Source organism: Thamnophis elegans, chromosome 7 (assembly GCF_009769535.1).
Source record: "Thamnophis elegans isolate rThaEle1 chromosome 7, rThaEle1.pri, whole genome shotgun sequence".
NCBI classification, from domain to species: Eukaryota; Metazoa; Chordata; class Lepidosauria; order Squamata; family Colubridae; genus Thamnophis; species Thamnophis elegans.
The window spans coordinates 33,367,946-33,611,738 of record NC_045547.1 but is presented as its reverse complement, the minus strand read 5'-3'; the positions used below and the strand labels follow the sequence as shown (position 1 = coordinate 33,611,738).

Genomic DNA, 243,793 nt, shown 5'->3' with positions numbered 1-243,793 from the left:
TCTCCATAAACAACTTGCATTCAGTGGTGAATTTTATTTGGAGGGACTCTGAGTCAAAATTCAATCATTGCACATTACTTAAAAGTCTGAAGAGTACTCACTGCAGGCTTTCATTTCACAGATAATAGTAACACAACTTTTCCTATCACAATTTCCCACCAATGATATGGAGATGCATTCATAGAATCTAACTCTAGCATTGAAAAAGACATTTCTTGCAAATTTATAGAAAAGATAGAACCATTTTCTCAAAGTATTTTTTCAGATGTGTGGCCAATTCCTAAAACTGGTTACGAAATGAACATATTAGTAGAAAATATATGGGAGTTGAAATTCAAATAACTTCCAAATTCTGAATACCTGGGGCAGAAAGAAGTGTTCAACTGCCAGGAAAGTTTCCTCAGGTTAAAAAGTATACCCAAGGATAGGTTCATGGTGATTCTGGCTGGTTAACTGATGGCAACAATTGAGACTGGGTGGGTGCTCTGTAGACCGGAGTACAAAAGCCTTCAGTTTCTAACATGTCAGTACTGGATTGTTGAAGAAGCCTCAGGCCGTAATTTAACTATCTAATTCTTCTAGTTTCCCCAAACTGTTACTAGACTGTTTCAGATTCGGAATACTCTTGATAAATGAGCTGCTTGGATTGATGCTTTGACTTTTGCTTAATTTTGGATTTCATTGTCTAGTGCTGCCTTCCTTTCCTCTGCTGCTTGCAGGGCTTTTCCTAGAAAGTTTCCCAGTCCTAGAAATGTTTTACATTTTAAGGCCATGAAAGAACTTGTCATTTAATCTTCACCTTGAAACCATTTGTCTAAAATAGAAGCACATTGTGTAAGAGGTGGTATCAGCCAGTTCACTCTGGTTCGGGTGAAACAGTAGCGGCGGCTGCGGGAGGTTCTACCCACCCGCCCCGACATAATGCGTTAGCACTACGCATGCGCGGAAGGCAGTGCACATGTGCAGATGCGGCACATCCAAGCGAAGCAAGCGCAAGTCCCTCACATTGCAAACTGGCAGGGAAGGTAAATCAATCCCACTGCTGATTGTGTATCATAGCCATCTTTCAAAAGCCTCACTTCTCAAAGTTGCCTGTAGAGCAGAAGCATACATGGTCCATATGCGAAGGCACATCATTTTTTATTCTGAAACAAGAATTTTAAGCTTTATTAGCATTTTAATAAAGTGATGTTCACATTTTAGCAGGGCATCCATGCCTCCTTTGAACTTTGGGAAATCATGTTTTTACTTTAATCAAAACCATCCCCATTGTTGTGCAAAACTAACTTATTCAGAAAGTAAAAAAATAGGGCTGTATTCTGAAGTCTGTCAATTGCAAGTGTTAAAGAAACAAGTGTGAATGAGAAAAGGGGAGATGTTGTCTTTTCTTGTGTCTAACCAATTTATTAATTTGCTGGTGCATCAGTTATACACTGTGCATGTATTACTTGTTTCTGTACCCTATATAAAGACTTGACTCTTCCCCTTAATAAAATGCTTTTTACTTTGCCTGAAGTAATTGTGATTCCTATTGGGGGCAAAAGTATTAGTGTTTCTCTCTCTAATTCTGGGGTTTAGTTTTTCCCAACTTCACAGCACTGCCTGAGCTTTTTAAAGACAACATGAGCATTGGCTGGATGTGATGGACCCTACTATGTTTATGCCATGATGGATTGTGGAAATAATCTGAATATTTTTTTTTTCTCTTCTGTTGGTCCTCATGTGGCAAAACATGGCGCTGGATTTCAATAATTTATTAATTTTCCCACAACATTTATTATTGAAGATGTGTAAAATATTTTTTTGAAAGATTAGAATTTATAAAGGTGTAGTGGAAGAGAGTGCGACCTTTGTTCTCTGTTAAAATAGAAAAGGACAAGGACAGTTGTTGGGGAGAAAATTAATAGTTGTTAAATAAGAACTGTCACTTGAAGTTTTCAGATTGGAACCACGTGGCTCTTTTTTCCATTTATAATAGGAAATGCTTTACAATTGTACAGATGATGTGATACACTTTGAAGGCATGGATGCAACAATTAGAAATAAAGTCCAGTGCCCTTTGGGACTCTTCTCATTGGACTTTCACTGCCATTAACCCCCACCCAGCATCAGTATGAATATTGGAGATGAAACGTTTAATATGGAGAACTACAAATTGGGAAAGGCTGTCGGTGCTGTAAAATGAGTATCTGGACCAGAGTTCCTGTAAAGTACATACAGAGGACAGGAGCTGCTGGGATTAGCATGGATAGATTAAATGGGTAGAATAACGACCCTAATAGAATCGATCCCATATTGCATTTTTTAAAAATTCCGGCCTTCAAGTTGTGGAGGACATCTGTCAGCTCTCTTTCAAAAGGGGTGCAATTTGCAGTCTGCTCCCTATCCCCATTGAAACGAAGCTGGGTGGCTCTCAAAGACGGCTTTTCTCCGCGCAGACTTTTCCTTTTGCCTGGAGAAGCAGGAAAAAGGAGGAAGGGGGGGGGGAGAGAGGGAGGAATCAGGAAGAGTTGCTCTCTGACACTTCAAGGCATGACTGTGAGATACCAGACCCTAATCGACCTCCGCGGGTGCCTCGCGCCTCCAGCCTCCGCAGCCAGGAGCGGCGGGGAGAGCCCAGCATTCCCCGGCAACGGCAGCCGCGCTCCTCCTCTCTGTCATCAGCCATTTTTGTCTGACATAATGAAAAAAAGCTGCCGAGTATTGTCCTAAACGCGGGGGGGGAGGGGGGCTTAGGAGGAAAAGAGGGGTGGAAATAATTCAATCAATCACATGACCTGACAGGATTCCTAACCATTTTTTTTCCTTATCGTGCGGCGAAATTGTATCTATAGAAAAGCAAGAGCCCCCCCCTTCAATATTCCCACGCCCATAGAGGAGCTAAGGATGGGGCAATAGGGGGGGGGGGAAAGCATCTCAAGGTAAGCGTTTCCTGGTGGGACGCGTTATTTTAAGCAGAACTGGCTTCATCCCGCACCTCTTGCGGGGGGGGGCGGCTGGGGAGGTGGAACGGGGGTTGCTCGTTTTTCACGTGGCTGCGATGTCCGAAAAGAGGGGACCGGGTGGTGGGTGGAAAAGGACTCGGTCGTCAGGGCTGCTCCCCCCCCGCCCCCTAGGCTCTCTTTCTGGAGCTGCAAAAAGAAAAAAAGCCGCGCGAGCGGGTAGGTATGTCGCCCGTCTTCCCGGTCTCGTCCCTCCGAAGTCTTTAGGCGTTGAATGCCGCGGAAGAAGGAGTGCGGGAAGATAACTCGGCGTGAAAGCGCCGTGAGCAAATCCCGGGAGGGAGGAGGGGAGGGAGGGGGAAGCCCCGGAGGTGAAACTCTGCCCGGCGCCGCTTCAGAACTGAACACAAAAGAGGACGAGGAACAATAAACCGCCGGTCGTAACTTGAGTTGACTCTCTTCGGAGAGGTTCGAAGAGCCAGGAGGGTTGTGTCTGTGTGTGACTGAAGGCAGGAAAGGAGGGACGCCGCGAGCGGGAAAGGAGCGGGCCGGGCTCTCCGTTCGCATTCTTCGGCTCCTTTCCTCCCACCGGAGCGAGGGAGCGTGAAGGAAGGGCAGCCGCACGCGGGGTTTCTGCCGCTCAGCGTTAACCCTTGAGAGCAGATCCTTCCCTCTTCCCGCTTGGAGGAGAAAACTTCTCTGGCTTGGGGGCGAAGCGCCGGAGGGGCGAGCGGCGGGAGGTTGCCGAGAAATGTTGGTGCTCCTCCTCCATTAAATTGGAGTAGGGGGCTAATTAATTGCCGCCTTTCTCCTGGGAAGTTTTACACGGGTTGCTTCTTTCTCTTTCCTTGCCAGGTGTGAGCTTACCTTTACAGAGGCTTGGGGCCCAATTCTCCACCATTAATTACTACTCGAAATTTGCGATTCCGATCAAAATGTCGGTATCAAAAACGATAAATAGAAACTCAACACAATTCACTATTTTTTGCACGATGCATTTGAATATTTAAAAGAAGAAGAGGTAATCGGATTTTGATTATTATGTATTGGATTGGACTTTAATCCCATGCTGGCTGGGATTGATAGGGGTTGGAGTCCTACAACATTTAAAAAGATCAGAGTCATAACAGACACTATAAAGTTAGTCAGATATTGAACACGTGTTGTGCTTCATTGCCCACTACATATGTTTATTCTGATTGGCAAGGATAGGTCTTTGAGGAAAGACAGCTCACCTGGCATTAAATTTCAGAGAATAGCAGCCTTCTGATAGAATCAATCTTCAAAATTTCAGTCAGACATTTTTAAATACAGTAAAGCTCTTTGTTTGGAGTAAAGTTATGGTATTCTAAAGATAATAGTACATACAGGGTGAAAATTGGTTAGATTCAAATATCCATAATTGTACAAACTATTGTAAGTCTGTTGGGTGAGTCTAATCAGTGATGATTCCTTAAAAGTTAATTACACCATGGCTTAATAAAATATGTGAAGCCAAACTTCTTCCGAGATACTTGAAATCACAGAAAAAGTTCAGAAAAACAAACTTGGCAAAATTAAATATTAAACATAAATTATTAAAACTGATTAACAATTAAAACATTTTGAATTATTTTCATATTTGGGAAATGAAAGTATCCAGCAGACCTACCACTCTTTTAGTCTTCTGGAAAATTCCCCAAGCACTGGGATAGGATAAGGTTGGAGCCTAAGGATTGAATGTATTGGTGGATTGGAGATGGCAAGTCAGGCCTTTTTTTGGTTTTTGTTTGTTTGTTTTTGTTTTTTTTGTATTTGGTTTTATCATTAATGTGAGCTGTCCAGAATTGTATTTTAAGAGATAGGGGGGCATATAATTTTTAAGGAAATAAATTTCATAAAAGCTGCAAGAATAAGACCAAATGTATTCCACTATCTAGGAATGAGGCAGGAAAAAACTCTTCTTATGCCAGATAAAGGAGCCTCCAACAGCAGGGGTAGTTTTTGAAGGGCCTCTCCTGTAGATCTTAATGCATGAGTAGGTTCATAATGGGAAAGGTAGTCAGATAGTCAGATTCTAAAGTTGAACAACATATGATCAGTAAATAGCTGGCTGATATTTCAATTCAACCTTTATTCCTTATAGAATTTAATAAATTGTTTGATGCATTTTTTTTCCATTTGCAACTTCCATAAATTTAGAAAAATACTCGGTGTAACAAAGGTATGAATAACTATTGCAAAATATCACAAAATTTCCAGAGCTTTAATTGGGTAAACAGGTATCTTGTCAGAACTTCCAGTTATGAATCCAGTGTCAAAATGAAGATTAGGAATAACTCTTAGACTCTATTTTATTTTATTTATTTATTTATTGTGGAGGAATAATAACTTGATCTTAGAAAGCTGAATCTCCATCCCAGTGTCCAATTGTTTTATTAACGAACAGCATTTTGTCTTGTTCATCACTGAATTTAGGCAATATTGCAGGGTCTTTGGAACTGAATTATAAGGAACAGTAGAACTTACAGTTATCAATGTATGGATGCACTGTACTTAAAAGATGACCCTCTATGTTATAGCAATCTAAGCTACTGCTGTCTCATTAGAATATCATACTTAAACATTAACATTAAAACACTTTAACAATGAATCTTTTAAAAAAAACAGAAGAATAATATAGCTTAATGAAACCATTGAATTTTTGAAGAAATAATAACCGAAATAATTTAAATTATGAGAGTAAAAAAAAGTATAATTACATTTATTTTTTACCAACATTATGTACCTTTCTATATCTTTCTCTCCTTGTAAGTCATAACTACTTCAGCTACTTCATAAATGGCCTAATAATCTCATAAATTCAATTCATCTAAGACTTTTCAACCTTTCCCATCTATAGTATAGTTCTTCCCAGATCAGACTTATTTCATACTGGTCATTCAGCTTTGCATTGCATTCAACATATATTCAGTTTCCATTCATTCTTGGTTCTATTCTTATCTTAGTTGCACACCTTTCTCAAATACCCCATTCTCTCTGCTTTCAACTTTTATGTTTGTCCTGACATAACTCATCTCATCCAACAAATGGACAAAAGCTAGATAAATATTATTTTTTGGCACATAGCACTCTTCACATTAGGTCAGTGGCCCCCAACCTTTTGGGCATCAGGGACCGGTTCTATGGAGAGAATTTTTCCATGGACCAGAGGGAGCTTGGATTCGTGTTATACCTGTATCCCGCAGATGGAGATTTGCTAATTTGCATGGCATGCTTTCTGGCATGCTGCGGACCGGAGCCGGTCCATGGACCAGGGGGTGGGGACCGCTGCATTAGATAACATGCTACTAAACACCTTTCTGCTAGCATTTATGCATCTGAAAATATTTTAATAAACATTCTTCTAAGGTACACAAATTTCTCTACTTGCTTTCGTTTTTTTCTATTTATGTATAACTTGTAAATTGTTCATAGCTGCCTTGATTTTCTGATACATTAATTTTTTAGATCCATTCCCCTTGCAAAATCATACTTTCTGAAAGAACTTAAATCCTTAGCCATAACATAGTATTGTCTCCACACAAAGAATACATGTATATGTATGTCCCCACCTTGAATGGAAGTAATGGCAGTATTTCTTATTCATAAATAAATGTACATGAATTTGCATTTATTCATGTATATACATACACATGTATTTATTCATACACACACACAAACACACACATGTACACACAAATATATTAAACAGCAGTGGGAGCATCACACACCCTTGTCTTTTCCTGCTGAATGTTGAACCTTTTGCTCAGCATTCCATTTATACATACTTTACTTCCATCTTATACTTATTTTAACTCAATCAACCTTTCACTTAATATTGATGTGCGTCATTCTATAAAATTTATTCATTCTGTCTGATGCTTTTTCTGAATCAAAAATGTACAATAAAATTTCATAGATTTGTACATTTTTCCATGTCTCGAAGAATAAAAATTTAATCAGTGCACCAGCTTTCTGGCATAAAACCACACTGCACTGTCCAAATTTTGCTCTCTGTTAACTCTTTCTGTCAGAACCGAACATTTTCTCAGGCATGTTTAACTAATCCCTCATAGCTTTTTAATTTGCTCTTGTTATCATTCATATTATACAGAGAAAGAATAACTATATATCAGGCAGAGATGCAATCTTCACACATGTGAGAAAGCACATAGCCACTTCATAAACAAATCATGTCCACATTTTAACATTTTTCCAGTTATGCCATGTACATATGCAGCCTGATCATTTTTCAACTTTCTCACAGCATTTATGACTGCATTCATTCTTCTTCTTCAAAACCAATATTTGGAGCATTTGTTTTCATTCTAGTCTTGGGCAAATTGCTGTAACTACCATACTGATATCTAAAATTCCCCTTCCTAGCATGTGTTCACTTCACATAGAAGCCCCTTGTTTATCCCCACTCTCTCTGTTTCAAAACAGTTCTTTATTCCCATAAAAATTCCTCTGCATTTCTTTTGTCTCTTTGTTATTTCTTGCTAAGTTGGATTATATTCTGTGAAAATATATTTTTCTTTATGTATAGTACACAATAAAAATTGAATTTCTATTAGTGGTTTTAATGCTGGAAGTAGTACATCTGTAATAAAGTTGTTTGAGAATTAAGATGTGGGCAAATAGAAGCAGTGTGGCATGCAATATTCCAGCCTTTCTTCTTTCTAGCACACATCTCGGGCTAAATCTGACTTTTTTTTAATATGTCGAGAACATATGATCAACAAGCATATGCCTATTTAAAAACAAATGCTGCTTTCCGAGAAGTGGCATTAAAAAGATTTATAGGATTGCTTTTCGTGTGCCTCATTTGTTGGCCCTCAAGTACCTGCAGTGAAGAAGACCTAACAGTTACAGCTGATGTTAACCATTTACAATATTGTATTTTTTTTCTCAACCTTATGAAAAATTAAGTCAAATGTAGTTCACCAGTGAACTAAATTGCTGTATTAAGATTTCAATTCAATCTGGGTCTCTCCACTCTAACTTTTAACCACTATACCATGCTTATGAATATGCTCATCAAGAGCTGGATGTGGCTGGATATGAAAATAGAGATCTTCAAGATTTGTGCTCTTAAATACTAAAGGCAATTGAAGAAGTTTGAATACATTACTATTTCCATTTACAAAGATGGAGCTAATAGCTCTGTGTGAAAATTTTATCATTGGTTGGGGAAAATCAGCTGAGAAAAAATGGGAAGCAGATTTTTAAAAGAAGAAAGTAGAATGGTGGGAAATTATTTTGGGTTGGTTAGAGAAAAGGAAGCATTGACTATTTTGTTTTTAAGACATACATGTGGGGAAATAATTTAGTTGCACTGAAATTGATTTTAGCAGATCAAAGTATGTATGTCAAGCTTTCAGTAAGTTAGGCTTATAGTAAGAAGCACCCACCAAAAGAGAAAAAGGAAAAGGAAATTCTGCCGTGATCATATCTGATAATATCACTGTTATCTAATAAAACTAAAAGAATAAAACATTCAAAAATGAAATTCCCAGGTGTGCAGAAAGCTTGCTCACCTCTACCTTGAAATGGTTGGCAACAGATTTCAAACAGAACAAATCTTGCCAATGCTTACCTTTGTTGTTGGTGACTGAACATTGTAGTAAATGCTTTTTTGCTAAATAATGTTGCCACTGCGTTATGTCAGTTATGTTTGTCCCAACTTTTTCTTCCTTCCTTTTAATTTTAAATGGTCAGTATTTTAGTTCTTGTCTAGCTCCCTAGGAGATAGAGTACAATATCTATTATTCTATGTAGTTTTGGGAAGTTACCCATTCATTAATCAGAACTGTGGTACAAAGTTCTTCCCTTTTTTTTCTCCTTAAACTAAAAAAGAATGGCGTGAGACTCAGTGCACTTTCTTCAATATATGGGTGTGAGTGCGCTCTCATGCACCTCCTTGTGACTGCTTGGACAAGTCTTTGCAGTTTACTTGGCAAGGTTTCAAAAGTGGTTAGCCATTGCCTTCTTCTAAGAACTAAGAGAAAGTGACTGGCCCAAGATCACTCAGCTGGTTCCATATCTAAGGATTGAAACTCACAATCTTCCAGTTTCTAGCGTGTCTTAACACTGACACCAAGCTGGCTTTTTTTATGCCGGATCATTTACCATAATTAGTGACTGATATGGTGGTTTACAGTTGCACCTTAGTTTTCTTGATTTCAGTGGTTTTTACCATATATATCTAACTGCATAGGACGAGTGGTTAGCAGAATACCTCAAAGTGGCATACATTTACTTCCGCTGTTTTGACAGAAAGTTCTGAACAAGTCCTTGATTCTGGTTGAGAAAAGGAGGTGGGGGAATATATATGAAGTTAGACCATTTGGAACAGCAGCCCTTCTTCCCTTGTGGCTGTCTGGAAAGCCACTGTGAAATTCATAAAGGCTTAATCTGGTTAAAAATGGGGTGGGGAGGAGGGGATTGCTTCCAATAAGGAATAGTTGCTGCCATGGTTTGTGTAGAAAAGGTTTGATTTAAACCTGAAACATCCCCCATGAAGGATTTGGGATTTAGGGTTGAAGTTTGTGATGTTGCCAGACCATTGGCAGAGACGCTAGAAAAGAAAGAAGAACATAGTCATTCAAGAATCACTTCTACAACATTATACCTGCCACTATCACCCCACCACTTTATTTACCATTGTTTTTGGTAGCTGCCCTCTCATGAAGGCTTCTTAGTTGTTTAGTGCTTTGGGATCAACTTATGCCTCTGCACCTTGAAAATATGGACATAATGTATGGATGAATTTAAGTTACTACATGTCCTTTAGATCCAGCTCTCTCTTAGTTGATATTTGCCAAGAGTGACATTTACCATGGAAGAAGGTATTTTGCTCAATTATTAATACCTCTCTCAACTAGATAGACTGCCGCACTTTACCTTGAAAGAGGTAGTGGTATTTACAGTTCTTGACCAATGCACCTTTTACCAAGAAAACTAAAGAGATAGGCAATAAAAATGATTGACGATATAAAGCCAGATGATGGGCCACGCAGACCAGATGGCACTAAACATGCTACTTAGGAAGAGCTGAGTATTAGTGATGTTTATGAAGTGGCTAGATTAAAGCTTTTGAGACATTTAGTTGCTGATGTTGTCATTTTGGAAATAAAAATCCAAAGCTGTAAAGAAAGAATTACACAGCGAGAAGCATCGAATGAAAGAAGCATGAATATGGGAAAGCCCAGCACTGTGAAAGATGAAACGAATCAACCTCATGTTGTCCTCTTAGGTGTCAATGAATTGAAATAGATTGGAATTGGATTCTTTCATTCACAAGATCACACTATTAGATACAGTCCCAAAGACAGCATGGCATTGTTTTCATAATCAGGAAAGCTATAGCAAGAATAATACTTACAGTAACAGTATACAGTAACAGTTGGAGTCCAACCTCCAACTGCTCAAGCAAGAGTCTCTATACCAGGAATGTCAAACTGGATTTCTTCAAGGGCCGGATCAACATTGTGGAGGGGACCAGAAGGGCAGATGGGACAGACATCTCCTGAAGCACTTTACTGGCCAAAAGGAGGCGCAGGGGAGCTGCATCCAGCTCCCCCACACAGCCCATTTTCAGCGTCGCCGGCTTCCAGCAGCACTCTGCCAGCCAAAAATGGGCCATGTGGAGGCCCCCACTGCGACCCGTTTTTGGCTGGCAGAATGTTGCAGGAGGCTGGGGAGGCCAAAAATGGGCCACACAGGGCCTGGCCTGTGGCCTGTTTTGGCTGGCAGAGGCACCATGGGCCAGTCCTTTGATATTTCCAGGCCAGCCCCGCAGGCCGGATTTAAGCCACAGGCTGAATTCAGCCCATAGGCCGTGAATTTGACACCCCTGCTCTATACCATTCTGGAGAAATGGCTGTCCAGTCTCTTTTTTAAAACTTCTAGTGATGGAACACCATAACTTCTGGAGGCAGATTGTTCCACTGATTAATTGTTCTCATTGTCAGGAAATTTCTCCCTAGTTCTAGGCTGGATCTCTCTTTGATAAGTTTCCATCCATTATTTCCTGCTCAGGTGCTCTGGAAAATAGGCTGCCTTGGATACATACAATCAATTACCAAATCATATCTATTAGATTTCATGGACTACTCTTTAATATGATTACTGAACTTTGTGCTTTAACTGCTGACACAGAAGAGGTTCATGACTCATGAGTATTATGAAGTTCAATCTGAAATTGAAATGCTATGTTGGAAAGACCACTTTGGAGATAGGATGAAGACATGTAGCTGAGGCAACATTCAGATAATAGAATATCAGTTTAGAAAAAATTAAGAAGCAGTTTTACAATACATATAAATCCCTAGCTAATGTTCATTTGTTTAGCAACAATTCCAAGTTATATCAGCACTGGAAAAAAAATGGGCATTTGAGTGGTCTCAAAATTCAAGCCTGTACCTTGCAATCAAGGGATTGCCATTTGTATCCTTCTCTGCCAGCTTTGTATGTAGCCTATGCCAACCCTTCCCCTACTCATATGTAGGCTGTGCCAGCCCATTCCTAGCTTCCCCCAATTTGTGCAAAACCTGTGCTGGTCCTTTCAAGGCCGCCTTCTCCCCCAAGTCACATGTGGCCTGCACAAGCCCTCCCAGGGTTTTCCCCACCCTCCTGCGGCATCCCCAAAGTCCTTACTTGGGACTCCCACATCTTTGCTTTTAATGACCCATCTCTCTTAGGAGAATTCTGGGATTACCATTGCTAAGTAATGCATAATACCATGCTTTATGATCACATCACATAGCGATGGCAACCCAGTCCCAATTACTGTCATAACCAGAGGACTAACTATAACATTGAAGATGGAAACAGATACAGAATAATAAGGAAAGCCTTCTAAAAGAATTCTGAATTTAGAAAGAGGTTCCAACCTCAAATTTGCACATTAAAAGATGTCAGTGAAAAGATAACAGATTCCAAGAACATCACACAAAACAAATGGTAGAATACTAAAATTCTGAACAGAATTTCAATGATTATTGATAAAGAATGAGATCTGGGAAGAAGATATTTTTAGGTGAAATTCTAGAGAATGTATTTAGTTACTGAAAACGTTTATATTTGTTGGGGGGGGATCTTTTATATATTTTTTCTTATTTACCTTTTTCTGTCTCTTGGACCTCTCTTTTTCTTTCTTATATTTTATTTAGTTGGACTAGTCTTTTACCTTTGTGCTCATGTACTTGAATAAAATCATAAAAAGACCAAGGAGTACAGTGGAAAAAAATGGAACTAAGATTAAATATAAAATCAAACTTGTGACACTAAACACAGCAAACAGCCTTAGAATTGACAATGAAGATATTCATTTAAATATATTAATCTAAATAATTTATATGGCTGTCCATTTCACAGTGTTGACTGGGTAGCATACAAAGATTAAAATATAACAGTTGAAACTATAATTCATAGCGCTCCGGGTAAATGACATTTTCCAGTCATAAAATCTCATCCACAACAGAGCTAGCCTTGAACATCTGGGGAAACAGCCAGGTCTACAGAGCCTTACAAAAAGACACTTGTATTAGAGCCATCCTGATCTCTGGAGGGAATGCTGTCCTACAAGGCAGGTGCTACCTCAGAGAGTGGATAGCTCCTGACTCCAACAAAATGCCATTCTTTAATAGAAGGGACTCAAAGCATGTCCTCTGTGTTAGATCTGGTGGGTCAAGCAGAAACAATGGAAGGAAAGTGGCGCGTAACTCATTCTTCCACTCTGCTGCCAACTAGAACTATACAGCTAACAATCAGTACTTTGAATCACACCTAGAAGTCTGTTGGGACTTAGTGCAGCTGTAGAGCAGTGGTGTTAATGGGCATCAGAGCCACCCAAAAATGTACTGTGGCATTCTAGACCAGCTGCAGCTTCTGAATTCTCTTCAAGGGCAGTGTGATCTAAGCAGTTTTTGTAAGACTATTGACTCTAAGAAAATGTCTGTGTTATGTTTTTGGGACCTTTGCAATCTATCTTTAAAAAAACCATTCTTCTAGAATAATGTTTTTATGCCTCAAACTCATTTGCTTTTAAAACTGATATTTACAATTACACACCCTTCACTGTGCTTTTTTCCTTTGATCCTGCCCCCAAACTAAAATATGATCCGTGACATTACAATCATTCACCTTGGCAACAGGCTCTGAGTTAACTATTTTAGTTTAATTAAAAAGCATATATCAAATATTATATAACTTAAATATTTTTGAATTTTAAGAAAAAATCACCAGCGAGTAGAAGTAGCATACTGTGTTCATTGTGTCCAATCTTAAAAACATAATAAAATATCTTTTGAAATTAATTTAATCTGGGTAAATTAATTCAAGTGGCAGGATGTAATTCAACAATAAACTCTAATTATCTTAGAGCTTGGATTAAAATCTTATTTCATTTGTCTAACCTAGAAGGATTCTCAATGATTGTTTCATTACTTGAGGTGCTTTTTTCAAGTACCTAGGAATTAAACAATATTCTGAGGGGTTTTCCATAATACATGGCAGAGCACAGTTTCTGAAACTTGTTTCTAATCATTTTAGTTTATGCCTACTTGTGGATTATCATAAATACCAAGTGTTTAGTAGTCTTCAAAAGATTAAAAACTCCAGTGTGATATAATGGAAATGCAGAATAAAAGGGCAAGGGTTTTTCTTTTATTTTTTATATTTGATTTTAAATGGAAAAAAATACTATTCATATGACCATTTGCCTTTTTTTTGTAAAATATGTTGATTATCGACTTTATACTTGAACTTGAAAGAAACTAAAAAAAAAGAGTTGATTTGAGAATTCATCCATCTGTTGATAAAAAGCCTAGTTTCTTAGAGACTGAATCCAAATGGAGGCTTTTAGGATTGTTTGTGGTTAAAATAATTGTGTGCATTTGTTAAGCACCTGAATTATATAGGTGATGAAATGGTTAGTTATCTACTGGAGAGGAATATGGCTAGGATCTCATTACATCTTAAGAAAGCTTTTGTTTTTTTAATAGTAATTTTATTAAAAATCATGAATACAAAGATAAAAATTAATACAAACTAGGATAAAGATAGAAGAATCAAGAGTAGAACATGCAAAAAATAAAAAATAGAAGTAGACAAGAAAGAAAAGAAATATATAAAGAAGTGATTTCTCACCTTAATCACAACAAATGTAAACAATTTTATTAATTTATCACCTCTTAAAATACAACACATATTTCTTCTTTCTATATTCTATCTCTTATTTATAAACAAATGCATAAACCATCATTTCAGTCCTGGTGTCAGCAGAAGACCATTAAGGATAATCAGAAATAAGATCTATGTTAGCTTTGATCAAATAAACCAACTAGATGTTCTTTTCTTTTACTTCTAACCATCTTAATCTTTGGTTCACTCAAACATTGTTATGGAACTTGATTTTTTTTTCTTTGTCTCTTCTCACAAGATTCTTCAAAACTTTAAGCCTTTATTGTAAATTCATTATAAGAAAATTAACCAGGTCACTCTCTTGGTTTATTGTGTCTATATCCCTTTTAATTATTAAAACACCACCCAATTTCTTTTGTATGCCCAGTGTAACATATTTTTCTGAGTAATTCTTGTAACCTGTCATTTGTAAGTCCACTTTCAACTCTGTCTCTATCTCATCAAGTAAATCTTGTTCCTCTTCAATAAAAAATTGGAGACACAACCTCTCCATATGGATAGAGTCCCTGTTAACACTAATAATATTAACCTCTCACTCCATTTTTCAAAAACACCCTTCAATGTTAAAATATTGCTCATTCTGTAATTCTGCAAAGACTTTATATGTTCTTTTTTAATTGTAATCTTTAGTTCCCTCTAGTATATAATTTTTAAAAATAATTCGAACTATAAGCATTTTTCCATGTGAAGGATTCTGTATAAGTAATTCCAAAATCTTATTTCAAATGTATCTGGTCCCTTACTCTGTTTGTAACTTTTTTAAATCAAAGATATAATCACCCTTTTATTGTTTTTCAAAAGAAGCTTTTAAATGAGTAGTTAAAACTTTATTTCATTAAGGATTGAAGGGAAATTTATCTGGTGGTTTCAAACTTGTCAATCAAAGGTTTTTAATAGTTGAAAAGCAGTTAGTAAGCAATTTTTAAAAGAAAGTATGCAAACTTACCGTATATACTCGAGTATAAGCCGAGTTTTTCAGCCCACTTTTTGGGCTGAAAAAAGCCGGCTCGGCTTATACTCGAGTCTACAACTGGATCCGGCAGTGCTGTTGACTGTTGGAGGAGGAGGGGATTCCTTCCTGCGAGACCCCGTCCAGAAAAATGCGGGGAGCGGCATTTGTGGGAACTCCGGCTGCTGCCCACCCGTGGGGAGAGAGGGAAGAGCCCCGAGCGAGCCGCCTCGGTTTGGCAACCAAACCCATCCAGCCTTTTACCTCCCGTCCCCCCGCCCGCCCGCTCGCAGCCCCCTCCCCGGGCTGGCGCCAACTCCTCCCCGTGCCCGGCCTCCAGCCGAGGCAAGTCGGTGTCTCTTTAAGCTAGAGAGAGGAGGGGAGGGAAGGCAGGGACCAGCCGGCTGACAATGGGCCGGAGCGGCTGAGTTGGAGCAAATTCCGCGGCGGAGGCGGCGTCCCAGCTCCAGCGGCTCCGAGGCGAGCGGCTTGGCCCTTCCGCTGGGCGCTCGGAGATGAAGGCGCGCTGGCGCTGAGTTGAGCGGCGAGCTTGCCGAGCGCGCGGCTCCGGGAAGCCCCCCTTCTCCTCCCTGCTGGAAGCCGAGCGAGCCCCGCCGCCCATGGACTCCCGCGGCCGCCCCAGGGCTCCGGGAGGCAGGACCCGGAGGCAGCCCAGCCCTGCTGCCGCCCCGCGCCCTCCACCCGCTGTGCGAGAGGGGACCCCACTTTCCCCTTGCCGGATGCGTCCCTGGCGGAGCTGAGCCATGCGGCGGAGGCTCCCGCTCTGGTTCCGGAGCTTGCTGTGCCTCTGGCCGGTCCTGGTGGGACCCACGGCAGGTAAGAGGCGCCGTCGAGCGCCTCGTACAATGATTTATGTATGAGGTTTAAGTGACTGAGACACACTCCTGGCTACGCAGCAATGTTATTTCTGACTTAGTATACTATGAAATCCCCCAAATCCTCCCCACTCCAGGGGTAGGATACTATGAAATCCCCCAAATCCTCCCCACTCCAGGGGAAGGATACTATGAAATCTACATTCCCTCCCCACTCCAGGGGAAGGATACTATGAAATCCCCCAAATCCTCCCCACTCCAGGGGTAGGATACTATGAAATCCCCCAAATCCTCCCCACTCCAGGGGAAGGATACTATGAAATCCACATTCCCTCCCCACTCCAGGGGAAGGATACTATGAAATCCCCCAAATCCTCCCCACTCCAGGGGAAGGATACTATGAAATCCCCCAAATCCTCCCCACTCCAGGGGTAGGATACTATGAAATACCCCAAATCCTCCCCACTCCAGGGGAAGGATACTATGAAATCCCCCAAATCCTCCCCACTCCAGGGATAGGATACTATGAAAGCCACATTTCCTCCCCACTACAGGGGTAGGATACTGCAAAATCCCCAATTCCTCCCCACTCCAGGGGAGGAAATAAATATTCAAAAACATTATTGGTATCTATTTTTATTTTTGAAATTTACCGGTAGCTGCTGCATTTCCCATCCTAGGCTTATACTCGAGTCAATAACTTTTCCAGGTTTTTGTGGTAAAATTAGGTGCCTCGGCTTATATTCGGGTCGGCCTATACTCGAGTATATACGGTAGTGTCCTTTCAAAGGCGCCACTGGCGGTTTGAGCAAAATGACTATTCTCTTATCTCCTGGAGCTCTAATCTTATGAAGATCGCTATTGCAGTAATGATATGTGAGAAAGTTCTTAGGAGCTTGGACTAAAAAAATACTGCCTAGACAACAATCAGATCATATTTTCAAGATTCTGTTGGCTTTACAATAAAGCAGAATTAGTTGATCTAGTTGTGTTTCCTATCTGATCTATCTAGTATGGCTGGCCTCAATTTTGCAAGTCTGAAAGTACAATTCTCCTGCTTCTCCTTAAGAATCTGAGAAAATAGAGAGTATCTCTTCTCAGATACTCCTCTCGTGCCCCTCCCATTATCCAACAGCAGGCTTTGCTGTTTCTTATCTGATCTTTCCCTTGGCTAGGTAGTGTTTCCTAGGCTCATATTCTCAATATGATGAGGTGATCATATTGGGTGATCTCAAGTCCCCTCCTTATCTGGAAAGATTTGAAGAACCAATCTATTAGCTTAGTTTTTCATTGCAGTCATGGACTCCATTTATTATGAAGTCTTCTTCAGTTTACCATTTCTTCCTCTGAACATGTTCCTCAACCACATATTCAGTGAAATTTTGGAGGTTGTGGCTAGAGTGATATTGCAAATGGCTGTACTTGGGATTTCCCCCCCCCCACCCTAGATTTTAGGAAAGGAACATTGCCTTTTATGCAATTATTTGATATTATGATTAAAGAGCCTAACTGTATCATGCTAAGGTGTTGTATTCATTTTGGTTTTAGTTCATGGTGCAGTAGGAACCTATCCACTTAGTTTATAAAGCTCAATGTATAACTTAGTATGTTGTATGAACTCTACCAATTGTGTCTTATTCAAAGTCCCTGTTTAAAAGTATAGGCATTCTCTCTACTAGGTTCTACACAAATATAAGGCAACTGCTTTGAACCTAGAAATATAATGTATTGGGTTGAGAAAAATAATATAAAAAATAAACTCATGGTTTATGAAATAGTATTGATTATCTCTTACAGAGAAACAGTGTTTGGAGTAAAATAATCTGAATCCTAGAATGATCCAGCCTAGTGTTCTCCAGTTATTTTTTGGTTTTGACTCTGTCACTCCATCTAGTACAACTGATAGAAAGTAGAGATGATAAAGATTTTCATGATTATTTAAATTTACAAACAACCCAACATCTGGTGACTGGATTGTTCACAGATAAGAACAGAAAATATAATTATATACCAATAAAGACAAAGAAGTTAAATGACTGCAAAACCAGGCAATAACCAAAAAAGAGTACACAGAATAGTACTCAGAAGCAGGGACGTGCAGTCAGGGGAGGCAGAGCCTCACCACTGTCATCATGAAAAGAAAAAAAAATGTAAAAGGAAAAAGGCTGAGGTAGTTGTTGCCAGAGTCACAGTGGATGACTCTGCTTAGTGCTTAACTGTGTAAAAAAGCCTCTACAGGGGGTGGCAGGAGAATGAGGTGCCTCATTTAGTCTGACTTTATGATCACTCGAGCAGAGCTAAGCAAGGGTTAAAAGCCGAAAAATTCCTTATGTAGATGAGGCACGTCGTCCTCCTGCCTCCTGTAGAGGGCGTTTTTAGAGGCTCTGGGATCAACCAGCTCAGTCTGATCTCAGAGCTCATGCCTTTTTCCTTTTACATTTTTTTTCTTTTCATAATGGCAGGCAAGAGCAGAGCTGAAATCCTCTCTGAAACAGCTAAAAAAGATGTGTGTGGGGGGAGGGGAGAGGAATTCAAAAGGTGTGATTGCATGCAGAGCCACGTTGCCTTTTCACATACACACACACACACACACATACATCTGAATAAAAGTGTATAAGCCCAGCTTCACTGATTACAAGTTTGAAAAGGCAACATGGCTCCACCTGCAATCAAAGGCTCGGATCGGAAGGCAGCAGGGGAATGGGGGTGGTGGTATGGCAGAGGAGCTGCTTTCAAGCCATTGTTTAGTTTAGTTTAGTTTAGTTTATTTGGATTTATAGGCCGCCCTTTTCCCTGAGGGGACTCAGGGCGGCTTACAATCATTAGGGGGGGGGTGAAATTCAAAACAAACAATATGTGCACAAAATAAATAAAGTAATAAAAACACAACTTGCATTCAACATTCACACTCGGGTGGGGCAAATCGAAGACTTATCCCCAGGCCTGTTGGGATAGCCAGGTCTTAAGGGCTGCGCGGAAGGCCTGGACGGTGGTGAGGGTACGTATCTCGACGGGGAGATCGTTCCACAGGGTCGGAGCTGCAACAGAAAAGGCTCTCCGTGTAGTCGCCAGTCGGCATTGACTGGCAGATGGGATTTGGAGGAGGCCCAGTCTGTGCGATCTTATCGGTCGGAGGGAGGTAATCGGCAGAAGGCGGTCTCTCAAGTACTCAGATCCACTACCATGAAGGGCTTTAAAGGTGGTCAACAGGACCCTGAAGCGCACCCGGAGATCAACAGGTAGCCAGTGCAGCTCGCGGAGGATGGGTGTTATGTGGGCGAACCGCGCTGCGCCCACTATCACTCGCGCGGCCGCATTCTGGACTAACTGCAGCCGCCGGATGCACTTCAAGGGCAGCCCCATGTAGAGCACATGGCAGTATTCCAGCCTAGAGATCACAAGGGCTCGAGTGACTGTTGTGAGAGCCTCCCGATTCAGGTAGGGTCGTAACTGGCGGACCAGGCAAACCTGGGCAAATGCCCCCCTGGTCACAGCCGACAGATGATGGTCGAAGGTCAGCTGTGGATCCAGGAGGACTCCTAAGTTACGAACCCTATCTGAGGGGTATAGAATTTGACCTCCCAGCCTGATAGGTGGAACATTAGCCAAATTGTTGGGAGGGAAACACAACAGCCACTCGGTCTTGTCCGGGTTGAGTACCAGTTTGTTAGCACTCATCCAGTTCTTAACGGCCTCAAGACCCTGGTTCATCACATCCACCGCTTCATTGAGTTGGCATGGGGCGGACAGATACAATTGCGTATCGTCCGCATATTGATGGTATTTTATCCCGTGCCTCCGGATGATCTCGCCCAGCGGTTTCATGTATATGTTACATAGTAGGGGGGATAAGACCGAGCCCTGCGGCACCCCATATTTTAGGGGCCTCAGGGACGATCTCTGCCCCCCGACCAACACCGACTGCGACCTGTCCGAGAGGTAGGAGGAGAACCACTGCAAAACAGTGCCTCCCACCCCCACCTCCCGCAGTCGTCGCAGAAGGATACCATGGTCGATGGTATCGAAAGCCGCCGAGAGGTCAAGGAGAACCAGGATGGACGCATGGCCTCCATCTCTGGCCCTCCAGAGATCATCGGTCAATGCGACCAAAGCGGTTTCTGTGCTGTAACCGGGTCTGAAGCCGTACTGGAAGGGGTCAAGGTAACTAGCTTCCTCCAAGGCCCGTTGAAACTGGAAGGCCACCACCTTCTCAACAACCTTCCCAACAAAGGGAAGGTTGGAGACAGGACGGTAGTTATTTAAAACGGCTGGATCCAAGGATGGTTTCTTCAGGAGGGGTCTCACCACCACCGTTTTAAGTGCGGCGGGGAAGTGCCCCTCCCGAAGGGAGGCGGTTACAACCGCCTGGATCCAGCCACGTGTCACCTCACTGCTGTTGGCAACCAGCCAGGAGGGACACGGGTCCAGAGTACAGGTGGAGGCACTCACAGCTCGAATGGCCTTGTCCACATCCCCAGAGGCAACATCCTGAAACTCAACCCAGAGATGGTTTGCCAAGTAATCCTCTTGTGTCCCGGCTGGTACCAGGCAGCAGCCAGAGTCTCCGCCGAACTGTGGGCGAGGGTATCAGGAATAACCCCAAGCTCCGTCTGGAACCTCAGAGGGTCCATCAGTCGCCTGGGGCGGAACCACCTGGTCGGTTCCTCCTCCCTACGGTGGGGGTTTGGCCTCCGGAAGTCGAGCCTCAGTAGGCAGTGGTCTGACCACGACAGGGGTATGGTCTCACTACCCCTCAGACCAAGATCACACATCCACTGCTCTGAGAGAAATACGAGGTCGAGCATATGACCCGCTGAGTGGGTTGGGTCCCGAATTACCTGGGTCAAGCCCATGGCTGTCATGGAAGCCATGAACTCCTGCGCCCCATCAGAGTGTTCACCGAGCGATGGCAAATTAAAGTCCCCCAGAACCATAAGCCTGGGGAACTCAATTGCCAGCTCGGCTACTGACTCGAGGAGCGAGGGGAGGGCTGCTGCAACGTAGTTGGGAGGCAGGTACGTTAGCAGCAGACCCACTTGACCCTTGAGGTCCAACTTCACTAGCAGAGTCTCACACCCGACAAGCTCCGGAGCAGGGACCCTACGAGGTACTAGAGACTCCCGGATAACAACAGCCACACCGCCACCCCTTCCCTGGGCTCTCGGCTGATGAAGCACCTGAAATCCTTCTGGGCACATCTCTACAAGGGGGACTCCTCCTTCTGTGCCCAGCCAGGTTTCAGTAATACATGCCAGGTCTGCCCTCTCGTCTAAAATTAAGTCCCGGACGAGGGGAGCCTTGTGAACAACAGACCTGGCATTTAGCGACAACAGCCTGAGACCAGGGTCCTGATTACCCGCGCCATCTGGCCTCGGAGTGGGACTCATAGGGCTGGAAGGAGGGATCTCTGTGACGTAGCGAACCCTCCTTCCCCGGTAATGGCCAGCCCTAAAGTCCCCGCCATATCTGCCCCTCCCTGTTATGACCGTAATGCCCCGACCCACTCCTGTGGCCGTGGTTCCCTCAGCCACCCCTATGGCTCCCGCATTCCCCGGCAGGCCCTCCGAATCAGTCACACTCATGTACTCACTCAGTCAGTCCCCACGTGGTAATTAAAACACAAAAATACAGCAAAATGGAATAATAAAAGTGGGATCATTCATTCTATCACTAGCAATCCCATGCACTCACCATACCAGTGAAAAATTGGAAAATATATCCAATCCAACTTCTGTGTTTGTGTTTGTTTGAGAGTGAGTGAGTGATAGAGGGATCCAACTTCTCTGTGTGCATGTGTCTGTTTGAGAGAGGGGGGAGGGAGGGAGAGAGGGAGGAAGGAGGGGGAGGGAGAAAAAAAAGAATGAAGGAAAACTTATTTCGCAAAGGAGAAAAAATGCTGTCGCTTTAAATCGGAACTGAGCATGCCTGGCTATGGAATTCTGGGAGTTGAAGTCCACAGGTCTAAAAAAATTTGAAACCCCTGTGTCAGTGCCTCACCAGCCATAAACCTCACCGCACGTCACTGCTCAGAAGGGGTTTCAACCACTGTAGCAAAAAGCCTGGGCAAAAAGCCAAGTCTTCAAGGCTCTCCAAAATGCTAATGGGGAGGGAGCCATCTGAATCTTGGGAAGAACCTTATTCTAGAGAGCAGGTGCTGAATCAAAGAAGAAAATATTTTTGGGATGCTGATACATTGCATTGTTAAATTGAAGGAACCTGGAACCCACCAATTTGTTAGATTGAATTGATGAGGTAGATATTATGGGAGATAGGTGGCTCATCAAATAACTAGGCCCTATCTCATGTAGGGTTTTGTAGGAAATGGTTGTTATCTTGAATCACACCTGGAAGCAAACTGGCAATTTGTACAGCTCACAAAGTAGAGGTGTTACATGGGCATTCCAAGGCATGCTTATCACTGTCCACATTACTGTACTCTGGACCAGTTGAATGTTACAGGAGTTTTTCAAGGGCATCCCCTTGTAGCCCCTCTCACACCATAAAACATTAACATCTGCCTATCCCAGTCCTTGGTAAGGACAATAGGTGGATAAAAATGCCAGATCCAGTCTGAACATCTGGGTGACTGTAACAAAACAACAACAATAATAATAACAGCTTACATCTGCGATAATACCTTTAATACCACACTCCATTTTCAAGTGCAATTTACATTTATTACTTACAAAGCCCTATACAGGTAATCCTCAACTCACGACCACAATTGAGTCCCATTTCTGTTGTTAAGTGAGATACTTATTAAGTGAATTTTGCCCATTTACAACCTTTCTTGCCTCAGTTGTTAAGTGAATCACTGCAGTTGATAAGTTAGTAACCCAGTTGTTAAGTGAATCTGGCTTTCCCACTGACTTTGCTTGTCAGAAGGACATCAAAAGGGACCTCATGACCCTGGGGCATAGCAACAGTCATAAATATGTACCAGTCACCAAGCATCTGCATTTTGATCATACGATCATGAGGATTCTGGAAAGGTGATAACTGTGAAAAATGGTCATAAGTCACTTTTTTCAGTGCCGTTGTAACTTTCAGCCATCACTAAATGAACTTTTGTAAGTCGAGGACTACATGTTTAGTTCAGTACCTGGATATTTAATCTGATGAGCCTCCTCTGAGTCAGTGTTGACTCCTGGCAACTGTTCTTGCAGTTTTCTTGGCATGATCTTAGAAGTGGCTTTCCACTGCCTGCTTGCTAGAGCTGAGAAAGGGAATGGCTGGCCCAACATCGCTCAAGTGGCTTTATGGTAGGAATAGAACTCACAGTCTTCTGGTTTCTAGCATGGTGCCTTAATGACTTCCACTAAACTGGTCTCTGGGTATTTTAGAGACTACCTATTCCAAATAAATCTACCTGCCCATTTTGGGTTAATAGGGAGCATTTATTGAACTCCTTTCAGAAGTGTGATTGGAGAGAGTATGGAGACAAGCATTCTTGGTGGCTGTTCCATCCTTCCCTCTACTTCTTGAGGCAAGAACGGCTCCAGTCTTTTAGCCTTGTGGAGAATGGTTAAAATCTTTGACAATTAAATCACTACAGGTATTCTGACCTAGGCTTCCTAAGATCATGAAGCTAACTCCTCGTCCCAATAAAACCTCTTTTATTTAGGTTAAAGGGAATTCCTCTCCAACAAGGTCCCGGCCAACAGTCTTTCATGAGATTTCACAACTACAGACCTTTATCAGGCTTGGAGAGTTGCCAGGAAGATATCTCCCAAACACCCCTCTGTAGTAGCAATTACTTGGCAAGAAACCAGGAACAGATCTTCACCCTAATGAATTGAACCTATTGTCTCCTGCAAACTCACCTCCCCTTTCGCTCCTTTATTCCCTATGGGAGGGGCCATTCACCATCCACCTGTGCCTTTACTCCCAAATCGCCCCTTGTTCCTTAGCTGTTGCCTTCTCCTAGCAGCTCTGCGCATGCGCACATTGGGAACAAGCTCTAGATGTTCTTCTGCCCCACTGATATCCAACTCAGAAGGCAGCTGATAACTGTTGGACGGCCCTGGCACCATCTCTGCCTCTGATGCAGAGCACTCATCATAGCCTTCCCCAGACTCTAGGACTGGCCCATATTCCTCCCCAACCCCCTCACTGTCTGAGTCTGCCACCAGTTCTGCTGGCCACTGGAGGATCACAACAACAGGAAGATCCATGCCATTGCTGTTGATTATTGGTTACGGTTTTATGGCTTTTTATTACATTATTCCTTTGATTTGATATACAATCCAGAGTCTCTGGAGTGAAGTATGTGTGTGCTATCTATAACTCAAATAAACATATACAACTTGCAACCATTTGTTTACTGACCATTTGAAGTTTCAATAGCACTGAAAAACGTGACTTATGACAGATTTTCACAATTATGACTGTTTGCAGCATCCCCATGGCCCCGTTATAAAATCTGGGCACTTGGCAACTGGCATGTATTTATGACAGCTGCACTGCCTAGGGTTATGTGATCACCATTTGAAATCTTCCCAGTTGGCTTCTGATGAGCAAAGTCAATGGAAGAAGGTAGCTTCACATGAGTCACTTCAGTGATTTGCTTAACAACTGTCAGGGAAATCAGGAGATTCAGGGAGTTTAAATGAGTATAAAATTTTATTGTAAGATTAAGCTTTCTACACAAATCTGACCTACTAATGGTCAAGGGAAATAAGTGGGAATAAAAAGGCATTTAAGGTGAGCTGGACTTAGATCTCTTGCAAGTGGACAGGGACTTGTGACTTATGATGCATTTGAGCCCATCCTTTGGACTCATCCTGGTAATCTCCTACAGCAAATTATGGCAAAAAGGTTGTAAAACGGATACAACTCACAACCACTTTTTTGCTTAGCAATGGAAATTTGGGCTCTATTATGGTCGTAAGTTGAGGACTACATGTACACACTTTGAGGAACTACCTTCATGGACTGGCTTGATGTTCCCATTGTAGCTTTATTGCTCATTCTCTGCCCAGTTACAATATCAACAGTATATGTTTAATAGGGCTTTCTTTGTCTTCTTTCTTATATTGGTGCTTGATACATTGTGTGACTACTACTTGCTAGGCTAGGCATGCTCCAAATGATGCATGCTAACAAGTTAAGTTGACAGAAAACTGGTAAAGGAATATAAATTGGGGGTTGCACTCAACATACAGTAAACCTTTTCACTTTATCATGCAGCTGGCTTTCTGCTTCTATAGTCCATTTAACCAAATTGGAACTTGAATATTGAGAACTTTTATAGAAGACTAGATTACAAAGGTGCTGTTCAAGAGGTGGAATGAAGTTCTGGAAGGAAATAGAATTGTATGAAAGCACATATAGAGGAGAAAACTGTTAAATATTGTTTCTAATACATAGTGTTTCTGTAAAGTACAGAGAGCTTTTGTCAATAGTAGCCAGCATTGCTACACTGTGAACAAATTTGCAGATGGTCCAGAATATCAAAGAAGTGAAACAAACTGGAGAAAGAGCAAAGATTCAATTTTTTTTGTATAATAATTTCCTCAATTTAATTGCACTTTGTTGTTCCTCATTGGGATTTTTAAGAAAACCAGTCATAAGTCACTTTTTTCATGCCGTCTTAACTTCTAAAATCACTCATTGTAAATTGAGTGCTACCTGTATATGCATATTATGACTAGCATATATTTACATTATGTCCATTATCCAGGAAAAAGTGAAGGGGAAAAACACTTGCTGTAAGGAAGGGGAAAAACCTCTATTCTAATGTAATATTTTAGATTTTAATCTATTCCTTACACTTTGTAATTACATTCCACATATACATTTTCTTTCCCCTCTTAATTAATCATTATTTTCGTGTCTTGTCTTTTCCAATGATACTTGTCATGTTTCTGAGGTTAAATATTCAGTGTAAATGTCCATCTTGCAGGTTTATTTATTTAATTATTATGAAATTTATTTGCCGTCCATCTCGTATCCAATGATTCAGGGCACCTTACAATATTTCTTATTTCTTCTTCTTGGATTTTCTTCTTCATGAACCACACTGCTGTATTAACAGGATGCCAGCTTTCAACAACTTTCTTGCATGGATGCCTTGCCAATTTAGTAATTTGGAAAGGATGCTTCTCCATTTGCCTTATAAATAACTTGTTAAATTAGCAATTGTGCTCTTTTCTTATTATTTTCAGCTCCAGTTTAACTGTTGCCTTTACTAAAGTACTATTGTTGCTTCATTTTTTAATGTATTATTTGGGTTTATATTCTGCTCCAAGAATCTACATAGGTATACCTATGTTTTTGAATGGAATGGGCCACTATGGCCAACTTGCCATGGCCAACTCTTCTTCCCTGTACCTTATTAACAACCCAGGAAATGTTTTAAGTTCATTTACAAGAAAAGTTTCATCCTTGCATTTATTGTGTGTTTAAATGATTTTACCTGTTCATCTTTCTTGAAGCATGTGAATCAAGACCCCATTTCTCATCTGTGATATCCCAATAATGTTACCAGCAATACTGGTGGTTTTTTTTTTCAAACTCTGCCTGCAAGCTATCTACCCACACACACACACACACCCTTACCTCTAATCCTCCAACAATGCCTTTTCTGTGGGGGAGGGGACCTTGTTCTCATGTCTTTCAGCCCTGCACAGATGAGCAGAGCACATGGATCCAGATGCCTCCTGAGGAGACCTTCCATCCATTTGAGCCAGGAATTGGGTTTGAATCCAGTCCTCCACTGAAGGTCATCACAGCAACCAGAGTGAAGCCTGACTCACCAGCCTTACCACCAAACCAAGCATGCCACCCTGGCAGACATGAGATAAAGAAGTAAAGACCCAAAGACTCTTTTCAATTCCCAGAAGACAGCTGTAAAGACTATGGGGGAGGGTGGAAATTAATTGTAAAGTTTTCTTTCTTTACTTCCTTCACAGAAATTCATTGTAAGGTTTTCTTTCTTGTCTCATTTATATTGTAATCAGTTTAATGTACTCATGTAAGAATTGTATTTGAGAATGGCTAGCCCAGCAAGTTCTGAACACCTTAGATTTCTATCTAGTGGGAGGGAAATTTTGTCCAAAATGTCTGTATTTTCTGTATTGTAGAAGCAGCTACACACACACACAAAGACACACACACACACACAAACACACACGCGCGCGCGCACACACACACACACACACACAGAATCCATTCAGAATTAGATTGAAAGTATCTCCTTGACTTACCTCCACACAAAGCTAGGTTGATTTTTGCCCTGGCATTAAAGCCCAAGCAGTGATATCTCCCTGTTAATCCCATGGGGGTCAATTCTCCTCAGGCAATTCCCCCACTTGAAGAGCTAGCAGAAAGGATCTCCAAAACCCAAACCCTGACTGACTCGCAAATGATGCTGCCCAGTTACCTGGTAAAGCAGGATATGTTGCACTGGTGGTCTCATGAGTAGGAGTCCCTGGGCTCATTGTGTGTAATTTTAAAAATACTAAATAGCTTGGATTGCACACTAGCTAAACTCAATTTGGCCTCACTAAAATAAGAGCTAGGGCAGGTTCAAGAACCATCCCTTAGAAATGGGCAGCCTATAACTTAAAGGAAAAGCATGGCTGTGAATAATTGTGGGACTTCTGCTTGCTTGAAACCTGTCTGGAAGCTCATAGAAAGTGATATCTGATATTAATTGGCATGGAAAATTGGATACTGTAAATCTCTTTCCAGAACTTGTGCCCTGGCTGGTAGACCTTCATGGTTGAAAGCTCTCTGGGAGCCACTGAATGCATTCTTCTGCTGTTTCTCTCAATGCCTTTCCATCAGAAAAATTAAGTCTCCCTGCTCTGACCAATTTTAATCTTTTGTCAAGAACATCTGTGTTTCACTCACATGTTTTGGGGAAACAAAAGGAGGGATTGTAGGAAGTTATCACCCAGCCCTCTCCCAGAAAAATGAAATATCCTAGGAAATATTGAAAAAGCAGAATATTTTCCTGGATGTGAAAAAGAAAGAAACATGTTTCAAAGACAGAGTTACTTCCTACAGCTTCCTGCCCATCCCCCTTTGTCAATACGCCATTAAGATGCCCAAGAAAGTCCCTTTACATAATAAAGAGTTTTCCTCTTCAGCTCCAAGGTGATGGGCTTAAGGCATGATCAGCCTTTACTCACCACATGGCATCTGAGAACTCAACCAAATCTGGATTGAAAACACAGTCTAAAGAGTTGTCCCTGCATGGCCCCATGGGAGTCTGACAACCAATCGGAATACAAGCTCAAGATCAAAGGCCAGAGAGGGCATAAAACCAGGGACTCAGCATCTCAGCCCTTCCTTCTCTTCTTCTCCACCAACATTGAAGCATGTGATCATCTTTTCTGTTCAGGACTCAAGCCATGTGATCCTGTCCACCATTAAACCATCTTTCCAAGCAGCCTCCGTGTCTCCAGTGTCTTTTTCCCCACTTGGAGCCGAACCCAGAAGGACATTTCTTCCAACACCACGTTATAAGCAACAAGCAAAAACAGTGATACTTGAGGGACTAAAAAAATAACTTTTCAATCTGCAGGTTGATAATTTGTTCAGATGATCCCAGTGGGTTTTTTTTTTTTTTTGTAAAGAGATCTGCATATATTCATACTGAACTAAAGAAGGAACTACTAGATACCCTAAAAAATTGATTGCAAACTGAAATGCCTGTTCTCCAAAAAGCTTTTGGGAGTTAATTGGTGTGGGTGCATAGAAATAAAAGCCAAGTGTAGTAGGTAGCTTTGCTAGATTGTCAGTTTTGTGCCAGCATACTAGTGGTGTGCATTAGTCATGCATCAATTTTTATTTCCGAACGTGCTTTATGTTGCTTGAAAGACATTAAATGGGGAGACAGAATAAATCTGAATTAGTGCAGCTTTTCATGCATTATGCTAAATGAGAGCGACAAAAAGTGATTTCAAGATAAAATAGTCATGTTGCTGATGAGCCACAACTGAAGACTGATAGAATTTATCAAAAATACTTTAGCTGGTCCATCCTGTGCACTATGTAATTTCTTACAGTAAATTGCTGCTTTTATGCTGTGCTCTCTTTGAGAATGTTTTTGTCAGCCATTTTGAATCTGTGAAACTGCTTTGCCAGTAATGGAAGAGCATAATGATTGAAGCAGCACAAGAGTGAATGGAGGAAGCTATCCCCTCACTTTAACAAGGAGAGTGAAATAGAATACTGAAAAATGCAAATAATAAACAGTTGCATTTATTCATGAGTTTCATGTTATCTTGTTCATCATTTAGATATGAAAGGGTCTCACCCAAACTGACTTCCATTTTGACTACAGATGTTTGAATATGGCCTAAATATTGTTTTCCATTACATTCTTCTTTAAGTTCCGGAGAAAGTGGTGACTGTTATGGACATTATTTTCCTGCAGCTTTGCATATTTTCAACTCTGCAGGATTTTAGAATGACAGGAGCAGGTTGAATATTGGAAGATACAATGTCATTGTGTAAATAAAAAACCACTGAGCAGTCCCATTTTCTTGGGTTTTTTTTTGGGGGGGGGGTGTAAAAAAGTGCTAGGTGTTTATATAGATTTTGTTTAATTTCAAAATTATTAATATAGGCACAATCAATCTATTTGGTATATGTTGCCAGTGAAAAATGCTTGTTCTGCCTTCCCTTTGTTTTATCAAAATACAGTCTTAAGAATTTTTTATTTTATACATTTAAAAAACGTCTCTAGTTGATTAGTGCAAAAACAGTTTTTTGTATATATGTTCACTGAACAATCAATGCAGCAAGATACCAAGATATACAAAGATGTGTATTGATATGTGATTCAATTGTTTGGCTCCTTGAGGGAATGAAGAAAATCACTCTTTGAAGCAGAAACTGTAATTGTTATTGTATCTGTCTATCCATTCTAATAGCACTTTAAAGAAACTGGGGCAGTCAAAAAGTGTTCTTTTTAACTTAGGTTTTTCTGCTTATGCATTTCTTCTGTTACTGAGACATCAATGATACTCCAAGAAGTGACATTTCTTATGTCCCCTGCACTATTTCTTCCTGTTTGGCCATAGTAACAGCATAGCAGCATTTTAAAAAGAGCAAAAGAATAATTGGTTTCAAAAGCAAGTTCTTTGTGTTACTAATACTTGCACTTCAAAAGTTGTTGCCCTGACATGAAGATAGGGCCACCACTTAGTACAACACCTAGACATGGGTGTTTTGTGTTTTTTTTAATTGTTCATAATATTTGAAGAGTTAAATCCATACAGAATAAACTCTGGTAAAACATAATTACATTATAACAGCTACAGTATAATAATGGAAGAACTGTGAACCTGTAAATCATTTTGCCTTCAGAATTCTAGTAACATGTCTCTAACTAAGCAGAATGCTTGTTTATTATTCTGCTCCTACCTGAAAGTCATCTGAATTCTCTTCTATGCTCTTCTACACTCCCTACATTCTCTTTTTACAATGAGATTAAAAATATTAAAATAAATGAGGAGGCGCCAACAGCGCGACAGTACGGACGTGCGGTCTCGATGCTCCGAGACCACAGCCGATACTTTTGCCGCTGGGTGGTCCATTTGGACCTAAACCGTCCCAAAGAGATGGTGAACAGGAAGAATACGTCTTGCTGATCTCAGGGACATCGCAAAGTCCCTGATCGATGCAAGAGAAGTTCTTCAAGCCGGTGACAAAAAATCCAGCCAAGGCTGACGAAGTCGGGGCGGCTCCAAAACAGAAGGATGCGGAAAGAGAAAGTGTTTCCAGCTGGTGAGGAACTTTTACTGTTTTAAAAAGAGACTGCCTATAAAAAACTTAAAATTAATTTAAATTGGAGAACAGAAGAATCAAGCGGCAGAATTAAATTTAGAATGGTTTTGGACAGTGGTTATCTTACTTTTTAAATGCTATCTTCATGGATGGAATTTATGCAAGCCTTTTAAAATGAATGGATTAAGTTTTCTTCTATTTTTTTCTTTTATTATTCTCTGTAACCTATGACTAAAATTTTCCTCTTTCAATACTGTGGGTGTTCTCCTAACCCATTTAAAATTGGGCTCTTTTTTCTAATTTGAAATACAAAAAAGATACAAAAAGAAATAAGGAAATTTGCAACAATAACACTGCTACTCAGAGGCTGGAAGGTTTGTGTATTGGAAATGGAACACTTTGGTTTTTTTCACTGATTGTTTTGTCTTGGCACTAAAAGGTCTCACTGCTTGGTTATAGAGAGTGATAAGAAGGGAATCATACAGATGTCCCTTTGAACTATATCTTTAACCAGAGAAAAGTGAAAACAAACATTTTTGTGAATCTATGTTTAATTTTATTAACCTTCCAAACTAGAGCAGCTGTGTTTGTTAGCTGGAGAGAATGGCACAATTTCAAAAGCAAACAGAAATTTTAAGCTTGCAAAAGATACTTTCAGAAATATAGAAATTATCAAATACATATGAGAGGATAGAGAAGAAGCTGGAAGACTTAGAGCATATAACAGCAAAATATGATGAAGAAGTTGAGAATGTCTATCAAATGAAAAATGTGGTGGTTAAAACTCAAAAAATTGAAGTGGAAAATGAATATAAAGAGATTAAATCTGCTGATATTTATGGTGATTGGTTTGTCTCTGAAAATGGAAAGAATGGAATACTGAAAGAGGAATTAAATGGAGAGGAAATTTATCCCAGAGACCAAGATACAGAAGAAGAAAAAAACAAAGAATCTGTGGATTTAAAGAGATAAATTCTATTAGCAAAAGCATTGATAACACTGCTGACAATCAAAGATAAGATGACTAAGGAAACAGAAAGAGGGCATCAAGATTACATGAAAGATCTTATAAGCAAGGAGTTGCTAAGAGGAATTTGTATTTGTATTTGTAGGGACTCAGGGCGGCTTACAAACCAAAATAGGGGGGGGAATACAAACAGGAAGGAAAAACAACGGACAAACAGCTACAAACAATTTAAAAAGGCACTCAACAACCACACAATTCAAGCGGGGGCGGGGCACCCGTCATCCCCAGGTCTGTCGGAACAACCAGGTTTTAAGGGCTTTGCGGAAAGCCTGAAGGGTGGTGAGGGTCCAAATCTCCACGGGAAGCTCGTTCCAGAGGGCCGGAGCAGCCACAGAGAAGGCCCTCCTCTGGGTGGTAGCCAATCGGCATTGGCCAGTAGATGGAATTCGGAGGAGACCTAATCTGTGGGATCTAATAGGTCTGTTGGAGGTAATTGGCAGCAGGCGGTCTCTCAAGTACCCAGATCCAATACCATGAAGGGCTCCAATACCATGAAGGAATCCATACAAAGTTGATCAAGGAGATGATTAGAGGACTGGCACCACAAATGGCAGAAGATATGAGATTGTTTTGCTATTGGAAAGATACAGGTTGATAGATGGAAGAATATAATTTAAAACTAGTTAAACTTAGTGAAATTTATTGACAATAGATATAGTTTAAATAAATAATTGATAATGTTACTAATGTATACAATGTGTAGTGATGATGAGTATAATTGGATCTGAATATTGAATGGTACCCATGTAAGGAAGATTAGCAATCCCTTTGGATTATACATAAAGGATAATAATAATAATAATAATAATAATAATAATAATAATAATAATAATAATCTAATGACAATGCACGACAGTTTACATCCACGTGGTGATACTGATAGACTATACCTGCCCCGAAAATCAGGGGGCAGAGGATTATTACAAGTGAAGCAAACAGTTGAAGAAGAAAAACATGCACTGGCTGATTATTTAAAAGAAAGTCAAGAACATCTATTAATCGAAGTAAAGAACAAAAATCTACTGAAGGCCCAACAGACGAAACAAGAATACAGAAAAGATGTGATAAAATCAAGAATGGAAAGTTGGCAGAACAAAGCACTGCATGGCCAATTTCTGGAAAAAATAAAAGATAAAGTGGCCAGTGAACAAACTTGGTTATGGTTAACAACAGGTACATTAAAGAAAGAAACAGAGTCACTAATCCTGGCTGCGCAAGAACAAGCTATCCGCACAAATGCCATTAAGGCCAAAATCGAAAAATCCTCTGATGATGCCAAATGCAGACTTTGCAAAGAAGCTGATGAAACTGTTGATCACATACTCAGCTGCTGTAAAAAAATCACGCAGACTGATTATAAATTGCGGCACAATTCAGTAGCACAAATGATCCATTGGAATTTGTGCAAAAATTATAATATTAAAACAGCAACAAACTGGTGGGAACATCAGCCTGAAAAAGTCACCGAAAATCAGATGGTCAAGATCTTGTGGGATTTTCGCATACAAACAGACAAAATACTGGCGCATAATACACCAGACATCACACTGGTTGAGAAAAATAAGGTCACAATCATAGACATCGCAATACCAGGTGATAGCAGGGTCGCCGAGAAGGAACATGAAAAAATCGCAAAATACCAGGACTTAAAAATTGAAATTCAACGACTATGGCACAAACCAGCAGTGGTAATTCCAGTGGTAATTGGCACACTGGGTGCTATTCCAAAAGCACTGGAATTATATTTAAAACAGTTAAAAATTGACAAAATCACCATCAGTCAAATGCAAAAAGCCGCACTGCTTGGATCTGCACGCATATTACGAAAATACGTTACGACATCCTAGGTCCCTGGGTGAGGCCTGACTAGTAACCAATGCCAAATCTGGCGAAACAACTGGCCGCTGTGATACAATTGGATAATAATAAACATCCTTTACTGAAAAGGCGATGAAACAATGGAGAACTGAGTTGGCAGTAGGGAATGAGATCTACGGAATGGTTAATATCAAGCGAGGAATTTTCCAGGGTGATTCACTTTCACCTCTTCATCATCGCACTATCCCACTATGAGATAGTGGGACCACCATGATCCCACTATCAGTAATCTTTAAAAAAAATGAAATTAGGCTACCAAACAGCCAAAGAAGCTGAAAAAATTTCGCATTTACTATATATGGATGATTTGAAACTCTATGGAAAGTCAGAAATAGAAATCCAATCATTGACAAACACAGTCCAAGTATTCAGCACCGATATTTCAATGCAGTTTGGCATGGAAAAATGTGCCACTGTATCCATAAAAAGGGGCAAAATCACTGCATGTGAGGGAATTGAAATGCCCAATGACCAACTAATTAAATGCAATGAAAATAAAGCCTAGAAATACTCTCTGTTTTTTTGGGGCGTGGCTTTGTGGACGTAGCATGGCTTTGTGGGCATGGCAAGGAAAGGATAATGCAAAATCTCCATTCCTTCCCCATTCCACTAACCTGCTTTCTAGTTCTGTTCTTCTGTGCAGGGCAACAAAAGAAGATCTGCTGGGAGACAGCGGGGGCAGGGCCAGCCTATTTGCTGGTTCTCCAAACTATTCAAATTTCTGCTACCAGTTCTGCAGAACCTGTCAGAACTGGCTGAAACCACCTCTGATCCTGTGGCATACTAATACATATTTTCGGTGATTCCAGAGGTGCCTTCTCATATTTCAAGAATGTTTAGAATATATTGTCAGAATGCAGTCTGCAATCTCATGCAGAAGATGTCAAAGTTTTAGTATACATGTTTAGGAAAGAATCCAATTGTACACTCTACTAAGTTTTTACCTGGCTTTTTACCTGGTGTATATATATGACTATCTGGACCAGGAGGCTCTTCTGTTTTTATAGAATTAAAAACAACAACAATGGAGCCAGATCAGCTGTTTGATCTTAAGAATCAGGGCTCGATTTGTCAAGTCAGAGAAAAACTTCTGGAGAACAAACAGATCAGTTATCACAAAAACCCATAGCTATGTACTCTTCCTACCAATATGAAAATGTAATGCCCGTAATCTATTGTGCTACATGGGAAGAAGAAGGAGATGCAAACATTGACCATACATCTATAAATGGAGCTTGCATTGTGTATTTATTTATTTATTTTGTGGGTTTACATGACCACCCAACTCAATGTGACAGTAAATGAACAAAAATAACAATTTAATCGTAAAAAACTCGACCTAGTATGTAATATAGAAAAGGACAACCAAATGAGATAGACAATCAAAACAAGAATCCACCCAACTGGACCCAAACACCTGAGGAAAAAACCAGGTCTTAATAGCTTTTCTAATGGCAGGCAAAGTTGAAGGTTGTGTGTGGTGGAAGGGCAGATAGTTCCAGAAAATAGAGGAAGCCCCGCTTCTTAGGTTCCACAAGAGAACAATATTTAAAAGTGGAACCCGGAGCATACCCTTCCTGTTGAAGCAGGTGGGGCAGGCAGATATTTTTGGAAGAAAGCAGTCCTGCAAATATCCCAGTCCTTTGTCTGCTGTTAGTTTAGCTGCTTTTTAAAAGAAAAATGGCTGCTTGGGAGCTATTTTAATTACATTCTTTATTAATTGAGAGTTCTAAAACTGTTTAAAAGAAGTTGATGGGCATGGGGTGGGGAATGCATAATACAGTGTAAGAAAACTCCTACTACATCTTGTAACTCTGCAACCCCATTAGCTGTTGGGTAATCTAACAGATATGACTGTCTTGTTCTGCTGTTCATTGCTCAAGATTAACATTTGGGAACCTTTTGTTTACCACATTTAGTCCAATAAGTATGTCATGCCACAACATTAAGCCACGTTAAAATGTGAAGTTGATGTGCATTTCTGGTGATTGCATTTCCTTATGCCATTTTTCTGATGTTTGATAGGCTATATTATCTCCATTTAACTTCGCATCATGTGGTACTTAGTGGTTTATGTGATAGAGATGATGTTTCTAGATTTTGCTTCAAAATTGCAATTGATGAATTAGGGCAGAGAAAAATACACAGATGTTTGCATTCCTGTTTTTTCTTTCATATTGACCCTGACTTCTCATGTCAACTATAGCAATTAACATATACTTACTAGCAAAACAAAAATCACATTTGTTCAGCTATTGTATCAATTTCAATAAATTCTAAAATATGCTCACAAATCACATAATTTTTTTTTGTATAGCTATAGAAGCTAAGATATTCAGTCCAGAGTAACAAAGTGATATCTTGATGACTTCAGATCTTCCACAATCTGCTTTTCAGTTTTTGTTGCCAACATGATCTCATTTAGTATTGTTTTTCCAAATAGTGATTTGTTTGGAATTCTTGGGTGTATCTCTTCTTAGATATTCCTGGTCCTGATGTAAAACATCAAATTCTGCTCTCAGCTGCATAATTTTCAGTTTCTGTTTTCCAAGCATATCTGCTTGGAAATGTTATATAGTTCTAGTTTTGATCTGACGGAATTTTCTCTTGAAGTTGTTCATTAATTGTGATATGTAAAATTAGTCACTTCCAACTTTCAACTTCCTAAAATGTGCTCTCTAGTGATTGTTTCCTCCTCAAGGCAATCAAATTTCTAACTTGATTTTTCCCATCCTTTCTTCTTTTGGAATCTAGTGTGGCTAAAATCTTAAGATTTGAAGAGTTTGCAACAAAAAAAAATTCAATGTTCTTGGTTTGAGTACATCAACCATGGCTTCTCCCTGTGACATTAATGGGGATTTTATGCCAATCATTTGTTGTATAGAAATGTCTATTTATTCAGTGAACATGACAGGGTTTTTTAACTTGCTGCTTAATGAAACTTGACATTTTACTAATGAAAACTGAATTATCACAGAGATAGTAGTTGTACACAGAGATATACACATACATACAGTATATTCATTCTGAAAGCTGGTGGATGAATAGAGAAGTGAAGTTAATAGCCTTTTTAAGATAATTGTCAAAAATTGTTTCAGTGGCTCCAGACAATAGCATTTTTTTAAAAAAATCCAGTACTTTTGTTTTCCTAAAAACTTGTGAAACTGAAATGAATGTTTCTTATCCCAAACAGTTTGATTTTTAAACCTTTTTGTTGTATTACGTTGAAACTGAAATCCAAATAATGAACAAATTTTACCCTTACTCTTGACATGTTTGCAGGAATGACATTGTCTAGAAGATCAACCAAGAGATGCTTCTCCGCTAATCTTAAACTTTCTGAACTGTGAGCTGCTGGATTGTAACTAGATTTATAGGTATGTCACTATATACATTAACTATTGTGGAGCAATACTAATTGATAACTATTCACCAATATATACAACATTATGAGAGTCCAAATACTGTATATAAATAGAATAATTTAAGACACTAAGATCATCTGTTGAAATATTGTTCCAGTGAGGTATTTGCTATATTTTTATTTTCTCTTGTGAACTGCCTTGAATGCCCCATTGCTAAAAATTTATATCATTTATAATGATATAAATTTTAAAAAAATAGTTAACTAGTTCCATTTCCTTTCCTTCTCTTTTATCATTAACTGTACATCTCATTATGTTGTCTGAAATTATGCAAGTCAGTCCAAATAACATGTGATTCAGTGCATATTGTGGATAAAGCTATAAGAGGCTGGGTGACCCTAGAAAATTCAACTAGCTGTGTAGCCACATCTTGAATGCAGATGGTGTGGTGAAAACTGTTAGGGGCTTGCTCTGCATTCACATTTGGATTGTCTTACTTAAAAGTAATTTTAGATTCCGTTTACAGACTTTCTGGGCACTTATCCCAGAGTTCCCTGCAGAGATTCTGAAAACAGTGCACTGTGGGTGGGACTTTTCAAACAGGCTGCATCCCCATTTGGATTAAAACAGTTGAGACAGAAACAGTTCCGAATTAAATAAGTCTTTGGCCCTGCTGAAATATGATTTACTCAGAACAGCATGATGCAAGAATGTAAATAATTTGGAATTGTTATATGGACAAACATCACTAAATTCCTAAGGAGAAAAAGCAACATGATAGTATTGGAATCAGGACAGGAAAAAGCCCCCAAAGTATGAAAAGTGTCTGTTTGTCTGGATGCTAATCCTTGTGTTTAATTATAAAAAGAACAATTCTGGAATTAAGATATCCTTCTCAGCCCAGGCAGAGGCTTCCTTGATTTGGTGGTGGGAAGCTTTGCAGCGTTCCAGAAATTATATAAAAGTTGAATGCATGGACTGAATTCTTTCAGTGAGAGGGCAGAATTATGAAAACAGCAGAAAAGATACTCTTACAAATAAGAATAGAGGATGCAAAAGAGATTTCTTTACAGAAATATTCTGCAGGGCTTTGCAGACCATGTTAGGGAAGCAGAGTGGACTGCTTGGTTCTTGTGTCATATGGCTGCATCCCAGAAATGGACATCAGTTTGGCACAAGCGCAATGAATTGTGTCTGCTTTGAAAATGGCGGTCATTTCTGGGATGCAATGATGTAGCCCAGGAATGATGAGGGACAAAGTGGGAACCTCGTAGAATGGGATGGGGAGATATAAACCAGGAGGAATGTGCTGCAGCATTTCTGCAGTTGGTTGTAAGGGAAAATGACCATGGGGGTGTTGCAGTGGTTATAACTCTGAAATGGGATATTTTCGGAGTAGTAACTTTTTAGAGAAGGGAGTTTGTCTGTCTTAGCTTCAAACAGTTGTTAAGCAACTAGTCATAAGTCAAGGATTATCTATGTATATCCAATGCAAGAAAAGTATTTTATCTGTATTTTACTACAAGCATATATAGGCTTCAAGCATATATAGGCTTAGTCTTAGAACTACTATCTCCCTCCCTCCCTCCCTCTCTCTCTCTCTCTCTCTCTCTCTCTCTCTCTCTCTCTCTCTCTCTCTCTCTCTCTTTCCATTGATGGGATTAGCTGTAAATTAATAACTTTTCTTTTTTTAAAAAGGGATCATTCTGGTCATAGGTGGATTTCTGCCAGTTCTAACCTCTTCTATAGAAGAGGTTCCACAAATCTACAGTGCCATTTAGAACTGGTTCTAGCTCCCTCCTCCCACCCGTCCGCACATCATCAAGATGCAGAGTGAGAGGAGGAATTCTGGGAGTTGAAGTCCACAAGTCTTAAAGCTGTCAAGTTTGAACACCCCTGAGGTTTTTTTTTTTCTAAAGGGTTAGGAGTGCAAGGGTCTTGTAACTTGACAGCTTTAAGACTTGCACACTTCAATGCCAGAGTTCCTGAGCCAACATTTTGGTTGCTAAGCAAGAACGTTGTTAAGTGAGTTTCACCACATTTTACAAGTTGGTCACGCCCACCCAGTCACATGGCTGGCAAGCCACTCCCACCCGGTCACATGGCTGGCAAGCCACTCCCACCTGATCATATGGCTGGCAAGCCACCCCCACAAAGCAGGCCGCACCTACAGAAGAGGTTCTAAAAATTTTTGAAACCCACTACTGATCCTGATTCAAATGTTCCTACCTTTGCACTAATTTTTAGCAAGCCAATAATCTGCTGTCACTAGTTTATTTTACACTTCAAAATAAGACATAATATAGATTTACTGTGTTGAATGAATCCCAGCTCTCTGATTTGTAGACCATGGCTTATGTTTTGCTGTAGTATGTGAACGCTCCCCCGTAATGACTTATTTAACAAATTATGGTTTAGTATTATGTGTGAACTTTATGACTGAATAGTACCTAAATATGCTGAAATCTTTCAAAGAGTAATGTCAATATTACTGTAACTATGAACAGATTTCCCACAAAACTCAAAACAAATTCAGTGTTCTCATTATACAAGTAGTCCTCGACTTATTACCATTCAATTAGTGACTATTCGAAATTACAGTGGCACTGAAAACTGTGACTTAAAATTATTTTTCACACTTATGACCATAGCAGCACCCCTTATGGTCATGCGATCAAAATTCAGACCCTTGGCAACTGGCTCATATTTATGACCGTTCCAGTGTCCTGTGGTCATGTGATCATCTTTTATGACCTTCTGACATGCAAAGTCAATGAAGAAGCCAGATTCACTTCACAACAATGCTACTAACGTATCAACTGCAGTGATTCACTTAACAACTGTGGGGAAAAAATCATAAAATGGGGCAAAACAATTGTCCTGCTTAGCAACAGAAATATTGAGCTCAATTGTGGTCATAGGTCAGGAACTATATGTACAAATTAATTACTATAAGAAATTTTGTGTGGGCTCACTTCAAATGAAAATTATTCATTATATGATTTTTCAGGTGCTCAAGACGGCATTCCTAGAAGGCTTACTAGATATAGGAAAGATAATGCATAATAGAACAATAAATAAATTCACCAGAGAATGCAGCAGAAAGTTGGTTACCTAGGTGATTGAAAAAATAACATTTGAAACTCCTGAGAGAAAACTGCTGAAAAGAGTAGAGGATTAAAAAATGAGGAAGAAGTCAACAAAGAATTAGAGTTAGGAGTGGGAAAGTAAAAAAGATTTATATTTCAAGAATGAGACGGCACTATCCCTGAAAAAGAAATAAATGTAGAGCTTTGTTTGTTGGGCTGGTAATAATTTGAGAATTCTTATATTTTGTTGAAAGGGTGCCATCAGATGTGGGAGTGGAAATAGTATTTATATTTGGGAATTAGTTTTTAACAATTATCCTGTTAGATTTGTTATTATAGTTAGTATATAACATTTGGGACAAAAGAGTTCATAAACTCTAAAATTTAATCATTCTGTCTTCTTTCTCTACACATCATGATCTTAGGGAGCAACTTGAGGAATCACTTATGGTGGAAGTATGTGAATAATCATAAGCATAGGTAGTCCTTGACTTATGACTGGTCCCTTAGCAAATGCTTGAAGTTACAACGTATCTCCAAAAATGTACTTACAACAGGATTCAAAGTTCCTAAGTTTCCCGCACAGTCACATGATCACATTTTGGGCACTCAGCAACCAGCTCTTATTTACAGTTATTTGCAGTATCCCATGGTCACGTGACTGCAATTTATGATATTTTTTGCCAGGATAGGCATTTACTTTCATTTTCAACCAAAAAATGCCCAGCAAACAATTGCTTAACCATGCGTGCATTCACTTAATGAACACCCTGTTTGCTTTACAACTACTCTCCAAAAGATAATAAAATTGGGTGCGGTCACATGATGATCAGCTTAATGACTAGCATGACATACAATAATTCCAGATTCAATAGCCATAAGTCAAAGAGTACCTGCACTTTTAACTGTAACTATTTTGTTAAACCTATGCAATGTGTCCATTATATTCCTGTAACTAGTTTTTGATAATGAAGTTAATAAGGGCTTGCTTTCATTTTAAAACACTTATTTTTTAGTTCAATCATTTCCTAACCTAACTGGGAAAGGGTTAACTATGTTGGTTTTTCTACTGGTATATTCTCTTCTTAATCGGGGATAATCAGTCTCTCCCAGATTAACACAGATGAGCAATTACTGAGAGGCTTCACTTCCAGAGAGCCTTGAATCTGAAATCCACAGCTCCCTGTGGGCAATTCCAATAATGTTTTCCCATCCTTTTTGATGTTACAAAAAACAACTGAAGAGGTTTGGAGTGGAGAAACAGATTTTAAAAATCAGATTTCTACTATTGAGGTTAAGTTGTCTCTTTTTATCCATTGTTGGCAGGGAATGAAAAATTCTATTCCCAGAACGTATTTTTTTCAATAATTGTGGGTAACTTGTTTAACTGGTTTCTTCTTTTTCTTCTGACCAAATACAGTGCTGATTTAAATGCATAGAGCTGAGTTAGGGCAAAGTATCCCCAAATATAACATGGATAATAAGTAGGTGAAAGAACAATTTTGATTTTTGGGTGGGTTTTATCTACACTCCTGTACCTACTTTTGTGCTTGCAATACTGCTGTTTTCTTGGTTTTATGTTATGGATATAGATGAGCTAGCTAAGATGCCCGTTTTGAATGTTCCTGGGTAAAGCTCTGCTTACGGCTCAATTTTTCAACATTTCCACTACTGACCTTTTAACTGGCAGAATAAATATCGTAATAAAAACAATATCCTCGTTCATTACGATATTCATACAGCCAGTCAAAAATGTAATCACCGTGTTGGAGAAATCCTTTCAGTTAAAATGACATGCAATCATTGCAGTCCTGATTAGCTGACAGTGTAGTTTCTTCCAGCTTGCCTTTAGTACTTATGCTTCTGGATTGTTTAGGAGATTTCCCAAGCTTTGATGTCCCACAAATGTATGGATTATAGAAATTCAAAATCTTTTCTATTTAATATTGTGGATCGATGTACCAGAAGAATGAAAACAAATACTTATTAAATCTTACATCCCACACAATTTCTGAATGGATAATCTTAACAAATTCAAGTTAGAAAATGTTTAATAACTTTGTTGCCATATTTTTTTATCAGCTTTTAGATTATTTGAATTTGAATTTGAATTTTAATAGATTTGTATGCCGCCCAATCCCGAATCTTTAATATATGCTCCTGAATCATTATCCTGATCAGAAAGCCACTGATATTAGTTAATATGAATAAAATCCAACTAATAGATATTTGGACAGATAGGCAGAATTAGTGGACCTTGTATCCTGAACCCTGATTTTTATAGCTTGTTTCATGTCTTCAAAATTCCTATAGCAGTCTTTTAGAGATTACTGTTAAGAAATGTTCCCAAAGATCTGCTTTAATCATGGATTTCAGATTCTTATCCTCCGCCAGGGCATTTTCTTCTTTTCCTATATTAGTTCAGGCTCCTCTTTTATCTAGCAATAACTTAAGTTCCCTTTCATTAATGTCTGTTAAATACATAGTTCTCTTTTACATGCAGAAAACTATATTTGTGGCAAGAAGAGTTTTATGAAATAGATATTTTGAACCATTATACTTGGCAAATACACATTGCAACAAAAACATTCATAACCTGTTAAAACACAGCTGCTGTCAACATTCTTATTAGCCAGACCCAACTTGTCTTTGGAATTGGACTATAGTTGAGTTGTGAGTCCCTGTGATTGAATTGTGTGTTTTATTAATCAAAGCAAATAAATAAAAGTAATGGATGCTTTCAAGATGTCAGAGTTATTTGCTGAGAAGGAGGGAAGCACAATACCCATGGTTTTTCTCTGATAGGATTTGTCTTTTGTTTTTCAGTACTGTTCAGTCATTGATCTGGCAGTAATATTGTTTTTTGTATACTACCTAAGAGTTCTGCCTTTACATGAATTTCTGGATGACATCCGAGATTGCCCTTGCTGAAATTTGGCACAGTGCCTTGTAGGTAATAAGGTATTCTGAGAAGGGATTGGATGTGGCTAGCATTTTCACTGATTGCCTGGAAAATCAAAGTAAAAATTATGATTAGTGCCATCTTCATATGTAAATATAGGATCTGAGAGGTTGTAGCAAACTTTGAAGGGAAAAAATTAAATGCTTTCCAAGAGTAAAGATTTAACATATCTGGAAATTTAGCAACATAGGGAAGAAATGGGAAAATTCCAATTTTAAAGGAGAAAAATCCATGATAGCTGGGAAAAATGCAAATTCCATACTATGATTAGAAAGGGGATAAGAATGAGTGTGTAGCAAGGGAGGTGGTGGTTGTACTTTTCTATGTCAAACATCAATAGAAGCAGATGTTCCTAGAGAATCCAGGTATATTTCCAGCATGAAAGTTCCACCAGGCAGGTAGCTTTGCGATGCTGTCAGATATTCTGGAAGGGATAAATTGTTTCTCCTCAATTGGAGTCTGAATAAAGCAAAATAGGAAAACCTCTCTCCCTATTTTCTCCTTTTAACCAGGGTTATGAAAGCCAGTTTGCTGTAATAATTCAGGCATCAGGGTAGAAACTGGGAAATCATGAATTCTAATCTACCTTAGGCATGAGCCAGCTAGATGACCTTGAGCCGATAACTTTCCCTCCGTCCTTGGAAGGAGACAGTGGCAAAGCACTTCTGAAAAACCTTACCAAAACAATTACAGGGACTTGTAGTAATAGTCTTTCTGACATGAAGGGAAAACTAAATGATCCTGAAGGCACAATTGAGCCAAGTGCACAGGAACATAAATTATAATCAAGTTATTCAAATACCTGGATTTCTATACACATGTCCCAGTATTTAAATTGGCAATGCACCTGAAGATCAAGCTACAGGAAAGATTAGCTATGAAAGAAGAAATAGTAGTACGTAACACTAGGCAACTCAGCTAGACTGCAGCAGTGGTGAAATTCAATTTTGTTTTACTACTAGTTCTGTGGATGTGACTTGGTGGGCGTGGCAGGGGAAGGATACTGCAAAATCCACATTCCCTCCCCACTCCAGAGGAAGGATACTTCAAAATCTCTATTCCCACCCCATTCTGGGTCCAGCCAGAGGTGGTATTTGCCGGTTCTCCGAACTACTCAAAATTTCTGCTACTGGTTCTCCAGAACCTGCTGAATTTCACCCTTGGTCTGCAGGCCCCACTACAATCTTTTAATTTCTTTATATAAATCTACATGATGTCGCACATAATGCAGAATTCCTTTCCTTCTCATGGAGCTAGGGCCCAAAGAAATTATAGCAATAGCAATAGCAGTTAGACTTATATACCACTTCATAGGGCTTTCAGCCCTCTCTAAGCGGTTTACAGAGTCAGCATATTGCCCCCAACAACAATCCGGGTCCTCATTTTACCCACCTCGGAAGGGTGGAAGGCTGAGTCAACCCTGAGCCGGTGAGATTTGAACAGCTGAACTGCAGAACTGCAGTCAGCTGAAGTAGCCTGCAGTGCTGCATTTAACCACTGCGCCACCTCAGCTCTTAAATGGTTGAATAGTGAAGATCCACAAAAGACACAAGGAATGTGGCATCACATGGTATAGATATAGAATTCAGTTTGAAACATGACATTGCTACTGTTGGAAAAAATATCCATCTGCTCCAATTCCAAGCCGGGAGAAATACACGGGAAACATGGAGGCTGATTGGAAAGATGGTTTAATAATGAAGCAGAACCACATTGGTCTGGGTATCTGACCACATGGATTTGAGAGTGCGGGGTGTTTATACCTTCTCTTGGGCTTTGCACTTGAACTTCCTGTCCCTGAACATGCATTCTATTGGCTCTTGTCAGACTCCCATGGGGCCATGTACAAATCCCAGGAGTTTGTCTGAGGTAAGTTTGGTTGAAGTTTGAACTGCTTATGAATAAAGCTACCTATCTCTTTATCTCTTAAGTGCTGACATCTGCTGAGGGCTATTAAGAAAGATGGGGCTGCTTTCCAAGAGCATGTTGAGATTTAGGAAAGATCATACTAGATCAAGAAGGCGGGGGGATAATTGATTATATGGTTAAATTCCCAGGAATTAATCTTAAACTCATGAGTTCATGATGTGAGTCTTCATAAATTTTACTGTGCATGAGAATCTCTGATTATTAATATCTTGATATAATTAGTTGAGGGAAAGGATGTTCCAGATAACATTTGACTGAAAGAGTTATATGAAATGCTACGAATCTCAGAAAGCAGAAGACTGGCAAATAGATTGTTGCCTAGGCCATGAAACAAACACAGTACTCTCCCTAACTACCTTCTCCATTGATATAGATAATAGATACTCCATTCAGTGCATTTGAAAGAGTGCCTTGGAGAAGTTGTATCATGGTTATAATGTATGCTTCCCCGAGCGACTTGTTGATTATCTCGGTTATGATGTATGCCATTCATAATCACTTATTGAGATGCGTGGCTATAGAAATCAAATAAATAAAAAATAAATAGAGTCAGTATCTATGCAATTGTGGCTTTTAATTGTAGCTAAATCATTCTGCATTTTTACGGGTGCAAGAAAGTAGTTGTGCAAGGGTATAATTTTAGTTTTGTAAAGGAGAAAACTAACTTTGTGGTGGATATGCTATCCAGGAGCCATATGAAGCCGTATCTGAGTTTATGAACTCCAACAAGACATATATATTCTATTTGTAGTCATGTAATATTTCATTATAATTATTAAATTGTTCCTGAAAGTTCACTAACAACTGATTTGGGTCCAGAGTACATCCAAGAAACTACAGTAATAAGTTAGGCCCTCTTTTGGCATACTCTTCACCTTCAATCTCAATTGAAAGATGGGAGTATAATGAATTAAGGGGTCTTTTAATTTTGAGTGACTTACTGATTACTGGGAACTTTTAAATAGTCAAATGGCAGTCATCAGGATAAGATAACTTGTGCACTGGCAGGGTAAGGAAGAATGTCATATGTAGCAGGAAAGAGCGGCTATGTTCAGTTTTGTTCATGTGTTCCAGTCTGAGTGTATGCAGGCTGGCTGTGCCATTTTTCTGGAGATCTGATACAGTTGTTGCACACTGTTGGTGCAATGTGTTTCACATTGGACCCTCTTTTTCTTTTTGGCTTTATAAGCCAAATACCATCTTGACTTTATACATTGTTATAGGATACAACAGTAGTTTTCAATGTGGTCTGTGGACCTCTGCGGGCCCGCGATGTCATCACGGGATCCGTGAAGCTTCCAAGAAATGTTATGAATTACTGTATTTTTCAGAATATAAGATGGACCTTTTTCCCTCAAAAAAGAGACTGAAAATCTGGGTGTGTCTTATACACTGAATACAGCATTTTTTTGCCTCCTGAAACCCTGCCCCTTCACCAAAATGGCCACGCATAGCTTGTAGGAGGCTTTCAGGGAACTCCTGGGGGCTGGGGAGGGCAGAAATGAGCAAAAAATGGGTCGGTTTTTTTGCTCAAATTTGCCCCCCCCCCAACCCCTAGGAGCACTCTATAAGCTTCCTAATCCCCCCCCATTTTTTTTTTTTTACAAAAAATGGGCCCGTTTTCACAAAAAAATGGGCCGTTTTTTGCTTCTTTTTGCCCCCCTCCCTGGGAACACTCTACAAGCCTCCTAAGAGCTATTCATGCTCTTTTTTAAAAAATGGGCCCATTTTCACGATAAACAGGCCGTTTGTGGGAGGTTTGCAGAGTGCAAAAAATATATTTTTTTTTAATTTGCCTCTTCAAAACCTTGGTGCTCTTATACTCTGAAAAATACGGTAAGTCTGGGTGGTCTGTGGCCATGGTCTGCACCACAAAAGATATTTAAAGTGGGTCCATGGTGAAGAAAAGGTTGAGAATCTTTCTGGGATGGACTAATTCCTCTTAATTATCTTTAAAATTCCTATTTCTGTGTTATTCTTTGGTGATGTGTTCTACATGGTGCACTACAACAGTTCGCTTAGTGACTGTTAAAGTTAAAACGGCACTTTAAAAGTGAGTTATGACTATTTTTCATGCCTATGATCACTGCAGCATCCCCGTGATCACGTGATTTACATTCAGCTTGACAAATGACTGACATTTATGATGGCTGCAGTGTCCTGGAGTCACATGATCACCTTTTGCAACCTTCTGATAAGCAAAGCCAATGGGAACCAGATTCACTTAACAACTGTGTTTTTAATTTAACAAGTGTAGTGATTCACTTAACAAATGTGGCAAGAAAAGTTGCAAAATGGTGCAAGGTTCACTTAACACATTTTTAACTTAGCAATAGAAATATTGGGCTCAATTGCGATAGTTGAGGACTACCTGTAGTTCCATTATGACAGTATCTTTTGGCTTAGAAGGCTATTTGATCATATGATATAAACCTTGAGCTCATATTTTTGTACTTAAGGAACTGTTGGAAAAGAAACAGGTTCTGGACATTTCAGTAAACTATTTTTGAAATCCGTTACATCAACATCAGTATCATTTAGGGTATGCTGCATGGCTATTAATTTGCAAAGTCTTATAGAGAAACAGATTACAGTCCATGGCCAGAAAGCACAGTTCTAGAAAGAAAGATCCATTGTTATCCCTGTGTTTTTCAATTTTTCAAGTATGAGAGGCAGCTGCAAAGTATCTTACTGTTCTTGTATTTATGGCATTTTAGGAGATCACTTTTGTTTGCTGTACATATTTTTTGCCACATTTAGAGCCAGTTTGGTTGAGTAGTTAAGGCATCAGACTAGAAATCTGATGATTTCTAGTCCTACCTTAGTATTGAATTCTAGTCCTACCTTAGTATGAAAGCCAGTTGGGTGACTTTGGACCAGTCACTTTCTCCCTGCCCAATCTATTCCAGGGTTGTGTGTGGAAAATTGGAGAAGGAAGGAGTTTTAGATATGCTTGCTACCTTGAGTTATTTATTTAAAAAGAAACAAATGGAATAAAAATAAGTAAATAAAAAGGGGGGCTTTAGCTATCTATGTGTACAATGACTGGAACACCAGCTGACGCTTCTCTGACCTGGTTTGCTCCCTTTTCTACCTATAAATGCTTAGTTGCCCGACTGAAGCCTTTTAGCAACTACCTGCAATCCCATTAATATTCCTTGGTATTGTTACAAGTCTTTGATCAGTTCATAGTGGAAAGTCTTGGGTTTTTTTAAGGAAGGTTGCATCTATAGTTTTGGGGATAAAGTCTTTCCAAAGTGCCAACAATCCACATGTTCTTCCTAAGTCAAAAGTCAAAAAGAGCTCACAGATGAAAAGTTTAAGGGAAAGACCCCAACATTTTCCCCCTTGAGAGCCTAAGAAAGAAGAAAGAAATAAAGTTCTACTAGTGGTACATTAAGAAACTGAATGGAAACGGACTGGAGTTTGTAGTAAAGTGCTTCAGGCATGTTTGTAATCCTACTTGAGACAAGCTGATATATATTTGCAGCATGTACAATCTCATAGCAATAACCGAAGAAAGGAAGTAGAGTGCAACTCTACTTCACCTGACACAAGAAGATTACATTTTATAATATCAGAAAAACATTTGTGACTGAAAGAGCAATGAAGGAGGTAATTCTCCATAAGAAAAAGAATCAAAGAAATAAGCCCAGTGCACAACAATGACAGTCAAAACAAAGAAACTAAAATACATATCAGCCTCTCATGGATGAAATAGGCCCTGAGTCTTCAGGGGAGGAAAAAAGAGACACTGTCAGTCCCTGAAGGCAGATTGCACACAGTTTTATTCTGCAAGAAGATAAATCAGCAACTCCACTGATAATTATTTCTTCTTGCTAATCCATGTGGGGACAAATGATGTTGCAATTACAACTGTAAATTTTGAAATTCTGGGAAGGAAAGTTAAGAAACGTTTAAACTGAGATGGAATTCTTATCCATCTTTCTAATCCATGAAAGGTAATGGAAAAGAAGAGTTCTTTAAATAATATTGATAGAAGACATTGATGTCTGGATCCCAGGTTATAGTTATATGTTGTATAGTTGTGCACTGTAGACAGAAGTGATAGTGTTGCAATAGAATCCATTAAGTCACTCAATGACAAAGAAAAATATTCTCATAAAATCTATGGGTTTATTTATACACTGATTCTCAGAGTATAAGAAATAAAGAAAATGAGTTCCACACCCTAGCATTTGAAGAAAAACATGATTTAGGGGGTACAATGGAGACATAGCAAGATCTCTTCCATAAATGATAGCATCTGAACAGTAAAATTTATTCAAATGTAAAGAAGCCATAGAAAGGGAAAATAATTAGTACAGTATGTTAGAACTATCTTCTTCTGCTCAGAAAGCCAAATGAATTAATTGGATAATCATAGATACTTTCTGGAATTAAATCAGGACCAGATTGAGAACAACTGATGCCCTAAGCATAGTTCAACTATGATGCTTCTTTGCCCTTTCATTGCTTACAGCCTGACAAGACATTAAGACTCAAAAAGTGCTAAAAAAACAATAGCAGTCCAGTGTGGCAGTGAAATAGTTAAATATGTGATTTGGGGGAGGGTGGTGTCCCTCTTGCCTTATGCATATATTTCGTTTCCTTAACTGTTAATCCAGGATTGGTTAAATAAGTGAAAAAACAATAAAAGCAAAATTACTATAGTGTCTACAATTGAATGTTCAACTATATTCAATATATGGGTGATGTTTGCTAAAACTAAAATGTGGATCTGAAAGCCTGAAGTAATAGTGGTAGGGGACTTGAATTACCTCTACATCTGTTGAGAGAGAAACATTGTATGGTCCTTTCAGGCAGTTCCCAACTTGTTAACCAGTTTTTCTTTGGGGAAGGAGAGAAGAATTAGAGGATCTTTCAGTGGACATTAACCAAAAGGGAAAACTAAGTAAAAAGAAATTGAACAAAAAAATGAACGTAGAGGAATCATTATCATACATTCAAGGATAACTAAAACAGTGCAATTGAATTTGTATCTTGGACTTCAAAAAACTGGATTTTAATAAAGTCAGAACATAAATAATTACGATTCCACATCAGGAAAAGTATTGGGAAAACAAGCTTAAGATGAATAGATAATTTTAAGACTTATATTTGCAGTACTTTTTAAAAAATGCAAACAATTCCACTGGGAAAAAAGGAAGCAGAAGAAGCTGTTTCTGAAAATAGAAAATATATAAAGTGAAAAGTAGGACAAGTCACTAAGGAAGAAGAGATAAAGGAAGACTTTATTTAAAATAAAATACTGGGGACAAAAAAAACTATTTACCCTCCCAGTTTGTAACCATTGGGTTAAATATGCTTTTTAGTCCAATATCCATGTCTTCTGAAATGGTCCATAACCTATGATAATTAGGGTGTTGGAAGGAAAATCCTAGTTCAGTTCTAAGCTGGGAGAAAGACACTGGAAATATGGAGCTGATTGGAAAGATGGTTTATTGATAAAGCAGAAGCACATGAGTTTGTGATTCTGGGCAGCTGACAAAATGGAGTTGAGAGTGGATTTTTTTATACCTTCTCTGGGCTTTCTGTTTGAGCTTCCTGTTCCTGTGCAAGAACATGTATTCTATTGGCTGTTGTCAGATTCCTATGGGGTTATGTAGGGGTCGTAGCTGGCTCTATAAGCAAAAGAGAAAATGCAAATACCAGGTGCTTGTCTGAGCTAATCTGGTCAACCTCTGATTTATTGTTTATCTGATCTCCCAAGTTTGAAGTTTGGGCTGCTCTGGGATGGTGCAATGAAGGGGCTTGTGTTCTGAGAGAGGGCAATTCTTATTGTAGCTTAATAGCTTTCATCCTGTGTTGGATCTTGGGTGAGGGGCTGCTTCTAATCCTACCATTCTGCCTTTGTTTCAAAATATTGTGCCTTGAATGGATTACCAAACCTGCATTTCTAAAAGTTGGCCTCTACAGTTTCTGCTTGGGGAAGGGAAACTGGGGCTGGTTTCTGAATAGGTTGGCCCAATCTTGCTTAATGGGCACAACAAATATCTGCTGGGGGCTATTAAGAAACACTGACTCTGCTTTCTGTCTTTAACAGCAGGATTCTCCATTTCTCCTTTAGGAAATATAATATTCTGCCCTTTTAGTATTTCCCAAAACATTTCATTCTTCTGGGGGATTGGGGCTGACTTTCTACAAGGGGGAAGGGGGCTCTCTGTCGGAAATGGATTTTTTTGCTAATAGCAAAGAGATCTGATTTCTAATCAGATCTGATCTGTTGCATATCTATTTTTTAAAAAAAACCAAATGTCTTGCTTGTATAACTGAGAAGGAAGGAAATAATTTGTGCTGTTTTAGATAGCAAATAAAATTATCCTGGTTACTTGAATTGTTCTCAGGGGGACTTTTTTCAACCAGTCGACTACATATTATTCCCAGGAAAAGGAGGTTGATTGAACTTGGAAGATAATAGTAACTTACTTTGGAGAGTAACTTAAAACAAGTGGAAGCCAGAGAAGATGACAGGAGACCTGAAATTTCTGGGAATATTTGCAACCTTAATCTGAAAACTGTAGAACTGCATGGCATGGAAAATTTCTACAGGTTTCTGTAGAATGTAATGCTATATAACTCATGTCAAAAGGTGAAAGGAGAAAGAGCCAATTGCAGAGGCTTTCTGAGTCTGTATCAGGATCTTACTACATAAAGATACCAAAAGAGTCAGCCATTGTGACTTGCTGACAAGTTGACTGGAAGGTGTCATGATTTGGAAGCAAAATTACATTGATCACTTTTTAAAAAAAAGACAGCCCTCCACTCAGCAGTAATGAAAATTAAGTGATGGTGGTTGATTATCTCTACTTTTTTTGTTTCTAGTTTTTTAAAAAAATCTCAAATTAAGAATTTTTTTTCTGGGGGAGGAGAGGCAAATTTTGTGAGTGTCAGAAACTGGCAATGAAATATTTTCTTGCTTCTTTTCTCTAGCAGAATTGGGAAAGTGCTTTTTCAAAGTGATTCAGATTTGAAACGTGTGTATCTAGTTTGTAGTATTTTATGTGTGGTGTGTGTGCGTGTGTGTTTGTGTGTGTGTTTCAAATCAGAATTTACTCTTGGTGATTGCCTGAATAAGCTCCAGCAGTTCTGTTGCCTGCTTTCTAAGACTTATAGAGTGAGTGATCCAAGATCACCTAGCTGGTTTGCTTGAAGTGGAACTAGAGCTCAGAGTTTCCTGGTTTCTAGCCTGGTACCTTAACCACTACAGCAAACTGGCTCAGTACTTGTTTTATCTAATACATATTTATTTATTTATTTATTTATTTATTTATTTATTTATTTATTTATTTATTTATTTATTTCATTTATATGCTGTCCAGACCTCACCAATAAGGCGACGGTGAAGTAGATTCTATGTTAAGAGATAACGGCTGCCCCAACATCACCCAATGAATTTCACCACTAGATGAGCTATGCTCATATGAAATAAAATCAATATTTGCATGATATTATACAGAAAAATAAACTCATTGTAGTGTAATCCACAACTTATAGAGTTTCTTCTTCTTCTTTTAGTGTTTTCTTCTGATTTCTCTTTCACAATGAGGATTAAAGGACTTTTGCTTTCTTTATAAAGAATTAAGGGATGACTTTAATGGAATGTTTATCATAATAATATTTAAAGTATAACTTTTTATTTTTCTATTAAGATTAGATAGATAATTTGCTGTGAAATTTAAATGCCATTTCCTATATCATGAACATTAACATTTTATCAAAACATTTTAAAATTTGTACATGATAACATAAGTTCCATCCACTTTTTTTTTTACAGAATTATATACTTAGGATGCCAGGATTAGGAACTGTTTCAAGTCATATACAGGTAGTCCTTGACTTACAACAGTTCATTTAGTGACCAGTCAAAGTTACAACGGCACTGAATAAAGTGACTTATAACCGTTTTTCACTTACAACCGTTGCAGCATCCCCATTATATATATGATGAAAATTCAGATGCTTGGCAAGTGGTTCATATTTATGACAGTTGCAGTGTTTTAGGTTCATGTGATCACCTTTTGCAACCTTCTGTCAAGCAAAGTCAATGGGAAATCCAGATTTACTTAACAACCACGTTACTAACTTAACAAATGCAATGAATCACTTAATAACAGTGGCAAAAAAAATCATAAAATGGGCAAACTCACTTAACAAATGTTTCAGTTAGCAACATAAATTTTGAGCTCATTTGTGGTCATAACTCGAGGACTATTTGTATAATGTTAAACATCATTTGATGTTGTATTAAGTGCAATGTATCCATTAATCAGGAATGTGCAAACCTATAAAAATGTCATGTGTAACAAATTGAGCAAATAGGAAAAAAGAAACCTTAAATTGAATAGAATTCATTTATATTTCTTAGTATACTTCCAGGTTCATTCTCAAACACTGGTCTTAATCATTGTTAAATTATAGTGTATTAATCTGTATAAAATTTCAATGCGATATGAAGAAAAAACAATATTTATGCACGTATGTGCACACTAGGAGCAGCTCACCCTGTTCCTTCCTTCCTTCCTTTTGTCTCTCTCTCCCTCTTTCTTTCTTTCTTTCTTTCATCTCTCTCTTCCACTTTCTTTTTCTTTCTTTTTTCTTCCTTCCTTTCTTTCTCTTTCTTTTTCTTTCTCTCTCTTTCTATCTTTGTCTCTCTCTTTTTTCTCTCACTCATCCTCCATTCCTTCCTTCCTTCCTTCCTTCCTTCCTTTCTTGTGTGTATCTCTCCCTCTTCCTTCCTTCCTTCCTTCCTTCCTTCCTTCCTTCCTTTCTCTCTTACTTTATTTCTGCTCCCCCCCCACACACACACTTCCCTTCCAATTATATTCATAGTAGATACATTCTATGAACTAAAACCGGTGCCCAATAAATCCTTTGATCACGGCATTCTGTGTCCTACAAGCCAATTCACAGAGTTCCCAATTCAGCCTCTTACTGCTCTGGGGTTCAAGCGAATATGGTTAGTCATCCTGTTATCTCTTGGCCTTGGTTCCTGCCTTTTTAGCAGAGCAGCAGAGAGGGGTAATTTCAAACGACTTTTTTTTGCCGAAGCCCAATTTCTCTGCCGCTCGGCAGGTGACCTGGTGGGTGTCCGAAGTTGTTGGGCACACCATAGAAGGCACGCATGTCATGCACATGAACACACACACACACACACACACACCATGCTTGCTGCAATGCAAGGCACATATGTAAGTGGGATTGGCTCAGCTGGGAGGCTGGCAAAAAAGAAACCTCTGTTTCTCTGCTGCCACAGCTCCAAAAGGAAGGAGATGGTGATGCTGGTTCGGTGCTCTCTTCATTTACCACTCGCCCCTGCCTGACAGGATGGCTGGCCGGGAAAGCAGCGGTGTGGTGTGTGTGTGTGTGTGTTAGCATAACCACTCTCCCCTTTGCTGTTTAAAAAGAAAACAAAGCTGGAAAGGTGGGGGCGAGACACACAACCAAAGTTTTAGGGGAGTTTTTAGAGAGACCCCTTCAAAATCTCACTCTCTTCCGCTCTTTTGCTTATGGGGGGGAGAAACATGAAGTGGATTGCCCAGAATAGTAAAAAGACCCTCTACAAAGGTCCTTTTGATCCAGAAAGCAGAAGAAGGTGCGAAAGGAGGAGAGAAAGAATTTGGGCTTCTTTTCTTTTTGGTCAAAGCTGAAGTTGTTGACCCTTTCCCTCCCAAAGTGGAGAGAACCAACATCCGGAACCGCGTCTTCTCCAGAGCTCTGGTCTTGGTGACAATCAAGAGTCAACCAACACCCTTCAAGTGGCTTGTTTGAGATAGAAGTGCATGCAGGGAAACACCCACATACACATGTACCCAAGACTTCTTTGTATGATCGCAACCAACAAAAACCTTCACTCCACCCCCCAAAACTCGAAGCAAAGGCTGCATTGGCACAAGATGTTTCACTGGTTTAAGGGAAAAGATGGTGAGCCTGTTTGGTGAATTTAGAACCCAGGTTCTTCTCTTCTGCTTTTGGGCTTCCTTCTGCTTCTCCCTCCCTCTTTTTTCAGATGCTTAGCCTGGGGAGGGTGCAAACCGACCAACCTCTTTCCAGCGACGAATTAGGAGACCCTGGAAAATACTCTCTAAATCACCAGCCGGCAAAGCATGTTGGGGGTGAATGCAGCTCAGGTGTTCCCAGACATGGCCCAACCTTCTTGGCGTTCAGCTTGTCAAGGGAAGCAGCTCTTTCTTTTGGGTAAAGTTGCGCCTGGTTTTGGGGATTTTTGGGGTTTTGGAGGAAAGAACAGGAAGTGGAGATTCGTCTATTGCACAAGCCCACAGGCACGCACTGCTCTCTGCGTGCTGCTCTCTGCATGGATCCCCCCCATTTTAAATGAAGTGCTGTCAAAAAGAAGGGAGCTCAGAGCACGCCATGTGGGCTTGTACAAGAACCAAATCCTCGCATACTGTTCCTTCTTCGGCTCTTGGACAAGCCCACGTGGCATGCGCTGCGCTCCCTTCTTTTTGATACCCACCTCGTTTCCAATGGGGTGAGGGATCCATGCAGAGGGAGTCCCTCTGCATGGATCCCCCCCCATTTTAAGTGAAGCAGCTGTCAAAAAGACGAGAGTGCAGTGCACGCCATGGGGGCTTGTCCAAGAGCCGAATCCTCGCCTCCTGTTCGGCTCTTGGACAAGTCCAGAAAGTGGGTGGGTGGGGCGACTGGGCAGGTGGGCGGGGGGGCAGGCCAGGGGATGGAGTATTCCAGTACGGGGCCTCCGGAAGATCAGGTACGGAAAGGCATGCTAAATTTCACCATCTGGTATGCCTGTACTGGTGCATACCCACTGAAACTCAACCCTGGATGTCACCCATGAAAATCACCTCAGATCTTTCAATCATATCAGAAAAAATCTGGTTCATAAATCTAGAAAACACAGCATTATGGTGTGTACAAACTACCCAGTGTTGAATGCAGTTAAAATTTCATGGCCCTCTTTGATTCTGATGAGATTGTACACATTTCAAAGAGCCAACCTGGTAAAAATGCAGGCACTTTACAATCTATCCAGTGTCTGATATGAAAAGGTAGTGGTCCCTTACGGTAATGAAATTAAAGGTCTTATAGTTGTGGATGGTTCTCTTTGTGACCTCACCTTTTGGGTTTGAGAAATCTGGGGCTTGCTTCTTAGGAACAAGACCCAGATTTGGTCTTGACAATGGTTGACAATGAAGCCAGTGACTTTGAAGGTCTGATAAAGTCTTTTGCTGGATTACTGTAACGCGCTCTACATGGGGCTGCTCTTGAAGAGTGTTCGAAGACTTCAGCTAGTCCAGAACACAGCCGCGCGAGCGATCGTGGGTGCACCCAGGTACACCCACGTTACACCTATCCTCCGTGAGCTGCACTGGCTACCTATTGGTCTCCGGACTCGCTTCAAGGTGCTAGTCGTTACTTATAAAGCCCTACATGGCATCGGACCTCGGTACCTGAGAGACCGCCTCCTGCCAATTACCTCCCATAGACCGATCAGATCACACAGACTAGGCCTCCTCCGGATCCCATCTGCCAGCCAATGTTGGCTGGCGACTCCACGGGGGAGAGCCTTCTCTGTTGCAGCTCCAGCCCTCTGGAACGAGCTCCCCGTGGAGATCCGGACCCTTACTACTCTCCCGGCCTTCCGCAAAGCCATGAAGACTTGGCTGCTCCGGCAGGCTGGGGGGGGGGCTGTTGAAATAGCCAGCCCCACGGGAACTATGAATGTTGTATATTTTAAATTGTTGTTTGTCTATTTGTCTATTTATCCCCTTCCTTTGTTTATTGTAAGCCGCCCGGAGTCCTTCGGGAGTGGGCGGCATACAAGACCAATAAATTCAATTCAATTCAGAGTCCAAATACTACTTTAAAATTGATTGTTCCTTAGCCAACATGGGATACTGTCTCTTAGTTGGGAATTTAGCCCCTCCCGCCCCGGACCAAATCAGTAGCACAATTTCAGCTTTTAGGTGGGGGAAGGGCTGCTGTTTCCTCTTGCCTGAATACATCTGTGAAATTTGTGTACTTAGCCAGTAACTTTGCTTCTCCCCCTCTGGGGCTTTCCTCTGCTTGACACAAAGGCGCTGTTGGCTGAATATGGTGAAATTGGCAAGCTGGGGTGATAAAAGACAAAGAGCCTATTTCCCAATTTATTGTGGGGTTGTGAAGCTTCAGCCACTCTGATCTTAAGATGTGGAGGTGGTCCATGACATAAAGGGATAACAGTTCTGTATGTTGAACTAATGCCATCTGCAGTGGGATTATGTTTTCCATAGTTGGAATCACTTTTAAGACTTGGCCATCTAGTATTTCTACTAGCATTGAAGTAACCAGATTAACTGTGGGGACCTACAGGGTTTTGATTATTGTGAAGTCTATAAAATTGGCTGTTGTTCCAGAATCCACTAATGCTCTGAGCCCTTCTTCCTCCCCATGCGATAACTCCCCCAGACACTCCCCAGATACCTCCCCAGGTGTCAGCTCGGAGGAAGATGAACCCGTTCCAGGCACATCTGGAGGGGAGTTGGTTAATGGCTCCAAGCAGCCATCTGACATGGATTTGGCTCAAGCACAGCTGCAGCAGGACAGCCCTGAGGTTTCAGGCAGAGAAAGCATGCAGCTGCAGCCAGTCAGTGATGAGGAAGAGGAACTGCCTTCTGCACTTGATTCAAGAACATGTAGGGCAGAGAAAAAGGCAGGAGCAGAGAAGAACAGCCAGATTACTCATGAGGAGAAAACCTCGCCCTTCTTGATAGGCTTCACCAGAAGCTGCCTATTTAGCCCAGCAGGCAGATCGAAGTGATACTAGAAAGGTGTTCGTTTCCTAGCTGTGTGTTTTCTGGTCGTTGTGATTCTTACCTTGCTTTGGATTGACACTATACCTTGACTTGGATTATGCCTTGTGAACTCTGAACTTTTCTTGTCTAATGAACCCTCTTGCATTGTGGATTTAATTTTGCCTGGTGGGTTTATTTTGATTGGGAAACTTTCAAGTGCCTTGTGGACTGATTGGCCATTGCTCTGTGGACTACCATTGGTCTGCTTGTGAATGGACTTAATTGGGACAATTCTGGGTTTTTGGTGAAGGGAGTTGCAGGGGAATATTAATAAACCCATTAAATCACATGTGTGTATGTAAGAGAGGGGGGAAGCACAGCCCATGGGGCAAGGTCAAAATAACAAATTTACAACAACATACCTTGATTTAGATAGTGTTGAGCCCTCCTTAGTGATTGAATAATCTCTCCTAAAAGCTGTTGCAAGAATGCCTATTGTTGTTTCCCTGGGCTTAGATTGCGCTCAGTGCAGTGCTCTCCTTTGCTATCAGTGAGGGAAAGATTGAATAGTGAGTCTTTGAATTCTGCTGTCCTTGCTGTTCAAACTGGCTTTGAATCTCTTCCAAATGAGAGTGGATGATCACACAAGGTTGGTAGATTTTGCCCAGATTTTGAGGAACTCCTTGCCTTATGTATGAGCTCAGTGCCGATTTGAACATTCAGTCCTTGCCCAAGGTGAGCAATTAGAGCTGCCTCATTCCAGTCTAGTTTTTCACTGGTTAATTTGAATTCCATTATGTACAGTAGTGGGATTAAACCAGTGTAACAACCAGTTCACTTTGTGTGGGCCAAATGCACGCTAGTTGCACATTGCATTGAAAATCAGCACTAAATCTTACCTTTTCCTGCAGCCGCATTGAATAAAACAGGTGAGACGTGGCAATCCGCTCTGCCGCCACAGAGCGGGTGTCAGTTGCCATTCTGGCAGCTGTTATTGCTCTCTGGGAAAAGTTTGTGATTCTGAGAATATTATTGTCATGCACAAATAGCCAGGTATAAATAGTTCAAAATTACTGATTTATTGCTCAAGCCTATGATGTGGAGAAATCTCAGGGTAACAGTTTTCACCTAGATAAAACTAGAAAATTTCAGTGGCCTTGAACTTCATCCTCTTGTGACCACACAGAGACTCAAAACTGAGTCCTCATTTGACTCTTCCCCCTGGCTCTGCCCATCTCCCTCAAACTTAGATTTAGTGCAAAGAAAATCAGAAGATAATTCTTTCCATTTCTTTTTATTCTTTTTGCACTTTTTCCCCCTTTCCTTTTTTATATTAGATCTTGTTAGTTTTTATCTTCTTTCCAAACTCTTCATAAAAATACAAAGAAACAAAGCTTCTGTACAAGTATTTATGAAATAACTGCTACAGGTGATCTTTCAAGGAGGCAAGGCTCTACTTGTCTGTGAGGGAATGAATCTGGGGAATGAGGGAATGAATCTGAGATTGCTGTCTGTTGTTGGGAAAACAGCTGCAGCCCCATAGAGTAGTATTCCCACCCTGATCCCCTCGTGCATTCATCCAATTCACTCACTACTTTACTCACAAGCACCCATACCTGTTTTCCAGCTGCTTGTAATTGAGCCTCATTCTGGCATTTTTAAGGATGTGCTTATGTCCAGGGGCAGCCACATGCCACTCACATCCTTAGCTTACAAATGAAAAAATTAAGTCAGAGAAGGGGTGTGGGAAAATGAAGTAAGAAAACAACAAATCCTTGGCAAAGCTGAAGTGATGCCTAGAGATTGGCAGCTATTCTAGGCAAGCAAGTCAACTGTCACGGCCACAAACTACAATGAGCAGCATATCCTGATGGGATTACTACTTAGAGCTTGGAGTTGTGCTGGGATTTTGACAGCAACTAGCAAGGGGCCAATCCACTGAGTCAGACCTCATCCAACTAGTGTAAAATATTTCGGAAGGAAACAAAGATCATGTAGCACTTTACAGACTTCAGGTCTTTTGTTAGGACTAAGTGTTAAAGGACTGAGGGTTAAAGATATATTTACATGGCAACATTACTCTACAAAATCTAGAAGGGTAAAAAGCAAGGTTAGTGAAATATGTGCTATAAGCATTGTCTACAGATCTGCTACACTATAGTGTGTCCAGTCCTTGAAAAGCAAAGATCCTTCACACTTTCAGATCAATTTTATGCAAATAAACTAATTTTGCTAAAATAATCTGTCTTCGGTTGCTATGGCAATATGTCTTTTCTTCACTGCTGCAGAGGCTTTCTATGGTTTTTCTCATGTCACTATTCCTTATATTTTCTTTCTTTCCTTTTCTTGCTCTTCCTATTATGACTAGTTCCCTAAGGTTTATTTTTGATATAGTAGAATTTTCTACTCATATACAGTAGGTGAGATTTATGATTGACAGAAAGAGGCAAAATCAGCATGAGGTATATATATGGTTTTTATAACATTTCAGTTTCACTGTGTGTATCACTAAGCTGCAACGAATCATCCAGTAAGACTAACTACTTAAGGGATAGGATTTTGATTTTACAGATTTGAAACTAAAATACTGCAGTAAGGCCTGTACTTCCTTAACATTGGCACTGACCATTTTGATATTATCCCATCATCTCAGCCTGATGTAGAAGAATTAACAGTTGCTGTTTAATTTTAATATTCTCTCTATTGATTTAGATCAGGTGGTTTGTTCTTAATCTTTGTGTTACATTCACAAATAATGTGACTATATGAACTAGTGAAAAACTGTGATTGCCCCCAGATACCACTTCTGAAATAAAACTTATTACTGGAATGATGCAATGTAGGGTAGGAGAAGGAAAGAAGATTAGTCTACCGTCAATATGCATGGTAATTAAGTATTATCTAAGTATATGATAAGAGTCTTAGGGTTACTTTTTGCTTTTGATTCTTTGGAGAAACCTCTTTTTTTCCTGATGCAGTACAAGATTTAAGAAAAACATTGCTGCAGTTTTCCAAGGAAAAACGAGAGGGTTTTTTTTTCCAAAAGAGTTTGCTTGCATCTGGCAAAGCTCCTGAGGCAAGTTGATTGTGAAAGGCAGAGGACCTTGAAGCACTTTATTCTTCTAAATTATCATACAGAACAAAAAGTAGCACTGTGTGGCACAAATGCTCCAATTTGTAGATCAGGCAAATCACATATATCATGGATTATATGTGACAACCCCCTCCCAAGACTGCACCATCTAGACTCAGTTAAACTGCATGGTTTCAGCTATTCTGAAAGAAATCAAACCCAACATGTACAGTAGTTTGTTAAGCTTGTGATAAAGTTAACTTACAGCAAAAAAACTTACACACAAAAAATAAAACAAATAAAAGTGGAATTCAAAAGTCCAGTTTGACCCCTTTAGTAATATAACCCCGAATCCCTGGGAATCTGGAAAATATTTCAGCTACACAAAGCAAACTATAATCTTATTAGTAATAAATTTGCTTACCATATATATGTATCATCAAATCACGTTAAGTCACTGCCACTTACAGTACAAATGCAATTAAAAATATAACATGAAATGCAAATGTGAAATCAAAATAGCAAGCAAAATATTCAAAGATTAGTGCAATAATTATTATCTTGACCATAGTGTCAAATCTAATGTAAATGGCAAAAAATAATAATTTTAGTCTTTCTAAATGAGTTCTTTGGAAAGATGCCAGGATAGTGACCAGCCAAGCCTTTGGGAAAGATTATCAAAGCAGGGAAAACCATTGTCCCTGACCCTCCCCCACCATCTTTCATTCCTCATAGATATTGAGCATGATGCATATTCCTACCAGGATTAAAACATAGCATCAACTGGTTTCTCCTCAAAAAACATTCCTGAAGAAATCTGGGAACCAAGCCATATAAGGTTTTGTAGATTAAAACCATCACACACTAAAATTGCACTTAAAAACATCAGAAAACCATGTGATGCCTACAGTACAACTTCAAGCAGTTCTTACCACCAGTATATGGGCTGATGCATTTTGCACCAACACAAGTTTTGAACAATTTTCAAACACAGACCCATGTAAACCACAAAATAGAAAAAATGATTATAACATTAGTTATGTATTAATCTCAATTTGCATTTCAGATAGGTGATGTTCTCTCTCAGAAAGTTTAACTTTATGGCAAATTTAGAGTGAAAAAATTATATTTAATAAACAGAATTTTGAAATAATATTCCAAATAGCATAAATTTCATAGGGGCTTGATACTTGAAGGACCATCTGTCTCTCATAATATCTACCTGGCTCACCCAATCTATGGTTGTGCGGAAAATAGGAGGAGAAGGAAGGAGTATTAAGTATGTTCACCATCTTGAGTTATCTTTTAAAAAAATGATAAAGGTTGGGTAAAAATAAATAAATAAATATTCGTAGAGATGACAGTAGCATATTTATTTTTGTCTTCATCAAATAAACCAACTTTTATTTGTAGAAATCACTTCTGTAAATATTACTCAACGTCTTTTTAAAAATTCTTTATTTGGAATATGAACAAAATAACAAGAATAATTGTAGTCCTTCATTTTTATCATTGCATGTACTGTTTTAGAAACAGAAAATAAAAGCATCCTGAATGCAAAGAAGACCATTGTTTGTGACATAGTTGTGTTCACAATGAATTAAAGAAAGCCAAGGAAATTTTTTGCCACCATTCTTAAAGGAAAAAATAATAATAAAAAAAGACAATTGGGTGAGGCCACAGCTCTTTGGTATACAAATCTATGAGTGTTGTTGGAATAGGGCAGAAACGTTTTCCATATTGATCTCATCTAATACAAATCTTTCATGAACTCTGTAGGTAGTATAGTAATACAGCAGCTTCTGTAGCCGGAGAATAAAACTAACCAGGAAAAAAAAAGAGGAGCATATTTTCTGTCAGTGTAGGGAGTTATTTTACAAGACAATCTTCAGGTACATGTCTTTTGTACCAAAGACAAGAAGTGAAGCTCATGGAAGAAATAGATATCTGGGATATAATCCATTCCTTCCCTTTAGCAGTGTTCCTGGCCAGGTGATCTGTCTGGATTGGACAATAGTTAACACATCCCGCAGCTACTGAATTCTCAAGCTTTTTTTAGTGGCTGGATAATTGACACTTTTGAATGAGTTTACTACCTCTGTTGATTCCCCCTTCTGCTAAACAGTTTTGAATTCTACAACCCAGTGGATCCTGCAGCCTCTTCAAGAAATTATTTGTTCAGACATTCAATGAGTGTTTCATTGGCCCAGTGATGGCATAGTTTAAAATATGGGAGGAAAATCCTCTAGTGATTCTTGAGCAGCTGTGGTGTACAGCTGCCTATAATAAATGGCCACCAGGTTGGAAAGACTATCTTCTCCCTTGCATTTAAACACAACACAAAACAGCTCTGGCAACATCTTTTTTCCCCCCTATTACAGTAGGTCTCAATGAGTTTGTCTTCATTTCTGCTCTAATTTATGACAGCAACATCCTTACTGTTTTTAAAGTAGTATTTTTTCATTTATTCCAACACTCTCCAAGAACAACTTCAAGGTCTGTTAGGTTTTCTCACTCATTACCTATGGTGACTATTCTTTGATGTATACCCCTGTGAATTATTTATTTATTTTTCCTCCTTGAAGCTGGCTACAAAGTTGTGGGGAGGCAAACTGGATTTAAGATGACGCATTGCTTCATTTAAGACCCACTATTTTAGGTCGACATGCATTTGATGCCATAGTGTAAATTATCATCAAGGTTGAATACAAATATTACATCTTCATTGTAGTGTTTAATGATCACCTGTATTATTTAGGTTTGGTTGCAGTGATTGACACTTGCACCAGATTTGCTTGCAGCAGTTCTAGTGGGGGAAAAGGCATTGTCTTTCTTCCCTATTTTTCTGACATGGACCTAGAGAGAAGCAGAAAATGAGCAGCACTAAAATTTGAGAGGAGATGTAGCATTCAATCAGGAAAGAGGGATGATTTAGTCAGTATCTCTTAAAAATTTGGAACACAGGAATTATTATGCATATTATGTAAGTTTTTTTCTGCTGTGTAATTTCATGTGTGAGTCATATATGGTGTAGTTTTAATATAACTTAGTGTGAGTGGGTATTTCCATGTAGTTGTTATGAATGGTATCAAAACAAAGAAAATACTGTCCGCAATCCAGTGTTGATCAGACCATAATTCCCAGTATCCACTACTTGCCTTGCTAAAAGCAACTAAAGAGAAGTAGTTTAAGAAGGCAATCTTGACCCTATCAATTGTAATGGCTAAAGAAATATGTAAAGAAACTTTAATGAAGTGGAGAAAAAAAATTCTTCTGATAGGTATAAAGAATATATACCAACATACTTTTTGTATAAAAATGCCTATCTTAGTCTTCAAAGGCATGTAAGTAATAGTATTTTTATAGGAATAATTTAATTTAAAATATGTATATACTTGGAAAGTATGAATTAATTTTAAACATATGGAACAAAGTAGATTATTTCCATAAATAAAGAACCTTGAAATAATGAGATAATGTTGCAGCAGTACATGGCAGAATAACTTACATTTTTCCTCCATGGCAACAGAACAATTCAGTAGCTAGGAATGGAGTATAAACAGCCATAAAATAGTGCAAAACTAATTTTTTTGTACTGCTTCCATTAAAAATTAGCAAATTACAATATTTCTCAAATTGGGCATTCTACTTTCCTTCAACAGGAGTAGTATGTATCAGAAATACCCAGTTCTTTCTTTCAATTTATTATTGCCTAAATATTATTGGAATTACAGGTAGTCTTTGACTTACACCCATTCATTTAGCAACTAAAGTTACAACAGGACTGGAAAAAACGTGATTTAAGACCATTTTTCACACTATCATTGCAGCATCCCTGTGGTCACATGATCAAAATTTGGACACTTGGCAACTGGCATGTATTTATGTCAGATGTAAAGTCCTGGGGTCATAAATGTACACCTGTCATAAATATATGCCAGTTGCCAAGTGCCCTTTTGTGACCTTTTGACAAGCAAAGTTAATGGGGAAGCCAGATTCACTTAACAATTGTGTTACTAACTTAACAACTACAGTGATTCACTCAGGTGTGGCAAGAAAGTTCATAAAATTGGGCAAAATTCAGTTAACAACTATGTTGCTTAGTAGCAGAAATGTTGGGCGTTATTGTGTTGAGGGTTATCTGTACCAACAACTGCTCGGCAGAAAATTCTAGAAACTGCAGTCCCAGCACATCTGGAGGACCTCAGGTTGTGGAAGTCTGAGGAATGAGATTTTTTTAAAAAATTCAAATAGAGCCAGTTTTTAGCATGAATGTCACAAGCAACATAGGCAACAAGAGAATAAGAGCTTATGGACCTACAGATACTTGTGCTATTCTGTAGTGTGTTTACTGTTAAGGTAAATCAGAAGCCAAAGAATATTTCAGTGTAACTTATACATGTGCTCTAAAATAACTTTACATATATATATTACTTGACCCTCTTACAGATAGTCCTTCACTTACAACCACAACTAAGCATTTCTGTTGTTAAGTGAGACATTTGTTAAGTGAGTTTTGCCTCATTTTATGACTTTTTTGCCACAGCGGTTAAGTGAATCAGTGGGGTTGTAAAGTTAGTAACATGCTTGTTAAATGAATCTGGCTTCCCCATTGACTTTACTTGTCAAAAGGTCACAAAAGGTGATCATGTGACCCTGGGGCACTGCAAAGGTCATAAATATGAACAAGTTGCCAAGCATCTTAATGATCAGGGGGATGCTGCAAAGGTTGTAACTATGAAAAACATTCATAAGTCACACCTTGAACAGTTACTAAATGGCACACGTGCCATAGGTTCGCCATCCCCACACTAGAGGAATACATAAATAATCTAGAGCAGTGGTTCTCAACCAGGGGTGAAATTCAGCAGGTTCTGACAGGTTCTGGAGAACTGGTAGCAGATATTTTGAGTAGTTCGGAGAACCAGCAAATACCACCTCTGGCTGGCCCCAGAGTGGGGTGGGAATGGAGCTTTTGCAATATTCTTCCCCCAGGAGTGGGGAGGGAATGGAGATTTTACAGTATCCTTCCACTGCCGCACCCACCAAGCCACGCCCAAAGAACCGGTAGTTAAAAAAAATTGAATTTCACCATTGTTCTCAACCTTTGGTCCATAGACCTCTGGGAATCTGCAATATCGTCACATGGGGTCTCTCAAGGCTGAAGAAATGTTATGAGTTAAATCTTGAGTTAAGCCTTGGTGGTCTGTGGTCACAAAAGGTATTTAAAGGGGGTATATTGCTATATGTTCCAACAACAATCTCCCTTTTGTTTACTCTAGTTCAGACATAAATTAAATACTGCTTGCTTATGAAAGCTAGATTTGTACATTCTGCTGTTTAAAGCTGAAGTGTTTATTTGTCCTCATTACCAAAATATGTAACATTGTCAGGACAAGGTAAAGAATCATTTAAGAAAGAAGAATTTAGAAGCAATCAGAGGAAAAGAGAGAGTTTAGCAGAGCACTGAGAACAGGACACACTGCTGGTGGTGTGAACTTGGAGGACTTTAAAAGGGATTAGAAAATTCATGAAGGAAAAGACTATTATTAATTGCAAGTTATAATAGCTATATATCCTAGGATCATAGATAGTATGCCATTCAATATTAGTAGCTGGTAAACACAAGAGGCGAGCACTGTCCACTAGAGTTGGACATGACTGGACAAGGAAAACCTTTATTTTTACCTTTTTAAACACAATCACAAGTAACTACTGTATTTTTATAATTATATTAGGTGTTGCCCTCTTTCATACCCAAGAGGTACCTCAGATCTATAAGTTAGTAGCAAATTCTATTGCTTATTGTTAAAAGGAATTCTGAGGTTAGATGGTAAGGTTTTGTTTTCCAATCATGCACTACATGATTTCACTACAAATTGGAAAGTGAAATGTATCATTTTGACTTGGTCCTACTTACAATCTAATTGTTACAATTGGAATAGAAAATAATATCATTTCTACTAATGGAAAATTGGAGTGGATGTTTCATCAAATCAATGTTTTTTTCTTTATTATTAACATACCTATATAATATACATTACCAAGTACATTTTTCTAAAACATAGATTAATTTTTTAGGAGAATCCGCAATATTAGAACCAGTTTGGTGTAGTGGTTAAGAAATCAGGCTAGAAAACTGAGGTGATGAGTTCTATTCCTGATTTGCATGAAACCAGCTGAGTGAGTTTTAGCCAGTCACTCTTTCAGGAAAGTGACAATGGTAAACCATTTCTGAAAAACCTTGCCAAAAAACTTCCCTTTCCCATATTCCTATCATCTTTATTTTTATGTGTATTTTATATTATTATAATTTTAATTAGGTTTTTTTAAAAGAAAACTGCAGAGGCTTGCTCAAGACTGACTCAAAGAGATATACATGCACTGTGAATATTTTAAATGTATGTCTTTAAAAAAGCCTTTGTTTTGGTGCTTTCAAATTGTAAAGCTGAAATTCAGAGTAAATATATTCAGAATCATATATATGTTTTTAGTTTTTGCTTAAGAAAGCATTGTTAACATACAAATCAAAACAGTGAGAAGGATTGGAGCATTAAAATGCTTTTTCAGTGTGCTGAAAGCATTAGTGCCTTCTGTCCTGGAAATATTGTTTTGTGACTGCTTTGAAGCTCTCCTGCATAATATCTAATAAAGTTTAAAATTGATTGCCCTAGAGCAGTGATGACTAATGTTTTCATTGCTGCGTGCCAAAAGCATGCACACGAACCTATAATGCAATGCACGTGTAACCTCTCCCACGCACCCTGCCCCCCATGCTTGCATGTATGATCCCCGGCGCTGCCCCGTGCATGTGCGCACGACCCCCTGCGTGTGCCCTGTCCCTGCATGTGTGACCCGTGCATGCATGTGCGACACCCCATGACCCCCCATGCATATACCCGGCCCGATACATGCACATATGCCCCCCCATGTGCCCCCTCGCACATTTGCGGCAAAGATCCAAAATCCAGCTGGCTGGCAGGCGTGCGTATCCATGGTGAAGCTCAGCTGGGATGATGGCTCACGTGCCCACAGAGGGGGCTCTGTGTGTCACTTGTGGCACATGTACCATAGGTTCGCCATCACGGCCCTAGATCAAAAGGGTTCATTCTGTAATATGAATGCAATCTAGGGTTTTTTTTCTCAAAAATCACTAATTATTTCTAGTTTGTAAATTGGAAATGTGGAAAAAAAATCCAGCCTTTTGATGTTTTATATAAAACATATTTGAATTTGAAAAACAGGGAACTAATCCGAATGAGAGATCCTGAGTTCATTCTGAGAGCAAAATGCATTTTAAAATCCTTTTTCCTGGGGAGGTTTTAGTTGGGATCATTTCTTACTGGCTAAAATTCCATTTGATAGTTTATAATCTTCCCTGCCTTGTAGCTATAATATAGATAGCTAAAAAAAAGTACAGTTGGAAAGCTGTCCCTGTGAAGTGTTTTGGAATAAAGGGATTGTTTAGGAATGTAAAGGTATTATTCAACAACTCTCTGGTTTTCTAATGTTTTCTTCAAGCTTCTGTCTTCCTAAATTGACGGTCTCAATGTGTATTTGAAAGAAATGGGTGTGTATGAGAGTGCGGCAGTCTCTCTTACTGTCTAAGAACAAGAAGAATGTGCTGAGCCCTCTGGCAGGGAGCCAGAATTCTCTGTGGAAGTATAAATCGACAGGGGTGGGGTAGGGGGGAGAGATTAATGTTCGCCATCGGCTGTCTTCATTAGTGGGTCCCTTGAGGAAGCCAGGACTACTGTGAGCTGTGAATGAGACCAGCTGGGGAGGGGAAGGATGGGTTCACTGTTTTTATCACCTCCTTTAGTGTCTCCTGAGGAGAAGAGAGAGAATGATAGCGCAGAAGGACACAAAATGAAGGCAGCTGAAGCTTTCTAGTAAAACACATGCTGCCTTCTCATTGGATGAAGAGGTATTTGGCTGTTAGTCTGCTTCTCCAATCAGTACCCAATGAGCTGTTTGGACTACTTGGCATGCTAATTGGGAGAAGAAGAGAGGAAATTGGCCCCGTGGCAGCATGATGCCCTGCCATGCCAAACAAGTGAGAGTAATTCCTCACAGCCCCTTCATTATATGGCTTTTCAGGGTAACCAGAAAGGAATAATTCTTCTCATACTGTTTTTCCTTTGCTTTTTTTCTGTGATCCCAATAATTTTACTTCCAGCCCATCTGAACTCTTTCATACTAAATCTTTGTCTTCCTTAACCCCCCCCCCTTTTTTTAATGCATATAAGTGCCTGATTTTGTATGCATGCAAGTTTGCTTTAGCCCAAGCTGCTCGGTATGGAAATGATTGCATTTTTGAGAGAGAATGCTCCCTCCCCCCCCTTTTGTCTAAATCTTGAAGAAACATATTTCTTGTACAGCCCTTGACAGATTGAATTGTGATGGAGCTGCTACCGGTACGATCCAGTTAAAGCTAGTTGCTCCTCCCCTCCCTTTTCCTCCTCCCCTCTTTCTACATGCAGTGGAAGGATGCAGATATGACAGCTCTCGATCTTGGAGTTCTTTATCCATAAATACAGGTATGACACTCACTGCCTGTCTGAACTCTGATTTCAGGGGATCACAGAGAGGGAAGTTTGTTGTTTCTTGCCCTTTTTTTTAGTCCATACATGTTTATGGTCGGCCCCAGTGGGATGAATTGAGTGTTTTAATGTAAATGCATTTTATAGCAATGGGTCACAGAACTGTTTAAGATATAAACAAAAGCGTGATACACTGGGGCTTTGTATTGTCTGCTTCCGTCTGGTTCAAGGCTAAATACAGTCCATAAATAGACTGAATTGTACATTACAGAGAGACTACAGAATCTGGGCCGAATTCTGAATATTTCTTTCATAATTGCCTGGCACTATTTGTAACTAGGCACTTGAAACAGGTGCTGTTGCTTCCTTGGCTGAAATGACTATCTAGACAGCCAGGAAAATTGAAACTCTTGCTTTAAACATCCGCCTTTTCTCTGTGAAATGAGGCCTAAGTGATTCCTGTCCAGACAACTGATCAGACATTCCTCCCATTCCTGTTCTTTTTCATTCCTGTTTCTCTGTATGTAATTGGAGTCAAAATGAGCATTGGATGCTTAAACAAGATCCAGTTATTTGTCTTCTTTTCCTCTTAGACATGGTCGGAGTTTTATGTTTAGAATGGAAGAGTGGTTCCGAAATTTTGCTAGAATTTATGTGGGTAAACAAGACCTTTGTTGTCTTCTTATGTGTCTTCCAAAAGAGATAAGATAGTTCATTTATTTCATAGGGTTTTATATCACTAACATTGTTGCTTTTATAAGTATCCTATATTTCTAAAATGACTTAAAACCTTGCTATCTCTTGTAGTGTACATTGAAACTGAAATTTCTTCAGTACCTCATGCCGAGTAGATGAATATACAGATGTTATGTTTTAATAATAATAATAATAATAATAATAATAATGGTTAGTCAGACATTGATAGTGTAATGTTGTAGGAACAGTTCTTGCTGTTTTATACTTGTAAGCACTATGGCCTTTAAACAATGCATTTACATTACTTACTAAGACACATGTAATATTTATGCATTATTACAGTAACAATATTCAATGTTTCTACAATCCAGTTTGCTTCACATATATTTATAAATTATACAAGATGCTTATAAGGTGGGTGAATATTAATGACTGCATAGATGGTTCTGGTTGAAATACAGCAATCAAAACAGTTCATAGCTACTAGTTTTAGTTTTATATATTTTTATTGTAACTACTAACATTGCTTCCAGAAAGCAGTTTCTTAATTCTGCCCATGTCACAAGTTAAAGAATATGTTTTGTTACATTAAATAGCCATTGGACAAGTGCTATAGAACTTGAAAAAAAATTGAATTATCCCACAAAAAGAAAAAAAAACAGGGAAATCATAGTGTCCAATCCTTTTATAAAAATGAAAGGAATGCTCTATTGTTGTGACAAAGCTCCACCCTTTGTAAGATGTCATGACCCGGAAGAGCTTTAGTCATGATGGCACACTATTGAGCTTGATTTATACTAAACATCCACTATGGTTGCCTATGCACATAGTAATGGTATACATCCATTGCATCTATATGGTGAACAATCTTAATAACAAAGCTAGTGAAACAAGAAGTATAATTTTTAAAAGGAAAGGAAAAAACAGCTCTGAAAGGTTTACATCCTGGGTTAGTGCTGTTAGAATTTAGTTATTCTGCACACTGACATAAAATTTTGAAGACTCATTGGGAAATTCTTTATACGAGTCTTCAAAATTGTATATAGGCATGTATGATTTAGCTGCTTTTTAAAGAAATAAATTCTGCTGAGATGTGTGGAACTCCAAAGTAATGCATAGTTGTAATCTTATGGCAACAGCAATGTTCAATAGACTACATTACAGGATTTTAGTCATTATAAGATTGCTGGGAAGAATTGTACCATGATGTTAGACAGTTAGAACAATTAATCAGTGGAACGGCTTGCATCCAGAAATTGTGAATGCCCCAACACTTGAAGTCTTTAAGAAGATGTTGGATAGCCATTTGTCTGAAATGGTATAGGGTTTCCTGCCTAGGCAGGGGGTTGGACTAGAAGACCTCCAAGGTCCCTTCCAACTCTGCTATTGTATTATAGAATGGAATAGAATGCAATGGAATTAGGAATACGAATGTATTATGTTGGTAATTCTGGATTGGAAAGGAAAAGTTATTGTTTGAGGATTACAAGTAGCCATTACCCTTATATTCAAACTTTTAAATTCATTTAATATTTCAAAAAAGTAAGTTCTTTTGCAAGGGCTTGGAGGTTAAAGTTTCCTGGGGACCAACCCTTAAAGGCTATAAGTTTCACTGAATACCTTTTCTTCATTTCTAGTTTCAATGCATTCCTGTGCTTCTGTATTTAGAAGTAAATCACATTGAATCATATGAGCCTTATTTCAGGTAAGTATGATTATTGCAGTTTATCCATTTAACTCAGTGGGAAATATTTCTAAATAAACATATATGAACTGCATGTGATTAATAGATAACACTTGGAAATACAACAACTGAGGATGTAAAATCTAGAAATTAGAAAAACTGAAAGAAAAAATTCTATTTTGCTTTTTTTATAGTCATTAGCTCCATTTTTTTGCTGTTCTCCCAAGTGAGCATGGAATAAACCCTCTCCCTAACTTCTGGACTGTTGTCAATAACAAACATTTTTGCTGTGCCTTATTTGCCTATTACTATTTTTTAAAAATTCTAGATATATTCTTGCTGTCTTTTTCATTTTTACTTCACCTCCTTAATCACAAACATTCTCTAAATGTTAAATACTTCCATTCCTCCTATTTCTCTTCACTCTGTTCATTGTAATTTCAGATACCCATGTGCAAAGTAAAGGAAAGAAACAGAAATATTATCATTTTAAAGCAAATTATACATGAGAGAGAATTACAGAAAGGCCAATCATCAGCTTGGTAATAGGAGAAAGAGGGAGACTCCATTTCTGAAAATATGCAGTATGTGTCTGTCAATTTTGAGTGATCTGTTTATAGTGCTAAACATCATACTTACTTTCCTGACAACAGTGGATCAGAATATTTCCAGCAGCTTTCACTGTTTTTACAGTTTTAGAAACCAGGTGCGGACAGATATCATAGTAACTTTCAAGATGGCAACTTTCTCCCTCTATCTCTCTGCTAGCTCTGTTGCATTTAAGCCAACAGCATGGTATGAAATCTTTGTACTATAGAAAAGAGGAAACTGCTGTGAAAGAATAACTTAATTGTTTATGGTTTTTCCTCATTTTTAGTTTAAGTAACACAATAGTGACCCAAAACCAAATCTAGGGATAGAAGTGAATGCACGTTTCAGCAGATGTAAGACTATTGTCTTAATCTTCAGTGACCGCTTTTATGAATCAACTATTTTGTCTACTCTTAGAATATATATCCTACTGCTTTGATCCTATTCCTTGCTCTTTTAGAACTGTTATCTGAATTTGTTGGTTTGCGTTAAAGATTTATGGAAATATGATTCAAAATTACATTGGATTTCAGATGTTATGCAGGCGTGGTTTCCTTGGTTGCAGTAGTTGTTGGTTTACCAATTGTTTTCATTTCTGAAGAAAGTGGACTATATGTTTTTTAAATCTTAAATTGTTCTTTAGCTCTTCATCAGAGTTTTGACCGTACAAATAAATTTAAAAAATGGAAAAAAACCAAGTATAACTAAAAAAACAAACTTGGGAGTATGAACATAACTTTGCTCCTTGTCACATATACAGATTGTTGAAGAGGATAGCTTTTTACTGGAAGAATGGATACTTAAAAAACTCACCTGAGTTCCTGGATTAGAAGCGAAGTACTCTGGACATTTAATTCCTGAAGAAAGTAAAATTCAATTGTTGCTGTGTACCTGCTTCACATTTTATTCAAAAAATGTGATTTGGAGCATGCAGGGGCACAAATGATGTACTGCTCTGAAATTTTAAAATAACTATGTTTTTTTCTGTACTCGCATGGCAGTTTCAGAAGACAGCCATGGAATCTCAGTAAAAGACATGGCTGCTTTAAAGAGCATTGCATTCCTATGTATACCAGAACACCTTTTAAGAATTTAATTTAAAGTGCTGCCCAATCCTATTTCTAGATGTCCAAAATTGAGTTGTACTGCAGGATTGAAAATATAAATATAAAGAGAAAAAGAAACAGCCTCCAAATTTTATTCTTCTGTTGTATTTCTAAGTTTTATTGTTATCAGGCATACTTTGCTTAATATGAGCATTTTGTTTGAAAGAAAGCTTTGTCTTTTTCCTTTTAACACCTGATAAAAGCTATAACATTATTAAAATCTTCCATATTGAGGCAGCCAAACAGTAGCTACACATTCTTTAAGAATGCAGCAAAAATAGTGGCTTGGTGCATCCACCTTCATTGTTATTATGTTTCTATTCCACTGCTTTTACACTGCAGCCTAGGGATCATGTTGATGACTTGTTTTATTACGATGACCTTTTAAGTGAAAATATGAGTACCACATTGGAGCATGTCCCAAAGTTGTGCTTCCTAGTAGACTGTTTGGTCATTGTGCTGCCTTCTCAGCCCATCAATTGCTGCTGTAAATTGTACTGGCCTTAGACTTTTAGGGCATCAGAATCAGTTAGAGGTGATACATTATATACATTCATATCTAGGTCCAAACTTTACATACATATCTCTAACCAGTTTCAGAGATAAATTGGTTTTATGACTTTACAGGTCTATCTGGTAATATCTGAAATTGCATTACATTTACATTACATTACATCTTCCATAAACAAGAATCTACTTCTAAGGATTTTCAATAAACTAAAAGCTGCAAAACAAACCATAACATCCCAAAGCAAAATGAACTACTAATAAACACAGTTGCTAATTAACCTCGGTAGTAGTGACAAGTCTCAAGTGCCTATTAAAAAAAACTCTTACACCTTTTCAAAAAGATACCAGGGAATTGCTTTGGCTCTTCTGATTGCTGACTGTTCCATAAAGTGGGAGTTACTATAGACAAAGATTGTTCCAGACATCTACTGATTCAAATCGTGTATTTGGTGGTGATGATGGTCTATGAACGTCCTTCCCAGAAGTTTCATGTTGCAAAATAATGATAGGATTGAATCAAATAGAACCGCGATGCCGAACCATGCCGGAAGTGGCACACAGAGCCATCTCTCCGGGCATGCCAGCCGTCACTCATTGCTTTTCCGGGTTCTAGTGCGCATGTGCATGGGAGCACTGGAAACCAGAAGAGCAGCTCCCTGGCACGCATGCATGCACTGGAAAGCTGAGCTTCCAGTTTCTGGCAAGTGCATACGCACCGGCCAGCTGGTCTTTATTCATGCACACATCAGAAACCGAAGCTCAGATGCATGCACCAGGGAACTGCTCTTCCGGTTTCTGGTGCTATCGCACCCCTGCATGCTCCTGTTTCGGCACTTGGTGCCAAAAAGTTTCGCCAACACTGATATAGAAGCTGTGGTGAGGCAGAGGTTAGAGTGAGGTATTGCAGGCTGATTCAGCTCACTGCCAAGAGTTTGATCCTTACTGGCTCAGCCTTCCATCCTTCCAAGATTGGTAAAATGAGGACCCAAGTTGTTGGAGACAATATGCTGACTCTGTAAACAGCTTAGAAAGTGCTATAAAGCATTATGAAATGGTATATAAGTCTAAGTGCTATTACTATTGCTATATATCACCTGACAAAACAGAGTCCATCAGACTTATCTGCCATTCCCATCACCATCCTGGATTATTCTACCAGGGAAGAAGAATCACTGCAAAATGATTATGCCTGCCCTTAATCTTCATAGACAGTCCAGAGAAATATCATAATTAGTGGTATTGAATGATGCTGCAAGGTCAAAGTCTTGTTTGACCTCGCAGCATCATTCAAACCACTAATTATGATATTTTTCTGACTTTCCCTTACCTAAGTCCTTACTGACATCTATTAGCGCAACCAATGCCATTTCCATTCCCTATTCAGCCATAAACCTCACTTGAAAGGTCAGGCTAACCTGCTAGTTCTAGGTCACTCAGCACCCGAAGCTCTACTTTCTTTTTAATAACCCTCCCTAAAAGGGAAGATTGGAGATAGTCTGATAATTGTCTAATGGAGCTTCCAAAATAACCTAATCTCTTACAAAGATACTCCCAGCCCCTGTCCCAAATATCTCAAGGAGACATAAAGGGGATGTGTGCAAGCCCCAAGTGGTGGAGTATCCTATCTACTTATTTAGGGTCAATATGTTGAAATGAATTCCACATCTTTAAAGGCCATTTCATGTATTATACTATAAGTAATTTCCTGACAGTTAGAACAATTAATCAGTGGAACAGCTTGCCTCCAGAAGTTGTGAATGCCCCACTGGAAGTCTTTAAGAAGATGTTGGATAGCCATTTTTCTGAAACGGTATAAGGTTTCCTGCCTAGGCAGGGGGTTGGACTAGAAGACCTCCAAGATCCCTTCCAACTCTGCTATTGTATCGTATTGTATTGTAAGTACAAGAGACAGACATGCCATATCTTCAGAAGAATGTGCCATTCTATGCTAAAGTAAAGAAAGCTTGTCCTATATCATCTTAAAACCACTGTCCAATCCTTGATATTGTCATGACAGGTTTCCCGATAACCATATATGTTAGAATTGCTCAACCATATTATTAATTACCAAGTTCACAATTAAATAGAACTGGTTAATTACCTGTAACAGTACAGCTTTGAGCAATTGTCTTAGTGACAGATGGAAAGGAATGATGGGAGGAGGAAGTACTTGGTATATTCTAAGATATTTTCCTTCTTTAGAAATGTGGCTGTGATGTATCCTGAAATTACAATAAATTTCATAGCTTAGTTCAAATTAAGCTTGGCCTCTGTCATTTTATAATCTCAAATAATTTATTTTTCACTCTTTAATGTTCTATGTCCTTAAACCTCCGATTTCAAGAGAACATAAGAATGGTCCTGTTACATTAGCTCAGAATTTTCTCATAATGCTCAGCCAGATGCCTCTCAGGTACGTGCTAACAGGAGATGGACACTTACCCCTTTTATACAGTTTCAACTGGTATTTGGAGATTCAGTATACTTCCCACAACCTCATGGTAAAACATTGAAGCTTCAAAGCCATTAGTATTGATAGACCTGAATATATCACAAATCAATTACTCACTGTATAGAATAGTACTTTCTTTTATCTATTCTAGCTTTCCAGTCAGCTTTGTTGAATGACCATTGGTGTGTGTTTGTTTGTTTGTTTGTGTGTGTGTGTGTGTGTGTGTGTGTGTGTAAGTAAAAGAGAGAGGGAGAGTGAGCAAGCGCTTAACTACTATCATGGTTAATATTGCCATGATAGTGGTCGAAATATTAGCAAGGAGTGGAAAACTTATGGTGTAATGAACAGGGAAGAAAATTCTTGTGAGTGTGCAGGGATAAGGAGTTCCTTAGTTTTCCTTACCTTATCAATCAGGTTGATTGTTTTTTTCCTTTTTCTTTCTTTTACTATTCTGTTGAACCAGAACAGTAATGCTCGGGAGAAAGGAGAACATTTTATTAAAATAGATGACCTGTACATTCTGTTCTAATTTTCTGTTATTCAAGGCTAGAAATGTACTTGAAAAATGAAAGGACAAATTTTCTAGACTTCGATAAATTACTCAGCAATAGTTTTCTTGTTGCATATGTTTCATTACCAAACTAAGTAATAATACCATCAGTGCTTTGATAAAAGGGAATGAGCTTTAGTGGCTTCTTACATGTGATCACTGGTTCTACCTGTCTTGATCAGAGTTATTGTAGTATATATTCATTCTACCTAGCTTCACTGGCTTTAGTTTTTCATTTTAGCTTATAAAACATAAAATATTCTGCCCATGTAATTAGTTTTTTCTTATCTATGTGTTGATTGCTGAATGTGTGTATGATAAGGAACAAAGTGCTTTGGACATTGTAGAATTTGGGGAACCTTTGTGGCAGGTGTAACCCAACCCATGAGCCACAAGCCACATGCGGCCCCAGACAGCTAGTAATGCCAGCCTCACAAGATAATTAAAAAATATTTTAAAAATAAAGGAAGTTTGATATCTATATACATTAACTATATTATAAATTTTATGTGTGGCCCAAGACAATTCTTCTTCACTCAATGCAGCTCAAGCAAGCCAAAAGGTTGTACAACCATATTTTATGGCAGTGGTAGTCAACCTGGTCCCTACTGCCCACTAGTGGGATTCCAGCTTTCATGGTGGGCGGTAGGGCTTTGCTATAACTCTGTTTTATAAATTTTATAAAGTAAAGTTACTTCCCTAATTTATAAATCACCATTACTGGGGAACTGGTGGGCAGTTAGGAAATTTTACTACTAACATAGATACAAAAATGGGTGGTAGGTATAAAAAGGTTGACTGCCCCTGCTTTATGGGATCATCTATCTCAGGATCTGTAGTCATGCAATGTCTGGAAACAAGAGCTCTTTCATACATAAAGCCCAAAATATGGACAATTTCTAAACAGCAAATGTAGTACATATTGGGACAGTATGGTTTCCAATCTCATATATCAATGTTTAGAACTATAGAGAGATCTATTCATTCAGTTCTTAAAGCAGTCTTTCCCAACTATTTTGATCACTGGGATGGTTAAAATGCTAGCCAACACATCAGATGACACTAGGTTAGGGGTGGCTTTTTAAAACAAAACAAAACTGATCAGTAGTATGAATTATTAAAATCTTTTCCTCTGCTTCCCACAGAGGCTTGGAGATTCAAACTTGAAGAAATGATCATGAAAAGGAGGAAAATTGATTGAATTCTCTTCCCTAAAATATATTTGTTAATCATTATATTTTAAATATCTTATTTGTAAATTTGCCAGTATAATCATTTCTGGACAATAGAGAATCCAAGCAGTTACTTATGTACTTGCTGTATAAATAAATAGACAAATAAATAAATAATTCAGAGCAATCTGGATTTAGTAGGGCTTGTTTGTTTATTTATTCATTAAATGTATATCTTGCCTTTTTCAGAAGCTCAAAATAATGTATTTCCGTAGTATTTCCTGTCCATTTTTTTGCATACAAGAATACTACAAGGGAGCTGATAGTGATATAAAAAGGTATATACTATATTGGGGCCTTAGCCTACAGTCTCATAGATTCTCCATTCAAAATAGAACATTAAACCAGACTAAACATGAATATAATCAGATTATACACTTTATGGCCTTAGAAATATGAATAAAAAACAACTGATATGTCAAAATAAAAATATTTCTAGGAAAAGTCTGTATTAAGTATTTTTAATATTTACGTATTGAAAGCATGATCTCTCTATAACTTTGCAGATGCTCAGATTTTCCCTTAGGTGTTGCTTTCATTAAATTTATATTCTGCCTGACTCCCAGTGACTCTGGCCAGTTTACTGATTATTTAAAACATTTCAAACAAGAAAAAATTCCACAGGGAAATTCCACAAGTTATCAGAAGACACAACTTAATTAAATGTCTGTTATTATCCCCTCTTGGATTTATATATGTTTCACTCAGTTTATGCAGAGGCTCATGAGTAAATAATAATAATAATAATTCTTAATGAAAGCAGTAAAAATATGGTACCTCTTGAATTCTTATTTTTTAAATCCAGGGATAACCAATATCTGAAAACGTCTGCTTGAAAAGTTGTAGCTTGAAGATCTTTTAATTTTTTTAATGTTTGATTGCTACTTTAATTCTGATACGTGTAAGGAAATACATGAGTCAAAGTCTGAGTACAGATGTGCAGTTGCATGACTGTACACTAAGGTGACCAGACGTCCCGCTTTTGGCGGGACAGTCACAATTTTTAATAATTTGTCCCATGTCCCGCAGTGTGTTCAAAAAGTCCCGATTTTCCAAAAGAAAGAAAACAATTTTAAAAAGGATGCCGTTGGGAAAAAAAAGGTTTTATTTCTCTGAAGTGTCGTTCCCGATGTGGCCTTTAGAGGGCAGTGGTTTCCCTCTCTCCACTCGGCTCACTCGCAGTGCCCGACGAGGGGCGAGGTTCCTTCCCCTCCTGTGTGGGCGCCGTTTTTCTGCAGGGAGAGTGATGGCTTTCTGGCGGCGGCAGCGCAGCGAGGAGGAGGCTTGGTCCCGGGCCAAGCGGCTCAGCCGCCAGAAGAGGGTTTTTTTGCCCGCTTCTCTTGGGCGCCGCTCTCCCTGCAGCCATTTCTCCCTCTTTCTCCTTTTTGTCCTTTCTCCTCCTTCCCCCCAAAAAGAGAATGAGAGGGAGAAAGAGGAGGTGTGAGGGAGGTAGTGGGATCGCTGCTTTCTGAGCTTGGTGCAGCAAGGATCCCGCTATCCCTCACCCCACATCCTCTTTCAGAAAGAGGAGGTGTGGGGGAGAGAGTGGGATCGCTGCTTTTTGAGCTTGGTGCAGCAAGGATCCCACTATCCTACTATTTTATTTTTCTTTATGTATACTGAGAGCATATTCACCAAAGACAAATTCCTTGTGTGTCCAATCACACTTGGCTAATAAACTATTCTACTCTACTCTACTCTACTCTACTCTACTCTATTCATTTCTATTTCAATTCTAACAAGGAGTTTAGCTTCTCTCTCTTGAAAATGTAAGATAGCATAATGCATTATAATGCAAGCTAGCCTTAAACTTTCAAACAGTTCATTTAGTGACCAAAGTTACAATGGCATTGAAAAAAGTGACTGATGACCATTTTTCACACTTAGTGACCATTTTCACACTTAGCGACCGTTGCAGCATCCTCATGGTCACGTGATCAAAATTTTGATGTTTGGCAACAGATTCGTATTTATGATGGTTTCAGTGTCCTGGGGTCATGTAATCGCCTTTTGTGACCTTTTGACAAAATATAAAATTTTTAATCAAACCCCCCCCCCCCGGTCAATGGTGTACCTCTTTACCAATCTGAAAATCTGGTCACCTTAGTGTACACTAAACTTTATCTCTTCATGGTGGGTGAGATGGGACTAAAGAATAACTGTCTCAAGAACTGGAAAACTGTTCAATAACAACATTCATATTCAACATTCTGTGGCTGAGACTAAAAATAAATGTATATTTTATAATGAAAATGATTAGTTTAAATTTTGAAAGGATGTGTTACACCAAAGAGAAATTTTTGTCTGGATGTTTTGTCAGTATAACATTAAGACGGGAAAAATCCATGAATTCTCTTCTCTGGACAGGAAATTTTCTACTAACTCCCTGGGTTGGGTTGCCTGCATTTATAACTAAATGGGTCCATTTCCCCCAATATGTTGTAATTGTGAGAAATGCTTAATCTGACATTAATTTATATTTTAAAAACATGCCTCCCTTCCACTCCCCAATTCCAGTTGGACTGGAACTATAGTAGCAAAATAATTACTTCCTTTCTTCCAAATTTCTCTCTAGCATGTGGTTATAGCTGTTATGCTTCATGGTTTCTACATGACAATTCTCACCACAGAGAAAAATGAAATATTGCTTTTAACCCATGCCACAGATTTCACAATAGTAAAATCTTCTTGCATATCTTAAAATAATAAAAGTTTATTTCCCCCTCCGCTAGTTCCCCCCACAGCAATGAGACAGTGCATCAACTTTCCTATGAAAGGGTTTGCTTTTTTCTAGAATACCTCAGATCATTATTGCTCTTCATTTTGCGGGAGCCTAATTTAGTTCACCGGCACTGTTGTATATAATTTCTCTTCAGTACCATTTGTTTGATTGTTAAAGTGCTGACCATATAATATAGTGAAGCTTCCTAAAGATGCTATGGTACAGGTCTATTGACCAAACTTCTACCATTTCGCTCCTATGTAGCCATCACAGTGGGGGTCTCTAATTACACGTGGGAGGTTTTCAGTTTGGGAAAAACTGACATCAGAACCCCAATTTTAATGTTCCTTTTGTGAGCCCATGCAATTTTTTTTAAAGGAACACATTTACTGTTTAACTGTTTTTACAATTATATATTTGTTGTAAAATAAAATTGGTAGGAAGTTATGCATACATGTATGCATGCAGTTGCTATATATGAGCTTCAATCACTTGAGTGGAAAAAACAGTAAATTATATATTGAACTGCTAACTGGTGTGAAGGCCTTGTGGTTTCCATGGTAACTGGCCTGGAAATAGCTCCATGTGACATCAGAATGGTACAGGTAGAATGAGATCTAGCCTTCCCCTCCCCCTCAAAAGAGCAGAATTGGTACAAAATATAAGAAATGTATTAGCAAGTTAGTAATACATTGACATTTGCACTTAACATATTTAAATGTTAGACAACCAAAGGTGGGTATGTTTTTTATCTCTAGTTAATTAAAAACAAATTTTGATAAGATTCTAGAAGTGTATCCCTTTCCAATATCTTTTCAGATAATACAATGCATATTAAGTACTCAACTAAATCTGAATTAACTGAGGCAATCTATTCGGAAACAACAGCTTTTATTTATCAACTACAACACACGCTAGTCAGAACAGAACAGAGAACTCCGGTTTGACAGCTATTTATAGTGTGGCTGTCAAACCGGCAACCAATCAGAACAATGTTAGCTCCCGCTGACGACGCCTACACGAACCAGCCAATCCTGGCACCCGCTGCTGCTGATTGACACCTTGCGGTAGCCTTGGTTCAAATACAGCAATGCAAATGGAAGCTGATAAAAAAGAGGGGTGGGTGGACCCCTTCTCTGTTGTAAATATAAAGATGATTGCCATTATTTCATATGCATACAGCTTGACTTTCTTTGTCAAGGTTTTTCAAAGTGTTTTGTGATGGAAGTGACAAGAGAACCAATGAGTTGATTGTTATAAGATAAAATATTGCATTAATATGATCATTTTTACACTTCAATTGCAAGTGAGAGTGTTTAATTAAAAAAAAATCTCATAATCAAACTGTTAGATATTAATTTTAACAACTATACAGAATTCAGCACACCAGTTAAAATAGTATGACTGAAAACTTTTGGTATACTATAGCCCACTGCCTTCCTTGGACCTTTATTTTAGAGCAGCTACTTCCATCCTAGTGTCCCAGATATGTTGGATTAATGTCATGGCGAATTGCTGGGATTTCAAGAAGCTGCAATCTCAACACATCTGCTTATATTAAATTGAAGGCGATTACAGTTAAAGTGGGCAGCCTTATATATACAGTGAATTTTCTGCTTTTGACCAAAAAAGTTTGGTTGGCTACAATTAGAAACTAAATGGGCCATTTACCTTATGCGTGGCCTGGCTTCATGCATATTACTGACTTATTCTTGGAAGTACTAATACTTTCCAGCTCCCATTACTCAAATCACCTAAACTATTTATCTAGGATTTTGTAGAGCACATATCTAAGGCAGAATATAAGCAAATAGTCTGAACCGACAAAGATGAAGTCAGGAAAGCTAAGCTCAAAATGAAATAAGTCTTGCAACAAAAGTCAAAAATAACAAAAGGAATGCTTTTTTCAAATATAAAAAAGGAAAGCAAAAAGTTAAGGAAATGATTGGTCCATGAAAGGGAGAAAATGGCGAGAAGGTGACAAGCAGCAAGGAAAAAGCAGAACTGCTTACTATATTTTTCGGAGTATAAGACGCACCAAGATTTTGAAGAGGCAAATTAAAATAAAAGTTTTTGCACTCTGCAGATCTTCCAAAAATGGCCCATTTTTCACGAAAACGGGCCCATTTTTTTTAAAAAAGGGCTGTGCAGACCCTTTAGAAGGCTTATAGAGTGCTCCTGGGTGCTGGGGGGGGGGATTGAGCAAAAATCGGCCAGTTTTTGCTCATTTCTGCGCTTTTCAGCCCCTAGGCGCACTGTATAAGCCCCCTAAAGGGTCTGCACAGCCATTTTGGGGAAGGGGGTGGGAATGCTGTATTCAGTGTATAAGATGCACCCAGATTTTCAGCCTCTTTTTTGAGGGAAAAAGGTGCGTCTTATACTCCAAAAAATACGGTAACTAAGTTTTAGCATCTTCCTTTACACACATAAATCAGTTCAACCGTTCAGAAAAAAACACTGTAAAATACTGAGTAGGAATGCAAGTCAAATAAGCAAGAAAATGGCATGAGAACACCTATTCATCCAAGACGAGTTGAAATCATCAAGACCAGATGGATTATACCCCAAGGTTCTGAAGCAATTGGCAGGTGTATTTTCACATCTTTCAAAAATCCTGGCACACTTGAAAAATACTAGACTGGAAAGGGGCTGATATAGTTCCATCTTCAAAAAGAGGGGGAAATGGATCCAGGGAACTTCAGATCAATCAGTCTGACATCAATATCTGGGAAGATTCTGGAAAAGATAATCTGTGAACATCTAGAGACTAAACAAAATTATAACCAGAAGCCAAAGCAGGTTTGCCAAAAATAGTTCATGCCAGACAAAACCTATTGCATTCTTTGACAATGTGAGCAAGTTAGTGGAACAGAGAAATGCTGTATAATTTACTTGGACTTTACTAAGGCATTTGATAAAGTAGACCATAACCTACTACTTGATAAGAAAAATATTGGTGATAGCATCACCATCAGATGGATTCGAAACTGGCTGGCCAACTGAACTCAACATGTAGTCCTTAATAGAACTGCATCTACATGGAGGGAAGTATGTAGTGGGGAACTCCAGGGTATCATTATCTTAGACCCAGTACTCTTCAATATCTTCATCAATGGTTTAAACAAAGGAATAGAAGGGGAACTCATCAAATTTGTAGACAATACCAAGCTGGTAGGAATACATAACACTTCAGAAGATAGAGAAGGATCTCTATAGACTTGAACACTGGGCTGTATTTTAAAAAAAATGAAATTCAGGGCTGAGAAAAGTAAGGTTCTATATTTAGGCAAGAAAAACCTAATGCACAGCTATAGAATAGCCGGTAACTGGTTTAATAGTAATAGCTGCAAGAAGGATCTGGGAGTCCTAGTGGACAGTCACTTAAATATGAGGTAGCAGTGTGCTACAGCTGCCAAAAAGCCAACAGTCCTAGACTGCATTAACAGAGGAATAGAATCTTATAATTCCACACTTGCATTCAAATTTTGTTGCCAAACAAAAAAATTTGTTTTGTTGAGAAACAAAAATGATTAGGGAACTGGAGGCTAAAGCATACAAGAATGGTTATAGGAATTGAGGATGTCTAGTTTAATAAAAAGATGGAGTAGGGTAACTTGATAGCTATGTTCCAATATCTAAGGGGCTGCCACAAAGAAGAGCAGTCAATCTAATCTACAAAGCACCAGAAAGCAGGACAAGAAATAATGGATGGAACTAATCAAAGAGGGAACCAACAGTTAGAACAATTAATCAGTGGAACGATTTGTGTGGTCCATTTGTCTGAAATGGTATAGGGTTTCCTTTCTGAGCAGAGGGTTGGACTAGAAGACCTCCAACATTATTTCCAACTCTGTTATTATTACTGAGTATTTAAAGGGATGAAGTGAAAGGAACAAGAGAAATAAAAGGTAAACTTGGAATATCAAATTAGTCAAAGAACAGGTTTTTTCTCATTATTGTATAATACACTATACTAGCCTTCTGAATATGTTCTATGCAGACTGTATCTTCTGTTTATGCTTAGTAGATTTTCCACAGAATGACAATACTCTAATACAAAAGCAATGCATGTCAATAAGATGAGAAAATTACATGTAAATGTGTGGATTTAATTTGAACCAAAACGAATTAGTGCATGCTTGGATGGGTGTGAAAGAAAAGTGATGATGTGCAAAGATATCAGATTACTCTATCTGAAAGTAATCAGTAAATCTGGATCAAAAATCTTTGGGGATTTCTCTGCTCCTTCAAATAGTGCTACTACCCTTAGGGAGAGATAAATAATTTGGCTCCATGTCATGTAGGCCTTTAAAAGTGATAGTCAGCACCTTGAATTAAATCTAGAAAGAAACTAGGAGCTAGTGCAGCTTGCATAACATTGTAATGGGGCACACAGCCCAATTTGACTGCATGTACCATTCTGGACCGGTTGTAACTTTTGGGTGATCTTCAAGGGGAGCCCAGTGTACAGCTAGTGCTAATTAATGTAAATTGCTAGTGCCTTTACCTGTATGCTCCCAATCAGAGATTGGTTGCTCCCAGTTCGGCTGAACCGGTAGTGGAATTCAGGCCTGGGTCACAAAACCAGCAGCGACCGAGGCCTGCCACACCCCCGAACTAGTTCCCTTGCTGCTGTTGGCCTGCTGCCATTTTGATTTTTAGTGACTGCATGTGCACAGTTGACTGTAAATTATTCTGCGCATGCATGAACAGTTTACATTGAACAGCGCGCGCACACATAGTAAACCGGCAGTAACCCACCCACTTTCCAGAACACATGATGTATGTTTGTCTGGTTATTGGCAATTCTCTTTTTGTCCCCCAGTGATTCCTATAAAGAGATTGCTGTGAACCACCATTCCTTTGTTGTATTTAAAAGGTTTCTGCTAGCTATGCATGTAAAAGGACAATTTTCCAAATTGGTGCTGGATCCAAGTAGCAATTGTGGCACATTGCTGCAGTGGATTGAGTAAAAGAGGAGAAAGATAGCTTGAGTAATGTCTGGAGAGAGGAGGAGGGAGAGCAACTGCCTCCCCCCCCCCCAATTCCCACTCCATGCAATAGAAAAATATAGAAATTGCTAACACTCCCTCCATCCTTAATGCTATTTAAAAAAAGCACGAGGGAATATTTTGCTTCCTTCGGTTCTTGCAGAAGGAAACCAAGAACACCACACCACCCCCCAAAAAACCCCACACCCTCAGATCAATCTCAGCTCGGCTTGCTTAGGCTGTGCTACCAAATTTGCTGAAACATTTTTTACTACCTTCAAAAACTCAAAATAGTCCAGATGAAACCTAGTTTATTTTAAAGTAGAACTACAAGGTGATGTACATTTAATTGTCTCTATATCAAAAAATCTGTGAGGGAAACTATCATATTCAGGATCTGTGATCAAAATGTTACAGCAGGAGATCAAGAGCTAGGAAGTGGAGGGGAGGTAACCAGGTATTCCTTCTAATGAGAAAATAAATCACAAATTTTGGAGAGCTGTAGCATAGGGTTGAAATCACATCCATGTAATGCCATGTTAGACAGTGAATTTTGTCAACCAGCACACACTACCGTAGTTTCCTGTGGCATTAAATAGAAATAACCTCATAAATAGCTGCTGTGAAAACTACACTCTAGTAAAGGGAGTCCTCGACCTACAACCACAATTGAGCCCAAAATTTGTTATTAAGTGGGACATTTATTAAGTGAGTTTTGCCCCATTTTATCACATTTTTGCTACAGTTGTTAAGTGAACCACTACAGTTGATAAGTTAGTAACCCAGTTGTTAAGTGAATCTGGCTTCCACATTGACTGCTTGTCAGAAGGTTGCAAAAGCTGATCACATTACCTTGGGATACATCAACAGTCATAAATAGGAACCAATTGCCAAGCGGCTGAATTTTGATCATGTGACCATGGGGATGCTGCAAAGGTTGTAACTGTGAAAAATGGTCATAAGCCACATTTTAAAGTGCCATTGTAACTTTGAACAGTCACTAAGTGAACTGTTGTAAGCGAGGACTGTACTGAAAATGTGGGTACACTATACTGAAATGGAAACAGAAATAAATGAGGTCAGCTACCAAATACGGGGATATAGAGTTGACTCTTAATAAAACAAAAACCCTATATGAAAGTGAGTTCAGTGTAAGTCAGAACAGTATATTTGTTACTCCCATCCTTATATTTTCATAAAAGGAGTAATACTGCCGTTTCAAATAAAGGATAAGGTTTTACTGAGATTAGATATCAGAAATATGGTTTATAAACTCAGCTGAATGAATTATGGAGCCCAAAAATAAAAGCATATACATATGAATTAAAATTCACAATATGTTTTGAGTATGTCAGAGTTTGGTAGAAGATGTTTTGGGCACCACATTGCATAATTTTATTTTTTTATTATTAAATTTATTTGTTACCCATCTTGCTGTGGGGCTATTTTGGGCAGCATGCAATGGTAGAATGTAAAATTATAAAAATGTAAATATAATAATAGTAAACAATGAAACAATAAAAATAAATAATGAAAATTCAGCAAACTGAATTAAAAGATGGGTGGGGAAGGGAGGAGGATTCGTAGGGGGGTGTTGAGGTCTAATATTAGTTTAATAGCCACCCATAAATAAATAATAAAGTTTATTTTTAAATCAAAATTAACCAGTGTCTTCATTTACTTCTTATAACAATAACATGGATGTTGTTTTGTATTGCCGCCTTCTTTCAACATCCCAGTTTAATTTACAACCCCAGGATTTATTGATGAATTAGCCATCCAATATTAAGCAGTTCCAGAGTCTGCTTAGGTTTTCAAAATCAGCCAAGGTCAACTCAATGTCACATAGTTCCTATAACTTATCTTTTAGAAACAGTTGATAGCCAGGACACAGTGCTGTATTTTTTAATAAAAAATTTATTGCTTTTAAAATAATATCAGAAAAGAAAAAAACCTGACAAAGGACAAAGATACATACATTATCAAAAATACATAACAAGTGCTTAAAATCAAATGAAAAAATGTAACAGAAAAATAAAATATAGAATACATGTTGGTACAACAGTAAAGAGTTACAAATCTATATACTGTACTTTATACAGAAAATATTATAATTTTTTTAGTTTTGTACGCTATCCAGAGTCATTTGCTTGTGAGATGGGCACCTAAATAAATTAGATAAATAAATAAATATAATTAATACAAACATTATGTATACACACATAAGTGTGTGTCGGGCATGAAATCCTCATATCTTCGCTATTGGTTTGGAACTGGGCGCACGTGTGCTCTTCACTGGTATGCGGTGCTTCTGTGCATGCGCAGAGCATCCGTGATGACATCTGGGCAGGTAGGCGGAGCCTTTCACTCCTGCCACTACCGGTTCACTCAAACAGGGGCAAACCAGCAGAATACCACCTCTAGTGTATGGGTGCATGTATGTATGTGTATATATACTCAGCTATCAGAAATTCTGATTTTTTATATGTATGTTTGTTATTATCAGATCAGTATGACTCAGTCTCCTTTAACATAACTAAATTTTGTTATGCTATCTGTAAAAGTGGACAATACAATTCTCATGATGATACCTCAGTGATGGATGTGTGTTTATCCTCACTATCCTAATCACATACAAGAAAGAAAAAATGTTATCAATCAATGTAAGTGTGGTAAATTCCTCTAGCAAATGTACCCCTCCCTCCAACTAATTAAATCTAACTCTATAATCAGTGGGCATCAGTATTGACCTCTCCCTTTTTATATATATTAATCTCACAGATAAGATCCCAGAGTAGTGGAAGGTAAAGATAATTGTTTGCCTATATAAAAAGGGCAAGAGGAATGACACAGTTAATTATAGGCCAATTAGCCTATTGTACATCATTAACAAATTACTTAACAGGCAATTCACCAAACTCAATACCTGGGTTACAGATGAAGGAATAAGCAACACCAAATAAGTGGGTTTCCAATCAGGACAATGCATAATGTTATATCATTTAGCTGATAAACAGAAATCATTCTGATCTGACTTTATTTACAGCCTTTGTTGATTTTTAAAGCAGGATTCAGTAATATTTCTGAGATTAGACTCTGGGACATTTTGACTGGATCAATTACTCTTGTTGCTAATTCATAAGTTTTACAAAAAAGCAACTTGGTAGGGTCTGTCTGATTTCAGCTAGACATTCAAATAGGTCAAATAAGGAGTCTTTTAGCTTCATTGATTTTTTAATATAGCAACTTCAAAAAAAACAGAAAAAAGGGGCAAAAGGGGTCCATCAAGTCATAAATTAGAACAAGTTCAATGATTTAAATATTTGGGAATAGTCTTTCAGGCTTCTAGAAAACTAACATCTTTGAATAATTCTGTCGCATCCCAGTACCAATTAAATTGTTTATGGCTAAAATAAAGTTGCACAACTATTTTATGTTAAATAACTTGGCCCCTTCACAAATCTATGAGCTTATGAAACTGTTTAATTGAGCTTCCTTAGGACATATTTTGTTTCTTCAAAAAGTGTTCCTAATGCAATTTTGAGGCTTGTTCCAAGATTTTATCTTTATGGCTCTGAATCCTGTTTGATCCTAATGGGCTGTTACCTCAGCTGTTTACAAAAAGTGAACAATCTTGTTGGTATCAAACTTGTATGAACAAATTATGCAGTCTCAGTCTTTCTTCACAAAATGTAGGTCAATCAACCTTTATGGGAAAAGCAATAAATTAGAACATTGATCATCAAAATAACCTCACCATTGTTCCTGAATTTCATCATTCAATGTTAGATTACTGCAAGCCCTCTGTCATGGGGTATTTATACTGTGTGACACTGAGTAAATATAGATGGACTTTCTCTAGAGTTAACCATTTGTCTGAAATGGTATAGGGTTTCCTGAGGAGTGGGACAGCAAGTTTCCTGAGCAGGGAGTTGGACTAGAAGATCTCTAAGGTCCCTTCCAACTCTGTTAATCTGTTTTTCTATTAATGATTTCCCTTCTGCTTGTTTGGGGGGAGGTATATTTCATAAGCTCCTTATTTTTAGAAACTTGCCCTTATGGCTGTAGATAGGTAGAAACACTTGGCTACATGTTCTTACAGTATCCCTTATGTGAAGATACACTTTACCATCTTCAATTATTTCCAAATTTTCAGGTCATATAGGTAGATTTTATGTTCAATATCATTTAAAGAATGCTAACTATTTACTCACATTCTAAGTCTGTAGTAAAGAAATTTTGATTTCCAGTTTCTCTATTCTTGTTCATTCTCACAAACAATTTGTCTGTGTTTGGTGAATAAACAGTTCAAACCACTATTCAGAATGAAGATCTTGATGGAACATGTTCTTAGGTGCTCTTCTTCAAGACTTCAAGCATTTAGAATCCCGCAGGATTTTCAGCTCATTTGCTGGAATTTCAAGACAAGGGATCTCACAAAGGTGATCCAAGTACTTGTCAGAAAGTTGGGGGGGGGGGGGAAATATCCATCCATGATTTCTCTTTTTCTATTATATTGATATTCCCATAAACATCTTGAATTGGTTTACCATAAAAAGTAGCTTAAATCATTGGTAAAAGCATATATTAAACAAAATGCAAGTACAATAAAATAGCATAGTTAAGCCAACAATAGGGAAGCTAAAAATATAAGAATGGCATTAACACATTTGCCATAAAACAAAACTGCCACACATCCTTAATCTATACTCATTCCTCTTCTTATCCCATTTAATCTTATTTATGCTATTTTTTTCAAAAACTCAAAAGCACATTATCATAAAAGATTTCTCTTTCTCCTCAATTAAGAATTGCTAATACAGATAGTCCTTCACCATTAGAACCATTTGTTTAGTGACCATTTGAAGTTACAATGGCCCTGAAAAAACTGATTTATGACTGTTTTTCACATTTACCAACATTGAAGGATCCCCATGGTCATGTGATCAAAATTCAGACACTTGGCTCATATTTAAGATGGTTGCAGTGTCCTGTGGTTATGTGTTCACCTTTTGTGACCTTCTGACAAGCAAAGTCAATGGGGAAGCAAGGTTCACTTAACAACTGTGTACCAACTTAACAACTGCAGCAATTCATTTAACTGTGGTACTTAAAATGCCACTTTTTTCAGTGCTATTGCAACTTCAAATAATCACTAAATGAACTGCTGTAAGTCAAGGACTACCTTTACACAGTTCTGGTAACCACACTGGAATGAAGTAGAATTGGAAAATGCAGAATAGGACAAGCAAAATGATTAGAGGTGATTTGAATATCTTCATTATGAGAAAGGGCTAGAATGTTTGGGAGTATAACAGAGAATAATGATTGAAGGATATAACAACAATGCATAGCATGGAGAAAGTAGACAGGGAAAAAGTTTTTTCTGTCTCAAATCATTAGGACTGGGATCATCCAATTAACCTGTTTAAAAGCAAATTTAAAATAGAAAAAGAACTATTTCCTCACACAGTGCATACTTTTAACATGCCACCACAAAATGTAGTGATAGCCACTAGCTTGAATGACTTCAAAAGGAGATTTTATAAATTTGTGGAAGATGGGTGTATCAAATAGTATTGATCTTGCAGGTCCTAAGTTACTTCCATGTCTGATCCAGCAGGGTTGTTCTTATATAACAAGAAGGCATAATATATGTACAAGATTTCATGCTATAGAAAAGAAAAGGGAGCACCACACCTATTCTGAATTTAAAGTCCAGTTTATAAAACAAGAAGAGGGTAAAGCTATACCTAAGGAAAAAAGCCTCAAGGAGAGAATGGGCTGTGATAAAAGTGTCATGCGCACCTAATAGACTTTGAAATTTTCACTTCCTTTTATTTTGGGAGGAGGAATTCATTACATTCATTAGGCAGCATCCAATTCTTTTTATAATGCAAAGCACTAAAGGGCTGAAAGTTGTTAAAACATCTTTAGGGGCAGCAGGACACTAAAGGCAGAGCAGATAGTACATCCTTTTCACATGTGTTGTCCTCCTAAGAATTGTTTGCTTTGGTTTGTGTTGGGATTCTTTTGAGCAGCAATGTAATATAAAGCGTTTGACTAGTGATAACATAATAGGGTCCAATAGGTACCAGTCTCCCTTTAATCTCTTTAGCTAAGGGGTGTCAAACTTGCGTCATCACAGTGGCGTCACAGTATTGGGAATTTTCCCCGCTTCACTAAACCAGGAGTGGGCGTGACCAGCACATGACACATCCAGCCTGTGGGTCACAAGTTTGACAGCCCTACTCTAGCTCCTAAGTAGAATACTTGCCTTGGTTATTGGATGATAACAGGGAGCCATGCCAGCTTAATCCTGCATTAAGAAAACTACCATAAGTTATGATGGATGCTTACGACAAATCATTCCATTTCCATCATTAATGTCCTTATATAAATCTTTGTTACATTTGCATCTGGAGTAAACGTACAGTTCTCTGATTCGTCATACTATATTCTCTACATTATTTATTACAAATGTTTAGGTCATTGGGTCTGCATTAGTTACTCCATTAACCATTTTAATTTGTGTTGTAGGTCTTATCTTCTATAAGAATATTTACCTGCTGTAAACTTGTGCGCAATGGACTCTTGATCTTACAGTATTTACAATCTCCCACAATCTTTTTCATTGTTTGTAATTTCTGTTGCTGACATTTAATTACTGGTCTGCATTTATGAATCTAATACAATATTTGGCAGGCAACATCATGAGCCAATCAATGCTTACTTTTGGCTCAGTAGGAGAGTGAAATGCTTTTATCTAACCAGAGCCCTTCTCATGAGTATTCATTCATTCATTCATTCATTCATTCATTCATTCATTCATTTATTATATGGCAAAAATGTTAAAAAGCACATCACAATTACAACTCTATCATGTATTGAATATATATATTAAACAGTCTACCTTTGAATTTATAAATAGAATAAATAGTTTCACATTTGAGCTACCCGTGGAATGGAGTAACAAAATAAATTGCTGATCCTTCTCTATGATTCATGCTTTTCTGTGCCTAAATGTATCATTTGGAAAACTCTTCAGTGAGTGGTGTATGATAGATTATAAAAATAATAAAAATAAATTGTAAGTTCCTAAAGTGTATATTGTGCTATGGCACCAGTACTTCGTTACTTTCAAAAACTTTGTTCAGTTTGCAAAGTAGTGTGTGAGCAGTTTTTCAAATAAATGAACGGCTGTTTTCCCAGCAGTTGTGATCATGATTGTATATTCCTAAAGATTTGGGAAGGGAGGGGAAGAGTGAAGGCAGATAAACAAAGGATATCTGAAAAGAGAAGCTCTGTTAATAGAACACTAAACCTTTCTTGAGGGGGTGGAAGAAAAAAAGGTTTATTGCAGCAGAGTGTAATGTCTGAGCCAAAATGTGGCAAGAATTGGAAATAAACAGGAATAAGCAAGTCTAAAAACTGTCATAAAAATACTCAAAATATCTGTTGGTACATGATAGTATCTAATAAATTACAATGACATCAAAATGGCAAGTTTGTGATGATGTCAAACAAATGCTGCAGTTAGGTATTTGCATTGTATCTGACACAAGTACAAAAATCATAGCATTTGTGTGATACTATCACACATGTTGTCATTCGCACTTCCAATAGATGTTCACATTTTGTGTGTCTTAATGTAGTTGTAAAAAGAGTTGCATTATTTGGTATTTGCAGCTTTCACTGATCTATTAATACATTTTTTAAAGTTCCCTTTCATAAAGTTTTATAAAAAGAAATACTTTTTCCAGGTAATTTTATTCCCTTCTGTTTGTGAGCATGCTCTTTGGTTCTTGAATAGGCCCTTATGGCTTTAGGTAATTGCTGCCATAGAGAAATGTTAGTTTCTTGGGACTTCCTTTCTTCCCACATCAAAAAGAAAACAGTGGGAGGTAGGCAAATCAATTTGCCAGATGTTGTCTTCTAAATCCTATTCCTGGTTCTGAATTGGTATCAAACCCAATAGAGTCAAATGCCTGAAGCAGAGCTTTCACATGCGCTCCCTTTAGAGCATTGCTAATGATCTGTTCACCTACCAGCCCATCCTTCAAAGCAGATCCTTTCATCCTGCTGAAAACAGAGTTTTTAGTTAATTGGCTGAAAAATGTACTTTACCCTTCAAGATATTCACACAGACATAGTCTGTAGTAGGTTCTTCCAGCTGCACAGGCTACTAGAGTTGAAAAAATAACTGATCCAGTTAACCTGAGGTGTTTTTTTTTCTTGTTTAGCTTAGATCAAGCATTGATTGTTTCAATGGTTACACGGGGGAGGGGGGGGCAGAAAAAGACTATAATATTTTCTACTAAATTTTAATTGGTAGCAAGTAAATATTCTTTGTTTTTAGATTTGGTTTACGAGTGTTGTCTCTTCTGGATGTAAGATTATTTCTATCATGCAGAGTGTATGCATAATCTTTATCTTAAAATAACATAACTATATAAATTTACTCTATGCCAAAAATCAAATGTGAAGAATCAGCAAAGAAGTTGCAGTAGGTTTCATATAAAATAAGTTATCACTATCACTCTTTAAATATCCCACAACTCCTAATCATTTCTGTCTCTTTCTTCTCCATGCATGTTTATCAGCATCATATAATTAAACTCCTTTCAGAAAGCTTAAGAATTTCCTGTTTCAAATAGAAAGAGGGTAGACACTGGTGGAGGAAAAACAAAATTGGTTGGTGACAACAGTTTTTCCAGTCCTAACTGTATACTGCATTTCAGATGCTAAATTGTATACTGCATTTCTTAAAGTGGTACATGGAAATAACATATCAGTAGTAGTACAATAATCTGGCAATGGACAGATATGATTATTGCATGCTCTTGAAATATATTGTAATATTTTTCATATCATAGATGCAGTTTGTCTCATGACTTTGCATTTATATAATAAACCAGTGTTTTTCAACCTTTTTTGTGCAAAGGCACACTTTTTTCATGAAAAAAATCACGAGGCACACCACCATTAGAAAATGTTAAAAAAATTTAACTCTGTGCCTATATTCAATATAGGCGGGTGTTTTTCCCACGGCACACCTTACACTATGTCACGGCACACTAGTGTGCCGCGGCACAGTGGTTGAAAAACACTGTAATAAACAACAGGACATTAAACTAGCATTTCTTTCAGTCTTCCAAAATAGTAAATTATACTTTAGCTATTGGTTAAGGATGAAAGCATACGCCTGTTTACCTGGAAATAAATGCATTCAGTAGTAGATATATTGCTGAAGAAATATTTATAATCTTCCGGTCGAGACAGAATTGTTTTTGGCTAGATTCCTGCTGTATTTTAAGAGACATATAAGAACATTCTTCACATCCCCTTTTATATCAGTTCTAACATTTTTGAATTGAAAACATAGCTATTGTTATAAATGGTATCTTGCAATGTTTTCTGTTTTTTAGTGGCAGTCATTAAAAATATTGCTGTGTCTATCCTCCTCCCCCCTCCCCATCTGTTATGTGCAGCAGAGAAAGGAATTTATAGGACTAATATGAATTCTTAGTCCAGCACAGTTGCTACTGATTCATGTTTTGAAATGGAGAGAAGGACGATTAAACACGTCTCTCCTATTTTCAAGTTCTCATCATGTTAGGTCCATCCAAACTTTGTTCGCCTTCCTCCTGTTCTGAAACCAATCGTAGTTCCTTTATATATATACTGTCTTTATTTACCAATTTAATTTTCTTTCATTCTGTATATATCCAAACCACCTTAATATACTTTTTTCATATTGGTCACTCATTTCACACGTTTATTCTTTACTCTAACACTTCTTGTTTTTACTATATATATTTCTTAATTACTGTACCAGATTTCTATGGGTAGTCCTCCACCTAAAGCCATTTGTTTAGCAACTGTTTGAAGTTACAACAGCACTGAAAACAATGACTTAAAACTAGTACTCATACTTACAACCTTCACAGCATTCCCACGACCACAGTCAAAATCTGGGCACTTGGCAATCAACATGTACCAGTATTTACAATAGATGAAGTGTCCCAGTGTCATGTAATTGCCATTTGTGACTTTCTCAGCCACATTCTGGCAAACAAAGTCAATGGGGGAAGCTGGATTCACTTAATGACATGATTCATCTAACAACTGCAGTGATTCATTCAACATCTGTGGCAGAAAGGTGGTAAACTTGGGTACAACTGTTGTCTAACAAAGGAAATTCTGGTTCCAATTATAGTCACAAGTCAAGAACTACCTGTATTGCATTAAACTACTATGTTTCTCCTTGTATACACATCTTTCACTACCCTGTAAAAAACTGGAGAGCAGCATATTCTTAAACCACCTAATTGTCACTTATAACAATAAATATTTATTTTTTGCAGCAGGGGTATTCCATACCCCAAAGAAAGAACTTTTGGAATAGGAATTAATACCAATATCTTCACAAACATTTTAGATGATGGGATAGAAGGAGAACTCATCATTGCAGACGACAACAAGCTGGCAGGAATAGCCAACACTCCATAAGAAAGGGTCAACAGACTTGAACATTGACTCCTATTTAACAAAATAAAATTCAATTCAGAGGTGAGACAAGTAAGTCTCTACACTTAGGCAAGAAAAGTTAACTGTACAAATATAGAATAGATGGTACCTGGCTCAGTGATGGTAATTGTGAAAAGAATCTTAAAGTCCTAATGGACAATCACTTAAATATGAGCCAGCAGTGTACTGCAGCTGCCAAAAAAACTAATGTTGTCCTAGGCTGCATTAACAGAGAGATAAAAACAAGATCACATAAAGTGTTAGTACCACTTTTAGTCTCTTAGTAAGACTACACTTGAAATATTGCATCCAGTTTTGATTGCCCTAATATAAAAAGGATGTTGAGACTCTAGAATAGGGGTGTCAAACTTGTTTTCATTGAAGGCCACATCAGCAGTGTGTCTGACCTCAGGGGGCCAGGGTGGGCATGGCCAGCTCAATGTCACTCATGTCGGGGGTGCCTGTAGTGGCCTGAGCACTGTGCAAGTGAAAACAGGCTCCTGAGCTCTGCTTTTGACTGTGACGACCTCCTGCAACCTTCTGCCAGCAAAAACGGAATTCAGGAAGACCTCCTCCATCCTCACGAGCTCCGTTTTCGGCTGTGACAGCCTCCTGCAACCCTCTGCCAGTGAAAACAGAGCTCAGGAGGCCATGGTCCTCCCAACCTCTGTTTTTGCTGGCAGAAGCACCACGGGCTGGTCTTTCACTGTTTTCAGGGTGGCCCTGCGGGCCAAATCTAAGCATCCCACAGGCCGGATCCAGCCGTCAGGCTTTGAATTTGACACCCCTGCTGTAGAAAGAGAACAGCAACAAAGACAATTAGGGGACTGGAGGCTAAAACATATCAAGAATTGGATATTCTTGTTCAGCAATGGCTGAATGGCGAACCTTTTTTGGCTCGCGTGCCATGTGGGGGAGCACAGGGGGGTCGTTCACAGGCATGCCGCACCTATAAGGCAATGCACGACCCCCCAGTGCGCATGCACGCATGAGAGGCGCTCCCCCATTTTTCCATGCTTTTTTCACCCTCCCCAGGCTCCTGAGGCTTTATAGCCTGAGGAGGGTGAAAACAGCCCCCCCCTGCCCCCCATAGGCCCTCTGCAGGCTTCAGAGACCTGCAGGAGGCTTCCCTGAAGCCTCCGGAGGACTAAAAACCACCCTACAAGCTCGTAGGGTGGTTTCTAGTCCTCCGGAGGCTTCAGGGAAGCTCCTGAAGCCTTAGGAGGGCCTCCGGGGGTGGCAGGGGAGGCTCTTTTCACCCTCCCCAGGCTCCTATAAAGCCTTGGGAGCATGGGGAGGGCGAAAAATGGCATGCGCACTGGCCAGCTGACAGGGCAACGCCTCGCATGCCCTGACAAATGGCTCCACGTGCCACCTGTCGCACGTGTTCCATAGGTTCGCCATCTCATGTCTAGTTTAATGAAAAGGATAGGAATGACATGATAGCCGTATTCTTGTATCTAAGGGAATGCCACAAAGAAAATGAGTCAACCTATTCTCTAAAGCAGAAGCAATGAAAGGAAATTAATCAAGGAGAAAACCAACCTAGAAATGAGAAATTTCCTAATAGAATAATCAATCAATGGAACGGCCTGCCTTGTGGCATCTTTGGAGAAGAAGAGTTTGGACAGCCATTTGTCTGAAATGGTATAGGATCTCCTGCTTGAGCTGGAGGTTGGACTAGAAGACCTCCAAAGTCCCTTCCATATCTATTATTCTATTCTATTCCTTTACATTCCATTCCACTGCACTGCACTATTTTTTCTTTTTGAATGGGAAGAGCATTTAGCATCAATAGGTCACAGTTCTGTTATTTTCTTTTTAATTCTACTTAAGAGCACAAAATTCTATTCTCTGCTTTCCCCTTCAAAGAACCCTACCCTTGGCACAGAATGTCTTTAAATCTCCTGCGATATTAGTTAGGCCTTCAGGCAATCATCTACTTCCTGTGAGAAAGGCACCAGATAGAGTGGAGCAGCTACTCTCTCATGGCCAGAGAAACCTGTTTTCTTCATAAGCCACCCATCCTAATAGTAAGTGAAATATTGCCTTACAGTCGATTTTCTCCTGGGAAAAGTGGCTGAAGAAGTGGAAATCTCTCATATTTGTTTTTACCTATGAGAGAAAAGGATGCAGATAGTAATAAATTCCAGCTAGCACTGATTTGGCATTATTCAGAATCCTTCCAACAGAGGTTCAGTATTTGTTCTGAGAAGAATTTGTGCATTTTATTGAAATATTTGGAATAGCTTGTCGTTATGACAGCCAATTTCAATAACCTTCTGGTAAACCAAATAAGCACATTTTTAGAAAGGTAAATGGAAAAGTATCTTATGCAAGTCAAATCACCAGGTAATAAGGAGCTCAAAGATTAAAACAGCAGAGTTGCCTCTAGCATTAGATCTATTTCACTCTCTTTTTAAATGCAGACTATTTCCTGTGATTTCTGGGAGTCTATTTCCCATTCTTTGGGAGTCAGAGAATGCCATCTTTCAGCAAATGGTGAATGGCAATGTGTAAACCTTGAGTATCTGATTTGATCTCCAAAAGTGACTAATTCTGGATTTCAATCCTGTGAAGAGTCAGATTACTGGTACATAGAAAAGTAACTATAAACCAAAAGTTCCTGTTTAGAGAAATTCTGATCTTTCTTTAATAGCAGTTAAACTAACAGAGGGTCCTATGAATGAGTAAAAGGATGCCAAAAGAATATTATTGAGTGGTGCCATAGATATAGGATCAGGTATGTATCTAGCATTGTACTATGCACTATGTTCCTGAATTTCATATTTTATTATAAGTGAGTTTATTTTGTCTTCTGTGCATAAATACATTTTCCTTCTATGTTAACAGAGAACTTATGTATAAGGAAGGAAGTGGGGCAGGTACCGGTAGAACATTTGCCTAAGAGATACCCTGAAACTTGCCTCTTGAGCCATTGTTGAATTGATATATAGTAGGTTTAACAAACACTGCTGCAGTGGGTTTATATTAAACTTGCTTTACGTTTAGCAGTGTGTTAATTGCAAAAGGAGGTGAATAGTGTGACAGTAAAAGGAAAGGAATGATGAGCTCCTAAAGTATTGATATATGATCTGAAAGAAATTTACACCCCTCAATTAAACAGCTGTTTGGAAAATTTTCCAAGCATAATTCTGTAATAGAGCTGCTGCCCAACTTTAATGCCCACTGTATTTTTAGAAATACACAATCTAGAAATGTGAATGTTCCTACATCTATAAATATATAATTATCTATACATTGCAACTATTGATATAGAGGTAGATTCTTAAATTCCTGCAGTGCTCATTAGATTTTAATTAGATTTTTGAAATGAGAGGCAAAATTACATTTTTATTCAGCAATATTCATTGTCTAGAAAGGAAATATATTGGATAATTCAATCATGGAAATATGTATGGTTTATCAATAGAGGGCTGACCTACATGACAGATTCAGGTATTTTACTGGATTACTGCTAAAAGAAAGAACTAATGATAAAGGCAAAAGAGGGAGCAGGCAATCATTGTGGTTCAGTGCTCACATTACATCCTGGAAGTCTAAATGTGGAATTAAACTCTGACGTTAATTTCTCAGTGGCTCTTTCATTTCCAGCTACCTATTCATTATTAACTTTGGTTAAATAAAAGGATAACCTATATTCTTTTCAAATAATAATATTGCATCCTTATGTTTTCATCGGTCGTTGTGCTTCTTGTGTATTTTCATGATCTACTTTCATATCCAATTGTTCTACATCTTAATATGTTCTCACACTGATGCTAATATGTTGTGATACTTGTTAACTTCCATCTCTTTTGCCCATTATCCCCTTTTCTCATCTGTTACTTAAACTGATAGACCATATGTGAATTATATTTCCTGGTTCCAAATAAAAACAACTGCAAGAATCCAATAGTAATATACCCACTGTGGGAGTGAGATTTCCATATATTAATGTTTTCTGTGTACGTTTCATTTTATGGTAACTTTTAACTTTTATTGTTTCTTATTAGTTTTTTATTTTTGTTTATTTTTATTGTTTTTATCTGGAGAAAGAAAGACAAAAGAGAAAGAGAAAAAAGGAAAGAAAAAAGATAAAGAAGCAAGTGCATTTTATACTACATTATATGCTAGATTGGAATAAATATTCAAATACCAAACAAAGCTCTAACTTTTAAAAATTAATAGATTTGAAGGCATAGGAGCTTACATTTTCATTTCCTGTGAGGTATTGATTGCTAACAATTTTAATGTGCAGAGTTTTCAATGGTGAGTATAGAAGGGCATATTTCAATAAATAAATGTAAGAAATTATTGATGCTATCGCCACATAAAGTTATCATTAAAAAAGTACCTGACCTGGGGCACTCACATTGCAGCACTGATCAAAAGGGCGCAGCAGAGATTATACTACCTGAGACTTCTCAGGAAACAACAACTGAATGAAAAACTGCTGGTGACCTTCTACCGCTGCATCATAGAGAGTATTTTAATTTGCTGCATCTGTGTATGGATTGCCAATTGAACAGTGGAAGACAGGACAGCACTCCAGAGGGTTAATGTCATTGCCCAGAGGATCATTGGTTGCCCTCTCCCTTCTTTGGAAGAGGTTTATAGCTCCCACTGTCTTAAGAAAGTTCAAAACATTCTTAAAGATCCATCTCATCCTGGGCATCCTTTTTTTGAACTATTATCATCTGAAAAATGGTACAGGATAATTAGTTTAGTTTAATGAAATTTGTATGCCGCCCACTCCCATTGGGACTCTGGGCGGCTCACAGGCAAGATAAAAGCATTTTTAAAATTTTTTTAAAAAAGAAATACAATATTAAAATTAACACAACATCCATTCTGTCCAAGAGGGGCTGGATATTAATCAACAGCCCCAGGCCTGCTGGAACAGCCAGGTCTTGGTGGCTTTACGGAAGGCCGGGAGAGTGGTGAGGGTCCGGATCTCTATGGGTAGTTCATTCCACAGGGCCGGTGCAGCTACAGAGAAGGCCCTCCCCCGAGGGGCCGCCAGCCGGCATTGTCCGGTCGACGGTACCCGAAGGAGGCCCAATTTGTGCGATCTTATTGGTCATTGGGAGGTAAATGGCAGGAGGCGGTTCTTCAGGTAGCCAGGTCCTAAACCATGTAGGGCTTTAAAAGTAACGACTAGCACCTTGAAGCGCATCCGGAGGCCAATGGGGAGCCAGTGCAGCTCGCGGAGGATAGGTATAACATGGGTGTATCTAGGTACACCCAATATCGCTCGCGCGGCTGCATTCTGGACCATCTGTAGTCTTCGAACACTCTTCAGGGGCAGCCCCATGTAGAGCGCGTTACAGTAATCCAGTCTTGAGGTGACGAGGGCGTGAGTGACCATTCAAAGTGCCTCCCGGTCCAGGTAGGGCTGCAACTGGTGCACCAGGCGAACCTGGGCAAAAGCCCCCCTGGTCACAACTGACAAATGGTGTTCTAACGTCAGCTGCGTGTCCAGGAGGACACCCAAATTAGGGGCCCTCTCTGAGGGGTGTATAATTTTACCCCCCAGGCTAAGAGGTGGAATGTCTGGACTATCCTTGGGAGGCAGCATCAATAGCCACTCGGTCTTGTCTGGATTGAGTGCAAGCAGGATAATAAAAAGAAGGACAAATAGGCTGAAAAACAGCTCCTATCGCAGGGCAGTAACTACTGTATATCTACTGTATAGTGCAATATTAATGTACTATCGGGTTTTCAGTTCAATTGTATAGAATGTGAAGGATGTGTGTTTGCATTTTATTTTTATAGTTATAATGTACACTGAAGATGGCATTTAATTTAGTTGTACAAGGTTTAATGACAATAAAGTAAACTAAACTAAACATAGTTATTTATTATGTCTGCAAATCAACACAAATGGCTCAACTACAGGCCACTATTATAATATATAAGCAGTATTAGTTGTTTGTTACTTAGTAGTGCTATCAGTAGGAAGTTTCTATGTATGTATGTATGTATGTAGGTATGTAGGTAGGTAGGTAGGTAGGTAGATAGGTCAGTAAGCAGGCAGATAGACAGACAGACAGACAGTCAGACAGATACATAGGTATATCCTGAATTGGATTATATTTGAATGGGTGAGGTGTTGGAAACAAGGGGAGAGAATAAGGACAGAAGAAACAATAGGAAAATAGAAAATTACAAGTGGAGGAGAGGAGAATGTATAAAATGTTATATGTATATGTATAAGTAAATGCATATGATACATAGGGGGTATACAATTTTAGATAGATATACATGAACTTATATAAAATATAAAATAAAAAGGAAAATTGCATCATAAAACTCTTGTTCAACACTGTAATTGAAGAACTATACATCATTGGTACTAAAAATTCCTTTTTATCTATTAGTACTGACCAGAAAGGGCTCATATCTACTGCACCTATATAAATTTGGGGGGAGGGAAGGTTTTAATCTTTATGATTGCCACAAAATCAGATATGTTTTTAATATTTACATAATATACAAGTAGTCCTCATTTAGTGACTGACTCATTTAGCAACCCTAACTATGATAATGATGAAAAAGTAACTGTGACTAGTCCTCACATTTATGATTTGCAAGTCTAGAAAACAAAGGAAAGCTGATCATAAGCACAGGTGCAGTTTCACTTAACAACCGCTTCGCTTAACAAGCCAATTGCTGGTCACAGTTGTTCTAAAAGAGGATTAGGTGTATTTATGACAGTACTTGTTGAGTCCCAGGGAGCCAACTGAAAGATAGCAATTTTCATCTCATAAACTATATTTTAGCATTTTAGCATTGTCTTTATTATTTTGTGCCATTTTAAAATCAGGAAGAAAGAAGGAATGTCATAAATGGTTGGGATTCTATCTCCTAGAAAAATTGTGTTCTTTTGCAAAAGCAACTTGTGCTCTAGGTTTCTCTATAGCACCACTGCATAGAAATGCCTTTCATTGTGCGTGCTCATTCTCTCTCTCCCTCGCTCTCTTTCTCTCCCTCTACCCCCCCCCCCTTTCTCTATGTATATCTTGCTTTGAAAATGGGGAATTTAGCCATAAAGGACTAAAAGTGAAAGGGATTTTGTTTCAAGTACATAACAATTGTTACAATCTGGAGGAAGACTAAGTAAGCATATTATCACAGACAGACTTCCTATCTACTGCTATGATTGTGTTTCAGCTCAGGATGAAACAGTACCAGTTTCTATTATTTACTGCAGAATCTGGAATGATTGAGAAATTGTATGAATGGAAAAAGACTAGATAGGAAAATGGAAGGAGATATATGAAATGGAGACTTTTAAGAACAAATAAGAGAAAAGCAGGAACTCTGCCCAAGTGCTATACCTTGTGTGACTGGCCAAGAGGAAAAAATAGGCAAATACTGTAGAAATTATGCTGGGTCAAAGAATGTGGATAGCTGCACAGTTTAAATAGCACCAGAGATGGTAGTTTTAGTGGCTATGACTGCTGTGCCTAAGGAAGTGCCACACCTGGACACTAGTCAGTAGCCAGAATGAGAAAGGCAGAGACCAGCATGAGGAGTAGCAGAAATAGTGATGGGAAAATTAGCAGACCTTGTTAATTTTCATCTAGGAGGCTAGAGGAGAAGAAATTGCATAAAAAAGCAATAAGAACACAATGAATGAAGAAAGGGAGAAGAATCAATCAATCAATAAATATGTCTGTGTGTACTGATCACACAAGTAGGCAAATCAGCCATGAATGGATAGAATTTTATATCATCTAAAATACAAATTCCTATTAGTGTGGTCAGATTAAGGGATAAATTAGAAATGCTACAGTGTATATCGTATTCCAGCCATACAGGGGCATCCCTCTCCAAACTTCTTGACTGCATCGGCAGAATGACAGTTTGCAAAGTATTATTGCTGAAGTTGGATCTTGGGAATTCATGACCACTATTGCAACCATGGTCCTGCTTGGGATTATTACGGGACTCCCTCAAACAGGAAGCTACATATTAGATACAATAATATATTGGAATAGGTCAGCGATGGCGAACCTTTTTTGGCTTATGTCCCATAAGTGCGGGAGCACAGGGGAGGTCATGCTGCACCCATAATGCAATGTGCGGCCCCTCCCAGTGTGCATGCGCGCACTACAGGCGCTCTCCCCATTTTTTGCCTGCTTTTTTCGCCCTCCCCAGGCTCCAGAGGCTTTATAGGAGCCTGGGGAGGGCGAAAACAGCCTCCCAAGCCCCCCTGGAAGCCCTCCAGACGCTTCAGAGGCCTTCAGGAGGCTTCCCTGAAGCCTCCAGAGCAGTCAAAACGACCCTCTGAGCAAACCGGAAGTCTGTTCCCAAACTTCCGGTTTGCCCGTAGGATCGGGTTTTTGCGCTCCGGAGGCTTCAGGGATGCTCAGGAAGCCTACAGAGGGCCTCCAGGGGGCTGGGGAGGCTCCTTTTGCCCTCCCCAGGCTCCTATAAAGCCTCTGGAGCCTGAGGAGGGCGAAAAATGGCTTTAAAAAAGACTGAACTCAGCTGGCCAGCGCGCGCTGGCCAGCTGACAGGGCAGCGCCTCGTGTGCCCTGACAAATGGCTCCACGTGCCACCTGTGGCACACGTGCCATAGGTTCGCCATCACTGGAATAGGTGAATTGCAATCCATTGGTGGAAGGCATTCCTAATGGCTCTTATCATGGGCAGGTTATTTTTTTATAACTGAAATGCTGGTGCTATAGATCTCCGGGACTGGAGGAATAGATCAGTTAAGATGCCTCACATGTCTGGTGTACATTATGAGCTTTCAAAGAGCACTTGGTAAATTTCACAATATTTCTCCAGATAGCTGTTAGGCTCCTAGTCAAAATCTGGAATACAAAAGACATAAACGGTACTTGATATGATTATTCCCAGACAATTTTCCCTTGTTTGTTAATCCCAGGGACTCCTCGGTATATAGATCCTGGAAGACAGTCAACAATGGAAAATTTGTAAGTTCCAAGGAAATATCCACAACAGTGAGCTATAGCAGAAAAAACAATTGTTGCCAGTCTTGATGTCTATTACCTCAAAAAAGTAGGCAATTATCAAGAGTTTTTCCAAGGATAGGAACAGGATAGGTCAACTTTGTCTGGAGAAGGCAATCCCAAAGTATTTTGGTGCCAACTATAAAGAACTTTTAAAGTTCAGCACTTACAGTTATACTCAGAAACCTACTGCCAAGCAGTGCAGGGCCCACAGTAATATGTTCCTAGCAACTATATTCAGTGAATAATTAGACTACTATATTTTGCATCACCTACAGTTTTTGAGTGATCTTCTGAGGCAATTCCATTTAGATTGAATTTCTATTTGGCTTGAGGAGAGCCTGAGCTAACACGGCAAGATCCTCCCACTTTAAGTAATGTACCAGGACTACCTGGAATATTATATACCTACAGTAGTTGTGAGTCGAAGAGGACCAAATTATGGATCAACTTCCTTAATGATAGTACTTTTTTGAAAGACAATATGGAAACTTACATAAAGCCCCAGAAAATAAACAGCAATTCCATCTTGCTTGAGTTCAGTGTAAGAGTACATCAATGTAAGAAAATTCTAAATGTAAGAATGAGGGGTATTAATAGGTTTGAGGGGAATATATGTGTGTATGTGTGTATGTGTGTATGTATATGTATATGTATATGTGTATATATATATGTATGTATGTATGTATGTATGTATGTATGTATGTATGTATTTTACTGCAGAGTTTTGTTGTTGATTATTTTCCCAGTTGTAAATCTCTTAGAGTTGGTCCAACCATAAGCATCAATGTTACAACTGGTAAATGCAAAAATAAAAGATAGGACATATTTCTAAAACTTTCTTGTACTTAAGAACATTTTAGAAATATGTCCTATCTTTTAATTTTAAATTATCATTGCCATAATTTTAAAACAGCTATATTTCTCACAACAATTTTCAAATAGAATAGATTTCTCCTGAACAACATTGTTGCATCCCAAACCACAATCTTTACTCTTTAAAAGGGGAATCATTACTTTTTAAAATGTTATTGTAAAAATGTGCACAGGGGGAAAAGACTGTTTGAGTCTTGGAAGGACTCAAAGGCTTAGCATTTAAATAAGCAGAACAGCAGAGCCAGTATCAGTATCACTCAATAAGAGGTGGCAACAATAATTCTATACCTGAGAGAACTAGGATAGTAAATGTTACCTGAGAGACTGTCTTCTTCCTGTTGCTTCTACCTGGCCAATCCGGTCCAGCAGAATGGCTGTGCACTGGGTCCCATCAGCTAAATAACGCCTGGAAGGACCAGGAGATGTATTTTCTTTGCTGTGGTCCCTGCTCTCTGGAAAATTTTTGCTCCAGAAATTAGGATGCTCCCAACCCTGCTGAACTTTCAGAAGACTTTGAAGACCTGGCTATGTGCCTGGGCCTGAGTGTGAGAAGGCTACCATTTCCTGGTTATATCCACCACAACAGATTATAATGCTTCTTGGTTGCTATTTGTATTTAATTTCTTTTTTGCATTGTGTTTTGTTTTTATTATTGTTCACTGCCCAGAGTCATCAGTATGAGATGGGTGGCCATACAAATTGAATGAAACAAATGAGGCTCCCATCTTTGACATTGCAGCAATATTCCTAAATAAAATATAATACAGTATATCTAAGCTGTACGCAACTTCCTCTGGCTTGAGGGATGCACCAGGCTTTATGTAAAATGTTAAGGACAGCACTCCCAAAGTGAGTAGCCAGACTACTTTATTATCCACAACACACATTCAACATATGGATTTGGTAACGTAAGAAGCAGCTAAGCACCATCTACCATTCTTACACAATCTTTTAGGCACACAAGCTTGCATTTGGAGGGTGATAAACTCATCTGGAAAAGCACTGACCTGAAGCAGATTAGGATCTTCCAAAGGTACAGTCATCATGCGTGAGGGAAAACAAAAATGAATGACCTGATGAGCTAGCAAGAAAGCAATTTAGAAAAGATGATGATAGTTAGCAAACTATGCAGTAATTTTGCTACTGAAGATTTGCACTTTCCTGGGTATGCTAAGTGTTCTTGATCAGCATGATTTTAAAGCAAGTGGCTCACTGCCCACAATTTTGAGGGTGGAGGAGAGGATCTCTGCTTAGCCATGAAAGATTCCCAGATAAGCATAATTAAAGCCCTTGATTGACTCTAAGAAGGTGACTTTAGTTATAATTGCACACATAGCTATACTTTAATAGGTACTATGATACAGTAGCAAATATATGCTTCTTGAAGGTAGAGAAAAACTCGACTTGGATTGTCATCCATGGTTTTATCTCTTGATTACGGGTAGTCCTCGACTTGTAACAGTTCGCTTAGTGACCAATGGAAGTTACAATAGCACTGAAAAATGTGACTTATGACCATTTTTCACACTTATGACCATTGCAGTATCCTCATGATCGTGTGATTTACATTTGGATGCTTGACAACTGTCTCACATTTATGATGGTTTCAATGTCCCGGAGTCATGCGACCATCTTTCGCAACCTTCTGATAAGCAAAGTCAGTAGGGAAACCAGATTCACTTACCATAGCTGTGTTACTAATTTAACAACTGCAATGATTCACTTAACAAATGTGGCAAGAAAAGTCGTAAAATGGGGCAAAACTCACTTAACAAATTTTTCACTTAACAACATAAATTTTGGGCTCAATTGTGGTTGTAATCCACAATTTACAGTGTTTTTCTAGCCTAAAGAATTTTTAAAAATTCAGCTATAAAATCAAGTTGCTGTATTCCGGCCTCTCTTCTAAGGTCTTTGTGGGCTAGTAAAGAAGATGAGGATTTGTTTGCTTAAGCTAAATGCAGCTTATGCGATTAGCCTTGACGCCTGAAAGAAACCAGTATTTTCTGTACTGTAGTTCAGTATTACAAATAAAATAAAAAATAGTAATTTGCAAGGCCTTTGTGTGCTGTAGTTTGCCTGGTTAGGTCTTGAGAACTTATACACACACATTGACATGACAAATTGCATATGCTGAGCATGGCTTGGCATTAGTAATAAACAATTTCCTTAAAGAAAGCCTACCAAATAATGTAACAAACAGCATTATAATGTTTGCATTTTAGATTTACTTGTCCTAATCCCTTCATAAAGTTTTGACTGGGTATTTGGGTGAATGAAAAAAGTAAGATACATAGCAGCCAAATTGGAGGTGGAGACTTTGCTGACATGTGGCACAGTTTTTGTTTGATTAAATATCTTCCCATAGGGAATGAAAAGAAAGCCAGAGTAGCAGGGAGACTATTCTTTAGGGCCTCTCCTGTTATTATGTCTATGCTGGAAGGCCAGAAAGGAGAGTCAACCATTTCCTATCTAAATTGGATTGCATGTCAGATTGTGATTAAGTTGAGATAATTTAAAGTAAATAACATGGACTGTAATTAAAGAAGTCTACTTTGATCATAGTCCGAGTGGAGAGCCAGGCTCAGATGATATGTTAAGACAGACCAAATGGCTTTGCATGTTGTGAGACCACACTAATTGATACTTCACCTTAATCCGATGGCTTCTATTCACTGAATAGCAGTGAAGTTAATTGAAGGGCATTTGTAAGAAAACAGGTGATATTTAAAAATATGCTAAAATGAAAAAGCTAATTGAAGGATTGATGACAATCCAGGCATTCTGCTGAGCTTTTTTAAACTGACAGAAAATGAGAGAGGAAGTCTTTAGATTACTGTTTAATAGTCCTCTTTTTTAAAGTCTATGTATGTGTATTTGGAAAAAACTTGCAACCCCGCCAACCCCTCTCCCACATACTGCCTTCCTTTCTCTGTCCTCCCCTCTTAATATGTGTACATTTTCTCTTCTTGCACTGAAAGTTTATACTAAGTGATATGACCTTCTGTTCTATAGTGCTGGCTTCTGCACTTCCCCCAAAGCTGCTGCGTTACATTTAGTGTGACAGAAGGCAACATGTCTTAAATTAACAAGAAATAATTACCTTAATTTAGCTTTTCTTCTTGCTTGTACCATGTGTACTTGAAAAAGTGTACACCACTCAAGGATTAAGTGCTGCCCTTAGCCTGAAATAATTTATACACCCATGTTCTATAGAGCTATTAAATATTTGTGGGAAATGCTGTTGTCTATATTTTCCTCTTAGCATCAGTGTCACTTGCTTGCTAGCCAATACAAGAATGTCACTTCGTAAATAGCAAGTTGAAGCCGTTTGCTTTTTTATTTTCCTTGGCTCAGTTCTTCTACCTCTTCTGTTGAGGACAAATCTCTTTGCAGCCTTTTTTAATGGTAACACACATTCCACAGATAGACCTGAGCTTTGGAATTCAGAACCCTGGTATGTATATGACTTTTAGCCCTCCTAGTAGCAGCAGATTGGTTTTCATGTATCTTTGACCTTCAAAATAAAGCAGCCCCTTTTATTGTCATTTATATGCTCTGTGCACAGTAACAGCAATTGTTACAGCAACTATTCTAATATATTCTGCTGATTTTAATACCTTCTCCAATTCTCTCCCTTTGTCCAATTCTTCCTACCCCTCAACGTTTACTGATGTTGACTGCTAATCTAGGCTTACTCTTGAAGATGGGAGGAGACAAACTGTCACAGTAAAATGTTTTTCTTAATTATGATGACTTTGGGAGTTTTTCACCCTATTTTTCCTTAATCCATTTTAAATTAGTTTTTTTCATAATTAAATTTGTTTCTAGTGTGTATGTGCAAACATGTTTTGTGTGTTTTATTTATATTGACATATTTTGCTAGCATTTCTTCTTGTGATCCTTTGTTACTCTTGCAGATATGTGTTTGAATAAGAGCCTTTTCCTCCTCCCCTTTCTTTTTTTAAAAAATCCTCCCTGCTCCATCCTGCAGTGAAGTCACAATCCAGTGTTTGTAGACTTCATGTGATGTCACAGAATCAGTCTTGTGACTTCACTTGCAGTCTCAAACAGAAGGTGCAAGACGGTTTAGAAGAGAGGGGAGAAGAAAAAAAAGCACCTCTTCCCTTGCCCTCACTCTCTTCGTTGTAAATCCAGTAGCTGAGATAAATCGGGTGGGGAGAAGCAGCAGGAAAAACAGCCGAGAATGATGTCTGAAAACAGGTACAGTAGAACTGCCTTTACGTTCGGCTTCTGGTTGGAAGTTCCAGTTGCCCCGCAGAGGCCAGATTTTGCAGACCATGCGCACGTGGGGGAGGCGGTGGTGCTGCTGGGGGTAATGTGTGTGTGTGCGCGCGTGTCACCCAGTGACGCTCTGGCTGCACGGTGCCATCGGCTGTAGTGTGTTTGTGTGTGTGAGAGAGAGAGAGAAGAGAGTGCGCGCAGGGGGAAGGAGGCAGTGAGCGATGGCAGGCGAGCGAGCCGCTTTAGACCATTTCTCAGAAGCAGGCAGCTGGCGTCCTATTGGGCTGGCCGCGACGAGCCTCCTCCTTGTCCGTTTCAAAAGGCCGCAGCTGCTCGCTGCAGTCTGTCTTGCGGCTTTGCGCATGTGACACAAATGGGTTATTGCGCTTGGGCGCCTCTTAGGTGGATGTCGTATTTTCTGTTTTACTTTTGCTTTGCAGGCTACTTAGGGCCGGGGTGGCAGCAATTTGCCCAGAGCAAAGAGAGCACAGGGCAAGAGAGGGGTCGTATTCTTCAAGCCTTCGGCTTTGGGGAGAGGGGTTGACGATTGGGGGTGGGGGGGTTGATTCTTTGGCGTGATAGGGGAAAAAAAAAACCACCCACATCTCGTTCTCCATCTTTTGACTGACGACATCATAATAGCAATGCGGATGCATTAGCAGCAATAACCGCCGCCGCCAAAGCAACATTCGGTTTCCCTCCCCTGCCGGCGGGTGCGTTTGCCTAAGCTTTCGCCGCCCCTCCTTTTTCCTCGTTTTAGCTCCCTTTTTTGTCATTTGTAACAAGATGTTTGGTTTTGCAGGGGTAGCAAATGGGTGGCTTCTCCTGAGCGTTCCGGTATAATCTGGCTCGTATAAGAGAATCAAACTAGAGGCGTTTAAGCGACACAGCAAAGGGGGGGAGGAGTGTTGTTTCTTTTTGGGCTACCCAGAACCGTCATTTTCTATTTCCATTTTGTGCTTTGCTTCAGAAAGACAGAGAGGAAGCACAAGGCGGAAGGATGCGCAACGTTCTTTTATCTGTCCGCATTTGTTAAATGCATGGCTCCGAAGGAGGGAGGATTTAAAGGGTAGTATTTTAAGTGAAAGGTGCTCTCCTGAATTGGACCCTGCCCTTCTCTTCCCATCTAAGAAGGCGTTTACTGATAAAAAAAAATAGTCGTCTTGCTTCCTTTTCAAAATATTCCCATTGATTATTGGATATTGATTGAATATTTTGTGCTTTACCATCATAATATCCAGAACGTCCTTTTGTTTGCTTCCTGGTAACAGGCCAAAAATGTAAAAAAATAAAATAAAAAATAGGGTAGGAGCAGCTGGGATGTCTTTGGTCTTAACTAGATTGAAGTGAGATCCCCCAGGATAATTGATTTTTCACGGTCCTTTTACTCTTTCACTTATTCTTCCTTTAATATTTTCTGCGATTTTGCTAGTGTATTGAATGAAGATTGATGCAGAAAGGCCACCATTGACCTGATTTTTAAGGCAAATAATATTCATTGCAAAACCTTAACTCCAGATAATAGTATTAATAATAGTGGATCACAAACAGAGGTCCTATGTGCCTCTTGCCTGGAAGTTACTTCCAAACGGAGTCTAATTTTAGTTCCAAATGTATGAATGACAAGCAAAAGGCATTGTAGGGTAATGAAAACAGTGATTCTGAATTATGGGTCGTCTGACTATTTTAGTCCAAAAATGGAGCCATCGTAATATAGTACTTGATGCTATCATAAGTCAGTGCATTGTTGTCTGAATCTTTCTGCATCCTTGCAGCAGAAAGATGGAGATGCAAGTTTTCTATGATAGTGTATATTGTAACTTAAATGTTATTTATCCTTTCAGACTTTAAACATCTCCCACTAGAAACCCTTAAAGAGCCTGGTCCTTCTCACACATGCGCACTGTGCTAAGTATGGACTCTAGATCAGTGTTTCTCAACCTTGGCCACTTGAAGATGTCTGGACTTCAACTCCCAGAATTCCCCAGCCAGCATTCGCTGGCTGGGGAATTCTGGGAGTTGAAGTCCAAACATCTTCAAGTAACCAAGGTTGAGAAACACTGCTCTAGATAATGAATTGGAGAATTCTAACCAGGATTACTTGCTTACAAAATATATCATATTTGTCCCACAATAGCTTGCATTGTGCCTATGTTGTAATCTGGTTTAGGTGCTAATAAAGACTTTAAAATTGTTCCATTTTAAAACATTTTAGGTGAGTTTAATGCTTTTAGAGTTTTCTACTTTTATTTTTATTTTATTGTATTTTATTTTAATTTCTGGTTTTTACTCTTGCCATATGCTGTTTGTATTAGTTTTCCTTTCTATTATATTTTTTATAGTTTTGCACTTCATATTTTAATTGATTGTATAATGCCGACCCAATTTCAGTTGGTAGGTAATATAAAATGCACGGGAAATATAAACTGAGATCAAACACTACTGCTTACTAGGATTGGTGATGTTACCTACTTTGGGTAATTGAAGGTCTGCAAGGAGAAAAAAAACAAGATCCCAGAGCACCAAGGATTTCTCATTCCCATGAAGCCTGGCTTTCTCCTTCCCCCCATTCTACTATACCCAAGCAGATGCATTAAATAATGTATCTAAAATATATCCAACAAAGAAAATGTATTAATTTTCTATATTGGATTTACAAAAGAAATGGTTAAAAGTTTTAAGAATTTTGTCTGAAGGGGCAAAGTGAAAAGAAATTAAGTTCTAGGACATTATTTGAAAGACTAACTTTCAATATTGTTAGGAAGGAATATAAGATTGGTTTATTTGATCATAGACGTAATGGAGTTTGCTGACATCAGGACTGAAATGACAAAGCTTTAATGATTTGTGTATAGATAAGGGATGGGATATAGGAAGAGTGCATAATTTGTTGCATTTTAAGAGAAAGTAATAAGTTACTAAAATGTTTATACTTGTAATGAAGAGGGAAGTTATTTATGTCTTTTGTTTTTCTTTACTATATTATTTACTTCTTTTTTTTCTTTTCTGTACCTTGTATGTTTTCTTTTTAGTCTTCTATTTTGTATTTGTATTGTTGTAATGGTAATGTAATGATAATAAAATTACTATTAAAAAGTTCTAGTAGATTAGTTAGAACCTTCCCATAATGCAGCCATATTGAGTATATCAGAGCAAAGCCTGGGTCTCCAAATCTTTTTATAACAGTTTTCACTTTATTTCCCATGACAAATCTTAAACTGACAGCCCTGCAATTTCCTGGATCTTCCTGTGAGCCATTCTTAAATGGGAGTTATACCTGTCATCCACCAGTCTTCAGTTTCAAAGGCTGAATAGAGGCAGACTACCTACCATATTTTTCGGAGTATAAGATGCACCAGAGTATAAGACACACCAAAGTTTTGAAGAGGCAAATTTTAAAAAAAGTAGGTAGGTAGATAGATAGGGAGGGAGGGAGAGAAATAGAGCGAGATGGAAAGATAGAGAAATACAGTAGGTAGGTAGGGGGGGAGAGAGAGAGAAAGATAGATAGATAGATAGATAGATAGATAGATAGATAGATAGATAGATAGATAGATGATAGATAGATAGATAGATAGATAGATAGATAGATAGATAGATAGATAGATAGATAGATACAGTAGATAGGGAGGGAGGGGGATAGAGAAATAGAAATACAGTAGATAGGGAGAGAGAGAGTAGGTTGGTAGGTAGAGGGATAGAGAGAAATAGAAAGAGAAATACAGTAGGTAGGGAGAGATAGGTAGGTAGGTAAAGGGATATAGAAATAGAGATGGAGAGATAGAAATACAGTAGGTAGGTAGGGGAGAGAGAGAGAAATACAGAATAGGGAGGGAGAGGGTAGGTAGGTAGGTAGAGGGATCGAGAGATAGAAATGCAGTAAATAGGGAGAGAGAGAATAGGTAGGTTGGTAGGTAGAGGGATAGAGAGAGATAAATAGAGAAATACAGATAGGGAGAGAGAGAGTAGGTAGGTTGGTAAGTAGGTAGAGGGAGAGAGAGAAATACAGTAGATAGGTAGGGAGAGAGGGAGTAAGTAGGTAGGTAGATGGAGAGAGAGAGAGAGAGAGAAATACAGTAGGTAGGTAGGGAGAGAGAGAGTAGGTAGGTTTCCAGGTGTATTTATCCATGTGCTGGAGAAGGAAATTGCTGACAATCTGCAGCACCTAAGATTGTTTCTGCTGGCACAGCACTTGATCAATGTAATTCTCATCAATCAAAGAGCTTTCCAAAAGGGAAAAAAAGTTTTTGCACTCTGCAAACCTCCCCAAAATGGCCACTTTTTCGTGAAACCGGGCCCAGTTTTTTTCTAAAAAAAGGCATGAATAGCCTTGGGAGGGCTCCTGGGGGGTGGGGGGCAAAAACATGAAAAAAATGGCCCGGTTTATGAGAAAATGGGTCCGTTTTTTGTCTAAAAATTGCATGCATAGTAGTAGGAGACTTGCAGGGTGCTCCTGGGGGGTGGGGGGCCAAAAATGAGCAAAAAACGGCCCGTTTTTTGAGAAAACAGGTCTGTTTTTTTGTCAAAAAATAGCATGCATAGCCTTATGGAGACTTATAGAGTGCTGCTGGAAGGGGGGCAATAAATGGCCCGTTTTTTGCTCATTTCTGCCCTCTCCAGCCCCCAGGAGCTCTCTGAAAGCCTCCTACAAGCTATGCACGGCCATTTTGATGAAGGGGTGGAGTTTTGGGAGGCAAAAAATGCTGTATTCAGTGTATAAGACGCACCCAGAGTTTCAGCCACTTTTTTGAGGAAAAAAGGTCCATCTTATACTCCGAAAAATACAGTAATTATCTATTCTAGTTAGGAGATACACAATCTGATGGCTGGATGCCACCAGGACCTGGTGATTGGTTGAGGTCCAGTTTTCTCAATAAGATCTAGTACTACTACTCTTGTCACCATTATATGGCTTGGGGATCTGCCCCAATTTTTCTCCTGTGAAGACAGAAACAAGGAAATTGTTCAGCTTCTCTGCAGTTTCCATTTCTCCTTTTAACATACCCTTGATTCCTTCTTCCAGAAGACCAATGATCTCCCTGGCTAGTTTCCTGCTTCTAATGTATTTGAAGAATCTTTTATTATCCATCTTCATAGTCTGGATAATATGCTCCTTGGATTTATTTATTTTTTTTGCCTCCTTACTGACTGTGCATTTATTTGGCCAGAGTTTGTTTCCTTTTGCGTTAATTAGACCAGGCTTTCTACTTTCTTAACTGTATATGGTCAGTCATTCAAGTCACGATTGTCCCAAAGGTGCTTTTCAAAAGATAACTGGACTTTCTTGGTTTTTTTCCTTGAAAACATTTCACTTCTCATACAAGAAGCTTCTTTAGTTCTCAGCTTTTTGGATGAGGTGAAACATTTTCAAGGAAAAAACCAAGAAAGTTCATTTGCCTTTTAAAAAGCACCTTTGCCACACTTGCTTAATGCTTTCTTGGCCCTAACAGCTTCTTCTACAACGCTGGTAAACCATGCAGACCTCTTCTTGGACTTTTGAGTCATTTTCCTAAAAGATTTTTTAAAAGCCTCTATTATTGATGGTTTTAAACCACAGCAAAAGTTATTATGGAATGAGCTTGCACTTTCAACCTTTCCTTTGATTTTCTTTTTCACTAGTCCTGATATTGAGAAGTTCCCTTTTTTGAAGTCAAATAATAATTACGCGGAACTTGTGTATATTGCTTCTTTGTATATTAATTTTATTGCATCATGGTTACTTTTCCCAGTTGGATGGACTACATATAAATATCCTATAACCAAATGGTCCAGTGCAGTCATTTATAGTATCTTTAGAATTTTACTTGTCATGCATATTCACCCAGTCAATATGTGGGTAAATGAAATCTCCAAAATTACAAGTCATGCTTTTTGGGATTCCTCTCCGAAATCCAGATCTTATTGAGCATCTTGGTTAGGGGACAATCATATACTCTGAGTGTACAATTAGCCTATTTTTCTGACTTGATGTTTCTACTCAGAGCATTTCCACAATTGGCCTGCACTAAGGAATTACATAGCTTTCAAACTAGTGGTTGAATTTCTCCAACAGACCAAGCCAAAATCAAACAAGCTTAATGGCACAATGTATGAACTCGTCTTCCCTTTAATTAATCATATGGGAAAGTAGAAAGAAGTTTGGAGTTCTCTTCCCAGTAATAAACATTTTAACTGTTAAAAAAAATGCTTTGCTCTTGAAGGCCCAATTAAACAGTAGCATTTTGAGTTCCTAGCTATTGTAATAGAGTTTCAGAACAGTATTGTATCACTTTAAGTGCATGTTGAAAACAGCTAGGCCTTTTCCACAATGTTAGGAAGCTTTGTTAGGAAGCAAAATGTTTCAGTTAATATAAATTCTATGACTACACCTGTTCTACATGATAGATGTATATTTAGTCACAACCTACCCCATTTGAGACAATGGAGATGAGAAGGTTGAAAAAAACTCATGAGTTACCTGTTTATTTTATTAGGAGATTTTAAATCTTAAAGTTCAGTTACTTTTTTAAGGGATGGAGCTCTTCTTCAGAGCCATACTAATGTATTTTTCTCCCAACCTCTAAGTCAGAAAGAGAGCATAGCCACAAAAACTGTGCTGCCCCCATAGTCTAGTATTGTATACATGTAATTCTCAACTTACAACCATATTGGAGCCTGCCCACCACAGGTGTAAAACTGATCACCCACACAACTAATACAATCTTATGATTATTTTTGTAGTAATAATTGAGAAAACCCCATGGTCACTATGGGCCAGTTTTGCAAAAAAAAAAAAACCCACCTCAAAGTAAATGCTGGTTTTCAGCAAAAAGATTAAAAAACAGGTTCATGTCACTTTTGAGATGCTGCAAACGGCTGTAAATAAGGAGTGGCTGCCAAATGTCCAAACTGCAGTCACGTGACTGTACAGGGATGACCATCAGAACTTCAGAATTAAGTTGAAGGTACCCACAGGACCTCCAGGGAGTCATTTCAAAGCAACTAGACATAAGTTGAGGACTTCCCATACTTAAGCAATAGAGCCAGGGAGTGTTTGTGCCTTCAAACTAATGGGGGGAGGGTGAGATGATGTTTCAGGGCAGCAATTAGGTGATTCCGTTATTTTTTTCCCGAGCATACCCAATGTTTCCTACCATTAGGAAAATTGGCATCAATCACTTTCCTAGAGGTGGACAGGCAGGACAGCCAAATTATTTTAGTTAGTCCTCATTTTTATTAACTACTCGATGTCTCGATGGCTACCAATCACATATGAGATCATTCGTTTATGAAAATTTCATAACTACTGCCTTTAGCAGGCATTTGGATTATAGGTGGGCCTTGGCTTTTAATAGGTTACTTAATTGCAGCTTTAAGTTACAGCAGACCACCTTAAAGCTACTTACCACCCAGTCTTGAATTTATGGTTGCTGCACCAGTACCACCACATTCATTTGCTCTTACAGCTGACTGTAGGGATGCTGTAGCACCTCCCTGCATTTATCCCCCCCACCAGGGACTGGTTCTCTGCAGACCTTAGGCATGATTCCAAACCCTACGAGGTCCCACACACTCCTCACTTAATTTTTGAAGACGACTGAAGCCTTCCATAGCACTGAAATGGGTTGCTTTACCACTTTGCTGTATGGTGAGCTTGTGGAATTGCACCGTGCAGCTCAGGGACAGGCTGCTCCATTTTACTGTCTTAATGTGGTTTACACAGCACTGGAAAAACTTTCTACAGCTTTTGGAAGCTTTCCTTGTGCTGTGCAACCTCCAGTTTATGACCCTCATGTTCATTTAACAATTACATTGTGGGGAGAGCAGGAATGAGAAGTTTGTTAAGTGAGACAGTTCACTTAAGAGCCATTGTGACATATGACCAATGGTCAGGCTCAATTACAGTTGTATCTTGAGGACTACTTGCACTTGCAGCATCCCTGTCCATTCTCTTACTCAAGAAGATGCACTGCAGAGAGTCCTATAGGAGAAAGAAAAGTACACAATTTTCCCTTTTGCAGGGCTTTTTCTTCTCCTTTCCTTTAAAACTGTGTATGCTGGGACCCTTCACAGAATGCCAAGAGCAACTTGAAAGAGAGTTCCAGATGATATCCTTCCCTGTTTCTGAGTGCAAAATATGTTTCCAGAAGTATGGCATTGCAGCTGTAGTGTGTCCTAATATGAGCAAGTGGCCGGTCTCCCTTTCCACTTGGGTTGCAATATGCTTTTGATTTAGTATGTGTGAGTGTGTGTCTGTATGTGTTCAGGACTCCTATTGTTGTACTTTGTGGGCATACAAGCCTTGACTGCAGAAAATTAATCTGAATGATCTCTAGATGGCAGCATTTATTAAATTTAATAGGACGATTGATCTCTTGAAAGACTGACACTCCTAGTTCTGCCGCAAAAATAGATGATTGTCATACTTATGTCAAACAGCATCCTTTTCCCCCCTCCCCAGTTTGCCTGGATGATCAGAACAGTTGATTTGAAATACAAAGCAGAAAAGACTGAATCAGAATGCTATTCTGTTTTATGTTTCTTTCTTTGCTTCTTCCTAAAACATGCTTCCCCTAAAACCCTGTTTGTTAGAGTGCCTTCTCTTTCTTTCCTTCATTATACATACATATATGCATGTATGCCCCACATATTTTTCCAATTTACATTCTCCTTAGCAATATTCACATCTGTATGCGTGAGCGGCTATGTGCACACACACCTTATAATGTACACATGCACAAATAACAGACTTCTTGATTGACAGATCTATTGATTTCCTAAGATTTTGATATTCCAGTTAACAAAAATAAAAAAATGAGCTTCATTTCTAAAACTCCTTTTGAAGGCTCCCCCCCCCCCCCCCAACTATTGTGGCTGAAAAATCTACATGTTGATATTATTTTTGAGGTGAGGAACTTTAAGAAATTGTTATGTAGGTTCTGAAATGTTTTTTGTTAATTCTGAGGAGAAAAGGTATATTTGCAACATTTCCCTAAGCAGCCTGGGTTTTGTTTTGTTTTTTTTGAGTGGAGAATCACATGACATTTGAGTGAAATTCTACAAGTCATATTAGAAAATGTATGGACTAAGCCAAAGTAAATTAATTAAAATTGCAAAGATTAAATTAATTTGTTCTCTAAGTAACAGTTGATTAAAAATTAACATATAGAGGAATTCTAGAGGCTGAACTTGAGGAATGAAGTTATATAGATCTGAGGTCTATTTAGAAAACTTTTCTCTTTCCCAATTATCTAACCATTTCAGATAGTCCTTGACTTACAACAGTCATTTAATGACCATTCAAAGTTACAAAAGCACTGAAAAAAGTGATTTATGACTTTTGAGATCCAAGTTGCCAAAGTGTCCAGGGAGTTAATATGTATTTGGTTCCATACTGTGGTAACTTTAATGTGTGTGGGGGAGGGAGGTGCCTCCAGCCATAAAGAGGTGATAATAATGTCTCTTCTCAAGAGGCTGAATTTAGACCATTTTAGGTAACTATTGCCCTGTGTTCAATTTTCTCCCTTTGGGGAACATTGTTGAGAAAGTAACTGGAGGGCACTACAGAGAATGTTGGAGGTAGCAGATTACCTGGGTCCATTTCAGGCAGGTATTTAGTACAAATAAGTCCTGGTTTTGCTTGTAGATAAACTATGGTAGAGTCAGGATGGAGGTGGTGCATCTTGATCTCAATGGCTTTTGCTTTTCATACTATCGACCATGGTATCCATCTGAAACAGCTTCTGGAGTTGGGAATAGGAGGCACTGTTTTACAGTGATTGACTTCTTTCAGGACCAGTTCCAGTTGTATTGGTTTGGGGAGAGGTCATTCCTTAGCCCCCTTCTGTGTGGTGCCATAGAATTCAACTCTGTCCCCTTCTATTCAACATCTACATTAAACTGATGGATGAAATCAATGGCTCAGCTAATGTAATGCATATTACATGAGGTTGACCTTGGAGACCACTTGGAAGCTTCAACTGGTGCAGGCAGGCAGTTATGGGCATACTTTGTATGTCCATGTGATACCTCTGCTCTCAGAGCTGATTTTAGCCTTACAAGGTACTCCAGACAAAGAGCATAACCAGGAATACTAGCTCTATCTTAATTGTAAGGTTACATTAAAAGAATCTTATAAGTCTGAAGATACACCCGCCCCAATCCTTCACTTTTACTATCCCAAAAATAAGGCAGGGCCCTTTCATACCTTAACTGTTCTCCCAGACCTTCGTGTAGGATGGTTGGTGCTCCTTTGATGAATGTTAGTTGCTGGTAAGATATTTTGGAGTTTGCCATTTTTCTCTTCTTTTTTCTTGAGTCTGGTTTGCTGGCTGTTGTTTCTCTATTTTTTAAAATATTTGGTGTGTTGTGAGCTACTCAGATTCAGGAGTTGGGCAAACTTTATGTTCTTACTTTTGGTATGACATCTAGATAAGAATTTTTAATTATAATCCTAGTTTATAAATGGAATTTCCCCATGTGGATGCTATATTTGATCATATACTAACTAAAATTCAGACTCATGCTAAAAGGCAACTAAATGACTACAGTAGGCTTTTATTATTGAAAAACATATATACCCATAGTTATTTCTAGTTTGTGCCCTTCAAATATTGCCTGTAAAATGTCCACCCTTTAAGCAGAACTTTAAATATCAGTAATATAAACACTTCCTTTATTATGTATTCCAAATACATCCAAATGATCAGCTAATCCTTCAGAATATAATTATACAGCTATTTCCAAATAGCATGTTATGAGATACTACTTCTATACTGCCAGTGTATCTTATAAGGCAGACTAACAAAAGCTTTTAAAATCTAATAATAGATTGGCTTTAAATAATGGAAAGAGCTCTATTAGAGGATCCTGCTATTATTATTTTATCTGATGTAGCTGATAATCCATATTTTCATGCTGTAAAACACTTCAGTTCATGAATCAACAGTTCAAATTACTTTTTAAAAAAACTAGTTGTGTTTTCTCCCATAATCGGTTGACAATATTAGTTGTATCTCTGAACCACTGGCTTAAATCGCACATAAATGGTTCAATTCTTGCCCAATTTATATAATTCACATTTCAATTATCAAACTAACTTGGGGGGGGGGGGTGTTACATTTAAGTATAGGATGAATATGGGACCCAGGAAGAGAGCCTTTTTTTTACATGGCACCTTCCATCTGAAACATCAGTTCCCCCAGAGTTTATATTTGCTCTGATCCTTCTGCCTTTCATAAGGCCTGGTGTCCCAAATGTGTGGTTAAGTGCTTATCATGTGTTAATTATGTATTAGATTTTTTTTTTAATCTGGACTGCCATATATGTTATTTACTGTTTTATTGTAAAACACAATGTTTCATTTTAAATCATTGTTAGCTGCCCAGAGTCTGGCATTTGAGATGGACTTACATTCACTCTATAAACTAAATGAGAAAATCTAGAGAGAGCGAGAGACATAGAGAGAGAGAAATAGAGAGAAATAGAGAGAGAAAGAGAGATGCACTTAACATCAATAACTTCACTTTTGTTACAGGCCCTGATTATGGAACAAGGCAGTACCTACCCTTGTTACAGTTTAGCAGAGTCCTGACTTACTACCACAGTTGAGCCCAAAATTTACGTTCCTCAGTGAAACATTTGTTAAGTGCCTTTGCCCATTTTACAACTTTTCTTGCCACTGTTGTTAAGTGACTCATTGCAATTGTTAAGTAAGTAACATAGCTATTAAGTGAATCTGGCTTCCCTGTTGACTTTGCTTGTCGGAAGATCACAAAAGCTGATCCCATGAACTCAGGACACTGCAACCATCATAAATATGAACCAGCTGCCAAGCATCTGAATTTTGATTATGTGACCATGAGGATGCTGCAATGGTCTTGTGTGAAAAATGGTCATACGTCACTTTTTTCAGTGCCATTGTAACTTTGAACAGTCACTGAATGAACTGTTGTAAGTCAAGGACTTAGGACTACCTGTACTCATTTTATTCATACCTTTAGAGTTTTTAATAATTTATATTTGTAGGTTGCATGGGTCATTAATAAAAATGATTGGCATATAGCTTTTTAAAATAAGTAGAATAATTTATTGTAGGTGTGAATGGAAATATTATTACAATTTTTTTTTTGCTTTAAGTAGTTCCAATGTATTATTTACATCATTTGATTTTTTTAGAAATTAGAATACTACCAGTCTTCGCAGATTGCTATTCAGTTCTGGTATGATTTCAGGAGAAAGCTGATTGTTCAGCTGCTAAAAATTTCTCACAAGAGATAATTTATTCTTTTCCCTGTTCCTCACTGAATGAAATAAACATGAAGTCTGGTAGCACCTTTAAGACTAACCAAGTTTATTAAGTCATAAGCTAGTGTGAACTACTTCTCAGTTTGTGTTTATTTTCTTGTCACAGATTGACAAAACCTTTTCCCCAATCTCCCTGATGGAGTTACTCTGCTCTAAAATTATATTTAAATTAACCGTGACTTGATTATGCTTCTTTTTTTTTAAAAAAAAGTTTAAATCTCCAAAACAATGTTTGCATAAAAATATTTCCATAAAACATACTGTAATTGAGCACACTTTTAAAAGAGGAAATATAAAAAGAGGAGGTAGTCACAATAGTAGCATTTTTCTATACTGCCAACTAGGGATGCTTCTAATGATTTAGATAATGGAGATTTATTGAGTTACTGCCCTCTTCTGCCATGCTGGGGACAGTTTTTGCCAGCTAACTATAAATCTTGGGTGAAAAAATATTGCTGTTCTGGCATCTGTTGGAGAAGAGAAAGATTCTCATTTCAACTTGTGATGCTTCTGTTGTTATTGTTCAAGGATAGCCAGTATCTAGTGGTATTTGTTACCTTAATACAAATCATGTGATTTAAGAAGAAAGGAAATTAGGAAGTATAGTGTTTTGTAATACACCTCTCCTCTATGTGAAATTACTAAGACACTACTGGATAAAGTAATATTTTATTGTTTTATAACCCTTACATTCTGACAAGTTACAAATGACTTGCAGTTTTTCTTCAAGCTAAACTTACTCATAATAAACACATTCCCGGAAACATATTTTTTTCCCCAGAAACAAATTCCTAAAACAAAGCTTAAAGAACTAAAACTTGCAGAAAACAAAACCTTCAGAGCATATTTACTATAATTTACCACATACATGTATTAGGTTGTGATTAATCTTTAAGTGTTGATCCCCTATATTATTGTTATTGAGTAATCCAAATTCATGAACAGGGCCTAGACAGATATTACTAGATCTCCTGTTCTTAAGAAAATTCTGATTTCATTCTTCTTTTGGAGATATTTGGATTAATTATACTAACAATTATTATTCTGTATAATCATATTTATCATGGTTTTAGTACATGTTTTGGGGAATGTATTATATGAACTAAGTTATTAGCAAACCAAATATCTCAAGAATTTAAGATGTTGATGTATTAGGCCCGTTTTTCCATTTGTGCTGTTTAAACAAAAGCATCTATAACAGAGGTATGAAATTTGCAGCCCGTGAGCCGGATTCATCACACACTGGCCACCCCCACCCCTGATTTAGCGAAGGAGGGGAAAGTCATAATATGACATGCCATCGCGAGTTTGACACTCCTGCTCTATAACATATGCAGTGTACTCTGAATAATTCTAGGATTAGGATACAAATATAAAAAATGGAATAAAAATTCTGATGGTAAAATGTTTTCTGCAGTATTTGCTTAAACAGTGGAATGAAAGGCTGGCTTTGTCTCAGTAAAATTCCTTTATCTTCTCAAAATAGGACTTAAGCAAAATGTATTTTTATGATGGGTACTGTAATACAGATAGTCCTCACTTAATGACCAATCACTTAACTATGGTTTGAGATTATAGCAGACTCTCAGAAGGTATTTATGACCCCGTTCTGGAGTGCCAACAGAGAGACACAACCCCATGTACAGTCACATGACTGCACTTTGGATGCTTAGCAACTGGCTCTCTTTTACAGCCAATTGACACATTTCATGGTCTTCTGACAATTTACATTTCCAGCAAAAAATGCTCATAGGAATGCATTGACTGACTTAATGACCATGGTGTTCATCTAATGATTGGCACATTCTCTTGACCATGTGACATTTACTACTACTACAAAACAGATCGTAAAATCAGGTCACATGGGTGCCTCAACTTATGACCATCATGACTTACAATGGAAAGTCCAGTCTAACCAATTTCGTTGTATTTAAGTACAATGACAATAAAGATTATACTTATACTATGGTCCTCAGTCAATGACTAACTCTATGTACTCTTATCTGCCAAAAAGATGTTATCTGATTTCTTTTCATGTTTAGCTACTGTATCATATATTCTTAACACTGGTCCTCTACAATTTGTACATCAACTTTCCAATTGAAAAGCTACCATTATGGACAAAGTTCAAACTTTGGATCTGAGGGAAGACAATACACTTATCAAGAATAACTAATGGTCACAATAAATGTTTGCATAAGAGAAACTTGGAAATATGAGTGGCCTCCAGGGACATGTCCCATTTCTGCACCAACCTTTTTCAGTGTAACTGACCAGTGTTACCTTTCATATTGACATATATGTTGGACTTGGCAAAAGATTACTGTAATACCTTATTTGGCTACTTACTTCAGAGGACATCCAACAGATCCCAAAGTTCACCTTCCTGGGGTTCCAAATATAGGTTGGAAGAACCACACATTTTAGTGCTCTATTCAAAACTTCTTGGTGGTGTGAAGTTATTGAGTAGGAAGTAACAATTTCAGCCATATAATTGCAACCCATACTTGCAGTTTCATTCTCCAAAGCCGCAGTTCAAAGTTTTGCTTTAAAGTAATTCTGCGCTGAATGGAAAATGAAACGCATTACACCGTTAATGTGTCCATAGAGGCGACAAAATGCCGTTTTCACAGAGTTTCCTCACAATCAACCACTAGTGTGCCGTAAACCTGCTTTCTCATTACCGACCGAGGGACGCTTAACCGGCGCTATCACTTTAAATACTTGAACTAGAGGGTGGTGCCCGCTGCTCATTTTTTTATGCGCTTTTGAGGGAGGGACGCACGGACGCACGCACGCTCCACCCGCATCGCCCGCTGTCTCGTACTCCTCCCTTTTGCGCGCGCTCTCTTGTCCCTTCGCCATTGGCCCACCTTGGTCAGCTGACCCTGTGTTATTTCCTGCGTGTGTGTCTCTGTGAGGGGAGAATGGAGAGACAAATCTTCGGTCTGTTACTGCGGAGCCGCTTCCGGACAGAAGCAGATCCCTGCTGCCCCACGCGCCACTGAAAAAAATCTTGTCCACTCCGCGCTCCCCTCTGTGGGGGGGAGCGGGGAGGAGAACGAGGCTTGGGTAATGACTTCCATACGTTTAAAGCCGTCCTGCGGGCCTTGATGGAAGGGGCGGGGTGGGAGAAGGAGACGGTGCCAGGCAGTTTCTGGGCCGCAGCATCGGGGTCTCCTTCCCCCAACCTGTGTAGGTGCCTGGGCCAGGAACGCGGGCTACTAAGAGAGGGGGCACCTAGAGTGGATCGGAAGTGGGGAGACGGCAGAAAGTCCTTTATTTCGGCTAAATCCGCCCCTCGGGAGTTCCTTTACAGACCTTTCAGTTCCCTGTCATACTTCCGTGCTTGTTTCCTTTCGTTATGTACACCTCGAGGAGAAGAAAGGGGTTTGAGGGGAAAGTATAATGAAGGGATTCAAAGGTTTGTTCTGGGAGGAAGAATAGTAAAATAGCATTTACTTCAGTAGTTGAGTCTCATTACTTTTCTTAATATTTTTTTCCCTAAGGTAGTAGCCCTAGTCTTATGCACCAGTTGTAAGTTAAGCACTTGTATGTACTTTTATAAAAATATTTGTGGATGTTTTTATAATGGTATTTACTGGTTATTATTTAAAAATACTAACTTCAAAAATAATTTACCCCTCACATTTAGTTGCCTCGATGAACCATTACAAACCACAGATCTGGGTTTTTTTTCATACCCATCTGCATTGTTTTAACTAATAATATATCTCATGACTTTTGACACTACCATCAATCTGCACAAGATGAGTGGAGTCATGTCAAAGATTTTAATGATTTAGTGTTGATACAGCAGAAAATATAGAGAGATGGATGGATGAGTTTTCATGAATGGCAAATAGCTTTTAGGTGGTAGATATATCCGTAAGCAGTTTTTTATGAGATTTAATAGCAATACCACTTGACTTATATACGACTTCACAGTGCTTTACAGCCTCGCTAAGTGGTTTACAGAGCCAGCATATTTCCCTCAACAATCTGGGTCCTCATTTTACCAACCTTGGAAGAATGGAAGCCTGAGTCAACCTTATTATTAATAATTATTATTATTATGTGGTTAATCTTTGGTGAGATTCACAGCCTTTGGGGCTGGTTGATAGCTCAACAGCTCGAGTCCTAACCAAGGACTTAGGAACTGTTAAGGTATCGTCGGAGGATATAAGCTGTTCCAAGTAGGGTGGTTTTTTGTTCAAGTCTGATAAATTTAACATTTCCAAATAGCGAGGTAGCCCTTTAGGTATTGCTCCAAGGGCTCCAATTACAATCGGGACAACACTCTATTTCTTTCTCCACAGTCGCTCAACTTCAATTTGCAAGTCCTGGTACTTTGTGATTTTTTCTTGCTGTTTATCTTCAATTCATGCATCTCCAGGTATTTCAATGTCAATGAACCATACTTTTTTCTTTTCAACTATTGTTATGTCAGGTATGTTGTGGGCCAAGTGCCTGTCAGTCTGAATTCTGAAGTCCCACAAGATCTTTCTCACTCTCTAAAACCTTCTGAACCTGATGTTCCCAGTGTTTTTTGCTGTACTCGAATCCAAACTTTTGGCACAATTTCCAGTGAATGATCTTAGCAACGCGGTCATGGCATTGTAGGTAGTCAGTTTGTGAAATTTTGCTGCACCCACTGATCAAGTGGTCGACTCTCTCTCATTACAGAGGCAATATTTGCTGTTGGTGGTGACATGTTAAATTTTTGCCTTCGTGCAGTTTGTGGCTAAGGCTTGTTATTGAGCTGCCAAAATAAAGCCTTCTGTTTCTTTTTTCAGTGCTCCTGATCTTAACTAATTCCACATTAGCTTTTGGTCAGCTTTGCCTTCAATACTTTTCACGTATTGGCTATGCATAGCTTTGTTTTTCCAATTTTCAGCTCGCTTCTCAATTACATCTTTCTTATATTCAGCTTTTGACAGTTGTCTTTAAAAGACCATCTTTATTTACTTCCTTAATCATTGGTTCTTCACTTTTCTGGATGTAATCATTCAAGCTGTGTTTTTCTTCTTCCATAGTTTGTTTTACTTGTAGGAGTCCTCGACCACCCTCTGCTCTTGGTAGATATAATCGGTCAACATCACTTTTAGGGTGCAAAGCATGATTCATTGTCATAAGCTTCCTTGTTTTTCTGTGTGTGTGTGTGTGTGTGTGTGTGTGTGTATGTAATGTATGTATGTATGTATGTATGTATATATATTATTGAAATAAATACTCCCTTTGGTGAAGTAATATGACACTTCAGTTGTAGGTACTGTAGTTATATAATTGAGAACATAATTCACAATGGCAAACTAGCATAAGCAAAGTGTGGCTTCAGTTTCTGTTCAGCCATGAAGCTCTGTTAGTGGTAAGTTTGCCATAATTATCTTGCAGTGATTATAGTTGGTAATTATAATTGAACTTGAATTTCTTAATCAAAATCAGAATATTAGTATACAACCTACATGCCATATATTTTATATATAATGCTGCAGTTTTTGTGGAACTGACTTCTTGATCTTGCATGATGATGTCTTCAGCTGTTTACTTGGCACTGTTTCACTTAATCAGATCACCTGCCAAATTCCTGATCTCTCCTGTAGCACATAGTATTTTCCCAAAATTACTTTTTCTTTCCTTTTTGGATTTTGAGTAACTTAAAGCAATATAATATGATTCACATTTTCCATCTAAGTAAGAAAGTCCGTGAATCCACTAAGGTCCAGAAGCAATTTGTAAAGGAGACATACATTACAGAACTCTTGGTGACCTTGAGGGGGTGGCCTCCTGAAGTGTGGGGGACTGAATCACTATCATTATCAGTAGTTTACTCTTTTTCCACATTGAGCGGTATCCATTACTTCCATGTTGCCTATCTCTAGTTTACTTAATAGGTTTCAGATAGACTGAAACTTATTAAGGTTCTAGGTAAAGAATTAGCAGAGAAAGCAGGACTAAGAATCAGTTCATATAGTAGCTATAAACCACCTTGATTCCCAATGGCAATGTTAGTTATGCATTTTGACCCCGCTGTTATAGAAAGTCTGTTCCTATCAGAAATATTGTTGCTATCATCACTGAGAGGCTAAGTACCTAGCTTAAAACTAGAGATTTCAAAACAGAGGAGGCTGAGAAGCAATTGTAGTGAGACTGTTGCTATTGTAAGTATATGTAGAAAATGATAAAATTCATATTAGTTGCAGTTAGCTGGAGATGGTCTTTATTTTAACATGTGAGGTTGATTCTGTTTTTGTGCATAGATGTGCTTTGACTTGTTGAATCCTAGTGACTGCTTGGACAAATCCCTGCAATTTTCTTGGCAAGGTTTCAGAAATAGTTTGCCATTGCTTGCTTCCTAGGGCTGAGAGAGAATGATTGGGTAAAGGTCACTCTCAGCTGGCTTTGTGCCTAAGGCGGGACTAAAATTCCTGGTCTCCTGATTTCTAGCCTGCAGCCCCAATCACTGTGCTAGACTGGGTCTCTGAGGTTAGGTCATAGCCACCTCTTAAATTTTCCTACAAAATATATGCTGCTGAATATTTTATATTTGTAATTTTTCATCTATATAATAATATATGTTTCTGTATTTTCTGGGTTTTACCTGTGTAGAGTGAACTCTTGTTTATCAGATCACTTTTGTTTATTGCAGTACTTTTAAGATATTTTCTCTGATGTTTTAGTTACTACATAACTCTGTATTCTGTAAATTATTTTTATTGTTATAGGTAGTATTTGACTTCTGACCACAGTTGGGACTGGAATCTCAATTATTGAGGGAAGGGGTCATTAAGGAGATACCCATGTAAGTGCTTCGCGCAATGATCATAATTGCAGAACTCCCAGTTGCAGTTGTTAAGCAATCTCTCAGATTGTTAAGTGGATAGAGTGAAAGGCTGCTTGCTGGGAGGATTTCAATTTCATGTGAATCTGAAATCCTTCTGGGAGATAGCCCTTTCACTCTCAACATTCCTGCAGCCCATCAAAGGATTTCTTCCATGCACGGAAGGGAAGCTGAAATCTTCATGATTTGGGCTCCTGGAATTCACCAAGGGATTTCAGCTCACCTTCATCCGCTCTGTTTGCAACCTTCCCTGCTGGCTTCCCCATTGACTTTCTGATGATCACAGGTCACTTAGCAACCAGTTGTAAATGTAAGCCAATTACCAAGCATCTGACCTGCAGTCATATAACGGGTGTGTGATGTTTTATGTCAGTCAGGTAGTAAAATACTCTTTCTGAGGTTCTTTGGACGGTTGAGGACTACCTGTATGTGAAGGATTGGGAAACTTGGGTTTCATATTTGCAACACTCCGAGTAAAATTTGGGCTACCTATTTCACAGTGGCACATAATCAACTCAGGCATGTTTTGTATGCTCAATATGGACCAGATGTTTTAGTTGCTTCCAAGAAACCTGAAGTGTTTTTGTTTTTAATGGAGTTGATGTCTAAAACGTAATCCATATTATATTTCTATCAAAAACTAAAGAATAATTCCAGAGTTGATATAACAGTATTTACAGTTTCTTTTTAAAGAATTGAATATTATAGAGTGATTGCTGGCCTTAAAAATAATTACATTGGTTTCAGTGGATTTAAATTTAAAATTGATTCATCAAAGGTTTTTATTTCAAGTTTACACCCCAAAGAATTGCCATGTGATTTTCTTCACTGTAAAAAATATGAGTCATTGACTCATATGATTTAATCTTATTAGTCATTGACATCTTTTTGAAATAACATTAATGTAACTAGATTTGTAGAGAAATCTTTTAATATTAAAGATATTAATGTGTTGAATTATTCCATATTCACACATACACACGTGTGTAGGTGTATGGGCAGCAACATGATGGAGATTTTAATAAGTAATTTAAGGATGAATCTTACTGTAAAATAAATACCTTGATCTTTATTTTTGTTCAGTTTTTTTTACCAGTTACAATTATTTTTTTATTTTTTATTATTTATGGAGGGTTTTTTTCTTTTTCATGTATAGATGATGTGCTAGATCTGTTTGCTGACATTATATATCCAAAACAGTGCTATCAGAGAGAGATGAAATGGTATGAGAATGAGATGACATAAGTTTTTTTTTTTTAGAACGGATCATCCCAAACGAATAATAGAATCAGTGTGGTCAATATTACAGACTACTCGTTTAATATTATAGGGTGCAAGTACTAGTAAAAGTGTTATCTAATTTTTATTAAACTGCATTAAATTATAATATTGCAATAACTTGTTTAAAAATGAAAATTGTAGTACACTGGTAACTTGAAATTGTAGTACACTAATAACACAGTATTTTCTACTTCTGCATATTGATTTTTACCTTTTTTGCTGGAGGTTTGAAGTTGAAGCTTCTATGGGAACTAGGATCTTTACCATTTAGTATGCAAATTTATTTCTTGGTTTGGTGTATTTTGATTTCCCCCCATTTTCCATATCATTTAAAATTGAGGAAGAGGAAGGATTGGGGGGAGGAGGAAATTTTAACTCGTTAGATTTTATTTGGTTCCTAGGGCTTATATCCAGTTGCAGATAGATACTTTTGCGGAAGAAAATTATTCCAGGAATATTTTGGGATTTTTAAAATTATACTACCATACTTTTTGGAGTGTAAGACACACTTTTTCCCCCTAAAAGAGGGTAGAAATGTTGATGCATCCTGACCCCCCCATGTCCCGTTTCCCCCCCAAATGGGCCTTTTTTTTGCAAAAAGCAGGGCATGCAGAGGGTTTGGGAGGCCTGCAGAGTGATCCTGGGGCTGGGGAGAGCAAAAATGGGATGCGTGGGGGGTTTGGGAGGCCAAAAATGGCTCCATTTTTTGTGAAAATGGGCCCGTTTTTTGCAAAAATGGGGCGTGCAAATTTGGGACACCTGCAGAGTGCTCCTGGGGGCTGGGAAGGGCAAAAATGGGGCATGCAGAGGGTTTAGGAGGTGTGCAAAGTACTCCTGGGTATTGGGGAGGGCAAAAATGGGGTGTCTGGTGGGTTTAGGAGGCCAAAAACAGGCCCTTTTTTTTGTGAAAACGGCCCCATTTCTCGCAAAAACAGGGCATGCAAATTTGGGGAGGCCTGCAGAGTGGCCTTGGGGGCTGGGGAGGGTAAAACAGGTCATGCAGAGGGTTTGGGAGGCCTGCAGAGTGACACTGGGAGCTGGGGAAGGCAAAAATGGTATGCGTGAGGTGTTTGGGAGACCCAAAACAGGCCTAGTTTTTGCAAAAATGGGAAGCACAGGTGTGGGAGGCCTGCAGAGTGTCCTGGGGGCCGGGAAGGGCAAAAACTTTTCTTGCTTTCCTCTTTGAAATCTTGGTGTGTCTTATACTTTGGTGCATCTTATAATCTGAAAAATACAGTATATACTTACCGTGTTTCCCCGAAAATAAGACAGGGTCTTATTTTCTTTTTACACACAAAATATGGCTTGAGCGTTATTATGAGGGGAGGGTTTATTGTTTTGGGGTTGCCGGGTGGCTGCTCTCTGGTACGCGCTATGGTTGTCCACAACCCACAACCTGGCCCACAACCATAGAGCATACACCCAGAGCGGCCACTGCCAGAAAACTCGGTTTGGAAGCCGCAGAAAAAGCCATGCGGCGGCGGTGGCAGCAAAGGTCCCCTGACTCTATGGAGAGAACTGGGCCAGGGCATCGTGAGGGTGGGAGGTGCTCAAGCGAGAGCGGAACATCCGGTCATGCAACCCCCATTTCCAACCGTGCAGAGCGCCATTCACTGCCATTTTGAAGGTGCCAAGCCGTGGGAGCCGGGTGGCGGCGAACATGTGCTCACGCGGTTTGGCGATATCCCTAGGTCAGTGAATGGCGCTGTGCCCGGCTGGAAAGGGGGTTTGTCGGGTGGTTGCTCATGTGTGTGGTTGCTTCATGGCTGCTGTGTTACGCTGCTGCGACAGCGCAGCACAGCCATTTGCCCATGAGGCTGTGCCCAGCTCTTTGGGAGTCCGCTTGCAAGAGATCAGCCACCCGGCAACCCCCCTCTTCAGCTGGGCACAGAGCTGCTCATTACCCTAGTGGTATCCCGAAGGCGCTAAGCAACGTGATCACCTTTGCCTCCCCCCCCCCCCCCGGTTCACTCGGCTTGGCACCTTCAGGATACCGCTAGGTTGGTGAGCGGCGCTTTGCCTGGCCGGAGGTGGGGGATTGTCCAGGGGGCTTATTTGCGGGGGAGGGCTTATATTTTTCCCCATCAGAAAAATGTGGCATGGCCTTATTATCAGGACATGTCATAATTTCGGGGAAACACAGTACAAATCAAGAAATTTAATTCCTAAAGTTGATGAATAACAACTAAGTTTTTGGAAACTGTTAGTTTAGCAAACATATGACAAAGATAGATAATGTTAAAACATATTCTTGAGTAGTCAGATATTTGGACTCTGGGGCAGGTTTAGTTGTGCATTCCATGAATTTGAATAATAATTAAAGAGATCTTGCATGTTTTCAAAAATATAATATCTTCTATGTGTATCTATTAATTAGCCATGTGTGACTGACAGGCCTCTTGATAAAGGAAATAGCCTTTGGTTTTTGATCATTTATAGTTATTCCTCTATATAGCAATAGATTACTGAGGTTTTTGCAACATTGGTTGCATAAAGAAATATTGCAGTGGATAAACCTCCTAGTTTAGGGGAATGAAGCATTTTAAAAATCAAAATTGGCCAGTGTATTGATGTGGAATTGATCATTTATCCACATGTGTTATCTCTAATTTGTTTTTGTTGTCCCTTTCAGTATTGCAATTTACACATTGCACTAACCTCTTATATTCTGATTTGTCATAGCATGTGAGGTAAGTTAGTGAGATTTCCCTAAAAGCGAAAGTGTATTTTTCTGTTTTATCTTCATCAATTATAATCAGTTCCTTCTAGTCCCTGTCTTCCCTTTTCCTTCTTTTTCTTCCTTTCTTTTGCGTTCTCAAGTTTTTTTTTAATCTCACCTTTATTATTGCTCTCCTTCCTGCATCTTTTTTTCCACCTTTTTATTCCTTCAGGGAAACAGTGTCATTGATAATAGACTATTGGCAAAATGATAAAAAGTGTTTTCTGACCAGTGGCAACAGTGATAAATCAGACATATTAAATTGACATTTCAGTAAACAGTAGTAACTGCAAGAATATCACCATTTAAATCAGTAACAGAAAAAGTCAATAGCAACTACTATTTTTTTTTGGACGGAGTACATCAGTGTGTCAGGGGTGGGATTCAAATTTTTTTACTACCGGTTCTGTGGGCGTGGCATGGCTTGGTGGGCATGGCAGGGGAAGGATATTGTAAAATCTCCATTCCCTCCCCACTCCAGGGGAAGGTTACTGCAAAATCTCCATTTCCTTCCAATCAGTGTGTATGCATGTGTGGGGGAGAGTAGTTAGTGATGATTAGGGTTCATATTTTTTACTTGTGAAAAATATGATCTGTGTAGTGCCTGATTATAAATATTAAAAACTCAAGCAATCTTGTTGCTTTTATCTTCTCAGTGCTAATTTTTTTAAATAAAATTATGCAGTCTGTTGTAACTTTAGGAAGTATTATTTATTTCTTCAAGTCTATATTATCCATTTAGTGTTTTAACTCTAGCCTTAGCTGGTTATAACAATTCTAATATATTACTCCAACAATGAAACACTTAATGAAGATACTGTAATTGGCACCGGAATTTCCATTGGTAAGCAATACGATCATAAAATGCAACATCAATGATCGCACCATTTACCAATGAAAATTCTGTCACTTCAAGTTGTTGTGAAGTGAATCACTGCAGATAGTTAAAGAAAGATGTCATATGATCATGACTTCTTGCCAGCTTCCCTATTGACCTTGCTTTTAGGAAGTCAGCAAACTTCTGATCATGTGACCACAGGATCCTGCAACGTAATTGTGAGCCAGGTTCCCAAAACGTGATCACATCATTACATACAATGTAAGTACAAGGACCAGTCATAAATACCACTTCTTCATCACTGTCATAAATTTGAACAGTTGCTGAATGATTGGTTGTTAAATGAGGACCATCTGTAAATGAATTTGATAAATGACTTTATTATGATGTAACTTATTTTTATTGTGCTTTTTATATATAACATTTAAATTGAAAGCCATCTTGAATATTCATTTTGAACGTATAAGGAAAAAAAAGGTAGAATGTTATTGTGGATAGAAGATGTATGGTTGATTGTTGGGTCCTTCTATTTCTCATAATGTAGTTTAAATCATTTTTTTCTTTAATTTGTTTAGAAGCTGGACTTAGACCAGATTATACAGTTGAACTGTATAGAATAGATGTGGCATATTTTATGCGGCTTCTTAAATAGCAATAGCACTTAGACTTATATACTGCTTTACAGAGCTTTACAGCCCTCTCTAAGTGGTTTGCAAAGTTAGCATGATGCTTCCAACAATTTGGGTTCTCGTTTTACCCACCTTGGAAGGATGGAAGACTGAGTCATCCTTGCCTGGTGAGATTTGAACTGCCAAATTGCAGTCAGCCGGCAGTGAGTAGAAATAGCCTGCAGTACTGCACTCTAACCACTACGCCACCATGGCTCATAAGTCTGAACAGAAGCAAAGTATACTATATTTTTCAGAGTATAAGACTCACCTTTTTCCCTCAAAAAATAGGCTGAAAACCTGGGTGCATCTTATACCCTGAATACAGCATTGTGTGCCTCCCCAAACCCCGCCCCCTTCACCAAAATGGCTGTGCATACTTTTAAGAGGCTTTCAGAGTGCTCCTGGGGCTGGGGAGGGCAGAAATGAGCAAAAAACAGGTCATTTTTTGTTCAATGTTGTCCCCCCCCCCCCACCAGCCCTCAGGAGCACTCTACAAACCTCCTAAAGGCTTTTTTTTTTTAATGGCCCATTTTCCCAAAAAATGGGTGCCGTTTTGGGGAGGTTTGCAGAGTGCAAAAACTTTTTTTTTAATTTGCCTCTTCAAAACCTTGGTGTGTCTTATGCTCCAGTGCACTTTATATTCCAAAAAATACAGTAGCTTTTCCCACAGACTTGTAGCTTTCTGCTATTTGCGACCTTTTGTATGTTAGACTACAGCTGTCATCGGTCACAGTTATCATCACTCGTTATGCATTAGGTTAGTAAAAATGTGGGATCAACACTGAGTGGGAAGATTTGTTTCTGATCCTTCTTTGACAATAAAGCTGATTAGATAGTTTTAAGTCAAGCCTTTTTTTTTGTTTCACATCAAGGATTGAAGAAGGTGGGCAGGAGGAATCACATATTTTTCCCTGAGCAAAAATGTCAATAGATATGGGCTCTATTGTATAGTGTTTTTAATGATAAACTGGCCACCCACATTTTTATTTTCTCAAGTAGCTGCATATAATTTTTCCGTACACTTTACTCAATGACCATAATCAAAGCTTTCCCAATTGTGGTCGTTAAGGAGGCAAAGAGCTGCCAGCTAAAGGAAGGAGGGCAGCTCTCTCCATGCGCAGAAGGGAACTTTGGTTGGGTAAAGGAAAGGAGTTCAGATCTTCAGGATATGAGCTTCATTTCTTCAGCCTTCCATACGAGTTCCCCTCCCATCCATGCTCTTTTTCCCCTCCCCAATGTATGTACTGTGGACTAAAGAAGCAGAGCATCCTTTCCGAGCTGTCATTTAATGGTTGTTAAATGACCAGTCGTAAGTCAAGGACTAGCTGTAGTGCACACATACTCAGAGAAGTCAATAGCAGTTCTCTTTTTTTGGAGTGTGGCTTTTGTGGGAAATACTCCTATAATCAGCTGTGACCATGTAGTTGTATATTTCATAATGTTATAATTTTTTTACAGAAAATCTTTCAGAAAACTGTTTCCTATAATAGGAAGAGAGAATAAAGTTTTTAATTTTTTTAAAGAGTTCATTTAAATAAATTACTTCACAAATTTTACTAAAAATGGAATACAAACTAAAAATGTATATAACTATATACATTTTATATGCCATTTTAGAAAAGTTAGGAGACATAACCCGAATTAAATATTTACAGAGTCATGGGAAAGTATTCAGTATTTTACGCTAAATTTGTTTTGCTTAAATTGAAATTTGGTTTATGTGCTCCACCTTTCATATTCAGATTTTTAACTGTGATAGGTGCATGGATGTATACAAATATTAATATTGCTGTTTATGTGATATTTGAATTTTGGGACAGTGGGAAAATGGGAATATAGGAATCTTTCATAAAATCCAAAAGCACCATTGGTGGCATCTCACTCGTAATTTTAAATTATGCTCAATCTGGCAATTATTTTTCTGGAGCTGTAATTCACTTCATAAAAAATGGTAGATGCTTCTTGATTAATATTGATGTACATTCTGTATTTTTCACACCATAGATACTTGTGTTTTCAAACCAGATAAATATTTTAAAACTATTTCAAAGTTTCTCCAGTTCAAATATCCTCTGCTGTGACATATTATTGTAAGTGGTATAGAATTGCTGTTGGGACTGGAGTCATTTTGATATCTGTCACAGCAGCTCTAATATGGAATAGGTGGAAAATAAGTAATAAAAACTATCTTCTAAAATGTTCTTATAAAATATAGTCATTGTCATCCTATTCTGTTTCCATAGCAGAAATTCATGCTCTTAGTTTCCTGAGGGGAAAACAATACTAGGTCAGTTAGTTGATAATATGTATATTTCTATGACTTGGGGGACATGAACTGTTTTGCTGATTTATTTATTTTTTCTCTCTTTCAGGAAGGCTGTTAAGCTGTCAATACGCAGCTGAACAGCATGCAGTCCTTTCGGGAGCAGAGCAGTTACCACGGAAACCAACAGAACTACCCACAGGAAGTACATGGTGCATCTCGGCTGGAGGAATTTAGCACTCGCCAGCAAGCTCAGATGTTTCAGAGCTTTGGAGGAGGTGGCAGCACTAGTGGACGGCGCGAAGCAACAGGAAACTCTGCATCTATGGGTAGTGAAAGCTCTGGACATCAGAGTTATCAAGGTTTCAGAAAAGAAGCAGGAGAATTCTATTACATGGCTTCCAGCAAGGATCCTGCAGCAGGAGGAGGACAACAGCTTCCTCAGCGTAGGCCTTCTGGACCAGTACAGAGTTATGGACCACCCCAAGGCAGCAGCTTTGGGAGTCAGTATGGAAGTGAAAGTCACGTGAACCAGTTTCAAACACAACACTCATCACTTAGTGGAGTAACACATTATCAGCAGGACTATACTGGTCCTTTCTCCCCTGGCACTGCTCAGTACCAGCAGCCGGCATCTAGCCAACAACAGCAACAAGTGCAGCAAATGAGGCAGCAGCTCTATCAATCTCATCAGCCTTTACCACAGGCCTCTAACCAATCTGCCTCTAACACACCTCATTTGCAGTCAATTCAACGCCCTTCAAATCTGCCTTCATCTACTTCTACCTATCCATTAAGAATAGGTCAGTATAGTCAGCACTATCAGCCTCCTGTTTCTTCCTCTTCTTCATTTCCTTCTCCTCAACGGTTTGCTCAATCTGGACAGAACTATGATGGTAATTATACTGTGAATGCTGGTTCACAGTATGAAGGACATGCTGTTGGTTCAAGTGCACAAGCTTATGGGACTCAGTCAAATTACAGCTTTCAGACACAGTCAATGAAAAACTTTGAGCAGTCAAAGTTGACCCAAGGGAGTCAACAGGCACAAGGACAGGGACAACAGTCACAACAACAACAACAACAACAACAGACTCCTCCACAACATGTAATGCAGTATTCAAATACTGCTTCGAAACTGTCTCTTCAAAGTCAAGTGGGGCAGTATAATCAAGCTGAGGTCCCTGTAAGATCACCCATGCAGTTCCATCAGAATTTTAGTCCTATATCTAACCCGTCACCAGCTGCCTCTGTGGTTCAGTCTCCAAGCTGCAGTTCCACACCATCTCCTCTCATGCCAAGTAGTGAGAATCTTCAATGTGGACAAAGCAACATTCCAGTAGCATCTAGAAACCGCATTTTACAAATGATGCCTCAACTTAGTCCAACACCATCCATGATGCCAAGCCCCAGTGCTCAGGGTGCAGGATTCAAAGGATTTGGGCTTGAAGGCTTGCAAGAAAAAAGACTTACAGATCCAGGACTAAGCAGTTTAAGTGCCCTGAGTAGTCAAGTAGCTAATCTTCCCAATACAGTTCAGCACATGTTACTCTCAGATGCTTTGGTGCCTCAGAAGAAAAACTCAAAAAAATCATCAAAAAAAACAGAGAGCTGCACAAACTCAGAAGGTTCCTCTCAAGCAGAAGAACAGCTTAAGTCTCCACTAGCAGAGTCCATTGATGGTGGCTGTTCCAGTAGTTCAGAAGATCAAGGAGAAAGGGTGAGACAACTGAGTGGTCAGAGCACCAGTTCTGACACCACTTACAAGGGGGGTAATTTAGAGAAATCTCAGTCATCACCAGCACCGCCATCTCAAAATGAACCTGCAAAAATCACTACCAGCTCTGCAGTTGAGGAAGAAGTGGCCTCCCCTCCTGATGGAAAAGAAGCCTTGATTTCTGTGGAGGTCCCCCCAAAGATCAAAGAAAAGACAGTTGGTGTGATAGTCTCCAGAGAAGCTATGTCAGGAAGAGTGGAAAAATCAAGTGGACAGGATAAATCCCAACAAGATGATGCTTCTACAAGTGCTCAAGCATTGCCTTCTGCCTCTTCATTGAAAGAGACTAGTCTTGTAGGAGCTCAGCAAGAGTCACAAGGCGGAAATAAAGGAAGCAGAACTGGGGACAGCAACACTAATCATAATGAAGATGGAAACAACCCACCTGGTCATGCTGCTATTGGCTCTAGTTTTACAAGCAGAACAGAGCCTTCTAAATCCCCTGGCAGTTTGAGGTACAGCTTCAAAGATAGTATTGGGGTTAATACGCAAAGAACTTCTGGTACCTTTTCACAGTATCCTTCAGGTCAGGATAAAGGGGAGTTTTCAGTGCATAGTGAGCGAAAGGGCAGGAATGAAAAATTTCCCAGTCTCTTGCAGGAAGTTCTGCAAGGCTATCACCATCATCCTGACAGGAGATATTCTAGAAATGCCCAAGATCAGCATGGAATCAGTGGAAGTTTAGAAAGTAGCATGAGACCCAATGTTCTGGTTAATCAAACAAATGAACTAAGTAACAGAGGCCTTTTAAATAAAAGTATTGGATCTCTTATGGAAGGTTCACACTGGGGACACTGGGATAGAAAATTAAGTGGCAGTACAGCTGAGATGAAACAGATAAATTTGGTAGATTATCCTATACCTAGAAAGTTTGACTTGGAGTCTACAGCTCATGAAGCTGGAGGAGTCTCTGAGAGAAGATCAGTTATTTGTGATATATCACCTTTGAGGCAAATTGCTAGAGATTCTGGGCCACATTCTGGAGGACATATAAGTACTGATGGCAGGAGTGGAAGAAGTGACCGTTTGACTTCTGGTTTAAATCAGTCAGTCATCCTCCCTGGTGGCCTCGTAGCCATAGAAGCCAAGCTAAAGTCTCACAGTGGGCAGATTAAGGAGGAGGATTTTGAACCTAAGACCTCTGCCAACATCAACAACAAAAAATCGGGAGATCATTGTCACCATGCCAGTTTTAAGCATGAAACCTACCGAGGGAATGCTAGCCCTGGGGCTGCAACACTTGATTCTGCATCAGACTACCTGCTACAACAGGATAGCCGAACAACACAGATGAGACGAGGACCTAACAGAATAGGAAGCAGCCGGGAAGGAATGAGAGGTAAATCTCCCTCTCAATTTCATGATCTGGCAGATAAGTTAAAGATGTCACCAGGAAGAAACAGAGGTCCAGGGACAGATCTTCACCAGATGAATCCACATATGGTGCTTTCTGACAGGGTCAATCGGAGTTCCTTACATACTTCTTTCTCTTCAAATTCTGAAAGTTCATCTTTGGCTTCAGCATATCATGGTAATTCCCGATCCCACGTTTATGGTGATCCTAATCAAGGATTGAATTCCCAGTATCACTATAAAAGACAGCTATACCATCAACAACAAGAGGATTATAAAGATTGGAGTAGCAGCTCTGCTCAGGGTGTGATTGCTGCAGCTCAGCATAGGCAGGAAACGGCTAGAAAGAGCCCAAGACAGCAACAATTCTTAGACAGAGTAAGGAATCCTTTAAAAAATGACAAGGATGGAATGATATATCTCCATTCTGGTTCTTACCATGACGTGGGGTGCCAAGAAACCAGCCGTTGTTTGTTGGGAGGTGAAAGCACACTTCAGAATAAATGCGTGGAAATTAAACACATGAATCAAAAGATTCAGCAACATGAATCAGGCTGGGATCTTTCCCGTCAGTTAACCCCTGGAAAGAACAGTGGCTCTCTAGGGACAACAAGTCAGAAAAGATTTATTTCACAAAATAGTGATACACATAGGCGTGATGATGTTGGTGATGTACTTAAATCTGCCAATGCCATGGTAAGAATTCCTGGCCAAGAAGATCAATCCCCTCAAAATCCTTTAATAATGAGAAGGCGAGTCCGTTCATTCATTTCTCCTATTCCAAGCAAGAGGCAGTTGCAGGAAATGAAAACCAGTGGGATTGATGAGAAAGGCCGCATACTCCCTTCATCAAAGGATGGAGTTGATAAAACTCTCAATTCTTATGCCCATTCTTCTCAAAACCAAGATGTTGGCAGATCATTCTCAAAAGGAGAATCATCTAAGAATCTTCCAAGTCCTGATAATAGAAACTGTTCTGGTGTTTCCATCACAAGCCCAGCTAAAACAAAAATTCTTCCCCCACGAAAGGGTCGTGGACTAAAGTTGGAAGCTATTGTTCAAAAAATCACCTCTCCCAATGTTAGAAGAAGTGCATCTTCAAATTGTGCTGAGGCTGGTGCAGATACAGTCACTCTTGATGACATTCTGTCTCTGAAGAGTGGCCGCCCAGACAGTGGGAATGTGGCCAATCATGAAATAGGAGAAGAAAATATAAAAGTAGAAGTGTTAGATCGAGAAAATCAAGTACTGACCAATGAAATTTCTCGGACAATATCTTCTGAAGATTGGCATGATGATGGAGATGAGATTGTGAAAAAAGAAATTTCTGAACATGTCCCTGTTGGCAAGGACGGTTCAGTGCCTATCTTGATTCCAGCATCTTCCCAGAAATCTGTTGGGCAAGTAAGAATAGATGGATCTGGAAATTTTTCTGAATCAAAATCAATTCCGCCAACCAATATTTTGGCTCCTGAAACAAGTGTAAAACCAGAAGAAAAAGATGGAAGTATCATTATGACACTCAAGTCAGATCCCTTTCCTCCAAAGGGATATTTCCCTTCTGGTAAGAAGAAGGGAAGACCTATCGGTAGTGTAAACAAACAAAAGAAGCAGCAACAATTACCGCTTCCTTTAGTGCCAGAAGCAGTGCAGCTATCAGAGGAGACAGTAGACAGTGAACCAAAACCTAAGAGACAGCGAAGGGAGAGGAGGAAAACTGCAGCACAACCACGAAAGCGGAAACCAAGACGAGCTGCTCCCATTGTAGAGCCTCAAGAACCAGAAATCAAACTAAAATATGCCATTCAGTCTCTTGATAAAACTGATACTAGGAATAAATCTTTTTTCCCTTACATTCATGTAGTAAACAAATGCGAGCTGGGTGCTGTATGCACAATAATTAATGCAGAAGAAGAAGAGCAGAATAAATTGATGAGGGGTCGAAAAGGACAGAGGTCATCAACGCCACCTCCTAGCAATGTGGAGAGTAAAGTACTGCCTAGTTCCTCTTTTATGCTACAAGGTCCTGTTGTAACAGACTCATCTGTTATGGGCCACCTTGTCTGTTGCCTTTGTGGCAAATGGGCCAGCTACCGCAACATGGGTGATCTCTTTGGGCCTTTCTATCCGCAAGATTATGCAGCCACACTGCCTAAGAACCCCCCTCCTAAGAAGTCCACAGAGATGCAAAACAAGATCAAAGTACGACATAAAAGTCTGTCTAATGGTTCCAAGACTGACACAGAGGAAGAAGAGGAGCAAGAGCAAAAAGAACAGAGAAGCCTGGCTGCCCACCCACGTTTTAAAAGACGACATCGCTCTGAGGACTGTGCTGGGGCTTCTCGGTCACTTTCAAGAGGCCCTGCTTGTAAAAAAGCAACCACTGAGGGTGGCAGTGTTGCTGAAAATACTTCTTCAGACTCTAAACCTCCCATACCTACTTCTGAAGGTGGTCCTGAGTTGGAGCTACAAATTCCTGAACTACCTCTTGATAGTAATGAATTTTGGGTCCACGAGGGCTGTATTCTCTGGGCCAATGGGATTTACCTAGTCTGTGGCAGGCTTTATGGGCTGCAAGAAGCTGTGGAAATAGCTAAAGAGATGGTGAGTACTATATATAAACAATCACATGTATCTTACAACTGTCATGATATTTATTGCATTCTAATTGGCTTCTTTTGTCATCTCTTAAACATATTGGTACCACTGTAATTTTATGGATTGTTTATGTGAGCCAATGTAATAATTTTACATTATTCAGAATTATTTTGGATTGACATTCATTGAATCATTTTATGCTGTAATTAATGTATTCTTATTAGGCTATACATTTCCTTAAACAAATGATATTGCTGAGTTTAATGCTTGTAAAAGATAACATATCCTTTTGGTCACATTGAATTTTTGTTCATGTGATATGATCATGTGATACTGTACAGGTAATCCTTATCTTACAACCCTGATTGAGCCCAACATTTATGTTGCTCAATGAAGTTACCTTTAGATTGCCAAAGGATTTAGTTCAACTAGTTTCTATTGAATGTTGTCATTTGAGGGTAATTTTTGCATTTTTCATTACTTGAAATTAAGTTTGGGTGACTCTGTGAGTCTGTTTGTATACAGCAACCTGCTTTATCTTTTCTTCTCCAGAGGGTTGGGTTTTTAAAATTCCAAACATTCATTGATCTGCAAAATATATATTTTGTTAGCTTTCTTTCTTGTACAAACACTTTTTTTTCAGATTCGACATCTATCCAAATAATAGTCAGGGTGGAAGAGAGAAGAAAGAATATATTTAAAAATCAGATAACACAAATGAGTTCTGACATCTTAGCATAAATAAAGGCAAACTTGCAAGGACTTCTGAACTCTTATGCTGTCAAGATGTTGTTTGCTATAGAAGGTGAATGGGAGGTTATTGTGCTATAGCTGTTTCTTAGCTTGTCTAATAGTTTAGTTTGCTTTAGAAGTAAAGAGATTTTCATTGCACATTTTAAGACATCTTAAGAGATTGCTATTCTGGATTGTAAGTAGTTTCTTCCATTCATACTGAGACATTTTTTTCTTTCTTTGGCTGGAAAAAGTAGATTTACTGTGTATTTACTGGTTTGCTTTTGAGTGTGGCACCTATAACTTAATTATACATTTTTGTTATCTTAAATTTATTTATTCATCAACCATTCTCACAAAACAAGTGATACCAGGTGATGTACAACATGGCTAAAAACTATATATGCAAAATTATTATTATTATTATGGTTCATTGCACAGGTCAGCTGGCTGTTTAGATTGGATTTGGCATTTTACCTATTGAGTCTTTTCCAAGGACCTGGATAGACAGATGTTTTTTGACAATGTTAAAGATATCATTGCAGGATGTAAGCTGTTCCAAGTAAAGCTATCTTTTGCAGTTGACGGATGGTCAAGGTTATAAGAGAAATATTAGACAAAAATCAGATGCTAATAACAATGCTTGTGGTAAGATTCATACTTACTAGTAGAAATTTAGTGTTAAATTCATATTGGAAAATTGAATTGTCCTTGCTATTTCTCCTAGGACAATACAAAGGTTGAGAAACTAATACAACTACAAATACAACTACATGTATCTGAACACTAATAGTTCTAGAAATGGATTAGTTCAGTGGAATTTAGGTGATTACTATTTTCAGTATTTTCGCTGTTGTCAGTACAGGACAAAGTTGAAGAAAAAAACAGAATGCTATGAAAAATGATGTAAGTAGTTCAAAGACAGAAGTTACTGATAAAGATAAATAATTAAAATTAAAAAGTAGCTGCAACTACATTTATATTTGCATTATCAGGAAACTTTGAATTCCCACAAATTAGTCAAACTACAAAAGTTGAAGAATACCACGGAAGACAGCATCTATTCCTTATGCATTTATGCGTTCCCCATATAAACAAATTTCTAAAAATGCTGATATTTAATTTTTTACATATTTACTTTGCACAAAACCTGGTAAATTTTGTGTAAAAAACTTTTACATGGATACATTTATATATTAATAGTCAAATGAAAACTGTTGTCATGTTTTCTCATATATTATTGGTGTTTTTTAATCCATGGGAATTATTTGATTGTTTAAGCATTCACTTAGACATTCATATAAGAATATTTTTTCTTTTTCTTTGTCATATCAAATTCTTGAAGACTATTTGGATAGGTCCCTACAGTTTTCGTGGCAAGATCTTTCCGAAGTGATTTGTTATTGTCCTTTTCCTAAATCTGAGAGAAGGTGACTGGCCCGTGGTCACCCAACAGGCTTTGTGCCTAAAGTGGGACTAGAACTCAGTCTCCTGGTTTCTAGCCTGATATCTTAATTATTACACCAAGCCAGCTCCGAGACATGTAATAATATGGCTTTTATCAAATAGCAAAAGAAAAAGATTAAAGTTACATTTTTTGCATTATTTGTTAGTAATGCACATTTTTAAAATTAAAACACTGGAGACTGGACTGTTTTCTGGACTATTCCTTGGACTATTTCAGACACCTATCTTTCATTTCAGACACCTATCTTTCAGTGTTCTTAGGTTTGCCCAAAATTTGTAAAAGTAATGGCATCAATTTGGGCAATGTTTTCCTTGATTCTTGTCTTCTCGTTGATGTTGTCTGTTTTAGCAGGCCTGGAAGCTCCAGTGGTTGTTTCTATACTTTCTATCTAAAAAAAAGTTTGGTGTTCTCTAGACCAGGTGTGTCAAACTGGCGGCTTATGAACTGGATGCGTCATGTGCAGGCCATGCCCACTCCAGCTCTGCAAAGGGGAAAAATGTTGCAAAACGTCACGTTACAGTAACATGATGCTGCAAGTTTGACATCCGTGTTCAATTAAAAGGATAGAGCTAATCATCTTTTGTACCTGCTCTCCTGCTTCTTCAAAAAATGAGGCCAGGATTTCCTTGTTTTCTACTAGGACTCTGTCAATAATATCCCAAAATATTGTTTCTCTCTCTCAAAAAAAGGACTTAGTAGGATCATTACCGATGGTCTACCTCCCAATGCTTGAGTCGCAAATCTATGTAGCTAGCATGCCAGAAGCCATGAATCTGACTGCAGATTGTAAGCACTCTGTAAAGATGTGTTCCATGAGTCCTGCTAATGTCTTTTCTTAGACTTTTGACTTCTGTTTGAATTTATGAAAGGCTATGTGTCCAACTAATGTAGCTCATAATATGTGTATATTATGTATTATGTGTATAATATAATATGTGAGATACTTACAATTCTATCTCCAATTCTCTGGGCTACTTCTTTGAGTACTGCTTTTAGAACTCTTTCTGTTGTATGCTGCATTGGATTTGCAATGACTCCACTTCTCTCTTTGGGGCAACTGGTTTAGGAATCAATACTGCTACTGGTTCAGTAGTGGTAGGTGTTGGTAGCATTTGATCCATTAAGTATCATTAGAGCCAGCATTGGACTTTTCCTGATGTGAATGTGATGTGAATGTGGCTTGGGGAGTCCTTTGAAGATGATTTCCTTTTCTTCAGAATTCCACAAAGTATAAGCCTTGGATGCCTTATATAACTCTCTCCTTCAGTTGCTTACAAAATATGGGGATTTCCCCTCATCACATAGTGTGTTGAAGGCTGAGGATCCGAAGCGTGATTGGCTCTTTCTTCCCTTCTTTCTGTTCTTGACAGGTTGAGTGCCATTTCTATGTCACATGGTATTTTCACTCATTCTTTTTGTATGTGTGCTTGAAAAGGATTATGAATATATAGTAGCATGTTTGATGAACTTCTGGTAGGTTTTCCACCTTTCCTGAAGCCTAGCAAGACTACCTTCCTCCTCCTCTGGACTATCAGGGTTTATACTTCCCCAACATATCATCCATTCCAATATTCCATAGAGATATGAAAGATTCAACTGAGGTATCATTAATGTGGCCTGGAAGCCTTGGGTGTTACTGTGTGAGGATCTTATCTGTGGAACAGTTGCCATCCATAGTTGCTGCAGTTGATGCTTTATAATTCTTAGTTCATTGCTTGCCTCTGCTTTCTTTACTATCTCTGGGGACCCTCTGGCTCCTTCATCAGCCCAATTCATAAGGCTTAGTGATGGTTTTGGCTCTGATGCTTTGGTTTCTGATCCTGAGCTACATCTGTCCTTATGCTGAAGTACATCTTTGATAGGCTGATCTATCAAGTTTCCTATTGCTGGAATCGCTCTTAATTGAAGTGCAGACACTCTTAACTCCCACATTATGGTATGTGTTGCCTCTTTCACCTCAGGTTTAGCTCTTTCTTTCTTTCTTTCTTTCTTTCTTTCTCTGCTTTTTTCTCCTCTCCTCCCCTCCCCCCATAATTATTGTAGAGCCGAGGTGGTGCAGTGGTTAAATGCAGCACTGCAGGCTACTGCTAGATCAGCAGATCAGCAGTTCAGCGGTTCAAATCTCACCGGCTCAGGGTTGACTCAGCCTTCCATCCTTCCGAGGTGGGTAAAATGAGGACCCGGATTGTTGGGGGCAATATGCTGACTCTCTGTAAACCGCTTAGAGAGAGCTGAAAGCCCTATGAAGCGGTATATAAGTCTACTGCTATTGCTATTGCTATTATTATTCTAATTTCTAATTCTTGGAAAAGCCACTGTCTCTCCCTAGACAGAGATTAAAGTCTGAGAAGAGTAAAAAATTCAAAAGGCTAAAAAGTTTAACAAGACAGCATGAGTGTCCTCAAGTCACCAGCCATTGCTCAGATTGCATCTTACTCTTAGACCTCTATGCTCATTGGCAAAGCCAGGTCTTAACACTCTTCTGAAAAGGCAAAATAATGGGGGCTTGTCTCATCTCTGGGGCTAAGGTGTTCCAGAGAGCGGGGGTAGCAGCCCACTTCCTACATACCATCAGTTGAAGTTTCTTGACTGATATGTAGCATACCTATCTCTCTAGCCAGGTGGGCAGGTCGATGAGGAGCTTTAAAGGTAATAGCCAACACCTTAAATTGGACCCAGAAGTAAACTGTCATCCAGTGCAACTCATGTGGGAGCAGTCTTACATGCAAGCACCCTGGGGGTTCCCAAAACAGCTTGTGCTGCTGCATCCTGCCTACCAGTTTCAGCTCCTATTCTCTTCAAGGCTAGTTCCAGATAGAGCATTTTGCAGTAGTCCATCTGCGAAATGTGTGGGCATGTGTGATAAAAGGAGAGCTCCTTGATCCAGGAAGGCGTGTAACTGGCACACAACACAAAGTTAAGCAAAGGCCTTCCTAGCCATGACTGCCACCTTCTCAATGAGCAAGAGTCATGAGTTTAGGAGGACTGGTTGATTATGCACTAGGTCTGTCTGGGGCAGTGCTATCCCATCTAAGACGAAAGATGAGAAAGTCCCAAATACAGAGCAACCATCAACCCATATCCACTCCAACTTACCAGAATTCTGTGGAAGGCTATTGTGTCCCATTCAGGCCCCCATAGCCTAGTTTAAACATAGTTAAAGTTCCAGTAGATTTGTATATTTTGTAATTATGTCTAGCAGCTACTCTACTTAGGCTTTGTATTTGTTATGATTTCTCAGATTTATTTCATTTCATTTCATTTTATTGAGTTTGTATGCCGCCCTATTCCCGAGAGACTCGGGGTGGGTCACAATAAAAAAGGGAGGGGGATACAAAAAATAAAATAAAAAACAACAATTTAAAATTCTACAACAGCCGTAACCTTGAATGGGGCTGGATAGCTCAACAGCCCCAGGCCTGCCAGAACAGCCAGGTCTTAACTGCCAGGCTAGAGTTGAGAGTTGCAACATGAGATGAACAGCATAAAAATTTAATAAATAAAACAAATAATTTTGAGTTTTATCTTCTAGCTAGATAAGGTGAAGTTCACTTTGTTTCCTGTTGACTTCATATTTGGTGATTGTGGATGCTAATCTTTTAACTTCTACACATGGTAGGCAATAAAATTCAGTTTAGTTAAAAAAAGATCAACAGGCTTGTATTGACAGAAATTCTATTTAATCCATGCCTAACACTTAAAAGTAAAATAATTAAATTTGTGGAGCTGGTTAGCACCGTGAAAGCCCTCCCCTTGCCTTTTAATTTTTAATAGTGCTTGCCTTTTTAAAGTTGTCTGTGTGTATTGTATTATATTGTATTGTTTTGTTTTTAACAATTTATTTGTGCACCATCCAGAGTCCCACTATGATGGAGATGGGTGGTTTTAACATTTGTTAAATAAATAAATTTATTGAATACACTATTAATCTGTTATTTGGCAAAAAGGTTCCTCAGGTAGTATAAAAAATCCATGCTGATTTTTTTTCATAAAGACAAAAAAGTAGTTAGGAAATCATTAAGATGTTAGACTGAGAAACCCTGGTTGAAGACTATCCTTAAATAATACAACTTATTGGATGACCTTGGGCCAATTGCTGTTTGTCAGCTCAGTCTACTTTGTCAATGACTGTTGGAAAAAATAGGGAGTTACCTATGTTACTTTGAACTTATGAAATAATATAACTCTTACAAATAAATTAATATATAAATAAAGCAAATGCTCTTAGTTATGCAACTTTTAATGAAACTGCTAGGAAGAAAATATTATGTTATGCATTCATGTTGCTTTCTGGACTTGAGGAACCATAAAGATTTCCAAAATGGATCATGGATCAGCTGAATTGGAATATCATATGTAGGTAATATTTATTTCCTGGGATTGTATGTCTGTCCTCTGCAGTTATTGTGCGATTCTAAAAAAAAAAAAAAGACACGGCAGCTTTAACCTTTTTAAAGAGGAGTGGGGTTACAGTTAGTTATAGCCCTCCTCCCCACTACCAATACCTAACTTTCCCATCTTTTTCCTCTTCCTCCTGCTGGCCCAGAATCCAGTGCTTAGCAAGGGTGTAGCCTGGGATGTGCACAGCGAGCATGATAGGGCAGCATAGCCTCGTCTGCAGAGGGAATCCGCCAGGCCCAGCCATGGAAGAAGCAGTGGGACAAACAGTGGGATCCCCGTTAGTGGGCGAAGCTGGAGAGCTGCTAGCAGATCCCCAGGCAAAATGTCCCCAGGGGGGCATTTGCCCAGGTTCACCTGGTGCGCCAGTTGCGGCCCTACCTGAACCGGGAGGCCCTCACAACAGTCACTCGAGCCCTTGTGATCTCTAGGCTGGAGTACTGCAATGTGCTCTACATGGGGCTGCCCTTGAAGAGCATCCGGCAACTTCAGCTAGTCCAGAATGCGGCCGAGCGAGTGATCGTGGGCGCACCGCAGTTCGCCCACATAACACCGATCCTCCGTGAGCTGCGCTGGCTACCTGTTGATCGCCGGGTGCACTTCAAGGTCCTACTTACCATCCACAAAGCGCTCCATGGTAGTGGATCTGGCTATTTGAGAGACCGCCTTCTGCCAATTACCTCCCTGCGTCCCATCAGATCGCACAGGGTAGGCCTCCTCCGAATCCCATCCGCCAGTCAGTGCCGACTGGCGACTACGCGGAGGAGAGCCTTCTCAGTTGCAGCTCCGACGCTATGGAACAATCTCCCCGTGGAGATCTGTACCCTCACCACCGTCCAGGCCTTCCGCACGGCCCTCAAGATCTGGCTATCCCATCAGGCCTGGGGATAGGAATTTACTCTCTCCCCGCCCGAATGCTGAGTGAATGTTGTGCTTTTATTGTTAATTATTTCTTACTCACATTTTCTTTTATGTCTTGTCTTGCACTCCCTTCCCTCATTATTGTAAGCCGCCCTGAGTCCCCTCAGGGAAAAGGGCGGCCTATAAGTGTTCAATAAACTCAAACTCAAAGTTGAAGTCTGGAGTCTGGGAAGTGCTGTTCTGGATGATGGCACAACTGGAGGCAGTTAGAGGGATGCAGGCTTCTGAAAGCACAGAAGACGTTCTGCAGCTCATGTTGGAAGCACTCCTGGGAAGCCTTGCCCTGAAAGTGCCTCTGGTGAAGCCTCACCAACAGAGGTTTTGCAGGAGGCACTTCCAGAGGCAAATCTTTGCAGGAGAAGCTGTACAGTAGCTCAGAGGCTGCTTTTTGCATTATTATTATTTTCTTGCAGCGAAAGCCTAGCCCAGCCTCACCCAAGAGTGCAACACAAAAGGACTTTTTTGTGCATCATGGCTCTGTAGCTTCCTTTGACTTCTTCTTTTTCCAAAGCCCAGCAGCCAGGCCCAACATACCTTGTCAGTAGTGGGAACAAATTCTGTGACACCATGATAAACACAAGGGTTCTTCATTTGCAGATAAATAAAATAGTGGTGCTGCTTCCATACTGATACTAGCACTAGCAAAGATCTACACTGGCAGATTATCTCAGAATGTGAAATTAATGAAGAAAATCATGCAACTCATCTAATATAGTACGCAGTGGAGTCTTGTCCCTGATTAAAATCAATAGTATTTCTGAAGTAGAACTGTTTGATGCATTAAGAATATTAGATATGGGACAAAGATGATGATGCTTTATTTTAATAAATGATCCATTCAGTCAAAGTCAGAAAGTACTTTGTGTGGAAATTTGTGCCCCATAGTTTATTGAAAGAAGCAGATGGTCTCTGGTTCCAGAACTGGAGAGATTGTAACTATTATGTTGTGAGCAAACTATGGAAAACAGCAACAGCTGTCAAATTGCAGACTTATTTGAGGGTAGGGAAGCTGGCAGAAGCAACAGATGAGCTGTCCTTGGTACAGTAGGTGGAATTGCAGTTCAGTAGGAATTACTTTTAAATGGGTAGTTGAGAGTAATTTTAATAATGTAGCAGCTTGAGCAGACTATTCAAAGAAAATAAAAATCTCTGTAATTTTTAAATCAAGTCTAGGTAGTTAAAAAAAATTTTTAATTAGGAAACACAAATAACATCTCTGCAATTTTGAATGCATTTAGAAAAGGTTGAAGAAAGTTATGTTATTGGTATGTTTGAAATATTTCCAAAACAAAAGCTAGGGAATTGAAAATTTATTGGCTATGCACTAGAAATGCCTTCTAATAATTTGTTAATAAACTGACACCAGGAACTTTGTTCTCCTGAATTATTTATTATGTGTATAGGTAGCAAGTAATAAAATTTTAGTGTTTTGAACTCAACACTTAGCCCTGGTTACTTGCACCTGATGTTAATAAATTCAAAAGAAACAATCTTATCAAGGTTATAAACAAGTTACTGCCTAAAATTATATAAATTGTGTTAATATTCAAGTTACATAAAATATATCTATGTAGCAGAAATGAGAACTGTCAAGGTCTGGCAGATGTAACATGCACAAAATCTATCCATATGCCATGTAATAAATAGCAATTAATCTATAAGTAGCATCTGGGCATGGGTCAGATCTAAGCAGTCAGGATAACTGCTGATCAGAGAGGGGATAAATCGTATTTGAATGTCTCTATCAATGGAACAATGAACCAGTACATATTCTGTGGTTTCCATCTCTCCAGAATCACAGGGACAGAGCCTTTCAGCCAATGGCATGATGTTGTATGAGGGAGAAAGTTTTACTGTGACTTTGTGAGCCACCTAGTAGAAATGACTATTTATTTAGTATTCACTGATGATAGTAAGGCACAGGAACAGGAGCCCCAAAGCACTGTGTGCAGAGTGTCATTGAGTTGTATGGAATTCAGGTAATTGGTTTTGTGGATTATCCTTAGAAATAGTCTAGGAGGATACCATGGTCCATAGTTTTGAACTATTTTGTTTGATTGAATGAATGACAGAAACTGGGAGGGGGGAAAGGGATAGAAAATTTATCTGTTATTCCCATCCTATCAAGGTTGGGTCATAATGTTTTTCATATGTAATGATGGAAGGGTCCCAATTAATAGCTCTACTACTTTACAAAAAACATAATGAACAGGCTCTGTCTCCAAACACAAGCCTCTTTCCCACTAATGATCAAAATAAGTTCAAAGTTAGCAATTATTTATCATAAGTAAATGGGAGAAATTCTTAAGGGCAGAAATATTATCATATTAGAAGTAAGGTTTCCAAGAGTCTGTTGGAATTATCTCTTCAGAAAGAAGAAGAACCACTGTAGGACATTGTCCCTCACTCCAGTCCCTCAGAGATGGTCTAGAAGGATACCATGGTCAATGATATTGAATGTTTCTAGGAGAACAAAGAGGACCAAGAGGGTTCCAATCCCTTAACTCTCTCTATGGGTCATCCAAGACCACAATCAAGGCAATTTCCATGTTGTGAAGGTCCCTTTACATCTTGAAGCTTCTAGTTGTGAATTGTGATGGATCTTCAGACAGCATTCCTTGAACAATAATAAAGGAATATGAATAATTCAAACATTTGCATTGTTACACTTTTTGTGACAATTACTTAGTAATAATTGCAATATTTCCTAAACTTTCATTTAAGAAAACCATATAATTGTTACCTTTAAATCCATATACTAGGTGAGTGTCCTGGGGAAAAGTAACAATGGGACACCATAATTTAAAAGATTTTGTTACATCATCCAAAGATGTATCCACAAGGAAATAGAGGGGATATGATGTTTTAAAGAAAAAAGTATGATGAACTTAGTAACTCAACAGATAAAATTTTACATATAATGGCTTAAGTAAAAAGATTTTTATATAAGCTAGTATCTATATTTCCAATTTTTTTTCCAGAAATGTTCTCATTGCCAGGAACCAGGAGCCACCTTAGGCTGCTACAACAAAGGCTGCTCCTTCCGGTATCATTATCCATGTGCCATTGATGCAGGTAAAAAAAATGAAGTTACTGATATGACGAGAAAGAGAGAGACTGAGACTAAAAATTGTTTGCTGCTAACGTGACACAGAATGACCTACACAGACAAAAATAAAGAACATAATATGTTATATAAGAAATTACAAATGTTTATGAAAAACTCTTTATTTTAAAGTATTATTTAAAATACAACAGTGAAGATTAAAGCATGACAGTATTTTATACATAAATAGGGCTTCTTGCAGATACTTTTAAAGGCAGAACTTTGAGAATCTCATGTGCCTTCCCCCTTCTTCATATGAAAAAGTAAGCTAAATTATATTTTTATATTAATATTTTAATCATAAGGACATTTGTCCTCCAGATATAAAACTGTATTCCCAAACTATATATGGCATTCTTACCCAACATGTATAGATGATTGGAACTTTAAATAGTTCAGCGATGACAAACCTTTTCGGCACTCAGTGCCAAAAAGGTTGCACAGAAGCATCATGCATGCGTGCTTGTCAGGGGCCCGCTCCGGAAAAGCCAAACCTCCGGGACCCAACAATCAGCTGGCCGGTGCACTTGCGCATGCCGGTTTTCGGCACTGCTGCACGTGTCAAAGACAGCTGATCATCGCGCACACATGCACACCAGGCAACATGGCTACGCGTGCCATAGGTTCGCCATCACGGAAATAGGTGATGAAATCTATTTTGAATTGCTAGCTGCATTAACTACCATATATTTATTAGGTTTATATAGTGCTTTTCCTCTAAGGGCCTGCGGTTTACATATCTCTCTTCCAGTTTTATTCCCATAAGAACCCTCTGAGCTAGACTGAGAGACAGAAATCGGCCCAAGATCACTCTTTCCATGACTGAAGTTGACTTAAACGTGAAACTCACCAATCCTATTTTTTCTACATCATAATCAGCACACTGAAATTTGGAATTAGTGATACCCAAATTATTTCATTTGCAGAGAAGATTTAGTAGGATAATTGTGTTTGGAATATTACAGTGAAGAGGAATTAAAGGGTTTAATTGTTTTAGAAATTTTGTTTGGAAAGCATAGGAAGGAATGATATTTAACAATAATTGGTTTTTCTACAGTCCTAAACAGACATGTTGAATTTAGATCACTTTTCTTTGTAAAAAATTAGGAAATGCTGTTTTAGAAAATAAATATTTTTAAACATTTCATAGCAGGTTTTTTTTACCTTGATTCATCATTAATTTAAACTTTTTCTACCAACTATTATTTATTAGTCATTTATTAAAAATTGAGTCAACCTTTAATTCAATCAAGTAATTGCTGCTAATTGAATAGTCATGATAGTTCTAGGAAAAAAGGGGTTTCCAAGAAAAGTTAAAGTTTTTAAAGGAAAAGTATTTATATAAAAGAAAAAATGTCTACTGAAATCGAAAACAGTCAGGCTAGGAAAAAAGGTTCCAATAATGGCCTGTTCGCAGGCATCTTAAAAATGATGTATGAACTAGAAAGACTGTTGGACTGATCAGATTTATTTTATAATTGTCCATGTTTGAAGATACTTCAGTTTCCATCACTTTTTAAATTATAATAATATTCTGGGGAATCTAGTAAATATTTTTGAAGATTCCAGTTCAGTGAAAACTGTCTTTATGTGTACAATACCGTACTGCAAACTAGAATCATTTAGTATCTCTAAAATTATGTTAACTACCAACTGAAAGAAATTTTATCTTAATAAACTACATTTTTTTCTTTTGCAATCTTTCTTTATACAGCTTTATACAGCTTAAAGCAAATATATAATATATATTTTATAATATTGAAGAAAAACCGAGCCAGGATCAGAGGCTACAGTTTTAATTCTTTGCCATGTTCATGCTGACTTATAACTAAGATTCCAACAGCAGTAAAATATAATTAAATTACATAATTATATGTGATATATCACATGCGGTTTTTTTTTAATCACCTTGAAAATTGCCTGGTGGTTGTAAGGTTTTCCAAAGATTGCATCCATTGCTGTCCAATAAACTACTAGCATTAGATTCACCCCAGCCCAAAGCAAAACTGGGGGGAAAATTATACACAAATCTTTAAAGCTTAAACTGAAAGTGTATTTTGAGAAAAGAATGTCTAGGATATTCATTTTTATTCTTGCATGTTTCAGCTGAGAATCTGAATCTTAATAGAAAAAAGTCATATCATTAAGAGGAAAAAAGATCTATTTGTAAAGGCCTGTTTGATCTAATGAAGTATATTTAAAGGGGAGAAGTGAATTACTGTCTGATTTCACACATAATGCTTAGCCAAGGTTTTTAAAGTTTAAATAGGCCATAATGGTTGGTTTGCTATGGGTTGGTTCATGTACTATATACCAAGCCAAAAATAAAATCAAACTGTGATACAGAATTGTGTATGAACCAGTCTAGTCAGTTACACGCTGGTTAACACAAATTAGCTTGAATGAATGCACATCAATTCATTTTATAGCTAAGGAAAAACATTCAATGCCATTGTTAAGTATTCCTTTACAATTTCTTAATGCAGATTCTGAAATGGTTTGGTTCCATTTGATCTTAGATATATTCTGATATTTTGTTGTTATCTTTTCTTCCAGATTGTTTACTAAATGAAGATAATTTCTCAGTGAGGTGCCCCAAGCACAAGGTAACTAAATTGTACTTGGTGTTGCCCTTTCTTGGATTCAGAATTAAACAGTATTGCCTCATAATGCTTGCTAAAAATATACTTCAATAATGTTACTTACATTTCGGTCTCCATATACAGTATTTTCTAAACAATAAGAATTTGAAAATGGAATTTTAATGGAATTACTTTCATTTTTGTTTTTTTTAACAAAACACTAAGCTTGGTTAATAATGTTTTGTAATATAAAATATATACTTAGAATTTCTTTTCCTTATCTCAGAAAATAGATTTGTTGAGGACCAGCTTTCTGTCATGGTGAATGAAATCTATAATATTATAAGAGAATAAGCTTAATTGGCCAAGTTGAGAGCTTATGTATATGATATAAAAACCATTTGACTTACACAATATTAACTCTTATAAAATTACCATTTACACAAAATTGATAATTTCTCAATAAGCATGGAATTTTTCAAGCAACATTAGTATATTTCAGGATAAATTAAAATATAGTGTAGCATGCTATGAAATAGCGTTTTTTTAAACTTTTGGTACAGAATTAACATTTAGCTTGAGCAGTTACTGATGATGTTGTTGAAAAAACAATTTCCATTAGCAAATACATTACATTTCACTGAGCAGTTCCAAAAATTTTACTTTTTACTTTGAAAATCAAATCTATATCACAATTCCATATTTGAATTATTTGTTGCCTTTGCATTTTCTAATTTTGCAGTGTTTTGCTATGTTATACAGAATATACAATGCCTTATCTCTTAATACGGTAGCTTGTAAACTTTCCATTCACATATACATTTTATTTCACTGAGCAGTTCCAAAAATTTTACTGTACTTTGAAAATTAAATCTATATCATAATTGCATATTTGAATTATTTGTTGCCTTTGCATTTTCTAATTTTGCACTGTTTTGCTAAGTTATACAGAATACACAATGTCTTATCTCTTAATACAGTAGCTTGTAAACTTACCATGCCTTTGTTTATGCTAAAGATCTGATCAGAGTTTAAAATTTGCATTTATTTTCACTAATTTGTTTGAAAAAATAAGATATTGTCTCTCGGTTACTGTGGTTTTTTGCCCAATATCAATAACTTTTTTCTGGTTTTGCTCATGACTGAAATACTCATGGAACCCGTTTTGTTCCAGTGGAATGCTAAAGTGTTTGTGCTTTTTATAAGAATGTCATACTGCAAAAAAAGGCTTGCTGCTTTAAAATGCAAACAAGGGTAGATACAATTCAAAGTAACTGAGAGAGAGAAGATTCTTATTTAAAAACGTTAAGGTTTGTGTCATTAATGAATTATCTATAAATGAAACTCTTTCCAGTTTTATGTGGCTGAATTAAATAGTAAAATCAAAGATTTTGTTTTGAGGCAAGCAAAAAGGCATTTCAGAATATTCAGGAGGAAGTTATTAAAAATGAGGCTTCAGTGTTTGTTTGTGAGAGTATATTAAAGTTTGCGGTTGAGGTTTTGAGACTTCAGTCAGTTTAACAAAATCACTAAAATCTGTTTTTTTAATTTAAATTTTAATCTTTACTGAAATAATGTATTCTAATTCCATGATTTTATGGTATGTTCTAATTCCATGATTTTATGGTATGAAAATCCCACACTTAGCAAAATAAAAATACTAGCTAAATAAAAATAAATATTGCTTGATTCTCAAAAATACTAAATGCTGACTTGCAGAGATCTTACCTGAAAAATCTGTATTTATTTCTAAAAGTGATAGCGGTACTGATGCTGCTTTATCTCTTTCATGCTCTCTATATTCTCTTTCTCTTTCATCTTACCTTGGTCTATTGGACAACAGCCTCCCCTCCCTTGCTCTCTTCCCCCCTTGCAGAACAAGATGGTGAAAGGCAGCTTCAGCACAGAGCAGTCGGAGCGGGGTTGAGGGGGGAAATATATTCGTGGGAATGAAAATAAAGGCAAGCACAGGTGAGTGGAGGAAAAGTCACTGAGTTGCCCCCTCCTACTTTCTCTCCAGTTTAAGGGAGAAATAGATATTTATCTTAACTTTCAGTTTATTTCTTTAGGGTGCTGGTCTTATGGAATCATTTCATAACTAACTAATAGTCATATTTATTAGTGTGGGACAAAAGTGAAGCGACTTTGCTTCAGTATCCTAAACTATTTGCCTTATTTATTTTTGTCTGTTACCACAAATAATTGTTTGTCATATAGCTATTTGAAAAATAAATTGTAGATTTGAGAAAATGCTACTGCTTTTCTAATTGACAGAAAACAAAGCAGTTCAACAAGATTGTTCACGCAGTTCAACAATACTTGAGTTATAGAAAGGTAACTCAGCTAACTGTTGATAACTGGATATTTAGGAAGCAGCCTTTGCAATATATCAATCTTAAGTCACAGTTTTACATTCTGGACTTGAATCCTTGTCAAGTGGAAGAAAAAGGCTGGTGAAAACCACCCAGAATCTAAGTTTTTGCTGAATTGTTCTGCCCCCTTCAAAGAGATCTATTACTAGTAAAAGCTCTGTAGAAACAACTCCTGAAAAGAGAAGGGTGGACAGGGCTCCTGATATTACTTTTACTTAATTTTTTATTTTAATAAATATTAATGTCACATGATTAGAATTTGAATAATAACAATTGGGACTATATAATTGCAACAAATATATCTGTCCCAAGAGTTTGTCTTTATTTAGTAAAGACTTGGAATAAAGGCATACAATCATCTTTCACAATGACATTTGATTTAGCTTAGTTAACCCAGAAGCTGTATTTTTTTATGGATACTTTAGTACTGACTTCTTACTCTTTTTTGTCCACGCAATAGCAAAAATGTAGCTTCCTCCCAGTTAAATCATCACTGAAGATAATGTAAAGTCTTCTTGGCAAGCCCCTTCTTTTTTCAGTAAAAGAATCATTACAATAGGCTGCCATCTGCAACTACTGTCTCCAGCTGGGAAGTTCTTAGTCTTCTTGCCTGTGATTTCTTTCCTTAGCCCAGCTGTAGAAAAACTGAAAACGAAAGTGTTTTACCTGGTTAGAGCCCAGAAATGCAAAAGCTGCATCAATCCTGAAACACAAGAGTTGGCTATGTGACTTCGCAATATTGCATGTGCAAAAATATTTTAATTAAATATTTTCTTCTAAAATGGATGCTGCCAAGTCTAGATACAAGATATAGATATAGACATGAATAGAATAGAATAGAATAACAGAGTTGGAAGGGACCTTGGAGGTTTTCTAATCCAACCCCCTGCTCAGGTAGAAAACCCAACACCACTTCAGACAAATGGTTAGCCAAATAAAAAAGGAGTTAATTGAGAATATAAGGAAAATAAGAAAAGGCAACCTCTCTCACACACACCTACACATACATTAACGAAATCAGAATAATCCAGCCTAGATCATGTATTTATTTATTAATGCTTGTACTTAACACATGTTCATTGCATTGTGAAAAAAGATAGTTGGGAAGAGAGCATCTGAATCTTCTGCTTATGCCTTTGTAAGTAGCTTGTCTCCTCCTCCTCCTCTTCCTCCTCCTCTTTCTATGAGCACTTTACAAATGTGTGGATTTTGAAGTGACTGTTGCATTGTCCAGTTAATAATAGCACTCTTATGTGTCTTGCTCTGATCATCAAATTAGAAATTATCTAGCTTAAATCTGCCCTCCTGAGAATTACAAAGGTACAGTCCAGTTTTTACCTGTTTTGCCTTTCTATAAATGGGAGAGACTGGGGAAGCAGAAGCTGAATTCCATCTATTCAAGTGTCTTGGCATGGGAATAATTAATTAGATGCTTTGGGGAAAATTGTAGTTTTATATCAGGATTAATGTGCCCCCCATCCCCAGTAAGTAGACAGCTAACTAGTACAAGAAATGGGTTTTGATTCATGATACATACTTACTGTAGGTGGGTATCTTCATTTTGATGTCATTTCTAATGCAAATTGGTATGTTTCATTCTTTAGAAACTCTGGTAATTAAAGTCTAAAATGTTGTTAAAACCTTACATTGCAGACATTCGTTGGTTTTTAGAAGCAGCAGAGAAATAAGAGTAGCATTTTTGCAATTTATGTAGATCTAATGACTCAAGTCTAATAAGGACATTTTTGCAGATATTCATTGTTTCTCCCCTCTTCCCATTCTGGATTAAATTTCTGAATTCCAAAAAAGCCCTCACAATTTTTTTCCAGTTGAAACAATAGAAATAGGAAACTACTGTGTTTCCCCGAAAATAAAACAGGGTTTTATTTATTTTTGACCCCCATAATAAGGGCTTCACCTTTTCAGGGGGGAGGGGCTTATTATTTTCTGGCAGGTGGGGTGGGTGAGAAGTGCCTCTTATCTTTCCAGCTCTGTTGCATTCCTCGCTGTTGTGTCCAAGGAAACACGTTGTAAAAAAAACCTTGCGACTTCAAACTTCTCAAACTTGCAAGAAGGTTTTTTTTTACAACATATTTCCCTGGACACAATGGCAAGGAACACGATAGAGCTGGAAAGGTAAGACATGAGCCTCACGCTGGGGTGCAATTTTTGGATTGGCAGGTGGGAGAGGGGATGGGTCAGGGCGGAGGCTCCTGTAACTTGCCCATTCCCTGTCAGAACAGCAAATCTCTGCTACCCGCCGGAGAATGAGATAGTGGGAACCAAGCACATTCCTGCGCCTCGAAAGCAGCTTCGCCTGGGTACTGGTGCAGGGGCTGGTGATGACCGTGGCCACCGGCAGCATGAGGGTGTTGGTGGTGCCCGACCTGCTGCAGGCCGGGAGGACAAAGGTGCTGGGATTGGCCGCGTGTGGCCGCCATCTGCTTGATCATCAGCATCGCATTCTGGTGCTGCTGCAGAGCTGCCTGGAGATCCGAGTCCAGCGGCAGAAAATGCTCGGACACCAGTGACATGAAGTCCCCTGGTATGCCAGGATATGGGAGGGTGACAGGTGGCTCTCCAAGGTGGCCACCCTGTGCATGCCTGTGCTACCCCTGCTGCCCCCACTCCACAAGTCAAAACGGGGCCTCTTGGTGAGATTCACATGAGGGGGGGGAACATGTCAAAGTGCTGCAATCACTGGTTGGGTGGCTGCTGGGGCACATTGAAAAGTGGTTCTCCCAGGCTGTAGAAATGCTGGGGGAGTTGGGGATTGGGTGCTGCAGGCCCTGGTTCTCTAGCCGTTGGATGGGATACTTGAAGTGGCCGTGCTGTGCCTGCAAAATCAGCCCGCTACCATCCTGCAGATTGGACTTGGTGGTGCTTCCCTCTGGACACTGCTGTGGCCGCAGGGAAGGAATTCTGCCTGGCCAGGAGAGCTGGGGGTAGTGGCTGACCTCCCAAATAGCCGAGTAGGCACCCGTCGTGCAAGCAGGAGGCGCTGGGTTTGGGCCCAAAGCTACCGCCAAAGAAGGAGACCGGTGGTTGGGTCTGGTGGCAGGCTGCCAAATAATCTGTAGATCGGCTGGGCCTGGCCCAACTCCAGAGGACCGCAGCAGGGGGCGTAGAAACCACCGTAGCCTTCCCCAGACAAAATCAGGTTCATGGCCAGTAGGGTCGAAGAGGGCTCATCCAGGACATTTAGGCTGCTGGTTCGTCACCGTCACTATTTCCACCGTGAAAGGGTAATGGCGTGTGGTATGTGTGGGGCATGTCTCCCCTTCCTAGAGGAAATGGTGGTGACCAGCTGCGCATGCGTTTTAGTAGTTTTTTGGGGGGACTAATTGGGGGGGGGTATGTTAGTCCATGCCCTGAAAAGCTTGATTGGGCTTATTATTAGGACATGTCCTATTTTCAGGGAAACACGGTACTAAACTGCTAAAAAATTGCTATGTGCACAATCTGAAAAAAATGGAAATATTATATTTCCAATTCTTTGTGTCTAAATATTTTCTACTTGTGATTTTATGTTCATATTTGGGGTTTTAAAGCAGCCCCAAGTACATTGATTTGAGTTTAGCACATAGAAGAATTAATTTTAAAATACAATATTTTCCTGGACATGCAATATGATTACATTAATAAATATATTAAAATGTTTGTTAAAACTTTATTTTAACTTGGTATCCTCCACATGTTTTGATTTTTAATTCATATTCAGCTCCCTCAGCAGAAAATTGAGAGGATATTAAGTAGGGAAGATTGATTTACCAGAAGTTGATACTTGAAGTTAAATTGGATAACATCATACTTGTATATTAGTTTGCAAGGGATCTTGGATCAGCTTTCCTAAGGCTGGTGCCTTCAGGATATATAGTTTAGCTAACTAGGGAATGATAGACATTGTAATCAAAATATCTGGAAGGTTACATAGGATTGAATTAAACAAACATTAACTAATTGTGTGGTTTACAGGTGAAACTCGAAAAATTAGAATATCGTGCAAAAGTTCATTTATTTCAGTAATGCAACTTAAAAGGTGAATAATATATGAGATAAGACTCATTACATGCAACTTTTGCATCTTATTTGGAAACCAAGGACCCAGAGTATGGAGGAAGAATGGAGAGGCCAAACAAGCACAGTAATCCCACAGTCATTGAACCAGGTTTTGGTGCTTTTGGCAAAAATTGCTCTCATCAGAAAAGAGGACTTTGGACCAATGAGCAACAGGACTTTGGACCACTGTGCTTCATTAAGACCAGGGTCACCGCAGCCGTCTACCAGGAGATTTTGGAGCACTTCATGCTTCCTTCCGCAGACGAGCTTTATGGGGATGCTGACTTCATTTTCCAGCTGCCCACACTGCCAAAAGCACCAAAACCTGATTCAATGACTGTGGGATTACTGTGCTTGATTGGCCAGCAAACTCGCCTAACCTGAACCCCATAGAGAATCTATGGGGTATTGCCAAGAGAAAGAAGAGAGACATGAGACTGAACAATACAGAAGAGCTGAAGGCCACTATTGAAGCATCCTGGTCTTCCATAACACCACAGCAGTGCCACAGGCTGATAGCTTCCATGCCACGCCACATTGAGGCAGTAATTGCTGCAAAAGGGGCCCAAACCAAGTACTGAGTACATATGCATGCTTATACTTTTCAGATGTCTGATATTATTCTATGTACAATCCTTGTTTTATTGATTGCATGTAATATTCTAATTTTCTGAGGTGGTGGATTTAGGTTTTTATGAGTTGTACGCCATAATCATCACAATTATGACAAATCACGACTTGAACTATCTTGCTTTGCATGTAATGAGTCTTATCTCATATATTAGTTTCACCTTTTAAGTTGCATTACTGAAATAAATGAACTTTTGCACGATATTCTAATTTTTCGAGTTTCACCTATATGCAAGAAAAGTAAGTGAGCACCTGTCTACCCTAGAGAAGTACAAATCACCAGGACCGGGACGGATTACATCCCAGGGTTCTGAAGGAACTGGCAGACGAGATCTCAGAACCACTGAACTATATCTTTCAGAGATCCTGGAGCACCGGGGAACTGCCAGAGGACTGGAAAAGAGCTGATGTGGTTCCCATCTTCAAAAAAGGAAAAAAAAAAATAGATCCAGGAAACTATAGACCTATCAGCCTGACCTCAATACCAGGAAAGATTCTGGAAAAGATAATCAAGCAACGAATTAGTGAACACCTAGAAGTAAACACAGTAATAGCCAAAAGCCAATATGGGTTTGTCAAAAACAGATCATGCCAGACTAATCTTATTGCATTCTTTGACAAATGACAAAATTAGTGGACCAGAGGAATGCCGTCGATATAGTTTACTTGGAAATCAGTAAGGCATTTGATAAGGTAGACCATAACTTACTACTAAATAAAGTAGAAGGATGTGGGTTGGACAGCATCACCACCAGATGGATTCGTAACTGGCTGACCAACCGCACTCAACGTGTAGTCCTCAATGGAACTGCATCTACATGGAGGGAAGTATGTAGCGGAGTACCCCAAGGCTCTGTTTTAGGCCCAGTACTCTTCAACATCTTCATCAATGATTTGGATGAGGCAATAAATGGGGAACTCATCAAATTTGCAGATGACACCAAGCTGGCAGGAATAGCCAACACTCCAGAAGATAGGCTTAAGATACAGAAGGATCTTGACAAACTTGAACATTGGGCACTATCTAATAAAATGAAATTCAATGGTGAAAAGAGTAAGGTTCTACATTTAGGCAAGAAAAAAGAAATGCACAGGTACAGTATAGGTGGTATCTTGCTCAATAGTAGTAACTGTGAGAGGGATCTTGGAGTCCTAGTGGACAACCATTTAAATATGAGCCAGCAGTATACAGCAGCTGCCAAAAAAGCCAACACAGTTCTAGGCTACATAAACAGAGGGATAGAATCAAGATCCCATGAAGTGTTAATACCACTTTAGAATGCCTTGGTAAGGCCACACTTGGAATACTGCATTCAGTTTTGGTCACCATGATGTAGAAAAGATGTGGAGGCTCTAGAAAGAGTGCAGAGAAGAGCAACAAAGATGATTAGGGGACTGGAGATTAAAACATATGAAGAATGGTTGCAGGAACTGAGTATGTCTAGTTAAATGAAAAGAAGGCCTAGGGGAGACATGTTAGCAGTCTTACAATATCTCAGGGGTTGCCACAGAAGAGGGAGTAAAATTATTCTCCAAGGCACCTGAGGGTAGAACAAGAATCAATGGGTAGAAACTAATCAAGGAGAGAAGCAACTTAGAACTGAGGAGAAATTTCTTGACAGTTAGAACAATTAATCAGTGGAACAGCTTGCCTCCAGAAGTTGTGAATGCTCCAACACTGGAAGTCTTTAAGAAGATGTTGGATAGCCATTTGTCTGAAAAAGTATAGGGTTTCCTGCCTAGGCAGGGGGTTAGACTAGAAGACCTCCAAGGTCCCTTCCAACTCTGCTATTGTATTGTATAAAAAGACTGAGATGAAAGAGAAGACCAAGAGAATTGTTATTGGATTGATCCGATGAAGTCCTCAAAAGAAGAGAAGTGAAAAGAATACAAAGCATATAAATTAATATGTTGAGTTTGTCAAAGACATGAAGGAATAGATTTATAAAGAGATACATACAGTGAATGAAGTTGATATAAATCAGTTTTATCTATATTTCCTTTGTTTTTCCCATACCTTTAATGTCTTTTGCTCACTACTCCTCACTTTTCCCCCCTGCATTTTAATAACATGTAACATTTATGTTCTCAATAAACTGCACAAGATCATTTATATGCAAATGTGCACACACATTCATATCCCAACCAATATATCTCTGACCTCAGCACCATCTCTCTAATGTATTTATCTACAAATATATTAAACAACTAAGGGGGATATAATAAATTCTTGACTTGAATTGTTTGCTAAGTATTCAGTTTATTCTCATGAAGGGGAATATTTGTATTGGGTTGACATGAGGAGTCCTAGGTGCTCTCTGTTTCCTTGCAGACATTTCATTATCCAAACTATGTAATATCACCAGTGCTAGTCACTAGCCCTGGTGATGTTACCTAGTTTGGGTAATGAAACTTCTGCAAGAAAACAAGCAAGCTCAGAGAGCACCAAGGACCCCTCAATTTATCTCACATATGCTTCTATCATATTCCTCTTACTGCATTCATAATCAACCTTCACCAGAACACTGGCACAAACATTTCATAATCCAAATTAATTACTAGTTTAACTCTTTAATAACAATCTTACAGTAAATGTTCTTTCTCCTGTGTACATTTCTCACTTACTACTGAAAGGCAGAAATCTGACATGCCGCATTTGACGTCAAGCTGCACCTCCTAGCTTACTGTTGCTTTCCTTATTCTTTCAATCACAATTCTGCCAAACTCATCCCAGGCACATTTAGCAAATGAATTATCATGTAGCTTTTGTCTTCTTTTTTCTGTATATGAGAGCCCAATAAGAGCATATTACTGTCAGAGAGCACTTTTATTCCTTTTTGTCCACCTCCAATTTTTTATTTCTTTTATCAGGACAGCTGCATTTTCTGTCTTTTAACATTCACCTTCCCTTTCCTCTGACTACATTTTTACAGCAGTCTTTTCCTCTCTGTTCTTTATACAGTATCCCTTCACTTTTCCATTTATTCATATTCTCATCTATGTAATTCCACCAAGCATGCTTTTTATTTTTCCCCATTACAATAACTTTACAGACTTCTGTGACTCTTTTTCATATAGTTAGTCACTTCTTTCATCCCAGCCAACCTCACAGGATTGTTGTGAGAAAAAGTTGGAGCACACCTGTTTATGCTCACGGAGGAAAGATGGGATACTAATCAAATTATTTTTGCTCTGTTCCAAACAATTTCCGAAACTGCCTTCTTATAGCCACTTTCCATTCAGCTTATTTAACATATAATTTATTTTCTAAAAAAAATTAATACAGGTCCTTATACTGTTAATATTCTAATTTCATTGGTTTTAATTCCCCTCATTCTACTTTTTGAAAGTATGAAATAAAGTTCCGTGGCGCATTCAGAACTTTTCCATCCTTGTATCCTTCACTAATTGTTCCAGTCTTTTATCTTAAATCAATAATAATCAGGTAAATATTCTGTATTCAGAATGTTGAACAGTCATTGTTTCCAAAAAATCATCTATAGTTCTTTGATTATCACTTTACACTTAAATATTTTTAAACATGTTTTCAGAGTGAAACATCTACCTCAACTTGTGGCTCATAGTCAACTCCATTCCATAGGATCAGACTATTTTCATTTATTATACTCTTCCCCTTTCTCTAATAATTTATCCACATTTCTTTCATAGTCTTTGCCAAATCCAACTCTCAAATAATCAAAAATATTATGTTAACTTGCCTCCTACCAACTAGGAAGTATGCATAATGAATCAGCACAGGATCCAGTAACTGAATGATTATGCTACTTCAGTTGAGTTTTAATTTTTTTGCTAACTCCTTATGAGAGGCAGAAGGATGAAAGGAGATGGCTTCCTTCCCTAATGCTTGGCTCTTCAGAAAAACACTTGTGGATGTTTGAAGATTCTTTTCCCTAAATGGTGACATATTAGGGCTATTAGTTTTTAATTCAATATTGTATTTTACAACGTTTTTTTAAAAAAACCCAAGAATAAATATAGAAGGAAACAATGTGGAAAAGAAAGGGAAAACCCAATAATAAAACTTGAGTTAAAAAAACTATTGTGGAAAAATATTAATGATGTATCCTCCCCTTCTCATTTATTTCCCTAACCACTAACCCCAACTTAAATATTTGTATTTTATACATTGAATAATTGAACATTTCTGCTATTGTCTGTTTAACAACTACCAGTAGTCCTTGACTTACAACCGTTTGTTTAGTGATGATTCAAAGTTACAACAGCACTGATAAAAGTGACTTACAACCAGTTCTCACACTTTCATAGCATCTCCAAGGTCATGTGATCAAAATCTGGCTACTTTTTCCAACTGGCATGTATTTATGATGGTTGCAATGTCCTAGAGTCATGAAATCACTATTTATTACCTTCCAAGATAACTTCCAACAAAGTCAGTGGGGGAAACTGGATTTGCTTAAAGACTTCATGATTTAATAGTTGCAGTGACTTGCTTAACAACTGTGACAGTTGTTCAGTTGTAAATGAGGCACAACTCATTTAACAATCACTTTGCTTAGCAATGGAATTCTGGTCCCAATTCTGGTTGTAAGTCAAGGAATCTTTTATTTTTAATTGGTCTCATGACTCTTTTCCTAAAACCCATATTCCAAATATCTAAATTTGTCTTGCTATGAGAAGTACAGTATTTAAGAGAGCCATTCCTGCTTGAATTGTTATACTTTTTATTAAGATTATACACTGATCATTTTGCCATTTTACTCTTTCAGTTTTGTATCGTACCCAGAATTTCTTTTTTCTCTTATGCCAAACTTAATTTTGCAGCTATTGACACATATCTTAACAAACTACGGTATTTTTCACCCATGTTTTCTGAAATTATACTTATACATCCTAATAGGTGATTTTTTAAAAAAAATATGTTATTTGTGAGCTACTTGCAATCTTCAGAAATGCAATCATATTTAAGCTAAAGGAAGAAATGCTGTAATTAATGGGATATGTAATACCTGTAAATGTTAGTAATACTGTGTTTTTCTTTCTTACAGGTTAGGCTGTTGAGATAAAAGTGATGGACATTCAAGATTAGATCGTTTGTTTCCCACTGTGCAGTCATGTCCCTCTTTTGACAAGCCTACCAATGCCAGCACTTCCTCCATCAATTCTTTCATCACGTTTGATTGACAACATCACAGAATATGATCTAGGAGTCTGAACCAGCTATTTTCATGGACACACTCTTCATAGTGACTATGGGTAGGGGAGGGAAAAGAAGAGAAGAGAAAGTGGGAGAATTAAAGAGGGAGGGATAAAATATATATATAGATAAATATATATATATATATATTAAAAATCTATTTTTAGTCTTGATAGACTTGTTTTAAATGAAAGGTGCGCTATCCCTTTTTATGCATTAAATTCCATTTTTAGGACCCACATAGGTATGAACTTGCTCATAAACGTGTATTAACTAGAAGTCAGAAAAGGCCTTTACAATGTAATCACTTTTTCTTTCGGAAGGAGTGTTGGAGTAATGAGCTTTCTTAATCAAACTTGTTTCTCTGCTCCATTTTCCACAATAGAAGATCCAGGTTTTAAAGAATACAAGTTTTTTGTTGCTGGCAAAATTGTCTGCAGGGATGAGAGTGGGGATGAATGGTTGCTGGGTGCTTGTATTTGTGTATGTGTGAATAGCATTTTTTCTTAAAAAAAGAAAAAAGAAAAACACTATTTATTTTTATTAAGAAAAGAAGCCTGAGAAGCATCAGAAGACTACTATGTCATGTGGTTTGTGAAATAAAGAGTGTCTTCTACTTGCTTCATATTCAGATACTTTAACCTTATATACATAACTTTGTACCAAAAGGTGGGAGATTGGGGCCATTGTTGGCCGCTGACAAATATTCCCAAATCATTCCAAGGAATTGCTGCCTTTTTTGAAGGCGGTCTATATGAGGCTTGCCTACTGGAAAGGGGCATTCAAAAGATGTTTGAATGTTGATATAATCAGTGTGTGTTAAGCTGTCCAGGAAAATTCAGTTAGCCCTTCTCTTCTTTTGTTACCCAAAAGGAGGAAGGGGGAATGTCAATTTAGCAGCCTACACCACATGGTTATTTTTTCCTTCGTTTGTACATTGTGTAATTTTAAACATTTGAGTTTTAGAAAACAAAACTTTTTTCTCTTGTTAAGGCCTTAAGAAGGGGTTAGTGCATCTTTCACGGATCACTCTGCCATGGGAATAAAATAGCTGTTTCACAAACAGTTTTATATATATATATATATTAAAAAAAACTAAAAGGAAAAACCCACAAAAAACCTAATAAACTTCATTTTAACCTAATTTTATCTGTGAAATTTAATGTATTTCACTTCTTTGTGAACAAGCCATTTTTCCACAGTTGCTGTTTATAATTTGAATTACTAGTTTTACTTCTCAGATTTAAAATGAGTCCCCATACTTCTTTGGGAACGGATTGAAAACAGATTCTACATTGATGCCAATAAACTTCTGATTTCTTTTATTTAAAATACAGCTGGGGAACATATTCCTGTCTGATTTTCAAGTGTCCTTTTCTTAGTCCCAACTAAAGTGCAAACCAATGTGTCATAATGGATAGAGTGTTGGACTAAGATTGGGCAAGATGAGTGTTCTAATCCCTGTTCGGTCATGAAGCTCATTAGATGATTTAGGGCTGTCTTTATCTCTCTGTCTAATCTACCTCACAGGATTAGTGAGGAGAAGCTAAGGATATTGCCTCAAGTACTGGGAGACTGCAAAATATAAATGTGTCCTATACACAACTTTTTAAAAAAGTGTCCACTGATAGCTATTGTCAGTGTTCCAAGGGTGGATGATTCCAAGAGGCAAATACAGCTGGAGAGAAAAGTATTAATCCTCTGCATATGCTGTAATCTCTGCCTGAAATTCATAATTTAACTTTTTTTCCTGTTTTTAAAAGCTATTTGATGCCCCAGATTCTGTTATATGTTTCTAAAAATGATTTTTTTTTGTTTTCTTCTACAGAAAGTAGGTCAAGCATCACACTTGGCTTTTCAGTGGCACTACTAAATAAAGCAGTGTATGGAACCAAATTAAAACTGAATTAAATTTTGGTTCATTTAATGAACATTAGATAAAGTTAATACAGGTTTCTCCAAGCATGTATTTAATAATGTTCATATTTTTAACTGTAATTAACATTTACAGTTTTCAAACAAATAGAACGAAAGAAACGTAAGTTATCCATAGAGTTATTTACCTGAGTTTTTCAGGAGCCAAGAAATGGGTTTCTTTCCTCTACTTTTATCCATGCACTATGTTATGAACTTTAACCATGTTCTTCCTTTACTTCCTTGACATACCGGTACATTCTATCTTTTGCAAGTAATTGCATTTTGCCAAAGTTGCACTAAAGGCAATAAGAAGAAGACTCAGTGAAAAGACAAGAGCCACTAGTTAAGTCAACAAGCAATTTAGGATTCATTACATTAGGATCCTAGCGGAGTCACTGCAAATGAATAGATTTTGAACCAGTTTCAAATACAGAATATATTCACACACACAAAAAAAATCATAAACCCTCTGGAGACTTTGAAAGAATAACATGTTTTGCAACAAGTAGCAAGTTAAAAAAGCTTCATATGTAACAGTTTTGACTTCAAAATATAAAAATTCAAACATTTTGTCTCCCTGCGGAAGAAAAAAAATTAATGTATTTTTCTTAAAAATTGATTTAAGAAACATTTGTATTTTAAAATGTTTGAAGTAAAATTTACAATTCAGCAAAAAAGGATTTTATTCCTATTTTTATCCCATATGTTGGTCTCAAATACCAAAGCCTATTTATATATTTATATATAAATATTATATTTAGTAACACTTCCCAATCATGTTGGTAGGTTTGGTGCCAAAAGGTTTAGGCAAAGCATATTTAAAGTGGAGCAGTCCCAATTTTTTTAAATTTGTTTAGAATCTGAACAACTAGATCAAGAGCTGTGCTGATTTTGGGATGGAATACACAAATTTGGAAGAAAAATTGTTGAATTAGCTATCAGTTAAGTACTCATTCTGACATTTCAAAGGTTGGAAGAAAAATATTCAAGAGTGTATCTTCAACACACCACTTCAATATTTAGATTGTAAACTGGACAGGAAACTGGCATTCATTGACTATATCAATTAATGTTATTGTATTGTATTATATGATGAAATCAACTTCATCAATGCACTGCCCTCTGAACCAACAGAAAAAGCTTCACCTTTGATTTTTCTCACTTATCTGCTTACTCTTCTCCAAGCGGAAAATATATCCAGCATTCAACATAGCTTCCAGATCAGTTATTCTGGTTACCTATCTCTGGATAGGCTGTGTTTAATACTCTTAAAATATTGCAGTACATATCAGGTGGACCTTGATAAGCACATGGATAATATTACTGTGAATGAACCTTCTCCCTAATCTTCAATAAGACAAATGTGGGTTGTTGCCTTGAAAAATGTTTCAAAATCAATGGTAATTCAAAATACAATAGCGTACATACACTTTGGAGATACATTGCCCTGGAATTGAAAACAATTTTACTAGCTTCCTATTTGTTTCTGAGCACAAATCAAATCTGTCTGACAAAAACCCTGAACAATTTGAAATTAAGAAATCTGAAAGTGCCTTTTTTCACATTAAATTACTATAAAGAGCAGCAGTTCTACTATACGTGTAGTACTAAAAAGGTTTGGTAAGCATATTCTTTTCAGTAGTAATATTCCAATTATGGAACTTTGTAAGGAAGAAGGATTGCCTGCTTACTTTGCTTTCAAAGGGTGGTAAAGTAGTTCTGTAGTGCCAGACTAGTGTTGCTGACCCATTTTATTCAATTGTTCTTTATCTTCTGTTATGATTTCTAAATGTAATAAAATTATTAAAAAGGTGTGCAACACAGGAAACAAGTCCTACAGGACTCAATCTGAAGTTTCAAGTTGACATTAAAGCATTAACAGATATAGGTAGTCCTTGACTTATAACCACAATAGAACTGAAAATTTCTGTTGCTAAGTGAGACAGTTATTAAGTGGGTTTTGCCCCATTTTGTGGCCTTGCGACAGTTATTAAGTGAATTGCTGCAGTTTTAACATAGTAACATGGTTGTTAAGTGAATTTTACTTCCCCATTGACTTTGCTTATCAGAAGGTTGCAAAGGGTGATTACATGACCTTGGGATACTGCAACCATAAATACATGCCAATTATCAAATGTCTGAATTTTGATCATGTAACCATGGGGATGCTGCAAAAATCATGTGTGAAAAAATGGTCATAAGTCACTTTTTTCATTGTAATTTTGAATAGTCACTAAATAAATGTAAATTACAAAAAATTGTAAGTTGAAAACTACCTATGCTCATGGAATATTATCATGAAGGAGAGACATCCGGTATGTTGCTGCAAGCTATATCATTTTTTCCCATTTACCTTTTATTTATTATCTTATCATTTCTTAGCTATTGTTTGTTGATTGTTAAAAGTTACCTGTGACATTGTCATGAGGTCGACCTTCAGAGTTAGTCCTGCCTTACATTTGGGGATAGCTGAGGTTAGTGCCAAAATAACAGGACCAAATGGAAATCAAGGTAAATTGTTCAACCATTGTTCAACCATTATTCCCCTGCTGTTCTTATTTATATTGAATTATATTTCATTTTATATGTCATCTTCTATTATACAGACACTGTCGCCACAATCAAGCTGCTATAGAAAAGCTTGTGCTTTTACAGAATAAAAGCAGGGAAGGGTAAAAGGAAAGTATATTTAAATATTAAATATTAGAAATAGGATGTTTTGAACTAGATAGCCAGTTGCTGTTCTAATGACACATTTATTGGTAGTCACTGTCAATAAAGGGTTGCTGGATTTGAAATAGATAATCTTGTGCTTATTAATTGATTAACACATGTAAGAGGATAAAAAAGATTAAAGGAAACACTTTTTGATTATATCAGTGAAAGGTAGAGTAATGACTGCATAAATGCAGTTTTCTTGACAGTGTTATGCCTTCTGGCTTTCTTCCACAATGTTGTTTTCAACTTCCCAGTTGAAAAAGCTAGTTAAAAGTCCTGGGATTCCCAGACAGTCCTTCATCCATGTTCTAATACCAGGTCTGACTTGGACCAGCTTCTGAGATAAGATCAGCTAACTGCTGCCACCTGTTGAAACATGCCAGTGTTACTTAATGTTTATGAAATGGGATGTAAAGACCAGCTCAAGGAAGTCCTGCAAACTTTCCATCCAAAAAGTGCATTGAAGTCACTTTTAAAATTAGAATTAAAAACAGCAAGAGGGGTAAAAACACACAGTAAAGCTCAAGAGTAGGTAAATTCCCATATATATAAAGCTAATTTAGAATGAAAATGTGTGTAGATTTTTTCTATGACAACATGAAAAGAGCTCCCCCCCCCAAAAAAAAAAATCCCAAAGAAAATAAGAAAAACCTTATTTTGTGCTCCTTTTGGAAAGAAGCAACCCTTCAGGCTAGAGTGTCTCTTTCATAAGAACACACCAACATTTGATAATCACACACCCTTTTCCCATTGAAAACTAAAGATTTCCAGCTTTCTAGGTAAGAATTCTGGAGGTAATCAAAATTTGTTGTTTCTTGTAAATGGCTTGATTAGGAAATACAAATTCTCTTGCAGAAATGTTCTTGCTAGATAATCATCTAGACTATGGTCCTGTGTTTCCTCAGAAAATATTTTCTTCAAAAAGTGCCTTTGTGGTTTTGGTAGTGAACAGAGAGCAGAATAAGTATAGCTTCCATTATTCGTACTTAGAAAATAGCACAATGTTTTAAATTAAAAGACTTTTGCTGATGCCATGTTCAATGAAAACTTGTTTTCAATAAGATCACTTTATTGACGGGGCCTGCTCTCCCCATCTCCTGAGTACTACCCTGTCCTATCTTATTCCATCTATTATTAATTTAATATATATCAAAGGAAAGGGCTAAGTAGTTCTTCCAAAACTTGAAATAGATGAGAATTTGACACAACTATTCAAGACAATGTAAAACAAGAGGAATGGTGTTGCTTTCAGAGTTACAAAGCAAGGGGTGGGGGGTGTTGGTATATGGAGCCAGTGTCTGATTAGATTTCGTGAGTGACCCTTCATTCTGATTATTCAGATTGCAGTTTCAACTGTTGATGCAGAAGTAGAGGAAGTTGATGAATTTTAGGATCAATTAAATTGACGGAACATTCAAGCAAAAAGTGTTGACTGGGTTTGGAGGCTAGAATATTAAAGTTGGGAATCATAAGGAGAAGAACATAATTAGACTGTATGGCAAAAAAACAGGACTACAGCAGGAAAATTGTTCATCAATATCTGCTAGTCCATTGATTTCTTCATTGCTAACATAGTCTTCAAACAATAAAAAAAAATGATACATATACACATTCTACCAGATGGAGATACAGAAATCAAATTATATTATTGGTACAAGGTGGTGGAAGAGCTCAATTCTAAAAGCAACAGCAGTCAGGCCAGGAAGTGACTGTAAAACAGAATATAAAGTGGATGAATGTGAAAAATAAAACCAGAATAAAACTAACTAAATGCCACAACCAACAGTAGAATTTGTCGAGAAGCCAAAGCTAAGAATGACGTTTCACTTCTCATCCAAAAAGCTTCTTTAACTCTGAAGCTGAAGAAGCTTCTTGGCTGAGAAGTGGAACATCTTCAAAGAAAAACCAGAAAATCCATTTGCCTCTTGAAAAAGCATCTTGGGGACAACCATGACCTGGATGACTGAGAAGCTCCATAGACAACAAAGAAAGATGGAAATGTATAATGAAATTCTGTACAATAGACATGTCAACATTCAACATACCTAAGAAGATGTTTATTAAAAAATTTAGTACTAGGAAATGAAGTTACATCAGTACTTCAAATTCTGGGATGTGGCTATACCTCAAAGAACAGACTTATATGGGCAATGGTTTTCCCAGAGACACTCTGTGGAATGTCACTGTAAATTAGCTTTTTAAAATCAGCTTGTATTAGCAAATCCATGGATATGGTAAATAAGTGTTGTTAAAAGACAATATCCCTCAATGGCATAATGACAGACATACTGGATGGCATACCATACGAGCCATATATAGGTTCCATTTAGATTAAATTCTGGCAACCTTTGAGCAGGCAAAAAAAATGTATGGTCTCCATTATTGATCTATATTCTGTCACAATAAAATATTAGTAGATGGTATTGTCCTTATTTAAAGAGGCGAAGTGAGTTTGTTTTCCATCTCACCAAACACTGGAAAGCCTCCACCAATTTCTTTCTCTCTAACATAAGGTAAGTGGGGTGGAGTGGGCATAGAATGATGGATTTAGCTGCCTATTAACTTGCCTGACTAATATATAGTAAGTACTAAGTACTAACTGTGTATGCTTCATAATCACACATGTAAACTCCAGCCTGTTCAGGTGATAATGTAATACTTTTGCATAAGTTCTGAGAGATAATCAAAATTTAAAAACACAGCCATAGGGAATCACTTATTAGTAGAAGCAGTGGAAACCATGCAGTGCAATCAGTGGTGATAGTTTATTGGGCTGTAAAGAGGATGTGGGGCTGGGAAATTATACTCTTAGCCTTGCGAGAGTGATTCAGGCTCCCCCCCCTTTTTTTATCCCATTGTTCCCTTTGCAGCATCTTTTTGTCTAGTCTCCCAAGATTTTCCCCACATGCCATTACAATATGCTAACGGGCTAGGATGCTCTGTGTTTCTCATTCATTTCATATGATATATAATCTTGTCTATAAAATAATGGCAATTACCTGATCCAAAGTCAAATTTAACTTCAAACTTGAAAAATACATCAGATATAGAATTTAATTCAATAAACAAACCCTTTCTGGATTACAAATTGATAATGTACTGCATCTGAAGTTTGGGATTCTCTTCATATAAAGTTTTAAAACTTAAGTTAATTATAATTATTAATTAAAGCAAGAATTTTCAATTAATATGGAAATTAATGCAATATCTTTTCTAGGTTTATAATTTGAAATTCATATACTCAATACTATAATTATTATATAATAATTTTAATATTGATTTAAAGTTTTAAAGTTGAAGTAAGGTTTTCTAATATGTATAGCTGAATCCTTGTTATCTGAAAATATTTTATCTCATCTCACAATGTTTGTAAATCTTTCTTGCTCCTTTCTTTTTAATAACTAAATTTATTAAAATTAAACTAATTTTAATAACTAAATTTATTAAAATTAAACTTTTATTAAATATTTATTGACTGATACACACTTTCTAAATTACATTTCCAAAGCAGTGCAGAGCACTATCATAGATGTCTTTCCTTACTACGATCATGGTACCAAAATAATAATGTATGATGATGTCACCAATGAAAGTGTCACCCTTTTACATTTACATTTCAACATCATATGCTTGGGGAAGCTTGTATCATATCTACATTTCATCACTCCCCCCTTTCCCTCCCTCCCTTGCAATTGCCTACTACCCTAATATATATTGCATGAAGTATGAAGCTTGTATATCTTATTTTACATTTCCTGCAGCTATCTGACCAACCATTTCTGATTAGATAGATTAGATGGACCATTGATCTAATAGAGTTTTCAAGGTCTTCCAATTCTTGACCATCCATTATATCTTTCTCACCATGCTCATTTTGATTCATCCTATCCATTTGATTAGAATATGGCTTATCATAAATAAGAATCTTCAGTTCAAAAAATGGTAATGATTTTTCTCTTTAAGAAACTATGAAAATCATGTGAAGTGTTCTCCATGCTTCTCCTTTTTGTATATTCCTGCTGAGAAAGGCAGGAAAGGTGCTTGCTTGACATACTATCCCATTGGAATCTAAGAAACTCTGAGTTATATTTTTATGGCTTCATTCACATGTTCATCTTTTTCTGCAGTTCTCAGGCTGATCCTTATTAAGGTGCAATGTTTAGGATTGCACATTTGATAAAAGAAAGTTCTTTTGTTTTAATAGTAATATAGGATTGTTTAATTATGTATCTTTCCATACTGCTTCTCAGAATTCTGTAATCCTACAATTTTGGACAATCCTCAGGAAAGTTAAGAATATGAAAGACAATATTATAGTAACAGTTTCAAACATCTGTCACACAAACAAACAAAGGAAGTATTTTATTTTATTTTATTCATGTATATTTATTATAGCTGCCCAACTCCAATGGACTCTGGGTGGTGTACAAAGCAAAAAACAAAACAAAAAAGATAAAACATAAAATTAGATAGATAGCTGTTGTGGCCCAGCAGGAGCCGTTGGAACTGCCACCAGACTCTGACAGTGAGGGGCCCTCTGAGTCGGCTCTGGAGGATGTGGAGGACCCTGGACAGGGTTCCGACTCCAAGCAGGGCGCAGAGAGGCTGGTTGGCCACCAGGAGGCACCTGAGCCTTGGACCAGTGGGAGGAGACAAGGGAGAGTGAGCCGGAGGCCAGTAGTGAGTTGTTCCTGGATGCACGCCATCAAAGAGCTACTAGGCGTCAGGAACAATTACGCAATTATAGGAGGTAATTGCGCTCAGCTGGTGGTCATTAGGCTCCTCTCCAGACTATAAAAAGCTACTTGTGCACACACACCTCTTTGCAAAAGTCAACACAGAATCGAATGTCGGAGAACTTTGTGTGAGTTGGCTGGCTGGATTGCTGCCAAGCCTTATCTGTGTTTATTGCTGCCCAGGTTTGTCTGTGCTGGGTTGCTGCCAAGGACCTGTTTGTCTGTTAATTAAATGCCGTAATTTATCTCTGGCTCAGAGTGTGCTTTGGTGTGGAACGAGGGGGGTCAGAACAGATAGCCTACACTAAAATGATCTAAAATGACAAAACCAAACATTTATTGGTGGCCCAATTTATTTTGGATGGAATTCTTTGTCATGAGCATGATTAATGAGCTGATTTATTCAGCGTAAACAGAAAACCTATCAATGTCTTGCAGAATTCATCTGAAACAGAGTTGGCCACCAATAAACCTTTTCCATCTATTTTGGAGTTCGCCTCCTCAGTTCTTGCACAGCAGTGTCTAGCCTTTTCTATTTTTATTTTAAGACTAAGCAGAGAAGCATATCCCGCTGTAACCTCAAGGACATAGATAATATCTTTACAGTTTCTCTTCCTCATATTCCTCTCTAATTCTTTGTACATCTACATAAGAACTGCACTCTTTTTGCTCTTAACCCTCGCTGGTTGGAAGATATGTGAGAAAGACCTTGAGAGATGGGGTAAAGCTAAGTTGCCTAGAGAAAGGTCAGATTGGCAAACAAGGCATAGCCTGCAATCGCATAGTGGGCTGAAAAGCTCAGAAGAACCTTCCCCAGCTTTTCAGTCTGTAAAGGAGATGCCAGGAGATTTATACACTTGAAAGGTAATGGTAATCTAGCTCTACAATAAAGTAAAATTAGTTATTCTGATCATGTTTTCTGTCTGTTCTACCTGGGACATGAAATTATTAATCACTGTAACATACAGTACTAGCCTTATGAAGAAACAAGTTGTATCTTTCCAATTGCTTTGGCTTATTCAATGAGCTTTTGCCACCACACAGAAAAGTGGGAAATTGCCAGAAAATTGTCTATCCTTGTGTTTAGGAAAGACACAAAGGTAGACAAAGATGTGACTGTATGTGTGAATGAGTGACCTTGGGAGACATGGTAAAGAGTGGCAGCCAAGGAAAAGTCTGATAAAAGGCAATTTAACCCACAGCCGGATTAAGGGCAGGCAAAGGGTTCCTAAAAAGAGACCCTCCGTAGTTCCTTGAGTTGTAAAGGGAATGGGGAAGAAAGATTTACAAGATTCTACTATAAACTCTGGCAGTCTGGTTTACTTCACCAGGCTGATACAAGGTGCCTGAAAATTCAACCATATGGACATCTAACTCGTTTTCATGGTGATCACAGTCCTAGTAGTTTTGTCTTTTTGTGTGTTTTGTGTTTGCTTGGGTCAAAATGCAAATTTTAAAGAAATGTTTCAATGTTAATGTCACAGCGCTTCCACCACATATCTCTACTCCCTGCTCCTCCCCTCGAATCGTAAGATCAGTCTGGTGCACGTCAACTGTGTTGATATTCCCACATTGCAGAGGTCTTCAAACACGGCAACTTTAAGACTTGTGGACTGCAACTCCCAGAATTCTCCAGGCAGCACGCCTATGCTGGCTGGAGAATTCTGGGAGTTGAAGTCCACAAGTCTTAAAGTTGCCGTGTTTGGGGACTCCTGCATCGGGATACTGAACTTCCGGTATGGGCGGTAGCAAAGCCATATCTGAGTTTACTAAGGCAACGTTCAGCTTAAATTCCCTCAACGCTGTTGGTCACCATCCGTAAGTGGATAGCTCAGTCTTCCAGACATAAAACTAGCCAATCGTCAGTCATCTTTAGGTGAATGTCATAATTTTTAGCCAATGAAAATATTAGCCGCTCTCCTACTCGCCGGAGGAAAAGATGGGGGAGGGGTTTGTTTAGTTCAATAGGAAACATGGCGGCTGCCGGGGCTGGGAAGGTGGCGGGTGCCGCTGTCGGAGCCGTAGTAAAACCAGTCTTCAGTCGGGATTTGGCTGAAGCCAAACGGCACGTGAGGGAATTATATAGAACTTGGTACCGCGAAATCCCAAATACTGGTGAGGGGCCGTGATTACGCTCGCGATCTCCGCCGTCAAGGTCGTAGGGACAGGAAACATTTACCTTGGTTTGAAAAGGAGCCTCGCAGACCGGAGATGTCTTTATATTTCCTTCACGACTTCTCCGATCTGAATATCACGAAAAGATACTTTCACATTTTCACGGAAATTCCTTAAATGGAATGGGCACTTTAAATCGCCTTGATGGCTTATAAAGACGTATAAATAAGTGGGAGAGATAATAACTTGGGATTAGGTTCATAAAGTTGGAAGGACCTAAGAGGTCATCTAGTACAACCCCTTCCATTCTGCAGCATTCACTACACCGCACCATCCCTGATACATAATTATTCAGCCAATATTAATTAATGATATATATGCATATATGATTGCATGCATTTGAGAGAAGGATTCAAGGCCTAAGTATAATTCAAACTCTGCTATTGATTAATATTTTGTTTTTCTATTATCTTGCCCCATCTTCTTTGATTGCTAGAATTCATCCGTATTCATTCATCTTTACATTCATTGTGATTGTTGAATATTCAGTGTATTCTGAATGTAGCCTGCAACTCAATGAAACTATATCATGATCAAAAAATAAATGTGTAAATATTAACTGCATGCTAGGATATAGTACAGGACATTTGTTTGCAGAAAAAAACACACACGTGAAATACTTGTTTCATAAATAGCCACAGAGTGGAAAGAAAAACTTTAAAAATTTAACATGGATTTAGAAGGCCACAAGGGCTTCAAATGTATGCTTGTAAATTGTAGTTCCAAGTTTTGATCAAACTGATCCTCAACATAATTTACTTAAGAATCCCAATTATTAAAAACTGTCTCGTAGTTTAAGATTTTGTATTGTATTACATTACCTCAAATAATACCTAAATTTTGCTTCTGCTTAGTAAATGAAAGTAACTCTTCTATATACATATAACAAAAATGAGGTTTTTAAATACCTGTAGACTGTATTGCCACAAGGCATTATCTAGTATAGTATTTAATTTTGTCTGTGGAAAATCACTTGTGCACTAATAGCTTGAAAATCACTATACATGGTAAGATCAGAATAATCTTGTATTTTATAATGGTTTCTGATTTTCCTGCAGCTTAAAAGAATTTTCTACTAATTATTTTTTTCACATACTGTATGTCCCATAATTTTCAGTAAAACAGCCTGTAAATGAGTTTCATCAGAGGTGGTGATAATGTTGACAACTGATGTACATGGGATTATTTTTCACTCATGATCATTATTTTGCTTCTGGTCTAGTGCATACATACCAACTGGAGATCACAGTGAAACAGGGGCGTGACAAGGTGCGAGAGCTCTTCATGAAAAATTCCCATGTTACAGACCCCAGAGTCATTGATTTGCTTGTTATTAAGGTAGGACAAATAACACTTGTTCTAAATTCATAGCAGATGTAGTATTAGAGAAGTTATGGTGATAATTATTTCATCTTTTTGTCAATTCTCTGTGAAAATAGAGTGGGAAATTGTAACATACACAAAATACTTATTTGTATCAGTTCTTTTTATCTGAGTTTTCTTCCTTGAATGCTAAACATATTTGGCAATATGTTCTACTAAGCAAGTAACTGTTTCAAAGAGCCAGTTAAGATTCTAGCACAATTGATTTGTAGCAATCCCATACTGGCTTCTCTTAATTGTAGCTTGTCTATACAAGTGCTTAGAAACATGTTGCTTGTCACAGACCAGCTAGCCACTGTAGATGTCAAGTTGCGAGTGTTGAAGTTTCCTAGGTCTCTCTCCTTTTAGAGATAGGGATGACATTTGCTCTCCTCCAATCTTTTGGAACCTCATCAGAAGTTCTCAAAAATTATTGAGAGGAGGTTCTGCCATCCCCTCCATTATTTTCTTCAGTATTCTGAATGTAATACATCTTGGAGCCATCCATTCAATTAAATTAGCCAAATTTTCTCTTTTAAGTCTTTTTGTGTATGCTCCCTCTTTCCCTGCCATTATAATTATGATCATCTATGCCTACACTTCCTTTATGAGAGAAGACAGATTTCTTCACTCATTAACAATTCATAATTTGCTCTTCACAATGGGCGTACATTCTCATCAGCTTCCTTTTATTTCTAATATACCTATAGAAACATTTTCTGTAATCCATCAGAAGCTTTAGTTTTTGTTAAGTTAGAGTGTGGGTGTCAAACTGGCAGCCCGCAGGGGGGGATCCATCATGCACTGACCACGCCCACCCCAGCTCCACAAGGCAAAAATGTCACAGTAGGTCACATGATGCGATCGAGTTTGCTACCTGTGAGTTAGTTTTTTCTTGATGGTGCCTTTGATTACCTTCTATTCACCTTTATATTTTCTCCTCCCATTTCTTATATGTGTCCCTTTTTATCTTCAGCATTTTATAAACTCGACTCACATCAGTGGTGGCTTGTTTAGATTTATCTCATTTCTCCTTGTAGGGATTTTTATAATTCCACTTTCAGTGTACGGTTTCATTGAATTTATCAGCTTTCCTAAATACTTTAGCATTCAGTCTCCTTCTGGATAATATGATCACTTTTCCTCATTGTGCCAATCACTTTTACTTCTTCAACCATTTCTCCTTGTTAGTGAGGATTGGGTCCAGGATGTTTCCCCCACCTCCCTTTGTACTTTCTTCCACCTTCTGACAAATGAAGAGGTGAAAAGAATTTATTGGAGTTCTGACTTGGCAGTTAGATTCCCATTGCATATCAGGATAATTGAAATCCCTCATTTATAACTGAAATCTATATCACAGAGGGCCAGGTTATCAGTGGGACTGCATTCTCCTATAACATCTACCCATTGTACTAATCAGATAGGATGGGCACGCTCCTAATCCCTTCCCTTAAATTTTGTCATCTTGTGGGATATGGGAAGCATGGGTTTTTTATGGCTACCCTGCCTTATGGAACACCTTTCCCCATGCAAACTTTACCCCCTTAGCTGAACACCTGGCTCCCCCCCCCCCCGCCACCAAAGTGCTGCATGTGAAAGCTTAAATTTGTTACCAGAGTTTTAAAGACTATAGTTTTTAATAGATGTATCTATTACAAGTAGTGTTCAACTTAAACCCACAGTTGAGCCCAAAATTTATGTTGTTAAGTGAGTTATTCCTCCCATTAGCAGTGGGAGAAAGAAAGCAAAGATCAGCTATGGGCAGTAGGAGTAGTGGAGCACAGGGCATCAGGAATATAGGGCAGAGCATAGGGCGACGTGGCAGGGCAGCCGAAAAAGCAATACTGGGGGGATATAGGCAGGTGGGAGGAGTTGAAGCAACCCTCTAGTTGTAAATGTGAGTGGGCTGCCAAGTGCCCAAAATTGGATCATGTGACTGCATGGGAGATGTAATGGATGTAATGTTGAGGACTGGGGGTATTCATCCAGTGCTGTCATAACTAAATGGTTGAGAATGAATGGTTGTTAAGTGAGAACTACCTGTATTGCATGACTCTTTGAAAGAGGGGTCATCTAAATTAAAAAGATGTCTATCTTTTAACCAGGTGGCTCTATAATAGTATCACTTATTTTTTCTTTCTACTCTTATCCAAATGTTTTTAACAATATTTCCACATGGATTCCTGAATTTCCTGTATATATTTGGGACAGTACAACATCCCTACTATTTCTACTGCATCAGTTCCCCTTGAATAACTTGCTGTGGGCCACTTATAAGCAACACTTCGCCATGTTTTGATGTTGTCTATGAATGACATTAGTCTTCCTAAGGTCAGATCCCTTGTTCTCCCAGTTTTATTTCCCATATTCTGTATTTAGTATTGAAACATTTTTATTAGTGTATCTATTGCAATCTCCTTTGTAGTTCTGCAAAACTCTGCATCTCCTCTTGATGTCCTGCTTCCCACTTTGTGTTGTTTTCTTGGCCCGAGTCCTTGATTGTATATTTGGCTCTGGGCTTTTGCCCCTTTCTCTCAATTTTTGATGAGACCTGTGAGGTTTCTACCAAACATTTTCTTCCAAGTTTTTGTAAGATATATCCCTTCTCCTTCCAAGCATCCTTCATAAAGGGATCATAGATAGAATCCAGAAACTTTAGGTTGATACCATGTGCAGAGCCTACCTACAGAGTACTCTGTACTAAGTACAGAGTACTAAGACTCACACTAAGTTAAGGGGTCTCTTGCAAGGCAGCAGGCGTGGACCATCTTTTTTTCTATGAAAAAAGGACAACTTTTCCCCCAAGATTTACAACAGGCACTACAGGGTGGTAGCATTGAAGAAGGAAAGAGGTATTGCCAGAGGCAAAAATGCAACTTCATACATTCTCCATTTCAGATTCTATAGCACATGTCTTATTTCTTAAAGAGGGCTTTGAAATTAGATGGGCCATGGATTACTTACCCATTCTGATCTTCTCCTGAATATAAACCTGCTGTTGTTGTTTTTTAAAAAACCAGTTATTACCAATTTTTGATAATTTTGTTCTTAAAACTGATTTGACAGGAATTATTACTTGGCATATTGGTAATTTAAGTAATAATTGTTCTCTTATTCTTGGTATAGGGAAAAATGGAATTCCAAGAAACAATCAATGTGTGGAAACAAAAGACCCATATAATGAGATATTTTCATGAGACAGAAACACCGCAACCCACGGATTTCCTATCCAAGTTCTACATAGGCCACGATCCTTGAACTAAATCATCAATAGAGAATAATGACTCTGTTTTCTGTTCCAAATAAATGCCTGTATGTTAAAACTCTTCAACAAGAAAGTATTCAAGGAGGCATGCATTATTTATATTTATTCTGTATTTGATGTTAATATTTCATCCTTAACTCATTTTGCAAAATCTACTTCACCATAGTTAGGTATGTTGTAGCACTTCAACTGCTAATAATGTCTGAAATATATAACACTGCAATCTAAAAAATAATACTAAATTTCTCTTTAATATATGGTGGGATTATGTTGGATATATATGGAGAAAAGATTTTATTTGTGAGAAAAGGAACCAAATGTAATTCAAAGTATTACATTCTTAGTAGTCTAATGAATTTTTAAATATTTATTTTAGGGGATAAACTACAGTTTTCATGTGTCTATTGTTTCAAAATTGTAGCAATATCCCCAAATTCTAGAATAAAAATCTCACACTCCTTAAATGTTGGCAGCAGAGATGGAGGTTACTTATTACAATTTTAAGAAATTTAGCAATCTATATAATACTTCCATTATACATCCTAATCCTATAAATTTTCTAATGTATTTCAGCTGCATGGAATACAAATAAAAAGCTAGGTAACAAAAAAATGTTATACAATAGACGTCTAAACTGCTTTCACCAAAATTATAATTAAAACTTTCTCAAAGTTCTATAAAAACGTGTATTTACACTGGCAACTGTTAAATATTATATAGCTGATTCAATTGAATCAAATCATATTGAGAAGTTGCTTTATGTACTTTCCTATAGGCTTGTGATTTTATTCCTTTCAGAACGAAAGCTGACATTCTATTTTATGTAGTATCAAAGATAGATAGCACAGTCCAAATTATATTCATTCAGAAGGACATGTCTATTCAGTAAAACATACATTCCCAAAAGGATTAAGACAGCAGCTTAGTATATAAAAGAAACACACGAGCCTTGATCTCTAATTCTTAATTTACTATCCAGAAGAATTTTGTATTAATTAGGGATCCAGTGTATTCAGAAATAAGGTACACTCTAAGCATGCAACAATTGTTGAATCAAGACATATCTATGTATTCTTAAATAGATATAGCATTTAAACATTCTTGTTTATACATGCACAGAACAATCCGTGGTACAATGGGAAGTCCAGCTGTTCCCAAAATGTTCATTAGCCATCTGAGAGGAACGGAGATTAACATAGATATCAGAACATTTTATTATGGCTTTGTTCCTCTTACTGCCACACTGTAGACCTGTAAAAAAACAGGAAATATTTCACACTGTGGAACTATTTTGTGATTGCAGAGTACGAGTTCTGCACTATCCAGAACTAATAAAGCTTAGGATAAGAGACTTGAGCACAATTTGATAACACTTTAAAAATATGCAGCTTGTTCTAAAATGGCATGAGGGAATAATTATTGTCCTGCTATTATTTAATTTTTGGAGTGCTACTTCAGCCTGAAAAGAAATAGTGTACACCTGTTTCCTGATCAGGAAACAAAGCAATGCATCAGCTCAAATGGAAAAGATTCACATGCATATCAATATGCACATCACAAACACAATACTGTTGCATGATCACATGTACTATTAAATTTAATTTGTCTTTGGCAAGTATTTAACATAACATACTTCTACTAGACTATTACAGAAGAGAGTACCAAGTACCTAGAGTCTTGGAATATCAGTTCCCATTGTGTTATAATTATACGGAGAATACTACTGACATATATACTTAAAAATAGGTAAAGCATAACTTGCATTTGCTTACTTTAGCTTTACTGCAGTACTGGATGTAGAAGATAACAGGAAAAAGAAAGGAAGGCATCAGAAGAACGGGCCATTCATGCTATGATAATGAAAAGATGTTAAGATATGGAAAAGATACAAATGAATGGGTTTTTGTCCTCAGTTTAAAGCTGCAAGTTTTCTTTAGAATATGAAGTCACAATTAGATTATAAAGTTGTTTGAAGTTGGCAGCAAGGGATTTTTAATTCTCAATTGTGTAACCATAAACAATAATCTTCATCCTAAGTATGCAAATTATGTGGTCAGAAATACATGAGGGAAGAACAAAAATAGATTTTGTTCAGTTCTTTCAATTCATTCAAATTTAATTTTTACTTGGAGCTATCAGGATTTTTTTTTGTCATAGACCAACTATTTAATCTTTTCCTCAAACCCCCCAGCATGGCAGTTGTAGGCTACATGTGGCTGTTAACACTTTAAAGGGCTGGGCACCTATAACTCTACCTGTTAGTCATCATCATCATCATCCTCTGGTACAAAGATATCATGTTCTTCAAGCAAGGCTGCAAAACTTTTGCTGATTTGTGTCCCAACGTAGAGAAAGGGAATTACAATGGCAAACACACGAACAAGTCCAAATGGCATCTACAGGGATTAATAATGAAAAGCTGGTTAATATTTATTGGCACATATACAAATGAACACATGAACAAATTTATAGCTGCCAGAGTATAACTAAAACTGGTGGAAAGAACAAAAAGAATCACACAGCTGCCTCAGTAAATTTAACAATTATCTTACTGTACTTATTTTCAGGAGGATTCTTTAAAATTACCTTTAAATAAAGAAATCATGAAGCATCTGACTGAATAAGTACTTAGCACTCTTAGAATAATAAAGATAGTTAATAAAATATATCTTCAGGATATTTCCTATGCTGGGCATGAATAGAATAGAATTCTTTATTGGCCAAGTATGATTAGACACACAAGGAATTTGTCTCTATTGCATAAGCTTTCAGTGATGTTGTTATAGTTAGTTGCAAAGTTGTGTCCTACCCATCGCAACCCCATGGACAACGTTCCTCTAGGCCTTTCTGTCCTCTACCATCCCCTGGAGTCCATTTAAGCTCACGCTTATTGCTTCAGTGGCTCCATCCAGCCACCTCATTCTCAGTCGTCCCCTTCTTCTTTTGCCCTCAATCTTTCCCAGCAATCGGCTCTTCTCCAGTGAGTCATTCCTTCTCATTAGTTGGCCAAAGTATTTGAGTTTCATCTTCAGTATCTGGCCTTCTAAAGAGCAGTCAGGGTTGATCTCCTCTAGGAGTCTAAAATCTTCTCCAGCACCATAGTTCAAAGGCCTCAATTCTATTGCGCTCAGCCTTTCTTATGGTCCAACTTTCACAGCCATACACTGCAACTGGGGAAACCATAGCCTTGACTATACGCACTTTTGTTGGCAGGCTGATGTCAGGGTGCCAACCTTGCCAAGCTCTCGGTGTACATACAACAATAATCTACAAAGGAAAGCTACTTGTTTCAAATGACAACCACAGAGATCACAGAGCACAACGGTATCCGCGTTTGGATGAACTCAACGTCCATATCCCAGTCTTTGTGACCGACTAGCAGCTCTTTGGTTCTCAACTTACGCGGGGCCTTTGTGTCCCTTCTATATCGGTTCTCCTGGAATCCCAATCGCTTGTCGGGCGAAGCTGCCGCCAAGTTTCTAAAAAAAACGCGGCGTGGTTTTCGGGGATGACCGAATAGGAGACCCCTTGCAACGGGATAATGGCATCCCTAAAAATAAGCCGGCCTGCTGCATAATTGCCCCAAAGCGTTCTGGCCCTTTAACAAATCTGTTATTTCCGCATCTGCCCAGAACGATTGTTTTATCGCTAGGCAACGGTCGAACACCAACAAAACCCGCCCTTCCAAAATAAGCTACACGCGATTGGCTTAGACAGCCTGCCAATTTACCCCATCCTCGCTAAGCGATTGCTCGGTTTGGTTTCCTATCCGTTTCTTCCTTTAGGAGCCACCACTACCTTTCACGCTCAACTCACTTTGACGGGCTTGGGCAAGATGGCGCCAGTCCGAGTAACGGTCATATTTCGTGAGGATAAAACCGTTGCTAAGGGCACCTTCTGGTTCTCGACGGGTCGCGACCTTGCCCAAGAGCCAGCCGTTGACCACAACCGCGAAGCCATCTCCTCTAGGCAGCTCCTCCCCTAGCAGTCGGACACTTTCTCGATAACCGGAACTCGCCAAAGAGTGGGCGGTGCTTTTTCAAACCTCGCGTGATAGCAATAGGCGGAAGGGGAGATTTTTTTAATCGCGCGTTTCCGAAAAGTTTGAATTAGATCTTTGTGTGTGTGTTTTTCCGTTTAAATGCCATGTTAACATTCTTCTGGAGCGGCATTGAAAGTTGCCAATAAAAATAGAATTTAATAGTTGAGTAACGGAGTTGTGTCTTCTTTGTATCTCTGCTGGCCTCTTGTGGTTCGTTGGAGTCTTGTAACCTGGGTTTCCCAGGCTTATTTCTCAGTATCTTCCCTTCATCTTTATGTGAATTGGGCGGGGGGTGGGGACAGAATGATCAAAGTCTTGGTCTGGATCAGGGGTCCCCAAACTTGGCAACTTTAAGACTTGTGGACTTCAACTCCCAAAATTCTCCAGCCAGCGGAGTTGAAGTCCACAAGTCTTAAAAGTTGCCAAGTTTGAAAACCTCTGGTCTGCATTCAAGTCACCTTTATCTGATTGTTGCCTTTGTAAATTATCTTACTTCTGCCTTCCAAGGCCATCCTCTATAAAATTTAAACAGCATAGAAAAAAAACGAGTGTGGCTTCTGGATTTCTGATAATAGTGATGGGAAGGTAGATGGAGCAGGGCTAAGAATAGAGACCTCAGCAAAGTTGATTCCAGGTATTTTGTTTGCAACTTCTGGCCAGATCCAGTCCAAATTAACCCCCGTAGTACAAAGAAAAGACATGCTTTCCACTTTAAAGTCAGCCAACCCTTCTAATTCTTCAAGATGCACTTTCACCGTTTTGTTCCCCCAAATCCCCTTTGAAAATTTCAAAGCCTACTTTGCTGCCAACTCTGTTGCAAACATTCTGTATCTGTCCAATAAATAGATGGTTCCATGACTGGACATTCAACCAATGCTCACTTCACGTGCTTCATATTCCATACTACAGCAGCCCCCAACCTTTTGATTCCAGGGACTGGTTCCACGGAGAGAGGTTTTTCTATGCACTGGAGGGGGTCGTGGTTTCGCGCACTGTCTGCATCCCACAGATGGGGCTTCATTTGTTTGCGCAGCCCAGTTCCTGGTATGCCATGGACTGGAGGTTGGAGACTTCTGCTGTACTCCCACTATGATGGGAGGTTGAAGCCAGCAAGGCCCTTTTTCTCTGCATAAAGAATTTGTGAAATCCTAGCTATTAGATAGCTCCTGAACCTCCCAGTGATAGTGGTGGTGGTGGTGGAGGGAGTATTTAGAAAAAAGGCAAGCAGAAGTTCCTTCTCAGTGAAGAGTTCCTTCTCAAGAGCTCCAGCATCCCTACTATAAAAAAAATCCATTAAAGCAATTCTTCTTATACTGTAACTGAGCTGGAGAAGTCAATTCAATCATCAAGTTTAGATAATGGCATAGGGATGTGCAGAAGTTGAACTGATAAGAGCAGCACAAACAGCATGCAGAAGCACCCTCCCATTCCAAGCAACAAGATAAAAAACAGAAACTGATAACTTCACCAAAAAATATATCAATAATGAATAAAACTGCAATTTTGGGAATCACGACAAAATGTGATGGCCTCCCAAGATAAGACTTTGCAAAGATAAATTGTTAGGGATTGCCACATGACAATCTATATGCTATTTCTAAATGGCACTTGCTTGGGAACAATAGCAGAGAGGCATTGGTGACCTCTCTTTTTCTTATGGGCCACAGACTGTTGGTTCTCTTTATTCTTTTACAAGTTTATAATTTTGATAAACCTACTCTAAAGTAAAAACAATTTTCTCAATACTTTAAAAACCAACACATTTTATTATTTCATATTTTTGTGTAAATAAAGTAATACATGATTCATGAAAATCTGTGCAATTCGTAAATTTGTTTCCAATGTCACATAATTTTCTTTGGCTTAAGATAGACTCTCTTCTGGAAAGTATAAAGTAAGTGTACACTGCTTTTAAAAATTAATCATTAAGTTTGAGCCACAAATTATGAAATAGTATTGTACTATTTAGGTAAAATGCCATTTATAAAACACATTTTATTTAAAATAACATACAATGTATATGTAATATAACATTACCGGAATGTTATAGGAGGTTATTAGCTTTATTATACAAGTTAGCATGATTTTTTTAAACTACTAATAACAGTGTTATTGTGATCAAAACTACTGGCGGAAAAATCTGGAACCAGGTATACGTCAATCACAATGTAATTCATACAATTCCCCAAACTTAATTTTCCTAGCATGTATCATAGCAATTTAGTTTTATCATACTGAGCCGTCAAGTTAATTATTTTCCTTTCTGAAATAATAATCTTAATTAGATTATTGCAAATGACCAATAAACTACCTGTAAGTATATAACTATTGGCTATTACTAATGCTGTATTAATCTGCAAGGGAATAAATAATTGTTTTAATTCAATAGTTATGTTATATATCAGAAAGCAGTAGAATAATAGATAAGATTATGAATGCTGAACACGAAATTAAACTCCTATTCACATGAAATTATGTAAGATTGCTTTGGATGAATTTTTGCCATTAATTTGTAGCAATATTATGAATGGAACTAAAACAAAGTATCAAAAGCAACAAATATAGCTTTAGTCCAGTCTTAGGAAACTATTGTATAAAAGTGATACCGAGGATGATTAAATTATCACACATTACATTAACAATTTGAGAGCAGCTGCTGTTATTGTGTTGCTTGGGTAACCTTATTTGTGCTTTTTCTGCCTTTTGTGTTAGTATACGTAGTCCTTGACTTATGACCACAATTGACCCAAAATTTTGGTTAAGCAAGACAGTTGTTAAATTAGTTTTGCCCTATTGTACAACCTTGTTTGCCACAGTTAAGTGAATCATTGCAGTTGTTAAGTTAGTAATGTGTTTGTTAAGCGAATCTTGCTTCCCCATTGACTTTGCTTATCACAAAAGGTGAACATGTGACCCCGGATTCTGGAACCGTCATAAATATGAGTCAGTTGCCAAGTGTCTGAATTTTGATAATGTAGCCATTGGGGATACTGCAATGGTGTTGGTGTGAAAAACAGTCATATGTCATTTTTTTCAGCGCCAACAAACTGTTTAAATTCAATGTCTATATATGAAGATTCAGTTCCAAAAGATAGAAAAAACACAGGTAAGGTCAGCTGAAGGCATACCCAGAGTTGCATTTGATTCCACGAGATGGAAGTTCTTGAATAAAAATATATATACATTGACTATAAATTCTTGAGATGCTCTTAGGGAAGCAACTTTTCACAGCTTTGTCCTCATCTGCATGAAAATCTAAAGTATATGAAATGCCTATAATTAAAATATAATGTGTAAATTGTATGATCTGTTTTTTCTACACTACTATACTGTTCCAGCATCTGTCAAAATTGCTGCAATATACAGATGAAATACACTTAGTAGTATTACATGGAGCAAAAAGGAAGAAATGACACGTGGGTTCTTCTCTTGCATCAAGTAGATTTTCTGAAATAAAGGTCTGGAACTCTCTTTTGAGCTGATACAACAATTTCTTAGAAATATCTTCTTGAATTCTGAATGGTGTATAATTACAAATATGGTGTTTTTAAAATTCCTGGCAATAACATGTAGTAGCAATAAATAATAGAAAGCAGATTTTAATCATCCAGTCTGGAAGATGCAATAATGGTGTTCCTTAGATTTTATAAACTAGGAGTAAAACCTGCAAGTAAAATAAGGACTCCTGCCTTGGGCAGAGTGTTGGACTATAAGACTCCCCCCTCCACCAAGGTCCTTTCCAGCCATATGATTCTATAAGTGGTTCAAGAGGCCTGCAGAAACCTACCTTAATGTCCATTTCTCTCACTCCTGCAAAATGTATTTTCTTCAGTGTGTTCCTATTTCTACTGTCTTCTTTCTTTCCATCCACTCTCTTCTCACCTTTGCAATTTCCTGACCGTACCAATTATGCAACTTTGAGAAGCAGGCAGTCTCTGGAGATACTGGACTTTCCTGTGTGGCAGAGGCAGACCCCGCCAAAAATGTTCCACCTCCAGCACTACCTGTCAGTTTTCGACGAGGGGGTAAAGGTGGGGGCTTCAGAAATCCTCCACTGAGATCAGAACATGCCATTTCTGCAAGGGTGCAACTATTGTCCCATGTGGAGTAACCATTTTCCAAGACGATAGGATGCTCTTGAATGGATATCATCATGGGATTTGATAAATGCCTTTTGCGGCCAGAAGAGAGTTTCTTTGGTGATTTATGGCTAGCAGCTAAGCTCCTCTGAGCCTCTTCTAGCTGTTTCTCTAGTTCCTTGACTACTAGCCTCATATAGTCAAAGCTGGCCAGTGACAGTGCCTTCACCCAAGCCTCCATGGCAACTTGGCAGTCGGCAACCAACACGTACGATTTGCCACCACTGCTATCAAAGCGGATGGCAAAAGCAAATTCCTCAGCAGCTTCGCATAGTTCTACCGTGCAGCCCTCTAACACAATGAGACCCAGAGGGTCACTGCTCTCCCGCTCTTCAAAGTAGAACAGCAAGTTGCCCTTGAGAATGAACCAGCGGCGCTGGTAAGAGGGGACGTGATGGTTGTGGTGATGGCGCTCCATTCGCTTACGCAGAAAACCAGTATGATCGGCTGGAGAGTCACATGTGGCATAATGTACCACACTACGTTCATTGAGTTTCATTGTAGTAATATCTGCCTTCCAAACAGAATGAGAAGAAATGTACTGAATTATCACATGATGCATATTATTATAATCTAGATAAAACTGAATATAGAACTATGTATACACATATGCACTATTGCTATAAAATACTTGTCAGGTAATGAGGATTTAATAGCTGCCAGCTTGTGTAAGGTTGTAAATTGTAAACTGTAAGCTGATGCAATGAGGATGATTCAGCAATACATGTATTGCCTCTTTAAGACTCTAATGGGGTCCACACAAGTTATTTACTGCTTTAAGATATACGTACGTACGTACGTACGTACATACGTACGTACGTACGTACGTACGTACATACATACATACATACATACATAGCTATAAAATACTGATTGCCATTTAGGGTGATTATATGAAGATGGCCATCACAACTGTGCAGGCAAAGGCATGGCTCTTTATATGTGTACTCCAAACATAATCTATTAAAAAGAGGCAGGGCTTCAATCATGTCATCATGCACACCACTTTTGACACCCCCTTTCCAGTGGATGCTCCCATCTGCTGTTTAACCTTCCTTTCTAAGGATATTATTGTGGATATTTATAAAGTAACAAACTCTATGAAGCTGGACCATATAACCTCTGATGCTAAACAATAAAAAGGCATTTTCATTGCTTCATTGTTTAATAACATGAACAATTCTTGATCTTTGTAAGTTGGTTATAGACTACATTTATTTGCAAACAAATCGCTACCCTGCAGTGTAAATGACCATGGATTTTCATTAAGAGTTTTGAATCCCCCAGCTCCAAAAGTTGGAGTGTTTCCATCTTTGCTCCTGGGATGGGTTGGCATTGCCACATTCAGACTAGACTACATCTCAGGGTTTTCCTGGACTAACAGATTCCGAAAATGTGAGTTGTGTCTATTCCTGGACTGTGAAGACCTTTTCATGGTCATTCATATCTTAATAACCTCATGATGAGACTCTGTAACACATTTTACATGGGGTGCTTTGAAGAACATCTAGAAGCTTAGTTGAGAATGCAGCAGCATGCATTGGGGCACAGCTGGTTGCACCCATTTAAAATTGCTACTTCATGAACTGCACAGGCACCCAATAGGCTTCTTCTAGGTGGGATTCAAGGTACTGGTTACTACGGGGCGGGGGTGGTGGTCCCCAACCACTGGTACTAGTCCATGACCTGTTAGGAACTAGGCTGCACAGCTGGAGGTGAGCAGCAGGCAAATGATCTCTCTTCCAGGCTCATGGAAAAGTTGTCTTGCATGAAATTGGTCCCTGGTGCCAAAAAGATTGGGGAACACTGGGTTATCACTTTTAAAGTCCTACATGGCATAATACCAGGCTAAATGTGGGGCCACTTTCTCCCACAAACATTTGCCTGGCCCTGAAGACATACCCCAAATATATGTTACTCCTCATACTCTTTTAAACTTTACCATCTCGTAGAAAGCAGGGAAGCATGCCTTTTTTGGTGGTTCCCTCTATGCTCTCCCTCTCAATACATGGCAGGCCCCAATTCTGCTCTTAGGCTACCAAGACCTGTCTTTACCCTTGGATATTTGGATCCAGCAGCAGCCCCTTTTGATTGCTTTTTATAACAGTACTGGGCTTGATTACCATTTTATACCTAATATTTAATAGAACCCAGTTTGAAAAAATTGGACTCACCTATTCAGTGGTGGGTTTCAAAAATTGTTCGAACCTACTCTATGGGTGTGGCCTCCTTTGTGGGAGTGGCTTGCCACCCATGATGTGAGTGGCTTGCCGCCCATGTGACCGGATATGAAGATGCTAACGACACTTGTCAGAACCACCTTAAATTACCTCACACACAGCACTGGCATGCATAAGAATATGGCGTAAACTTGTTTTTTAAAAGGCATCTTTGGTTTGCGTTAAAACAACTTCAACACACGCAATGTTCTGATTGCACCACAAACGCAGTGGTCATCCTTACCTTTCACAGAGGCACTGAGTTTTATAAATATGAGCATGATAGTGCAGAATAATCATATCCAAGGACCAGTGGTGGGTTTCAAAATTTTTTGGAACCTCTTCTGTAGGTGTGGCCTGCTTTCCGGGTCCACTAGTGGAACCTCTTCTAACTGGTTTGGTAGATTTGATGAACCGGTTCTACCGAATAGGTGCGAACTGGTAGGAACCCACCTCTGCACCTATTGCCCAAATCAGAATGACTATGGAACACAAAACCTAAGGAATAGCCAGGAGAGGTGTGCCCGCACCAGTCTGAAGTGGCCAGTAAGTGCCAGGCTGATCTCGCTCCTGACTATACCACAAAAGGAACAACTGGGGAAGCATGTGGGATTCTACCTATCTGTGTCAGGAAAAAGTGGAAACACCAAGGATCCCTTGAAGGCAGCTTGAGCTATGAACTGGGAATTAGATGAAGGCACCTTTCTGAGGATACAAAAGAGGTTGTTGCAGTTTTATATATGGCACAAGCTCCGAGTATAAGTGTCACAGTGTTGTAAGCAAGAAGGCTGCAAGTTTAATTCCTGGCATCTCCAGGTAAAAGGTAGGAAGACGAACCCACCCCCTGGCTGGCTCTAGAACAGCCCTCTCCAACTTGGGCTGACTGTCCTGATAAGTGGAGCCTGCATTTTAGATAAGTGCCTGAGGAAGGCCAAAGAGATGGTTTCTCCAAGCAGAGTCACAGAGTGCATTTCCTCATCTCAGGCAGATCCGGAACATTCCGAGACTAAAAGTTACCCTCGGAATTTCTTTTTCTCTCAGATAGGAAATCCTTTTCACAAGCTTTTAATGAAACAGAGGAAAAGGCAGGCTAGCTAGTTCAGGAATGAGTGGAAGTGGAGTGAGGAGGACACTCCGTACTAACGGAATCGGAATCAAAAACCTTTTTAAATTCGGGGTCAGGCCCATCCTAAAAATCTGAAGCGACGCTTATCCATAATCGTACCTTGTTCACCCAACTACCGAGAACGACGTTAGCTTCGGCTTTATCCTCTCCCTGCTTTTCTTAAGCAGTCGCGGGTCCTCTTTCTTCCGCTGGACTCCCCTGTTTCGGTGCCCTGGTCCTCGGGCAAAACCCGGAGCGTAGAATCATCAGAGCAGAAGCAAATCTTGCCACTATCCGGGGTGAGTTTTTTCGCAATCCAGATTTTCCAATCGCTTCCCGAGGGGAGGTTTCCTTCTTTTTAGACCCCCCTTCTCGCGGGGTCCTGAAAGCCAAGTAGGAAAGCAACAGGCCGTATGTCAACAAGTAAAGGCTGCTCCATCGTTGTTCTGTCCTGGGCGGTTAATATCGTCTTTCATTTAACATAACTTGGGTGGGGAAATCTCCAAGTCAGCCGAAGGGTTCTCTTCGCAGCCCGAGGAATGTTGCTTTTATTTGGAGAACCTGCATTTGAGACAGAAGTGATATTTTGATTTTTCTATGCACTTCCACTTTTCCTCCAAAAACACACGGTCGTGGATATATAGTCCCTCCCTCTTTTGTTTTCCCGACAACACGGAGATCGGTGGGGAGGCGATTTCAAGTCACCTGCGAAGATTGGTCACTGACTGGCATTTGAATTTCGTCTTCCCCAGTCCTCGCCCAACCCCCCTCCGCCCCCAGTGTAACTCCTTGTCTACCACAACGCATCACCTGAAAGAGGCGAGCGGGGTAACTCCCCGTTGTGATTACTCTTGTACTGCCGTATTACCCGAGCAGAACCCAATCGTTCTTTTAAGTGCATTCGTTTTATTTTCGGCCACGAGGGGGCATCGCGAGGCCACGAGTACATGTGAAACAGAAGGAAGTCGGGAAACAAACAGGATCCGCAAGCAATTGCTAAGGAGGCGGATTGCTTTAGTTGGGCGTCGTGAGTCGGTCGTATGCTTGAAGAACGCTGGCCCTGGAGAGTACATGTTAAAAATATCAATAGCACTTAGACTTACATACCGCTTCATAGTGCTTTTTACAGGCCTTTCTAAGCTGTTCATGAAGTCGACTTTCTGAGCCCGAGAATTATAGTTAATAAACGAAAAGCACTGCATGCCTGTTCAGAAGGGAGTTGCTGCAGGAGGATTTGAAAAAGAAGACAAAAAAAGTGGACTGAAATTAGGCGCTGCTCTTTTTGTTTCTTCTCTGCCTCTCTTTCCAATCTCTGAAATTAACTCAGGAGAAACGGAGAAGACAACCTGTACTGGCCCAAGAATTGGTGCACCACAAGAGGAGATATCTCCTAGCTCTCCCCCACCCCATATTCCACAGAGAAGTTCCAGTGCCTTAACACAGGATTTGTTTCCACTGATGGGAGCAGACTAGTTTGTGGATACAACATAAACTGTGTGACTTATTCTGTCCTGTCTTAAGACATATTTTGGATCTCTCAAGGCTCTGCCTACCGTCTGCTTACTGCTCAAACACATTCTGCAGTTGAATTATATCTTGTCTTTTAATGTACACTGAGAGCATATGCACCAAAGACAAATTCCTTGTGTGTCCAATCACACTTGGGCAATAAAGAATTCTATTCTATTCTATCACAGAGCACCAACCATCCATGGACACACAGGAAAGCCCATTTAAGCTATCAGTCGCTTTATTTAAGCTGGAGTCTTTGCCACCACTGTTGATATTACCATGCTGTTAAAAAAATCCAGCATTTTTGAAGCTAGAATAACACTTGGGAGCAATTCGAGATTGAAGAGACAATTAGTGGTGGTAGGAAACCTGCACTTGCCTGAAACACAAATTTCAGGGTGCCTAGTAGTAAGTGGGAAGGCCAGCCTAATTATACAGACATCGTTCATCTTTTCATTCTATATTCTCACCTGTTGTTGCTGATATTTATTAGAAAGTGGGAGGGGGGAGAGGATGGGTGAGTTTAAAACTGCAGTAAAGGGACAAAAGAGATCTGAAGAGAGGCTTCCCTGAATTCTGTAGCTAACCTGTCTCCACTGGATATCCACACTTGCATTTCTGGTTTTATGCTATGTGATTTCCTGAGGCATAGACATAAAATCAACTTGAAACCACTTCTACTAGTTTGTTGTGTAAAACTTGGACCACTTCAGCTCATAAATGTGCCACCAGAAGAATGTCCTGTATTGTGAGGAGACACCCAAGCAAATTATTCCACCTACAACTTTTGAAGGAAGGCTCCTAATGTCTCTCTTTTTATCCATTGGAACAGAGGTCCTCCAAACTTGGCAACTTCAAGACTTGCGGACTTCAACTCCCAGAATTCTCCAGCCACCTATTCTGGGAGTTGAAGTCCGCAAGTCTTAAAGTTGCCAAGTTTGAAGAGCTCTGCGTTAGACTAATAAACGGGACGGCGCTAAGGGACATGAACGGGACGGCGCTACTCTGAACCTTGGGCGATCCAAAAAATAAATAAATAAATAAACCCTCTCTTGGAGAAACGGTGCATGAACTTCAGTTACTTTCCACCAGCACCAAGTGAAAAGGGCTGAGCTCAACCGACGCTCGCGTACATGGGCCACAGCAGGAAGCGTCTGCTGCTTCCTCTTTTCCTCGGGACAAAAGCGAGGGCGGTGGTGGAGTTGACGAGGCGCTGAGATCAGCAACTTATCGGCTGTAACTAGGGAGCGATCCAAGGGATCAGATGATCGGTGGAAGGCCGGAAGTGAGCACGTGATTAGCTGCCCTTGTGCCAGGGAAGCGAGCGACTTGCAGGCTTTCGGTTGCGGCTGATGCAGCGCTGGTTGCAGCTTAATGTCTGATAGCGTAAGTGTCCCGATGTGTCTTGAAGTTTGGATGGCGGTCGGGATGGAGAATAGTCTTTTTCTCTCTCTTTTGTCTGATCAAAGATTGCATTGTATGAAAATGAACAGAAAAACGAATCATTGTTCCGGAGTACTTACTGATTACGATTACAGTTATAGATTTGAATTAATTTAGGCCGTTTGTGCCATCAATGAAATATGTTTTCATTAAATGATAAATACCGAATTTACACATTTCCTCCAATGTCTTGATGCATCCAGAATAAGGCTTCTTTGGAAACGCGGAAGTTGGCTTGCAGCAGCCACGGGCAAAAGGAAGGGTGGTGGGAAGAAGGGAGGATGGTTTCCTGGGAAATTCGTGGCCACAGCGATAGATTTGACAACAGTTTGCAAAAAAAAAAAAAATCTATTGCCTTCATGATTTTTTAAACTTTCAGGTTAGCCCAGTGGTGAAATTCAATTTTTTACTACCGGTTCTGTGGGCATGGCTTGGTGGGTGTGGCAGGGGAAGGATACTGCAAAATCTCCATTCCCATCCCACTCTGGGGCCAGTCAGAAGTGGTATTTGCCGGTTCTCCGAACTACTCAAAATTTCCGCTACCGGTTCTCCAGAACCTGCTGAATTTCAGCCTTGGGTTAGCCCATCTAATGGTTTCCCATTCAGATACTAACCAGGTCCAGCTGGGCCAGGTGTTGCAAGTCTGTTTCATCCCAAACAAGAACATTGTGTGTAATGCATCTTATCTGCACATCCCAGAAAGGTTTCAATTATTCATATGAAGCTACTTAACGCTGAGCACATAAGATTTATCTTAGTGAAAACTATCACATGATTGAAAGAAGTTCTCCAGAGGCCTTGCAAAAGACTTCCTCTGGCTGTGGTATCTGAGATTCTTTCATGGCAGATGCCAGATAGTGAACCTGGGAATTGCTATATGCTAATTACCCTGCCATAAGCCAACTTTCCTGACTTGAAAGTGCTGGGCTGTGTCATTTCATGAAGTCCACAGAGATGTAGAGCACTTAATTTAATGAGCCTGTGGATTCAGCATCTTCTTTATGAGTGTAGTGTCATAGATGCTAGTTAGGAATGCTGTGTCTGTAATTTTGCTTCCATCATTGTGTGTGCTTCAGGATCCTGCTCTAACAGCAGCATGAGTCCCAGAATGCAACACTGGGAACTTGTGTGTGCGTGTGTTGTGGTGTGAAACAGGGAAGGGTAAGTGGAATCCAGAGTCAGTTTCATTTTCAATTGTTGTCATACAAGTTTGCTGAATTCCTCCTGCAAATTGGGTGGGTCATTCTCAGATACTTAAGTCCCAAATAAGAGCAATAAAAGACCACGTGGATTATATATATAAGATCTCCAAAGAATAGAGCATTGCACTGATGGCAACTAGTGGCATTATAGTATGAAATGGAACAGTACCGGTTGAAGCACTGTTTTACAAAGTAAATTGAGGCAGAGCTGGCATAGGATGGTTGGTAGATGGATGTGAGCTTCTACCCGGGCTGTAGTTTATTGTTTGAAAAGATTGTTTTATTGTATTGTGTTTGCATTTGGTTTGCTGCCCAGAGTTATTTTGGATAAGCAGCTATATAAATTTCTTTAACAACTAAATGTATACCAACAGTGCTCTTAAAATCAGTGATAAAATTTAAAATCATGCAAGAGAGAGTCAATTTGGTGTAGTGGTTAAAGCACCAGGCTAGAAACCAGAGGTTCTAAGTTCTAATCCTACCTTAGGAACGAAACCAACTGGATGACTTTGGACCAGTTATTGTCTCTTAGAAAAGATCCTAGAATGGCAATGGCAACATATTTCCAAAAATCTTGCCTGCAAGAAAATTTCAGGCACTAGTCCAGGCAGTTACCAAGATCAAAATTCACTCAAAGGAAAGAAAAAAAGGGCAAGGACTTAATGACAACTTATAAAATTTTAGTTTGGTGATATGAATGTTTTGATTGTGTAAGGTATTCCATTCAGTGGTGGGATTCAGCCAGTTCGCACCACTTCGGGAAAATCGGTTGTTAACTTTCTGAGCAATTTGATAAACTGGTTGTTGGAAGAATTCATTAGGGCAGAGAACCAGTTGTTAAATTATTTGAATCCCATCACTGGTTCCGTTGTTCAGAAGATGATAACAATAGATTCCAGGTTCAAGGCAAAAAAGGTAACTATGTAATTGAAGATTTCAACATCTCACTGCTGTATATAAGAAAGAAAAAAGGGTGCAGGTGGAACTGAAGGCTTATAAATATTTAACCTCATTAGATATAGGTGAAGAAGGCATTGGAGCAGAATGAAAACAGTAGAAAGTGATATTTCATTATGTTTTTGCCCCAGTCTGCCCATCTCTTTTGCAGTGGTCATCCCTCACATCCACGGTCATGAAATGTGTTATCTTCCTTCTACTCCATGCCTTCTCCCTGGCTTTGGAGAATGGACTTATGAGAACACCCCCAATGGGATGGCTTGTTTGGGAGCGCTTTCGTTGTAATATTGATTGCAAGGCAGATCCCCATAATTGTATCAGGTGAGTGGAAGAACCTTGGAAACGGTACAAAATCCAATCTTTTTCCAGATATGTTCCTCGGTTTCAAAATCCTGGGATTCAAGATGAGGGATGGCATGAAACGTAGAACATCTGAAGCTCCAGGAAGGCATCTGCCTCCCCTAAAAGTCCTCATGCTTCTGTGAATTTTGTTGCCAAACTGTAGTTTACCTTATTTTTCGGAGTATAAGACGGACCTTTTTCCCCTCAGAAAAGAGGCTGACAATCTGGATGTGTCTTACACACTGAATACAGCATTTTTGGCCTCCCAAAACCCCACCCCCTTCACCAAAATAGGTGTGCATAGCCTTTAGGAGGCTTCCAGAGTGCTTCTGGGGGCTGGGGAGGACAGAAATGAGCAAAAAACTGGCTTATTTTTACCACCACCACCACCAAACCCCAGGAGCACTCTACAAGCCTCCTAAAGGCTATTCATGCCATTTTTTTGACAAAAAAATGGGCCTGTTTTCACGAAAAATGGGCCGGTTTTGGGAGGTTTGCAGAGTGCAAAAACCTTTTTTTTTTAAATTTGCCTCTTCAAAATCTTGGTGCATCTTATACTCCAGTATGTATTATACTCCGAAAAATATGGCAATTTTCTCATTGTGCAGTTGAGAAAAGAGTGCTAAATCGTTTGCTATCTAAAAATATTAATGAAAATTAAAACATATGAGGAAATCACTAATTACCTTGTACCGCAGTATACAAACATGTAGTTGTTTGACAAGTACCAATGAAAGAGGCCAGCCTACAAGCTTTTAGTTTATTCTCATCGTGACATTGGTTGAATGAGGCATATTTTTAAGAAAACGGGAGGATCCTGTCCATAAGGAAGAGCGTTGATGAAAACATAATATTGTAGGAATTTTAATTTTACTTCCAGATTATTGCAGCGAAATATTAAGTATGAAAGAGTGGTAGTGGGGATCTGACAGAGAAATGAACCTTTTTAATCTATTGTGGAGAGTAAACTACTGCTTGACTGTGGCAGATTATGTCAGTGGAGTGTGAAGCCTGACATTGTCCGAATAGTAATTTTTATGGCTGATAGTTCCCAACGGTTATTCCTCATTGTCCACTTGGCTTGTTGTTCTTGTTTCCTTATAAACTGATTTTCCATTTGTGGGACAGTGAGACTCTCTTCATGGAAATGGCGGACCGTCTGGCAATGGATGGTTGGAAGGAGCTGGGCTACGAGTATGTCAATATCGATGATTGCTGGATGGCAAAGAAGCGGGATATGACGGGACATCTGATTCCGGATCCTGAGAGGTTTCCCAGAGGGATCAAAGCCTTGGCAGATTATGTAAGTGAATATTTCTAAGGTGAGAGTGAGATCAAGTGATCCAGCTATGATTTTTTTTAAAAAAAAAAATCAAACGCTTAGACAACATTCCAGAGAAATTCCAGGGGAACTTTATGAATTCTCCAAAAGATCAAGGGCTTGATTCTTAATTGCTGTAGAAGATTTTTCAGCTCTGGCCAATTTACAGCCATAGACCTGGAATTGTACAGTAAGTTGAGCTGATAACTTTTGCTGAAAGTTATCCAGTGAGGAACATACAGAGGGCCATGTTGTTGGGCAAGAAACTCTGCATCTAAACCACCAGATTATTCTGCCAATTCAAACTCTTATGTTTTCAAACATAGTCCTTGGCAATAGATATTTTTGAAAAGCTCATCAGTTTTCTATTGTGCCGTCCAGCTTGGTACCCTCCAGATATTCGGACCATCAGTACTCCTAGCACATTTCCAGCATAGTGAATGACTGTGCTGAATAAGGATGAGAGGATTTAAAGCCAACATATCTGAAAAGGATTAGATTGGAAAAGAAAGGGTTGGCCGTTGAGTAAGAAGCAATAATGAAACATACCTTTTAATTTTTTTCTGTCTATCATCTTATGCAATGACTGGTAGAAGAATAATTTGAACTGGCCAATCAGTCAGCAGAAATGTTTGTATCCTTATAAAATGGGGAAAATGCTATCACACAATAAATATTGTTGTATGAGTGTTCTATCTAGTTCACATTTGTATCTTTCCATTGGTGGAAACTTACAAATTTACATACTGCAAAAGAAGAGTTCATCCTTGGGGAGTTTGTTTGGGTAACTAGTTATTCATAGTTTTAACATCCTACTCATTAGGTAACTACTCTTCCAGTAACCAATTTCAATTTAAACCAAAATTGTTGAGATAATATGCAAATGATGAGAAAGAGGAGAAGCTGAACCTTTGAGGAAGTTATTTAAAAAAAGACGCTCACCAATACCAACAATAACAATGTTTCTACTGTTTCCTCCATTGTATAGAATTTTCATGGGTCTTCTGTTTTGATCTCACAAGTCATGACATATTTTGCCAGGTTCATTCACGGGGTCTGAAACTTGGCATTTATGGTGATCTAGGCACCCATACTTGTGCAGGTTACCCGGGCACTACATTAAATTGTACTGAACAAGATGCTTTAACGTTTGCACAATGGGGAGTGGACATGCTGAAACTAGATGGTTGCTACTCATCATCAGATGAACAGGCCCAAGGTAAAGTTCATGGCTTTAGCATGCCTCTATTCTGCTTCTTTTGTCAGGGTACCAAAAGTTGCTAAAATATTTTAATTTAATTATATTAAGCATTAACCAGCTAAAATAATTTGGTATAAATTCTGACTTTAACTCAAATGGATAATTGTTCTTGTTTTCTAAAGGTTATCCTAGAATGTCCAAGGCCCTGAATGCAACAGGTCATCCCATTGCCTATTCCTGCAGTTGGCCAGCCTATCGAGGGGGACTCCCGCCTGCAGTGAGTTGTATTTCAGGAAGGATGGGGCTGACCTTAAAGCTTCTGTCCCTTGAACTTCTTCAGAATTTTAAATAAAGGTTTTGCATTACATTTTAACAATTTGGTGTTACCTGGGATCCATAAAAGCATTTACTTAATTTGCATGAGACACACTTCTTTAATCTTATATTGAGGTTTAGCATCAGTCCACCTAGATCTGTTGGCACAATGTTTTAATTGGCTGAAGCAGTAATTAATTATTAACAAGCTTATTAGTATATGTAGTACTACATAATAATGTAATGCTATTGGATATTACATAGTTTGTTAATCATTAATGATACAGTGATACTGTAATTATGAGTGATAGTTATTCTCTTAACACAACCTTTGAGAAGTTCTATCCACTTTTCTTTGCTATGGTGACACAACTGTGCTGCTTTAGTTCAGGGTGTCAAATTCAGTTTCATTGAGGGCTGCATCAGGGCTGTGGTTAACCTCGGGGGCCCACTAGGTGTGGGCGACTTGGTGGGCATGGCCAATTGGGTGGGCATGGCCATCTTGATGCCATTCCCTAAACTGCTGGCATGTTTCCTCTTCGTATTGGGCAGACCAGGCTGAAGCCATGCTGGCCAGCTCTTTCCTCTTCACATTGGGTAGACCAGGACAGCCCCGCGGGCCGGATCTGACCACATTGTGGATCCAATCTGGCCCATGGGCCTTGAGTTTGACACTCCTGTTTTAGTTGGATAGCAAAGTAATTAAAACTAATTGTTTAATTTGGGTTTTCTTCTTTCCAATATATACAATGTTTCCCCCATATATTAAATACATCCAGAGTAGCCAAAATGATGTAAATTGATGATCATTTCCAAAAGATTAAATCAAGTTGACTAATTATTCTGTTTCATGCATTTGTTTTGTTTTAGGTTAACTATACACTTTTAGCAAATATATGCAACCTCTGGAGAAACTTTGGTGACATACAAGACTCTTGGGATAGTGTCCTCTCCATTGTGGATTGGTTCTCAAAGAATCAGGATGTACTTCAGCCAGCAGCTGGCCCTGGCCATTGGAATGACCCTGACATGGTAATGTTGAGCTGAAGAGGATAATATGAAAGCTAAGTGGGTGAGAGAGGCTGTCTTTGGAATCTTAAAGCTAGAAAAAAGCTAATGAAGTTGACTTCTGGCAGGAATTTATATGTTCTTTCACCTTGTTTTCAACTCTTGCAGATAATTTAAGTAGACAAGCCATTTGTGTTATATTCTTAAATTTGCTGCACATACCCATTATTTTAATCTCAGTGATTATACCTACACTAGAAATATCACAGAAAACCTGAATTCTATTAGTAAAATAATTCATACAAATGGGCATATATTGCTAATTTTTGCAAAAAATATGCTACATTGAAAGCATAAGTAGCTATATATCATATTGATTCAGATACCCTGCGGTCCTTTGAAAATATAGCTTGTTTTGCTTATGTATGGATTTTAGTTTTAGTTTTTAAAGCTACGTTATCCCCTGCTACCCTCATTAATTTAATAATTTTTGCATTTAATGTTTAGATTAGAAAACTGACATCCCTAGGATGCAGCACTTAATACAGGTAGTCTTTGACTTGTGACCACTATTGAGCGAAAATTTCTGTTGCTAAATGAGATGTTTGTTAAATAAATTTTGCTCTGTTTTACAACCTTTCTTGCCACAGTTGTTAAGTGAATCATTGTAGTTGTTAAGTTAGTAACATGGTTGTTAAGTGAATCAGTCTTTCTCATTGACTTTGCTTGTCAGAAGGTCTCAAAAAGTGATCATATGACCCCAGGACACTGCAACTGTCATAAATAGGAGTTAGTTCCCAAGCATTTGAATTTTGATCATGTGACCATGGAGACACCATAATGGTTGTAAGTGTGAAAAATGGTCATAACTCACTTTTTTCAGTGTCATCGTAACTTTAAATTGTCACTAAATGAACTGTTGTAAATCAAGGACTACCTGTAGTTATGTCTGTTTGTCCAGTGGGATATTGCAATTCACTCAGCCTTGATATTATTTCCTAAACTTTCTTGTAGAAGAAAATTGGGGAAGAAAATTGAGGAATTAGGAACCTACATAGTTATTTATTTAGCATATGGTTAAATTAATTAATAAAAAATAATACTAATAATAAATAAAAAGTTACCTTTATTCAACAAGTTATCTTGGAATCAGTCCATATGCAGCTCTTGTTTTCTTTTGCTTTCATTCTTGACTTTATTACCCACCACTGGGTTAACCTCTTCTTTGTCCTGCAGCTAATCATTGGAAACTTTGGTCTGAGCCTTGAAGAGTCCAAGTCCCAGATGGCCTTATGGACAATTATGGCTGCTCCTCTTTTCATGTCCACAGACCTCCGTGTCATTTCTGAAAGTGCCAAGGAGATTCTCCAAAACAAACTGATGATTAGAATTAACCAAGATCCCCTGGGAATTCAAGGGCGTAGAATCCTTCAGGTAATGAAGACCAAGTGTCTGGAGAACCTTATGTGAATCCCTGGAACTGAAGAGTGTATATTCCTTCTTTTTGCTCCTCTTATGTGGGAAGCCTAGATTAGCCAAGGATATTTATTATTTATTACTGAATTTATTATTATTGAACATTATTTATTATTGAACATTCATGCTCCTCTCTTCTAAGGAGCTGATATTATCGTTCAGCAATCTGGCATACTCCAGATCCATTGTCACTCTTGTTTTCTTAATTTATCTGGAAGAAAGAAGGGTAGGAAGCCTGTGTGTATATGGTGTTCCCCATGGTGTTTTTGGCCCAAATTACAGCACTATGAATTGGTTTAGATTGAGTATGAGCTCCATAACTCATAACAATTGCAGTTGAAGAATTGTCTTTTCCTATATGACAACATCATCATTTCCTGTTTATGTTCTGGGAAAGATTTCCTTTAGAAGAATGTGCTTTTTCAATCTGATTTTATAGGAGAAATCTCAAATTGAAGTATTTCTGCGGCCCCTTTCCTACGCATCCAGTGCTCTGGTCTTCTTTAGTCGGAGAACTGATATGCCATATCGCTATACAACTTCCCTTGCACAGCTCAATTTTACAGCGAATGCTGTCTACGAAGTAAGTAAAAAACACCACCTGTATGTGGTCTTCCTCTCCATTACTGAAAACTTTTTATGGGAGAGGGGGATGACAAGCTGACAATCTCAAACACTACACAGTGCTGCTTATATATATAAGAGCCAAGGTGGTGCAGTGGTTAAATGCAGCACTGCAGGCTACTGCTAGATCAGCAGTTCAGCGGTTCAAATCTCACCGGCTCAGGGTTGACTCAGCCTTCCATCCTTCCGAGGTGGGTAAAATGAGGACCCAGATTGTTGGGGGCAATATGCTGACTCTCTGTAAACCGCTTAGAGAGGCCTGAAAGGCCTATGAAGCGGTATATAAGTCTACTGCTATTGCTATTATATATATATTTTCCCCATGTTATTGAATTTTAATATAAAAAAAACCCTTTAATAATCAGGTTATTTCCTGGAGTGATAAAACTAAACATAGCAAAACAAATCATAAAGCCAAAACTCCACCCCTCCCTCCAACACTACCATTCATTTGTGATGGAAGAGCAACAGGATTATTTACTATTTTAAGACTTTAGAATTCACGTTGTGCAGCAATTAAGTTTTAGTATTTTTCATTGGGATAAATCATTGCTATGGAACAGCTACTAGAATATGAGAGTAGTTCCATAGGAGATGCACATATAATCATTTATCCATTTACTTGCCTTTGTTTTTGCTAGGCACAGGATGTCTACACCAATGAAATAATCAGTGACCTGAAGATTACTACCAACTTCACAGTGGTGATTAATCCTTCTGGAGTAGTCATGTGGTATCTGTACCCAACAATGAACCTGGAGCAGCCTTTCAACTTCATAAAGCAGCAAATTAAAGCAAAGAAATTCAGTCCCTTTAATCTGTGACAGCCAGTAGTTGAATAACTTCTTGGAAAGCTGTTAAGGATTCACCATTCCCTATTGGTACGCTTGTGGTACTTCAACAGAGGGACGGAAATAGTTTGTGTAGGATAGCAGTTTTACACAATATACAAATTGAGATCTACCTCTACACACAACGGAGATGCTATTGGTTCACTAGTATGTAATCCAATACTTCTAAGTAGACATAAGTATACAGATTAGACTACTAATGATTGTCACATGCATTGAGATAATCAACCAGAAGCCGATTGCCCATTTATAAGTATAAGCATAAGAAAAAAAAACCTTATGTTTTGTGTAAGGAAATTCCTATAGGTCACTGAATTATATAAATTCTTGGATTCCAAAATTGAACTGGAATTGTCCTTTAATGTACAGAATTTCAAACTATTGCACTATTTTTGTAATTACAAAAATTCTTTTTGTTAGGGTTCTAACATTTCTTCTATAGTAGCTTCTCTGGCTAGCTTACTTAATTTTCCAGGATTTTTGTAATTTTTATTCTTTTGTTAAAAATAACTCTTTGGGCGCTGTTTTTTCACCATATGTTCAGATGTTTATATTTTTAAATCAGGTTTTGAATAAAGATTATTGTTTCAGAAATGATTTGATTAAAAATGAATACAATTCCAAAGTGTCTGCTAATTCTGTGATTTATTTTTTCTTGTACTTTTTTCCTAGTCACATACTGTATCTTTGATGTAACTGAATCCCAGAATTGCCAGCCAAAATATAATCTATCACATCTGGAGATTACCAAAATAAGTTCTCTCAGTTTTATCCACCTCACTATTCAATAAGCTACTTTTAGTACTGTGATAGTATTTATCTAGAAACTATTATTTAGGTTATTTCTTTTATAGCAGAAAACATGGACAGCATGCCATGCAAGAGTGAGAGAGAGTGTGTGTGTGTGTGTAGATTAAAAGGCAACACTGAGGTACTGATCATAGCAGCACAAGAACAGGCATTAAGCACTAGATCCATAGAAGCAAGGATTTACCACACTAGATAAGACTTGAGGTGCAAATTATGCAGAGACCTAAGATGTAAGATGCTGGCAGAAATGGCATATACTGAGTGACACAACGAGTAGCATTGTGTACAAGAACATGTGCACTGTATATGGAAAAGATTGAAGTCCAAATGAGAGATCCTGCAGGAGGTCATGGAGAATAAGAGGACTAAGATCCTATAGGATAGCAGTGCCCAACCTTTCTGGCACCAGGGACCAGTTTTGTGAAAGACAATTCTTCCACATGCGGGGTGGGGGCTTCACATGCAACCTAGATCCCATGTGTGTGTGCAGATGAAGGTTCTCTTGCTTGCCTGCTGCTTGGATAGCCCAGTTCCTAACAGGCCATGGACCAGTACTGGTCCACAACCCAGGGGTTGGGCATCTCTGCTGCAGAACTTCCAGATCCAGGACAGACAAGTACTAACAAATGAAGTACCAGAGCCTGACAGGAACTAGAAAGGATATGGAAAGTAAAGGCCAAATGGTCCCAGTCATGGTGGGAGCATTCAAGGCTTAACTCCACCTGACATGGATATACAATGAGGACCTGGGGATATCATTCAGATGGGAGAAGTGTGACTGGATGGTAGTCAAGAGAGGGAAAGTAGTTTCAACTGAGGTGAAACTCCCAGTGGGCTACACAGAAGGCATATAGGCCAGTTCAGGCACCTTGGTATCCCAGTCACATGAGAACCATGATAAGGAAAGGAAGACAGCAACATCAAAGTACCACCAAGGATAAGACAGATTCTGAACAGCCAGATCGATAGGTAGATCCATGCCGTCAATATGTATGCTCTGCTCTAATCATTTACTCTTCCAGTATAGTGACCTGGCCAAAGGATATGGAAGCTGCCAATGTGAATACCTTAAAGTTCCTCAAAATTTACAGAGGTTTCCACTCCAAGCCCAACATGCAGAAATTGTACACTAACCTGAAAGAGGGTGGGCAAAGTCTAGCAAGTGTCAAAACTGCTATCCTGGATGAAACTCAGAGCATCCACAAATACATCAATGTTGTGGCCCAGCAGGAGCCATTGGAGCTGCCACCAGACTCCGACAGCGAGGGGCCCTACGAGTCAGCTCTGGAGGATGTGGAGGACCCTGGACAGGGTTCTGACTCCGAGCAGGGCACAGAGAGACTGATTGGCCACCAGCTGGCGCCCGAGCCTTGAACCAGTGGGGAGGAGACAAGGGAGAGTGATCTAGAAGCCAGCAGTGAGTTGTTCCTGGATGCACGTCATCGAAGAGCTACTAGGCGTCAGGAACAATTACGCAATTACAGGAGGTGATTGTACTCAGCTGGTGGTCACTAGGCTCCTCTCCAGACTATAAAATCTATTTGTGCACATGACCATCTTTGTAGAAGTCAACGCAGGAGTGAATGTCGGAGGACAGTACTGTGAGCTTGGCAGGCTGGATTGCTCAGCCACCGAGGTTTTGGTGTTTTGCTAATTAAAGTACATTCCAGTTAAGCTTGTCTTGGCATTCGTTACTGAACGGAGGAGGGGGTCAGAACACATCAGTAAGATGGCCCCCAAAGATGAACTGCTGAGAAAATGCTTAAGGCAGCAGTAGACCTGGGAAGGTGAAGCAGGAATGCCATGGCAAGACAAGGCCTTGTATGGAAAGTACCATCAACAGATATCTGAGATGGCAGTTTAAAATTGTACGTTAGTCTTGACAAGAAACTAACTCTTGCCAAGGTTTAGGTCACAGCATCTATTTAACTTGATCTCTAAACATTAACTGGGACTTGAAAAGTTTATTTTTGCAGCCTATAAAACTCACATATTGCTGATAGCAAAATAGTACAAACATGATTGTACATTTTTTAAAATCTTGGGTGCTTTATTTTTTGTGCTCTATATTGTAATTCTACTTTGTAAGTTTCATTTAAAAAGTTTTATTTAGTCTGGGTCACTGACATGTAATACAGAATGTGATTTGAATATACTGTATGTACTGGTATGTAAGCAAAGTTTGAAGCAGGCAAGAGCAAACTACTTTTGAATTATTACCAAATAAATTAGTCATAAAGTTATCGGAGGTCAAGCTTATGGAAGACCTTACTAGGCACACTCTTCAAATAAATCTTGTTAAGGAGAGTTTTTCATACTTTAAAGAAAAGAACTATATCCCCCCACCCCCACCCCCACCCATCCATACCAACGCAGACACAAATATAAAGGTTTCAATATTTCTGTATTAAAGTGCAATTCAAAAATAATATAAACAGAGTTAACTATTTAGTTATGGAAAATAGTTATGCTTTTGTGTTCAGAATGAAGGTATTTGTTAGAAAAAGTTTATTTCATACTTTTTACTGAATAATAAACTCATTTAAAGGGAAAATAGATGAGTATCCATAACACCCCAGTATGTCTTGAGTTTTTTTTCTCTGTTAAGTAAAAGCCCTAACATCAAGGAAGAAAAAAGAGGTGACCTATATGCAAATTATATTCTCCACTACATTAGTGGAACAATAGTTCTTTTAAGAACACATATAAGAGGAATATACATATAAGTCATTATTAAATAACAGCTTAACATAACCCAGAATATTGGTTGCTTCTTCCTAGCTTGGACAAAAATACTATTACAGAACTCTTATCAAATATAGTTTCTTACTCATGTTTGGAGTTTTAATATTTTTCCACCTCATTATCTCTGGCCTAATGGTGTAGCTCAGCTAAATCTAGATAGAGGCCTAAACAAAGAGAAACTACTTTGTTATCTATGTCTGGCTTTACCAACATGCAGCAGTGTAAATTCCCATTTTCTGTAGCAGAAAAAAGTATTTTCCTTTTAAATGTAATATTTAGTATGGTATTAGCTGCTGCTAGTTAGAAATGAACTGATCAAAAATTGAGTCCTGTTCTTAGAATAACCAATATGTTTTTTTTCTGGATCAGGTGTTATACTGTTTGCTAAATTACATTTTATTTTAATCCTCTCAGTTATAAAGCCAATCTTTGGTTCCAGTTCACATAAATGGCTTCAGTTCCACTTTCCTTTCTGCTGTATGGCTAGGGCAGATAATTTGAGTAAGACTCACTGCCCTACTCTTGCATCAGGCAGAAGATGTTTTAGAGACACATAAAGACGTTTTAGAGACATAAACCCTGCAGCCAAACTGAAAGCAGAAAAACCTGCTGTGAAATTTTTCAGATGTAGATAAAGTAAAACTATTTCCACCTGGCATCGTTCTGCAGGGACAAAGAACCAATATGGCAGAAAGTGAAAATTTTAAAGCATGGTTGGATTTGGCAAACCAGAAGGCAGCAACAGTTACTGAAAAGAAAGGAGTCGGTTAACTTTTTGGATCTCCTCCTTGTGATCCCTTCCTCTTTAGATATCAATTTCTAGGAATCAGTGGAAAGCTTTCTTCCTTTCTACTTTGCAGGAAAGGTCGAAGTCTCTGAAAAGTCCCTGTTATTCATTAATCTGCAAGGAGTGAAAATACCATGCAGATATTGATGGCATTAAAGATACAAAGATGCATGAAACCAAAATGCTCCTTCATGAATATCTGTGTCACATTAAAGTGTTTTGCTATAGAGCCTACCCTCAGGACAGAAAACATATAAAGTACTACTGTCACTGCTCTTGTATTGCCATGCTGAAAGTTTAACAGCAGGTGTAACATCATCCAATACTATGCATGCTACTGACACAGGATGGTCTAGAGATTAAAAAAAAACAAGAGGCAGCAGCAACGGCAAAATCTTCAGAGTCAAGAAACAAGAAAGTGGCGCTGAGGCTCCTGTTAGTTGTTCTTCTTTTCCTCAGGTGGTGCATAAGGAGGTGGTTGATCCTAAAATGAAAATTGGGCACATTTAATTAAATTGGCACATTACTATTAAATATTTCAGGATTTTTTCTGCCCTCTATTAAAATATCTCAGCGTTCTTAAAACTATTCAATATTGGATCACAGTGTGTAAGACAATTCAATGTAGTCTCAAAGTTTCTCAGTGTTACTATGTTTGTATAGTAGAAAGCAAAAATGCAGATGCTCTTGGTATAATGTTAACATTATATTCAGTGTAACTAGCTGCAAATTTTATTTAACTAAATGTCAGAACAGCAAAAAATTTAGAACTACAAAGCTAAAACTGCTCCTCATTGTGTTCCAGGATCTCCATTCTCACTCAGTGATTGTACCAAATATTACAACTCAGAACCAGTTAGTTCAGATCCAACCAAGTTAGCACATCAGAGAGTTAGTCTATGACCAAACTCATTACTCATTTCTCAGAATTTCCTCTCCCGATTTTCTTGGATAAAATAGTTCACCCACAAAAATGTGGGCAATCATTACTCCCTCAGCCCCATCTTCTGCCATACACAATTCTAGAGAAAACCCTTACCATGGGCATGTAAACATTATGAGGATTAGCTGGGTTATAATATGCACTGGAAGTTGCCTCTGCTGCTTTATTGCCACCTACATCATTAATAAAAGAAAAAAAGGCAGGAAGAACTTTTAAAACAAATGCAAACACTATTCACATTCACATAGGCTGCCTAGTGTCTTCTTATTTTCTAGATAAAATTAAAGTACAGATTTGTAGCCTCTATAAGAAAGATTCTGGACAAGACATAGTAATCATTTTTTAGATATATTAACCATGTATATTTGCGTAGGCAAAAGAGAGAATATTCCACAATGATCAGAGAAGGAGATCAAGATCTATTAGCTCTCATATCTCAACAGTTAGCAGATCAAATAGAATATATAATATCTAAAACAGAATCTGGTCACATTTTTGCATGCAAAGGGCACAGGCTCTCTCCTTTTATTAATTTTTAGGTAGCAAATGTCCATAAGTGGAATGGCACTGATGATATAGGAAGGGATGGAGACAGAATTTCTGACCTCGGCTTTTGGGTAGGAGGGAGTTGGGATGGGTGGATAACCAAAGTAAGGAATACTAAGCTTACCAGAGTCTTAATACAAAATTTCAGTAACACAATCTTGCACAGTTTTTGAGTACAAAGATAAGGGCCTGGGGACTTATGTTTAAGAGAGGGGTGTTTCAAAGAACATTTACTTAATTCAAAGAAAACGACTTGGATAAGTCAGCATGACAATAATTGCTCTTTAAATAACTTAATTAAAACCCAGAAAATAAAACCTGGGAGCACAATGCAACTAACCCAGTTCTAAGCAGAAGCAATCCTAAATTCTTACCTGGCATCCCAGGTTCAGTCCAGGTCCTAGGAACTGTAGACCCTGGGTCAATGGGAGCTGAAGGTCCAGCACCAGAAGGGCCAGGATATGGGGGAGGAGGTGCCATGTACATAGAGTTCATCCCCGGAGGTGGTGGATACGCGCCTAAAGAAAAAAAATCTGTATTTGTACAAGCATATATGTTTATATTATATATATATATATATTTGTTGGTGCAAGTTCACAGAATTTTTTTTTCTTACTTTGTACCTTCTTTAAAAACCAATCCAGAAGTATTTTCCAAATAACTTACACATTCATAGAGAGATGACTACTGTGCAATCGGTACTCTTGTGCAAATCCTACAATTATTCTCTTGGCTGTATAATATAATATACAATATATAGGACAGTAATAGAATTATTTGTGAGAAATGGATGTGTGGAATAGCACCTTAATTCTATCTTTATTACAGCAAATCCCATTTACTATGAATATGTTCAATCATTTTAAATATTACCCTTTCCCTAGTGGCAATTCTATAATGTTGCTATTCATATTTTTCAGATCCGGATAATTTTTAAAGTCATTTCATCTACATGCATAGTTGTAAATTTTATAATGCTACAGTACATTTTATCAACATATTTAGACTTATATATTTATATGTTTAATTTTTTAAAAAAATGTTTTATAGGTTAAATTAAGACAAAAAAAGGAATATGAATCCCAAAACTTATCCTAGATCAGGGGTGTCAAACTTTCTTTGAGGGCTGCATCAGGGTTGTGTTTGACCTCAGGGCACCAGGGTGGGCGTGGCCAGGATGGGTGTGACCAGTCCGAAGTCTCTCCTGTCGGGAGTATCTGTCGTGTACTCTCTGCCAGTAAAAATGGGCTCCCAAGCTCTGTTTTCGGCTGCCGCAGCCTCCTCCAACCCTTTGTCAGTGAAAACGGAGCTTGGGAGTGCCACATGCGATGCTCCCAAACTCCGTTTTCACTGGCAGAGGGTTGCAGGTCATAGCAGCCAAAAACAGAGCTTGGGAGCCCGTTTTCACTGGCTGGTCCTTCACTGTTTCCAGGGCAGCCCCACAGGCCAGATCTAAATACTCCACAGGCCATATTTGGCCCCTGGGCCTTGGGTTTGACACCACTCTCCTAGGTAAACAAAAAGAGACAGTTTAATATTGAATAACAATATTTTATAAAGTTGGTTGAAAATTTACCTGGAGGAGGTGCATATGGATATCCCATAGGCTGTGGGGCAACTCCATATCCATTCATTTGTGCAGGCATATAAACGTAGGCGCCAGAAGCTGCCTGTGGCATGTAGCTTCCTGGTGGATGTCCATAAACATGAGGAAAAGGTGGTGCATACCCATAGGCAAATCTCGGAGGTGGTACTCCTCTAGAAGCTAAACATAGTATATTTAATAAGCCAAATTTAGCACATGAAATCTTGGTGTTTAAATAATTACGTTTTAAATCAACCAAAATAAGAGGGAATTTAAGCAAATGATCTGATTGGTTTAGCCATCACAATTCTTGTTGTTTTTTTGCAGGAAATGCCCTCTATGTGAAAATTGATAGTGAAATTAAGCAAACTACAGAAAGCATGCAGAATATAGCTTTGTTCTGTTTACTTGCCGTGGTCATTGGAACTGTCTGTATTTAATTCTAGGTAACAAAATGTGTTTGCAAGCATACATGGAAGCAGAGGGCAGGCTGCACCAGTTTCCCTCTGGGTCATGTGCCTGAAGGAGAAAAGGGGCTTAGAACGGGATAGGCAGCATTCCAAGTGACTGCCCAATGCACATTTGCCATTGGGGAATATTTTCCCATAATGTTTTTCTTCTCAGCTGCCAACCTAATCCAAACCCATTTTTTGTATCCAGTTTTTACTTTTCTTGCTTCTTCCACCATATCAAATCTGGGCCCATTTTGTCTAGAGAAGTTATTTTGCTGATAGACAAGAGCCCAAGTCTCTTTAGGTAATTTTTTCTGCAACATTCTGTTTGGGTTGGAAAGAATGAAAAACATATAATGGAGGTGAGAATAGCAGCATTTAGCACTGACCATACATTAGGGTTTAAGAATGCCTGAAGAACTATCAGCAAGTACATCTGTCAAATATTATCATAAAAAACAGAAATCAGCTAGATTATCTGCCTGGAATGGGAAGAAATGAGAAGAAAGTCTTACCATCACTTGCAAGCTTGAACATCATTTGACCGAATTCTACAGCACCTCCACTGAAAAAACTCATTTTAAATGAAGCCTGACCTTCCCAGCCACCTAAAAAAAAGTTGCATTAAAAGTCTTAAATTATGGCAGCTTCCCAAAAGGTTGTCAAGACAAGAGCAGGGATAAATTGAACATGATTTGATATCAATATCAGTTTACAAAGTAATTTAGAAATAATTTTAACAAATATTCCCATAATAGGTTATTCCCTATACCAGTTTTGAGAAATCATCTCATTTTTGCCAATTCTAGGTTCCTCAGCATGAAATCCAGAGATAAACCACCAACTTTCAATAGGTGTATTAAATGCTTAGTAAGATTTGCTTGCTCATGTTATTAAGAACCCTTTAAAATCAAATAAAAAGGACCAAAACCTCATTCTATATCAAAGTTCTGGAGAGGGTTGACGATGGCCCAATAACCCTAACTTCACAGTATATCCCATCTATCACGCACAGATTTCAATGAGAACATATTTGAAACTACCAGCTAAAAATGCTCATTCATCACTTTCATCTAAACACACTTATATGTAAAAAGTTTATTTCTTCTTACCAGATCAGAAGTTGATAACTTCTTCCAAACTCTAATCAAATGTTTTCACTGAATTTAATCAGGGGCTGTGAAATTTAGCCAGACTCTATATCAGGAAAGCAGAATTTTCTATTTCCATATGCAAGCAAAAATTTGCAAATAAATATGAATCTGATTTGAAAGAATTGTCTTTAAAATAAGTTTTCAAAATAAAATCCAATTTTACTTTTTCTTCCAAATCAAGTTAGAGTGAATTGTGAAGTTTCTCATAAGTATTCAATGAAGGATGGTAAACTTAATAGCTACCAAAAACCTTCATTATTGGTATATGTGTACAAAGAAACATCGCTACACATTTTGGTGAATGTATAGTTCTCAGCTACAAAAGAAATTTAAACCAAAACCTTTATGTTTGATTTCACATATGATTACTCCAAGAGCGTAATTTTTTTAAAAAAATCCTCTCTGATGGATAACACATACCTCCTGGTTCTGCCTGTATTACTCCTTTGATATAATTGGCAGAAAAGACAGGTTGTTCTATAGAGCATCCCTTCACCAAGTGGAATGGCATCATGAAAGACATCATTGGGTCTTTGTTTTTTGACACAAAAATAACCTGCAAAACAAATTTATGCCTTCACTTTAAAAAAAAAAAGCACAAGAAAGCCACACTGAAATGAAACCTTGTAACATATAATTGCAATTTACATCCATATCAAATCATCAACTTAAGTTTTAAAATTGGACTATATTTTCTCATCCCAAAGCTAACCCATCCTAAAACACTTTTCTTAAATACAATCAATCAAGATAGATATTTTTAGAAGGCTGTTCAGCATGGTTTAGCTTTACGTCTTGTAACTTTTGATTCTTGGCTTGTTTAGGCCTTCATTAAAGAACTCAATAACTGTGTATGGACCAACCAAAAGAAAAAGATAATATACAAAATATTTAAAGCCAAAACACAATCCTTTTAATCTATACACAAAAGCAAACATTTTAAATATTATTTTTAAAATAGAGCTGTATTTATTTTTCTTTCTGAGCTGGAGGTAGTTCCAGAGACAGAAGGATTCTACGCTATGCAGAACTCATCTGTAGTGTTTGTCAACCTAATTGATCCTGACAGCAGGCCTGCAATCAAAACTTCATAGGCCATTCTTAAAATCCACACAAGATGAGTGGAGTCAATCTTTTGAATAATATACTCTCAAATATTTAAAACACTAAATTTTCTGAAAATGAATTGTTAATGCAAATAATATTATAACAGTGTTACTGGCTTCAAAAGCTAAATCACTATAACTATTTTAGTGACTTCAAGTCTTTTAAAGACTTCCACATGGAAGGCATTAAGCAGTTCAATTTGGATTTTGATCAGAGCATGTAAATGACTAAAGCATGACTTGTTTTAGATAACTCTCTAAACTATGAGACACCCAAATCAGGAAAGAAAAAAAAGCTAACCACTGGCTTCACTTCTGATGCCACAGCTAACTTCCAGTCTAGTAAAAGCATCAAATTGAGAAGGATTTTGAGAAAATCTGTATTACTTTATGTATTGCTAAAATGTCATTTCAGAAACTGAATATTGTTTTAGAAGTTTAACTGAAGAAATTTTCCACTTCGTTGTTTTACTTAGGACAGTTGGATTTCACTCAGAACTTACCCGATAAGGAGTCAGAAAAACCATTCCTTTCTTAGTGCCTTTGAACATTTCTGGACTGCCAGTTATCTCAGAGAATGTCAGCTCCACATCTTTACAGTGCTTGAGAATACTTCAAGGAGATACAATATAGATGTATTAGTTTCTTTAATAAGGTTTATTAAAAATGACAATACAGATGAAGAATCGACTTAGTAAAAAGTATTTACTTATCTCAGTCCAGAAAATGTACCTCAGTTCATCTTTGTATAAACCTCTGTACAAATAACACCACTAGTGAAAGTATAGTATTCTATGATCCCCAGAATAGATAACACCAATGTCTATTATTATTATTATTATTATTATTATTATTATTATTATTATTATTATTATACAATTGTATCACAGCGGCCAGTTGTTTCGCCGGATTTGGCATTGGTTACTAGTCGGGCCCCACCCAGGGGCCTAGGACGTCGTAACGTATTTTCGTAATATGCGTGCAGATCCAAGCAGTGCAGCTTTTTGCATTTGACTGATGGTGATTTTGTCAATTTTTAACTGTTTTAAATGTAATTCCAGTGCTTTTGGAATAGCACCCAGTGTGCCAATTACCACTGGAATTATCACTGCTGGTTTGTGCCATAGTCGTTGAATTTCGATTTTTAAGTCCTGGTATCTTGTGATTTTTTCATGTTCCTTCTCGGCGACCCTGCTATCACCTGGTATTGCGATGTCTATGATTGTGACCTTATTTTTCTCAACCAGTGTGATGTCTGGTGTATTATGCGCCAGTATTTTGTCGGTTTGTATACGGAAATCCCACAAGATCTTGACCATCTGATTTTCGGTGACTTTTTCAGGCTGATGTTCCCACCAGTTTGTTGCTGTTTTAATATTATAATTTTTGCACAAATTCCAATGGATCATTTGTGCTACTGAATTGTGACGCAATTTATAATCAGTCTGCGCGATTTTTTTACAGCAGCTGAGTATGTGATCAACAGTTTCATCAGCTTCTTTGCAAAGTCTGCATTTGGCATCATCAGAGGATTTTTCGATTTTGGCCTTAATGGCATTTGTGCGGATAGCTTGTTCTTGCGCAGCCAGGATTAGTGACTCTGTTTCTTTCTTTAATGAACCTGTTGTTAACCATAACCAAGTTTTTTCACTGTCCACTTTATCTTTTATTTTTTCCAGAAATTGGCCATGCAGTGCTTTGTTCTGCCAACTCTCCATTCTTGATTTTATCACATCTTTTCTGTATTCTTGTTTCGTCTGTTGGGCCTTCAGTAGATTTTTGTACTTTACTTCGATTAATAGATGTTCTTGACTTTCTTTTAAATAATCAGCCAGTGCATGTTTTTCTTCTTCAACTGTTTGCTTCACTTGTAATAATCCTCTGCCACCTGATTTTCGGGGCAGATATAATCTATCAGTATCACCACGTGGATGTAAACTGTAGTGCATTGTCATTAGTTTCCTGGTTTTTCGGTCCAAAAGGTCCAAATCAGCTTGTGTCCAGTTAACTATACCAGCTGTGTATCTTATAACTGGTATTGCCCAGGTATTTATGGCCTTGATTGTATTTCCACCATTCAATTTAGATTTCAAAATTTTCCTAACTCTGTTGATGTACTCTCGCCTGACAATAGTTTTTACTTCTCCATGCTTGATGTTATCCAACTGCAGAATGCCTAAGTATTTGTAGGCTTCATTTTTTTTGCATTTAATTAATTGGCCATTGGGCATTTCAATTCCCTCCATGCAGTGATTTTGCCCCTTTTTATGGATACAGTGGCGCATTTTTCCATGCCAAACTGCATTGAAATATCGGTGCTGAATACTCGGACTGTGTTTGTCAATGATTGGATTTCTATTTCTGACTTTCCATAGAGTTTCAAATCATCCATATATAGTAAATGCGAAATTTTTTCAGCTTCTTTGGCTGTTTGGTAGCCTAATTTCATTTTTTTTAAGATTACTGATAGTGGGATCATTGCGATGATGAAGAGAAGAGGTGAAAGTGAATCACCCTGGAAAATTCCTCGCTTGATATTAACCATTCCGTAGATCTCATTCCCTACTGCCAACTCAGTTCTCCATTGTTTCATAGCCTTTTCAGTAAAGGATGTAATATTTTTGCTAATGCCAGTTGTTTCTAAGCATTTTATGATCCAACTATGTGGCAGTGAGTCAAATGCCTTTTTGTAATCAATCCAGACCATATTCAAGTTCGTTTTTCTGTTCTTACAATTTTCTAATATCATTTTATCAATTAGAAGCTGATCTTTTGTGCCCCTGCTCCTTCTTTTGTTGCCTTTTTGCTCTACTGGCAAGATGTTGTTTGTTTCCAAATAATCCATCATGTTATCTGCAATAATGCCTGTGAGTAATTTGAAGGTTGTTGGCAAGCATGTTATTGGTCTGTAGTTTTCAGGTGTGGTTCCTTTAGTTGCATCTTTCTGAATCAAGTATGTTTTTCCAGTTGTCAACCATTCATCAATTTGGCCCTTTTGTAAAATTTCATTCAGTTGCCTGGCCAATATTGCATGTAAACTGGTCAGATATTTGAGCCAGAAACCATGTAATTGGTCCTTTCCAGGTGATGTCCAATTCTTTACCTTTTTAACTCGATTTTTGACCATCTCAGTTGTTATTTCTAATACTTGCATTTGTTTGTTGCCAATGCTTTTCTCAAAGTCATGTATCCACTTTGCTGTCTTGTTGTAGTCCTTTGCATTTTCCCACAATTCTTTCCAGAATTCAACTGTGGCCTGTTTTTCTGGTTTTTCACTTTTGGTGTCACCATTCACATTAAGACTTTGATAAAAACGCCGTTGGTCTGATCGAAATTGCTGATTTTGTTTATATTGGATGATTCGTGCCTAATAATAATAATAATAACAACAACAATTATTATTATTATTATTATTTTACAATTGTATCACAGCGGCCAGTTGTTTCGCCGGATTTGGCATTGGTTACTAGTCGGGCCCCACCCAGGGACCTAGGACGTTGTAACGTATTTTCGTAATATGCCTGCAGATCCAAGCAGTGCGGCCTTTTGCATTTGACTGATGGTGATTTTGTCAATTTTTAACTGTTTTAAATGTAATTCTAGTGCTTTTGGAATAGCACCCAGTGTGCCAATTACCACTGGAATTACCACTGCTGGTTTGTGCCATAGTCGTTGAATTTCAATTTTTAAGTCCTGGTATTTTGCAATTTTTTCATGTTCCTTCTCAGCTACCCTGCTATGGCATTATTATTATTATTATTATTATTATTATTATTATTGCAACAACAGAATTGTATCATAGCGGCCAGTTGTTTCGCCGGATTTGGCATTGGTTACTACTACTACTACTATTATTATTATTATTATTATTATTATTATTATTATTATTATTATACAACTGTATCACAGCGGCCAGTATTTCACAATTTTTTCATATTCCTTCTCGTCGACCCTGCTGTCACCTGGTATTGCGATGTCTATGATTGTAAACTTATTTTTCTCAACCAGTGTGATGTCTGGTGTATTATGCGCCAGTATTTTGTCCGTCTGTATACGAAAATTCCATAAGATCTTGACCATCTGATTTTCGGTGACTTTTTCAGGCTTATGTTCCCATCAGTTTGTTGTTATTTTAATATTATAATTTTTGCACAAATTCCAATGGATCATTTGTGCTACTGAATTGTGACGCAATTTATAATCAGTCTCTACGATTTTTTTACAGCAGCTGAGTATGTGATCAACAGTTTCATCAGCTTCTTTGCAAAGTCTGCATTTGGCATCATCAGAAGATTTTTCGATTTTGGCCTTAATTGCATTTGTGCAGATAGCTTGTTCTTGTGCAGCCAGGATTAGTGACTCTGTTTCTTTCTTTAGTGTACCTGCTGTTAACCATAACCAAGTTTTTTCACTGTCCACTTTATCTTTTATTTTTTCCAGAAATTGGCCATGCAATGCTTTGTTCTGCCAACTCTCCATTCTTGATTTTATCTCATCTTTGTGAATAGTTAACTATTAGGAGATGGTCCAAACTATTTTGACTGTGAGGAGGTGAGTTTTCCTTCTCTGTGCATAAAACGCTATGGTTATTTCTATGATAACTAGATCTAGCCACCAAAGTCAGCCAAAATGTGGAATGAATTCAACCAATTGTGACTGATTTGTTATGTTTCAACAAGCACTGGATTAGTTTGAAAACTTATAGCTTTAATCTTCTGCAGTTATTTCAGAGCAAGGCTTGTTGAGCACCAAGCAGACTTGCATATAATCTTATTATAATGAAACACAACTATCTATTCTCATTTCAATAGCTGATAAGGCAAGCCATTATTCTCCCAGCACCCCACTAAATGTGTCAAATATTTATGAATATTAAGGAAGAGTGTGTGAACAGATTTTCTTTCTTTTTTTATTCTGATGAATTATGATAAATTACTTGATATAATTGCTTATAAGCAGCCTCTGTCATCCAAACCAGGGGACTCTGGTTTATTGAAGACCTCTAGATGTAAACATCAGAAATGGTATCTGGAGCACCATTGGGGGAAGATTAACAGTGAATCTCACTGAAAATAGGTAAGGATATTTGTTCAGATCTATTAAATGAAAACAAGACTGGCATAATATCAGACTTTCTTTGGCCTTGCTGTTGATAAATTACAGCCCAGTAGCATTGTATAGGTAGCGTGTTCAGTTTTGAGCAAAGGTGGGCAGGAAGACTTGTAATCAGTCTTTCTGCACTACATTTTGCAAATGAAGTCATTCATAGTCATATAACTTTTGATTCGTCACAGTAGGTGTAAAGTGGTAATTGGATCAATGTCTTTTACTATTATTTGTGGCTGATGAATCCAGATAGCAGTAAGTGTCTCATTTGGGGAATAAGTGATGCTCCGTCCTCATTCCCTGGTCCCAATGATAGTGGATAACTATTGTTGTCACCAAGCTCCTCTTCTTGATGAAATATTTATTTATTTATTTATTCAATTTCTATAGCCATCCAACTCAACCAAGTGACTCTTGAGAGGCTTTCTTTTGGGGAAGAAAGTGGGTGTCAGAGCATCTAGTAAAAATGCATAACCTGACACCCTTTCGGTCAGAAATCTAGAAAAAGCACTAGATGGAAACAGTTTTCATGTTTGGTGAATAACCTATGAAGGGACCTGAATGGAGAGAACAGATGCCACGTGGACCATTCAGCAACATTCAATATAATGTTAATCACAGTATTCTTCTGGACCACCTGCCCAGTTTGGAGTTGAGGGCACTGTTTTACAATAGTTCTGCTCCTTACAAAGTAATTCCAGTGGTGATGATGGGTCAGGTTGGCCCAATGGGTGGTCCTTTGTGCGATATCTTGGGGTTTGGTCTTCTCTCCCTAACATGAAACTGCTAAAAGAAGATATCTATCTCTTTGGAGAAAAGTATCATCAGTATGCTGATGAGCTGATCCCTAGTTATACATTTTCATCTTGGGCAGGACCGACCTGAAGTTCCTGACTCTGAAGGCTATTAGTCTGGATAACATAGAATAGAGTGAAGTTCAACAGGAAAGGGGTACTATTCTGTTCTGGTTTTAACTCTAGACAGAATAGCATTCCTCTTAAACAAAAGTTCTACAACTTGGAGTTCTTCCAGGCTTCATGGCTTACAGCTGGAGGGACAGGTGGAGGCCATGGCTAAAGGAGCCTTTACCCTAGTTTGCATGATGTGTCTAGTAGTGCCTACTCAGCCCTACATAGAATTGGAAACACTAGTGATAGCAACTCACGCACTTAACTCTATTAGACTACCACTACATGATGTCCAAAAAGCTGCCTTTTAAAATCCTCAGAAAATGCAATATATAAATTGGGAAAGATACCCAAATTCTGAATATCTTCATCAAAAAACCAAACATTTTTTTACTTAGGATTTTTTTAAAAAAAGATAGTGACTGCTCAAGAATATTGACAAGTCCAAGCTTTTTAATTTAGCATTCCAGTGATCATGTAGAAATCACATGATTCTGGTTTAACTCATACCTGCTTTACTTTCAGACCCACTGACAGTATTGCAGCTCTGCCGTACTATCTTTTTGTGCTGCTTTCTTCAATAATTGCTTGTCTTATTTCAAAGTAAACCAAAAGGAAGAATGATGAGGCAAACATGTAAATTATTTGCCCTCATTTGTTTAATAATTATGACAGTCAAATTATTCGTCTCGTCAAAGTATTAGTTGAGCAGTACTATCTTAACAAATAAATTATTAATGTTTTCATGTGAAGCCAATTACTGCAGTCATGTTTCCTTTTAGGTAATGAGCCTGCGGGAAAAGTAACACAGAAATTTATCTCGGGCCACACTTTATTTCCTTTTCCCTATCAGTTTGTACTTCTCTAGGCTGTGATGGAAAGAGAACTTGTACTCAGTAATGCAGCCTCCTTAACTCTCTACCCTCCACGAAAATTGTTCTCCGGATACACTCATTATTCCTAACCTAAGCGGAGGAAGGCGGGATTAAATTTCGACCTTAATGAAGCCTAACCTGGGAAGGAAAATGTGTGTCATAACTACGGCTCACGTCATAAAACAACCAGACTACTGTACGCACGGGCCGGAAGTGGAGCTAAAGGCCGCGTAGACTGTCGAAACAGAACAGAACAAAACAAGCTATTACTATCACCGCCCTCCCCCCCACCCGAGTCCCGGGGATGGCAAGACTGTAGAGAAGGGGGGCGGGGGCGGCGAAAGGTTAACACTTCTACGGCCTCTTGGGCAGAAGTCACAATCCTCCTGCGGGTGATGGGAAAAACTCTCGAGCCCAGGCGCCCCCCTCGAGGCCGAGGAAACCAGGCGGCTCCCCAGGGGGAAAGGTGGCTGGGCTTAGAGGCGTTCGTCACACCGTGCAGGTAGAAACGCTCTGCCTGTGTTTCGCGATCCCCGAGGATACCCAAGAACCCCCCACCCCAACTCTTCCCCCTGCCGCCCCTTGCCAGCCAAGTCCATCTTGGTCTCCGGTTACCTTTCCCCGTGGGGCGGGACAACCCCGCCACCGGGCAAGTGGTTCCTGTTCAGCGCCATGTTCCCGGCCAATGGCACCGACCGAGGCGGTTCGTCTCTTTCGTCCCTTGCCAAATACGGCAGAGCCGCCCCGTAGCGGCCGTGATCTCTCGGCGCGCAGGCCTGCCTCTCGGTGGAGTGGAGGCGTGGCGCCCGGTCGGCTGTGAGGGAGCCTGTCCCGCGGACGCCTCCTGGTCACTTGGGAAGACTGCAAAAGGCGCCCTGGTGCTTACTACGGCCCTACTTTGTAATCGGCTAAATAATTGATTCTGGAAGGAGGAGAAGGAAGATCAGTTGAGCACATAAGCAATGCAATTAGCCTTGATGGATGAAAAAAAACGTCCATAGCTAGGTAGTACCTTTCTTGGGATTAACCCAGTGGTTCCCAACCTGGGGCAATTTGATTTTTAATGGGGGCAATTTATCCTTGTTTAAACCAAGTTAATTGCCTTTTTGGCTTCCTCCGACTTGAGTAGGTAGAGTTCACTTTTTGAGTAAAGTAAGAATTATATATGGGGGGGGGGCAATCAGGATTTGAGAGGTGCTTAGGTGGGGCACTGCCAAAAAAAGGTTGGGAACCATTGGATTAACCTAAATACCAGTCATATGTTTATTAGCTATGTAAATATGACATTTCCCCGCATTCCCTCCAACCACTCTGGAAAATAATTTGATTAGAAGGCAGCTACCGGCACAAATATTATATAATGGAAGGCTGGTTGAAATCAGCAGTCCCTTTCTACATCTGTAGATGGCTGAAAAATGTATTTGGAGTGAGGGCTTCCCTCCCATCACAAAACATCTTGCTTCCTATCCTGCCCCTTTAAGAGCACAAGCAGATACTGTTTTGGTTGCATTTTTCTCCGAACTTGAACTTTGTAGATTTGTGGCGGTGCCTGGCAGTCCACTGTGGAAAGCCATAATCCAAACAGAATATGGTAAAACAGACCACAGGCTGGCATAGGATTGAGACAAGATTGTATGTTCTTACATTGTTTATATACTGAATACATATTGAGGGAGGCTGAATTGGAAGAAGATAATGTGAACTTTTAAATTGGAGGAAGCAAAAATGGTCTTTGAAGAAAAAGACTCCTCTAAGTATAGCAGGGATAGCCAGAAAACAAACAAGTGGATCATAATCCAAATAACAAGGCTCAAATTATCATCTAGATCTAGTATGCAAAAACCAGGCCCCTTGAGAAGTTCATAATACTGGGAAAGGTGGAAAGAAAATTCTGTCTCAGGTTGCAGTTTATAGAATTTGGAATTATGTAATGTAATTAATGTAATTATGTAACCTGCCTGCTGTATTAGATACTGAGGGGCAATTTTTTTCCTGTTTGCTTTATTTTTACATATGTAATCCTTAAAACAGATGCACAGTGATATTCAAATTTTAAAATATGCTTCACTTATGCTTACTTTTTCCTCAAATTAACACCTAGTCTGAAAATACCAAGAATACCAAGATTAGGGTATACAATTCTAATCTTAGCCCTTTGATATTGCACAGGTTTTAACAGCAGTCAGTTTCCAGTAAAATTTCCCTGTCTTTTGAGAATTGCCTAGTTTTGGTTCTGCGTTTTGGACTGTTCCTAGAGTGAATGATTATAGGTTTCTGTTCTACATATTTCTGTGGCATAAGTTTATCCAAAACTGTGTGATAGAAGTACTGTAATACCTATATTGCTGTTTCTTATATTTCTGCAAAACCTTAACATTTCTATTTGGAATTAATATGAACTCACCAAACATAGGTTCATTCTATAATCATAGTTAAAATTAATTTGTATTCCAGTTAATGTATTTTAGGTTGTCCTTGACTTACAACCACAATTGAATCCAACCTATTTTGTTGCTAAGTGAGATAGCTGTAAAGTGAGTTTTGACCCATTTTATGACCTTTGTTGCTATAGTAATTAAGTGTATTACTGTAATTGCTAAGTTAGTAACATGGTTGTTAAGTGAATCTAGTTTCCCCATTGACTTTCCTTGTCAGAAGGTCACAAAGAGCATAGACCCTAGGACACTGCAAACATCATAAATACAAACCAGTTGCCAAGCATCTAATTTTTGATCAAATAACCACGGGGATGCTGCAGCAGTCATTAATGTGAAAAATTATCATTTTTTTAGTGCCATTGTAACAAAATGAATGGTTGCAGGTAGAAGATTACCTGTAACATTTATTTACACATCATTTATACACTCTCTTATTCTCTCTTATTCTCTCTACAAAATAAAAGAGTTGTCACTGTTTTCTCAATCGTAGCAAGATTGGCAATGTCTGGAATGTCCATTCCATAGAGATGGAGTAGTCATCCAAACATTTCCAGATCCCACACTTCTGGTGGGGTAACTCAGAACATTAGTTCCTGGATCAAATATACAGGGTGGACAGATTCAGTTGGAAGGATGTGGTCATGAAGATATCTAGAAGTCAAACTACATAGGACTTATTCAATAAAACAGCACTTAAAATTGTTCTTGAAAACCTATATAATGTAAATGTTAAAATTGGTATATAAGTAACATACAAAACTAAATGTAAAAGTGTTCATGCAGTATTCAACATTTATATGAAGCCACTTGGGATGCTTTTTGGCAGATTTAGACTAGATACAGATATGTTGACAATACCTAATGATAAGTCCCTTTTCTGCAAAGTCAGCATTGGATTCCTCCAGGCTTCTGCGTGTCTCCAGCTTATAAAGGACAGGATATGAGATAATAAGCTGAAACTGAATCAAGATGGAACTGTTACTGATTCTAAGGGATAGACCTCAAACCGGTAGAGCAAGCTACTAATAAATCACTCAAATTACATATTTTAATCAGACAATGGAACACAAAAATTAAATTTAGCAATATTTACATCATTGTGGTATGTACTTTTTTCAACAAGGTTGGATCAGTAACAAGAAAATTTCATTGTGATACTTTAATGAGCTAAATATATCAAAAGACTAGGCATTATTCAATCCCGTAATTGGTTTTTTTAATACAAACAACCCCCACCCACCCCAGTCCTAGTATAATATACTAATTCTCCACAAGTTAGCTTCTAAGACAGTCTACATTATCAAAATGTTTTAATTAGATTTTGGTATCCACAATGACAATGGAAGGTTTTCAGAGATTATAATAGGATATTTTCTTTCTCTATACCTGTATTCTCTTTATGGCTTGATTTATACAATACAGACCCATATGTAACATAAAAAAGGGGGAAACCACTATATTGCTTTGAGGCATTTTATTTTCTAATATATTTGTGACAGTGGTCTGGTGATACTCAAGTAAGAGCTATTTCTGTAGTTTTGATGTCTTAGTAGGTATTTGAATTGGGGAAGTGAAACTGAAAAAAGGCAATTTTGTAATAGTGCATACATGGGCTACAGCAGATGGCCATGAATACCTGATGCTCCCACAACTGGCTCTAAAATGCAAAGATCTGTGTTGGGAGCAGGCAGATCTTTGGCTTTTCTCAGCAAAGTTAGTCTAGCTATAATGTAGATGAGAAATACTTTAAAAATAAATGGGCCTACACAATTCAGAATCAGGATGGAATTTTAGAGCTAATTTTATTGTTAAAAGATAAAACGATAAACAAGAATATTCTACTACTCTTGGTAGTAAAGGAAACCAGAATTAGCCTGCAAAAATAGATCTTGTTAAAACTCAGTTTGAGATCCCCAAGACAAGTTATCAATAATGTCATACCCCAAATTCATTGCTCCTTTATACAGTCTAAGAAGATAAAACTTGAAATGGCTTAAGTTAGAGTGAAAATCAAAGTTTTTTCTCTTTGTACAACTCATCTGGAATATACCATACCTACACAGGAAAGTAACATCAGAGCTTTCTATATTTTGCTGCGTTCATTGCCAAGAACTAAACTGCGAAGAATGTGTTTATGATTATAACATGCAGTGCAAGGCAGTGCAGTGGTTAGAGAGTGGGACTGGGATTTGAAAAATCCACAATTCAAGTTATCTCTTGAATAAGACAGTAACAGTGCAACTTTATACTTGTCACTTTTCATCAATCCCAATAGCCTAACAAATTTGCTGTGTGTAAATAATGGTGGCTACTTGTACTGTATTAACATGAGCTCTTTAGAAAAGACAGATAAGAGTTGCTTAGGAACACTGGCCACCAAAACATTTTAATATATTTAAAAATATGTATATTTGACAGAGGCAATTTGAATCTTAACAGAAGAAAAGGGCACACAGGTGAATTTGTGTGAATAGAAAAATAGCCGATATGCATGAATTAAAGCACCATTGTTGAGGTTTATTCTCCCATAGTAGGCACAATAATGCTAATGCATGTTAAAGGGCAATAGAATTTCTTCAATTAGGTTTCTTATGCCAAAGAGTTCTAAAAAAGAGCAGATAAAGAAGCAATATGCCCAAGGATGTTATGCTTTGTGTGGTCATTCTCATTTTATGCCTAGGAGAATCAGCACAATAGGATAGATTTCTCTGATAACCTCTTCCATTGAACATCAAGTTTCTGAGTCTGTATCATTCCAATAACATAGCTTTATATTTCCACAATTATATTAGAATATATTAGTGTTCACACTTAAATATATTGAACTAAAGTGGGACTTACTTCTGAATAAATATCTATGCAATTTCTCTATTATTATTATTTGACAAAGGATACTATACTAAGACAATCCTTCTCATAAAATTATTTTCTGAATAACTATAGTAAAACATTTTTTCTCTTGCAGTCATTAATTTGTCATGGCTTTGACCATAGTTTTCAGAACATCATGCAATTATATCTTGCAATGTTATGGAAAGGTTGAAAATCACCCTTTCACAAAAACCTGCTCAGGATCAGACAATCATATTCATTTCAGCTAAGACTTAAGCTACATTTAATTCAGAATATTCATAACCTACAAGCAAACTAGCCTTTCAATGGTTAAACTAAGCTAAAGAAGCAAGTAATTCTGCACAGAAATGAATGAAAGGCCTGCCTCCTTATCATGCAAATGTGTTTCACTGACTAGGCCTTTGTTATAAAACAAATCTTATGAAGAGTATCATTTATGCAAATTCATATAAATTCATAGTGTTATGGCAATGTGAAATAGAAAAATTGCCTACTTTAACTATCTGTCGGAACTAGAAGTGGGAGTTAGGAGTCTTCCTAGTATATAATAAAAGTATTAATCAATTTAATCCTTCAGTCTCCACTGCTGATGATTACACAGACATATCCAAGTTGTTTTCTAGGCAATAATTCAGAAGTCGTTTGCCTTTGCCTTCTCCCAGGGTATCCAGGAAAAAAGAACATCCATGGGAGTTTCTGTAAGTTTCCCATTCAAATATTAATTTATGTAATTATATATTAAATATCAACAGGGTCATAGTCTGCTTAGCTTTTTGGGACTAGCCAAGTTTCCTATGTGTAATACATTGTGGTATAAAGCAGCACTCAATAGATTTACCAAAAATGTATCGAGGATTCAATGATCTCTCCCTCCCTCCCTCCCCCCCCTTTCTCTCTCTCTCTCACACACACACACAGACCTCATTTTTATGTTTGAGTGATTGCTTCAGTGAAATATTTGGGTTAATATTTCATATTAAGCCACAGTTTGGCTAACTGTAAGTAATAAGTAATAATATGTTAGGATCCCACATACTGCAATATCACAAGCTATGTTACAGTCTAGAATGGCTATTGAAATAAATCCAAAATTATAGCAAACATTTTCTTATAAACAATTAGAATGGTCTCACAAGGGTTTATGGAGAGTCCAAACAACTACTTCTGTTAAGGTTTGGAATCTTGAAGGATTCCAAATCCACCTTTTTTGTTTTCTTTTTTGACTTAATGGAAGAGGATTAAATTCCATTGGACTAAACCAGACTATGAAATAAAAAAATATCTGAAAAGAAGGCATTGGCAAACCACTTCTATACTATTTTTTTGAAAAGAAAAATACATTACTCTTAACTCAGAGGAGACTTGACATTTATCTAAGCTAGGAACAAATAATCAAGGGACTTATTCTTTGATTGAGTTTGTTAATTTAAGTAGTTATTATATACAACATAGTTATGCTTACTCCAAAAAAAGCATGTATATTGTACTTTGTAGAACTTGATATGTGGCAGTTAATTTCTCCAGGTTGCTATAACCAAAAACCTATTTGGAAGGACTGAAAACATTCTATGGATGAATTTACAGACAACTTTTCTGTATTGTGATGATCTCTTCTGCCCCATTCGTGATCAGATTTTAATCATTTGTTAATTCAAGAATTTTCAGTGGATTTTTGCTGTTGTGGCTCCAATTCAATAAAATATCCTTCCTAAGGAGATTTTTAATGCACGGAACTTTAGTTTTACTGATTAAACTTTGATTCTTAATTTAGTGTTTGGTGATTAAGAATTGTTTGAATTAAGCAATAAATTATATAACACGAGCTACAAATTTTATTCCATTTTTAATATTTCTGTGATATATTTTATGATAGGGAAAGGCCATAGCTCCATAACAGAGCAGACACTCTTCTTGTAAATTCTGGGTTCAATCCTTGTCTTCTTCAGGATTGGATGGGAAGAATTCCTGCTTCAACACCTAGGAAGCCACTGCCAAATAAGACAAATCATACAGAACTGGATGGGACAGTCATCAGATTCAGCTGAAAGCAGCTTCTTTTGTTCTCTCCATTGTTTAATGTTTTTGTTAGGTAATTTCCACTATGGAGAACTCCATAGAAGGAACATTTGACCTTGATATGCACATTTAAAAATGAAAGAGGTCTATTTCCCCCCCCCCTCAAAAAAAAAGTGGGATTGCAATGGTGATATTTTGAGAGACAGCATGAAACAGCAAACATGGTGGCTCTGTATGTGGCAGTGAAATTCTGATCCTCACAAGTTACTTCTGTTTTCTGTGCAGTTCACAGAATTTGAACATATAAACTAGTTACCCGCTTTTGCTTAAAAAAGAGAACAAAGTAGAAATTCTAAGGATTAGATTACTTTGGCCAAATTCCATATTTGGAAATCAGCAGTACAATTTGCAGTTGAATGAAAGCTGACTGTCTCTAGGCAAACTTACAAGGATCCGAGTCAGAATTAAAATGCCACATTTTAGGATGAAAGATAAAATGCCTTAAATATTCTTAGTATGGAACAGCTACAGCATTTTTCCCATAGTCTGTGGGTTAGAGGGCAAAAAGGCACACTTGGAAATGTTGCATTGTTTCCTTTCCAGCTGCCTCAGACACCTAGAGGAATTGTTCCATTACTGTAATGTTAAAACTTCATTACGGTAGGTCTGACAATACCATGTGCCAGATTTTGGGGAGTGGACAGTATGTATGTATGAATCTATAATGGTGATTTAAGGAATATTGTGATACTGTTAAAAATGTTATTTCCCCTGTCCTAAGAAAACAATATTTCCAGATTAGCTTTTATTTCTCTATAATAGTTTGCCTTCTATGATAATGAGAAAGAAAGGTAAAAAACTTGACATTGTTATCTACACTTGCTTATTAATTCTAACTAAACACATTTACTTGGCAACTAATTCCTCCCACTGATTTCATTACACTTACTATTACAGAAGTGCCTGTAAGATCCCAACCTCAGTCTAACTTTAACATTTCTACATTGAGAAGTGAATTTATAACACAAACCATCAACCACAATGCAAAGTATCCAGACCTGGAAAGCTTGCATCCAAAGTATGTCTCTGTTTTCACCACACTGCTTGCAGCAAATTGATCTCATTTCCTACCAACCCTTGGAGGACCTTCACATGCTCTCACAGTTTGCGTCACGTCCAGGATTTTTCTACAGTTCCCACAATCAGGGTGCACAACTGAGTACTGGAAAACAATGGAAGACTAGAATTTCGTGTACAAAATTAATAAAAAATAATAATGATGGACAAAAATGCCAAATCCAGTCTAAACATCTGACTGATTGTGCAACCAACCATAACAAGATGAGGACATATAGGGAAAGTGGGAAACCCATATCCATGTTCTTTCCCCCATGCACTCATGAAGGATATTCCATATGCTTCTAAGAGAGGCCTGAATTCAAATAAAAAGAATGAATAGAATGAAAGAAATAGTTAATATGCTTCTGAAACAACAGATAACAATATTGATCATTCACAAATTGCTTTCATGATTTTCTTCTGTCTCTACGGTCACTGGGGGGAGTCCTCCATTGTCATTCAGTCGTTTCGCCCTGTAAGTTTCATAGTGGATGTTGTGAGTGACTTCTTTTAGGTCTTGAAGGTGGGTCCTGAAGAACAAGTGAAAAAAAAGTGAAAGAAGACAAATTGTTACAACACAGAAATACAAGAGCACATATGTTCCTGTTCTGATCCCCTCCTCCATCCAGTAACGAATGCCAAGACAAGCTTAACTGGAATGTATTTTAATAGCAAGACACCAAAACCTCAGTGGCTGAAAGCCAAGCAGAACAAACAGATAAGGACCTTGGCAGCAACTCAGACAAACTCAGGCAGCAATAAACACAGATAAGGCTTGGCAGCAATCCAGCCTGCCAAGCTCCTAGTACTGTCCTCAGACATTCAATCCTGCGTTGACTTCTGCAAAGGGCCGTATGCACAAGTAGCTTTTTATAGTCTGGAGGGGAGCCTAATGACCACCAGCTGAGTACAATCACCTCCTGTAATTGCGTAATTGTTCCTGACCCTAATAGCTCTTCGATGGCGTGCATCCAGGAACAACTCACTACTGGCCTCTGGCTCACTCTCCCTTGTCTCCTCCCCACTGGTCCAAGGCTCAGGTGCCTCCTGGTGGCCAACCAGCCTCTCTGCGCCCTGCTCGGAGTCGGAACCCTGTCTAGGGTCCTTCACCTCCTCCAGAGCCGACTCAGAGGTACCCTCGCTGTTGGAGTCTGGTGGCAGCTCCAACGGCACCTGCTGGGCCACAACACGTTCCTATTCAGTTATTTATTTAATATGGCAAATGTTCAAAATTATCCAACAATATTAACTTTTATATTTACCTTGTTTAAAAGACCATTTCCCTGCATTTTCATCTTTCAGGATTGTCATATATGATTGATAAATTTATGTAACCCTTTTTAGAATGTAACCACAACTGTAAGACATTATCACATCTTGTGGCAGAACATTTCTTAAGTGTCTATTATTTGAAGAAATATTTTATTTGTTCTAAGTTATTTATCCTATACTGTACTCATGAAAAATCTAGCCAGCCTAATGAACTATAACCAATCGGGAGCAACTGAGAAAAAAAAAAATTTACACCTTCCCTTTTTATTACTTCATTTGTTCTCATTTTATGCAAGCTGGGAGGAGATAGCAAGTTCTTTATTGGAAATATAGTCTCTGAGGTATGATAGGTCATTTTAACTATTTGAAATTACTAATGCTATAGTGTGGCAATAGCTTATTTAATTTTTTCAGTTTATTTCAGTAAATTATTCCAGTTGAATAGGCAATATATTTAAAAATTATTCTCACCTAATGACAAAATCTCGTAGTAGAGCAAATTCACAATGGTTGAGATTTTCCACTGTAAATAAATGAAATTACAATTATCATAATTTGGATAAGAATACAGTAATAGAATCACAAAAACTAAATGGAAATCTTGAAGGCCAATCCTTGCCTGAAGCAGCACTAATGTAAGAGGATATCTTGCCATTCTTAGGTCTCACATTATCTGAATGGTAGTGGATTCCATAAAACATTTCACAAGAATTCCTTAGAAGGAATGGCAGAACCTGGGGGCAGAGTTAAGGAATCTTTTCAAACTAGAATTATTACATAGCCACAAGCAAACTAAATTTAACCTCCCCCCCCCCCCAGTGCTATTGATTTTTACCTAACTCTAACCAGGTGCTGACTATTAGTTGATAAGATTCTTATGCATAGGTTTTTAGCAATATATCAGTAACCTTCTCAAGTGACCTGGTCTTTCACGCCTGTCAGGATTGGATCTAAAACAAAAATACCCCTTCCTAGAAGACTAGGGAGAAAATGCTTTTCCAGGAACTTCTGTGTATAGAGCCCTATGCCCTCAGGTTTATCAAAAACGTTTTTCTGATGATTGGGAGAACCACCTGAATCATATGGACTGCTGTGCAAAAGTTCAAAAAATATTCAGAAAGCAAGTGAAAGCAATTGGAGCAGAGATTTGCGAGGATAAATTTGCGTTCACTTGCCTCTTACCACATTTTTTTCTCACTCATTCTTTTAACAACTCTTATTTATTAACAATTATTTTATGTCAATTCAGTTACATGGTTTTAAAAGATTTATAAACCATAACATGAACACAAAGCAAAATTTCACTAAGCCTAAAAGGTTAAGATATCAGAAATTATAATCAACATTAATTCTCTAGTAAAATCATGGTGTCGTACATCATCCAAACAAAAAAGTAATCTATTCAGGTACCAGTCCAATTTTTGTGTCCTAATTCAGACTCAAAAGAGTCACATTTTAAAAAGCTTCCTGAGTGTTAGAATTTATCATATATTATCCTTCCTAGTGCTTAAAACATTTAAATGTTAATATCAAGCTTTTATTCATTAATTGAGATTCTTCTTGTATATTTAAAATTAAAAACTGATATTTTTCCTGCTTACCCCCTCCCCCCCTCATTTTTTTATAGAAAATTCACCCTTGAAAATACTGCTGTATTTTCCTATTTCATGATTCAATATTTCGGGTAAGCATCCCTCAATGTATTAATCCAAATCATGACTATCTAATGAATACAGTTTAATAAGTTGTGGCAGATAGTGTACATGTTGTAGGTCATTGATTTTTTTGTGAAAAATCTTCACAAAAAATGCAATTGGTACCATTTGCAGACTGGCTGCTACCATTAGCATTTGCATTATAGTGACATCTAAATAAGAAATTACAGAACAATCATGCATGTACCTTCAATGACTCCCCAAGGTGTTTTTCTCCCTAAGACTCTTTTCCCATTCACTTGATACTCTTTGTCACTGCCCACCACAGCAAATGGCATACTTTCCTGCTGAAAATACACATAGAAATTAAGTTGCTTCTTTCCAGTATAACTAAGGATGATTTTATTATTTTTTTGTTTGTTTGTATCCCACCTTTATTATTTTTACAAATAATATATCCACCCTCCTATTTTCCTCACAAGAACAACCCTGCGAGGTGTCTTGGGCCAAGAGAAACAGTGACTGGCCCAAAATCACCCAGCTGGCTTTCATAACTAAGTGAAGATTTGGCTCTTTCCATTTCACCTTTGTATCACATGTATCTTTATAGCAGTGGTGGGTTCAGGATCCCATTGCCGTCGGTACGGTTGCAACGGGGCCCGGCATCCTCCACATGAATGCGTGCAGCGCACGCATGCATCTTACCATCTAGCAATACCTCCGCAAGCCTCCATGACGCTCCAGTTGCTCGGCGGAGCATCACACAGGCACTGTATGTGCCATATGTATGCATGGAAGGGCAGAAGGGTTTAAAGACAGGTAAGGAGTGTGGGAGGGCGGGCAGGGCCTCTGGAGCACTGTACCGGAACAGTACTCGGTGCTCCGGGCAGGCTCCGGTACGCCCGTACTGGGGTGTACTGCCTGCAACCTACCACTGCTTTATAGAATAATATGTGTATACAAACTGTCATTGCTAGTTTCTCTCTCTGCAATGTATAATGGAAAATATATTTGCATACTAATGATTCCTTTAAGCATCTTAAGAAATAAAATGGCAGCACATAAATATGTCTATACTAACAATAATTAAATAAGTTTGTAAAAATGTATTTTAAAAAATTATACTCCCTCACTAAATGCATGCATTTCAAATATATGTAAGGATGAAAATTCCTTATATTCCAACTTTGGATTCAGTCCCTAAAAGCTACTTATGATCTAATTTTCATCTCTAGTAGAAATAATAGTTTATAAAAATCTAAAGTTTATATCTTCTCAAAAACTACAAAAACCCCTTATGTAAGGTTAAAACCTCAGAACCTACTAAAAAAAGGTCAATTGGGATTATAAATGTCGCACCCTGATTTTGTCATTCTCGGCTTTGTCTTCAAGATCTTCATCAAACTCTTTCTGGGGATAAAATTCAATTCCATTGACTTCTAGTTCCTTACGGACCTGGTTAAAAAAAAATTCAGGCTGAAAAGTTTATGCAACCATATAGCATTTTTGACCCAATTCAGAAAAACATCTGGATTGTGTGGTTTGCTAGGTGCTTTCCCAAGGGAGACTCACCCTCTGTTTGAACTCAATCTTTTCTTCCAGAGTCATGGTGTCTGCCTTGGCAATAACTGGAATAATATTTACCATTTTGCTCAAATGTTTCATAAATTCCATATCCAAAGGTCGTAAACTGCAGGAAAAAGATGATTAGACAATTATGAAGAAAAGCACCTTATGCTTATATCAATTTAATAATAATTAATAAAATTAATTCCTCTAATGTATTTCATTCCAGTTTGGAAGGTGGGGGATAAGATACAGGAAACTACCATGTTTTCCCCAAAATAAGACAGGGTCTTATTTTCTTTTGACCCCAAAATAAGAGCTTAGCTTTATTTTCAGGGTGGTCTTATTATTTTTGAAGTGCAGGAGGCGGTAAGTGTGGTCACCCATGGCTGCTGCTGTGTTTAAATATTTTTGGGGAGGGCTTATTTTAGCGCGTGTGCTCAAAAGCCTAATTGGTCTTATTATCCAGTGAAGTCTTATTTTGGGGAAAACAGGGTAACTTATCTGTGACTCCAGACCATTTCTTAATAATTTATGGGCATCAAAAACAACTTTGACTGGCAGAGAAAAGAAAAAAATAAATTCTAAGCATAAAAGCTTCAAGGAATTGAAAATAAGCAAGAGAAAACCTCAGGCACCTTGAGGTAAAGTGCTAAATATGATTACATAAGTGCCTGTTTTGCCAAGTACAATTCTTGTTGGCAATCATAACTGATAGCAGTTATTAAAGACTACAGATAGAGCTGGTAAAGTAATTACATCTGTGTGATCACACATATTAATACATTTATACATATTAAATATCTAGAAACATTGTGTTCACCTACAGTACACTTGAATTTTGAAATTTTCATATATGAGCCAGCCTTAAAAATATTCTGTCCTGGAAAATTGCACATAATAATTATAATGAATAGGAATAGCTCTTCTAGCTCTTCATATGCATAATTAAGTATAGAGATGCAACATATCTCAAGCATGGATTTTACTTCGACTGAAGGTTACCACTTTCTTTTTTTCACCTTTGGAAGAAATATTACCACGGAATCTGTGCTGACCTAGAAGTCTTAGCTGGCTGGAATGTTACAGGGGTAATTTATTCTTGCATCCTGTCAGTTCCAAGAGAGTATTTTTTCTCCATTAATAAAACCTATCAGTGACAGTTTCCCCCCTCCTCATCTTATGGACCAGCCCCAGAACTAGGAGAAATACATACGAGTGGCCTGTGGGAGAGATAAAGTAGAGGCAACAGTGGACTCTTGTATCTGGGATTCGTTTCTTTCTGGCAATATTCACCTCTTCCTTCAGGAATTTCTCATATTGCTCATTGATGTATTTTTCAATGGGCTCCCAGCTAAGCAAGCAGAAGAGAAGAAGCAGATAGACAATCTTTCATTTCATATTCTGACAGGCGCTAATAGGTTTTGGAGAGGAAACAAACCATAGGCAATTTTATAAGACCAAAACAATTTTGGCAAGGTCCATTTTATAGCCTAATAATCTGACATTCTCATTTAACTAATATTACAAAATGAAATTGGGATCCTGCTAATATGATTTCAGATTTAGATTTTAGAATCTCTGTATTTTGTAATGTATCACCAGATTTGCCCAATTATAACAAATTACTGAGGTACTTTATATATCATGTATGGAACAGAATATAGTAGATCATGCTTTATGAGCAACAAAACAAAACAAATAATGTAGCATGAAAGGTAGTTGGATAATTTTATAGATCATGGAATAAATATCTATTTGAAATTGCTAAAACGGCTGAAATGTACTAATGCTAAATTTATTTTCTGTATGTTCTCTGAAATTATTTGTGATATTTTCATGTATGTTAAGATAGAAATTCAAAATTGCTTTAATAGCTTGGGGCTCTGGAGTAACACATGTTTTTCATATTGAAGTAGGGTCCTTTATGCAGCATGTCCAATTGGTCATTTAGCAATGCAATAAGCATAATGATGCTTATGGTGGTAGAACCTTTCCTCAAAAATACTAATAGTCTTTAAGTCACTTCAACTTTAAAATATAGCAGTTTCCCAACTGCTCTTCATATTGGCAGCATAGTAATCCACACTGAAGGGATTTATAATTCCACTAGTGTGACCACTTAGAAGGAAATTAACCTACTGTGATCAGTAAATCAGTTGTTAAAAATAATTTACCCAATATGAAATCACCGATAGTCCTTGACTTACAACCACAATTGGGACTGGACTTGATTTTATGACATTTTACTGTGGTTCTTAAATAAAACATGGCCATTAAGCAAATCTAGCTCCTCCATTTAGTCAGCTGGGAAGGTTGCAAATCATGATTGTGCCCACAGGATGCCACAACCATTGTAAATGCCAGCTGGTTGCCAAGTGCCTGAATTGTAATCATGTGACTGCAGGGGAGGTGCAACCAGTGGTGGGATTCAGCCAGTTTGCACCTATTCGGGAAAACAGGTTGTTAACTTTCTAAGCAGTTCAGAGAACCGGCTGCTGGAAGAAATCTCATTTTCTTTTTTTCCACTTTCCAGGGCTAAGGAAGGCAGGAAGGAAACATTCTGGTGTTGTTTCTAGCCTAATCTTTATTGCCCTGCTTACAGAAATGGCCTCTCCGGTTAACCCTTATTACATTGTGACAGCTAAGGCAAAGCGCCCATCGACGTGAGTGACGTTGAGTTGGCCATGACCACCATCACATGACCACCGAGCCCCACCTACCCAGCTCGTCATTAGAGCAGAGAACTGGTTATTAAATTATTTGAATCCCACCACTGGGTGCAACAGTTTTAATTTTGAGAATAGGTTGTAAATCACTTTTTCGGAAAGCATCATAACTTTGAACCATTGTTAAATGAACTCTCATAGGTCAAGGACTATCTGTGTTAAATCTTTCCTATTGGCATTTGTTTAGTAAATGTCATCATATCATCAAAACTATAGTTTGGAGTAATTTGGAGTACAAGGCAGATACTATATTTCTGTATGCTATTTCTGAAAATATGTGGGTCTGTCTGTGCCTGCTAATCAGAATTTGCAAATGAGAATTCTACTATATTTAAAGTCTACCCACTTCTCTACTTACATGAGGAGGAAACGAAAGTTAGATTGAAACAGAAAATCAGTGAAAAATGAAAATACTTACCAATTTTCATTGTTGATCTGGTCACCAAATCCAGGAGTGTCAATAACCGTCAGCTTCATTTTGACACCACATTCTTCAATAACTGGGGTTGGGTGGGGTGGAAATGTTGCTGTTACATTTTCAAAATATACATCTCTCTTCCTCTCTCTCTCTCCCTTCCTCCCTCTCACACACACACTTTTATTTATGTACATACGGACAGTCTATCTCTTCACACCTATAATATGTATAAAATTGTATGCAGCTAGGCAAACCCTCCCATACATACATACACAATAACAATCAGTTGGTTTCCAAAATAATATTGAGGGACCAATTTCAGTGTTTTGATATATTCAGGTAGGATTATGCTTGAATAATACTGTACATTCCCGAATATGTCCTACAAGGGTGGGTGGAATAAGTAACAGGGATGGTATACTAGACTGAACCAACTTTTCAGAGATGTATAAATTAGGTCTTTCGGATATATCAGTGCTTCCAAAGCTTCTATAAAACTGGCCTGATTTTCCATTATGGCCTAGACTAGTGGTGGCGAAACTTTTTGGCACGGAGTGCCCAAACCAGAATGCCTGCTAGAGGCCAGGAAACTTGAAGAACAGCTGATGTTCCTGTGTGCTGGAGCCCCAGAAACCCAAAGACCAGCTGGCTGGTGTGCATGCCAGCACCGGTCACCTGGTCTTCTGGTTTCCGGCATGCACATGTGCGCCAGTCAGCTGATCTTCACGTGTGCTGGAAACCCGAAGGCCAGGTGGCTGGTGTGTGCATGCACACTGGTCAGCTGGTCTTTGGGTTTCCAGGGCTCCGGCATGCACGAAGATCAGCTGGCTGGCATGCATGTGCATGCCAGAAACCAGAAGAGCAGCCGACAATGGTGCACGTGCCCCCAAAGAAGGCTCTCTGTGCCACCACTGGCATGCTTACCGTCGAGGTTTCCTATAATAATTACACCATTGTGATTAATGTATAGTGTAGGCACTTACACAAATGAAACAATGGCGTGTCAGTAACACTAGTTGACATACAACATTTTGTATAGAATAACAGAAAATTTAGTGATGATAATAGAGCATAAAAGGCAGATATAGATGGTAAAGTTTTGCATATACTGCATATACTCTTTACAGAAGCAGCCATACATATTCAAACCTGTGACTACAGAATGGAATCAAATGTAATATACCCATCTGTGTTACTTAAGAAATGGGAGCCAAGAGGTGAGCCAGTATCACAGCATCTCTGTCCCTTACATTATTATATTTCCTTTATGTTAATAACACAGGAAGTATGGTTGCTTTACTTAGAGTTTCATGTTATTGGTAATTGAGCAAGGGAAGTGAGTGCAGTGAGGTCTCCTTTTGTCAAGTTAGGTGGGTTGCTTTTCACATTTTAAAATTCTGTCATTGCATATCTACCCCAGGAAAACTACTGTTTTGTCTGTCAGACTACCAGCCAATTTTGAATCTATTTAGCCTGGCATTTCCCCTGGAACTGGCCCTTCATCTATTATTACAACTAATATACAGAATACAGAAATAATCATTTTTAAAAATTAGCTGAGCGCCTCACCCTCTAGAACTGGAATAACACAACAAATTCTTTCAGATTCTTGTCATTCTCCTGGGAGACAGAGCCCAAGTTACTGGATGAAGAAAAGGCAAAGAGTTCTATTTCAGTCCCTTCTTTTGAAAGCCCTGCTGCTCTGACCCTAATTCCTTTTGTAGACAATAAAGAAACGGCTTAAAAGCCTGGCACATTAAACCACAGATTATTTGCATTCAAGGAAGAACTGGCTTTTACCATGCCCAATAGCCTTGATCTCCACAGTCTTGGGGATCTTCTCCTCACGGTTCCAGCCTGAAGATTTCCTGCTTACTTGGGATTTGAACAGGGTATTTACAAGTGTTGATTTTCCAAGTCCACTTTGGCCTAGGGGAAATGACATACAAACAATACAAAATTGGTATTTGCCTAGTATAAATTGCTACTGTATTTTTTTTTGTTTATTACCAGCTGACCAGGCGGGGCCTGGGTTGCAGCCGGAAGGGGGGGGCGCAGGGTGAAATGGGAGGCAGTGGCCAAGTGGGTGGGAAAACAGCGGGAGAGCGGGCAGGTGTCTGAGACTGGCCTGGCTTCTAATGCTCCATCCGGCATGGGCAGAGGTGGCGAGCGGTAAAGAAAGTGAGCCCTGGGCCGGC

General features: G+C 38.4%; 7 protein-coding genes across 15 annotated transcripts in view; 3 read left to right on the top strand and 4 right to left on the bottom strand.

Moving 5' to 3' along the window:
- The first annotated feature begins 2,783 nt into the window (after positions 1 to 2,783).
- TCF20 (transcription factor 20) lies at positions 2,784 to 169,916 on the top strand. 4 transcript variants are annotated; one of them, XM_032220890.1, is made up of 8 exons: positions 2,784 to 2,921; positions 36,886 to 36,980; positions 71,674 to 71,741; positions 137,520 to 143,144; positions 153,639 to 153,732; positions 156,320 to 156,369; positions 158,189 to 158,316; positions 168,434 to 169,916. In XM_032220890.1, the coding sequence occupies exons 4-7, from the start codon at positions 137,556 to 137,558 to the stop codon at positions 158,270 to 158,272; spliced, it is 5,817 nt and encodes a 1,938-aa protein (XP_032076781.1). In that variant the 5' UTR covers positions 2,784 to 2,921; positions 36,886 to 36,980; positions 71,674 to 71,741; positions 137,520 to 137,555; the 3' UTR covers positions 158,273 to 158,316; positions 168,434 to 169,916. The 4 variants fall into 4 exon arrangements, with proteins under 4 accessions (XP_032076781.1, XP_032076782.1, XP_032076780.1 ...); XM_032220891.1 differs by lacking the exon at positions 71,674 to 71,741; XM_032220889.1 differs by lacking the exons at positions 2,784 to 2,921; positions 36,886 to 36,980; positions 71,674 to 71,741 and adding an exon at positions 125,690 to 125,869.
- Positions 169,917 to 179,892: 9,976 nt separating this feature from the next.
- Positions 179,893 to 184,831, top strand: NDUFA6 (NADH:ubiquinone oxidoreductase subunit A6). Its single transcript, XM_032221767.1, has 3 exons — positions 179,893 to 180,068; positions 181,351 to 181,466; positions 184,617 to 184,831. Exons 1-3 carry the CDS (start codon positions 179,927 to 179,929, stop codon positions 184,746 to 184,748), a joined length of 390 nt encoding a protein of 129 aa, XP_032077658.1. The 5' UTR covers positions 179,893 to 179,926; the 3' UTR covers positions 184,749 to 184,831.
- Positions 184,832 to 185,710: 879 nt separating this feature from the next.
- Positions 185,711 to 188,793, bottom strand: SMDT1 (single-pass membrane protein with aspartate rich tail 1). Of its 2 annotated transcripts, XR_004255759.1 has the most exons (4): positions 188,572 to 188,793; positions 187,011 to 187,151; positions 186,528 to 186,605; positions 185,711 to 186,006 (listed from the first exon to the last, which is right to left on the bottom strand). XR_004255759.1 is itself a non-coding variant. In XM_032221768.1 (3 exons), the coding sequence occupies exons 1-2, from the start codon at positions 188,713 to 188,715 to the stop codon at positions 187,014 to 187,016; spliced, it is 282 nt and encodes a 93-aa protein (XP_032077659.1). In that variant the 5' UTR covers positions 188,716 to 188,791; the 3' UTR covers positions 185,711 to 186,006; positions 187,011 to 187,013. The 2 variants fall into 2 exon arrangements, 1 of the variants encoding a protein (XP_032077659.1); XM_032221768.1 differs by lacking the exon at positions 186,528 to 186,605 and having other exon boundaries at positions 188,572 to 188,791.
- Positions 188,794 to 191,472: 2,679 nt separating this feature from the next.
- On the bottom strand, positions 191,473 to 197,595 carry PHETA2 (PH domain containing endocytic trafficking adaptor 2). Of its 4 annotated transcripts, none has more exons than XM_032221946.1 (3): positions 197,071 to 197,595; positions 196,381 to 196,821; positions 191,473 to 193,450 (listed from the first exon to the last, which is right to left on the bottom strand). In XM_032221946.1, exon 3 carries the CDS (start codon positions 193,433 to 193,435, stop codon positions 192,626 to 192,628), a length of 810 nt encoding a protein of 269 aa, XP_032077837.1. In that variant the 5' UTR covers positions 193,436 to 193,450; positions 196,381 to 196,821; positions 197,071 to 197,595; the 3' UTR covers positions 191,473 to 192,625. The 4 variants fall into 4 exon arrangements, with proteins under 4 accessions (XP_032077837.1, XP_032077840.1, XP_032077839.1 ...); XM_032221949.1 differs by having other exon boundaries at positions 191,473 to 193,446; XM_032221948.1 differs by lacking the exon at positions 197,071 to 197,595 and adding an exon at positions 196,966 to 197,062.
- A 1,120-nt stretch (positions 197,596 to 198,715) lies between these two features.
- On the top strand, positions 198,716 to 208,874 carry NAGA (alpha-N-acetylgalactosaminidase). Of its 2 annotated transcripts, none has more exons than XM_032221606.1 (9): positions 198,716 to 199,158; positions 201,526 to 201,695; positions 202,845 to 203,019; positions 204,079 to 204,256; positions 204,421 to 204,515; positions 205,424 to 205,585; positions 206,798 to 206,995; positions 207,477 to 207,620; positions 208,303 to 208,874. In XM_032221606.1, the coding sequence occupies exons 1-9, from the start codon at positions 199,147 to 199,149 to the stop codon at positions 208,483 to 208,485; spliced, it is 1,317 nt and encodes a 438-aa protein (XP_032077497.1). In that variant the 5' UTR covers positions 198,716 to 199,146; the 3' UTR covers positions 208,486 to 208,874. The 2 variants fall into 2 exon arrangements, with proteins under 2 accessions (XP_032077497.1, XP_032077498.1); XM_032221607.1 differs by having other exon boundaries at positions 201,506 to 201,695.
- Positions 208,875 to 211,707: 2,833 nt separating this feature from the next.
- WBP2NL (WBP2 N-terminal like) lies at positions 211,708 to 226,376 on the bottom strand. The gene is made up of 8 exons (XM_032221339.1): positions 226,145 to 226,376; positions 219,144 to 219,252; positions 217,955 to 218,090; positions 216,896 to 216,988; positions 215,920 to 216,108; positions 214,718 to 214,861; positions 213,894 to 213,970; positions 211,708 to 213,338 (listed from the first exon to the last, which is right to left on the bottom strand). The coding sequence occupies exons 1-8, from the start codon at positions 226,201 to 226,203 to the stop codon at positions 213,291 to 213,293; spliced, it is 855 nt and encodes a 284-aa protein (XP_032077230.1). The 5' UTR covers positions 226,204 to 226,376; the 3' UTR covers positions 211,708 to 213,290.
- A 7,973-nt stretch (positions 226,377 to 234,349) lies between these two features.
- Positions 234,350 to 243,793, bottom strand: part of SEPTIN3 (septin 3) — an 11,604-nt gene continuing 2,160 nt past the window's right edge. The window contains exons 2-9 of the mRNA XM_032221152.1: positions 243,396 to 243,524; positions 241,596 to 241,677; positions 239,665 to 239,802; positions 238,455 to 238,572; positions 238,242 to 238,337; positions 237,130 to 237,229; positions 235,699 to 235,750; positions 234,350 to 234,485 (exon numbers count right to left, since the gene is read on the bottom strand). Coding sequence (XP_032077043.1) covers positions 234,350 to 234,485; positions 235,699 to 235,750; positions 237,130 to 237,229; positions 238,242 to 238,337; positions 238,455 to 238,572; positions 239,665 to 239,802; positions 241,596 to 241,677; positions 243,396 to 243,524 — 851 coding nt within the window. The remainder of the gene's footprint in view (positions 234,486 to 235,698; positions 235,751 to 237,129; positions 237,230 to 238,241; positions 238,338 to 238,454; positions 238,573 to 239,664; positions 239,803 to 241,595; positions 241,678 to 243,395; positions 243,525 to 243,793) is intronic.

What these genes read in the sequence shown, in the direction of transcription:
- TCF20 (XM_032220891.1), top strand. Translation starts at nt 137,556, where the DNA reads ATGCAGTCCTTTCGGGAGCAGAGCAGTTACCACGGAAACCAACAGAAC. An exon ending in TGGAAATAGCTAAAGAGATG is followed by an intron (nt 143,145 to 153,638) that starts GTGAGTACTATA and finishes TTTTTTTTCCAG; the next exon opens with AAATGTTCTCATTGCCAGGA. An exon ending in TGAGGTGCCCCAAGCACAAG is followed by an intron (nt 156,370 to 158,188) that starts GTAACTAAATTG and finishes ATTGGACAACAG; the next exon opens with CCTCCCCTCCCTTGCTCTCT.
- NDUFA6 (XM_032221767.1), top strand. Translation starts at nt 179,927, where the DNA reads ATGGCGGCTGCCGGGGCTGGGAAGGTGGCGGGTGCCGCTGTCGGAGCC. An exon ending in CCGCGAAATCCCAAATACTG is followed by an intron (nt 180,069 to 181,350) that starts GTGAGGGGCCGT and finishes CTTCTGGTCTAG; the next exon opens with TGCATACATACCAACTGGAG. An exon ending in TTGATTTGCTTGTTATTAAG is followed by an intron (nt 181,467 to 184,616) that starts GTAGGACAAATA and finishes TTCTTGGTATAG; the next exon opens with GGAAAAATGGAATTCCAAGA.
- SMDT1 (XM_032221768.1), bottom strand. Translation starts at nt 188,715, where the DNA reads ATGGCTTCGCGGTTGTGGTCAACGGCTGGCTCTTGGGCAAGGTCGCGA. An exon ending in TCTTGCCCAAGCCCGTCAAA is followed by an intron (nt 187,152 to 188,571) that starts GTGAGTTGAGCG and finishes TAATCCCTGTAG; the next exon opens with ATGCCATTTGGACTTGTTCG.
- PHETA2 (XM_032221946.1), bottom strand. Translation starts at nt 193,435, where the DNA reads ATGAAACTCAATGAACGTAGTGTGGTACATTATGCCACATGTGACTCT.
- NAGA (XM_032221606.1), top strand. An exon ending in ATCAGATGAACAGGCCCAAG is followed by an intron (nt 204,257 to 204,420) that starts GTAAAGTTCATG and finishes TGTTTTCTAAAG; the next exon opens with GTTATCCTAGAATGTCCAAG. An exon ending in ATTGGAATGACCCTGACATG is followed by an intron (nt 205,586 to 206,797) that starts GTAATGTTGAGC and finishes TTTGTCCTGCAG; the next exon opens with CTAATCATTGGAAACTTTGG.
- WBP2NL (XM_032221339.1), bottom strand. Translation starts at nt 226,203, where the DNA reads ATGGCGCTGAACAGGAACCACTTGCCCGGTGGCGGGGTTGTCCCGCCC. An exon ending in AATACAGGCAGAACCAGGAG is followed by an intron (nt 216,989 to 217,954) that starts GTATGTGTTATC and finishes ACTTTTTTTTAG; the next exon opens with GTGGCTGGGAAGGTCAGGCT. An exon ending in ATAATGTTTACATGCCCATG is followed by an intron (nt 213,339 to 213,893) that starts GTAAGGGTTTTC and finishes TTTTCATTTTAG; the next exon opens with GATCAACCACCTCCTTATGC.